The 280,034-nt window shown below is 46.1% G+C and overlaps 6 protein-coding genes and 1 non-coding gene across 11 annotated transcripts; 2 read left to right on the top strand and 5 right to left on the bottom strand.

Moving 5' to 3' along the window:
* Positions 1–7,234: 7,234 nt before the first annotated feature.
* On the bottom strand, positions 7,235–73,460 carry EEF2K (eukaryotic elongation factor 2 kinase). 5 transcript variants are annotated; one of them, XM_045993152.1, is made up of 18 exons: positions 73,444–73,460; positions 54,955–55,276; positions 39,576–39,676; positions 35,901–35,961; positions 34,324–34,361; positions 33,762–33,933; positions 30,452–30,601; positions 30,154–30,286; positions 29,771–29,898; positions 28,878–29,079; positions 26,777–26,844; positions 22,999–23,076; positions 22,092–22,154; positions 20,896–21,030; positions 20,552–20,740; positions 15,942–16,066; positions 11,975–12,153; positions 7,235–10,467 (listed from the first exon to the last, which is right to left on the bottom strand). In XM_045993152.1, the coding sequence occupies exons 2-18, from the start codon at positions 55,198–55,200 to the stop codon at positions 10,358–10,360; spliced, it is 2,178 nt and encodes a 725-aa protein (XP_045849108.1). In that variant the 5' UTR covers positions 55,201–55,276; positions 73,444–73,460; the 3' UTR covers positions 7,235–10,357. The 5 variants fall into 5 exon arrangements, with proteins under 5 accessions (XP_045849108.1, XP_045849105.1, XP_045849106.1 ...); XM_045993149.1 differs by lacking the exon at positions 73,444–73,460 and adding an exon at positions 71,065–71,569; XM_045993150.1 differs by lacking the exon at positions 73,444–73,460 and adding an exon at positions 70,220–70,473.
* A 3,884-nt stretch (positions 73,461–77,344) lies between these two features.
* Positions 77,345–77,426, top strand: TRNAL-UAG. Its single transcript has one exon. It is a non-coding gene; the product is annotated as a tRNA-Leu (tRNA).
* Positions 77,427–82,256: 4,830 nt separating this feature from the next.
* SDR42E2 (short chain dehydrogenase/reductase family 42E, member 2) lies at positions 82,257–100,144 on the bottom strand. The gene is made up of 12 exons (XM_045992944.1): positions 100,090–100,144; positions 99,239–99,423; positions 98,671–98,766; positions 96,510–96,567; positions 95,724–95,842; positions 94,975–95,050; positions 91,513–91,595; positions 89,838–89,975; positions 89,232–89,297; positions 86,989–87,052; positions 85,374–85,447; positions 82,257–82,496 (listed from the first exon to the last, which is right to left on the bottom strand). Exons 1-12 carry the CDS (start codon positions 100,142–100,144, stop codon positions 82,257–82,259), a joined length of 1,254 nt encoding a protein of 417 aa, XP_045848900.1.
* A 4,499-nt stretch (positions 100,145–104,643) lies between these two features.
* VWA3A (von Willebrand factor A domain containing 3A) lies at positions 104,644–181,441 on the bottom strand. The gene is made up of 35 exons (XM_045993203.1): positions 181,372–181,441; positions 168,458–168,655; positions 158,163–158,249; positions 157,554–157,677; positions 152,354–152,478; positions 152,181–152,258; positions 150,106–150,160; positions 145,631–145,729; positions 144,137–144,243; positions 141,124–141,249; positions 140,708–140,816; positions 140,408–140,473; positions 137,412–137,537; positions 134,986–135,121; positions 134,771–134,874; positions 133,585–133,665; positions 133,096–133,190; positions 131,459–131,578; positions 125,938–126,012; positions 125,276–125,420; positions 124,650–124,845; positions 120,940–121,010; positions 117,509–117,661; positions 115,907–115,997; positions 115,100–115,204; positions 114,478–114,575; positions 113,491–113,628; positions 112,400–112,508; positions 109,519–109,663; positions 108,653–108,797; positions 108,067–108,218; positions 107,160–107,283; positions 105,933–106,030; positions 105,678–105,743; positions 104,644–105,371 (listed from the first exon to the last, which is right to left on the bottom strand). Exons 3-34 carry the CDS (start codon positions 158,222–158,224, stop codon positions 105,692–105,694), a joined length of 3,510 nt encoding a protein of 1,169 aa, XP_045849159.1. The 5' UTR covers positions 158,225–158,249; positions 168,458–168,655; positions 181,372–181,441; the 3' UTR covers positions 104,644–105,371; positions 105,678–105,691.
* Positions 174,530–233,543, bottom strand: MOSMO (modulator of smoothened). Its single transcript, XM_045993204.1, has 3 exons — positions 233,327–233,543; positions 181,372–181,584; positions 174,530–175,400 (listed from the first exon to the last, which is right to left on the bottom strand). Exons 1-3 carry the CDS (start codon positions 233,430–233,432, stop codon positions 175,216–175,218), a joined length of 504 nt encoding a protein of 167 aa, XP_045849160.1. The 5' UTR covers positions 233,433–233,543; the 3' UTR covers positions 174,530–175,215.
* A 13,560-nt stretch (positions 233,544–247,103) lies between these two features.
* PDZD9 (PDZ domain containing 9) lies at positions 247,104–253,393 on the top strand (the record flags this gene model as incomplete). Its single annotated transcript, XM_045992943.1, has 2 exons — positions 247,104–247,306; positions 252,394–253,393. Coding segments are annotated over 2 exons (780 nt in total), but the record flags the coding sequence as incomplete, so codon positions are not given.
* A 412-nt stretch (positions 253,394–253,805) lies between these two features.
* LOC123933378 (cytochrome b-c1 complex subunit 2, mitochondrial) lies at positions 253,806–279,782 on the bottom strand. The gene is made up of 14 exons (XM_045992455.1): positions 279,629–279,782; positions 276,483–276,566; positions 276,235–276,384; positions 275,932–275,996; positions 274,463–274,519; positions 274,098–274,222; positions 271,562–271,659; positions 268,420–268,477; positions 265,607–265,702; positions 265,094–265,293; positions 262,134–262,214; positions 259,461–259,537; positions 255,422–255,575; positions 253,806–254,097 (listed from the first exon to the last, which is right to left on the bottom strand). Exons 1-14 carry the CDS (start codon positions 279,659–279,661, stop codon positions 254,014–254,016), a joined length of 1,362 nt encoding a protein of 453 aa, XP_045848411.1. The 5' UTR covers positions 279,662–279,782; the 3' UTR covers positions 253,806–254,013.
* Between the last annotated feature and the right edge of the window lie 252 nt (positions 279,783–280,034).

The raw sequence follows: 280,034 nt of genomic DNA, 5'->3' as shown, positions 1-280,034 counted from the left end.
AGCCCCCTTACACAGTTGTCTGTGACAATCAGATGCAAACCTCCCATCCAAGTACTAACCAGGCCCGACCCTGCTTATCAGATGCAAACCTAAAAAGCAGGAGAAGCAGAATGTTGTATCAGAACTCCTGGACCCACAGCATCCCAGCAGCTTTAAACTGGGGAGACAGAGGGAAGGGCTGAAATCCTCACCATCCCTTGGTGTCCCTGCTTCTCCTCAGGTGTCCCTGGTTAATGGGGCAGGTGGAGGGAGGAAGCACCACAGAGTAAACACTGTTCATTTGTCCCCCACCCCCAATCTGGGGACTTTCAGGTGAAGGCTGGCACCCCTCTATATCATAAACCCTCAGCTTACGGGGACTCAGTCCTGGATCCCCTCCCTTCTTTGCTCCCTTGCTTCCATCAAAGGAAAATTATCTGAGACCTGGACCGAGACCAAACCTTTCCGCATGATCTCTTTGGAAAGAAATGAACATTCCTGATAAAATGCTTAAGCCTCTTCTTAGGAAATATAATGGCACTGAGATTTGTACTTCGAAGCTAATTTTCTACTCACCCTGCTGACGGTCATCTGTCAGTCTTTTCAATCATTCTTGTCCTCTAGAGTGTCTACCAGGATAGAGGTAAAAAAGTGGTCACCTTGTGCTGGGTTTGGCTGGGTGGGTGGAGCTGTATTGCCTGGAAAGGCCCAAGGGAGCTTTCTGGGGTGCTGAAAATGTTCAGAAGTTCATCAAGTTGTACACTAAAGATTGTGTGATTTACTCGATAGAGGAAGAACAGTATTAAAAAGCTATTTTTTAAAAAATTTTCCTAATGTGATCTTTGAATTAGCCTCCCAGGGGATCCACACTGGCAGCCAGATTGTAATACAATTTTGACAGGCTTGCAACAAAGCCATCCAAAAAGTTTAACACTCTCTTCTAAACTTCAGAGCCCTCTTCCTCTTCCTCCCCAAAGGGAATACTCTGTCTGGGTGAGAACCTGTTGTTTTGGCCTTTCCCCGGTTTCTGGTTCCAATACTGATTTTTCCTTTGGGAAACACCCTCCGGGATGTAAAAGGAACAGTCAATCAAAAGCGCTAACGGGGCGGGCACAAGACCCAATTAGGCCAATCAGAGGCATTAGCCTGGTAATCGGACTCTGAATCTGGCTCTCAAAATCCTCAGTGAGGCGGTAAACCGAACTTCCAGACCATCTGTCACCTTCTGCTTCCTGGATCTACACACTTGCTGAGGTCTGATCCTTTCCCTTTTACCTGTCATTCTCTAAGTTGCTTCCTTCCCCTCAAGTTGCTTCTTTGCTAAAAGTTAACCAGCACTGAGTTACCTACAGCCAAGGCAACCATGTGATCACGGTGGGCTTCCCAAAAAGGAACTTTGTTCTTGCAGGAGACACGCTTTGGTTGTGTGCAGAGCATACACCCTTCACTCGTGCTCAGAGCACTTTTCTTTCTTTCTTTTCTGGAACAAATGCTTAATTGGAAGAAAAACTAGGGCACCGGTGTGAACTAAGGCTCTCCCTGGCAAACTGGGACATGCGGTCACCCTACACCTTGACCACTCAAAGATCCATCTAAGTTGATAGCCCTGAGTGGGATGTCCTATGTTGAGTCACACATCCAGCTGTGAGGTCCGTTGCTGGTGCCGCCCCCCGCCCCAATTCCTCTGCATCTCAGCTTTGTAAACAAGCACCTGGTGTCCCTGGAAGGGGCTGGTGGCTCATGAGAGTAACATGGGAGCCTCAGTTGTCACCATTTATGTTGGAACATTGACGACACCTGATCTTAGAACCTTCCAACTTTCCTTCTTGACTAATGAAAACGTTCTTCGCAAATGATTTTGCCATAGGACCACATTAAGCCTCCTCTTTCTCATCTGTGAAAAGGTCATGATAATACTGACGTTTGTTGCAAGGTTACAGAGAACTGTATGCACCCAGCTCAGTGACTGACATACCATATCTTGTCGCTCAGAATTAAATTGTGTTTCACATTTTAATATCTCTACAATTGACCTGTATCCTGTGATCAATGGCAGGTGGTTTATTTTCAGTAGTTTTTTTTGTTTTTTTTTTTTACTTACTTGATTCATAAAATAATGGTACGTCTTAAAATTGATGCTTAGATTCAATAAAACATAGTAGATGCTTGATACATTAGTTATTATCATGAATTTTTAACTTACCAGACTTAATATTATTAACTATTGTTAATATCGTTAAATATTATTAACTATTATAGTATTGTTAACTATAACTATATTGTGGCTATTTTAAATTCTTACTTTTTAAAAAAAAGATTACTTATTTATTTATTTGAGACTGAGCAGGGAGCCCTTGAGCCATCCCAAGACCCTGGGATCATGACCTGAGCCGAAGGCAGAAGCTTAATCCACTGAGCCACCCAGGCGTCCCTTTTTCTTTTTTAAAGTAAACTCTTCCCTACCCCCAACATAGGGCTTAAATTCAGGACCCTGAGATCAAGAGTTGCATGCCTTACCAACTCAGCCAGCTGGCGCCCCCACAGGACTATAAACCCTAAGTTTCGGGCAAGGCCGCCACGTTGAGATCATTCTTCACCCTTGCGGATCTGATTTCACCCCAGTCTGGTGCTGGACCCCATGCATTTCTTGTTATTCCCACACACCCTAGCCTTCCTTTGATAAAGCAAATCTTCCAGTGACTTCTGGAAAGAGTACCTGAAAGACTAATTTTTTTGAGAACTTACACATCTGAAAATGTCTTTATTCTATCCTCGTACTTGATTAATAATTTGGGCAAATGAGTGTATGTTAAGAGCATTTCCCCCAGAATTTAGAAGGCATCATCTTCCAATTTCCAATGTTCCTGTTGAGATGATATCTGAGGTCATTCTGATTCTTGATCCTTTGTGTGAAACTGGTTCTTTCCCTCTGGAAGCCTTCAGGATCCTTTGTCCTCAGTGTTCTGAAATCTCATGAAGATGAATCTTGGCATAGGTCTTATTTTATAAGTGTGTTAGGTACTCATAGGCCTCGTTATTCTGGAAAACATACGTCCTTCAGTTCTGAGAAATATCCTTGAAAAAAATTTTCTAAAGATTCTCTATCCCCTCTATTGTGTCAAACTCCTGAATTAGGCTCTTAGACTTAAAAAATTTTTTTCTTTTGTTTTAGTTAAGACTATTACACTTGTTTTTTTCCCCCCCAGTAGATATTACTTAATACAAGAGCTTCAGGGACACCTGGGTGGCTCAGTTGGTTAAGCTGCTGCCTTCAGCTCAGGTCATGATCCCAGTGTCTTGGGATCGAGTCCTGCATCAGGCTGTCTACTCAGCAGGGAGCCTGCTTCTCCTCTGCCTCTGCCTCCTCGTGCATACTTTCTCTCTCTCTCTGATAAGTAAATAAGATCTTTTAAAAAATATATTAAGAACTCTAACTCTCTAGAATTTAGTTTGTAATTGGGAAAACTGAAAATGTGCATTAAGTCAGAAAGAAGAAGTGTGTAGGAAAAAACCAAGTAGATGTTTCAAACAGCTCCTGAAAGGAAAATACCAGACCCAGTCCTAACCAGACTTAGGAGTTCCTTTTGGTGACCTGAAATACTTGTAAGTATGTCAAGGTAGAAGGAAAGAAACTAAACCTTTCTGGAACCCTCACTGTATTACAGTGAAAGTTATTTGCTTACTGCTAAATGATTTGTATACTGGTAGGACTGAGTTCAGTTCTTTAATTTTTAATCAACACATGGCAAATATAATTTAGTAAAAATGACAACTATATCTACATGCAAGTTTAATTTCTATTAAAACCCTGTATGAAAATCTTACCTATAAAAATAAGATCTTAGAACACTGGCCCCAAATTTTAAATGGCCAAGTGAAAGATCATTAAACAAGCCACACATAGGGGTCCCTGGGTGGCTCAGTGGATTAAGCCTCCGCCTTCAGCCCAGGTCATGATCTCAGGGTCCTGGGACAGAGCCTGTGTCAGGCTCTCTGCTCAGCGGGGAGGCTGCTTCCCCCTCCCTCTCTCTGCCTGCTGGTCTGTCTACTTGTGATCTCTTTCTCTCTGTTGAATAAATAAATAAAATCTTTTAAAAGAAACAAAAAAACCCACACACGGTTGGGGTGTCAGCTGGCGGGCTCAGCTGTAAGAGCACGTGACTGCTGACTTTGGAATTGTGAGTTCAAGCCATGTGCTGGGTACAGAGGTTACTTAATGATACAATCCTAAAACAAACCAACCCCCCCCCCCCCCATATCTACACAAAAATAACCTTGGGCTGTTCTTAGCTAATTTCTCCAAAAAGCAAAAGTGGTAACATTTTAAGTGTTTTCTTGTAGAACAATGTACTGCTCAGTTAGCCTGTTCCTCTGACTTCTAGAATTTTCTCTTACATTTTTCATCTTTTTGGGGTTTTTTGGTTGACTATGTGGGAAACAAAGGCAGAAGGAAGTGTAGATAAAATTAAATGCCCTTGGGGTGCCTGGGTGGCTCAGTTGGTTGAGCGACTGCCTTCGGCTCAGGTCATAATCCTGGAGTCCCCGGATTGAGTCCCGCATCGGGCTCCCTGCTTGGCGGGGAGTCTGCTTCTCCCTCTGACCCTCTCCCTTCTCATGTTCTCTCTCTTTCTCAAATAAATAAATCTTAAAAAAAAAAAAAAAATTAAATGCCCTTAAAACCTACCGCCCACTGACAAGGTCAGAGTATATAACCTCTTGGACGCTCCCAGCTGTCTTAATGCTAGTGTATTGCTAGAGGGAAAAACCACCTTGGGTTGACAATAGCAAGACCTGGAAACCCTCTCAGTTTCTTTAGCAGATGAAAATCCTTTTGTAACTTCCCTTATCCCCCCCAACCCCAAGGTATATAATCAGTTGCTCCTTACAATCTGGGGGCGGCGGTAGCTCTGTCCCTGGGCTTTAATAAAATCACTTTTTTTTTTTGCACCAAAGACGTCTCAAGGATCCTTTCTTGGCCTTTGGCTCCAGACCCCAACAGCATTATTTAAAAAAAAAAAAAAAAAAAAAAAAAAAATCACGGATATTGTTGTTCCCCTTCCTGGGAGATTTCTTCCATTATTTTCCAACCCTTTAATTAAGTTACTCATTTCTGTAAGAATATACTCAATTTACAAGTGCTCTTTCGTTGCATGGATTTTTTTACAAGTATTTTCCGCACTGTTGGTATTTGTGTGTGTGTGTGTATTTAAGATTTCATTTTATTTATTTGAGAGAAAGAGCAGGAGCAGAGGAAGAGGGAGAAGCAGACCTCACACTGAGGAGGGAGCCCGAGGCTCAGGACCTGAGCCAAAGGCAGACACCCAATCGACTCAGCCATCCAGGCGTCCCTGTTGCGTGAATTTTTAGAATTGCATCTGTTCTTTTTGTGGATGCAAAAAAATTTTTTTATTTTTAAGTAATTTCTACACCCCACACGGAGCTTGTAACCACAACCTGGAGATGAAGAGTCACTCGCTTCTCCCACTGCGCCAGCCAGGTGCGTGCATGTGTACGTGTGTGTGTAATTTTTTTTTTTAAAGATTTTATTTTAGAGAGAGAGAGCATGAAAGGGAAGTGAAGAGGGAGAGAGGGAGGGAGAGAGAGAGAAAGAGAGAACCTCAAGCAGACTCCGCACTGAGCTCGGAGTCTGCTGTGGGGCTGGATCCCAGAACCCTGAGATCATGACCTGAGCTGAAACCAAGCGTCAGACGCTTAACCAAATACGCCACCCAGGCACCCCGCACCTGCAATATCTTAGCTAAGAAAATTAACCAGATTTTTTGTTTCTTAAGGTAACCGTCCTGCATTTTGTTTCCTCCAAGATGGTTTCTTCTGGTGTCTTTTTTCCCCCCCCCCTTCTGTTGTCCTTACGTAGGGATCTTTGGCTGACTCTTCAAGTTTAAGAACGGGGCTCTAAAAGGTGTGGGGATTCCTGTCGGTGTAGGTGGGGTTTGGCGGCTGAGGTCTTTCCGCGGCGGTGCTATCTCCAGCTAGGCTCATTAGGAGGAAAGACCTTTTTAAGTGGTCACTGCAGACCCCCTAAGGGGTTTCTCCAGTTGTCTGCCCTCTGCCAGGAGAGTCAAAGTCAGGCTGCCAATGCCCAGCAGCAGAGAGGGGAAAGGCGGCTGGTGAAGCTTTACACCCAATATGGTAACTTCCCCCTTAACCCTCTTTTCTGTAGAGTAGCCAGACTCTCTACTGTGCCTGGCCTCCCAGGGTTCTGCAGGGCGATGGACAGGAAGCCAGCTGGCTACATGCAAAGGTGAGCTGGTCTAGCAGTCTGCTACCTTGTCTTTCAACTGACCCTATATTTTTAGCCCCGTTTCACTTCCCCTTCCCCAGGTTCCTGGTACTAATGCCTCACCCTTTGGGGTCAGCGGAGTTCTCAGCGCTAATCCAACTATAATCCCTCTGCTTTCCAGCCTCATGGGCTTCTGCCATTAAGAAAATCTCTTTCCCTGTCACTCTAATGGGGCCTCAGGAGCCAATGGACCCAAGTGTGTGACTTCAATGCACTATGCTTAAGTTCAAATTACTTTAAGTTAAAAAAGCATTCGTTTGAAAAAAAAAAAAAAAGCATTAGTTTGAAAACCAAATGAACATACCAGTGACCAAGATTTTCTTAAATTCTGGATCACAAAGCGCATCTAACGTGCATTATCTTCTTTGAGGTGGATGACAACTCTGAAATATAAAGATTGTCCTTTCTGTCTTATGGATGAGAAAAATGGGGGAAAAAAGAGGTTCACACACTTTAAAGCAAAAGGACCACGTAGGGACAAATCTAGACAAAATTTTTTTTAAAAAATGAGAATTTATTTTTATTTTTTTCTAAATATTTTTTATTTGTTTATTTGACAGAGATCACAAGCAGGCAGAGAGGCAGGCGGGGGGGGGAACAGGCTCTCCGCTGAGCAGAGAGCCAGATGCGCGGCTCGATCCCAGGACCCTGAGATCATGACCCGAGCTGAAGGCAGAGGCTTTAACCCACTGAGCCACCCAGGCGCCCCAAAAAATGAGTATTAGAAATATTAAAAATCAGGAGAACCTGCATTCACACATCCAATTTCAGCAGCTCTTGAAAGACTGGGAAATGGGGCAACATGGTGCCTACACACTTCCTGTGGTGACAATCACTTGGAGTTGAATCCCAGCTAATCCTTTCAGAGGGAGTCTGTCTCCCCACCTACCCGCCCCCGCACAGCTACTTCATCCAGTAGGCCATTCCATCCCTTGTTACTAGGAGACATTTGAATTCAAAAGGGAAAACAAAGAAACCACTTTATTTGAAAAGACCATATGGAACTGAATACATATGCAAAAATAAATTTGTAACACAGGCCACTCCCCTGGCCCCCACCCAAGGTCCACCTTGTCTAGGTTAAATGGTTACCTTGAGAGTAGAAATAGGAGTAACAGGAACAAATCCATGCAGAGAAAATGCATATTTTTGTCTCCTTTCCCCCACACAAGCTGCATATGCCTTTGTAAACATGTGTCCATTTGTAAAGCATGTCCAGTACCACAGACAAATGTGCTGGGATGAAAGGAAGTCATTAAGATAGCAAGGAGGGCACTTTACCTGGTTTGATTCCCCAAATTTGCATTTGATTATGAATCCCCACAGTGCCTCAGGGGAGGGCAGCGGGGGGTGGGGGTGTGTTTCAGATGCCCAGGGGTTTGGGATTTTTTTTTTCCCCTTCTTACATCCATAAAGTCTGCTTAAAAAAAAAAAACAAAAACAAAACAAAACAAAAAAAAAACCAACCCACAGCAAACCCGAAAGGGACATTACACTCTAATCTAATTTTAAATTTTATTCCCAGGATCCTCTAAGTAACAGCAGCTTTCAAATCCTAGCTGTAGCTAGCTGCTAACCAGCAGGGTCACTGTGAGAATTTGTCTTTCAAAACCTTGGTTTCTCCATCTGTGATGGAAGATACAGGACATATCCCAGGCTGATCTCCTGAACCTGTTCTTGTCCTTAAAGATGGTCTCTGATGTTTTCCCAGTTGGGATGCAATGTCCTGGGGTTGTCTTTTGTTTCTGCATGCCCAGAATCTGTGGGGGTGGGAGGGGAATGCCCTCACCAGCTTTAGCAGGCACAAAACTAGGTTTTGAAGGTGAGATAAGCTCTCCTACTGGCTCAGATCGATCTGGGCATCATGCAGATCATTTGACTCTCACTGGTCTTCAATAAGTATTTGCTAAGCTCTCTATCCAGGCCATCCCAGCCTCCTGGAAGAGAAGCTGGCTGAGTTAAGGGCATGGAGGTGTGTGCGTTGGAACTGGAGGTATGACACTGTAAGCCAACTGGGACAACAAATCATTAACTGGGAGAAAGATACAGAGCCACAGATCAGGTGCTGTGACCAGGGCTGGCTCTCTGTTTGCTCACACATTTATCTCCAAGGGCTTCCTCTGCCAAGGCACTGTGTTTTTGAGCACTGGAAGCTGAAAAACTGATATCGCTTTTGATTCCGGGCATATTGCAGTAACCCTTTAGTCAAGGCTTAGAGCCGAGTGGGCAAACCACTGCCTAGGCAGGCAGTTTTGGTAAGAAAAGTTTTACTGGACCATCAGACAAGCTCATTCGTTTGCGTACTGTTCCTGAGTGTTTCTTCACTACGACAGCAGGGCTGAGTAGTTACAACAGAGACCCTAGGACCTACAAAGCCTATGATATTTACTACCTGGCCCTTTACAGAAGGTAAGAAGTTAAGTCACAATCAAGCCGTTTCTCACTTACATTTACCATCTGCAATTTAACTAACTGTATGCACTGGTTTAAAACACACAAATGAAAACCTAATGTAAGCCAACCCCCTTGATGGGGTGCAAATGAAAAAGGGTGATCAGTCCCCACTTGGAAAGGAAGCTGGTTGTGGTGAATCCATACACAAAAATGAGGGAAACTGTAATTTACAAATGTTCTAAAGGATTTTTTTTAAGGGTAATTCTGAGCCTGCTTGATTTTTTTTCCCCTAGTGCGCACTCTGAACTTTGGAACCAAAGGTTCAAATGCTGGCATGGGTTCGCGACTCCACAGCACTTAACAGTAATGTATTGAAGGAGCTGTTTTAATGGACAGATAAGAACGGCTTGTATGTCACATTCTGCTTTCATTTTGTTTTGTTTTCATTTTTAAGCACAGAAAGAGAGGCCTCTTCAGCACTGGGGCTTGATCAAAGCAGTGTGTTCGCTTTGCCTTGACACACCTGCTGAAATCATACTGATATTAAATCTTACTCCTTTTCAAGGGAAAGCTCATTAAATACAGAACCACAGCCTGGCCCTGGGGTAACTACTGGAACTAATGAGTGTTTATAGTTCTTGCCCTCTCATCCTCAAACATCTTAGACAAATCTCAAGGGGCTGCTGCTGAAATCGTCCTGCTGCAGTTTGCAAGAAAATCAGCGCAGCTTCAAGCAGAAAATGGCAAGGACAGGGGCTGGGGAACAGAGCCTACATAAGAACGTCAGAATGTCAGATGCTAAGAAACCACAGAGGAACACTGTACAGAGATACTTGGGTTAAACACTGTGGATGCTGCCACTGAGATGTGAAGTATGTATGTCTGCTTGGAGGAAAGGCTCCAATTCCAAACGGCTGTCCTTAAATACGTTAAAGATTTGAGGCGCACCCACTTCCACGCTAGCTGGAGAAGTTAGAGGTAGTAAATGTGTGCATACAAAAAAAAAAAAAAAAAAATCAAACCTGCTTTATAAAGCCCACTGTAAAAAGCATGCTGAAAGACAGAATTTGGCTGTATTCCAGAAAATCAGTTGCATTTGGGAAGAAAATTAAATGAGGAGGTTAGCGAACGGTCAGTGTGCAGGCCTTTGCCAAGAGCGGAAGGGGGCCTGGGTACTGTGCAACCGCACATCCGCAGAAGGATGCCATGCGTGCTCCCAAGTGCTCTGAGAGGTAGGGCTCTGCACTAAGTCATGATAATCCACACCCCATGGAAAGCTTCGGTGCAGCTCTGCCTTCCCCATCACAGCTCAGGAAACAAGTTCTGTGGGCCTGATATTTCTTTTCAGTACAGCCTGAAAAAGCTGGCGGGCAAAGCCCAAAGCCCTATTTTTAACCCATGGCAGAAAAGCACTTTCTTATATCTCATGGAAAAAAAAAAAATTGGGGGGCCTTTTCAATCCCCGCTCCCCAAGATGCTGCCCTAGGGGGCAGCTGTAGTGTCTTCGCTAATAGCAAAGACATTTACAAGCGTCAGACAACGAAATACAAAAGTTGATTTACAACACACTAAAAATACTTGCCCCTCCCCTCCAAACACCACCTAAGCAAGTCAGTAAGTCTTTTTTTCTTCCTGTCTTAGCGCTTCTGCTTGGGTCTGGCCGGCCGGGATTTTCCTGGCAAGCTACTCCTCCATCTGCGCCCAGGCCTCCTCCGCTTTCTGGTAGTATTGGTTGGCCAGCCGGCCCTTCATGGCTTCCATCGCTGCCTCGGCTGCCTGCGTGTACAAGTCGCCTGAAGAAGAGCAAAGTAGGGCACAAAGAAGTGAACCGCCTGTTGTTTTTGCCAGTTCCCCCGTCCCCGACCCCCTCCAGGGGAACACAGCCATCCTCAACTACTCCTCATCTCTTTGCGGCGTACAGACCCTGCGTGGGCACGTGATTCAAGCCTGGCCAATCAGAGCACCCTTCCGACTCCCACCAGGCCTTACGGCCTTCCACATAGCCAATCAGACATCCAGACTTAAGCACAGCCAGTCAGAGTAAGCCATCTCCATGAGCTCAGTGATTGGTGTAGGCGTGGGTGGCTGGGGTTCTATCTGAGCCAATGACAATCAGGCTGGGGATTTTGACAAGACTAATTGGGAGGAATGCATGGAAGGGGAAGAAATAAAGTAGAAGAAATAAAAGATTATGAACAGCCCCGTGTCAGTTCTGGAGAGGTTCTACTTCCAAGAAAATTTGTGCAACATGTATAAAACCACTTGGTTTTCTGAGTTTTTCTGGATTTAGAAATTTCACATAAGGATTATAGAACTGCATTATAGATTATAGAATTGCATTATAATAATTTCATTATTATTTGCTTAGTCTTTTTTTTTTTTTAACTTTCAAACTTTTAAATTTAGGCTCGTCCTATGGAATCAGGAGGTCAGTATGTTTATTATGTAACAGAAAAAATATATATATAACGTGCAGATCAACAGATGTGTAGATAAACAAAACACGCTATATCTGTATGCTGGGAAATCATTTGGTAATAAAAAGGAATGATGTACAGATACATGTTACAATATGGGTGAACCCTGAAAACATGATGCTGAGTGAAAGAAGCCAGATACAAATGACCACGTACGGTATGATCCCATTTATATGAAACATCTAGGTAAATCTATACAGACAGGCAGTAAGTTGGTGGCTGCCAGGGATGGGGGTAGCAGGGAAATGGGGAATCACCACTAACAGGTGACAGAAATGTTCTGAAATCAGACAGTGGTGATGGCTGCACCATATGATGAATATACTGAAAGCCACTGAACCACACACTTAAAAATGGTGAATTTTATGTAATAAAAGTGTCAGTTCAATTTTTAAAACTGCAGAAATATCAAGCTCCTAATACGTAACCATTAAAACAAAAGTGTTCAGGGGCGCCTGGGTGGCTCAGTGGGTTAAAGCCTCTGCCTTCAGCTCAGGTCATGATCTCAGGGTCCTGGGATCGAGCCCCACATCGGGCTCTCTGCTCAGCAGGAAGCCTGCTTCCTCCTCTCTCTCTCTGCCTGCTTCTCTGCCTACTTGTGATCTCAGGCAAATAAATAAGTAAAATCTTGGAAAAAAAAAAAAAGTGTTCATCTTCATACCAGCTCCATAAAGCGGTAGGAATCTCTCTCCTCTCCAATGAAAGAAGAGACTCAGTCTTGTGTCTTGCTGTAATTCCCACTGAGGCAGGAATTACGTCCCTCCCAGCCCAGCTTGATCCTCCCCACCCCCACCTCACCAGGGGCAGCTCAGTCAGGCCCTACCTGATCTCTGTGGGTCCTTCTCGAGCCCGCAGCCGCCAGTGAACAGCATCTCAGCCTCCCTGGCCAGCAGCGTGTACCGAGGCTCATCCTGCATCCCGTCGTACTCACCGCCCTCGTCACAGTCCGTCATCTCCAGGGCAGTGTTGTACCAGTGCAGAGCCTCCGGCCAGTCCTGGCACCTTCCAGGACGTGGAAAGGAAAAGTTAGAAGTTACCATGGCAATGGACAAGAGGGAGGAGGTCCATCAGCAGGAGGGACAAATCAGGGATCCCAGCGGGGCCACCACCTATGATTCATGACCCCTAGTGTCCAATTCTGCCACATCTAAGGGCTGTCATTCGTACTGCGGATTTACATATTAAGACAGCAGTCAAGTAGCTTTCCCTAGCAAGACTGGTGTATTACACAGTTTTCCAACAGATGTGTAGAGTATCTTGAGGAGGGGGGTTGTTTTTCTAGTTTGTACAAAGTCACACTCTGGGCTAGCATTAGCAGTGGCTGGGACACCAGCCAGTCTGCCTTATGACTCAAGCAGGAGAAGAGATGGGTGGGGGACCTTTTGCCAAGGCCTCTGCCAGTGCTGGCCAGCTCTGGCTCTCCTCCAGCACAATCTGGGGCTCTCCCCAGAATAGCGGGCTTCTCTCTCTGGTTCTGCCCCTCTACCCTCAACTCTTTCTCCTACTATAGCCCAAGAACGGCCAAGCCACCGAGGGCAGACATGTTCCACCCACATCGGAACGGCACGAAATACAGAGCAAACAGGGCAGCGGGCTCTTTTTCTTGGAGTGTACTAGCTAAGCATGTGAGCAACTATTTATAGCACATCAGGAAAGAGCAAAGAGAGATGCAGATAAGAAAATCTGTGGGTCTCATGAAATGTTCCAGGAGCCACAGCACCAGTTCCTTGCTGGCCTCTCCTCTGAGGCCCTACCTCACACCTCACCTGGGGCCACCCCCGTCTTCACTCCCACTAACCTTCCTCAACGCCAGACTGGCTGGGCCCCCTTCTCTTCCCTGAACATGCCAGACCCTGTCTGTCCCTTGGTCTTTGCACCTGCCGCTCCCTCCGCTTGGAGCGTTCATTCCCCACCTTTCCATACCTGACTCCCCATCCCCCCAACCTCGGCTCCCATCCCCCCAACCTCGGCTCCCACATCACCTCTTTGGAGGCATCATCCCCAAACACCTCACTTCCTACAACCACCCCAATCTGCAATTCTGTCTACTTATTCACTCGTTTATCATGGTTTCTGCTGGCTAGAACATAAGCTCCAAGAAGACTGGAACTTTGTTTTGTCCACTGCTGCATTCTCGGGGCCTGGCAAATAGCTCAGCCTCCCTCAAGGAGGCCGAAGGAATAAACGTAACCACGTGGCTGGCTGGGATGGGGTTCAGGAGAGAACACTGGTTCCATTTTAGTTCCCAGGAAGGGCAAATCATCTGACAAGGATCAGTGACATACCTGACCAATTACGGTTTTAACAGTGGACTGGAAGCTACCATACTACGTGATCTCACTCTTTTCAGCTTGGACCCTCCCTGGTCTAGAAGGGCAAAGCAGAACAGCCCCAAATGCATTACACGGGGAAAGAGGAGAAAGGACCTAATCTCTGCCCAACCCCTGCCCCACCCCACTCTACCCCGAGTGGTCAGGGTGCCCACCCTGCCTCAGGATTTCCAAGGACTTTTCCTTCCCGTGTTAAGTGCTAACTTCTGAGAAGGTTGAAACCACAGAAACGCAAATTTGGGCCTACATGGGGCCCTGCCTTACCCAGAGCTGGCCCTTAATTAACGCTCCCTGAATGGAAGAGGCTGGAACTGCTTGGAATGAGGAAGAAGAATAAGAAAATGACTATAGCAGAAGCTATAAAAGAAAATCGTGATAGATTTAACTATACGAATATTAAAAACCAGTTGCCCCAAACCCAGTAACGATGGCCAACGAGTGGAAATGTGGCCCCCTCCCCCCACAGGGATGGCAACCAGCTCTGAAAAACATTTTTTTTTTTTTCTAAAGAGAAGCATATGCCTAAGAATTGATAGCTTTACCATTAAAAAATTCTTAACAGGGGCGCCATGATCTTTGGGTCGTGGGATCGAGCCCTGCATAGGGCTCCCTGCTCAGTGGAGAGTCTGTTTCTCTCTCTCCCTCTCCCTCTGCTGCTCCCCCTGCTTGTGCGCACGCTCTCTCTCAAATAAATAAATAAATAAAATCTAAAAGAAAGTTCTTAACAAATCAAAAACAAAACAAAACACTATCATCTTGAATAAAAAGTAAACAAAAGGCATGAGAAGAAAACACACAGAGGAAAGTCTTCCTAAGGACCTCAGAGACAAATCTGCAATGCCTACCTCCAGCCCCTCCCACTTGTGCCAGGCTCCTCCCCCTACGCTCAGTGGGCACCATCCATGTGGCATTTGACCTGACGTAACCACAGCATGTCTTTTTTGTTCACCTCCTCTCCATGCCAGTGGAGCTCTGAGTCCACTGAGAAGCCGGCTGGTGCACAGTACGCTGGAGGGAGAAAACCCAAGACGTAGCCCTGTCACTTGCTAGCTAGCTGACCACGGGCAAGTCCCTTCCCTTCTTAGAACTAGTTGAGTCACCCATGCAACCGGGCTCAGAAGACCGTTCTGCGTCAGAGAGAGGTGCTGGTTCACTCGCTCAACTACTGAGAGGCAGGAGACCCGATTCTTACTCTCAATGAGATAAAAATCACAGACATGAAGCGACGGTCCAAATAAAAAGGGGCATTGTCACACAGTAGCTATCTGGTCAGTTTTGGGGCTGTGGGATACGTAGAACAGGAAGGGTGCTACGTATCAAGACATTTTAGACACTGAGAGCTGCATGCGACACGGCCACAGTCCTGACGTTCCCTAAACCCAGGGAGGGGAGATGAGACCTTGACCCAAAGAGGGGGGAGGTTCCAGACTGCTCCAACCCTGTAGGTGCAGACAATGGATGTGCCTGCCCTGCTCCCGTCCAGAAACCCACGGGCTCCCGAAGCCAGCAGGGGTGGCTGCGACCCAGTGGGAGCCACAGGGGCTGGGCAATGGGTCCCTTGCCCAGTTCAATTCCCCCAAATGATCTCCACTGTTGGAACCTCTGGGACTTCCCACTGGCTAAGCCAGGGAGATGAGGTGAAGCTGGGCCACCCTTTCCTCCTCCCACTGCAGAAACCAGTCCTGACCCCTGGGCCCGAGGGCATAGCTGGAAAAGTGCCGGCACCCGCAGAGTCGTAGCCTCCCGGGGACTCAGAGCCACTCTGGAAAGTCACACTAGACCTGAATCACCCACAGCCAGAGCGTCCTTCCTTCCCTCTCTCTCTCCAAAGTGAAAAATAAAAGTAGAGGGACGCCTGGGTAGCTTAATCTGTTAAGCGACTACTCTTGATTTCAGCTCAGGTCATGATCTCAGGCTTGTGGGATCAAGCCCTGCGTTGGGCACCATGCTCCGCAGGGAGTCTGAGAGTCTCTCTCTCCCTCTCCCTCTAGCCCTCCTCCCCACTCTCTTTCTCAAAAAAATAATAAAGAGTAAATAAAAATAAATGAAGTATTCTTTAAAAAATAATAAAATAATAAATAAAAATAAAAGTAGAAAGAGGAAACTATAACCACCTTTAATCCTATCATCTAGGGACAACTATTCTGGTGCAAAAGCAAATCTTTTCACACAATGGCTAAGAGGTCCGTCATGTTATCTCCTGCTCAATCTGCCATGCACACTAGGAATTACAGGCATCATCTCAATTAACCCTCCCACAACCATCCTCGGATACAGGTTCTTTAATTACTCGCATTTCATATCAGGAAGAGGCTGAAGTCAGGGAGAAGTGACTTACCCCCAGCAGAGACTGGGAATGGGGGAGCCAAGCCCAGAACCCAGGTCGGTGCTGATCCTGAGGGGAAGCCCCCATCTGTAGCCCAAGGCCCATCAGCACTACCTGAGTGACAGCCACAGTACCTGTCTGGGCTGAGGTTCTGGCCTGTGTCAAAAGCCCGAGCCACCAGGATCATGGACTGTCTGTCGCCAGCTTCGGCCGCCTTCAGTAAGTATTCGAATCCTTTGGTTTTATTCTCTTCTGTATCCTGTTAATACAAACCAAAGAGGGGGGGGGAGAGACAGAGATAAGGCAAGGAAGAATGGGAGCTTAACCCACTCTATTTTATTTTATTTTGCGGGGGGGGGGAGAAGCAGGTTCCCTACTAAGTGGGGAACGTGATGCAGGACTCGATCTCATGAGATCATGACCTGAGCTGAAGGCAGACGTTTAACCGACTGAGCCACCCAGGCGCCCCTGCTTGGCCCACTCTCCTCTAGAGAACCACATGCTCTCCTGTCTCCAGCAGGGCTCCCTGCTTCCATTATATAAAAAGTTTTTATTTTTATGTATGTATGTATTTATTTTTAAAAGATTTTATTTATTTATTTTAGAGAGAGACAGCAAGAGAGAGCATGAGAGGGGAGAAAGTCAGAGGGAGAAGCAGACTCCCCGTGGAGCTGCGAGCCCAAGGCAGGACTCGATCCGGAGACTCCGGGATCATGACCTGAGCTGAAGGCAGTTGCCTAACAACTGAGCCACCCAGGCGCCCTATGTATTTATTTTTTAACGGCTTTATGGAGATGTAATTCGCATACTGTACAATTCATCCATTTAAACCCACAATTCAGGGGGTTTTAGTATATTCACAGAATGTGCAACTATCACCATTATCAATTTCAGAATATTTTCATCAGCCCAAGAAGAAACCAAAACACCAAACACCTCCACCATCATCTCTCAAATGCCCCATCTCACCCAGGCCCAAGTAACCACTAGCACACTTTCTGTCTCTGGAAAGTTCTCTATTCCGGATACTTCATATAAATGCAATCATGCATTGTCTCGTCTGTGACTCGCTTCTTTACCTTAGCATAAAGCTTTTTTTTTTTTTTTTTTTTTAAAGATTTTATTTATTTATTTGACAGACAGAGATCACAAGTTAGGCAGAGAGGCAGGCAGAGAGAGAGGAGGAAGCAGTCTCCCCGCAGAGCAGAGAGCCCGATGCGGGGCTCGATCCCAGGACCCTGAGATCATGACCTGAGCCGAAGGCAGCGGCTTAATCCACTGAGCCACCCAGGCGCCCCAGCATAAAGCTTTTAATGTATCAGTGCTTTGTTCTTTTTATGGCCAAATGTTAACAGTCCACTGTATGGATATACCACATTTTGTTCGTCAGTTGATGGGTGTCTGGTTTGTTTACACCTTTTGGCTACTGTGAAGAATGCGGCTATGAACATCTGTTACAAGTTTTCACGCAGATGTGTGTTTTTATTCTTTTGGGAAGATACTTCAGAGTGGAACTGCTGGGTCACATGTAACTCTAAGCCTAGACTTTGAAGGCGCCGCCCAACTGCTTCCCAGTGTGGCTGCCCCATGTTACAGTCCCACTAACACCGCCCATTCCCACCTGCTTCCATGCTGCTTCCCAACGATGCTTTTTTTTTTTTTTTTTTTTAAGATTTTATTTATTTGACAGACATCACAAGTAGGCAGAGAGGCAGGCAGAGAGAGAGGAGGAAACAGGCTCCCTACTGAACAGACAGCCCAATGCGGGGTTCGATCCCAGAACCCTGGGATCATGACCTGAGCTGAAGGCAGAGGCTTTAACCCACTGAGCCACCCAGGCGCCCCCCCCCCCACCAAGATGCTTTTAAAGGCCAAGTCAAGGTCATAGTACTGTATCAAAAGCTGCTTTATGGCTTCTCACCTCACTCAGAGAGAAATCCCAAACCCTCGTATCAGCTCACGAGGCCCTTCTCAACCTTGGGGCTTCAAGAAGACCACCCACGGGGTGCCTGGGTGGCTCAGTGGGTTAAAGCCTCTGCCTTCGGCTCAGGTCATGATCCCAGGGTCCTGGGATCGAGCCCCGCATCGGGGTCTCTGCTCGGCGGGGAGCCTGCCTCCCCCTCTCTCTGTGCCTGCCTCTCTGCCTACTTGTGATTTCTGTCAAATAAATAAAATCTTAAAAAAAAAAAAAAAAAAAAAGACAACCCGCTGTCCCCATATCCAGCCTCCACCACCATACTTTCACTAGCACATGGCTGACCACCTAAAGGCTAAATTTCTTTGCCTCCCCTGTAGCTAGAACCTGTGTCCTACCATGAGAGGTCTACCCAGCCACTCTGTCACATTCTCTGTCCTATGTTTTTCCACAGCGTATTAGAACAATGCTCGGCACAGGAAGTGCTCAATAAAGGCTAGTTATTTTTAATTCTTTGGAAAGATTTTATTTGTTAACTATGGTTTGTACTACATCCTTCCCCACCTGAAAAGTTTGCTCCATGAGAGCGGAAACCCAGGACAGTGCCAAGCATAGGAGACTCAAAAAGCAAGTATGGAATAAATGAATGCCTCAGCAAGAAAACAATAAAGGGGTTCCAAAGAAGGGGGCACTGGATAAAGTGGGTGATGGGCTTTCGAGAACACACAGCAGCTTCTCAGGGCTCATCCCTGTTGTTTCACTTGCTAAGCCGTAAGCCTGCTGGGCCACAGCTCACTTCCTGCCTGCCTTGCCAGTCCTAATCACAAAGCTCCGTCCAACCCCACTTCTGCTAGGGGAAGCAGCATCCGCCCACCAGAGACAGGCTGTAGGGATGCCTACCGATGGGGAAACTGAAATGGCTTCTCAATCCTTCTACAAAGTTGCCAGAGTGTGCTGTGTGTCAACAACCTGAGGTCACGGGCGACGTCCCCCAGTCCTAGCCGCTCACCACTCATTCTGGGCTCTGAGGTCACTTTATTTGGGCTTCAGATCTTTCTGAGTGTCTGCTCTGTGCCAGGCTCGGAGGCAGACGCTGGGGATACAGGCTAAAGGCAGCTGTATGTTAGAGCCGGCTCTATGCTCTCATGACAGCCGACTGGAATTATCAGGAACTCTCTTCCTTGGAAGATTTTATTTATGTACTTATTTATTTTAGAAAGGGAGAGCAGGGGCGCCTGGGTGGCTCAGTGGTTTAAGCTGCTGCCTTCGGCTCAGGTCATGATCTCGGGGTCCTGGGATCGAGTCCCGCGTCGGGCTCTCTGCTTGGCGGGGAGCCTGCTTCCTCCTCTCTCTCTCTGCCTGCTTCTCTCCCTACTTGTGATCTCTATCTGTCAGATAGATAAATAAAATTAAAAAAAAAAAAAAAAAAAAAAAAAAGAAAGGGAGAGCAGGGGAGGGGCAGCGGGAGAAGGAGGGAATCTTAAGCAGGTTCCACACCTAGTACAGAGCCAATAGTGGGGCTCCATCCCCCAAGCCAGCGATCATGACCTGAGCTGAAATCAACGCTTAACCACTTACTCAGATGCATAACCAAATGAGCCACCCAGGCACCGCTTGAAGATTTTATTTCAAAGTAGTCTCCACACCCAGCATGGGGCTCAAACTCACAAATGTCACACGCTCCACTGACTGAGCCAGGAGCCCCTCCCCAACTCAGAGTCTGACTGGTTTTTTTTTTGTTTTTTTGTTTTGCTTTTTTTTTAAAGATTTTATTTATTTGTTTCACAGACAGATCACAAGTAGGCAGAGAGGCAGGCAGAGAGAGAGAGGAAGAAGCAGGCTCCCTGCTGAGCAGAGAGCCCGATGCGGGGCTCGATCCCAGGACCCTGGGATGATGACCTGAGCCGAAGGCAGAGGCTTTAACCCACTGAGCGATCCAGGCGCCCCCGACTCTTCCTTTTGATGAAAAGAAAGGGATGGAGAAAATATTGATAATGCAGATAAAACTTAAAAGCGTGTCACATCTGTAATCATGACATGGGGACTATTTAAAACTATGTTTTAAACAGTATTCAGGGGCGCCTGGGTGGCTTAGTGGGTTAAGGCCTCTGCCTTCGGCTCAGGTCATGGTCCCAGGGTCCTGGGATCGAGCCCTGCATCGGGCTCTCTGCTCAGCGGGGAGCCTGCTTCCTCCTCTCTCTCTGCCTGCCTCTCTGCCTACTTGTGATCTCTCTATCAAACAGATAAATAAAATCTTTAAAAATAAATAAATAGTATTTAAACTATTAGTTTTATTTAAACTATTAGTATTCAAACTATTAGTATTTAAAACTATGATCTGATTCGGCAAAGAAGTTGCTCACATCTGACTGTCCTCTCTGTCACTTCTGCTCCCCCTGCCTGGTGGACTCCCACTCAGCTTTTAGGTCTAACAGAGGTCACCTTATTCATCTGTTCTGCAAGTGTACACGGAGTACGTACTGTGTGTCAGGCTCTGTTCTCACTGCCGGGGACACAGCTAGAAACCTGCTACCAGGAAGCCTCCAGTGACCCCGCGACTCCCACTCGGGGGCCCTTCTCCACCTGCTTCCCCCCCAGTATCTTCTGCTTCTCCCTTCACGCCAGGCCCCAACTGCCTAGGAACTCTCACCTTGCACCTGTTCTCCAGGGGCAGAGCCCAATCCCACCAGTTCCAGCTAACCGGCTTTGCCCCGCCCCAAACTGGTGCTCAGGAAGTTTCTGGGGCATGCACAGACCTGCAGGGTGGGGAGGATGATGACCGAGCACCCTGCCACCCTCCGCCCAGGGCTGGGTGCCTGCCACCCCTACCTTCAGAGAGACATCGGCCAGGATGTGGTGGGGCAGTTGGCAGCACATGAGCCCCAGACCCACAATGGCCTCCAGCTCGCCCAGGTCGGCTGCGTGCTCCAGGTGGAAGACGGCTGACTCACGGTCCCACTCCTCGTCCTTCTCGCAGAAGCGCCCGCCCTCATGGTAGCGCGCCATGGCCAGATGCACCTGCCGCACAGACTTGGGTGTTGGCCCGGCTGCCTGGGCAGCTGCACCCCCGGGCCGCCCAGCCAGCCTGCAGGAGGAAGCGATTAGTGGGGCAGAAGCATGGGCTGGGCTCTGGGTCAGTGGCAAGAGGGCTCCGAGACGGGCATCACTGGTACCTTCCCCAGAATGGACTTCCCGATTTTCTTCTCAAGGTCCAGAGCATTAAGCCTCTGCACTTCCAGGGCCACGGCGGAAGGCCTCGGCAGGTGGAGGCGGGAGGGGTTAAGGAGATTCCACTTGTCCACGCAGACCTGCAGGAGAGAACAGGGCCGGAGGTTTACAGGTCAGGGAATGAGGGGCGGGGACGCAGGGGCCATCCCCAGCCGTCGGCTCCTCCTATCACACGAGCCTGGCTGGCAAGAGGCAAGGGAGCAAACCCTTAAGGTATCAAATTTTCTTGGACAATCACGGCTCCATTTCTAATCCCTCAAATCCTGCCAATTTATGGGCGCTGAGGGAATATCACAGCACAAAGGCCAGCAGACACACTGCAGCCGTTCAAAGCGTCTCCCCTTCATTTATCAAGCAGGGTTTGGTTGGGGAGGTCGGACCCCTAAGCTGCCCCGCTGGCCTGTGACCCATACAACGCACCAGAAAAGTCTGACTTCAGACCCTGCCACAAATCCACGCCGCTTGCCTCTGTGCATTCACACGATGCTCTGGGGAATGGGTTTGGAAACACATCGTGCTCCCAGCTAGACACTCTTCCGAAGGTCTGCGCAGGACAGAGCCAGGCAGCCGCGTGTCCGTGTGCAATGAACACCCTGCAGTGCACACGGCGCCCCCATGACAAAGAAGGGCCCGCCCCGATCGTCCACAGCACCACGGTTGAACCCCCTGCTCAGGTTGAACCTGAGACCTTGTCCAGGTGGTAAATACCCTGCGCTGTAAGTGTATCTGTGTAGAGACACTTGCTGGCTAACCCAGGGAAAGCTGCGTAAGATCTCAGTTTTCTCCTATGTAAAACAGGGATGAGTAGCGTCAGCCTATCTGGCTGGGTGGTTGCAAGAAGTAAATTATCTAATGCTATGATGTCACACGGGCATAACTTTGACGTATGAGCTGTGGTCCTTATAACCCGCCCTCCAGGACGGGCTGGTCTACTCTTTTCTATTCCTCTCCACAGATGCCCCAGGGGCCCGCCCAGGTCAGGGGATCAAAAAGTATACGCCAAGGCGACTGGCTTCTTTGCAAAATCTTCCTTCAGCTGGTGTGTGAGGCACCTGGGCAGGCAGGAGTGACAGGAGAGAGGAGAAACACGCTGGAAAAGGCAAGCACGCAGCCATGACAAGGATGCCTCGGGGCACATTACCCTTCCAGAGCTGCCCAGGCTGTCTTCGTCTGACTCGTACCTCCGGTTACCGTTTGAGTGGCCCTGAGGGAGGAGGAGGAGAGAGTGAGCCGCGGAGCAGCTCTCCCTCCCAAGAACCAGCCCCCACCCCACCTCCAGGGGAAACCTCATAGGGGACAGCCCTCCCCTCCTTGCCCAGGGGACCCTCCTCCCAGGAACCTTCCTCCTAAGGGACAGGACTGTCCCCTAGGGAGGGCAGCTGGAACTCATGTGCACCAAGCAGAGAGGATGCTGGATAACAAGCAGGACGCATGTGCCTGTGTGGCCACAACCTTGCCCTCACCCTCTCTGTGTGCAAAGATGGAAATGATTCAATGGCACAGGATCGTGGCAGACGAGCACAAAGACAACCTCCTTCCTCTTACCCAAGCTCCCCTGACAGTCTCACTTGCAGTAAGAAAACTGAGACCAAAGCGTTCCCACAAGACTAGTGTCAAGGCTTAGGCTCCACTCTGGCACACAGCAAAAGCTCTACGTGGAAGACACTGCCGAAGCCACCTCCCCAGGATGCTGCGGGGTGGCCCTGGGAACCTGTCCTCCACCGAGAGACAGAGGAATACCCTGTGGGAAGCTGGGGAGCCTACTCAGCACCATCCCGACCTATAACCCAGCAACCAGAGGTTCCAGCTCTACCGTAAGAGCAGTCCAACATTTTCAACCCTAATTCCCCTTACTTGTCCCCTTACTAAACTTTCTGGTCCACACGACCCTGTTTTATTTTCTGCCCTGCATTTATTTGGATCTGAAATGATGTCGTGTATCCATTTATGTTCTCAAGACCACTCACGTCCCCATCCCCCACTTTTCCACCCTCCTGGACAGTGAGGCAATAGAACGCTCTGGTCTCATTTCCTCGGGGGTTCCTTACATGTTCGCGGGGCTCTGGGTCATCCAGTTCACCCCGCTTCTCACTGGGGTAGCCACTGTCTCCACTGTTTTCAGAGTCCTATGGAGAGAAGATGATTCTAGGGTCTCAGTGGTCCTCTGAGTGGTGGTGACTCCTGGACATCCCAGCCATTTGGTCTTTCTCCTTTGTCCTATCACCTCAGTTAACACTCTCTTCCTTCTGCCCTTGCTGGTTGGGTGATAAGGGAGCAGCACAAAGTAGCGGCAGAGAGCTTGGGCTCTAGGGCCAGACTGTCTGGGCTCAAGTCTGAGCTTTGTGACCCCCCAGCTTGGCACGGGGCAGCGGTTTCCTTAGCCATGGGATTCATACGGCACCTACATCGAAGGATGGGGATGAAGTGAGTGGCCACCCACTGAGTATGTGTCATAGCAAGTGCTAACAGCAGCTCACCCATTTCACAGGCAGAAAAACAAAGGCCGGAGGATGAGATAGGACCCACAGACACAAATGTAGCACTGAGAACAATACTTACTACAGTGAAGTCCTCTACCCAAATTGGGACATGTTTTTTATTCTTCTAGATATTTCAGAATCTCTAAAACTTCAGTCATTTGTCTACTGGCGTCCCGTTCCGGCCATATCCGCACGTCACCTGCATCCCTCTCCCGTTCATACTTTCAACTCTCCTTCTTTGTTCTACTAAGAGGTATTTAAAATATGCCACTAAGAACAAAGAATACTAAAATGAACTCCCATGCACCCATCACCTGGCTTTGTCAGCTCCTAACATGAGGCTTTAGTTACTTCAGATCTTTTATTTTTTTAAAAATTTTTTGGTTAAGATTTATTTATTTGACAGAGAGAGACACAGCGAGAAAGGGAACACAGGCAGGGGCAGAGGGAAAGGGAGAAGCACGCCTCCCAATGAGCAGGGAGCTCGATGCAGGGCTCGATCCCAGGATACTAGGATCATGACCGGAGCTGAAGGCAGATGCTTAATGACCGAACCATGCAGGCGCCCTTGGATCTTTTATTTTTAAATGGAATTAAAACATTACTGCTGGGGTGCCTGGGTGGCTCAGTGGGTTAAAGCCTTTGTCTTCGGCTCAGGTCATGATCTCAGGGTCCTGGGATTGAGCCCCGCATCAGGCTCTCTGCTCAGCAGGGAGCCTGCCTCCCCCCTCTCTCTCTGCCTGCCTCTCTGCCTACTTGTGATCTCTCTCTCTGTCAAATAAATAAATAAAATATTTTAAAACAAAAAACATTACTGCTAAAATCTAGACCTCTTGTGAGTCCCTCCCTACTACCCCATCCCCTTCCTGCTCCAGGTAAAACCACTTTTGTGAATTCATACTTACTATCTGTCTATAGATGAGCCATTTTCTTTTCCTTAAATAAATACATATTTAAAAGAAGTTTGGTGTCACTGGGGTCCCTCTCCTGGACAAGCGGGAGCCACACAAACATACACCGTGGAATCCTCGGCCTCTGGTCTGGCCAGGAATCCCACCATCCCAAGGAGGTGCATATCCTGACGAGGCCCTGCCCTTGTTTCTAGAAGCACAGACTTCTCCTCTACCTCCCCTCAAGGCTTTTGTTCTGTGAACTAAATAAAAGGCATTTCTGGTTTCTTTTTTAAAATGTATCTCAGGGCGCCTGGGTGGCTCAGTGGGTTAAAGCCTCTGCCTTTGGCGCAGGTCACGATCTCAGGGTCCTGGGATCCAGCTCCGCATCGGGCTCTCTGCTCAGCGGGGAGCCTGCTGCCCACCCCCTCACCCTGCCTGCCTCTCTGCCTACTTGTGATCTCTGTCAAATAAATAAATAAAATCTTAAAAAAATAAAAATAAAAATAAAATGTATCTCAATTTTTAAAACTGAGATATAATTTACAGCCATGTGACTGAAGTGTTGGGTGTGCTGAGTGAAAGCCTGCTTTTGAAAACGGAGGGCAGGCCGTACCCAGGAGCTCTGGGGAGCCGGCTCCTCATGACCTAGGGCCCTTCTTCCCACCCTTTGGACTCAGTCCCTCCCTGAGCAACAGAGAGCTCATAGCGGGGCTCTGGGATCCTGGGTGAGGCAGCCAACCTTTCGAAACCTGTTTCCTCATCTGAGAGATGGGGGGGTACTACCCACTCCAAGGTGGAGAAAAGGAGCAAAGGACAGCAGCAGTACAGAGGGTGGGTTCGAGGCCAGAAGGCCTGGATTTGAACCGTGGTTCCATCACTGAATGACTGGAAGCAAGTGGCTAAACGTTCCTGTCCCTCAGGGTCCTCATCTCTAAATCAGGGATCACGACAGCATTGCCCAGGTAGCTGCTGAGATCAGGGACAAGGAGTGGAGGGCGGGGTGCCTGAGTGGCTCAGTGGGTTAAAGCCTCTGCCTTCCGCTCAGGTCATGATCCCAGGGTCCTAGGATTGAGCCCCATGTCGGGCTCTCTGCTCAGCAGGGAACCTGCTTCCTCCTCTCTCTCTCTGCCTACTTGTGGTCTTTGTCAAATAGATAAAATCTTTAAAAAAAAAAAAAAAAGAAGAAGCGGGTGCCTAAAGGGACAGATGGGAGACAGGCTTTTCACCTTACTAATCTTTTGTACCTTTTCTTTTTCAACCATGAGAATGTATGAGTTATTTTGAAATTCTAAAATTTATTCTAAGTCTAGAATGAAATCTACTACAAAAGAAACAAAAAAGGGGTGCCTGGGTGCTCAGTCAGTTAAGCGTCTGCCTTTGGCTCAGGTCATGATCCCAGAGTCCTGGGATCGAGCCCCGCGTTGGACTCCCTGCTTAAACAGGGAGCCTGTTTCCCCCTCTCCCGCTCTCCCTGCTTGTGCTTTCTCTCCATCAAATAAATAAATAAAATCTTGGGTGCCTGGGTGGCTCAGAGGGTTAAGTGTCTGCCTTCAGCTCAGGTCATGATCCCAGAGTCCTGGGATCGAGTCCCGCATCGGGCTCCCTGCTCAGCGGGGAGCCTGCTTCTCCCACTCCCTCTCCCTCTACCGCTCCCCCTGCTCGTGCTCTTTTACTCTCTCTCTCAAATAAATAAAACGTTTTAAAAAAAGGGAGTAAAAAAAATGGTTCTACCTCATAAGTTATTGGGGCTTAAAGGAGAGTATCAAGCTCTTAAAACAGTGTCTGCCCATAGTTGATGATTCCATAATGTCGGCTACTCTTACTTTATTCTTCTCTCAAAAACTCTGAAAAGCAGTCAAAAGTGACCTTGAGCCTTTGGAGCAATCCCAGGGCGGAGCTTAAAGGGTCCTGAGGTCTGTGCAAGGGTGACATCTCTGCAAAGTCTATTTTTAAAATTCCTGTGAGTTTCTGACACCATAACATAGGTTCGTGTGAATGCAAATGGGATGCCTCCAGCTTCCTACCGTGGACGAGCCCGAGGCTGCTGGAAACCTGTCCTGTTTATCCAGCCTGAGAGCATCACAGACTGTGCTGTGAGTTACTCGTCTGAAACGCAGGACAGCTCCCTCCCCCAGGATAGCTGTCCACACGCACGTGGCCATACCAGCCCAAGGCTGAGCTCGCTCACCATTTACCAGAAGGTTGCACCGTTGCTAACTGGGATTCCCTTTTCTCTAACCATCTCCAAAAACTGTGACTGGAGCCAGCTCTTCTCAGAGGACACAGCTTCCCTGGGCGGGAGGCTGAGAGTATCCGCATTCCTGTGTGCCCACAGGCAGCGCCCGCGGCCGACCTAGGCTGACAGCCTCTGGATCTGAGGACTCAGCCTTGGTCCTGGCTGGCAGGGAGTCCATTCCTCCCAGCCCTGCTCCCTTGGGCCTTCTCCAACCTACCCGGTGGTTGTCCAGATGGTCATGGTCTCGGGGTGCCATGTTGTCAAGGTCATTGAACACAGGCCAATCTGGGCAAGAGAAAACACAGATCATACAAGGGCTCCACCAGCAGAATGGCTTAAAAGACCAACTACAGCCTAGAACAGAAGGCACCTGCCACTAGGCCTTTTTTCATTTTAAAATGTTGTAAGAAGGTACAAAAATGGGAAAAGAATGCTGTCAGCACCTGGAGGCTACAGTTCTTCCTCAAGAACTTATTCAGAGCTGGGGTGCCTGGATGGCTCCGTCAGTTAAGCGACTGGCTTGGGTTTCAAATCAGGTCGTGCTCTCAGGGCATGAGCTCAAGCCCCTCGTCGGGTTCCACGTTTAGCACAGTCTACTTGGGACTCTCCCTCTCCCCTCCCCCCTGCTCTCTCAAAGAAAGAACTTACTCAGAGTCTGCCATTTGCTAGCTGTGGGGTCCTGAGCAGACAGCTTGACCCCTGTGCCTCCTCAAAGTTGTAATGCAAATATAGTTGTGCAGTGTGCTTAGAGCACATGAACCTGGGCCACGGTGGGCCGTTGAGTAGCAGGTGTGAAAGTAAAACAGCCATGTGTGTAACTGGGGTCCCCAGGAGCCGCAGGTCGGGGAAGCCTCGTAAGGCTGAAAAAGCAACCACATCCTTCCCAGTCATTCTCAGTTTCTCTCTCCCGCCCTGAGCTTCCACAGCCATATCCAGCTTACTTCCTTTTTTTATGTGGTTTTTAAGAATGTGGTTGAAAAAATTTAAAAGAATAGTATCTTGAGATATGTGAAAATTACACGACATAGAAAATTCAGTGTCTTCATCGGAACAAGGCCATACCTAGTCATTTGAGTACCATGGCCACGTTCACACTGCTAATGCAAAAACCATCATGTCCCACAAAGTCCAGAAGATTGACTCTCTGGCTTTCTAAGAAGTCTGTCAACTCCTGCCTCAAGATGGGGCACCTGGATGGCTCAGTGGGTTAAGCCTCTGCCTTCAGCTCAGGTCATGATCTCAGGGTCCTGGGATCGAGCCCTGCATCAGGCTCTCTGCTCAGCAGGGAGCCTGCTTCCCTCTCTCTCTGCCTGCCTCTCTGCCTACTTGTGATCTCTGTCTGTCAAATAAATAAACAAAATCTTAAACAAACAAACAAACAAAAACAAAACTCCTGCCTCAAGCTATACCTAAGGTCTTCTAGTGGAAATGTCTAGAAGGCTTCTTTGACATCTGACACTAAAATCTCGCTCTTCTGCTCCTCCGCAGCCTCCCCCAGCTGCATGAATGGCCACACCACCCTTGATGTTCTTCAGATCAAAACCCTGGAGTCAGCCTTGCCTCCCCTCTTTCCTGCAGACCCACATCCACACTGTCAGCAACCACTGTCACTTCAACTTCGGGAACAAGGATTCCATTTTCCTCCTCTGACCTATTCATATGATGTTCACCGATTTCTTAATATTGGAATTTTGCAGATACCTGCAAAACCCCCATTGATTATGATAGTATTCTTTTAGGATACTACTAGTCTTTGTCCATACTTTATTTAGAACTTCTGTACTGTGTATTTATTTATAAGTGAGGTTGGTATAAAGGTTTTGTTTTTGGGTTTTTTTTTTCTGTTTTGTTAAATTTTGGTATAAAGGTTTTGCTAGTTTCATAAAAGACACTGAAAAAATGTTACCTTGTTTTCTAAAATCAGGGTTCTTTTTTTTTTTTTTTTAAAGGATTTTATTTTATTTATTTAACAGAGAGAGATCACAAGTAGGCAGAGAGGCAGGCAGAGAGAGAGGAAGGGAAACAGGCTCCCTGCTGAGCAGAGAGCCTGATGCAGGGCTCGATCCCAGGACCTTGAGATCATGACCTGAGCTGAAGGCAGAGGCTTAACCCAGGCACCCCTCAGGGTTATTTCTATACCATCTATACTTGTGTCTAGAAAATGTATTCAGTGAACTCACTCGTAAAACCATGTGGGCCAGGACCCTTTTCGGTTAGCATATCTGATTTCCTAACATAAGTGAAAGCCAGTTTAGCAGTGTCCTTTCTGGTGCCTGTCCCCTCCAAGCACAATGACCAGGGATCAAAGTATCACTCACGGAGGTGGTCCAGTTTCTGGCTGTGTGGTGTGGCCGAAGACGGGGAAGAAGGGAGAGAGTCAAAGGTCACGTCACTCATGTTCTCATCTCCAGAGTTCTCTGAAAGGCGATGGAGCAGTGGGGGGCGACTCCCAGAGAGGGTCCTTACTCGGGGGCTCCCACACTTTTCCTCTGTCCCCCTCAAGATGGTCTTGGCCGATTGCTGGAGAATTAACAGGGACACCCGTGTCACACGGGCCCTCTGGCAAGTGAAGGGCTCTTCCAGTTGCGTGTTGTCTGTTTGAACGCTGAAGCCCTTTTAGTCAACAGCTCCCATACATACCTGTTTAAGAACTGGCAGGAAATCTAAAAACAATCAATGGGGGGATTAAACCAAAGGGCTCCAAAAAGGGGCTTCTGGTACAGGAGCGCAAAGCCAGCCAGCATTCCCATGGTGCTGACCATACTCCACAGCCCTGAGCTGGGAACACGTGCCACCATATATCCAGAATCCCAAGCTGGTCTTTGCTGACAGTCGCTCATATCTGATCAAGGTAATGGCAGAGGGGGTAGGTACATCCTGGACCCAGCAAGGTGCCCGAAGATCCAGGTCCAAGTCTAGTCCAGCCATCTGTCAACATGCCACACAAATACAAATACCACACACCTTTCTCACTCTTTCTACACACTTGTTCATGTAGACCCCAGTTACTGTGTTAGTGGGGACACCTGGAAGGGCTTTGTGCACTGATCTAGGAGAATGAGGGGCACAGATGAGGCTGAGATCCTTCTGGCCCTGAAACTCTTCAAGTAAGTATCACAGGGCCTGGGCTGCCATCATGGAGAAGCAGGGCTTACTGGCCTGGCAGTGGAAGGGCCCGGTCCCTCCAAGCAGGTTCCCATGGGGCACCCACCAGCAGCTTGGTGTTCTGGTTCACGGCATCCCTCTCTCTTGGCGAGAGGTCAAAGGGAGCGAGGCCCATGCTCTTGCAAATCCGGTTGCAGGCATGAGAGTAGAAGAAGAGCGCCATCCCCCGGACACCTACAGACAGAACAGGGAAGTCTGGAGCGCTGCCTTGCTGTGTGACAGGGGAAGGGCAGTGCGGGCACCTTAAACGGGGCAAGGGCAGGCGTCAAACATACTGAAGTGGCAGGTGGGAGGCATCCCAAGCTTCCATCCCCACCATCTTGGAAAAGCCAAGGCCCGGCCTCCCTGGGCCTATGAAGAGCTGGGAGATTTGTGGGGGGGCAGAGGGAGTGTGATCTCCGTGGAAACAAGCTGGCTTTCCCCACCTACCTAGGTTGCCATCTCCAAAGTCAGTGCCCTTCTCGGTGTGGATCTGCGGGTCCGTGTAGAGGTCACCCACACCCTGGATGTCTACCACAATCAGCTGATGCCCAGAACGCTCAAACGTGAAGTGGCTGAAGGCCTGGGGGTGGGGCGGGGGAGGGGGGCAGAAGAGCAAGGTGACCGACCGCAAGAGACAAGGATGTGGTCTGCATGGACACAGGTCAGCCACCGCTCCATGAGGCTTGAGGACCCTCTGGGGCTGAGACCGCACACCCACAGGGACCGTCCCCTCCAGGGGCCTCACCTGTGGTGTCAGGCGCATGTTGTCATCACGGACGAAGCCCGAGTTGGAGTTGTACTTGATGTACTTGCCCTCGATATAGTGCTCCAGGTGGAAGAGAGGCTTGCCGGGTCTGTCCCTCAGCTCCACCACGCACATCTGCATGATGTCCACCTGGCGGGAGGGGAGCAGGTCAGGCAGGACCCAGCAGCACTCACCTCTGACGGCAGATTGGAGCAGAGGGCTCGGAGGAAGCTAGCCTGCCCGGGCTCCCATCCTGGCTCCCTCAGTTATCAGCTCTTCCAGCTACGGCTGCCAGCCATCCCCAGAATCCATGTTCCCCTTTCCTTTTGAGAATGAAAACCCCTGTGATGGTCTAAAGGCGTCTCCGCAGAATCCCTATGTTGTCCTCCTAGCCCTCAAAAGTGACGGTATTAGGTGGGATCTTTGGGAGGAACTAGGTCATGAGGGAGGAGCCCTCGTGAATGGGATTGGGGCCCAGATAAGGGACCACGCAGAGCTCCTTCGCCACTTCCGCCATGAGAGGACACCGCAAGGAGACACCAGCGAGGAACCAGGAGAGGGACCTCACCAGAACGTGACCATGCCGGCGCCTTGATTTTGGACTTCTCAGCCTCCTAAGCATAAATTTCTGTTATTTGTAAGCTGCCCCGTCCGTGGTATTTTGTTAGAGCAGCCCTGAGGGACATAGACAACCCCCATGGGAGTGCTAAGAGGATACACAGCCATCCAGTAGGAAGGATGCTGCGTGGCTTCCCTGGTGGCTAGATGCGGCCACGTGACCACCCCTGGCCAATGGGAAATGAGCAGCAGCGAGGACAGAACTCCAACAGCCCCCACCTCCGGCCACCCCAAGGCTGTAGAGCGCACACCTGCCAGTGGGGCCAACCTAGCCACATGGTCCATGGCCACACCCCAGAGGAAGGCAGGGCAGGAAGACAGAAGGAACTGGGGGCTTCTGGATAACTCAAGACGGCTAGCACTAGCCCACCCTGAACCCAACCCAACCCCCGACCAAAGCAGAACTGTCAGATGAGAGAGAAAGAAACCATGTTGTGTTGGCACACATTTATGGGTCCATGTGCGAAGCTCTGCCCACGTCTTACACTAATACCGTGCATGTGGACCAACTGTGCTTCAGTTTCCTCGCCTGTGGGATGAGGATCTCACACTTAGGGTGAGGATGAAACCTGATGATACGAGTCTGTCAACATGTGCTAATGTGAGCATTACTCGTGGACACGGCTCTAGGGCCGTATATACCTAACCATAAGTGTGGTTCTCTCCCTGTTATGGGGAGTTTAGACATTCCTTGCTGAATTTTTTTTTTTTTTTTAACCAAACATGTGTTTCATCTGTACGCAGAAGGAAATGTGTAAGTCCTGTGAGTGGTTTGTAAAGTGGGGTTGGTAAGACCTGAGACCGTACCCATGGCAACAACACCCAGCCCCCTCAACGACACCCGCAGCAGAAGGAGCCAGGTCTGGGTTTCCCAAGGAAGCAACCATCTGAGGAACTGTCTGGCTGGGTCCCTACACAGGCAGACGACAGCTGCAGAGGTCGAAGAGGCCCCAAGCGGAGAACTGCTCCAAACATGGCCTCAGTTCCAAGAACCAGCCTAAGGGGAAGGAGCAGCTGGTTCTCGGAGGTTCCCACCCCAAATACTGACGCTATTCTTACAAGGAAGTCTATGGTGGGGACACGTACTGGCCAGTGGGCAGTTAACAAAGGGGTGGCCGGCTGCCCCCTCAAACAGCTCTGCTCCTTTCCCTTCCTCAATTCCAACCAACCACATTATTTCCTGAGCACCTAGGCACTGTGAGACAGAGTGAACAAGGCATGAATTCCCTGCCCCTGGGGGAGCGATGCAACATTAACTGCAGGGACAAGGCTCTTCCGGAGAGTGTCAACTGCGCCAAGCGAAAGGAACTAGAACAGACAGCATGACCTGACAGGACAGCAGTGGGAAGGCTACTTCATTTAGGGTGGCCTGGGGCGGCCTCGCTGAGCAGGTGACATGTGAGCTGAGACGTCAACTGTGAGAAGGAACTCATCATGCAAGGATGGGGCTGGGGCTGGGGAGGGCAGGAACCGACGACAGTGATGGCACAGCCAGAGCAAAGGTCCTGAGGCAGGAACAAGCTTAGGGAGGAAGAGGAAGGAGGCCAAGATGGCATGTAGCAAATTACTGAGGTGGTCACAGACCCCATGGGTGGGGACTGTGGCTTCTTGGGTCTACCCCAAGGTTACTTTATCAAGAGCCATGCAAATAGGAGGCGCTCAATAAATTCTGCTGACTTCTTGTAAGTGTGGCTCCCCCAAGGGGCCCAGGAGACAGCAGCATGTTATCTCGCAGGTGCTCAAACAGTGGGAAAGCTGAGCTATGTACGTGTGCAGGGCAGAGACACAGAATGCTGTTTCTCAAATGCCCACAGGCAACAGGAAACTCTGCTTTGCCCGGGTTCACTAAACAACCTGGGGGCTCACCTGCAGAAGCCAACCGGGCAGGGGCCTGGAACATCTGGCTTTGAGCGCTGGCTCCTTTCCTGCCTGTTGGGGCAGGTCACTTAACCCCTTTGGGCCTGGGGCTCCCCAGGGGCAGACACACTATCCTTTCTCCCCTCCTTCTGCTTTTTCTTGGGAGCCACCCATTTCAGTCTGCATAGTCTGGGGGAAGGACCCACAGTGCTGCCTCTAAGGGGTAGCATATGGCTCAGGCCTGCCCAATCTGCATATCCCCTCGCCCAGCTATTGTGACTGGCTCAGCAACAGGCACGTGACCTAATCAGAGCCAATGAAACCCAGTTCTGAGACTTCCGCTGGAACTTCTGGGAAAACAGGTATTGTCCTGCCACCAAGGTTTCTGAGAAGACAGGAAGTGAGCCTGCAGCTGCTCATGGCCCACAGAAGAACACCAAGGCTGGAGATGGGGGTGGGGGGGAGATTCTCAACATCCTGTCTGGTCCTGGATCCAGCCTTACCTGTAGCCAGCCCTATCTCTGTTACATGAGGTAATAAATTCCCTTTTAGCATGAGGCTAACATTTGAGGTTGCTAACATTTGCAAATGAAAGTCCTAACAGACCCCATCCATAAATGGGATCAAAACATCCTAAGCTCAAACAACCTCAGAGTTCTCTGTTTTTAGGAATAAATGATTGCATATAGTGAATCGTGCTCAACAGACGATGGCTGTTACTGGCTTCTGTTAAAACCGTGAAGGGAACCAAGATTGACACCATTGTTAACTTTGTCTCCAGTCTCCAACCCTGGCCGCCTTGTGTGGGAAGGTGGCAGGGAGGGGTGCCACACACCTGTTTGGGGGGCTTGTGCCGATTATACTCCTCTCCCCAGAGCTTGGCCTCCATCTGTAGACGCACATCCTCAAAGTACACGTCCCTGTCCACAGACTCAATGTAGCGCTTTGCCACGTAGTTGGAGGCCCCCTTCCACTGCTGAGTGTGCAGGAAGTTGGAGAGCTTCTTCCTGGGGGCGGGGGTAGGGGGGAGACAGCAGAGGGTCTGCCTGGGCACTTGGGTCCACCAGGAACCCAGCCTGACCCACTGCATCCTTCAAAGGGCTGCAAAGAGGCTTAAGGGACATTGTTAAAAGTCTCCTAACCCACATCTTGTGGCCTCCAAACATCAGAGTGGAGGTTAGTGGGATACTCCATGTTTTCCCTGAGCCCCCTCCACAGGGGGCTCCCTCCACAGCAGGGCAAATGTGTGGTCCGACGGACACCAGACAGAGAGACACTCAGCCTACAAGGAGAGGCTACTGTCTCGGTTTCTCGGCCAGAAATGTTGCAAGGCCCCCACTCTTAGGAGCCTGAAGGAGTCTGGGCAGGTTCCTGGAGAGCCAGGCTGAGTCACTTACGTTCTGAAGCACTCCCTCATCGCTCCACGGCCGAAGGGCTGAAAGACACCACACGAGCGTTATCAGGCCCCGTGTCCCACCAGAACGAGTCCTGAGTCAGGAAGAGAATCTCCCCTTGGACATCACCCACCAAATCCTAAAATTCCTGAGCCCTCCCTCCATTACCCTGGCACTAAAGCCTGACCGAACTTCTAGCCTGGAGGCTTCAGGGGATGACAAGACCACCTGCCCCCAACCCTGGCTGAGGAGAAGAACCCCCACGGGGTGAAGATGTTATGGGGGTAACCTTGCATGTCAAAGAATGTTTTTGCAGCCCTGCTTTTCTGTTCCCTGTAACAGAAAAAGGGTGGAGGGGAGCCGGGGCAGCTCAGTCAGCTAAGTGTTCAACTCTTGATTTCAGCTCAGGTCAGGGTCTCAGGGTTGTGGTATTGAGCCTCATGTCTGGCTCTGCACTCAGCACAGAGTCTGCTTGTCCCTCTCTCACTGTCCCTCCCCTCCTCTGTCTCTCCAATGAATAAAATCTTAAAAAAAAAAAAAGAAAGAAAGAAAAGGAGTGGAAACAGCCTAAATGTCCACTAAGAATATAATGGATAAATCATCCGGTCTACTCATTCGGAACACCATATAGCAACCAGAGTGAGTATACCCTGTTGTTCTGTTCTATTATTCTGTATTGTTCTATAAATGATGGGTCTAGCAAAAACAAGTATAAACTCGTCACAGACAAAATGCTGAGCAGAAGAAGCCATACTCAAAAGCATACATACAGGGCGCCTGGGTGGCTCAGTGGGTTAAAACCTCTGCCTTCGGCTCAGGTCATGATCCCAGATCCTGGGATCGAGCCCCGCATCGGGCTCTCTGCTTGGCAGGGAGCCTGCTCCCCCCCCGGCCCCCGGCCACCCTGCCTGCCTCTCTGCCTACTTGTGACCTCTGTCTGTCAAATAAATAAATAAAATCTTTAAAAAAATAATAAAATAAAAAGTCCAGTATAGGTAAGCCTACAGAGACAGGGGGTGATTAGCAGTTGTCCAGGGCTGGGGGAGATGAAGGGATTGGAGGCTGGCTGCTGGTGGGTAAGTACAGGGTTTCATACGAAGATGATGAAACGTTCTGGAATTAGTTGCGGTGATGGAGGCACATCTCTGTGACTACGCCAAAACCACTGAACCCGTATACTTTTTTTTTTTTTTTAAAGATTTTATTTATTTATTTGACAGAGAAAAATCACAAGAGAGGCAGGCAGAGAGAGAGGAAGGGAAGCAGGCTCTCCGCTGAGCAGAGAGCCAGATGCGGGACTCGATCCCAGGACCCTGAGATCATGACCTGAGCCGAAGGCAGCGGCTTAACCCACTGAGCCACCCAGGCGCCCCTGAACCCGTATACTTTAAAAGGCTATGCTGTATAGTGTGTGAATTATATCTCAATAAAACAGTTACAAAAATAAAATAAATACATGATAATAGAAAGAATGCCCCAAAGTTAGTCAGGTGAATGAGAAAGGGAGGGAACAGGGACAGAAGGCTGCTCAAGAGGAATCTGCACTCAGCCCTGCCCACGCGGGGCTGGAGAAGGCTCACCTGAGACGCCATCTTGATCAGAACCTCATCTTCTAGCCACTCCCCGGTGACAGCATTGTACCTGCAGAGAGAAGCCAGCCCAGGGTACAGCGTCTATACCATGGTCCTCTCACCCACTGGCTAAAAGTGAAAGACTTGGGGCACCTGGGTGGCTCAGTGGGTTAAGCCTCTGCCTTCAGCTCAGGTCGTGATCTTAGGGTCCTGGGATCGAGCCCCACATCAGGCTCTCTGCTCAGCGGGGTGCCTGCTTCCTCCCCTGCCTGCCTGCCTGCCTACCTGTGATCGCTCTCTTTGTCAAATAAATAAATAAAATCTTTAAAAAAAAAAAAAACGAAATGAGATAAAAGTGAAAGACTTTTCTGGCTTCTCGCTGCCCTTGGGCTAGAGACTGCTCTATCCGCAGGCCCAGCCGACCTCCCGAGTTGGGTCTGTGGACACTCTCCCTCCCCTCCCAGGCCCCCTACACTGGCCTTTCCTCTCCAGTGTGTTGCCCAACACTTGTGCTGTACGTGGGTTTGCTCCCCCAGCTGGCCCCCCGTTACTGCAGGGCCCGGTGCCTGTGGAAGCTTCATACACCCAAGTTGGATGAACAACTGAATAAATAAATATCCTTATTTTAACCAGTCTACACAAAAAATGGCAAGTCCCAGGACAGGAGGCGGCAGTGCCCGCTATCTTGTCGGGCACCTGTGTGAGGCCCAGGACGGGTAGCTGGGCTTGTGTCCTAGGGCAGGAACGGGTAGGGGAGGTCCTGCCTCTGAGTCCAGCTGAGGAAGGGGCTGCTGGAGGACACCCAAAGCAGAACAAGACAGAGAAGGTTCCAGAACATTACCATCTCTTCTGTCTCAGGAATCTCCACAGAGTAAATCTGGTTCTAGGCCTGGCTGAGCCTCAAACAGATTTGCCTGGGAGAGAGAGCCCGCCTCAGCTCAGTAAATCCCTAAATTCTAAAACCTCCCCCGGGGCTGAGGTGTACTTAGCGCTAGCAGAGGTCTCCCTGGCCCACCCCTCCTCGGGAAGGACTCCAGACCACTCCCAGCTCCGTGAGAACAGGCTTCTCAGAGCCTGGAACCTCTTACAGGGAAAGACAAGTACAGGCCTGGCAGGTAACCTCTCCCAGGCCGGGGGCAACGATGGTGGCCAGAGCTGCAAGTTGCCTCCAATCAACCCATGTCCCGTGTTCAATAAATAATAGCAATGATGATTATTATTATTACTACATAGAGACGAAGGTAAAGGAAAAGTCTACCTTCACTTCCAAACAAGACTGAAGGCTGCGAGGCACCCAGAACTTGAGGGATGAGGGAGATATGGGATGTCAGACGGATCTTAATTGTCCTTCAGAACCACTGACCCCATACAGGTCAGAGTTGCTCCAACTTCACTGAGCAGGGCGTTTAAACAGAGCTCTTCAATTAACCTTTGCAGCGGCTCTGTTCGATTGGCACAATTATGGCGCCCGCTTTCCAGGTGGGGAAACTGCGGCTCAGAGAGGTGAGTTATTTGCCGGAGGGCCCAGAATGCAGACCCCGGTCAGTTGCAACCACAGCCTTGCTCCTAGGCAGCCTGTGTACCATGCATGTGAACAGGAAATCTGTCTCAACAAAAGGGGCAGCCAGCACCACCAGAAACTGACAAGGAAGCGTTCCAGTTTAGAAATTTTCTGGAGATTCTAGCCATCGAAGCCTGAGTTCCCTCCGCCAGCAGCCGCTTCAGCTGGGAAACAGTCTGGCTTGGTCCCTGTACCCACAGAGCTCCAGGACACGCAGAGCCGGCTCAGCATTGGGGATCTGGTTTTCCAGGGGACTCCCTGGGTTGCCTAGTGACCAACCAGTCACCATGCTGGCCTTACAGTTGGGGAGGAACAGAGTCCACATCCTGCCCTACTGGGGCCCCCACAATGCTGACCTTAGCTGCCAGCACAGTCCCAGGGCCTGCTAGGAGGTGGGTTTCTGGTGGTGGGGAGGGGGTGCATGTCAGGCTCTGAGCCATCTCCTCACAGGCAGGAGCAGGGACATGTCATAGAAAGATTTAGAAATTTACACAGTTTCGGCCTGCCTGGCATCTGATCCCTCTCCTTTCAGTAACAGCACCCCAATTTCCATTAGGGAACCACCATCCTCCATTCTCAGAATATGCGGACCGGGCAGAACTGATCCCCAGCACCTTCTGGCTTGCAGTATGCGATCCAGACATCGCCAATGAGAACAAAGCTCCCTGGCACATGACTGGATCAGAGAGGGGGATATAACTGAAGCCAGACCAATGACATTCCATTATGGAACTTCTGTTTAAAACTATTTGAGAAAGAAAAGATCCTCTTCTATTGGGTGAAATGAAATGTGGGGATCTTGGGGGCACCTGTGCTACTGATACAAGAGAATCTAGTTGAGGTCAAAGCCCAAAGTGTCCTCGAGCATCTGGAACCAGTCCTACCTGAAGTCCACATGTGTGAGCCAAACATTCCCTTTTATGCTGAACACTGTGAACTGGGTTTCTGTCACCTGCATTTGAAAGAGAGTTCTAGGGGCGCCTGGGTGGCTCAGTGGGTTAAAGCCTCTGCCTTCAGCTCAGGTCATGATCCCAGGGTCCTGGGATCGAGCCCTGCATCGGGGGCTCCTCTCTCTGTCTGCCTCTCTGTCTACTTGTGATCTCTGTCTGCCAAATAAATAAATAAAATCTTTAAAAAAAAGAGAGAGAGAGAGAGAGAGAGTTCTAATGGAAAGACCCTGAGCTGAGAGTCAGAAGGTTAGCTTATTAACTACCCAGGTAACCCTGGGCAAACCTCCATCTCCCTGGGGCAATTATGGGACCTCAGGGTGTTGGCTGGAGGGCTCTACAGAGGTCACAGGACAGTGGGTGAACTCCAGGACAGGTCCAAGAGCCTTCTAATACTATGCACAAAATCAGACATATGTGTGCAGCTTTCTGGGATGACCCTCATCAGATTCTCAAGAGTAGTCCCAAATACTTGCCATGATTCCTACTTCAGGCTTTTTTTAACGAATACACACACACAGAGGGCTTCAAATAGTGCCTGTCCCATGGATTCAATATGTAAGAGCTATTGTCATCACAGTTATCCCTGGTGGTGGCATTCTGTAGTTTTTGCTATTTTCTTTCTTCCTGAAACCCCCTAACATAACTCCTCTCCCTCTACCTTTTCTAATAGGAAATCCAGATGTTCACAGCTCCATTTTGTGAACCTTCCTGGGGCCAAGGCGTCAAAGAGCTCACGTGCTATCTCCACGCATTCACTCTCCCTTCAGTGGCAACCAGGGGCCACGTGGAGAGACCACGTGGAACCACGAGATGGGAGAAGCCTGGGTCCCCAAGTGGCCCCCAATGGTCCCTGGGCTCTCAGCCAACTTCACTCAAGTGAAAAGCACAACACTGCCTCACTGAGCCGCCGGAGTATTTGTTACCGCAGCATAGCTTGGCCCAGCTTGGCGAACTCGTCCATTAGAGGACCAACCACCCCAAGGAGTAAAGGAGATAACGCCTAGCGCCCGAAGCATGCAGATGCTCAAATATGGGCAGATGCTATTATTAATCCCTTCTCCTTGGCCTCCAAAGGTACTTAGGCCTCAGTGATTCCGAGCAGAGGCAGGACCCAGACTCCCAAGGACTCCTCAAGACCTGGGGCCATACAGCAGCCCTGGACAAGCTGCTGACCTGTGACGCGTGGCACATTCCGTGGCAATATCCTCCAGGTGGAACTCAGCCCAGGGGTCGGGCATGTGTTTGGCCTTCTCGATTGCATGCTTCCAAGCTTCCTGCAAAAGGCAAAGGGAAATGTTAGAGCAGGGGCTGTGGGGCAGGGTCACCCCAGCCTCCTTCTGCCCCGTGATTTCCCAGCTCTGTTCCCAGCAGACTAAGTGAGAGAGAAATAACACTCCCATCAGTGATCCTTTCAGGAATAGAGTTCCCAACAGACCCTGTGTGTTCTCACATGGGCACAGCCTTCCCATAGGCAGAAGAGACATAACTGAACTATGAAACCAAAGACACATAATACACATTGGGAAGCACATTTTATTTTATTTTTTAAATATTTTATTTATTTATTTGACAGAGGTTACAAGCAGGTAGAGAGGCAGGCAGAGAGAGAGGAGGAAGCAGGCTCCCTGCCGAGCAGAGAGCCCGATGCGGGGTTCGATCCCAGGACCCTGGAATCATGACCCGAACCGAAGGCAGAGGCTTTAACTCACTGAGCCACCCAGGTGCCCCGGGAAGCACATTTTAAAGATTTATTTATTTTGCGGAGAGAGACAGAGAGAGACAGCATGAGTGCATGCGCAAGTTGGGGGTTAGACAGACAGAGAGAGGGGGAGAATCTCGAGCAGACTCCCACCCCTCAGTGGGGAGCCCAAATCTGGGCTCCATCCCAGGACCCTGAGATCATGACCCAAGCTGAAATCAAGAGTTGGATGCTTAACTGACTGAGCTACCTGGGTGCCCCCAGACTGGCAAACATTTTAATGACTGTTCATAACCAGTGCTGGCCGGGATATGGGGAAACCGGTGCCCTCGCATACGGTCAGTGGGTCTAAACTGCCTCCAAAGACAACCTGGCAATATACTGGGATCAAAAATGTGAATTCCTGTATTCTGACCCAGCAATTTTACATCTAGAAACGTGTCCCAGAGAAATACACAAGTCTGCACACATACACGTACAAAACTGAATTCAACCCAATGCCCATCTGTGGGGACTGATTAAATAAATTTTGATTATACCCCCTGAAAATGCGAAAGAGCCCTTCCAAACAACTGCGCTTACTCTGCGTGGGAACTCTGGACCCTATCAGAGCCAACGTCACCTTTCTGTAAATATTGTATAAATCACTTTCATCGCCTTAAATGAAAATTGTAGACAACACCATCTTCCTAAACTCAGAATATCTCCCACCACGCCATAGATATGTTGCCTTTACATGAACAGAGCCCAAAGTTCTGGGCTCAGATGATTAGGAACAGATTCCCATGGGACATTCCAAGGTCCTGGGGTCACAGCAATATTCCTTGTGCAGGACTGCCTTGCCCATTTCAGGCTCTTAGCATCCATGCCCTCCACCTTCTCAATGCCTTAATGCCCCTGCACCATTGTGGGAACCCAAAATAGCCCCCTAAACTTTTAAAACCTTTGAGAACCAGGGTTTCTGGGTACTCATCGGGAAAGATGAGCAAGGCACATTATGGAGACAAGGCTGATTCTCAACAATATCACCTCCCAACCCCGTTTCTTGTTTTAAAAAGCTCATTTTATTGCTTTTATAATCCCCAAGGTAGAACCCTTCCGGGTGCCCTCCCTACACTCCAGCACCCACACTGGGTCACCATCTCTTCCTGCTCTTCCCCTGCAGGATCAGTGAGGCCGAAACTCCTTTCCTGGCCAGAGGCCTGAGCCACGATGGGGAGGGGGCTGAACACTGGGGTTGGCAGACCCACAGCAGTTCCAGACCTCCTCACCTGCCATCGGGATCCCTCAGCCGCCAGGACTGGCCCTGTGGGGTTCAGCTTCCCACGGGCTCAGGCCCAGACAGGACAGCACCCCAAGTGTGCCGCTGGCCTGGGCCTTGACCTCACAGTTGGGATCCTGCCCAAGAGAAGAGAAGGCAGAGCAACCGAGCTTTCCAAGAAACATGTGCACACGCCAGTTTCCCACAGGCTAGGGCTTCCTCATGGGGGCTTGGGATTCCGATCTCCGCAAAGTCCAAAAATAAAGCCCAGAATTTCTTTCTTCCAACTTGAAAGCGAATTCCTGCTTAACGAAAATACTTAGAAAAGAGAGAAGACAAAATTCAAACCCAACACGCGTCGTCCACCCAGAGCAATGATCGCCCAGTGCTTTGGGCTTGCTCTTTTCCCAGATCCTCCTGGTACATCTTTCATACAACTGGAATCACACTGTAAATACAGTTTACAGGGTGCCTGGGTGGTTCAGTGGGTTAAAGCCTCTGCCTTCGGCTCGGGTCGTGATCCCAGGGTCCTGGGATGGGGCCCCGCATCGGGCTCTCTGCTCAGCAGGGAGCCTGCTTCCTCCTCTCTCTCTGCCTGCCTCTCTGCCTACTTGTGATATCTCTCTGTCAAATAAATAAATAAATTTTAAAAAAATACAGTTTACAGCCTTTCAGGAGAGTGGGCCCATGGGGATTAGTACTTTATGTACAGTGATCTTACTTTCCTGCTTCTAAATGTATGATTTGCTTACTGTAAAAAACCACACACACTATAGAATGCGAAGTAGAAAGTGAAAGTACTTTGTGACCCAGTGCTCTGAAAACCACAGCTGACCGCCGATTTAGATTCTAAGTTTGTTCCTCTGCATTTGTTAACACGCAGGAATATAGCATCGGGCCAGAGTCCTCGAATTCTGCTCTGCTCCTTACTTTTCCCCTCTTAACACGGGGCCTTGCATGTCCCTCCATGTCATACATATAGGCAGGCTGGGCTGACCCCATTTTCCCTCTGGAGTTGTGAGACACACAATTATATAAATGTACCTTCAGGTATCTCTCTAACCTCGGCTGATGGATACTGGGATTCTCTCCAATAATTCCCAGTGCAGGCGGCCCCGATGTGAACAGCGTCATGTAAATCCTTACGCCAACTGTGCAAAATCTTGTAGGACATATTTTTTGGAAGTGTAACTGCTGGGTCACATTTAAAATGTACAAACTGGGCATTCTCCTCCAAAAAATGTCTCCTAAATGACACTCCAAGAGGCAGAGAACACATCACTTAAATATTTATTTTACTTTTTTAATTTTTTTAATTATTTTTTTTTTAAAGATTTTATTTATTTATTTGGCAGAGAGAGATCACAAGTTGGTAGAGGCAGGCAGAGAGAGAGAGAGAGGGAAGCAGGCTCCCTGCTGAGCAGAGAGCCCGATGCGGGACTCGATCCCAGGACCCTGAGATCATGACCTGAGCCGAAGGCAGCGGCTTAACCCACTCAGCCACCCAGGCGCCCTATTTTAGTTTTTTTTAAATATTTCTTTGAGAGCGAGCGAGAGAGCGAGCAAGCTCACATACACAAGTGGGGGGAAGGGTAGAGGGTGAGAATCTTCAAGCAGACTCTCCGCTGAGCGGAGTCCCAACAGGGGGCTGGACCCCATGACCCAAGAGATCACGACCTGAGCCAAAGCCAAGAGTCCGGCGCTCAACCGCATGAGCCACCCAGGCACCCCCATCCCTTCCATTTTTAAACACAAACATGGCATCATGAATTTGCAAGTCAGCTGGAATAGCTAAGTCACTACTGACATCACTGTTCCCCTGTGGTTCTCCGCTGTTAGACTTTGAGCTTGTCACTGATTTTTCCCTGTTATAAATAACCGTGCTGCAGACATGGTTAGAACATGTTTAGAACTAAAACAGTTCCTGAATTTCTGCACTTAAAAAATAAAAAAGTACCACTCTCTCTTTTCCTATTTAGCTACTGTGAACGGCAGCCTGTCTGATCCCAGCCTGTCAAGGAAGTTGCAGTATTCTGAGCCTGAGGGTCTGTCCATCCGTCTGTCCATCCATCTGTCCTGGTGCTCTATGCCCTGCCTGGGACACAGGGCTCTCCCACTGCACTCTCTCAACCAGTGACTCAAACGCTCCCCGACTCTCCCCATGCAGTGAGGAAATTACCTCCTGGCTGGAGGCTGTGGCTCCAAATGAAAAAAAAAAAAAGGAAAAAATATTTCAGAATTCAAGGGCATGTTATTCCACAGGATCAAAATTACTTTTTGCCAAACCCAGAAGAGAATCGTGGCACGCCTTGTTGGCAACGGGCGGGTTTAATGCCACCAGCGTTTCTTTTAAGGCACAACATAAAAGGTCCTGGACGCAGATTTGTTCCCTCGACTCTGGTCCCCACCCTCGGCTGACTAATTGTGCGATCCTCCATTTCCTTGTTTACAAAGAAACAACGAGGAACATTTTGACTAATAGTGGCAAAAGTTTTTTCCTGCCCCCCCCCCCAACCTGGGCTAGACACGTTTGTCCCCTCAAGAAATAGCAGCTCGCGGGGCGCCTGGGTGGCTCAGTGGTTTAAGCCGCTGCCTTCCACTCAGGTCATGATCTCAGGGTCCTGGGATCGAGTCCCACGTCTGGCTCTCTACTCCGAAGGGAGCCTGCTTCCCTCTCACTCTCTCTGCCTGCCTCTCTGCCTACTTGTGATCTCTCTCTGTCAAATAAATAAATAAAATCTTAAAAAAAAAAAAAAAAAGAAATAGCAGCTCGCTGACGTTACAATGCTCATTACAGTTAACAGCGCCAAATGAGCTGAGGACCACCGGTGTACTATTTTACGTATCAGGTTAAGAAAAACAGGTGTTGGGGCGCCTGGGTGGCTCAGTGGGTTAAAGCCTCTGCCTTCGGCTCAGGTCATGATCCCGGGGTCCTGGGATAGAGCCCCGCATCAGGCTCTCTGCTCAGCGGGGAACCTGCTTCCTACTTGTGATCTCTGTCAAATAAATAAATAAAATCTTAAAGAAAAAAAAGAAAAACAGGTGTTTACGGAGGCCGGAGAAGTGGATCCTCTCAGACCCCGAGAGTGGGAGAGGCAGTTACTGTGTCCTGACAGCCATCTGGTAGTGCTTTCACTGCCTCGTGACCCAGCCACCCTGATCACCTACGCAGGTGTGCACAGGTGAGCAGCCCAAGGATGGGTCTGCGCTTACGATGCTAGAGAACACTCGGGCATTCCCGAAAACCAGCCTGTGCACAGGAGAAGATTCCACACACTTGGTATAGTAGAACAGAGCCATTAAAAAGATCAAGGTATATCGCTTCTCGGCCTTTGGCTAAGATCCAGTGTAAAAGATCAAGGTGTGGGGCGCCCGGGTGGCTCAGCTGGTTAAGCATCCAACTCCTCATTTCAGTTCCGGTCATGATCTCGGGATCAGAGGATTAAGTCCTGCATTGGGCTCTGTGCTCAGTGTGGGGTCTGCTCGGGATTATCTGCCTCTCCCTTTGCCCCTCCCCCACTCATGTGCATTCCCTCTCCCTCAAATAAATAAATAATATCTTTAAAATAAAAAAAGATCAAGGTGAGGTGTGTTCAAGACACCTGGGTGGCTCAGTTAAGCATCTGACTCTTGATATTAGCTCAGGTCTCCATCTCAGGGCTGTGAATTCAAGCCCCACACTGGGTTCCACACTGGCCGTGGAGCCTATTTAAAAGAAAAAAAAATAAAAATCAACATGTTGGGCCATCTGGCTGGCTTAGTCGAAAAAGCACGTGATTCTTGATCTTGGGGATCATGAGTTCAAGCCCCACATAGGGTGTACAGATTATTTAAAAAAAAAAAAAAAAATCAAGGTATTGAATGGGCAATCTCTAAGATTTACTGTTTGGGGGGAAAAAGCAAGTTGCTGAATAATGGAAACGGTATGACACCATTTACTGGTGGAGGAAACCCACAAATCAGCACTGTGCATTTCTAAGAATGAATGTGTCTGTACACATACACATAAGTGTATCTTTATGTATGAGGACAGGAAAGAGGTCTGAAAGTGCTTTATTTTTTTTTTTTTTATTTATTTGACAGCGAGAGACAGGAGATCACAAGTAGGCAGAGAGGCAGGCAGAGAGAGAGAGCGGGAAGCAGGCTCCCTGCTGAGCAGAGAGCCCGATGCGGGACTGGATCCCCGGACCCTGAGATCATGACCTGAGCCGAAGGCAGAGGCTTAACCCACTGAGCCACCCAGGCACCCAATAAATAAAATCCTTTTCAAAAACTAAGACAAACTAAAATAAAGATCCAAACTCAGTTGTTGGTGCACACCAACTTGCCCTGAATGGGGGGCCCGGCGGAGGGGGCAGTTCCTAAAAAGGAAAATATAACCTTGCCTAGAGAGTGGAAAAATCTTTGGTTCCCCAAAGCCCGAGAGTACAAAATAAAAATAAATACAAGGGCGCCTGGGTGGCTCAGTTAAGCAACTGCCTTTGGCTCAGGTCATGATCCTGGATCGAGTCCCACATCAGGCTCCCTGCTCAGCAGGGAGTCTGCTTCTCCTGCTGACCCTTCTACTCTCATGCTCTCTCTCTCTCTCAAATAAATAAAATCTTTAAATAAATACATAAATATATAATAATAACAATCAATTTCCTGGAATATGCCAGCAGTGAGGCTGGATGTGCAGGTAACGTGTCTGCAATTTCTCTGGCACATGGGATGTTACTGCTGACTTGGTGCTGCTCTTACATCGCTGTCCTTACAACCACTGACACAGCAATCACGGCCTCCCGTCTTACGTGAGGAAGCATCCAGAGGCTGCCTAAGTCCTCCCCAAGGTATCAACAGTTACTCTCCCAGTGGATGTTAGATGATGTTTTTTTCCTACAATCCTTTCCATAGACTCTAAGAAACTGTAGCTCTAGGTCAGCCTGCCTCGCCCCTCCATGCTGGCTACACCCAAGGACGCAGAAAAGCAGCGGGAAGAATATGGGAAGCGAGCTCGCTTGCTTGGTTGTTCACTGCGGAAGGAACCACAGGGCTGTGTGGCTGCCCCCATCCGGACCGCACGCCTACAGAGGTTTCATGCAGTCTCCAGGGAACATGGTATTGACTACGGCAGCAAAAAACCTGGAAGCTGCCCGCAAGAGGAAATGCTTACCCCCACGGTGCCGTGTCCATACAATAGGCTGCCAGGGAGACATTTAAGAAAAAAGAGGAACCAGATCCACATTTACTAATATGGAAAGATATGCAGCATCTCTCGTTTGCCAAGAAAAACTGTTCACTGAAGAACATACATACATGATCTTATTATTGTAATAAAAATATTTAGTCAGGTCTCTATTTATAGTGAAATACAGAAAAGACCGAAATACACACTAGGACCTCCATAGCAATTACATCTACACTCTCACCACTTTCTGCCAGGAACAGGGAGTACTTCTCTAAGTACTGCCAAAGAAATAAAGATAAGTTGCAAAGAAATCTTTGTCAAAAGGAGTAGTTGCTGCTGGTGTCCCCGCAGTGGGACTCAGAGCCAGGGCTAGAGAGGAAAGGATGGGAAGGATGGAAATAATAACCAGCAAAGCTGGGGCGCCTGGGTGGCTCAGCTGGTTAAGCGTCGGCCTGCGGCTCGGTCACAGTCCTGGGATGGAGCCTTGTGTTGAGCTCCCTGCTCCGCAGAGAGTCTGCTTCTCCTTCTCCCTCTGCCCCTCTGCCCACTCGTGTGCGTGTTCTCCTCTCTCAAATAAATCAATCAAATCTTAAAAAAAACAAAAACCAAAAACACCACCTGGCAAAGCAGTAACATTCCCTGGGGTGGCATAACTCTTTTGCCTCCTGGAAGCCCCTCCCCAGACAGAATTCCAGCCCGATTCACGGCGACTGTGCTGAAGCCCAGGCGGGCAGGCAGGACAGCTCCCTGGTCCACCGAGAAGGTGCCTGAGGCTCGGAGAGCAAGGAGGAAACTTGCCTATAGACCTGCGCCAGGTCTTGCCTATAGATCAGCGACCAGGAGCCGGCAGACCAAGAACATAGACCAAGCCTATCAAGTCCCAGTTCCCCACTCTTTTGCAAAAAGGGAGTTTGGGAACCAAACTGAGTATGACCATGTGACCCAACTGCGGATCAACAGGGGACCTGGGTGGTTCAGCGGGGTGAGCGTGTTCAGCTTAGGTCATGATCCCAGGGTCCCAGGATCGAACCCTGGGTTGGGTTCCTTGCTCAGTGGGGAAACTGCTTCTCCCTCTGCCTCTGCTGTTCCCCTTGCTTGCGCTCTCTAATAAATAAATAAAATCTTAAAAAAAAAAATGGTATCTCCAGGGCGCCTGGGTGGCTCAGTGGATTGAGCCACTGCCTTCGGCTCAGGTCATGATCTCAGGGTCCTGGGATCGAGCCCCGCATCGGGCTCTCTGCTCCGCGGGGAGCCTGCTTCCTCCTCTCTCTCTGCCTGCCTCTCTGCCTACTTGTGATCTCTCTCTGTCAAATAAATAAAAAAAAAAAAAAAAAAAAAATGGTATCTCCATGCAACGGGATAGTATTCATCAATGAAAAACGAGCATGGACACAGGGTTCTACACGGAGGAACCACAAAAATGTTGCACCAGGTGAAAAAGCCAGACACAAAAGACCCCATGTCATGTAATCCGATTTCTTTTTTTTTTTTTTTTAAAGATTTTATCCATTTATTTGACAGAGAGAGATCACAAGTAAGCAGAGAGGCAGGCAGAGAGACTGAGAGGGAAGCAGGCTCCCTGCCGAGCAGAGAGCCCGATGCGGGACTCGATCCCAGGACCCTGAGATCACGACCTGAGCCGAAGGCAGCGGCTTAAAGCACTGAGCCACCCAGGCGCCCCTGTAATCCGATTTCTATGAAATGTCCAGAACAGGCAAATCCATAGAGTCTGAAAATAGATTAGCAGCTGCCAGAGGCTGGGTGGACAGGAGATCCTGGGTGGGTATGGCTAAGGGGTGTGCGGCTTGTTTTTCAGGCTAAGGAAGATGGGCTAAAATTGATAGTGGCGATGTGCATGCAGAATTATAAACATATTTCAAGCTGCTACACTGGACATTCTCAATGGATAAATTATATGTTATATGAATTCTATTGCAATGAAGCTGCTAAAAAAATCTGACAAAGTTAAAGAAGGGGCCGCTTGTACCCCCAATACATTTCCACAAAGAGATCTGAGCACCTGCACAGACTAAGGCGAGAGGAGTCCCAGCAGTCGGGCTTGCGTCTCCACAGCTCCCTCCTGTTTTTCAGACACGGGTCACCGGGTGACCTCCTGCCCACTGCCAGCGTGCCCCTCTTTTCCCTTCATCTGCCCAGCAGGCCCTCATCTTGCTGGCGGTCCGGAGCTTTCTGGACTGCTAGATGCCTAAGCTTCCCTGTCTGGTTGTGCATTCCCAAAGCACTGGGCAAAGCCCCAAAATGTTCATCACCTCTGGGTATGCACAGCACTTCCTGCGGTCACGGGCAGGGACAGAAGCCCAGTCCTGCCAGGGTGGGGATTCCTGGGGCTCAGGGTCGGCAGGGACATCTCTCTTCCCCGTAAGTCATGGGACGCTGTCATCTCCATCTCATTCTGGGCTAATCGCTGTCCTCTGACCCAGCTGTTGGGGCCACCCTTGGTGGGCTGAAAATAGAACTGGAATCACCAGTCTTCCGACAAGGGCATGGGGAGCCAGCGTGCTCACACAGCGTGAGCGGCAGACGCAGGTGCGACCCCTTAGAGGCAGTCGGCAATGCCCAGCCGAGTTCTAAACGTTTTGCTCCAGCCACTCCACACCTGGGGATTTAACGTGGCAGGTGCGCCCGTGCACGGGCATAAGGCCACACGGACAGAGATGTTTTTGGAAGAGCCGTTTGCGGTAGCAAAAGACTGGAAACGACCTTCCTACCCACCCATGAGGGACTGGCTCAATTCATTATAGGGCTTCCAGACATGATATTCAGTCTTCAAAAAACAACAACACAATTAGCTGCCACATGCTGCGGTCACGAAGACCATCGGGCGATTCAGGTCTCAGAGCCTCGGGTTTGCCATCTACGCCCTTCCTCCCAGGACTTCTGTACAGATCAAATATGAGTAAAGTGTGCAGAGCCGTGCCTGCCCTTCCCACGGCGGCTGTTACGTAAGGGCTAGCTGATGTCAGCTCGTCTGTGCCCATAGGGGAAGACAGCCACAAGACTGCAGAACAGGTTTGCAGGCACATAACATTCCCATAAAAAAGAAAAGGGGAGGGTCATATACTTGTGTGTGGTTCTACAGGCCCGAACGCCTCTGGAAAGACATCCCCCGGGGAACAGGGATGGGGGGGCGGGGCAAGGCTCACTTACCACTCTACCTTGGATACAGTTTCAATTTTTTTTTTTACCTTGTATGAGGAAATGTACATGTATTTTAAAGTTTGCTTAGATATACACATAAGGAGATCTATTACAGCACTGTTTATAAAGGAAAAAAGGTGTGTGTGGGAGGGACAATGGAAGTGTCCTTCCAAGAAGTGCGCTGGCTCAAGAAATCCATGCACATCGTGTGACAGAATACAATTCACTCTAAAAATAAAAGAGGGGGGTACCTGGGTGGCTCAGTGGGTTAAAGCCTCTGCCTACGGCTCGGGTCATGATCCCAGCGTCCTGGATCGAGCCCCGCATCTGGCTCTCTGCTCAGCGGGGAGCCTGCTTCCTTCTCTCTCTCTGCCTACTTGTGATCTCTGTCAAATAAATAAAATCTTTAAACGAGGCAAAGGGTCCCTGGGCAGCTCAGTTGGTTAAGCATCTGACTCTTGATTTTGGCTCAGATCACGATCTCAGGGTCCAGAGATCAAGCCCCGTGTCTGGCTCTGCACTCAGTGCGGAATGTGCTTGGGATTCTCTCCCTCGCCCTCTGTCCCCACAAATAAATTTTTAAAAAGAAATAAAAGAGGTGAAAAATAAATAAATAGGTAGATAAAGGTACGTAGTAGGTAGATAAAAGAGGTGGGATATGGAATGACCCCCAAGATACTCCCAGACCAGGAAAACAATTTTTAAAAATAAAATTTCCCACTTTATTTCTTTTTTAAAGATTTTATTTATTTATTTGAGAGAGTGAGAGAGAGCACAAACAGGGGGAGGGATGGCGGGAGAAGCAGGCTCCCCGCTGAGCAGGGAGCCTGATGTGGGGCTTGATCCCAGGACCCTGAGATCACAACCTGAGCCAAAGGCAGATGTTTAACAGACTGAGCCACCTGGGTGTCCCAAATTTCCTACTTTATTGAAAAATTTAAAATACATGTGTGCTCATTTTATTTAATATTTTATTTATTTGACAGAGAGAAATCACAACTAGGCAGAGAGGCAGGCAGAGAGAGAGGACGAAGCAGGCTCCCTGCAGAGCAGAGAGCCAGATGCGGGGCTCGATCCCAGGACCCTGGGATCATGACCCGAGGCGAAGGCAGAGGCTTTAACCCACTGAGCCACCCAGGCGCCCCTGTATGCTCATTTTAGACAGTGGAAAAAACAACAGAATACTCCCTTCCAGGCTTTTGTTGTGTGTAGGTGCGCACGTGCGTGTGTGTGTACACGCGTGCATGCGTGAGTGTGTTTTACAAAGCTGGAACTATACGCTATATTCTTTTTTTAAAAGATTTTATTTATTTTTTGACAGAGATCACAAGTAGGCAGAGAGGCAAGCAGAGAGAGAAGGGGAAGCAGGTTCCCTGCTGAGCAGAGAACCCGATGCGGGACTCGATCCCAGGTCCCTGGGATCATGACCTGAGCCGAAGACAGAGGCTTAACCCACTGAGCCACCCAGGCGCCCCTATACGCTATATTCTGAGTTTAACTCCAGAGCAGAAGCACTTTCCCATGTTACGGCAAATTCTATAAACATCCTTGCTTGGCTGCCTGATGTTCTATCAAGAAGACGGCCTCCTGAACGACTCCACCACCATCCTCCGGGGAACGAGGCGGAAGACTGGGGCCTTGACAGTGACAGAATTGGACTGTTCACACCACACGCCCGGTACTTGCCAGGGTGACGCCTCTCTGGAGGCCATTTTGGTTGAACAACCCAGGTTGCCATGTCAACAGTAAACAGAAAACACATTCCCTTCGGGGAGGGCCAGGAGGAGTGAGGTTTGGAAAACGGAGCTGCTGTCCCCCCTCCAAAGCTGCCTCGGACAACAGGAACCCCACAGAGCCTACTTTCTGTTACCTAGGATGGTGGACAACCAAGAGGCATGTCTGGTCCATAACTGGTCATTCGACCCAGTACAAGGAAGGGGAACTGCAATCAGTTAGTCCCCAGCCTTGTAGGCAGCGGCTGACTCAGCTGGGGGATGACAGACGCATGCAGAGGTCTGCTCGGAGCCCCAGAGAATGCTCAAGAGATAGACAGGGCAGGGTGTCTTAAAACCACGTCCCAAGGGAGCCAGAACAATCGCTTTAACAGACCAGACTGAGACATTAGTTTAAAGAGCTTTCAGGCAGAGGCATGAAAAAGGAAACCTGTTCCAGGAACAGGGAGAGATGTGGGGTGAGCAGAGCCCGAGGGCCTCCTGGGTACCATGCACGCGCCCATCCTTAGTGAGGATTTTGAACCAGGCCTTGTAGAAATTTTAAGGAGAGGCAATTTATTGATTTCTTTATTTGGGAGAGGTGAGCTGACCTGGCTGTTTTGCTTTAGTTTTCTTTTTCTAAAGTCTTTTTCTGTACACAAATAATACGTAGGTGTAGCTTATAAGTCTCATATGTTTAGAAATACATATAATGTAGACAAAGCCCCCCGTAATAGCACCCTCTCCCCACCGAGAGAATCACTATTAACTACTGTGTACGAATTCCTCCATACAAGTTTTGGCTGTGTAAATATGAAGACATGTGTATATTTTTTTGATAAATGTGGGACTGTATTATATTTCAACTTGCCTTCTTAATTAACAGTATATAAAAATAAAAATAGCTACCATTTTTTAAATTCTAATTATGTCCATACTGTCCTTATGGCTTTTCATGGATCTTTCCACCAAATGTGTGTCTATGTATACACACACACACACACATACATATCTTGGCACTGTCAAGTCAAATCACATAGAAACATCATCTCTGGGATGCCTGGGTGGCTCAGCTGGTTAAGCATCTACCCTTGGCTCAGGTCATGTTCCTGGGTTCCTGGGGATGGAGCCCCACGTCAGGCTCTCTGCTCAGCGGGGAGCCTGCTTCACCCTCGCCCTCTGCCTGCAGTTCCCCCTGCTTGTGCTCGCTCTCCCTCCCTCTCTGTCAAATAAATAAATAAAATATAAAAAGAAAAGAAACATCATCTCTGTTTTAATGTAAATACAGTATTCTCTTAGGACCATGGTTTAAAATTTAAATAAGCCCCTCTTGGGGTGCCTGGGTGGCACAGTGGGTTTAGCCTCTGCCTTCGGCTCAGGTCATGATCTCAGGGTCCTGGGATCGAGTCCCGCATCGGGCTCTCTGCTCGGCAGGGAGCCTGCTTCCTTCCCCTTCTATCTCTTTCTCTGCCTGCCTCTTCGCCTACTTGTGATTTCTCTCTGTCAAATAAATAAATAAAATCCTTAAAAAAAAAAAAAAAAGAAAAGAAATGACTGGGTCAGAGAGAGAATGCTTGGTTCTCTCCCAAACCTTGTCTGCAACTGGGATGGAGAGGGTCAAATCTGTCTTTGCATGTGGCTCCAACTATAATGTGGGGTGCTGGGGCGGGTGGGGGTAAACTGAGGCAGAGGAGAATAAAGAACAGGTAAAGAGAGACAGAGAGGGACCCCTGGGTGGCTCGGTCGTTAAGCGTCTGCCTTCGGTTCAGGTCAGGATCCCCGGATTCAGGTCCTGGAATCGAGCCCCACATTGGGCTCCCTGCTCAGCGGGAAGCCTGCTTCTCCTTCTCCCTCTGCTCCTCCCCCTGCTTGTGTTCCCTCTCTCAAAGTGTCTCTCTGTGTCAAATAAATACAATAAAATCCTTATTTAAAAAAAGAGAGCGAGAGAGAGCGAGAGAGAGACAGTTCTGCTGCCTTCCAGTTCCTAGACCTGTCCCCTGAGAGGCCAGACATTGTTTCTCCCCTTGGCTCCCAAGAAATAAATACCCTTCTTCCCTTGAGCTGGTGTGAGCTGGTTTCTGCTTCATGAGCCCTGAGCCCTCCAGCCCCCGTTGGCACCGGATTCCCTCACACCAGATACGGGATGCCTCAGCAATCTGCGTCTCCTCGAGCCCCCGACCCACAGTGAACACAGGCACGCCAGGCTGTCCCCCTGCCCTTGCCGCGCAGCCCTCCACAGGGCTGGGCGTGCAGCTCAGGGGCTGGCTGAAGACAGGAAAGCAAGACAAGCTGCCGCCGGATCCCACAGTGGCCCCCCCAACTTCACAGGGGACCCACAGGAGCTGCCTGCCCCACAGAGACTTAATCTAGAACTCTGGCCCTGACAAAAGAAAATAACCAACTGTCCAAGACCTGTAATTATTAATCTCCTAAAAACAGATTAATTCTGAAGTTGGAGAAGAGTGGCTCCAATTCCTAATCCCAAAGCGGTAACGTACATTTTGCTTTCAGTACTAACAGATACCTTCTCTGGGCGGGCCTCAAATTAATAAGGAGAGCATTATTCCATTTAAATTTTTTTCAAGGCACCTGGAAAGTTGGAAGAACACGTGACTCTTAATCATGGGGTTATGAGTTCAAGCCCCATGTTGGGCACAGAGATGAGACTAAATAAATCAAATTTTTTTCATCACCAGTTATGATACAAGAGCCCTATAATCGTCCTTTCCCTCTCTTTATACCAGTTTTACCATAGTGGGAACACAAATCCCTGACAAAACAAGTACCCTTTTCCTTAATACAGAAGGATGCCCAACTCTAAGCAGGCTTTTTAAAAAAAATCTTTAATTAAGATTTTTATTTTAATTCCAATTAACATACAGTGTTATAGTAAGGCGGGGGCTCTTTTGACTACAACCAACACGAAGAACTATATTTTATATCATGTCCCTGGACCCACATACACATCCATCAGGAGTGAAATGCAAACATTTACATGATTAGAGCCTGGCTATCAACAACTGGTTTACCACATTCATGTGTGTGAACGTGTTTCAGTGTATGTTCCAAAAAGTAAGATCTTTATGGGTACCTGGGTGGGTCAGTTAGTTGGGCAACTGCCTTTGTCTCAGGTCATGATCCTGGAGTCCTGGGATCAAGTCCCGCATGGGGCTCCCTGCTCAGTGGGGTGTCCGCTTCTTCCTCTGACCCTCCCCCTCTCATGCTCTCTCTCATTCTCTAATAAATAAGTAAAATCTTAAAAAAAAAAAAATACAATCCTTATTTCCTAGTCTTTTCTGCTCTGCTGCATTTTTTAAAAAAGCTGGTTAAGGTTTTCACAACCCAGTAGTGGGTCTTCACAGCTATTTCGAAAACACCCGCTCGAAAGTAATGCAACTTGTTTTAAGCCAACGAAATCCTCCCAGGGCGACACACATATCCCCCGACGCAGAATTTAGAGTGGTGCCCAGGCTTTGGAAACACAGGGAAGACCCCGAGCAGCTCCGCGATCCCTCGCGGCAGGTGGGTGGGGATGGAACGCGTGGTCCACTCACCTTAAAATGGAAGGAGCTTGCGGGGGACCCGCTGGAGCCATACTGTTCACTCTTCGTTAGGTTGATGGAGTAGTTATTAACCTTGAAATTGCCATTCTGGTGTGACCTGGGGTCATCGGTGATGGGGCAGATGAAGTAACCTTCCTCATCATCACTGTCGGCCTCAGAGTCACCGTCGCGACCAGCCCGGGGGGTCTGGCCGCCGTCAATACCTTCCAGACGGAAAATGAGGTCTTGGTCTGCCATGTTCCCGGGAGGCCCGTGTTACCCAAGGGGTGGGCAGCGGAGCCAGAGCTGCAGGGCACACGCAGCCGTGTGGGTCCTACGAGGGAAGCGAGACAATGAGTGCTGGAGCCCAGGGGGGCGAGAGCTCGCGGTGCATCTCACCCTGGGTGCCCCCGGCGGCAAAGAGAACTGGCACCCTCGGAGGGAAAAGTACAGCATCTTTTGGGGAGGCACACTTGGCAGGCGGCATGTAGAACGTTTTAAATGCACAAACCCGTCGACCCAGTAATTCCACTTTAGAGAACTCAGTGTCTGAAATAAGGCAGGGAAAATAAACGCTTCTTAAGCAACGGGAGTGATCTTTTTTGGAAGGTAAAGAAGATCAGATCGTTCCTTGGCTTAACACCCTCCGGCAGCTTCTCTCCAATGGCTTTTAAGACTACAAGGCTGGCTTTAGACTGGTCTCGGCCCACTTCTCCTCTGGCCTTGGCACCTCTCCAGGCCCAATGGCTTGCTCTCTGTTTGGTGAACACGGGGAGCCCATTTCCACCCCAGGGCCTTTGTACTTGCTAACCCCTGTGCCTGGAACAATCTTCTCCATCTTCCAACAGTGGGTTCTCTTTCATCAGTTGGATCCTGACTCAAGAGAAATCCCAATTCAAAGGATTCCTCTCAAATGCACCTGCACTCCTCCCTAACACATCTCTCTGCTTTATTCGCTACGAGGAGGTTTTCCCAAGCTGAAACCTCCTTTACTCTCTTACTGTCTGTATCCCCAGTGCCTCGAAGAGTGCGTGGTATAGAGTGGGCCTCTGTACAAATCCCAAGAACGGTTGAGTGGCCCAAAGAATGTCCTCTTTAGCATGATCAATAACAGGAAAAAAAAAAAAAACAAAAAAAAAACTAACAGTCCACGATGTCTGTCAGTAGAGGTTTGTTAAATTATGGCTTTCTATACCATGCACTGTCATGTGACTGTAACAGAGAAAGGGGAAGCTCTAAATATACAAAGACATGCAAAAAGAATCAAGGAAAAGTTCAGCAAGATTGTAGAATACAAAATTCAATAGTATTTCTGTACACTAGCAATGAAAAATCCAAAGAAGAAATTAAGAAAACAAGTCCAGCTATAAAGAACATCCGAAAGAATAAAGTATTTGGGAATAAATTTAATAAAAGAAGTACATGACTTGTACACTGAAAAACAAAACACACTGAAAGAAATTAAAGATCTAAAAAAAAATGGGAAGATATTCTGCGTTCATAGATCAGAGGATTTATTTTATTTTATTTTTTTAAGACTTTATTTATTTATTTGACAGAGAGAGAGAGACAGCTAGAGAGGGAATACAAGCAGGGGGAGTGGGAGAGGGAGAAGAAGGCTTCCCACTGAGCGGGACCCTGGGATTATGACCTGAGTAGAAGGCATACACTTAATGACTGAGCCACCCAGGCACCCCCAGAGGATTTAATATTGCTAAGATGGCTATACTCGTCCAAAATGATCTATAGACTCAAACCAATCGCTATCAAATTCCTAGTGGCTTCTTTGAAGAAATTAACAAGCGTGTGCGTGCTAAAGTTCATACCAAAATGCAAGGGACAGAAAATAGCCAAAACAGTCTTGAAAAAAGAGGAACAAAGTTGAAGGAGTCACACTTCCTGAATTCAAATCTTGCTATGAAGCTGCAGTCATCAAGACTGTTGGTATTGGTATTGGGATAGACACAGATCAATGGAATAGATTTGAGAGTCCAGAAATGAACCCCGATATTTACAACCATTGATTATGACAAGGGTGCCAAGACAATTCAATGGGGAAAGAATACTCTTTTCAACCAATGGTGCCGGGATGAGTGAATATATACATGGCCAAAGAATGAAACTGAGCCCATTCCTTACACTAGTCACAAAAAATAACTAAAAATGGATCAAAGACTTACATATAAAAGCTAAAACATCATCTGACTCTTAGAAAACAATACAGGAGAAAATCTTTGTGAGATGGGACAGGCAAAGCTTTCTTAGCTATGACACGAAAAGTACAAGCAACAAGGAACAGATAAATGAGGCACCATCAGAACTAAACACTTGTGGGGCGCCTGGGTGGCTCAGTGGTTTAAGCCGCTGCCTTCGGCTCAGGTCATGATCTCAGGGTCCTGGGATCGAGCCCCACATCGGGCTCTCTGCTCGCCAGGGAGCCTGCTTCCCCCTCTCTCTCTGCTTGTCTCTCTGCCTGCTTGTGATCTCTTTCACTGTCAAATAAATAAGTAAAATTAAAAAAAAAAAAAAGAATGTAGACAACAATAAGATGACAAATAAATAAAAAATGGGCAAAGGGCTTGAACAGACTTGAATAGATGTTTCTCTAAAGAAGACATAATCATGGCCAGTAGGCACATGAAAAGATGCTCAGTATCATTAGTCATTAGAGAAAGACTAGTCAAAGTCACACCCACTACGATGGATATAATAATTAAACAAACAAACAAACAAAAAAAAACAGAAAATGGGGCGCCTGGGTGGCTCAGTGGGTTAAAGCCTCTGCCTTTGGCTCAGGTCATGCTCCCAGGGTCCTGGGATCGAGCCCCACATCGGGCTCTCTGCTCAGCAGGGAGCCTGCTTCCCTTCCTCTCTCTCTGCCTGCCTCTCTGCCTACTTGTGATCTCTCTCTGTCAAATAAATAAATAAAATCTTAAAAAAAAAAACAAACCCAGAAAATAATAAGTGTTGACAAGGATACGGAAAAACTAAAACCCCCATACACTGTTGCTAGGAATGTAAAATGGTGCAACCACTTTGGAAAACAGTCTGGCAGGTCCTCAAAAAGTTAACCATAGAACTACCATATGATCTAGCAATTCCACTGGGTACACACCCAGAGAAAGGAAAACCACCACATTAAAACTTGTATACATCCGTTCATAGAAGTATTATTTGAAACAGCCAACGGGGGGAAACAACTTTAATGTTCGGGGACTAATTAATGAATAAATAAAATGTATCCACACAAGGGAATGCTGTGAAGCCTCAGAAAGGAGTAAAGAACCCAACACTTGGGTGAACCTTGAAAACTTCAAGGGAAAGGAAAGATCTAACCACAAAAGAGCACATATTGAATGACTCCATTTATATGAAATGTCCAGAGAAGGCAGATCTGTACAGACAGAAGGTATGAGAGTGGCTGCCTAAGGACAGGGAAGGGGAGACTTGAGGGAGGGAATGGGGAGCAACTTCTAATGGGTTTCTTTGGAATTGGCACAAAATGTTCTTAAACTGTGTGCTGGTTGTGTGACTGCCGATATACGAAAAACCATCGGACTATACACTTTTTTAAAGATTTTGTTTATTTATTTGAGAGACAGCAAGAGTGAGAGAGATCACAGAGGGAGAGGAGGGAGCTGACTCCCTGATGAGCAGAGAGGTGGACGTGGGGCTCCATCCCAGGACCCCGAGATCATTACGCTTCACGGACGGAGCCACCCAAGCGCCCCAAACTGTACACTTTAAATGGATGCACTATAAGGTTAGTGAATTGTATTTCAATAAAGCTTAGGTTTAAAAAAAAGGTAATCCAAAAAAGTGTGAAAATTTTTTTTTAAGATTTTATTTTTAAGGGGTGTCTGGGTGGCTCAGTCCCTTAAGTGTCTGCTTTTGGCTCAGGTCATGATCCTAGGGTCCTGGGCTCGAGCCCCACATTGGGCTCTCTGCTCAGCGGGTAGGCTGCTTCTCCCTCTCCCTCTCCCTCTCCCTCTGTTTGTGCACATGCACACTCTCTCTTTCTCTCTCTCTCTGTCAAATAAATAAATAAAATCTTTAAATTTTTTTTTTTTATTTTTAAGTAATCTCTACTCCCAACATGGGGCTCAAACTCACAGCCCTGAAATCAAGAGTCACGTGCTCTACTTACTTACTGAGCCAGCTAAACACCCCGAAAACCTGTGAAATTTTTTTTTTAAGATTTTATTTTTTTATTTGACAGAGAGAGATCACAAGTAGATAGAGAGGCAAGCAGAGAGAGAGAGAGGGAAGCAGGTTCCCCGCTGAGCAGAGAGCCCGATGCGGGACTCGATCCCAGGACCCTGAGATCATGACCTGAGCCGAAGGCAGCGGCTTAACCCACTGAGTCACCCAGGCACCCCCAAACCTGTGAAATTTCTAAAGCAAGTTGCAGAACAGCCGGTGTATCACAGGGATCCCACTGGTGTTAGAAGAGAAAGGACATCTGTAGATGAATTAAAGCTTCCCTGAGGGACTCCCCCCGGGGAACTCCAGCAGCACCGGGATGGGCAGTAGCCATGGAAGCAGGCCGCTGAGCGGGTGGAGGGAACTTTTAGGAACTTGGCGTACTTCTATACTGTTGTCACTTTTTATAAAGCTGGATTGCTTGCAACATAAAATGACAAATAAGTGAAAACAATTTTAAAACTTTTTTAGATCAAGGCAATGATTCATATATTTTTTTTAATTTTATTTATTTGACAGAGAGCGAGAGCACAAGCAGGGGCAGCAGCAGAGGGGGAGGGAGAAACTGACTCCCCCCAACCAAGCAGGGAGCCCCCTACAGGGCTCAATCCCAGGACCCTGAGATCATGACCTGAGCCGAAGGCAGACGCTTAACCATCTGAGCCACCCAGGCGCCCCGATTCTATGATTCCTGACAGCTCCTTCCACCCGCAGGCAGCCTTCCAGATTGGAGGCTCTGGCTCTTTCTTAAAAGCTCCATAGCGGGAAAGAAATCCATTTCTATCCTAACTCGTTGCACCCAAAATGTAAATTAAAATCTCAGAAAACCGTACTTACGTCTTACCATGTACAATGCACTCTATTTCCTATTCGACTTATTTTTTTTGTTTTGCTTTAACCCTTCTTTTCATTCTTTTTCCTTAATGCACCACCCACAGTGATTTCTTGAAAATCGCTGCTCTGGGCGTCAACTACAAAGCTGGTTTCTTACCCTGTGGGCGAGACACGGTCACGGCTGGAGCTGATGCCTCAGCCACTGGACCCGGCTTCTTACCAAACAGTGCCCTGGGCCCACTTCTCCCCCCCTTCCCTTTACTCCGCCCTGGTCAGCCCTTGGCCAGAACCTCTGCTGACCAAGGCAGCGTGGTGCCTGGAGCTGCCAGCAGGACCCAGCCAGGTCACTGGCCTCTGGGGACTGGGACGATGCTGGGCCGGGGCTGGGATGGTGGGGCAAGGCGGGGCCAGGGGGCAGAACCACAGCTTTGGCCTCCAGACCTCCAAGCAGTGTAGCCCTGTGGTGAGGAGCCTGTACCCAGGTACAAATCCAAGCTCGTGACCTTGACTGGATCCATTCATCTCAGCGACTACCCCTCCTTCCCATGCGAGGGGAGCAGAGGAAGTGGCTTCACAGCCAGTTCGCAGGACTCCAGCCCCTGGCCATGTCCCAGCACAGACCTGACTTTCTCCGTGACCCCGGGAAACAAAAGGTGCTTCAGACCAGCAGCTGTGACCCTGCCTGGCACGGCGCCTTGGACTCAGCAGGCACGTGAGGCAGATTCCAGAGCCGAGCAGAGCAGGACCTGTTTGATGGTTTTTCCGTTGTCATAAATCTGCTCTCCAGGCAGCTGTGGCAGTGCCTGCTAACTGTCCCCCAACAGCTGTTCTCTCCTTCTTAGTAACAACCACTGGGTTTTGGCTAAGCACGTGGCCACTCCCAATAAGATCTACATTTCCCAGATTCCTTTGCAGTTAGGCGTGACTGTGTGACCAAGTTCTGGCCAAGGGGATATAAACAGAAAGACTGTTTTCAACTTTAGGGAAGAGTTTTTTAAAGGGAGGGGATGTGCCCTTCTGGACTCTTCCTCCTTCCTGCTGGCTGGAACAGAGGTGTGATGGCTGGAACTCAAGCAGCTATTTTTAACCAGGAAGAGGAAACCATATGCCATGGATGGCAGAGCCATGAGACAGAGGGAGCCTGGGGCAGCATAATCTTACATCCTGGGGGCTCACAATCTTCAGACTCTGCTATCCAAACTTCTATAGTCGACTGAAAGTTTCTTCTTGACCCTACTACTTGCTAATTCAGTCCGGTCCAGTAACCCCATCTCTCCCACAAAAAGTCCCATCACATCTCTAAATGACAAGTCAGTACCTGGAAAGGAGCAGCCTGCGAAAACTGTGGCCTCAATCCACAGCCCACATGTGCCCAGGAAGACCGGGCCCTGCAGGATGTTAAATTCCACTAAGAAGGCAAGAAGCCCTTACTTGGCCATATAACTCAGTACTGTGATGCCTGTTCCGACACCAGCCGGGGCCCTGGCCTCCCAGGAATCTCCATCGGACCTGGGCTTCCCTCTGCCCACAGGCACCTGTTCCTGTTAGTGAGAAGCCCAGGAGCAGGACCCCAGCTCCCAAGTCATCAAGAGTCTCTAGAAGGTTTCCTCGGCCCTCATTCAGACCTCCCAATCTTTCCCTCTCAGTCCCTGACACGCTTTGGGAAGATATTTGTATAGAGAGGCAGTTCTGAGTCAGACCCGAGTTCAAGCCCCAGCTCCACCACTTCCTAGCTGTGTGACATGACCTCTCCAGCCTCAGCTTCCTCGCTGTCATCCCAGAAGCACTGTTTTACCCACCCCGTTGGCTTGACAGCGCTAACACAGAGCCAGCACTAAGACACGGAACTATTATTATCATCATAAATAACGGGGGCTGAGCCTTGGGTCCCAGCCACACTGGTAACCTGGATACCTGGTTAGCAGCCAAGCCAGGCTTCTTCAGGGGTCCTCAGGGGACAGGCTATTTCAGGCTCTGGCCAGGGAACCACTGTTCCTACTGGGTCTCACTATAAAAGGTTTCTCTGGCAGGGGCTGGGACAGAAAACAATGTTTGCTATGTCTAGGTCAAGGCCTGTGGGCCTCCCTGGGCCTCCCCTCACCCTACCCTGAGCTGCCTCGCTGGCTGGAGAAATGCACTGCATTCTCCAGTCTGTCTCTTCCAGGAGCAGCACCCCGGAGCCGACTCGGTCCCTGTTGGGCGGCCGGTGCGCACATTACCATATGCCCAGCTCAGAAGAACCTACCTCGTCCTCAGCTGCACTGCGCTGAAAGGGGTGACTTGGGGGCCATCTTGTGTCACATGCCTGCTTCTGCTCGGGGACGTGCCTCTCCCCCACTCTCAGGTTCTGTGGTTGGGGTTGTCTAGGTGTTACCCCAGGCAGATATCACCACATCCCTAAATAACATGGTTTCTCTGTTATTTCTTACTTTATCGATCTGGGTCCTCATCTGTTGATTTCCTGGCGTGATAAATGAGACTTGAGCCTCCCTTGACCTTCCCACTTCCCTCCGAACTCCACCACCCCCAGACTGGCAGGGCTTCTCCTGGGTCCCTCAGGTCCCATGCCAAGAACGCTGTCTTACTGCACCAAGCAGGAGGAGCTATGGTTTCCCACAGTGTAGTGTGAGTTCAACTCACCGTGAGAAAGGAGGAAAGATGTGGCTTTTGTAAATGACTGATCAGAAAGCAGAACGTACTTTTGCTCCTACTGACCTCAAAGATGAGTAATTCTTGCTGCAATAAGACAGAGAGATAAAACACATGGACAGTTTCCCTAAAGTACTCGGCATGGACTCTCTCCTCCGGCAATGATGGGAGCTGCTGGGCAGAGAAGGGGCAGCCTGTTTGTGATAGGGCACCTTGGGGGAAGAGAAGGGAGCAGGGGCAGGCTGCCCTGGGCTGCAGCGGGCTTGTTGGAAACACTATCTTGGACCCTAGTCTGAGTCCTCGGTTTCCTTCAAACCAGAAAGGAAAGCCTGTCTTGAAGAGAGATTGCACTTCCCTGCTCACCACAGCGATATTTACAAGAGTCAAGGTACAGAAACAACCTAAGAGCTGGATGATTGGATAACAGAAATCTGGTGTATATACACAAAGGAATGTCATTCATTCTGTCTTTTGCACAAAATGGGCAATTCTGTTATCTGCAAAAAACATGAATGAACCTGGAGGACATTATGTTTGATGAAATAAGCCAGACAGAGAGAGACAAACATTTCATGATCTCGCTTATATGTGGAATTGAAAAAACCCCAAAGTCCTAAAAACAGACAGCAGAATGGTGGCAGTCAGGGGCTGGGAGGTGGAGGAAACATGAAGATGTTGGTCAAAGGGTACAAAGTTTCAGTTGTGCTAGATGAGTAAGTCCTGGGGATGTAATGGACTACAGTGTTTTTTTTTTTAAGATTTTTAATTTATTAATTTGACAGACAGAGATTCCAAGTAGGCAGAGAAGCAGGCAGAGAGAGAGGAGGAAGCAGGCTCCCTGCTGAGCAGAGAGTCCCATGCGGGGCTCCATCCCAGAACCCTGGGATCATGACCCGACCCTAAGGCAGAGGCTTTTTTTTTTTTTTTAAAGATTTTGTTTATTTATTTGACAGACAGAGATCACAAGTAGGCAGAGAGGCAGACAGAGAGAGAGAGAGGGAAAGCAGGCTCCCTGCTGAGCAGAGAGCCCGATGTGGGGCTCAATCCCAGGACCCTGGGATCATGACCTGAGCCGAAGGCAGCGGCTTATCCCACTGAACCACCCAGGTGCCCCTAGATTATAGTTACTAATACTCTATTGTATACCTGAAATTCACTAAGAGATCTTTTTAAATATCTCTACACCCAGGGGCCCATGGGTGGCTCAGTGGGTTGAGCCTCTGCCTTCGGCTTGGGTCATGGTCTCAGGGTCCTGGGATCGAGCCCCCGCGTTGGGTTCTCTGCTCAGCGGGGAGCCTGCTTCTCTCCCCCTTTCCCTGCCTGCCTCTCTGCCTGCTTATGATGTCTGTCTGTCAGATAAATAAATAAAATCTTTAAAAAAAAAAATCTCTACACCCAACGTGGGACTCACACTCAAGACCCCAAGATAGGGAGTCCCGTGCTGTTCCAACAGAGCCAGTCAGAGGCCCCGAGAATACATCTTTTTTTCCTTTAGAAGATTTTATTTATTTATTTGAGAGAGAGAGAGGAGGGGCAGAGGGAGAGGAAGGGAGAGAATCTTAAGCAGGCTCCATGCCCAGTGCTGCATGTGGGGCCCCATCTCACACACCTGAGATCACAACCGGAGCCAATATCAAGAGTCAGAAGCTGGGGCGCCTGAGTGGCTCGGTGGTTTGGTTTGAGTCTCTGCCTTCGGCTCAGGTCATGACCTCAGGGTCCTGGGATCGAGCCCCGCATCGGGCTCTCTGCTCAGTGGGGAGCCTGTTTCTCCCTCTCTTTCTGCCTGCCTCTCTGCCTACTCGTGACCTCTCTGTCAAATAAATAAATAAAATATTAAAAAAAAAAAAAAAAGAGTCAGAAGCTTAATAACTAATGAGCCACCCAGGCGCCCCCTGAGAACAGACCTTAATTGTGCTCACACACACACAAGAAGCAGTAACCCGGAGAGGGGACAGATATGTTAATTAGGCTGATTGTGGTAATCATGTCACAATGCATATTATATCAAATAATCACATGGTATACCTTAAATATGTACAATTTTTATTTGTCAGTTATACCCCCAATAAAACTGGTGAAAAAAACTTAACAAAAATCAAAGCCCCTTCTAGGGGCTAAGGGCCTGCGCTCTGCAGCCATGGGGCCCACTGTGAATTGCCGGCCAAGACCCTGGTTTTTTTTTTTTACGATTTTATTTATTTACTTGAGAGGAAGAGAGAGTATGAGACGGGGAGGGTTAGAAAGAGAAGCAGACTTCCCAATGAGCAAGGAGCCTGAGGTGGGGCTTGATCCCAGGACCCCAAGATCATGACCCAAGCTGAGCACCCCCCCAAGGCCCCATTCTAAGGGGAAGCTGCGCCATTCTGGAGTCTGTGTCCCCCAGAGCGGCTGGCACTGAGCAGGGCTCCACAGCATAATCAGCACCTCTCCAGGCTGGGTTTTATTTATTTACTGGGGGTGGGGATCCTAACAAACGGGCAGCCTCAGCGGCTACTAAGTGGAGCCCGTGTCAGTGTCTTATAAATGTCTGTACCCCTGGCCTGTGGGAAGGTGCCCATGAAGAAACATTTACTTAGGGCTGCCTGGATGGGTCAGTCAGTTGGACATCTGACTCCTGGTGTTGGCTCAGGTCATGATCTCGTGGGTTGTGGGCTCTAACCCTGGCCCTCCTAACCCTGGCCCTCCCAACCCCGGGCTCCCCATTAGCAGGGAGTCTACCTGGGCATTTCCTCCCTCTGCCCCTCCCCCAACACGCACATGCACCCTCTCTCAAATCAATCATTTTTCTTTAAGATTGCATTTATTTATTTGAGAGAGAGAGGGAGAGCATAAGCAGGGGGAGTGGCAGGGGGAGAGGGAGAAGCAGGCTCTCAGCTGAGCAGGGAGCCCAATGTAGGGCTCGATCCCAGGACCCTGGGATCATGACCTAAGCCAAAGGCAGTCGCTTAACCAATGGAGCCACGCTGGCACTCCAACAACAAATTTTTTAAAAAAGAAACATTTACTTAAACTATTGCAGAAATAATAAGAGTTTAGGTTGGGATGTCAGAATAAAAGGACTGATTTACAGATGTCCATGCCCAACCGCCCCCTCCCTGCATCTTACCTCCACCTGCCTGGCCCAAGAATCAATCACCATTCACCACCAAGCTCTCATCTCTCAGCCCTGCACCCCGCAGGAGGCCCTCTTTCTGAAATGCCTCTTGTGTCTTGGGTCCCTTCAAAATCCAGCTCAAATTTCTACTCCCTTCAGAAAGTCTCCCCTGGGTGGCATCCTCGCCTAGTGAAAGAGAGGACAGCTAACACTACCGAGACCGGGAGAGGTCTGACGAGACAGTGAGATCAGGCATGTGGTGCTAGCACTCAAAATACCGGCTGTTACTGTGGCCGGACCACCCTGCGTCCCACTCCCTAAGTCACCTCCGTCCACCCAGAGCCCAAATATTCTATGTTGTGGGCAGAACAGTGGCCTCCAAAAGCTGTCCTCATCCTAATCCCCAGAACCTGTGAGGTCCGTTCCCCTCCATAACAAAAGTGACTCTGCAGGTGTGATTCAGTTCAGGATCTTGAGATGGGGGGAGTCTCCTGGAAAATCCAGTGAGCCCTATATAGAATCACAAGGGCCCTTATAAAAAGGGGGCAGGAGGGTCAGAGCCAACGAAATGGGATAATGGAGGCAGGGGTCACAGAGAAAGATGTGAAGACACCCCACAGCGGGCCTTGGAGACAGAGCAAGAGGCAACAAGCCAAGGAAGGCGGGCAGCCCTTCGACGCTGGAAATGGCAGAGAGACCGGTTTCCTCTAGAGTCACCAGAAGGAACTCAGCTCTGCTGACACCTTGACTTTTGAACTTCTGATCTCCAGAACCCTAAGATAAGAAATTTGTGTTGTTGTCAGCCGCCAAGTTTGTGGCGATTTATTTAGTAGCACTAGGAAACAAAGGTAGTCCACAGCAGTCTAGAACAATGTTGCCTGCCCTTCAGGGGACACTTGGCAAATGTCTGGAGACATTTTGCGTTGTCACCTGGCGTCTAGTGAGTGGACAGCAGGATTGCTGCTAACCATCCTAACGTGCACAGAAAAGGCCCCACAACACGGAATCCATCATTCAGCTCAGCGTGCTGATAGTGCCAAGGGACCCTGGTTCAGCATGATTCTGGAGGAAGGCCTTCCCTGATCCACTCTTCCTCCCGTCCTCTTTAAAAGCAAGTCTCCATGCATACCATTTCTGGTATTTCTTTTGAACTGAGGGAATCAGCTTGCTTCCCTATGAGAATAGCAACCCCCCAGCCCAAACCAAGGAGGTAAGTCAACATTTGCTCTGCCGAGTCTCATAAAAACGTCACCGCACTCCACTGTGCTGTGCTTTGCGCCTACAAAATTGTCACGGAGCAAAGGCAAAAGTTTTTACTGTTTTTAAAAAATCAGAAAAATGCAAAGCACAAAATACTTCAATCATAGCTTCCATTCACAAAACGCACAAGAGAGCCTGAATTTTCATTTTGAGTCATTTGCTGGGCACCCTTCTCATGTATGTACCCAGGACACTCTGTACTCCTGGCAGGTCAGACCAGGGATACAGCCCGTCTCACTTCTCAGGGGAACTCTGTGTTTAGACAGCCTCTCCGCAGCCAGACCGTGTGGGCGTCTGGAACAAAAGGGGCCGTGTCTTACTCCTCTCCAGCTCCCAGCCAAGAGCACAATGCCTGGCACACACCGGGTTCTCCATAAACGCACACTGCGTGAATGAATAACTAGAGAAAACTTGGCAGTTTCTACGGATATCACGGGCATCCGTGGAGTGGAGGGACTACCAGTTAAAATGAGAAGGCATCTGAGGGTTAGTTAGCCTGAGCCACAGCTGAGATCCTGAATTGGAAAGCCTGCATCATGGGGAGGCCCTCAAAAAGACCTCAGGACTAGGATCTGGCCCAACAGGCTTTGGGGGCAGACAGATCTAGCTTTAAGTCCTGCCTCTGCCACTACTAGCTGAGTGACACTGGGCAAATTACGGAACCCCAGTCTCATCGGTAAAATGCAGTCATCCAACAAAGTGGAGCAGAGTGAGCAAAGTGGAGAAGAGGTAGGAGAGGTGGCCAAGGGCCAGAAAAAGCTACTGTAACACAGACAGCTGTGTTTATGTTCCCCCGCCTTACCGTGGACTACATTTCCCAGGATCCTGTGCACCTAGGTGGGGCCATGTGACTGCACTGGGGCCAATGGAATGTAGGCATAAGTAACTGAGGACATACCAGGCAGTCCAGTTTCCACACCCTGGTCAACTCTCCCTCCACTAAAATCCTGCCCTTACACACATAGCACAGAACCGATCCGCAGCGTTTCAGTGCCACTTACAAAGCACTTACGCCATAGCTCCTCTCAGCTCCCTGGAGGACACAAAGCCTGGCCTGCCCTCCCTACCCACCCCGCTCTTCTCATCCTTCAGGCCTCAAGTTAGATGCCACCTCCACCAGGAAGCCTCCCCTGAATGCCAGGAGGTAGGCACTATTAGCTTCATCCTACAGACAAGAAAACTGAAGTTAAGTGACTTGCCCCAAATCATGTGGCTAGAAAGTGGGGGAACTGGGTGTGAAGCCAATGCAGGCGGAATCCAATCAGCCATCAGTTGCTAAACCGGTCATGGGACCACTATCAGCAGGGGCCTCACCTGCGAGCTTGTTAGATGTGCAAATTCACCGGCCTCACTCTGAATTAAACTGAATTAAACTCTGGAGTGAGGCCCCAGCAATCTGTGTTTAAACAGGCTCATCGGGGGTTCTCAAGTGCCATGAAGTGAAAGAACCAATGGCCTAGACATTCTCTGCAGCTGAGCCCCTCCCGTGGAGTCCTAGGTCTAGAAAATGTCATAGCTGAAGAACTGAACACTGTCCACCTTCTGACTTTTCTAGCCATTTGAAATGCTTCTCTGGGTATCCCCAGCCCTGGGACTTTGGGGACCCAGAGATTGTCATCTCCTTTTATTATCCGCGTTAGTGACTCGCTGCTTCCTTTGTTTGAAGCCTTCTTGTTTGTGCCCATCAGCCTTGGGTACAAAGGTTTAATCCAGCAATGTTTAAAAATTCAGTCACAGGACACCGGGGTGGCTCAGGCGGTTAAGTATCTGCCTTCCGCTCAGGTCATGAACCCAGGGTCCTGGGATCCAGCTCCGCAGGGCTCCCTGCTCAGTAGGGGGCCTGCTTCTCCCTCTCCTTCTCTGTCCCCTGGCTTGTGCTCTCTCTATCCCAAATAAATAAATAAAATCTTTAAAAAAAAAAAGTCATTTTCATCCCATGATGGGCACCATAACCATCTTTCAGCACATTCTGAGTTTCTCAGTTTACTAAGGCAACAGTCTACAGCTTCTTGGTCAGCGGAACTGACTTCTCCAACACAAAAACTTGTATTTTTTATCAGGCCAGACAGCTGGTATTAGTTTGGATATAGTTCTGATCATCAATTTCTTCTGCTTCAGCTTTAAGAACTGGACCAGAGAGCCCTCCTAGAGAAGGAGCTTGAACAAAACCAAGTTTCTGCTGCTGACCCTCAGCTTTCTTCCACACTGTTCTCAGTGTCCTGGCAACTGGCCACCAATCCTGCCAAGAACAGTAAGGGAGCCTGGGAAATTCACTCAGGCGATACCCCAGGAAGAGGAGAACGGGAGTTACTGGTAACTGCCATCTCTGTCACATAATACATTTGAAACAATTTAAAATAAAATCAGGGCTATATCCTTAATCAAAAAGCAGTGTTCTGTCACCAAAAGCACAAAAGAGAGAAACTGCAAATCACAGAATGTACACAGTTAATCCTATGTCGTCTGAGGCCATTTCAAGTGATCTTCAGGCCCCCACTTCCTGCCTCCCCCAGCAGAGGATGAGAACTTGGGACCCCTGCGAAGTAGTCTGGGAATGTAGATGAAGTTCAGGGGTGAGATCTGGAGCCCGTGACCAAGAAAGAATTCTTGAGACTTCTTTGGTGCAAAATGGTGGTTTATGAAAGCACGCGGACAGGACCCAGGGGCAAGGAAGAGCTGCTGCCCTGGGGTCGTGAGGGGGTCACTGATTCCGTACTACGGAGTTGGGAGAGGTGAGGAAAAAGGGAGGTTTCTCAAAGAACTTCGATATGCTAAAGAAGACTCACAGGATACCGGAGGCCTTGCCATTGTTAAGTTAAGGTTGTTTTTCCCTTTAGCAAGGCATTAACTAGTTGGGAGGTTCCTGGAAGAATGTCACACTCGTCCCACCCAGGAGTTGGGGGGATGGGGGTTGCAAGGTGTCAGCTTCTACTTTGTCTTCAGCCAGCCTCCTGCTCCATCACCTGCACCCTCCCCTCTTTGAGAGGAGAACTCAAAGAAGGGGGGATGGCAATCCCAACTCTGTTACTCCTGAATTCACATCACCCAGAAGCTTTATCGTATTTGTTAAGCTAATACATGAACAAACAAATGAATGTGTGCAACGCTATCTCTAAACCCTACCTCCTTCCACTGGCATCGTTCCAGATCAGCTCAAACAACACCTCCTCCAGGAAGCCTCCCCAGGCGCTTCCCCCCTCCACACACACAGACACAGCGGGCAACCCCAGCTCCCACCTTTTGCTCTCCACGGCCACGCCTGGTGCACCTTGCATGTTAGTCATCTGTTAGACAACCCTGGCCTCGGTTTCCTCCTCTGTAAAATCAGAGGGCTGGACTATGTCACTCAGCTTCCGGGCTGAAATTATGGCCCCAAGGCAGGCAGCGCCCAGGGCTGAGGACCCAGAAGTCAGGCTCCCAGCGCATCCCCACAGCAGACGTAGCGGCCCATCTGTCATACTAGGGACACAGCTGGGTTGGCTCCCCGCAATCCTCCACTCGGGCACAGACCGATCTAGGCCGGGACTTACCCGGGAGGCCTCCACCTCCGCGCCACCACTCGCCTATCAATGCCCTGCCCTTGGCGCACGTGTGCACGGAGCCTGCCAACACCCAAACTCCCTCCCTCAGCCAGCAATGCAGCAAGGGCGCGTCTACACTGTCCTCGAGGTTCCAGGAATTCGGGCCTCTTGTTCAGGGGCCAGGGGAGGGGATGTGGCTAGGGGCCCTGCAGATACAGGAAAGGGGCGCTGCCCGCACGCTGTGCGGGTTTTGAGGTGCCCCGGGCGGAGGCCCCCAAACCGCCCCTCCCCCCGACTGTGCCAAGTGTTTTCCCAACAGACACCTCCGTTAATCTGCATGGCTCCCCCCACTTCTTTTACAGAAGCAACCACTGAGCCCCAAAGAGTTGAATCCTGAGAAGCAGCGCCCCCCATATAAACACACTCTTTCTGCGCCGCCTCCGACCCCACTTCCAAGCCCCAACCCAACGCGCTCGAGGCGCTGGCGCTCCGGGGGCGTCCCAGGCCTGCAGCGCGGGATCCCGGTCCCCATCCGCCTGGCTACTCGCCGCCGGCACTTACCTCCCTCGGGCGGACAGGCTCTGTAGCCGCTGCCTGCGGCCGCGAAGACCCAGAGGAGTTGGCAGAGGCTCGCGGCCCGGTGCTCCAGGGTGCAGGGCGGGCGGGCCCCCCGAGAGTGCCGGGGAGCAGCGAGCGGGGCGCAACGGACGGCGCTCTGGGGAGGCAAGCCGGGGCCGCGCAGGACGGTCGGGTCGAACTCGGGGCGCGGGGGCCGCCGGCACGACCCTGGGGCGCGAAGAGCCGCGTGCCTAGGGCGGAGGCGCAGGCGACAGTCACGCGAGCTGGGGCAGCAGCACCGCGGGGCGTCCGGCGTCAGATCCCGGCGGAGGGCGGCTGGGGCTGGGGCACTAGCCTTCGGGCAGGGGCGGGGCTCTGGTCCGGCGGGCGCCTGGCGCGGCGCTCACGTGGCCGCCCCCAGGTGGCCATCCGCGCTCCTGCAGCCGCCGGGAGGGTCTCCTTGCTCCAGCGCAGAAGCGCAGTGAGTCCGCGCCTCGCCGCCTGCTGAGTACACCGCGTCCCCACCTAATGCGAGGGGCGGGCCTAGCACCCACCCGCGAAGGGGGCGCCCTCCTGGCGGGTAATCCGAAACGTCCTTTCCAAAATCACTAGAAACCCATATCATTAAGTCTCCATGGGTCATCGTAAATATTTTTTATCGGAAATTGCTTTTTTTTCTTCTTCTAATTTCTGCTTGGCAAAAACTTAGGCCCTTAGAACAACTGCAATTATTTGTGCAATTATTTACAATCCCCTCTAGACGTTCCTTACCGTTCTAGCACATTGCCGTACTCCTAACTCCCAGCATGGGGCTTGGCACATGCTAAATGCTTAAGAATTACCTGTCCAGTGGATGGATGAATATGGAAAGGTATAAAGAAAAGGATACAAAACTAAAGAAAACTACTGTGAACATGTTGATACTATGTCCTTCCAGATGCTTTTCTAGTAAGATTTTAGAAATTCCACAACTCTTACTTAAGTATAAAAATAAGTGGTATTTATTGAGTGATTTATCTCATTCTATCTTCACACCAACCCTGAGAAGTAGGTTGCATTTTAGCTCTATTTCACAGATTATAAAGCTGAGCGTCTTAGAGGTAGATTTGCCCAAAAGATTTCCTTTCTTTTTATTTTTTTTTTAAGTGTAAGTAATCTCTACATCCAACATGGGGCTTGGACTCAAGGCCCCAAGTTCAAGAGTTGAGGCCACTGAGCCAGCCAGGTGTCCCTGCCCAAAAGATTTCTGCAGTGGCTCCTCTTGGTAAAGGGTATCTACATTTTAGGAGCAGGTTCAAGTTTATGCATCTTGGGGAGGGGGATGACATACAGGCAACATCTCATAAGGTGGGGGGGGATGGAAAAAATGAAATGGTCTTGAAACCCATCACTCAGTGTTTCATCCTTTGGCCTCTGTGCTACAAGTTTTGGAAAATACAAAAGCTAACAGATGTTTTGGTTTGAAGTGTTGGCTCCTTTAGTCATCTTGGGAAAACTCTGGCTTTTGGCAAGACAAAACTGCACCTGAAATTCTGACCGTGGGAAAGCTGCGCAGGAACAGACTCTGAGCTGATCTGTCCAAATCCAAAGCCAGACCAAACCAAACCAAACATAACAAAACAAAAACAAACACACACAAACACACAACACTGTATTACTGAACCACTGATAGCTCTGTGGCCTTGGGCAAGTTCTTTAATTCCTCTGAGCCTCTGTAATTTTTGTCCCCCTTCTTTGCATGAGGATCTTGATTAGCCTTTAGGAAACCAGCCCACTCCATTCTTAGTGGGGGAGCAAAGCCTTCACCACTGACCTGGGGCCAGGAGTGGACACAGGACAAGACTTGGTCAATCAGCATATACCATCCCTTTAGCCCAATGAGATCCTAATCCGGATCATTTCTAGCAAGCATAAAAAAAGAGAATACATCTTTTTCAGAGAGTTGTTGAGCTGGTAGGATTTAAGCCTAGGGTTTCTGAACATTCATCGTTCATTTTTTTTTTTTTTTTAAGATTTTATTTATTTATTTGGCAGAGAGAGAAATCACAGAGAGGCAGAGAGGCAGGCAGAGAGAGAGGGAAGCAGGCTCCCTGCTGAGCAGAGAGCCGGATGCGGGGCTCGATCCCACAACTCTGAGATCATGACCCAAGCCAAAGGCAGAGGCTTATCCCACTGAGCCACCCAGGCGCCCCTGAACATTCATTCTTATGGCAAATATTTATTAAGCTCTTATTGTGTGCCAAGTATTGTGCTGGGCAGCTCTAATGGGGTAAGAAATGGGAGAACAGAAATTTCTCACATAGTCATTATGCCAAGATTTAAACCGCCGGGCATGCCATGAGTGAGAAGCGCAGCAGGCAATGAGAGATGACATGGGCAAACCTGCTCAGGAAGCCTCTTCTGAAGAAATGACATCCGAGTGGAGCCCGGAAGGAACAGTAGGCGTCACTTCTGGGAGCTTTAGGAAGACAGGTGCCCTGGGTGCTCGGCGGGGAGCCTGCTTCCCTCTCACTCTCTCTGCTTGCCTCTCTGCCTACTTGTGATCTCTCTCTGTCAAATAAATAAATGAAATCTTAAAAAAAAAAAAAAAAAAAAAAGGATAGGAAGGAAAACATTACCCCATACCTGTGATGTCACAGCATGCAAGACGAAAAATAAACCATTCACAGCGATCGGTCATCGGCACACTCCAGCTCCAAGCCTTGCTCCCCTGTCCTAAAACCTGCCCTTCTGTCTCTCACATGGACAAACATCTCTTCAAGCTTCCCCCTCTCCCTCCACCTGAGCCTATGGCTCAGGTCATGATCTCAGGGTCATGGGATCGAGCCCTGCACTGGGCTCCGTACTGAGCTCAGTACTGAGTCTGCTTATCCCTCTCCCTCCACCTTCCTCTCTGCCTACTTGTGATCTCTCTCTCTCTCTGTCAAATAAAGAAATAAAATATTAAAAAAAAAAAAAAAGAATCACATGCTCTACTCACTGAGCCAACCAGGAGCCCCACATTACCAATTTCCACAGACAAAAAGCACCTTCCTTTACTAAAGCATTGACAAGAGTTTAACTGGGTGGAGAGATTAAAAGTGATTTTGTTTTATTTGTGCTTCTTTGCTCAAGTCTCAACAAAGAACACGTATTACTTTGGCAAAAGTTTTGTGGGTTTTTTTTAAGATTTTTATGTATTTATTTCATAGAGATCACAAGTAGGTAGAGAGGCAGGCAGAGAGAGAGAGAAGGAAAGCAGACTCCCTGCTGGGCAGAGAGTCCGATGTGGGGCTCAATCCCAGGATCTTGGGATCATGACCCGAGCCGAAAGCAGAGGCCCCAACCCACTGAGCCACCCAGGCGTCCCGGCAAAAGTTATTTTTAAATGCCACTTCAAAACCCGAGCTCTTACAAAATGAAACAGGCCAGCTGTTTTGATTTCTGGGGCCTCCCCACCTTGCCTGGCTGGGGCTGGCTTTGCGCAGAAGCTGCCCTTTCCCAAATAGCACCCTTGAAGACGTCAGTCACCAGAGAAGCTGGGTCAGCATGCCCGTTGGGGGCCAGACAGGCCTGGAGAGAAATGCTTGGTGGAGCAGATGAGCTCATGGCTTTCCTTCCACCGGATTTTTGGCATGAGGGTTCTGGGCAGCTCTGCAAGCGGCTCTCCTTCTCCCAGAAGACCTGCTCTTTGCCTGAGCAGGCCGAGTGGGTGTAGGATTAATGTTCACTTGAATTCAGTTATCAGAGAGAGAGAGAGAGTTGGGTTGGGGGAAGGTTGCCAACCAAGGTCTCCTATGGTTGGACCATAGGAGAATGCTGAGTCATTAGGGGGGATTCTTAAATAAGGCTCTGCTTCCTGCTTGTGGCTCCTTTTGGATCCTCCAAAAGAACAGACCACAGTTTGGCCACCTCCAGACAAAAATTCTGTGAGATCTTGTGTTGGGCAGCTCCAGCCAGAAGCGTTTGCCTCTGAGTTTGTCTGGGGCCACATAGCAACTTGGAGTGGCGTTAGCCAAGCATGCAAAACCACTGGTACGAGGAGGGGTCTTGTGGCCAATACTGTTCTAGGTCCTGGGGATATAGCTTCCGGTGAACAAGACACTCTCTGGAGATGACATTCTAGCAGACATCCCGGTCTGGTCCTGGGAGAGGCTCAAACACCTTCTTAAGGCAGGGGTAGGGAGATGCACATGGATAATACCACCAAGTGGTCAGGAGCACCCAGCCAGGAATTCTGGTGGTGAGCACAGTGACGTACTGGGAGGAAAGCCTAGGTCCCGGGGAGTCACGACCACCACATTCACACTATATACATTGACAAACATAACACATGGCTTCCTGAGTGGCTCAGTGGGTTAAACATCCACCTTTCGCTCTAGGTCATGATCCCAGAGTCCTAGGTTCGAGTCCCACTATCCCTGCTTACTGGAGGTCCTGCTTCTCCCTCTCCCTTTGCTCCTCATCTCTCTCTTTCTCTGTCAAATAAATAATAGAAAAAAAATAAATAAATAAATAATAGAAGTCTTTAAGTGCATGATATACATTACCGCGTTCAATCTTCTTCTGCTTCATTCTGGTGTAGCCAAGTGCCCAGAAGAGTGCCTGACCCGCTGCAGGTGCTCAAGGAGTATCTGCGAATGAATGAGTTTGATTCTCACGGCAGTCCTGGGTATTATTATCCCCTCATTACAGGGATGAATAACAGGTCCGGGGAGAAGTAGTTTTCCTAGGGGAGAAGTAGTTTTCCTAAGGTCGCACTGCTAGTCAAGGCTCAGGCTGTGTGATTTACAAGCCCATGGGCTGGTTTATCCACCGTATTGGATTTCAGTGACTGCTCTCACAATTTTTCCACAGATTTAGTGGATTAAAACAACACAGCCCTCTTCTAGCTCTGGAAGTCAGAAGTCAAGGTGTCAGGCACTTGTGTTCCTTTTCGTAAGCTCTAGGGGAGAAGGTGTGTCCTTACCTTTTATAACTTCTAGAGCATTCCCTGGCTTGTGGCAGTACCACTGGGACCTCTCTTTCTGTCTTCAAATCTTCTCTGATTCCTGCGTCTCTCTTCTAAGGACGCTTTTGATTACACTGGGTCCACCTGGATAATCCAGAATAATCTCCCCATCTGAAAATCCTTTATTACACTAACAAAGTCCCTTTTGTCACATAAAGTAACATACAGGTTCTGGGGATTTGGATGTGGACATCTTTGGGGGGGGCATTTCAGCTTACCACACCCACTTGTGTATCTCCACTGTACTGTATTTTTGTTATCTTCCTTAAACATTTAGCAAGGAAATGGATTCATCTAAGAGTACCTAAAATTAGAAAAAGGTGAACTAGAAGGATCTGAGACTCCTGAGGAAGGAGGAAAGGGAATCAAACTTGAGGGTATCAAAAGAGACTTGAATCTTATCTATAAATAGTATTCAGTGTATTTTTAATTAAAGAATCTTTGAAGCAAATATACAAAATGTTAATTGATTTGGGGTGATGGGAGATAGAAATATGCTTTGTATTTATGTATTGTATATTCGATCTGTATTTATTGCATTAAAAGCAGAAAACACTGAAACAGCCTGCACAGAAGAAGGGGAATCTTGGGTCTTGGAAGGGTCTCGGGTCTCGGGAGGGTTTTGGGAGGGGAATCTTGGGGCCTGGGGCAGTTGAGACAAGTCACTTAGCCTCTCTGCACTTCAGTTTCTCCCTCCCTAATATGCAGACAAGATATCCCTTTGAGGAAGCCCAACAGGCTAATTAATCCGCAAAAACATTCGTTGACGTCGTTAACAACATTCACCTGGACCGGTGATTCTTACCTCGAGGTGGCAAGGACCAAACCATGAGGGCACCCAGGGCTTGCAGAGCTGAACAGAAGTAGGGATGGCGAGTCCGCAGGCTGAGGACCTAACCGGGTTCTGTGCAGAGCAAGGTTCCCCGCTCGACCCCCAGCCCCGAAAGGGAGGAAGCGATAGCGCGGCACCGCCCCCACGTGGCCGTAGACAGTATACGACGCACACGGCAAATCCAAGGCACACACACGTGGGGACTGCATACTAATGTTTAACATTTGGGAACTCTTCTTTCCTTTTTAGTGCTGCGTTCCGACCGTAGTTTTTGCTGCCGATCAAAAAAGTACTGTGGTTCCAAGGCACGGAAATGAACCAGGGCTCAAGACGCCTTTAATACGAGCAGGAAACGCTAGACTGGTATTGGGCATGCGCAAACCCAAGAGGGCGGGGCTACGGAGCGTGAGTCGTCACGTCATTAAACTAATATAGTTTCAACGGAAGCTTCCGTAACGGGCGGTAGCGTGGCCGAGTGGTCTAAGGCGCTGGATTTAGGCTCCAGTCATTTCGATGGCGTGGGTTCGAATCCCACCGCTGCCACACCCTTAATGGTCTCACTTTTCTTTGCCCAAACTATTTAGTTTGTTTGTCATCCTATCCCAATGCGAGCTCCTTTTTGCTCTTAAAAAATAAAAAAAAGGAATGGAGAGCAAACGCAGCCAGGGCCCTCACCTGCCCTAGCCCAGCGCACAAACCCAGCAATCCAGCTACCTAAAAAACAAAACCAGAACTGTCTCATTTCCAAGGGAAAATCGTCTGAGATAATTTTAATAGTTTCCAGCAGACTGCCTACAACTTTAATTTACTGCTCCAGGGCTGGAGGCCACCGGGGCAGACCTCATTATCCCTCAAGGACAAAGGTTAGGTGGGGGTGATTTTAATTATGACTTGAGTTAGGTCATAATTGGGAGGGATTCCTTCCCAATAGGGAAGGTTCCTTTCCAGCCCCCTCTGTGTCCTACGGGGAGCTCCAGCTGACCCCACAAACTTCTGTTGGTAGAACTGGTGTCAAGCGACCCTGTGGAAAGGTTGCGGCATCAGAGGGCCTGCCCCACGTGGGGCTGTCAACCTCGGAGTCCCAGCTTCATTGATCCATCTCATCGTGGGTCTTCAGGCTTGGCTCAGGGGCCTCTCATCTATTTATTTATTCAATAACTGTGTATGAAAGGTCTCCTGTGTGCCCGAAACCAAGATCATCCTGAGGCTACAGATCACACGAGGCAGGCAAGTCTACTCAACTCGGTTTTACAGCTGCAGTAAATTCAGATTACACCTGTGAGGAGTGTTCTAAAGTGCGTGCTAACCTGTCTCAGGGTCGACCGAGGAGGTGACATTTAGCTGGGACTCGAAATTGAGAGGTTAGGTGTGTGAAGGTGGGAGAGGGGAGTCCCAGGAAGAGGAAACAGCAGGTAGCAGATCCTAGCGGCTGGGCGAGTTTGAGATGCCTGACAATTCAGGGCAGCTGAGCAGAGAGCAGCGCAGATGGGCCAACCGGCCAGAGATGAGGTTGACCCGTTAGGCATGAAGGCCCCATTGGGGCTTTGAACTTCATACTGAGGGCAATGAGAAACCATCAAAAGGTTTTAAATGGGAGGGTGGCATGTTCCAATTTGGGGTTCAGAAAGTTCCCTTGTGGCAGCAGGAACAGGAGGGTCCATTCAAAGTCTACTGCAGCTGTCTAGGAGGAAGGAGAGTGACTTGTACCATGCTTGCGGGCGTGTGTAGGACCGGAAGGGTGGGTCGGACAGATATTTTGGAAATGATCTGACAGAACTCCCTGATGAGGATGTGAAGAACATGTCAGCAGGGATGCCCAGGTTCGGGACTTGAGCCACTTGGCCGGTGGCACTGGTGGTGCCTTTCCTGTCTCCTAGGAGGGGACACAGGGTGAAGAGGAGTTCGCGGAGAAGACGGTTTCAGTTTGATTCACACTGAGTTTGAGATGTGGGACACAGGCTTGAGAAGGAGGTTGGACACAGAAGTCTGGAGGTCAAGAGAACGTTCTGGACAAATGATACAGGTTTGGGAGGTGGTGGAGACTGAGGCCGCGGAATGGTTGGACTTGCTCAGGAAGAGTGCACAGGGGGAGTGGAGAGGCCAAGACAGAGTCCTGAGGAATGACATCTTAAAGGGAGGGCAGTGGGAGAGAGGGGACTGAGGAAGGCTGGCCAGAGACAGGTGGAAAACAGGTGTAGTGTCCATACAGACCAAGAAGAGTATTGCAAAGAGGGGGTAGAGGGAGTATGTTGAACACTGCTAAGAGTCTTGGCAAGATAAAGACTGAAAAATACGCGTTGGACTTACGAGTTACAGACAGGGTCAACGATGACCCTGATTAAAGTCATTTTGAGGGATGCCTGGGTGGCTCAGTCAGTAAGCGTCTGACTCTCTGGTTTTGGCTCAGGTCATGATCTCAGGATTGTTGGTTCATCTCCCATGTCAGGCTCCTGCTCAGTGCAGAGCCTGCTGGTCCCTCTCCTGCTCCCTCCTCTCCAGCCCCCCCGCCCTCCCAGCTCTCTTTCAAATAAGTAAATAAGCAAAATCTTTTTTAAAAAGCTATTTTGAAGAGACAACTCATCACAAAATCTGATTTTTGAGGAGAGAGAGCCAAAGGAGCAGTACTGAGACAGGAAATGGGGAATCAAGGGAGGATGTTTTTAAGATGAAAGAGACTATGAGGATATTTTTAAAATTTATTTTTTAGTAATCTCTACACTCAACATGGGGCTTAAAACCACAGCCCTGAGATCAAGGGTTGCACACTCCTCCTGCTGAGCCAGCCAGGCACCCTGAGATTGGAGGATATTTTAGACACCCAGCCTTGGGTTTACAACAGGGAATAGCTTCAGCACCCACAGTGGGAAACTTAAGAATTCACCTGGATGATCCATTCGGATTGGAAAACCACAACAACAACTTTGTTTTCTGCATTCATGTTGCTTCTACTCAGTATTTCCAAGTAAACTAGGACCTCCTTCTCTCAGAACCTCAGGCACAGAGGGCTGTTACCTGGACAGCCTCTAAAATTCTCCTGGGGACTTGGTTTGTCCCACTGGGCCAAGACACACACAAGGAGTGAAGCTTTCTTAGCAGAGTGACCCACAACTGCCCCCAGGCCCCGAGCATAGATATCCTTAGATATCCTGAGCCTCTCCAGCCTGGGAAAGAAAGGACTTAGAGAACGCCAGAAAACAAAGAAATTGATCTTCCTTTTGTTTTTCTGGTAGCTGTGTTTTGGCAGAAGACAAAAGATGTAGAAGATTATGTGAGCAGTGAAAGCCTGTGCTCCCAGCCCTGAGAACAGATTTCTCGGGATTGATAGAGAGGAAGGTCAGAAAGAAGGGGCTGAGTTTAGAGGCATGTGCATTACTGAGAACAAAGGGAGCCCAAGGGCTGCCAGCCCCAATGGTAGATGCCAGAGCTTGAAGGAAGCCCTGACGTGGTTGGGCGGCAGAACAGACATCACTGTGTGTAGTGTTTAGTGAGCCTTGGGCAGCTCCCCCATAGGACTCCAGCTGCAGAGGAGGGAACCCCACCTCGTCCACTTCAAAGTTAGATACAGGGGCGCCTGGGTGGCTCAGTGGGTTAAAGCCTCTGCCTTTGGCTCAGGTCGTGATCTCAGGGTCCTGGTATCCAGCCCCACATCAGGCTCTTTGCTCAGTGGGGAGCCTGCTTCCCCCTCTCTCTCTGCCTGTCTCTCTGCCTACTTGTGATCTGTCAAATAAATTAAAAAATTAAAAAAAAAAAACAAGTTAGATATAACCCCAGTTCCTCATCTACACAATGGGAACAATAAACCCAACTGTAAGGGTGGCCTGAAGAACTAAATAAAAGCAGATAGATGGCCCTTTCAAACTCTCAAGCATTAAACGGACATAAAGGATTATTACTGAGCTTTAAAAAAATCGTAGGCAAGTGTTCGGTTCAGCCAAGCAAAGAGGAGCATATGGTTCTTATGGTGATCACCACTGCCCCCTTATTAATAGAAGAATATGAAATATGAATATGTAATATGAAATATGAAATATGTAATATGAAATTACAAAATAGGACAAAAATAAGTTCTAACTCTTCCCATTATAATTATATTGGTTCTTTTCCAAAAGGTCCAGTCCTTTAAAAAGCTATTTTTTTGAGATATAATTTACACATAATATTAATTTTAGATGTACAACATAATGTTATGAAATGACCAAGTCTGGTTAACATCCATCAAGACATACAGTTACAATTTTTTCTTGTAAAGAGAATTTTTAAGATCTTTTCTCTTAGCAACTTTCACATATATAATATAGTATTATTAACCATACTCACCATTACATCACCGCGACTTATTTATTTTATAATTGGAAGTTTATACCTTTTGACCACCTTAAAAAGTTTTGTTTTGGTTTAGATCCTTGCGGGTACAGAAGCCTGTGCTTATTAAGCTAAGTCAGCCCCAGGCTAGTAAACCGGAAATCCGAAAAGGCTATGGGCTAGGCAGAAGTCTGGGTCTCAGGGGTCTCTCCAACCCTATCAACACAGAGGGAGATAATGCATGACTGAATGAACCCAAAACATGAAAAGCAATTCTTCTGGAATGAGTCTCTTCAAGGCGATCTGAGGACAAGCATAGACAGAGGAGCCTGAACGGCAAGGAGGGTCCGGTGTCCCTAGACAGGCAGCATTAGACTGGGAAAACCGCAAATGCTAGCCAGGCCCGTACTTGGCCGCTGGAGATGACTCGGGCCAGGCCCCAAGAACTCACCTTAGGAGGCGTGCCCGGAGAGGGGCGGGGGAGTCGGAGAGGAAGAGGGCGGGGCTATTGCCGAATTACAATTGGGAGAGTGGAGGGACAAGACCCAGAGGGAGGGGCCGGGCCAGTCCGAAAGGGAAAGGAAGGGGAGGGCGCAATCATACCGGTAGGGCCAGAAAGAGGGCGAAACCGGAGCAGGGGAGAATTCAGGGGCAGAGAAGGGTGGGTGAAGGCCCGGAAAGCGGATGAAGCTGTGCGGCTACCTGCTCAGTCACCCAGCCAGGCCCAGACCCAGAAGGCGGGGCCAGGGCCCAAGAGGCGGAGCAGAGGCGTGTCCAAGGGCGGACATCCCGACAGGGGAGGAGTCAAGACGCAGGGGGCGGGACCAAACGCAGAGGGCGGTGATGTGGGCGGGGGCAAGGACATGGGGGCGGGCCCAGAGGCGGAGCAGAGGCGTGCCCAAGCCCGGAGGTGAGGACAAGGCGGAGTCAAGACCCAGGGGCGGATCCAAGACTAGAGGGCGGGGATGTAGGCGGGGAAAGGGACGGAGAAAATCCGGAGGCGGGGCCGGGGCGGGTCCAAGCCCGGAGGACCGAGCGGAGGCAGGAGCCGACTCCCGCCAGTAACGAAGATCAGACGAAGGACCGCTGCAGGCCTAGCAGGTGCAGGGCCAGGGCAAGCAGCCCGAGGAGCAGCAGCAGCCCGAGCAGTAGCCGTAGGAGCGTCCGCGCCGTACAGCCGCAGGGCCGCTGGCTCGTGGACCGCACATACTGTTCCACGACGTCGGTGAAGCGGAATTTGTCTGGCGCGTAGCCAAGCTGGGTGCGGGCCTTGGCGATCTGGAAGGTGTGCGTCACGGCCACGCTGCGCACCTGCGGGGAGAGGCGGGGCAGCCGAGGGGCGAGGCTATGCGGATGGGACGCACACTCCACGTTGTTTTACCGAAAAGGAAGAGAGGCCAGAGGTTTCCCTTTGGTCGCACAGTAGTTTCAAAGAAACCGTGGGCTGGATCTTACTCCTACGATGCAAGGGAAGGTTTCCTTTGTCCCTCCCATCTGCATTTTCCTCGTGGGCGCCGCCTCCAGGAGGCCTTTTCTGCAACTCCCCCAGCTTAACTGAACTTCTCAGACCCCCAAAAGGGAAGGCCCCACCCCCGCAGTTTCCCTTCCCCAGCCTAGCAAGGCGCTGGGACTCAGCAGGCACTTGCACATTCTTGGGTATGCTCTAGGAGAAGATGACCGCCCTCTTTGTGGCCTGGGTGCTGCTTTCCGGAAAAATCACCCCAGGAAACGCTCTAGGCTTCTCTAGCCACAGTCCTAGGGTGCAACCATCTTGCTCCCTCCCTGGTTAAGCTTCCCTAAAAGAGGAATTCAATTATACATAAATGATTACTCTCCAGGGTCTGGGCTGCCGTTTCTTCCCCCCTGCTGGAGCCTAGGCTTCAAGGGCAGTACTGATAGCTATCTATAACTGAATAGGCACTGTGCTTGGCCTTATCTTATTTAATTCCCTGAGGTGGTACTACACCATTTCCTCTTTTCATTTTTTTTCTCTTTACATATTTGAAAATTAAAAACAGAGAGGTTAATTGACTTGCTCAGAGTCACACAGATAACTCAGATTTCAGCCCATGCTCTTCCCTGCTATGCTTGGACTGGGAGGAGGCCCTCTCACCTCATTTCTTCCTCTCTTGTTCCTCAGCTGGACCCTGGGAAGGGGCCGGAGAGAGCTGCTCAATTCTCCCATGGCACAGAAACAGCCCCTGGCCAAGCGCTGCTAGTCTTGGACGCTTGTAGGGGAGAGGGCAATCTTGTCCCTTTTTGCCCCAAGTAGTAAGTTCAGGACCTTGGGGGATACAGCTGGGAGCTAGATCGGCAGGGTCCTGGACACAATGCCCTCAGGCTTAGATGTCACCTTCCTTAGGGAAGTCTAACTTACTCAGAACTGGCTGAGGTGCCCCTTCTGTGTGCTCTGAAGTTCCTCATGGTTTCCTCCAATACAGCCCTTATCGCAGTTGCCCGATTGACAAGCTGTCTTCCCCTTTGGACTGTGAGCTCCTTGAGGTAAGGGCTATGTTTTACCTTCGCTACACAGCACAATGCCTGGCACACAGTGGGCGCTCAAAAATGTTCAACGAATCAGACTCTGCAACTGGAGGACTGGTTAGTATACCACAGAATGACCAGCAGAGGGCGCCAGAGCCACAGTGCCCAGAAACCTCCTTCGCTAAAGAGGGATCCCTTACCCCTTGGTTGAACAGGGAAACCTGTAAGTGAAACCAGAAGGAGGGGAGCTAAGTCCCACCCAACCATAATTCAACAGCACTTGGGCAGCTGATCTACCTGATTTTGATTCTCGAGTCATTTCACAAGTTGATGGTTGAGCTTGAAAGCATTTAGGTCTAGTCTGGGTTCAAATGTCAGCTCCGCTACTTAAGCAAATACTCATGGGCGGTCAGCCCTCTGTGTGTCATTTCCTCTGGAAATGGAGATAACAACCTACAGTGTAGTAGTGAAAATGAAATGAGATAAGGCACAATGCCTGGCGTATCCATCACTCAACAGATGGCTGCTATCGTCACTCTCTTTTCCTCTGCTAGTCTGGATGGCCCAAAGGAGAAACCACAGGGAAGTCAGAGAGCTCTGAGCTTGAGTATGAAGCCAGTGCCAGAACCGCGTGACCCTGGACAAGTCACTAACTCCTTCAGTGCTCAGTTTTTCATAAAACACAATCATAATCTCTTACCTTTCCTAACTTAGCAGGACATCAGAGAGAATCAGATGAGAGTGTGAGCTCAGAGGATTTTGCAAGTAATGCCAAACACTATTTACAATGTAGATTAAAACATCCTCTTTCAGGGGCGCCTGGATGGCTCAGTCCATTAAGGTTCCACTCTTGATTTCGGCTCAGGTCATGGTCTCAGAGGTCATGATCCCAGGGTCATAAGGTCGAGCCTTGAGTAGGTCTCCACACTCAGCGCTGAGTCTGCTTGAGAATCTCTCTCCCTTTCCCTCTGCCCCTCCCCCCACTTGCACGTGCTCTCTCTAGATAAATAAATAAAATCTTTTAAAAAAAATCCTTGGGGCACCTGGGTGGCTCAGTGGGTTAAAGCCTCTGCCTTCGGCTCAGGTCATGATCCCAGGGTCCTTGGATCGGGCCCCACATCGGGCTCTCTGCTCAGCGAGGAGCCTGCTTCCCCCTCTTTCTCTGCCTGCCTCTCTGCCTACTTGTGATCTCTGTCTGTCAAATAAATAAATAAAATCTTGGTTTCAATCACTTACAAAATAAATAAATAAATAAAATAAATCCTCTTTTAGGGACGCCTGGGTGGCTCAGTCAGTCAAGCTTCTGCCTTTGGCTCAGGTCATGTTCCCAGGGCCCTAGGATCAAGTCCCTCATATGGCTCCCGGCTCTGCGAGGAGTCTGCTTCTCCCTCTGACACTCCCCCTTCTTCTGCTCTCTCTCTCTCTCTCCAATAAATAAGTAAAATCTTAAAAGACAAACAAACAAACAAACAAAAACGAAGTGACCAGGATGAGGGACCGGAGCTCATCACATTTCAGACCCGGCGAGCACTCAGCCTGAGCAAAAGCGCAGAGGTTGGGATGATTCTAAAGCTGGTGCTAGATTTGGGCCCACCTGGAAGGTTCTGAGACCTCAGCCAGCCATCCAGTTATGGCGTCAAAGGGGTGAGGGGTGGGGCCGGGGCAGGGTTTGGACCAGGAACTCCCCCTGCAGCTGCCCCTTACCTCGCTCCGGGTGAGCAGCGGCGGGACACTACAGATGGGCCTCAGGGCCAGGTGCAAATACTCCATCACCGCAGCTGTGTGGGGAGAGAGGGGCCAGTGACCAGGGTGCCTCCCTCTCTGGAAGCTCCCGGAAGGCCCTCCAGGACAAAGCAGTTGGGGGCATTATTTGCTTTGCTCCTGGGCATGGTAGGGGGCGGATTTCTTCACTTTGCCAAATTCTCCTGTCTTTGGATTCCTTTAAATCGGCAGGTCTCAGCACATGCTGGGGTGCCTTGTTTGGCTGTGAAGTGTGTCACGAGTAAGTTGTCATTAATATTAAAGGACTGACATTCGAAAATAAATCAGAGCAGATTCAGTTAGCTCAAATCATGCTTCGTCCTTTCACTTCTTCTGTTCCAGTGCAGTCTCTTGAGGAGGAGAGAGAGAAGGTGGAGCAGTGGTTCTCAATTGTGTGAACCACCGGATCACTTAAAAAAAATGCTCACCCCCACCTTCCTCTTGGTGATGCTGATGTAGTTGGTCTTGAGCTGGGACATTTTGATATTTTATAAGCTCTCCAGTGACTCGGATGTATAGCCAAGGCTACGAACTCGGGGGCGATAGCTTGCTGGGAAGTGGAAATGCATATACCGTCCTGTAAAACTACCAGAACCCAAGGCCGATCTCTTCTCAACTGGGGGTCAAAGAGCATCCATCACTGTGACAGTATTGGGCATGAGAAGTCACCCCGCATGCGGGGCCTGGTGGGCAAAAGTCAGCAGATCCCTGCCTTAAATGGCAAGCATCCCAGTGCATTTAAAATACAACTGATCGGGGCACCTGGGTGGCTCAGTGGATTAAGCCGCTGCCTTCGGCTCGGGTCATGATCTCAGGGTCCTGGGATCGAGTCCCGCATCGGGCTCTCTGCTCTGCAGGGAGCCTGCTTCCTCCTCTCTCTCTGCCTGCCTCTCTGCCTACTTGTGATCTCTCTCTCTCTGTCAAATAAATAAATAAAATCTTAAAAAAATAAATAAATAAAATACAACTGATCTATCGCTAAGGTTTTCCAGGAACGCAGCTGCTTGTGATTTGAGGGTCACTGTCCCCTGGGGCTGACAGCTCCATGCCTGACTCTGCATTCCAGCTGGAAGGAGGCCAACAGAGGTGGTGATGGGGGGCGGGGGGATTGGTGAGAGTAGAGACTGACCTGAAGGGTGAGGAAAAAGCTCCCCATACCCCAAAGGCAGCCTTGACTTTGGGGTGACCTTGGGGGACAAGGTGGCCCCAGGGGAGTGGCGTGATGCTTCCCACCACAGGCCCCAGGGCCGGGTGTGGGCTCTGGAGTCAGCCAAGCACAGGTGTGAATTCTGCCTGTCCCCCGTTCTCACTGTGGCCCAATCACACCCACCCTGCAGGGAGGACAGGGTTTATACCCAGCCAGGACGAGGGGGAGGAGGCTGCCAGACCAGGGCAGGTGGGGCTCGGAGCACCTGCCCCGGAGAGTGATGGTCTCCTGAGATCCTGTGTCCTCAGTGCCTCACTCAGCTCTGCCTACTCCTGGCCCTGGGCCTGAAATGAGGCGGTGCCATGCACCTGGCACACGGAGGGATTTTACTACACATACTCCTCTCCTTACCTGCTAGGTAAACCCAGGAAGTAGGCACCCGGATCCAGGGCTCGCTGTACCCCAGCTTCTCAAACTGCAAGGAAACATGGCCTGAGATGACAACAGGTCTTCCGTGGGCCAGTGTGAAAATGTCACATGTTCCCTTTACCCTGGGGCGAGCGGAAGTACCCTCTGACATCCTGCCTGCTCACCCAAGGGGGAAAACACCCTGCGGCCAGCACCAACCTGTGCCAGTCTTAAAATGAAAAACTTTTATCTAGAAAAGTCAAGTAGGGCTCGAATGCATGGGTCGGTTGTTTTTGTTTTTCTCACCGTAGCACATACCCTCCCAATGGCCATCCCCCGGCCACCCCATCCCTCCAAACCCCTCCACTCCAGCAACCCTCAGTTTGTTTCCTGAGATTAAGAGTCTCTTATGGTTCATCTTCCTTTCTGCTTTCGTCTTGTTTCATTTTTCCCTCCTTTCCCCTATGATCCTCTGTCTTGTTTCTCAGTTTCCTCGTATCAGTGAGATCATATGATAATTGTCTTTCTCTGATTGACTTATTTCGCTCAGCATAATACTGTCTAATTCTAGCCACATCATTGCAAATGGCAAGATTTGGGGGTTTTGATGGCTGCACAGTATATTCCATTGTAGATCTATACCACATCTTCTTTATCCATTCATCTGTTGAGGACATCTGGGCTCTTTCCATAGCTTGGCTATCATGGACATGCTCCTTCGGATCACTACATTTGTAATTTTGGGTAAATATGCATAGGTCAGGGGCACCCAAGTGGTTCAGTCATTAAGCGGCTACCTTCAGCTCAGGTCATGATCCCCGGGTCCTAGGCTCAAGTCCTGCATCAGGCTCCCTGCTCAGCGGGAAGCCTGCTTCTCCCTCTCCCACCCCCCCTGCTTGTGTTCCCACTCTTGCTGCGTCTCTGTCAAATAAATAAATAAATAAAATCTTTAAAAAATACATGCATAGGTTGGTTTTTAATCTGGGATCATTCACATCATTTAGTGACTACTGATGTCTGTCTATAGCCAAAGGCACTTATCCAGGGCAGCCGCTTGGAAAACAGTCTGACAGTTTCTCAAATGGTTAAACAAAAGGAGAACAGTTTGGCTGCTCCTCAAAAGGTTCAACAGAGAGCTACCACCAGACCTGGCAATCCCACTCTTGGGTGCACACCCAAGGGAAATGAATACGTACACACACAAAATACATATGCATTAATGTTCACGGCAGCATTAGTCTAGTAGCCCCAAAGTAGAAAAACCCCAATTTTCTATCAACTGATGAAAGGATGAACAAGATGTGGTATATCCGTGGAAGGGAATGTTTTCTGGCAACAGAACAGAATGAATACTGATACAATGCAGGCTACACATGGACCGACTTGGAAAGCACAATGCTGAAGGACAGAAGCCCAATACATTGTATCACATGGTTCCATTTATAGGACTTGTCCAAAGAGGTAAGTCTACAGAAACAGAGAGTAGGCTAGGGGTTGTGTGGGGATAGGGGTGAGGGATGGGGTAAAGGCATAATTTTGGGGGGGGGTCCTTTTTTGGAGGGTGAGGAACTGTTCTAAAATTGTATATGTGCTGCCGAAGCGAGCACGGAACTGTTCTAAAATTGATTATGGTGATGGTTGTGCAACTCTGAATATATTAAAAACCATAGAATTATGTGCTTTAAAATAGGTGAATTGTACAGTATGTGAATAATATCTCAACAAAGCTGCTGATCTCGTTATGCCTGAATGTCTCGAGGACAGATCCTCCAGCCCGGGGCTGCTGGTCGACCCTTTCCAGGCAGCGCTGGCCCCAAGAAGGGGTCTGTAGGGTACCGGACGAAGAGGCCAGGGTTCTCTGAGGTCCCGCAGCGTAGGAAGCCCCAGGGCTAGCACCTCCCTCTGTGGCTCAGTCTACCTTCTACTTAACCCCTGCGGAGCTCCATCGGACAGTATGGGGCTCTTACAAGCAACTGTGCACAGGGCAAGTCACCATAAATCAGGAATCAGGCTGGGAGGGACTATGGCAAACCAGGGGAGTACAGGGTCCCCTAAAGGGGCAGCCACACCCAGCTCAGGCCAGTTCCAGTTGTTGCCCAGTGGACACTATCAGCCAGAGCTGGTTTTTAATGTGAAAGCTTCTGATTTTCAGGACAGAGGAAAGGACGACATGACAAGGAGAGAAGATGTGCAGAATCCCTGACTTCTCACTCGGGGTGGGGGCGGGCGGATGTCTGGGCACCTACCAGGGGGGCCATCCACTCGAAGAGGTTGACGCTCTCCCCATCATTGATGTAATATGCCTGGCCACTCTGAGGGGACACACAGGGAGGGGAACAGTCAGGCACCTGCCCCCCAGCCTGACGCCACCCTTCCAGATGGCTCAGCAGCTGCCCCGATCCCCCCAGTTGCCCTGAGCAGCCGCTGAGAAGTCATGGCCATTTCCCAGCCTTGGGGACAGACCTGGGCAATTCCCTTTGAATTCGGGGGCGGTCACCCTGCCTAGGTGTGTGACCTCCATAGAGTCACTTAACTGCTCTGGACCTCAGTTCCCTCATCTGAGAAATGGGAAGAAAACAACAGGATCTCCCTCTTGCGCTGCTGGGAAGATTACATGGGATGGCGCATATAAGATTCTTAGCATCGGTGACCATGACGGCAGGACCAACACCTGTGTCACAGGGTGCCTGCAAGGGGCTCTCTGTAAAGACCCCTCACTCCGAGCCTCCCTGAGCCTACGGTCGTACTGACCATCTTGAGTCAGGGAGAAATGGGTGTGAGGCAGGAGTCCCCTAGGGGGATGAGGTGCCCTGCCCGCAGCCGCCTGGGTCGGGGAGGGGAAGGAGACTCACAGCCACGTAGCCCTTGGCCGCAGTGAGGGCCTCGGCCGCCAGCACGTGGGCCTGCACCAGATTGCGCACGTGCACCCAGTTCATCCGCGTCCTGCGGTCTCCGAAGCGGAACATGAACAGCCTCTTCTTGATGTGGCTCTGGAGGGAGTGATAAACACAGACTCAGGCCTGGAGTGGCTTTGAGTACTATTTATATGATGATGGCTCCCAAATTTCCAGCTCCCGGCAGACCCCTCTGGCCCAGACCTGTGTCCTGACATCGCCACGTGGTGGTCATTTGTCCGTGTCCTGGAGCAAGCGCGCCTGACCTTCTAGCTCCGGTTCGAGTCCCCCCCACCCCCACCCCCACCTCACTAGACAGCACCAGCGGCTCAGGCTGAAACCCTGGGGCCTCCGTCAGCCTTTTCTTTGCACTCCTCGTCCAACCCATCTGCACATCTCACTGGCTCTGCTATTTCACTCTGTCCAGAACCCAGCTGCTTCCCACCGCCGGGGCTGCTGGCCCCCTTCTCTCCCTGGAGACCGAAACAGCCTCCAAGCCTGTCCTCACTTCCACCCAGGGTCCCCACGCTTGCTCTCCACACAGCCAGGGGGATCTTCCCGAATCTTCAATCCTGTGTCTCCCCGCTCAGAACCTTCTGCTCGCCCACCCTGCCAAAAGAAGTCTTGACAACGGCCGAAGAGGCCCTTCTGATCTGGTCCAGCTACCTCTGTCTGCTACGAACTCCCCTGCCCACTGAGCTCCAGCCATGCGGGATCTCCCCTAGGGTGTGCGCCAGGCTCCCATCTCAGGGCTTTGCATTGGCTGTTCCCTCTGCCTGGAAGGCTCTTCCTCCCACCTGGCGTGATGCACCTGCCACCTGCCCAAGGAGGCTCCCTGGCTGCCCGGGCGCCCAGCTCCCATACCCTGCTCCCCCTTTCCGGTCTCTTTCCATCGCACCTCGCACCTTCAAACACTCATCATTTATCATGTTTACTCCCATCTCCTGTGAGAACAGAAGACCCTCCAGGGCACAAATTCTCTGTTTTGTTCACTGATCTGTGGCAAAGCCCAGAGCAGCGACTTTTCTCATTCCGGGGTTTGTACCCAAGCTGCCTACTCGGTTTGAACTACCTTCCCTCTCCCACCGCATTTCCTTGGTTCATTCTTCCTTCCCTTTCCAAACAGCACGGGCACCGTCCTGGACCTCCCCTGCTGGGCTCGCTCTGCTGTGCTCCTGTGTTCTCGTTCTTCCCTCCACCCAAGCCCGGCCACACTGGCTCCGTGACTGTGGCGTCTGTCTCCCTGACCAGGCTGGGAGCGATCTAAGGACAAGGCCCACAGTCCCTTGTAGCTGTATCACTGGCCCCTGACTCTGGAGGGAGGCTTTCTAGAGGAAGAGCTCGTGCTGGCAGCATGGGCTGAGCTCTTGTGCCCCCGGGGAGCCCACAGGCCCCCTCTGCTTCTCCGGGGTCGTAGCTCTGGGACTCCCTGACCTACACCTAACCCAAGCAGGCACATACGGAGACCTTTGTTGTTGGTGGGTCCGACAGGGGTCGGGACATCTCCCGGAACTAAGAGCCCCAGGCTTGGGATGTTGTTCCACAGAGAGACTGCGGGCTGGAAGGGCCCCGATCCACGCACACAGCAGCCAGGCTCATCCTGAGCCTCAGGCCCAGGGCCAGGCTGACGTACCGCCACGCGGGGCAGGTGCCTCTGCTCTTCAGGGCCGTAGATCCCTGGAGGCCGGAGCACACACGTCCGCAGAGTGCCTCCTCCTAGGACACAGGGAGGGGAGGTCAGGGGCCTGGGGCGGGGTGGTCCAGCAGGGAGACACAGAGATGCTGTCCACACCTCCTGGTCCTTGCCTGGTTATCAGGGAACACAGGCCCTTGGGGCTTCCTTATTCAATTAATTATTCTCATCGTCAGTTAGTCATTTAACAAACAACATTCAGAGGATGCACAACCTCTACCCCAAGCACCGGGGTCCTGGGAATCCAAGGACAACCAAGAGGAGAATCCAAGGATAACCAGGAAATGGTTCCTGCCCTCACGACACTCACAGGCCACTAACAGAGGTAAGCCCTGGGTGTGGGTATGTACACGGCCCATAAGAGTTCACCCAGCACTCGGCAGATGTAATCTCCTTTGTCTCCCTTGAGAGTCAACTGTGCCCATTTTACAGTGTACTTTGTCTCCCTTTGGGGGCCCCTCTCCCTCTGCGCAAGGTCTTAGGGGGCTGTCCGTCTGGATGCACCAGAAGTGTCACTGTCCCCTGAGGTGGTGGCCGTGGGACCCAAGCTGGGCCAAGGGCATATTCACACCCAAGAACATGACTCAGCATCACCGACACCAGGATCTGAAATCCTACGAGTGGGGTCACCCTGAAGAGGCTGGTCGCCACCTCCTGCTGCCCAGTCCCTGGGACTGCCCCGACCCTATCCATTCCGAGCCCTGGTGGTCATTTTTCTGGAAGTATATTTCCCAGAAACGATCCCACATCCTTCCACTACAAGTTCCTTTTCCCAGCAACTCAGCCAGGGCCGGTGTCATTGGTCATAGCCAAACACCCTGACTGCCTCCCCGCCAACATCCCCACTTTACCATGAGGCCAATATAGTGGGCTGAGTGGTGGCCCCCGAAAAGATAGGTCCATGTCCCGGAACCTGCGGATATGACCGTGTTTGCAGTCAAATGCTCTACCCCTGAGCTATACCCCCGATATGACCGTATTTGGATGCGTGTCTTTGCAGATATAATGAAGGATCTCAAAATGAGATCATCTTGGATTATCCGGTGTCCCCAAATCCAACATCTTTGTAAGAGACTCACAGAGAAGACACATGTGGACCCTAAGAATGCAGGGGCCACCATAAGCTGCTGAGACCAGGAGAGTCTCCCCTAAGCCTTTGGAGGGAGAGCAGCCCAGCTTGATCTCAGACACCTGGCTGTGAACTGAGAACCATGAGAGAAGACATTTCAGATTTTAGCCACCACGTTTGCCGTCAATTGTCCCATTTGCCCTGAGCTGAGATCTGCAGTCCTGCGGCTCCACGTCAGAGACCGGGGCCCTCCACGTTGGGTTAGAGGCAGAATCTCGGGGACCTGCTTGTGTTAGCAGGGACTGGCAATCATCCAGGTGATCATGGCTGGACTCCTGGAAGGCAGGTATCAGGTGAGCTTTTCTGTAAACAGTCTGCGGCTAATTTTAAACTCTGGGTCACCTGGGCATGGTGAGGGGAGGTCTGGTTGCAGCGGACATTGGCCGGCGGGACGCTGGGCAGCAACGTCAGGGAGGGGCGGAGCCCAGGGTATCCATGACTCCTGCGCACGGAAAGCTGAGGATGCTCATATAAATAATTCTTGGCCAAAGGATTAAGTGTCTGGTTTGCAGGCTGCTGGTCTGGCCAGGGAAAGCCCCAGGCAGAGAAGAGAATTCAACCACATAGTGTCAAACCCCTGGGAACACCCAGCTGGATGTGTGTTTGCACTGGGGTCAGGGGTCAAGGCCTGACAGGTCCAGGGTGACAGGGCAGGATGGGGAAGATTTTAGGGAAAAGAACCTGTGCTCGATGGCTTGCTCAGTTGTGGCAACCATGAAGCAGGATGGTTCAGCTCCAGGCCCTGGTGTTAGATTAGACCCCCCTGCTGTGGGGGGGGGTGGTTCAAATCCCACCTCTGCCACCTAACAGCTATGGGACCCTCAGGAAGTCTGTTCACCCCACAGCCCCGGCCTCACCCCTGTAAATCCACGGATCGTCGTTGCAAACATCCATCACTCTCCAAATCTATTTAGCTCCTGAGTTCATATACTTTAGACAGTAAGAGAAACCACGTTTTCCGATTCTTTTTCATTTCTGGATTTTGGAAAGCGAATAGTGATAATTTGGACGACAAGGAACTATCTGGATCAGTCTGGCTCCTGACTTTGGAAAGCAGGGAACCCCTCGGGTTCTTTTCATGCAGATGATGTGAAGTGTTACTGAGAACTCTGCACATAAAATGAGCATGTAAAACAGGGCCAGGAATATTGGAAGCGCTCAGCAAATGCAAACTGTCCATATTCCTTTTCTTTTTTCTTTTTAAACAGTGCCTGTTATTATTTTATTCTCATACGAGCTCTTCGAGGTAGATTCCATTATCATCCCCATTTTGTTACAGGTGAGGAGCCTGAGGCATGGAAAAAAGTATATTGCCCAAGATCACATCACAAAGGTAAGAGGTAGGTAGAGCCTAAGCCAGGGTGTGGGAACAGCCACTGTGTCATACTGACACCTGTCTATGTTCTTTTTTTTGTTGTTTTTAAGATTTTTGAAAGCGTGCCCTTGAGGGGGGGTGCAGAGAAAGAGAAAGAGAATCCTGACGCAGACTCCCCACTGAGAGGGGAGCCCAACACAGGGCTCAGGCCCCAGGACCCTGAGATCGTGACCTGAGCCAAAATCAAGAGTCTATGGCTTGGGGTGCCTGGTTGGCTCAGTGGATTAAGCCACTGCATTCGGCTCAGGTCATGATCTCAGGGTTAGCATTCGGCTCAGGTCATGATCTCAGGGTCAGGAGATCAAGCCCCGCATCAGGCTCTCTGCTCAAGAGCCTATGTCCTCCACTCTCTCTGCCTACTTATGATCTCTTTCTCTGTCAAATAAATAAAATCTTAAAAAAAAAAAAAAGAGTCGGCGGCTTAACTGCCTGAGCTGCCCAGAGACCCCCCTACCCCCATTCTATCTCTGTGACCACAGGAGGGAGCCGCGGCCGTATCATCCAGTAAATTACTGAACTTGGAGCCTTAGAGCCCTCGCTTGCATGGGCCTTCGGAGGTGCTATGCCTCATCCCACCATATTCAGGATTCTGCACTCTGTTAGCCTAAAGAGCATTCTTAAACTGGATCCTCTCCTACGTGGCAGAAAAAAGACCCACTTCTGTCTGGTCTCTTCCCTTGCTCAAGACGGTGAACAACATGAGGGCAAAGACTGGACCGGACTTTCTCAGGACTGTATCCCCGGTGGGGGCTGGGCACCCGGCAGGTGCTCAGAATCTGGAGTGATGAGGCTCTGGGAACTGTCCTTTCCAAGAAAGGTGAGCCTCAGAGACACAGAAGCTAAAAGCCGGACTCCCCCATGCACTCTGGGGGCGGTGGCAAGGCCCCATGGTACTCACCCGGGAGAGGAGTTCCGTTGGCCATGAGGGTCAACTGGTCGGCGATGGCTTTGGTTCGCGAGTAGTGGTCCATGTGCTGCCGGAGGACAGGGACAAGAGAGCCACCGGGCAGGGTTCGGCGACCCTGCTGGCACCGGGCCGGCCCCTCTGCTTCAGACCACACAGGGGTGAGATTCTGGGGACTCCCCCTGGGAAATGGCCAAGTCCTGAGCCCCAATGCCATTCCTGTCTCCCGGGGTGGCAGCCACAGGAGCAGAGTTTGGAGCAGTAGCAACAAGCAGGGTCCCTCCACTCAGGGAGGCTCCTGCCGGCGCCCAGGGCCTGCTCTGGGATGTGGGCGGATGCTGCACGTGGCTGGATGGACTTTTTCCGTGTAGTTCTTTAGTGCTCGTGGCTTTTCCCCATGACATCCCATTTCCTGCTCACCACAACCCCCCGGGGCAGAGGGGACATGCTCAGCTAAAGAACCAGAGGCTCAGAGGAAAGTGACTTGTGCAGTCTCACAGGTAGAATGTGGCTGGGCTGGCTCAAGGCCAGGTCTGTGTGATTTCAAAACCACCCTTGCTGCTGGCGTGACCCGCTGAAACAGGAGACGGGTTGTGCTACCCAGTTTTGGGGACCCCTTCTTCATGGGACTCACCCTGAGTTGAGAGGTTGACCCCCATTTTCCACCCATCCCGACCCTCTGGCCTGGGGGGGGGGTGTCCCAGGCCCTGTGGCCCCGCCCACCTCTCCTGGAAGCCAGGTACCTTCTCCAGCGGGAAATATGGCACAGAGTCCTCATCACCCTGTTCTATGGGCTTCCCGCCGAAAACGACGTTGACGGTGCTGGTGTAGATGAGCCTTGGGACCCGCCGACGGACACAAACTGCAATGACAGGGCACAGGGTAATACACACACACACACACACACACACACACACACACACAGAGCCCATGTGAATGGGGGTTTTCAGAGGAATTGGGACCCAGTCTTGGACACACATCCTGGTCCTGGGGTCCACCCAGAATGCAGAGGTGCTCAGAAGGGAAGGGATGTGGGTCATGTCCCTGCTCTGTGGGGCCCCAGGGGCCAGGCTGGCTCACTCCTTCTCAGTGTGGCCGTGGCCCCAGAGCTACCTTTTTGGGGACAAGTCCGAAGAAAGTCTCACTCGAAGGGGACACAGAAAAAAAGACACTCTAGAAGCAGAGAGAAAAACAGGACAAGGCAAGACATGCCCAGAGGCCGCAGGTGTGGGTCTTGTACTTTGGGGCTTCAGTGACTTTTCTAACCCCAAATCCCTGAAATGCAAACCCCACGCTGCCTGTGTCCCCAGACATGCTGTGGCCAGGCTGATCCACCCCACAGGGGGCCTGGGCAGGTCCGCAGTAGAGTGAGGATGTGCTGCTCGCAGGCCCTCCGCTGGCGTGGGCAGGGGGAGGGGAGGAGGGTCCCACCTCTGTCCCCCTGCCCTGTCCCCAGAGCTGGGCCTGTGGCAGGAAAGGGGACAGAGCAGGAAACACACAGCAGGTCACACTGAGCTCTGAGAGCCTACCACTGATCACCAGTTTGGTGCCTCCAACATTTATAGACTCAATCTGCTCTTTTTGCAGCTAAAAGACAAGAAGGAGGTGGGAGAGTCACGGTGCTGCTCAGGCCTGGTCGTGGAAGGCGGTAAGGCTGGGCTTCGGGTGGGGCCAGGCGGGGATGCAGACTGTCAGGGCTGGGCTCAGGAGCAAGGATCTGAGAGGCCCACGGGCAGGGCAGGAGCCCTGGGACCCAGGGCCCAGCTCTGCCACTGTCTCCCGGGAAGGCCAGCACACAGGCTCCATCCCCCACCTGGCCCTCAGCTCCCCCGCCTGCAAAGGGAGGGCAGACCCCCTTGGGCAGTCGGTAGGATTGAATACATCCGCGGGAGGACCTGGGACCCTGGGATGGTGTGTGACACAGAAAAGGGACCCAAAATGTGTGGGATCATTTCGTCACTCTGGAAGTCTGCGTTTCCTTGGCTGTTGGACAGGGTGACACTGTCCCCTGACCTCTAGCGAGGTCGGGGTGTGGTGTGAAAATAAAAACACCTCGGAGCACCTGGGTGGCTCAGTGGGTTAAACCGCTGCCTTCAGCTCAGGTCATGATCTCGGGGTCCTGGGATCGAGTCCCGCATCGGGGTCTCTGCTCAGCAGGGAGCCTGCTTCCCTCTCTCTCTCTCTCTGCCTGCCTCTCTATCTGCTTTGGATCTCTCTCTGTCAAATAAATAAAAATAAAATCTTTAAAAAAAAAGAAAAGAAAAGAAAACACCTCGTCTACACAGAGAAAGCTGCTTGTGTTCCCCGGGACAGGGCGACGCCTTTACATCTCCCTTAATTCTCACAACGAACTGTCTCAATTTTTAGACTATGAGTTTTTTTGTTTAATAAGTAATAGAATCACAAAGTTAAAAATAACTCAGGGGCACCTGGGTGGCTCAGTGGGTTAAAGCCTCTGCCTTCAGCTCGGGTCATGATCCCAGGGTCCTGGGATCGAGCCCCACATCGAGCTCTCTGCTCAGCAGAGAGCCTACTTCCCTTCCTCTCTCTCTGCCTGCCTCTCTGCCTACTTGTGATCTCTCTGTCACACAAATAAATAAATAAAATATTAAAAATAAATAAATAAATAGGGGCATCTGGGTGGCTCATCCATTGATCGACTCTTGGTTTCAGCTCAGGCATGATCTCAGGGGGGTGGGGGGGGCGCCCAGGGTTGGGCTCTGTGCCTAGCACATAACTTGCTTGAGATTCTCTCTTTCCCTCTCTGCTCCTCCCCCTCCCCCCTCATTCTCTCTCAGTAAATAACATACTATAAAAGTTATATTTAAAAAATAGAGTATTTTTTTTCAAACCCTCAAACAGTAAAAAAGGTGTACAGGAAAAAGGAAATTTCCTTCCCACTCCTGATTCCCAGCCTTCCCCCCAACCCTCCAGCAGAGGCAACACTGTTATAGTCCGTGTATTTCTAGAGATAATCTATACTTATGAATATCAGCACACATACACAAGTGAGCATATCAATATTTATCCTAGTTTCTTGCCTTTTTTTTTTTTTTATACAAACAGGAGGATACCAAACACTGTTTTTGTGCCATGGAAATTATTCTGTTATCAGCACATTCTGATAGAACTTCAATGTGTGGATACCTTACAATTTATTTAAACAGTCCTTAACTGACCTGAATTTACGTTACATCCCGTGTTTTGTTATTATGAACAAAGCTGCAAATGTAGTGTGATTTTGGAGCCTGAGGGTACCTCTGTATGTTCTGACAGGCCCCCTCACACTGAGGAGGTTCTGACGTGAAAACCAGTACAGACGAGGAAACAGAGGCTCAGAGAGGTTAAGTTAACTAGCCCCAGGTCCCACAGCTAGAAAGTGACGGAACTAGCATTTGGCCCCATGGATGCAAAATGCGGGCAGGGTTTTGTGTTAAGTCCTTCCTGGATCAGGTGTCCCCCATCCAAGTACTAACCAGGCCCCACCCTGCTTAGCTTCCGAGATTGGCTGAGATCGGGTGTGCTTGGTGTGGTTTGGCCATAGACTTTCCCCACTTAGGTGAAGGGTGATAATGAACAGGCGGCATGGTGGCAGGCGGGGTTGGGGGGGCGTGTATGTGGGCAGAACCAGGATCTGAAGACTGATCTGTCTAACTCCAGCTGCTGTATGCCGGGGGGAGGGGGGCTCACCTTCTCAGCACCAGACATTCCATAGGACGCCACATGGAAGACACAGTCCACCCCTTCGAAGGCACGATACAGGGCTTCCTCATCGCGGACATCTGCCTGAAACAGAGGAGGAAGAGACCGGGACCGGAGGTTTGGGTCCAAGGCAGAGATACCAACGGTGCACCTTGCCAGGTCCCAGCCCTGCTCCCCTGACCCCACCCTGGCCAAGCTCCTGTAGGAGAGGCTGTGGGACAGGAGGTACTAGATGATTCTACAGGGCGTCACTGGCTTCAGCGTCACTGGGCCCATTTATCAAGCTAAGTCGCAGGCGTTGTGCTGGCTGTTTTAGGCGTGCTGTCCCACTGATTCCCCATCGACCTTCGTGAAGCCTTCCTTCCCTGGATGAGGACATGGAAGCTCGAGATGTGGAGCCTTGTGGCCATGGTTGCCCGGCTGGCAAGGGCCAGAGCTTCAACAGTCCCACTCCAAGAGCCTGTGCTTTTCACTGACTTCACATCAGACTCTGTCCCCACACCTCCACCATGAGCCTGGGCCCCCCATCCGTTCCCCGAGATGCTCATCACTGCACCTGGATGAACTCGGTCCCTGGGGACAGCTCCCACCGTGGTCTGCGGAGGTCGAGCAGTAGGACGGAACTGCCACTCTTGGCCAGGCTGGAACCCAGGCTAAAGCCCAGGTAGCCTCCTCCTCCGGTCACCAGAACCTTCTGCCGAGGGGCCTGCATGTGTGCGGCCTGAGTCTTTAGCTGTGGGGCTGATGTGGTGGCTGTCTCTGGCTCACTGGGTTTGGGCCCAGTTCCAGACCCCCTTCTGGGCTGAGGGTCTACCCCTGGTCCAGGTAATGGTGCAGCTCCTGCCCTAGGTACTGGCCCAGGGACTGACCCAGCTCCTGCCCCAGGTCCCATACCCGGCCCAGGTCCTGACGTAGTACCAGGCCCTGGCCAGGGTCTGGACCCAGCACCAGGCTCTGGTCCAGTTTCCAGAACCACACCATGCCCTGGCCCAGGTGTGGACCTAGCACCAAGCTCTGGTCCAGTTTCCAGAACCACACCACGCCCTGGCTCAGGTCCGGACACAGCACCAAGCCCTGGTCCAGGTTCTAGAGTCACACCAGGCCCTGGTCCAGTTTGCAGAACCACAGCAGGCCCTGGCCCATGTCTGGACCCAGCACCAAGCCCTGGTCCAGGTTCCAGAGTCACACCAGGCCCTGGCCCATGTCCAGACCCAGCACCAAGGCCTGGTTCAGGTTCTAGAATCACACCAGGCCTTGGCCCAGGTCCTGACCTAGCACCAGGCCCCAGAACAGTAGCAGGCTCTGCTCTAGATCCTGAAACAGCACCTGGCCCGGGCCCAGGCCCTGACTCCGACCCCAGGCTTGAGACTCCTCCCCAGGCCTGGCAGACAGGGCAGCCCTTCTCGCCCTGGCCAGCAGCTCTGCATGCCTCTGGGAAGGAGCCTGCTGGGTTGGCCTTCATCCTTTCCTGAGCCATGCAGACCGAGGGATCTGTCCGCCTGCAGAGAAAAACAAAAGAAAGGATATTCTTGAGTTGTCTCAAGTCATGTGGAGTAGCAGGCTAAGGGGAACTCCTGGGGGGGCTCAGAGACACTCTGACTTTCCAGTGAAACTGCCCCTTCCAGAATTTTGAGAACTTTCAAGGTGCTGCTGTCTCCCTCAGAAAGAGTCAGAGACAAAGGCAGTCAGGCCTTGGGCTTTACAGCTGGGAAAACTGAGGTCCAAAGCCACTGCATGGCTGATGTTTACACCAAGCATTCCTGATTTCTCTACCAGTTCCTTAAAATCCCAGTTCCCGTGCAGCACAGATCCAAACAGGCCCAGGAGAACCTCACCAGACTGGGAGGTGACTGCTTTGTGACTGGGAAGATGGGGAGGGAGGGCTTCCTGGAGGAAGCGGGGGAAGGTAGAGGAGGGAGAGGAGGACGAGGAGGAAACCGGCACGCCATTCCAAGTGTCCAACGGCCTCTACCCCGAAAGCCGCTGCCTCGGGTTTTCCCGGGCCCGCTGGCACTACAGATCTGTCCCAGCCCTCTGCTGGCTTCATGGTCAGATGTGTGAACCCTGAGGTCCGGCACCGAGGGTCCTGCTGTCCTCACTGCAGACTCCAAATGAGCCAGGCTGTCAGTCACTGTCACCCCCATGGTCTTACCTCCACCCCGTGCCCACCCCCACTCCACCTGAGGACAAGGTGGGCACCAGGGGCCAGATAATCATCATCGCCAGTAATCATGGCAGCAACGGTGCCTGGGGGGCCAGCCATTGGCCAGGCCCTGGGGATAGAGACAGGTGTCTCTGCCCTGCATGATGCCTTCTGGGTGTAGAAAAGAACAGGCCCCGAGTGACTGAGTGATGAGCCCCATGGTTGTTGCTGGTCGTGTCATGGGGCAGGGACCCTGACAGCTATAGGGACTCTTATCTTTTAGTCTCCCTTGTCACTGCCCTGCTCTTCAAAGTTGCAGGCGAGGGACCCAGTCCCACCCTGCACGATCACTGGCACTCATGGGTTTAACAGGGGGGAGACACACCAAATCTGAGTCTAATTCCCCGGTAGAGAGGGGAGAGGAGGCAGCCCCTTCTCTACTCAGGACTCTGTTCTGGGGACGGGTCTCTGGGACCAGAGCCATCTTCCTAGCCCATGCAGATGCTTTTTGTGTGTGACCAACACTGGGTGTGCCCTTAGGCAAAATCCTTAAAACCTCACTGCACCTTGGTGTCCACAGCTGTAAAATGGACCCAAACAATCCTGGCTGCTCCCTCCGCCTCATGGAGTGCTCATGAAAGACCAGATGCCAGAGCCCTTGGCAAACCACTGGAAAGCCTGCTCCAGGAGGGCCTCGTTCACTGCAGCACCTGGAACAGTGCTGGCGCCCACAGGTGGGAAGCAGCTGCTGGTTGCTAAGAGCTCTTCTGCACCTGGGACCACGGGGCTGACTCCAGCCACGACGGCACTATATTCTCCTGGCAGTCCTGTGCACTAGAAGCTACTGTTCCCATCACCCAGAGCTGGAAACTGGGGCTCAGGGAACATTCACAAACTTTGATGGGATCTCAATAAATGGGTCGGCCTGGATCCAGGTCACTGGGGACCCAAAGTGGGGTTTGGTGAAAGGAACTGGGGAAGGGGCGTCAGGGACCTACCCTTGTCCCATATTGCCTCGCGGGGACGGGCAGGAGAGGGTGCTCTCCACCCAGAGAGCAGACCGGCCCCGCAGCTCCCGGTGTGTCCTCTGGGGACCCCCCGCCCGCCGCGCCCCCTGCCTCCGCGGTTCCCGCAGCCCCCGCGGCGCTCACCCGGCTAGGCTCCCGCGGCGCTGCGTGCTCGCGTCTCCGTGCAGAGCCCGCGCTCAGGTGGCGGCCGCCTCCCAGGGCGGAGCCGGACTGGGCTGGGCGGGGCTCTGGGACCGCCCCGTGCCCGCCCCGCCCCGCCCTTTCCCCGCCTCCAACTCCCGGCGCGAGAACAGGCGCGTTGTCTGGGTGGGACCGGGGCAGCAGGATCTCACGGAGGGGAAACTGAGGCTGGTCAAACAGAAAGAGGGTGCAGGGGGCCTAGCTGCTGGTGGGGAAAAGACGCAAAGCCCCTGCGGGCCAGGCCTATCCTGCCGCACAATGGTCCTAGAACTCCAGGAAACAATGTTTCTTTACCCCTTCCCCTTCCGTCTGTTTACAACACTGTAGTTATGTTGAATTGTGTACCTGCCCCACCCCCCCCAAATTAACGTGTTGAAATCCTACCCCCACCTCCACCCCCTCCCCTTGGAAACAGGCATTGCAGATGTGATTAAGGATAGGTAATAGAGAGCAGGGCCTAGTCCAATAGGACATGTCCTCATGGAAGCTGGAAATGCGGGCACAGACGTGCACGCAGGGAGAGCATCACACGAAGATCGGAGTATGCTGCCACAAGGCAAGGAAGTGCAAGAAGCCAGGAGGGAGGCCTATTACAGACCCAACCGAACGCTTGCGGAGAGAGCAGAGAGCGGGGCAGGGGTGGGGGGTGGGGGGTGGCTGGCGGGACCTTGACTTCAGCCTCTTCAACTGGACACAGTCCGTTCCTGTTTTTTCACGCCGGTCGGTGTGTGGTACTGTGCCATGACAACACCAGCAAAGCAAGACAAACCCCACAGGCCATTTTCTCTGTGTCTGTAGAGGTGACACGGAAGGGCGGCTACCCGAGGCAGTGACCAGACCGAGATCCACTGAGGCAGGGGCTGCGGTCACTGCTGCCTCCCTGGGCCCAGCAAGGAGACCGACCAAAGTTGCGACTTGTCAAGCCTCAGTGAACCGTGGTTTGCTTGTTTGTTTGTTTTAAATAACTGATGGAATTTTTACTTCCTTCTTGAAGATCTAGAACATTTCCTGCACCCCAGATGTCCCCCCTCTACCTCTCACAGCAGGCTGACCACTATTCTGACTTCTATTGCCAACAAGAGTTTTGCCTGTTCTTGAGCCGGATGTAAATGGAATTGCACACTGTGTACTATTCTTTTGCCAGCCTGACATTGTTCATAAGACTGAGGCATCTTGTTGAATGAAAAAGATACATATCCTAAATATGTCACATTTTTTAAATTGTGGTGTAGAAATGTACACGGTACAAATGTCTCACAAATGTGTCAGACTGTACAGATATATCACAATGTATCTGTCCGTTCTACCAGTGGTGGACATCTAGGTTGTTTCCAATTTTTGGTTCTTATGAAAAAATGATATGAAAAATGTTTGGTTCTTATGAATAGTCTCCTATAAATCTTTTTTATTTTTATTTATTTATTTTCAAAGATTTTGTTTCTTTATTTGACAGAGACAGAGAGATCACAAGGCAGGCAGAAAGAGAGGGGGAAGCAGGCTCTCTGCCAAGCAGAGAGGCGGATGCGGGGCTTGATCTCAGCACCCCAAAATCATGACCCGAGCTGAAGGCAGAGGCCTAACCCACTGAGGCACCCAGGTACCCCTATAAATCTTTTTTAAAAAGATTTTATTTATTTGACAGAGAGAGCGCACATAAGCAGGAGGAGGGCAGAGGGAGAAGCAGACTCCCCACTGAGCAGGGAGCCTGATACCCTGGGATCATTACCTGAGCCCAAGGCAGACACTGAACCCACTGAGCCACCCAGCCACACCTCCTGTATGTCTTCTATGGAATACAGGCATCTGTTTCTCTTGGAGTGGAATTTCTGGATCATTAGAGTAGGTATATAGTTTTCCTTGTAAAAACTATCACACAGGTTTACAAAGCAGTTGAAACAATTCACACCCCTCCCCTGCAGCAATGCATGAGAGTTCTAGTTGCTCCGGATCTTGATAGTGTCAGTTTTTTTACTTTTTGCCATTCTGGTGGGTGTACAGTGGTGTCTCATTGGTGGGGTTTTAATCGGCATTTCACTGATGGGTAAGGCCGCTGAGCACCTTTTCATATACCTGTTGTCCGTTTGTACCTGCTTGTTTTGTCCATTTAAAAGAATTAGGATATTTATCTTTTTCTTATTATCTTATCTATTTTTATGTTTTTTCTTATATAAATATAAAAATATATTTTATATATAGAAATATAAATATACATATTTCTTATATAAAGAACTTTTGGAGTTCTTCATATATTCCACTATGAATCTTTTTCATCTTTTTTTACAAGATTTTATTTATTTATTTGAGCAAGAGAAAGAGAGATAGTGAGAGAGAGCACGAGCGGGGAGGAGAGGTAGAAGCAGGCTCCTCGCTGAGCAGGGAGCCCGATGTGGGGCTTAATCTCAGGACTCTGGCATCATGACCTGAGCCAAAGGCAGATGCTTAAAATGACTGAGCCACCCGGGCACCCCTGCATAGGAATCTTTTTTTTTTCTCATAGGAATCTTTTAATAAGATTTTATATCACCAAAAACGTACACACACACACATAGATGAACCAATCATCACTTCAGCTTAAAACTCATTTGGATTATAATTTAATTAAATTCAAGCCATTTTTGTCTCAGGAGTGACCCCAGACCACATAATACATGACATATTCGTTTCATATGTACACAGAAGGGCTGGACCCAGCAAACCCAGCCTGGTTTCACCTGCTTGAGCAGAGCACTCTCTCTATCTCTGTACTCGGCTCCAGAGCAGACCTACAATCCAGTTCGGATGAACAGGTAAGGGGGCAGGTGGGAAGCCCCACTTGTTTCTTCTCCCAAGATGGGCTGAGGGTGAATCTGTACACCCCCCGCCCCCTGCCATGGACCAGGGTGGTTGGAAGCACAGAGTGAGGGGGTCAGGGTAAAATAACATGCTCTGGCTGGTTTCTAGGACTGGGCTTCCACAACCGAGCAGGATGCTCACAGTTTACTCCATTGGCCCCGTGGAAGGTCCTGGGGACCTAGAGATGGTGATAGGACACCAGCCTCATCCTGGGAGCACACAGTCAAGAAAAGTGGGCAGGGGAGCAAGGAAGCATGACACGGAGTGCTGGGTGTAATAAGTGGTCAGTGTCATGGCTATGGAAAGGGATGTTTGGCCAGGACACAATGGAAGGAAGGTGGGAGGGTCCCAACTCTTGGTGGGTCTCAGGGGCATCTTCACAGCGGAGCTGATGCCATTTGAGCTGTGTCTTCATTGATGAGCAGGAGTCACCGGGTGGAGGGTGGTGAGAGGGCGTTCCAGGCAGGGCATGATGCAGAGCTTCCCAGGGAGTGACAGTTCTGTGGCTGGAGTGTAGGGGGTGTTGGGGACAGGGCAGAAAAATTAGAGTGGACCCAGGATGACAGAGCTTTCCTTCCCTCAGGTTCCCGGGAGCCCTGGCACCTGGGATCATGTTTCCTGGGCATGAAGGCTGGGTTACAGCTTTCCCAGGGCCAATGTATGCTCAGTGAGTGAGTATTTGTAGGCTGGTCTTTCTGTACAGAGGAATCATTTCTGGTCCCCCTCCCCCATAGCCACTACTATGAAACAGGACATGCCGTCTGGCCCTCGGAGGATATGTACAAGACAGAGAGGCTATCATCTCTTCTTACCTGAGAACATTTGTCTAAGGAGGAGTAACATTTGGTTCTATGTTGTTTTTCTTCTGGAGCTGGGACCTAGTGGACAGGAGATGAAGAAAGATGGCCCCCTCGATGCCCAGGTTTCTGGGCCTGGTGGGGAGAAGCAGGGCAGGAGCTCTTGGAGGAAGGCTCCCATAACCAGGGGGCACCTGGTCTCAAGGAGGCCTGGGGTCTGGGTGGCCCAGAGCCACCAGGCAGGTGGGAGGGGTTGCTCAAAGGGCATACCTGAAGGACTGGGCCTTCCAGAGGAATCTTCTGGCCTTGGTGATCTCCTGGGCCAATCTCCTTAAATCATCGCCTTCAAACGGTGGCAACACGGGATCCTTGGAAAGGGGAAATGAATGTGAAGTTAGATCCATTAAATGACTGGATGCAACCTGAAAATCCAAAATCTCAGCAGAAAAATTTTAGAGTTAATCAAATGTGGCCTTCTACCCAATGCAGGAAATCCATAGGCTTTGGTTTACATACCTCCAGGGACAAAGAGGCAGCCGCTTAACCCACTGAGCCACCCAGGCGCCCCTGGGAGATGTACTTTAACCACCAAAAAGAACTCTGGAGTTCTGGTTGTCTTACTTGATCATTTGTGGCCCTGAAAATGTTATAACTGACAGCACCATGTTCCTAGAAGGTAGAAACATGTGCATAACTTTTCAGTCTGGTCAGAAGAGAATGGTGGGTAGTCTCCCCTTATCGCACATGCGTGATGGAAACCGTGACTGTACTAGATTTACTGCTTCGATCATGTGAGTATCTGTTTCAGTGACCTGAACACCGGGAGACAGAAATAGGCAGGACTCAAAGCACAGAGGTTAACAGTGTGGGTGTCCGGGCTCTGGCTTTACCATTTGCCATGTCCTTAGGTGTGTTCCTACTTCTTGCTGAGCCCATTTATTCATCTGTTTAATGGGTATAGTATTGGTTGAGAGGATTGAAAGGGGTAGCCTCTATAAAGCAATGACCGTGCACAAAGTAAGTGCTCAGTGAACGTGAACTGTTCTGTTATTTTTTTTAAAGATTTAATTAATTTAATTTAATTTTTTAAAGATTTTATTTATTTGACAGAGAGAGACACAACACAAGCAATGGGAAGGGAGAGAGAGAAGCAGGCTCCCTGCCAAGCAGGGAGCCCGATATAGGGCTTGATCCGGGGATCCCGGGATCGTGACCTGAGCCAGAATCGAGACTCAGCCCAACTGACTGAGCCACTCAGACACCCCAGAACTGCTCTATTATTAAACAAACCTCCGTGCCCTGCTTCTTCCCACCCTGAGGAGAGCCAGTCTAGAGGAAGAGCAGCAGGGAGACAGAACCCCTTCTAGCCAGTACTTCCTGGTCTCACAAGAGAAGCAGAGATCTTTCCAGTTAAGGTGGGGGGGAGAGAAACCCACCTCTGTGGACATTATATCGAGACATTTGAACAGGCTTGACTCCGTCGCTCCGCAAACCTACCCTTTCGTCCACGAAGCCCTTGGTCAGTAGGCCATGGATTCTGAGGAGTGTGTCCTCGTCAACGGGGCAGTGGTAGCGTCCCCCGGTGAGGGCAGCCAGGTTTCTCAGGAAGTCAGCTGCTGTCCTAGTCGGGAGAACAGAGGGGCTGGGACCAAGCCCGCTGACAGTCAGGCAAATTCCCTGCGGTGCCCCCAGGCTGTGGGGAGCTCAAGTCTGTGGGGCAGCCTCGGGCCTGGAGGCTCTTGAGAACAGTCAGCATCACAGGTCCAGCCCCTGTCAGTTTATGGGCAGCGGCAGTGGCCGCAGGAAGCAGACTGACTGCTGTCCCCAGTGAGCATGGAAACACACAGCCAGCACACGGTCCTTAATCTAGCTGGTGCCTGCTCCTACAGGTTAGGCCTGGTGGGGACACGGGTGTGACCTTCATGGAGCATGTGGTTTAGACAGCGTTCAAACACGTACCCAAGTCATCACAGTTTTGCCAGTGACATTAAAGTCTTTTTCCAAAGAAGCAGAATCTCTCTGGTCTAACCCATGTTCCTCTACAGTGATGGTTTATAAAAATAACCATCACGATGCTACTTTATGCTCTTGGCCCCTCAACATTCACCAGGGGGCTCCTGAGAAAGATCAGGATGGAGAAGACTGTGCGTGCCTGTGGGAATCGGCATATATCTGCTTCCAGGCTGGAGAGAGTCAGGAGACGGGTTCTCGGATGTGGACAGAGGGCTTTACCCTGGCATAGCACCTGCCAGGGCCCTTCTCCTTTCTCATGTATGCGTTGGGGCCCAGGAGAGATCAGGGTCTAAGGGGAAGCCCTGGATGGGGCGAGTCGCTCAGACCTTGGCCCTCACACACACAGCCCTGGGAGAGGAACACAGCTCAGACCCTGCTCCTTCCGGCCTACCTGCCTGAGCGGTTCAGGGAAATGGTGTGGATTTTCACATCTCTTTTCTCCTTGAGTCTTTGGACTTCGCGCAGAATAAGGCTGCAGCTTGAATCTGGCTTCCCGTCAGTCAGGAGGTACAATCCTTCCACATCATGAAAACTGAAAGCTTTCTGAAAGAGTGCGCACAAACAGATGGTCTGGCTGAGGGACAGGTGCTCACCGAGAAAGGCCAAAACCAGCTGCCTGCTGTGTGTCTGACTGGATCCCACTGGCTTGTCCGTGAAGAGCGAGAGGACACCCCCTCCCCCACCCCTCACCTGTCCACAGACCAAGGAGGCTGCCCAGATTGAGGAGAAAGAGCACAGCCCACTTCCTGGCTGGTTAACCCCAGCGAGTCCCTTAACCTCTCTGAGCCTCTGTGTCTTCATCTATAGAGTGAGAACAAGAATCCCTTTCTTCCTTGGCTGTTCCGAAGATGAAATAAGGTAACACGTATTTGATCTACAAGTGCTCTTTGTGATTTGAAAGCCTCAGGCTGTATCCGTAGAGGGGGTGAGGGTATTTCTGTTTGGCTGCTGGGGTTGGGCTCCGTGGGAGGACTTGCCAGTAACGCTTGCAGGATGGAGGTGCCCCCCTGAGCGCCCAGGTGGGTCACCCACTGCATGGCCTCGTGGCATGCCGCATCGGTGGTCTCCACCAGAGTGTCCCGCCACAGTCGCAGGTCCTCCGCAAAGCTGAGCAGGTTGAAGCTGGGGAGGCGGGGAGAGGAGGTGGGGGGGCAGAGAGGAGGTGAAAGGGAGGAGATAGAAGGTGACTGGCTGAAGTAATCCCGAGGACAGCGTCAGGCCCCCTTCTGGGAGCTCCCGGGGGGCCCCTCGGGGAGAAGGAGGAGACGGCAGGCACCGAAGATTCCCAGTGCAGACCGATCTAGATTAACTTCCCACCTCGGCCCTTTGCAGCATAGGCGATCTCTGGTGAATGACTTAGCCTCCCTAAATCCTAATCTCTTTTTCTGAAAAATGGGGATAATACCGACAATACCTTGTGGGGGCGCGTGGGGGCGCTGTGAGGATTGAAGGAAATCATGCCTGGAAAGTGCCTGGTGTGTGGAAAGTGCTCAATAAGTGTTCAGTCTTATTAATAAGAAGGCAAGAATGAGTCCCAGCCTAGGAGAGTCTCCTGCAGTCTCCTAGCGCCCACCTCACTGCTTAGAGAGAACAACCCGAACGGCCCCTCTCTTAAAAAATCAAGTTTGGCTGAAATCCACAATTCAAGGCCGCCTGGTGGTTCCTTGGCTCTGCCTGCAATGGTCCCCCGGGCTCGAGATGGATTTCTAAAGGCTGCTTTACTTCTGCAACAGGGTGTGGTGTTCTTTACTGCTCAAACAAGCTATGCCTCCAGGCCTCGTGAAGGGTGAAGAGGGAAGCCCCACGAACTGGCCCCCTACCCGCTCGCGCCCCTGCCTCTCACCTGTCACAGTGCTTCCGCAGCTGCTCCCAAATCAGCAGGATCAGCTCCGTCTTCACCTGCTGCAGGGCGGGGCCCACAGACCCCGACGTGTCCACCAGGATGCACACTCGGCTCTCCAAAACGGCGCCAAACAGTCGGCGGCTCCCTGCTCCAAGGTGGGGCAGAGGCAGGGAAGGAGTGAGGGGTCGCTCCCTCTCCGCCTCCCCGGGGTGGTTTTTCTCAAAGCAGCTGTCAAATACCAGGTCTGCCAAATATGCCTGTTGCCTGACTGATCACCGATCAGATGTCAGCCCACTGGGAGAGGGCCTTGGTGGTGGTGCTGGTGGGCTGTCAGTTGTCCAGGGCAGAGCCGGTCAGTGGTGTGGGCTTTGGGAGGTCAAGGTTTTAGCTCTGGCTTTGCCCGTGAGCTGTGATCACTTGCACAAGTGGTTATAATTGCTCTGGCCTTGGGGTGCCTGGGAGGCTCAGACGGTTGAGCGTCTGCCTTCAGCTCGGGTCATGATCTCAGGGTCCTAGGATCAAGCCCCACATCGGGCTCCCTGCTCAGCAGGAGTCTGCTTCTGCCTCTCCCTCTGCTCCTCCCTCCTGCTCGTGCTCTCTCTCTCCTCAAATAAATAAAAAATCTTTAAAAAAACCTGCTCTGGTCTTGAGTTTTCTCATTGCTACAGTTAAGCGATGGGACAAAGTAGTGTCACAGTATCGTCTGGAGCTGGAAAAGATGTTACAGAGAGTGGAGTCCCTTAGCGGGTCAACAGAAATCAGCAGAGCCTGGCACTGCGCCCTCATGGAGCTGAGAGTGGGGCAAGGAAGACACATGTTAGATCAACAGTTACGGCTTGGGACAGTGTCCGGAGCACATCCTGGGGAGAATCTGAATTCCGTGGGTGAGCTACCCCTGCAGAAGGAGTGGTAGCGAGCGGAAGAAAGAGGCGGAGGTGTGGAGGGAACAGCCTGGGAAAGCCTGATTCACAACATTCAGTGGCTTCCAACTGCTCTTAGGACAAAAGACTAAGTCCGGGCATGGCCTCGTCTCTCTGGGATGGTCTCACCCTAACTCTCCCTCACTCTCAGCTACACCGGCTTCCCCTTTTTTTTTTTTTAATTTATGTAGAAAGAGGGGCGCCTGGGTAGCTCAGTGGGTTAAAGCCTCTGCCTTCGGCTCGGGTCATGGTCCCAGGGTCCTGGGATCCAGCCCCACATCGGGCTCTCTGCTTGGCGGGTAGCCTGCTTCCTCCTCTCTCTCTCTCTGCCTGCGTCTCTGCCTACTTGTGATCTCTATCTGTCAAATAAATAAATAAAATCTTTAAAAAAAATTTATGTAGAAAGAGAGAGTGTATGTGTAAGCAGAGAGAGGGGCAAAGGGAAAGGGAGAGATTGATTCTCAAGCAGACTCCTCACTGAGCATGGAGTCCAATGTGAGGCTCGATCTCACCACCCTGAGATCATGACCTGAGCCGAAATCAAGAGTCTGATGCTTCACCAATGGAGCCATCCAGGTGCCCCTCACATTGGCTTTCTTTTAGTTTTTGTGTTCAGCATCCCCTCACTAACTGCCTCCCTAGCACCTCAGACAGGCCTATCTTTCCTCTCTTTGCCCAGCTAACATCTACTCATTCTTCAGGCTGAAATATCACCTCCTCAGGAAAGCCTTCCATGATTTTCCTGTCCAGGCCTGTCGCCCCCTTAGAGACTCACCCTGTACCACGCCCATCTCCTCTCTATGTGTCACTCTTGTGACATTAGACTTATTTGTGAGACTCTTTGGTTAACATCTGCCTCCTAAACCGTATGCTTCATGAGCTCAGGGGCTGTGTTGGGTGTCGCCTTCTACCATCTCCTCAGCGCCTGACAGGAGAACGGCCATATTGGTCGAATAATGAATGAATGAGTGAATAAGTGAAATAGCCCTGGGTTTTGAAGTGTTGGTGGCTTTTGAAGTATTAAGTGGTATTGGGGTGCGCACCTGTGTGTGAGGTGGGGACTGAGTTCATGGCATGGAAGGCAGAAGGGGCCGCAGCCTCACTAGTCTTCACACCCTTCCCAGCAGCGAACATGCATTGGGATTGGAGAGAGGCACGTGACCTCTTTGTCCCATGTCAGCCTCTGACCTGACAACTACACCTGGAGCTGGCAGCCCCCCTCCAGGGGCTTTGGGAAGCGCAGTCATCGCTCTACTCCACTGCACATGGTCTGTTTTACCAAGTTCTACCGCAGAGGACTGGAAAACAATGAATTTGCACAGGATCCTGAGGGCCTCCCCCTAGGGACTTCTATAAAAGGTTTCCTCTTTCCTTCTGCCTGTTGTCCCAGGAACCGTCCAGGCCCCAAAGCCTCAACGCCCCCCTGTCCAGCTCAAGCTACCTACCTGGCCTCTCGGACTTGATGCTTCTGCGATCCCCAGCCCACTCTTCTCTAGGATGTGAGCCTGATTCTTCTGGGCAGCCCTCCTATTTGTCTGCCCTGAAGGGGCCTTGGTGCTCTTTGTAAAGAACAAGGGGACTCTTCTCTGTTGGGACCCCCTCCCATAACTACCTTCATTGACCCCTGAGGGGTCCAGTCAATACTGAATTGAGCCTCTTGAGGGTGAGCACCTCGGTCACATCCAGGAAGGCAAGGGGTGGGGGACATGGCCTTGCAGGATGGGCCTGGACAGGCCTGCATTCTCTCTTGTGCCATTTGGCCCACACTCCTCCCTGACATCCGGCAGCTTGCCTGACCTCGGAACCCAGAAATCATGTTGTGCCTGGATGACCCTCCTGGCCTCACCCCTGACCTGACAGTTTGTGCACCTTGCCTGGGAAGGACGGGCCCTGGTCCCTGGGGTTGACCTTGTGCTTCCCCTCATGCCCCTCCCGCCCTCCAGGATGGCAGGCAGGCTCACCGGACAGCAGCCACTGCAGCCTCTGGACATAGCGCCTCATCACCTTCTCCAGGCACGTGATGTACGCTTCCATTTCCCTGGGCGTCCAGTGGATGTGTCTCACTATCCCCTGGATCAAGGCAAGCCAAGGCAGAAGGGCCTCCGTCAGCTACGTCTTCAGATCCCCATCACCCCCGTAAACGGTTCAGTCAGTTGTGGTTCATAATTTCTAAAACACCTTTAGGCATTATATATTTACTTATAGGCTTTTTTCTTTGATCAAACTACCAGATTTATCATTCTAAAAGGGGAAGGGGAGTTGGGATGATGGTTTGATGCCAAATATGGTCACTGTGATAATAAAACAACATAGCATCTCTAAATTTTAAATTAGAAAACCCTTAACGGTAGGACAAGAAGTCCATAAACGTCAAACTAAAAGATGACCACAGACAGAGAAGGGGACAGATAGTATGATGAAACTCCCATAAAATCTTCCTGGTGAATAATTTTGAACTTGGTGGCTCCTTCTGGCTTTCTAGTTTCCCCTAACATTGATCATGTCATATCAAATGGCAAGGGTAGAAATAGAAAATGGGATCTTCTAAAGAAAGAACATATGATTTGTTTTTCATTTGTACTAAACTTCCTTGTTCCAGTGTCAAAACAAAGAAAAAAACTACCTCCAAACTACAAACTAGAGAACACCGTCACCTCACCCCTGGGGTGGAGAGGGGAAGGGAAGCCCCCAGTCCCCGCCATCCTGATAGAACCATCAGCAGAATTGGGGTACAGACTTCTGGTGAGCTCTTCAGCTGCTGCCTCATTCTCAGCTACTGTTTCTCATTCCCATGCTGTGGAGCACGTCCAGCTCTGGGGGGGCGGGGGCGGGGGCGGGCCCTCGGCGGGCCCTCCCCCCGTTGACTTTTCCTCCAATGGGATCTGCATTTTCCATTTGCCGAGAGCCATCCCACTTTGTGGATAGAAGCAGGAAGAGAGGCCGTGGCCCAGACATGCACATGGAGTTCCCCCCAACACACTGGCCCATTTGTGGCTGATCGCAGGCAGGGGGTAGGAGAAAGGGAAGGAGAGCAACAAAACCCACAACTCACGTTGATTTCTATGCTGGGCAGGATGCTGCAGTATTTGGCTGACACCAGCCCCTGGACTGACTTCTGATGAGTGCAGCTGGGACCCATGTATCTGGAGATTTCCATATTCAGTTTTTTGAGCCCATAATTTGCTACCCACTTGAGAATAAAGGAAAGAAACTATTATCTTGGGTAATAGAGGCTTAAATGAATGATGGTCTGATTCATCTACTAAAACCCTGTGTTTGAAATCTGTCTTGTGCTTAAAACGTGAGGTTCTTAGGTCCTCACCGAGCATCCATGGCACGTGGATTCCTTCCCCTGCACTGGGGAGAGATGCACAGGAAATACGGGAATGGGGAACACAATTTACAGAGCATCTGCTACTTCCAAGTCTGGTGGACATTCCTGGTTCCCCAGGATCTATTTCAAGCCTCTCCCACAAAATTCAAGTGGAAAGCCATGATTGGTCTGAAGTTCAGACTCTAAACCAATGAGGATAACCTCAGTCTCTTTGTCTCTGTGAGAGATCCAAGGATGGGCAGCCTCACCGCCCTTAGGCATGGCTCTGGCATTGGCCCCATCGGAACCAAGCTCAGACGTTTAAAGAATGGCTATGGGGAGAAAGATGTTCTACCTTTAGGATAGGAACAAGAAGGGGGATTTCTGCTGCTTGCAACCCAAAGATGGATGCCACTAAGTGATCTACACAAAATATACTTTAACAGTCATCAATTCTATCAGATAGGAACAACTGTCTTCATTTTTACAAACGAGGACACAGAGATTGAGTGTAGCTAAATGACTTGCCCAAGGTCACCCAGCTAGGAAGTGGCTGGCCCAGGTTTCAAACATAGGTCTACTTAACTCTTTCCCCACCCGCCACATTAAGCCGTCATTGTAAGCACGTTTGTCCCCACTTCCAAGTACGTCCATCTTCCTAGAAGTGGAAGGTTGGTGGAAGGAATTATTGCCTGAGGGACATGTGCTGGTGCTGAGGACTCGTACCTCTTGGCTTGAGCAAACTCTATCCTTCCTGGGCAGCTGGATGGACGTGCTAACCCTTCGTATGCCCCTTCCTTGAGGGTACTTCTTGTATATGAAGCCTAGGAGAAACAGGGAGGTTATCCTGCATACCTCCCGTCACTCCACTCTTCTTCTCCTCCTCTCCCCACTTGGGCTTACTTTGGCATGTTAATTTCTCTGTCAATCAAGTCAGCTGGAAAATCCTTAGGGGCAATTTGCTGAAGGGTAGAAGGGAGACTGCCAGGGGAAGCAGGCTGTAACCTCCCCTCTCCACACCTCAGTGAATCGTTACTAGGATTTCTACCATTTCGCAGTAATCAATGGTGGAGCCGTAGGGACCTGAGGACACTCATCTCCACTCCCTTCCCAATTTCCCCATCAGCCTGAGCGTGGAGGACACTTCCTCTGATGGATGGGCGGTGAGTGGTGTCAAGAAATTGCATGCCGCCTTCCCCGGGCTGGGAGACCTGAGTGGCTTGAGGGTAGGCACTGCTGCTCACCTCCTGGGACAGCTGGAGAGGGTCTCCCTCCCACAGGGCCTGCTGACCCTACAGTTCCTACAGGGGACAGAGCTGTTCAGACGTTTGTGCAGTCTCCAACTCACCCACGTTATTCCCTGATTCTGTATAAAAAAGGGAGAGAGAGGTCTCTGCTTCCCTCCACGTGGTCTTCCTCCTCCGTTTTGCAATCCCTTCTCTCACGGGCCAGGCTGCAGCGAGGGGACAAGAGGTCTGTCGGCTGGAGCAGTCTCATGGGGTCATGTGGTGATGCTGTCCAGCTTTGTCTTAGAGACCTGTCGATTCCAGCTCTGCTGTGCCTTTGAAACTGGGCACCAAGATGGCTTTGAGGTCCTTTGGGATGACCCCAAGCCTTCTGGCCTCCCCTGGAGCAGCAGTAGCTGGAGTGACCATTGACCCAGCACCGATGTATCCCAGGTGGGGTGCTAAGAGCTTTCTGGACCCCTGTCTCATTTTAGCCTCCCAGCGCCCCAGATTACAGACGAGGTAAGGTGGGCTCAGAGTCTGTCAGGGCAGGGCCAAGATTCTACCCAGGTCTTGCTGACTCCACCGCTCTGCTTGGGACCATTCTGCCGGGTCTCTGACCTTGGAAACAAGATACATGGCCTTGGTGCTATGAGCTGAATACTTTAGGAAACATACTGATGCTGGTCACGACCAGCTGGCCCTGGTCATTATCCGTAGCCCCTCTGGGCCTATATGTCTTTATCAGTAAAACGGGGAACGGAGAGATGAGCTGTCCCACGGGAGGAATTCTTGTAAGCTTTTGATGGGACAATCTTAGCGGAAGGGCTGGCCCGTGGTCAAGACTCAGGATCATCCATCACTTCAGTGACTGTCTTATCTAATTCCTCCTCTGCCGGGCCCGCCGCCCCTCCCCCCATGGGCCTCACCTGGTGGGACGCCTGCTCTGCTGCTGGGGGGCCGCCAAGTCAGAGTGTGCACGGGGGAGCTCTTCTCTCTGTCAGAGTCGTCTTTAAGGCTCTAGAAAACAGGCGGTCTTTCCCATCAGTGGCCTGGTCTCCGTGACAGGCCCAGACTGTGCATGGCTTACTTCCATCCCAGGGGCTGCGTGTCCGGGAAGCTCTGTCCACATAGGCACTGTCTTCATTCAAAGAATTCACCAGGTTCCAGGAGCCAGCCCAGAGACCTCGTCTTCCCCGGACTTCCCAAATTCTGGGATGAAACCCGAGTCTCAACCTGACCATTAGGAATCTGTGCAGGGAGGGGCCATTGGGAGCAGAATCTCTAACATGTTGGTCCCATCTCCTGCTGCAGACATAGAGGAGGACTGTGGGTTTTGAGGTTAAAAAAAAAAGTGTATGCATGTGTGGGGTGTGTGTGTGTATACGTGTGTGTGTGTTTAATAACAGCGAGGGAGGCATGTTAGGATGGCCATGGGATTTGCCAGAATTTTCTACAGTTACCTGCCCTTCCTGCTGGACCAGGATTTGGGGGCCTCCAGCATAATAAACAACCACTCAGGTAAGTTCCGTGGCCTATTGGGCACGTCCGTTCTAAGGGAGGAGTTCTTCCTCCCTGGGCACAAGGGGAAAGTGACGATGGTTGAACAAAATCACCCAGGGCCCTGGACCAGCTCACATGGCTAGGCAAGCTGTTGTGGTTGCTCGTTGCTGCCCCGCTGAGGGAGCCCCCAGCCCTGTTTCCAGGAGACTTTTTGGAGGCTCTGGTACAGCCTGAGCCTCTTCCTGCTGAACAAGCTCAGGAGGCAGCCCCCAAGACTCTCGGGTTTCATCCCAGAATTTGCCTCAGGGCTGGCCCCTGGGATCTGGAAGAGTCCTACTGAGACAGCAGTAAGCTACACAGGATCCACACGGATTCTCTCTTCCTGCAAATGCACTGTGTTCACAAGGACCTGTGGGTCCGTGACATGCTGAAGGGCTCCGGACATCTGCCTGTCGGCTTGCAAGCACTGGAGTCGGGGTCCTCTGAGGTCCCTCTGATTTCTGCAGTGCGGTGGACATTTTACGCAAGACAGATGTGCCAGGCTGTGATGGGGATAAGGCCCGAGCAGGCACGGGCCCACCCTCAAGGTCCTTCAGGTCCCTGCCAAGCCTCGGGCAGCAGGAGCCCATTACGTGCCCTAATACCCTAGTTCCTTTGCCCCCAAGACCCCCTCCTGGATAAGCCCTCCTGCCTTATAGCCATCAGACGTCTCGGTGGGTGCCAATTCCACGGAGTCCTGACTACCGGCTAGGGAGCAAAGTTGAGATAGCCAGGCAGAGTCAAAGGTGGATGGCGAGGAGGCCAGTGATGCCCCGAGGGCTGAGAAGCAGGTCCCCCCAGAGGAGCTCCTCCCCCATAAGGTCAGGGCTGGAGGTACTCTGGGGATGCTCACCCCTGAACCCCCTGCCTCCACCCCTGCTGAGCCTGGGGTTTGGGGGCCTGGCCCAGGCCATTTCAAGATCTAGGAAAGACCAGGAGACAAGGTGGCAACAAAATCCTCTGTGTGTAATTAGGGAGGGGAGTCAAACCATTCTGGCCACTGAGGCAGCTGCGGGTTTGGAAGAAAAGACTTTCTTGGGCTGACTTCTTTGCTTGAACATCTTCAGCTTTTCCTTCAGGAGAACTGCACTTTCCGGTTCTTTTCCAGACTGTTTCTTCAGGGAAGATACCAGTAAGGCACACTGCAAGGGGAGATTGGGAGGGTCAGCAGCACACCCGCCATGGTGTGTCTCCAAGCAGGCGACACCCCTCCACACACACACACACACACACACACACACACACACAGCAGGAGAGACTGGGTCCACTGGGACCTCTGGATCCTCTTTCTTTCTCTCTCTTTTTTTTTTTAAATGTTTATTTATTGATTGATTTGGCAGACAGAGATCACAAGTAGGCAGAGAGAGGGGGATGAAGCAGGCTCCCTGCCGAACAGAGAGCCCGATGTGGGGCTCGATCCCAGGACCCTGGGATCATGACCTGAGCCGAAGGCAGAGGCTTAACCCACTGAGCCACCCAGGCACCCCTGGACTCCTCTTTCTATCCCTAGAATGGCTCCTGGGGCTGAGAGCACTAGGAATCAATCCCATTAATAATAAGCCCCATGTATTATTGGGACGCCTCAGGCACTGAGCTAGTCAATGCCTGGAGGTCTCAAACCCTCTTGCCAACAAGGCATGCCAGCTATGCTTTTAGGGCAAAGGCTATCTTAGCCCCATTTTACAGACAAGGAACCCAAAGCTCCATGAGTTTAAGGGATGTGCCCAAGGCCACACTACTCATATGTAGAGGACCTTCAATTCAAACCCAGGTGTGTCTGGTTCCAAGACAGGGCTTTCCCTACTCAGACCCAGCGCCACATACGCCCATCCGTTCCCCACATACCCCGGGCCGATGTTGGCAGAATAACGTTTAACACTTGGTGCCTTTTGACAACACATTTCTCTACTGCCTGAAAGCTGCCCCAGGGATTCTCCAAGCAAATGAAGACACCGTTTGAACATAAATCACACCCTAGGAAGGGTGTGTTGAACCGTTACTGCCCACTAACACTTTATGAATGTTTGTCAGATGAGGGAACAGACTAAGGTGCACTTGAGAAGGAGTAAGAAAAGCACCAAAGAAGCATCCCTCCAGGGAAGGCAGCTGGGGCATGACTGGGGAGCCAGAGAGATAAGCCATGGAGGCCGTGGAGGGAGTGAACCTGAAGCTATGGCCCTGCCCTCCCAGGAGCTCACGCTGTGGTCAGGGGGATGTCGCCCTGCAATTGGTGGCAATGCAAATGCCAAGTCAGGCGGGTCTCCTTCATGGGCTCTTCCTCCCTCCCCACCTTGACCGTGACCCCCTTCATGCTATGCGTCTACCCCCATGGCTTGAACTGCTCCACATCTACCTCCAGCCCCTAACTTTTCCCCCCTGTCTTAAGGACCCCCATTGGCCAGCTCCCAAGCCCCACAAACTCTCCTTTGTCCCAGGCCCACCCTGCTGCATCCCGACAGGATCTTCTCCTGTAATCTCTCTCTTGGTCAATGGCAGCTCTGTCTACCAGGTCTCCCAGCAAGGAACTTGGGAGTTACTCTGGAATTCTTCCTCCTTCCTCTTCCTCTTCCTTCCCATGCTTTCCATCGCCAGAAATCTGGTCAGTTCTTCCTTAAATGTTCTCATGTCCATTTCCTCATCCCTGTTCTCATGGCTCCTGACACAACCTGGCTCTTTTCTACCCCTCTCATCTCAACAGCATTCTCTGAGGAAGTAACATTTTAGTGAATCTTGAATAATAAAGAGCAACCTATGGGTGATCTGGGAGGGGACGGCAGGCACAGATGCCCCAAGTAGAGGAATGAGTTTGGGAATGAGCTCCCACACTCAAGGACCTCCAAGGAGGCGAGGATGCTTAACCATGACTTGTAGGAAACTCCCATGTTTCATCCAAAGCCTTGGGTGTCAGTGGATCAAGACATGGGGAGGGAAGCAGATAGGGGATGAGTTGTGTCCCCCAGAAAAATGTGTGGTAGTCCAAAACCCCCGTACGTGTGAACGTGACCTTCCTTGGAAATGGGGTCTTTGTAAATGTAATGAAGATGTAAGTTCATGAGGTTATACTGGAGAAGGGTGTGCCCTTAATCCAAAAGGACTGGGATCCCTGCAGGAGAAGCGATGCAGACACACACGGGGGAAGGGAGCCCGTTGAAGGTGGAGGCAGAGGAGTGCCCGGGTGGCTCAGTGGGTTAAGCCTCTGCCTTCAGCTCAGGTCATGATCTCAGGGTCCTGGGAGCAAGCCCCACATCTCTGCTAAGCAGAGAGCCTGCTTCCCCTTCTCTCTCTCTCTCTGCCTGCCTCTCTGCCTACTTGTGATCTCTCTCTCTCTCTGTCAAATAAATAAATAAATTTTTTTTAAAAAAGGTGGAGACAGGGGTGCCTGGGTGGCTCAGTGGGTTAAAGCCTCTGCCTTCGGCTCAGGTCATGATCTCAGGGTCCTGGGATCGAGCCCCACATCGGGCTCTCTGCTCCACGGGGAGCCTGCTTCCTCCTCTCTCTCTGCCTGCCTCTCTGCCTGGTTGTGATTTCTCTCTGTCAAATAAATAAAATATTAAAAAAAAAAAAAAAAGGTGGAGACAGAACTGGGAGCTGTGTTGCCACCGCCAAGGAATGCCAAGGATTGCTGGTGACAAGGCCTCTGTCCTTGACTAAACTTTAGTTGGTCTCCTCTGAGCGTTCTTCTTGACTCAGCCTTGACTTTGGCCTATTAAACCAAGTTTTAGCAAAGAATCCTGTTAAGCCTGTTTGGCAAGGATCCCCCTACTCTTAATATCTAATTAAGTTCCTCTTAGTAAATTTCTGTCCACTGACCCTTTTGCTATATTGGCTATAACTTGGCTATAAATCCTTAGCTTTCTTGGCTGTATTCAGATCTGAGTTCCATCTCTCTCCTCTACTGTACTGGTCTCAGATAAAGTCTCCCTTCCTATTTTTAACAAGCATCCAGGGCAATTTATTTATTTATTTATTTATTTTAGATTTTATTTATTTATTTATTTATTTATTTATTTATTTGACAGAGAGAGATCACAAGTAGGCAGAGAGGCAGGCAGAGAGAGTGAGAGGGAAGCAGGCTCCCCGCTGAGCAGAGAGCCCGATGCGGGGACTCGATCCCAGGACCCTGAGATCATGACCTGAGCCGAAGGCAGCGGCTTAAACCACTGAGCCACCCAGGCGCCCCAAAGGCAATTTTTTTAAACACCAGCCAGCACCAGAAGCTCAAAAGGGGTAGGGAGGGATTCTTCCCAGAGCCCTCAGAGGGAGCACGGCCTCCCCAACACCTTGAGTTTAGACTTCTGGCGTCCGAAACTGAGAGGATAGATCTCTCTTGCTTTAAGCCGCCTAGTTTGTGGTCCTTTATACGGCAGCCCCAAGACACTACTAGAGAAGGGGAGTCATTTGCCCCGCATCTGAGGCCTACCTTTTGGGAGTAGTTGAGAGCCTTTTCCATCTCAGACATGATGGCATTGATGTCATCGCTTTCGTAAATACCTAGACACAAAGCACACCGTGAGCACGGAGAAGGCGTGTGGATCCCGGCAAGCGTCCACATCTGTACACAGCAGGGTTGTGTGGAGGTGACCTGAGCTGACCAGCCCCACCCCCACGCCATCCGGTGGTGAAGGGGATGGGCAGGTAGAGCGGGGCTCCCAGCAGGGGCCCAGCCAACCTCTCACCCAGAGGAAGGATGAATTCAGAGCGATGGTCCTGCTATTCCAGTGAATAAAAAGACCCACCTTTGTATTATTTGAAGTATCTAGTGTCTGTAGGGAATACTGCCGTCTTATTTGAGAGGGACTGGACTGTAATGACTAAGAAGACAGCTTCTGAAGTTGGCCTGCCTGCATTCAACTCCTGGTTCCACCTCTTACTACCTGTGCGCTTTGGGCTCTTTGGCTCAGCTTTCTCATCTGTAAAATGGGGATGATAGTAACCCACTTCATAGGGTTATCGTGAGGAACGAATAACAATATATGTAACATGTTTGGAACCATGTCTGGCATGTGATAACTGTTCTAGACAGTGTGCTATTATTAGTAATAATCACCAACAATAACTCAAATGTGTATGTCTAGCACTTTCCACGGGAAGAGCTGGGTAACAGGGGCCGTGGAGTTCCAGCCCCAGCTATGCCACTGATTTTATAAGCACAAGTAACTCATGTTCCTGGGAGTCATTTCTTCATTTGTAAATCAGAGAGGGTGGAATGTACTAGTGCGTCCTGAACCTCAGTCTCTGCTGTATCCCAACAACATGGGGGAGCTTCACCATTCCCCCTTACCTGCATACCACCTAAACCATTATCTCCTTTATATATATTTTATCAAGTACTTAAAAGCATATGTATTGACGTATGTCATATTAAAAGCATATGTATTGATGTATGTTAGTTTCGTGTATACAACCTAACGACTGGACTTTTTGCATATCCTGTGAAATGGTCACTATGATGTCTATCTAACACTTTTTTAAAGACTTTTTAAAAAAAGATTTATTTATTTATTTATTTGACAGACAGAGATCACAAGTAGGCAGAGAGGCAGGCAGAGAGAGAGAGAGAGAGAGGAGGAAGCAGGCTCCCCGCCAAGCAGAAAGACCGATTCAGGGCTCGATCCCAGGACCCTGAGATCATGACCCAAGCCAAAGGTACAGGCTTAACCCACTGAGCCACCCAGGTGCCCCTAAGCATCTGATTCTTTTATTTTTTTTATTTTTTATTTTTATTTATTTGACAGAGGTTACAAGTAGGCAGAGGCAGGCAGAGAGAGAGGAAGAGAAGCAGGCTCCCCGCTGAGCAGAGGGCCAGATGCAGGGCTCGATCCCAGGACCCTGGGATCATGACCTGAGCCGAAGGCAGAGGCTTTAACCCACTGAGCCACCCAGGCGCCCCCTAAGCATCTGATTCTTGATTTAAGCTCAGGTCTTGACCTCAGGGTCATGAATTCAAGCCGTGCATTGGGCTCTACTCTGGGCATGAGTCTAGTTAAAAAAAAAAAAGTAAATAAATAAAAATTTGTAAAAATAATAAATGTATTTTAAAAAGAAAAAAGAAAATTCATGTCACTTCTGACAGGAGAGAGTGCCTTTAAAAAAAAAAAGCTTTTATTTATTTTTAAGTAGGCTCTAGGTCCAATGAGGGGCTTGAACTCATGACCCTAAAATCAAGGGTCACATCTCTACTGACTGAGTCCAGGCAGGCCTCCCCATAAAGTTAACCGTTTTTTAAAAAAAGATATATTTATTATTTGAGAGGAGAGAGAGAGAGAGAGTGCAAGGGGAGGTGGAGGAGGGGCAGAGGGAGAGAGAGAACCTCTGTGCACGGCTCAGTCTCACAACCCTGAGATCATGACCTGAGCTGAAACCAAGAGTCAGTTGCATAACTGACTGAGCAACCCAGGTGCCCCAAAGTTAGCACTTTTTAATGAAATGTTAAAATAAGCAAATAACTACTTAGGGGAGAAAAAAAAACCCAAACTTTTTCTCTATTCTCTTAGATTTCTCCAGCTGGGCGGATAAAACCGACAAAGATTAACAAGGGAAAAACATGGGCAGCAGGCATACAGGCAGGAGAAACTCAGTAATTCAGAGGGTATGACTGGAAGTTGGGGCCTATATGGTGTCTTAGCCAAGGACAGCTTGGGGCACCAGGGTGGCTCAGTCGGTTAGGCATCTGCTTTCAGCTCAGGGTCCTGGGATCGAGTCCTACATCGGGCTCCCTGCTCAGTGTGGAGTCTGCTTCTCCCTCTACCCTTCCCCCCTTATTGTGATCTCTCTCACTCTCAAATAAATAAAATCTTAAAAAAAAAACAAAAACCAACCAGGGGCACCTGGGTGGCTCAGTGGGTTAAAGCCTCTGCCTTCGGCTCAGGTCATGAAACCAGGGTCCTGGGATTGAGCCCCACATCGGTCACTCCACTCAGCAGGGAGCCTGCTTCCTCCTCTCTCTCTGCCTGCCTCTCTGCCTACTTGTGATCTCGGTCTGTCAAATAAATAAATAATCTTAAAAAACAAACAAACCCCAAAACAAAAACCAAGGACAGCTCCTTTGTAGGAAAGTGACAGGACAAAGGGAAAGGGGTTAGGCTCTTAGGGGCAGCGGACTATGGGAAGGCAAATATAGGGAGGGAACTGAGGGATGATGGACCTTGTGTTAGTAAGGTTTGAGGTCTCCAGTGCTTCTCCTCCTCCTCCTGGCACAAGAGAGGGAGACACCTAAGATGGAAATTTATGTTCTGCTTTTAGGCAGATGCGGGTGGAAGGAGGGAGGAGAAACGCTTCACTCTTTTCTCAGTTTTCAGCTCAAACTAATCCTTCTGGCACAGTGGCCTATTTTGGGGTGGCATGTTCTGGTTCCCTACAATAATCACAATAAAAGAAATTGTTGCTCTGTGGTCCACGTTCACCTGTCTTGCCAAGCTCCTGCTGTTAACATAACACCTTTTGGGAAGTGCTAAATTAAGGCACACTTAAGGCCCCTCCAGCTGTGACATTCTAAAATATTTTTAAGTCAGGGCACCTGGTCCATAGGGTGAGCTACCCTTGATCTTGGGGTTGTGAGTTCAATCCCCACATTGGGAATAGAGCTTACTTAAAAAATAAATAAATAAAATAATTTAAAGTAGGTTGACTTTTTTTTTCTCTTTTACTTTAAAAAATTGTGGTAAAATATTCTTAACCTAAAATGTACTGTTTGAACCCCCCCCTTTTTTTGAAGATTTATTTATTTACTTTAGAGAGAAAGAGAGAGAGAGCACGAGCAGGAGGGGCAGAGGGGGAGGGAGAGAGAATCTCACGCTGACCCTGTGCTAAGTGTGGAGCCCAAGGCGGGGCTCGATCTGACAACCCTGAGATCAGGACTTGAGCAGGAACCTAGAGTGAGATGTTTAACTGACGGTGCCACCCAGGTGGCCCCCATTTGAACCATGTTTGAAGTGTGCAATTCAGTGCCATTAAGTACGTTCATATCATTGTGGGGCCCTCACCACCACCCGACTCCAGAATGGGAGCTCTGGAGATTTCCAAATGGGGTTTTTCCCATGCCCCCTGTCTGGAACACATCCACAGCCCAGGGTGCTATGTTGGTACCTTCTAGAAGGATGGAGGTTGGGGGGCCTCCCTACCCTCACGCACCTGTGTCTCCAAACCAGTGGAAGCGCCCAGCAGTAGCCTGGGTGACCTCCCGGTAGGCGGCAGCTGTGTCAGTGCGGCTGGCATAGTGGGCCGGGGGCGTGAGGTCCATCTGAGGCTCGCCCACGTAGAAGAGACACACGTTGAGCTGGAGGTCGCAGCCCCCACAGGCCTCAGCCATGTAGGCGCTGAGCAGAGGCTGTGGCGGGAGAGAGGGCAGGAGGGCCCCCGTGGCTGAGGGCTCCTGGAGGGGCTGCTCTCAGGTCCGCGAAGCCTAATTCTCTTTCCTCGGGGCCTGTGGGCTGCCTCGTCTAATATGTGGCGCCGAGGAAAGAAAAGTAACTGGGGTTGGACCACAGTTTCTCTGTCTTAATAGGGCATGGCTGGGGAGTGGCCCCAAGAGCCTGCCAGAAGCATGGACATCTCCCAGGAGCTTGCGAGGAAGGCAGACTCTCAGGTCCCAGGCCAGGCCTTCCAGAACGGGATCTGCTTCTTATTAACACCCCCAGGTAGCTCTTCTGCACATTGACGTCTACTTTGGAGAATCAGGCTGGAGAAATCTATTGCTAGGCAGCCACCGAAGGGAAGATGCAGGGTCGCAAAGGATGCCCAGGACAAGGCCTACTCACCATGTCCTGGTCAGGAATGCCCCCCGTGAAGAGGTAGATGCCCTGGGACTGGTATTTGTCTTTGTCCTTGAAGTCCACTTCCACAGCCTTCCGCAGGGCGCTGAGGACATTCCGGCTTCCCTGACACCGCAGGCTCAGTGCCCACCTGGGAGGCAAGGTGGGCCAGCTGAGGGGGGCCAGCTGAGGGAGCTAACTGAGGGGGGCCAGCTGAGGGAACCAGCTGAGAGGGGCCAGCTGAGGGAGGCCAGCTGAGGAGGCCAGCTGAGGAGGCCAGCTGAGGGAGGCCAGTTAAAGGAGGCCAGCTGAGGAAGGCCAACTGAAGGAGGCCAGCTGAGAGAGGCCAGCTGAGGGGGGCCAGCTGAGGGAGGCCAGCTGAGGAGGCCAGCTGAGGAAGGCCAACTGAAGGAGGCCAGCTGAGGGAGCTAACTGAGGGAGGCCAGCTGAGGAGGCCAGCTGAGGGGGGCCAGCTGAGGGGGGCCAGCTGAGGGAGGCCAGCTGAAGGAGGCCAGCTGAGGAGGCCAGCTGAGGAGGCCAGCTGAGGGAGGCCAGCCCGAGGCCCCAGAGGGGGAGGGTGGGGATTCTGCCAGAGAGAGGAACAGAGCAAATGGCACCACAGAGGCTGCTCTCAGACACAGCAGGAGCAGTCTCAGATGGTCACCCACCTCCAGGCACTTTGTAGGTTTTCATGGCTCACGGCAACCATCTCAGGTCTCCAGCTTTCAATTGTACTTCCAAATCTTAGGAGGGAAGGAAAGAGGATGTGTTCTTAAGGGACAGATATATCCGTGCTACACCCCAGGTCTTTGGGGTCCCTGGGCTTTTAGGGGGACAAAATTCTGATTACACCCCAAAATGTTAGGATGTCACTGGCCTGGGCCAGCCACAAGATTCCCTTGCTAGTCATGATGTGTCCCAGTACATTTACAGTGCGAGCAGAGCTGGGGGTCTCAAGACTCAGAGCCAGGAACAGCTCTGGCCAGATTTCTGACTTCCCCACCCCTCAAAGGAGGGAGTCACTGGCCCATTTTAAATTCCCCTAGAACTGATTTAGCTGCATAACTCTGTTTTTTTCACTCTGTCTATACTATAGTTTTTGTTTTTGTTTTTAAGATTTTACATATTTATTTGAGAGTGAGCACGCACACGAGCCAGAGAAGGCAAAGAGAACAGGGAGAGGGAGAAGCAGATCACTGCTGAGCAGGGAGCCTGATGTGGGGCTCGATCCCAGGACCCTGAGATCACGACCTGAGCTAAAGTCAGATACTTAACTGACTGAGCCACCTAGGTGCCCCTATAGTTTTTAATTAATAATAAAAAAAAAACAACGCTACATCTCATTTCCCTATGAGATAGAATTTAAATCCTTGAGAAGAGGACTGATCCTCTTTGTCAAAGAAAAGGTGTCCCCTCTCTGGCTCAAGATGAATTCAACCACCTGGCCTTCTGGGACTCTGCCCACAGATCCCTCCTCCCCCGCTCCCCACACACCCTCTACTTCTCTCTACTCCCCTCTGCCCCACTGTCTCTGCACATGTTTAAGTCTGTCCATTCTTAAAAATAACTTCCTCTTTCTTCCAGGGTCCATTCCATTAGCCACTTCTCTTTCCCGTGTCCAGACCAGCTCCCTGGAAAAACAATGTCCCACCACCTCCTCAGCTTCTCCTTCCTCTGAAACCCACAGCAGTCAAGCACCTGATAGGTTCTCTGGCAAATATTAACAATGACCTCCTTTCCCCTCTCATGAAAATATCTAACATAGTTGGATAATAAATCTTCTATTACAGTTTGATAAAAATTCAAACAACATCCAGAGGGTAAACATTCCTCCAATTTTATTCCCCAGAAAAAGTTCTGTTAACTTTATGTTCTTTTGGATTAAAAAAATAGAAAGTATAGGGGCGCCTGGGCACTCGGTAGAGCATCACGTCATCACCAGCACTGGGCAGTGTTGTTATTTTGAAACTTTAAAATATTCGGTTACCAAACTAAATTGCAAAAACAAAATTATATTTCGTTGTTTTGTTATCAGTGAACTCTACTGCTAAATTTAGTGGATTCCTTTGTTTTTCCCCTTCTGCTTTGCTTCTGCAGGATCAGACTTTGTTCCTCTCTGAGCTGTGGCTACTTGAACCATCCTCCCCTCGTTTTCCTCCCCCTCTCTGGCTGCTCCTCTCTCCTCTTCAGTGTTTCCCCTCCTCTGCCCACACTCCAGACATCAGAGCCTTGCCAGTTCTGCCTTCAGATGTCTTCTCCTCCCTTCCCGTCTCCACAGGTACGCTTCACACCCTTCTCAACCACATAACCAGAATGCCGGTGGCTCTGAAACTTGTATTTCCTGACAGGAATTCCTCACTGGGCTCCCTACGGCTCTAGAAACTCCTCTTGAAAATCTCCAGTTCTACAGGATGAAAATCAACTTCTTCCAAGATCTGGTCCCTCTGGGACATCTTCTCTTCCCTGTTCTCACGTCCTACAGCCAAATGGTAACTCGTGTTGTGGATTCTAGCTCTCCTACACCTCTCACGTGCATCCCTTCTTCCATCCCCATGGCCGCTCAAGGCTGTTCCCTGCTAGTGCAGACCACTGAGTGGTCCCAATGGCCTCCATCCCTCCAGGGTCACCTCCCTTCAATACATCCTTCACGCTGTGACTGAGCGTTCAAGATCTGATCATGTTATTGCCTTACTTCAAATCCTCTGATGCCTATATGTCCTATAGCATAAAAGCTCACATCCTTCCTCCTCTCTCTCTGCCTGCCTCTCTGCCTAGTTGTGATTTCTGTCAAATTAATAAAATATTAAAAAAAAAAAAGGGTCGCCTGGGTGGCTCAGTGGGTTAAAGCCTCTGCCTTCGGCTCAGGTCATGATCCCAGGGTCCTGGGATCGAGCCCCGCATCGGGCTCTCTGCTCCGTGGGGAGCCTGCTTCCTCCTCTCTCTCTGCCTGCCTCTCTGCCTAGTTGTGATTTCTCTCTGTCAAATTAATAAAATATTTAAAAAAAAAAAAGCTCACATCCTATACACATAAACCCTCCATCATCTGTTTTATTTTGACACATACCATCTCTCTTTCTCACCTACTGAACTCCCTGATGGTCCCCCAAAGTCCCAGAGTCTGTGTCCCATAGCTCCAACACCTCTGTGTCCCCTGTTGCTTCCTTTACCTAAAATGCCTTTCCTCCCCACTGCCTCCATCATTCCATGTGCTAGCTAAACACCTACTCATTTGGCAAGACTCAGTGAAAGGATCACCTCCTTTGTGGAGATTTTTTCTTTCCTTTCTTCCTTTTCCTTTCTTTTTTTTTTTTTTAGATTTTATTTACTTATTTGAGAAAGAGAGAGTGAGCAAGCATGGGTCAGTGGGGGAGGGACAGAGGGAAACAACAGAGGGAGAGAGAGAATCTTAAGCAAGCTCCGCACCCAGTGTGGAGCCCAAGGCAGGGCTCTATCTCATGACCCCGAGATCCTGACCTGAGCCCAAACCAAGAGTCAGATGCCTAACCAGCTGAGCCACCTGGGTGCCCCTGTGAAGACTTTCTGACCTCCCTGTGCTCAGGCAGGATAGTCTGATCCTGCCTTTTGCCTATTTCTGCAGAAAGCAGTTAATAACCCTTATTTCTTAACAGGCCTGTCTCCCTCTAGTAGGCCCTAAGCTCGTTGAGGAGAGGTCCTGTGTGTACTCACTTCCGTATCCCCAGTGCAGTGATTGGCATATGGCAGGCTTCAATAAAAGTTCATTGAATGAATTAATGGATGGGTAAATGAATGAAAACACTGCTGTAAATATTTCTCTAAGCATTGTTTTTTTCTGTAGAATGTGTCAGAAAAAGATGAGACTCTGGTACAGAATAATATTTAATATTAACTGCTAACTTAATAGTTTTAAAATACTCCCTATTTGATATGAAATAGTCTAAAAATGTATAGTCTGGGCTGCACGGTGGCACAGTTGGTGGAGTGTCTGACTCTTGGCTTCAGCTCAGGTCATGATCTTGGGTCATGAGATCAAGCCCCATATCGGGGGTCTGTGCTCAGTGGGGAGTCTGCTTGAGATTCTCTCTCCCTCTCCCTCCATCCCTCCCCACACTCATACTCTCTCTAAAATAAATAAATAAATGTGTTTTTTAAAAGTTTTTAATTATTGATTTGACAGAGAGAGTGAGAGAGAGCACAGCACAGTCTGGGAAGAGAGGCAGAGGGAGAGGGAGAGGGAGAGGGAGAAGCAAACCCCCCACTGAGCAGGGAGCCTGATGTGGAGCTTGATCCCAGGACTCTGGGATCATGACCTGAGCTGAAGGCAGACACTCAACCGACTGAGCTACAAATAAATAAATAAATCTTTTTTATAGATGCCCCAAATAAATAAATCTTATAAAGTGGGTTCCTTTTCTTTCTTCCCTAATTTTGGAAAAGGCATGTCATTAGAATATATAAAACTATATATATTTAAATTATAGGTAACTATATATAAGTTATATATAACTATATATAGTTCAAAATTTAAATATATGATATATAATTATATACAATTTAAATATACAGTTATATATATTTTTTATTTTTCTACAAAATTTATTTAAAATCTGGTAAAAAAAAAAGAACTAAGAAAACTATAGGTGTGTTGCACAGGTATCAGTAATACTTTTTTTTTTTTTTGAGATTTTTATTTATTTATTTGACAGACAGAGCTCACAAGTAGGCAGAGAGGCAGGCAGAGAGAGAGAGGAGGAAGCAGGCTCCCCCCTTGAGCAGAGAGCCCGACGCGGGGCTCGGTCCCAGGACCCTGAGACCATGACCTGAGCCGAAGGCAGAGGCTTTAACCCACTGAGCTACCCAGGCGCCCCAGTAATACATTTTATATAAAATTCTAGCAAACAAAATTCAGCAATCATAATTCCATGACTGACAGATTATTACTGGCTAAATATCACCAAGATCTGAGGTAATAATGCAAGAGGGTTGTGATCACCAATGCCTCACAGAAATCATGAAGATATGGATTAGGTACATTATGATACATTCTTGATACATTCTTATTATAGATATGTGTGGGTATATATACATACACACACATATTATATACATTATTTAATTAAGATTTTATTTTATTTTTTAAAAATATTTTATTTATTTATTTGACAGACAGAGATCACAAGTAGGCAGAGAGGCAGGCAGAGAGAGAGGAGGAAGCAGGCTCCCTGCGGAGCAGAGAGCCCGATGTGGGGCTCCATCCCAGGACCCTGAGATCATGACCCGAGCCGAAGGCAGCGGCTTAATCCACTGAGCCACCCAGGTGCTCCAAGATTTTATTTTTAAGTAATATCTCCATCCAGTGTGGGGCTTGAACTCACAACCCTGAGATCCAGAGTTGCATGCTCCCCTGACTGAGCCAACCAGGTGCCCCTGTTAGATATGATTTTTAAAATATATATTCTATATGCAACATTTTTATTTTAAACATATGTACCAAAGTATTTATATATAAAACATATACTTTAAATATATATAATTTATATATATTTTATAGCAAAACATAAATATATATAGTTATATATATAAATCCATATAATTGCATTTGGAATTGGAATCTTTTTATTTTTTAAGATTTTATTTATTTATTTGACAGACAGACATCACAAGTAGGCAGAGAGGTGGGGGGAAGCAGGCTCCCCGCTGAGCAGAGAGCCCGATGCGGGTGGGGCTCAATCCCAGGACCCTGAGATCATGACCTGAGTGGAAGGCAGAGGCTTTAACCCACTGAGCCACCCAGGAGCCCCTGGAATTGGAATCTTAAATGTTCGACATACTGCGGCTTGCTAGTCCTGAACTGGGACCTAACACTGGGGCATACCCAGGGGCCCTTCTTTTGCTCTTTTGTGTTTATCAGCTCAGAATCCAAATGGGGCAATGGGCTGAGTTACTTTATCTTGGCTGATAGAGCAGCGTGTTTGGGGGCCACTTATCACCTTCGCCCCAGTGGGACTGTCCTGCAGCCATTTAATTATTCAATACCCCAAACAAGATGACTCGAGTCAGATAAACTGATGGCCATCCTGGGATGCTGGGTGCTGGTGAGATGTCATCTAGCTTCCCGTCAGGAACCTCCGCCCAGCGATGGCACGATGGCACGGAGCACACGTGACCCCTACCTCCAGAACCCCCTCCCCCCGGGAGCTAGGAGCTTACGCGATGATGTTGAAGCAGTCTTTGTTGGACAACTGCTCCTCCAGCAGAAGCCGAAGGGAGTGCTGGATATGAATAATGTACATGGAATTGGTCACAGAGATATCCAACAGTATAACCACCCTAAAAAGAAACACAAGCTTTACGAGGAGAACCGAATCTCTCAGATAATGTTTGTTTTGTTCCATTTTACTATTTAAAGTTTTTTCCAGGGGAGTTTTCGCATGCCAGACTCAACAGCTGGCCAAAATCTTCTCTGTGGTGGGAGGTCAATGGGAGTGGGTTTACAGCGGTGGACTAAGGGGGTCGTGGAATCTTCTGTCCCCAGGGGCTTCTAGTGTGGAGTAAAGTCACATGGCGGAGATGGTTTAAGGGCCAGGGGGCTGCCTAGAATGATTTTCACACACACCCTCTGTTTTAAAGTACCAGCATTCACTATTATCATAGGCTGGGGGCTCAGGAGGGGAAACAGAAACAAGGTAAGGAAATGAGATGGGGAATTGGGTGTATCTGGGCCTCTGGGGAAAGAAATGTATCTTTTGGTTTCTTCTCTCTCTTTTAAGATCCCTAGTCCCATCTGGCCTTCTTTTGTACTTCAATTCCCAGCTCCACCCTCCACACTCATTTTGAGACAGCCAGTATGGTTCCATTTATTTAAAAAAATTTTTAAGCGCATGTGCTGCCAAAGTGAGCACGAGACAGCAATTATCAATAGCAGAAGAAAATCCACTGGATTTAGAGTCAGAAGATCTTGGTTCAGGTCCCACTTCCTGTGTGACTTAGGCAAGTCACAAAACCTCTCTGATCCTTGGCCTATTTATGAACTATTCATAATGAGGCTCCTCACAGGGTTGCTTTGAGAATTAAATGGTAGAACAGTATGGTGCTTTGTACGTAGTGATGCATCCAATAAGGTATGGAATGGCCAGGATGCTATGAACGGCTCCAGGTCTTTCTCCCTGCTCAGGATTGAGCACCTCCCCTCACAACAGCACCCTGATTTCCCTTTGAAAAACTCCTCTGCCTCTGTCAGTCCTTTTGATTTGGATGGAACAGACCCCCCGCCCACCAAGATTGAAGGGTGGGCATTTGACATTAGGCAGTTAGAACATCCTACCTCCCAGACCACAGAGAATAGCTCCTAAACAGGTCCTGCCCCAAGCTCTGGGAGCACTAACCTGGTAGAAGGTAAGGGCAAAGCTTAGGTGGCCATCCTGCTAGGAGGAAGGGAAAGCCTGCCTGACAACAGAGCCAACAGTGAAGGAGGCGGAGCTGAGAGATTGAGATACATTCTTGACACGCACGAACCCCTGGATGGAGCCGTGCCTGAAGACAGCTATCAAATCTATTTGATAATTTTCAGTTACCTTCAACCAGACCTCCCTGTTTTGTTTAAGCCAATTGGCATTTAGTTTCGGTTGCTTTTTAACTGAAAGAATCCCGAGTAACACAATGATGACAGTATTGATATTGATGATGGTGGTGGTGACTTTTTCCTCAAGGGTTCTGCTGAGTGATCGTTGATCCTTAATCTAAGGGATGGTTTCTGATGCTACTAAGAGGGAATTCAGGAGTTGGATAAGTGCTTATGTCACACATGGGACTCACAAAGGACAAGAACACTACTTGAGAGAAGGTACCTTTTCTCGCAGACGGTGCCCCAGATTCTTCGGCTGGCCAGGGAGAGCCACTCGATCCGTCTCTCATATGTCCGAAGAGCTCTGCTGAGCTGTTTCTGCAACAGAAACATGGGCCACACAGAGTGAGCAACGGACCAAAGAGGATGGTTGGCTTCTGAGGATGGGGCCATGGGTATCCAGGCAGTATAAATATTCCACTGAGTCCTGGATGAACCTGTCACAAGACCAGGAAGACAATAGTCCACATATTTCATTGCCTGGAATGGGAGAGGAAGTAGATCTTGCCCCCAAAAGATTAGAGACTTCTGTTTGACAGTTCCCTGCCTGGGGAGCAGGTGGAGAATGTTCCAGAGGCACCTGAAGGCAGAGCACAGTCTGTTTATAAGAGGGAGTTTGGTCAATGGCTTGCTGTCTCCACATTCCCTGGCACCTTCCACCTGTCCCCTCTTCCCAAACCCCATACACTGACCAGCTGGACCCATTACTAACCTGGTACTCATAGAGGAAGGGTGGGTCCACGTGAACATTCTTCACTGTCCCGTCATGCCATTCAAATTGTACCATTGCCTTCTGCACTCAGGTGTGGCCAGGATGGGCAGCAGGTGAACAGAGCACATACGGGGAAGAATTATACATTTAATTTGGGCACTGGGCTCTCCAAATCAGATGTGTGAGAGAGAAATGGGCTTCGAGCACATCTGGGGTCAAGTTATGCCTCCCTGGTCATGGCAGCAGAAGGCCTTGGGGACCGTGATCCCAGAATGCACCATTTCTGACAGCAAGCCAGCCTGCCTTCTGGGGAGGGTCTTCCAAACATCAGAGTCTTGATATAAGATACAGTTGGTTTTGGAGTAGTAGAGTCAGGAGACCTTCAAACATACCTTCAAACAAACCAACCTTCAAACAATGGATTCTTAGGTTTGAGAACCTGGATAAAACTTCATGGACACTTGGAAAATCTAATTTTTCATCTTCCACTAAGTTGTCATATCCACCCACTGTCATAACCACCACTCATCAGTCTGTTGCTACTATTATTCATCCCTGTTCTCTTTGGTTCTTCCATCTTTCCATTGAGCTCTCTTCACCTATTATGCCCACCTTCCATTTCTCCATCCTTCTATCCTTTTCTATTCTATTCTGTCATTGATCCTTCCATTTTTTCCCTCTCCATATGTTTATGTTTATGTTTCCTTCCTTCCTTCCACCCAGCCAGCTATCTGGGAAACATTCATTGGCTGCTTGCTTGTACTAGATACTAGGGATACAAGGTTGGAGAAGAAACTTTGTTCTTTTAAAGGCTCCTACTCTAGCAGGGGGTTAGACATGCAATAAGTACACACGTTAACACATTATAGGAGCTAGGACAGAAGTTTGTACCAGGTACAGTGAGGACACAAGGGGAGTGAGTGTGTTCAGAGTGCATGGAGGAAAACCTTCAAGGAGGAGGTGACTTGCTCCCTTATCCCTGATTGCTCCCTCTTGCTCCATCTTCCAAAGGTCAGTTTCAATCTTTGCAAAACAGCCATTAGAGTAGATGTGATTAGAGTTCTAGAAAGTTCTAGAAAGTTCTGGAAAGCTTGCATCCCACTCTCCTTTCCTGAATATTTAAGAAGGGAAAGGTCATAGAGGAGCCCCCTGCAGAAGACCAGAAAGAACTCTGAATTTGAGTTACCTCATGGATAGTTGAAGAGACCGTTTTCTGGAGAATGGGCACAAATTCCTCCACAGGAGAGAATGCATTGGGTGCCAGAACCTGATAAAGGCTTAGCTTTTGGGCTGTAAAAATAAACAGTGGGGGTTTGAGATAACAGCTCTTAAAGCCGCAGAAGGGTTATGCCTTTTCATCAGTCACCTGAGTCCTGGGTTCTGCCCTCTTTGGGGACTTACCTTTTAGGCCATTGATCTTTAGCCATTCTGCAGAAGTCTTGTCCAAGTTTGGGAACTCAATTGTGAGGGGACCCTCATGCTTTGGGGGTTTAGGCAAGAGACCTGTGAGTGGCCCTTTTGCAATCTCTGTGGAAATCTAAATTAAATTTAAAAGCCCTTATTACAAAATCGTATTTTAGAGTTGAGAAGTCCTTAGTCTCCCCAGCCCACCCAGTTCCCCTAAATGGAACATTCGAAAACATGACCTGGTAAATTAAAGGCAATTCTGCTGTCCCCTCCCACCACCCCCATCCCCTTTCCTGGAGGTTGCTGAAATTTCCAGGGTAAGAAGGAGATGTCCCCAGCAACTTGCTTCCTCTTTGATTTGTCTGTCCTCCTGCCCCTTCCCCACCATACCATCAAGATCAGCACTTTGGTGCTGATGGTGGTGGCCTCTCCATGAACTCCAAACACAAGGCTTCGAAGTAAAAAGTAACTCCTACACCAGATCACTTCAGGAGCCCTGGTTCAGCCCAGCCTTCCCTCGCCCACATTTACAAACCGAAAGCCTGAGGTTCTGAGATGTTAAATCGTAACTCATGTTTAAATAAGACACAGAACAGCAATTCCCAAATTTTAGACATTTGAGTACCTCCTTCATGAATTTTTCTGTATCTGAGTACCACTGTGCTATTATTTAAAGTTTTAAAAAATATTTTATTTTTGTTTTTAAAGATTTTATTTATTTATTTGAGAGAGTAAGAGAGAGAGAAAGAATGGGTAGAGAAGCAGAGGGAGAGGGAGAAGCAGACTCTGTGCTGAGTAGGGAACCCAGTGCAGGGCCCGATCCCATGACCCTGAGATCATGATATGAACTGAAATCCAGAGCCAGATGCTCAACTGACTGAGCTACCCAACTGCCCCTAAAGATTTTACTTTTTTTTTTTTTAAGATTTTATTTATTTATTTCACATGGAGAGAGAGATTACAAGTAGACAGAGAGGCAGGCAGAGAGAGGAGGAAGCAGGCTCCCTGCTGAGCAGAGAGACCTACACAGGGCTCGATATCAGGACCCTGAGATCATGACCTGAGCTGAAGGCAGAGGCTTAACCTGCTGTGCCACCCAGGCGCCCCAAAGATTTTACTTTTAAGTATTCTCTACACCTAACGTGGAGCTTGAAGTAAAAAATCCGAGATCAAGAGTTGCATGCTCCACTGACTGAGCCAGCCAGGTACATCTAGAATTCAAAAAAAATAATAAATCAAATATGGAGGCATCTGGCTGGCTCAGTTTGTAGAGCATGTGACTCTTGATCTTGGAGTTGTGAGTTCAAGGCCCATGCTGGGTGTAGAGAATACTTAAAAAAAAAACAAAATCTGTAGGGGTGCTTAGGTGGCTCAGTCGGTTAAGCAACCAGCTCTTGATTTTGGCTCAGGTCATGATCTCAGGGTCATGAGATTAAGCCTCCAGTTGAGCTTTGTGCTGGGTGTGGAGCCTGCTTAAGATTCTTTCCCTTTCCTTCTGCCCCTTCGCCACGCATGCGGGCGCATGCGCACACACACACACACACTCTCTCTCAAATAAATAAATAAATAAATCTTTAAAAATAAATAAATAAATAAAATCTTTTAAAAAATCAACCAAATGTGCAACAGTAAAGCTTAATTGTTAATTTAATTTTAAAAACTGGCTCCCTTTTTTGTACTCAAATAATTTTAGAAAGATGTATTACTACCATAATGAGCTAGTTTGAAATACACAACATTAAAAAAAATTAATCCATGTACCACTTTTTAACTGTCATGCAAACCACGACTGATACATGCATTGCATTGTGGGAAACTCCTGGCTGAGGTTTTGACATCAGAATGACCCCAGGTTCAATTCAAACTTCATTTGTCTCTGTCTCTGGGATCTGAGGCAAATTATTTAGTCCTCTGACTTCAGATTCCTCATCAGTAAAATAGGGGTAATAATACATCTACAGCAGACCGTTGCTGTTATGCTAAAATAAGGCATTTAAAGAATTAGGCGTTGTGCGTCTTTGAATGAGCACTCAGTAAATGAGGGAGCAATTCATTGTCTTGTTATAATATAAACAAATGAAGCACTGGGTGGCAAAGACCATCTTCAAGATGGCCCACTCTGTGCAGCTGAGGTGTTCATCCTTCTCCAAATTGGGGTTAGGGAGGGGACAGGACAGTGGGAGGTGGGCGGGGTGAGACAAGCCTGCTGGCCTTTCTCTGAAATACATTTTTCAGTCAGAAAATCCATCAGGATCCTTTGGCACAGTGGAAGGCCCACCCAGCTGTGGGGTGCAGCGGAGGGCACGGCCTTGCCTTCTCTGTCAGCGCACGGGGGCCTCGGCAGCCGTGCTCTCAGGGAGATGGGTGAGAAAGGAGGATCCAGCAAGGCCAGCTCCAGAATCTTCACCTACACCACCTACCTCCTTCATCATGCTGGTTAGTTCCTCACAGGGGGTCCTGTGGCGCAAGGCTTGGATGTGGCCCAGGAGGCTCTGGGCTTTCTGGATTTCTGCTAGCAGCCGGTCCGTGTCCCAGCTAGTGCAGACCTGGGGGTAGGAGGAGCAATGAGTCTTTAGAGGTCACTTGGCTTCTAGCAGGAAAGGGCAAGCAGCCATGTCATTTCCTAAAGCTGAGTGGGGGATTGGTTACACCCAACTTTATAAACTAGAGTCTGTGTGCTGGATAGAGCTGCAAACTTGGTGTGTTCTATTTCTACAGTATTGCCCTGCAGTGTTATTAAATAACTGAAGGGTTTTCTAACCTTAAAGATACAGAGGGGCACCTGGGTGGCTCAGTGGGTTAAGCCGCTGCCTTCGGCTCAGGTCATGATCTCAGGGTCCTGGGATCGAGCCCCGCATCCGGCTCTCTGCTCAGCAGGGAGCTTGCCGTCCCCCCGCCTGCCTGCTTGTGATCTCTCTCTCTCTCTGTGTGTGTGTCAAATAAATAAATAAATAAAAAGATTAAAAATAAAATACAGATACAGAGAAAACACTCTACACCCACTGGGCTGGCTATGGACATGATTTTAAAAGGACAATAACAAGCCGTGAGGATGGGGAGAACTGGACACTTGCCCACAGCAAGTGGGAAACAGACTGGCAGTTCCTCGAAAAATTAGACACAGAATTACCACATAACCCAGCAGTTCCCCTTGTAGTAGATAACCTCAAAATAATTGAAAATGGGAACTCAGATACTCGTACACTAATGTTCATAGCAGTTCACAACCGCCGAAGAGCGGAGATAACCCGTGTCCATCAGCGGAAGAATGGACACACAGATAGTTGTAGATCTAGAAAATAAACCAGCCATAAAAAGAATGGAGCTCTGAGACCGGCCACAACATAGATGAACCTGAAAACATGATGCTAACATAAAGACGACAGATACAAAAGGTGTATGATTCCATTTATACAAAATATCCAGAATAAGCAAATCCACCGAGACAGGAAGCAGGCGGGTAGTTTCCGGAGGGTGTGGGGGAGGGGACAGGAGGAGTAATGGGCTAATGAGTACAGAATTTTCTTTTGGGGGGATGAACATGTTTTGGAACTGGATAAAAGTGGTGGTTGCACGACACTGTGAATGGACTAAGTGCCGCTAATCGTTCACTTTAAAGTGGGTAACTATGTTATGTGAGTTTCACCTCCGTTTAAAAAAAATGTAAAGTCGGGGCGCCTGGGTGGCTCAGTGGTTTAAGCCGCTGCCTTCGGCTCGGGTCAGGATCTCGGGGTCCTGGGATCGAGTCCCACATTGGGCTCTCTGCTCAGCAGGGAGCCTGCTTCCCTCTCACTCTCTCTGCCTGCCTCTCTGCCTACTTGTGATCTCTGTCTGTCAAGTAAATAAATAAAATCTTAAAAAAAAAAAAAAAAAGTAAAGTCACACAGACCCACAGATCCAGATCTCTGGCTCTTGGACTAGTGGAAGACTCAGGAGCATGGGAGTCACATTCCTCCAGAGCAACGAAGGGGATGGGCTGGGGCTGAGCAGAGGCGTCTCTCTAGATGGGGTGAGGGCTACCTCATCCTCCAGAGCCCCCCGCCCCAAATCAGCTTAAGGTTTTCACTATCCTTCTACTGTTTTCTGGGTTTTTGTTTATATTAAAATTAGACAATGAACTTTGTTGTACTCACAACTTTATCAAGAAAAAGAAATAGAGAAGCCAAGAGGGCCACAGGTTTTTAGATAAAAGATTTCTCGGGGTGCCTGGGTGGCTCAGTGGGTTAAGCCTCTGCCTTCGGCTCAGGTCATGGTCTCAGGGTCCTGGGATCAAGCCCCGCATGGGGGGGGGGGGGGTCTCTGCTCATCAGGGAGCCTGCTTCCTCCTCTCTCTGCCTGCTTCTCTGCCTACTTGTAATCTCCGTCTGTCAAATAAATAAAATCTTTTAAAAAAAAGATTTCTCTTTTTTGATGGTTTATTTATTTTAGAGAGGGAGAGGGAGAACACGCTTGAGTAGGGGGAAGGGCAGAGGGAAAGGGAGAGGGTAAGCAGACTGCTTACCAGCAGGGAGCCCAATGTCGGGCTCCACCCCATGACCCTGAGGTTGTGACCTGAGCTGACACCAAGAGTCAGACTCTTAACCGACTGAGCCACCCAGGCACCCCTAAAATGAAAGATTTCTTAAATCAGCCAGTTTCATTCATTTACCGTACCTTCCTAGCCCTTGTGATCTGTGGCCTCAACAGTCTGGGAAATGGCATAACCAAAAGGGAAGTAATGGAGGAAAAAGTTGTCTGACCTTGGCTCCTGGTGTGAAATGCTAGACTTTGTGACACTTGAACCCTGTGAGATGCAGACATTCATTGGCTTAAGGCTATTCATGGTTACAGGCAAGACACATCCTGCGAGCTGAGCAGGTGGTTGGAATCTCAGTCTGCCAATGACTCCACACACACGTTTGCTGATCGTTACCTCCATCGTGGACACAGGGTGTGTGATGCTATGATTACCTGGGACAAGGACACTAATGGGTGGATTGGTACAGAATCGATGGTTCATTCAGAATTGACTGCAGTGGGTCCTCTGCAGTAGCAGGGATGTGTCTTGGAGGAAGACCAGAGGCAACTGTTTCAGACTCAGCTTTGGTGAGAGCAGAGGTGGGGGGCAGAGCCCATGTCGATGACAGCTGGATAGAGATTCAGGATTCTACCACCGAGGTTTTAAAAGGACTCTAGGCTCCCTGGTGTGCAATCCCCTCATCATGCACGCTCAGCAAAGGATCTGTGACTTCATGCTGTCCTTGTTCTTCTCATATTCAGTTTTACCTGATTATACTTGTGCAAACCCATTGAATATGGCAGCAAGGAGGGAAAGCAAGTACATAGTGTGGTCTCTCCTGGCCCAGGTCCTCCAGGCACAGCCTTGGAGGCAGGCAGGGAGGGAGGAGAGGGGCCATGTGTTGGCAGAAGGGCTTACCTCTGTTTCTGGGCTGTAGCAGTGGTAGTAGCCCCCAAGAGCTTCTGCAAGGTTCTTTAGGACAGCCTGTGGGGATGGTGAAATGGTCAGCATCCTCACTGGGGCAATACTAGTACTCCCATAAGCTTCTCCTTGACTGAACCTCCCAACTGCCCAAAGGAAGAAGCAGGTACAAGATGAGTCATGTTCTGGTCCACAGCTTGGTGGTGGTGGGCTATCCATGCATGGAGGCTTCAAGATGGCCCAGCTAGGCCCCTACGGCCAATCCAAGGGAAATGTTGGGGAATCCCCGGTACTTACAAGAGGGACTTGATTGTTACATTTGTAGGTGATGATGTGGGTGATGAGGCCCCTTCCCATGGTGGACTGTTGGATGTAGTTAGACAGAATTTCAGAAGGCTGATCGGGGCTGGGGAAAAGACAGAAGACGAAAAGAGGGTACCCCAGGTCAGATCACTTTGAGGACATTCCAGAGAAAATGGGAATATCTACCAAACCTAAATGACCACCTGTGTGTCCCAGGTCACTTGTGAAAGATGCGAGGTGGAGTGGACTGCAGGCCTGGTCTGACCTGGATGCCCTGCCCAACACCTGTGGATGGACGACCTGTGAACAAACTCTTTCTCTCAAGCCTGTGTGTAGAGCCCTGCTTGGTGGTCTTTGGTTCTCCAGCCTCCTTAATGTGGTCTGTTACCTACATAGGTAATGAGACCTACCAGCTTCTCATGATGGTCACCAGAGAATTCAGCTCCTTCAGGTTGAAGATCTTCCTCAGGGCTTGTAGCAAATTGCTGCCTCCTTCAGGCTGCAGCTTCTTCACCCAGAGCTTGAGTTCCTGGAGGCTGAGGAGACAAATACCCAATCACAGAGCTCTTCTGAGGTGCCAGGCCCAGGGCAAACATGAGCTCATTTCAGACTAACAATAATTCCTTTTTTTTTTTTTTAAGATTTAATTTACTTATTTCAGAAAGAGAGAGAGAGCGAGCATGAGCAGGGCAGAGGGAAAGGGAGAGCAGACTCCCCATTGAGCAGGGAGCCCGATGTGGGGATCGATCCGCGGACCCTGAGATCATGACCTGAGCCAAAGGCAGATGCTCAACCAACTGAGCCACCCAGGCATCCCAGACTAACGTTAATTCTTGAGAGGAATACCTTTCTTCCAATTTTATAGATGAGGAAACGGAGTTTGGACTTGCCCAAGGTGACACTGTAAGCAACTGGCCAACTCCAGGATTTCAAACCAGGTCGGACTCTAGCGACCCGGCTATCAGAGGTTCTGGGCTAAGCTCCTTCTCTGCACCCTAAGCCACCATACACTCCCCCAAATGCTGAGTTAACCCCCCGACCCTGAGAGGGCTCCTGGAGGAGGCACCTTGACTGGGTGGGCTGGGATACACCCTAGAGCTAAGAGGGAAAGCAACTTCACGCAGCGCTTCCTTGATGAAATACCTCCCACACTACCAGTGAAAGAGCTCTGCTCTTTCCATTTGTCTTTCCTTCTGACAGAAAAAATAAAAGTAAAGATAAAATAAAAATAAAATTAAAAAAAAATCTCAGCTTGTTGCCAGTAAGTCTTTCATTACTACAACCTTTCAGGCTCCCTTCCACACAAAGGGAGAGCAGATCCCAGGCCGACCGTCGTCTCTAGGCTGAAAGGTTTCAAGTTGGAATTTGATATCATTGTTTTAATTGCTTTCATTGTATTTATGTGATGGCTGCATTCTAACTACGGCAAGTGATACGGGCTTCTTGTTATGGTTCTGATCATTTCCTTTAATTATACATGTAGAGTTGATTTTTTTTTTAAAGATTTTATTTATTTGTCAGAGAGAGTGTGCACAAGCAGGCAGAGGCAGAGAGAAGCAGGCTCCCCACGGAGCAAGGAGCCTGATGCGGGACTCAATCCCAGGACCCTAGGATCATGACCCGAGCTGAAGGCAGCAGCTTAACCCACTGAGCCACTCAGGCATCCCTAAGAGTTGATGTTTTAAAACAGTACAGGTGGGGGTGCCTGGGTGGCTCAGTCGGTTGAGCGGCTGACTCTTGATTTCAGCTCAGGTTATGGTCTCGGGGTCCTGGGATCGAGCCCCAGTTCAGGCTCCATGCTCAGCAGAGAGTCTGTCTGCTTGAGAACTCTCTCCCTCTGCCTCCCCTCCACCACTCATGCTCCCTCTCTCTGTCTCTAAAATAAATAAATAAATAAATCTTAAAACAAAACAAAACAAAACAAAAACCACTACAAAACAGTACATGTGGCAGAGATATGACCCAAATGACAAATGGCCTCTAGGAATGACTGAAGTGAGAAGTTCTTGCCTGTGACCTCATGGTGACTCCTAGGTCTGACATTCTGGAGATCGGGGTCTAACAGGAGCAGAAACCACAGCAAAAAAACTGCTTTCCTCACCGAGGACCTGCCACCTGCCAGATCCTTATACCTCACCTCCTGTCCACAGGAGCTGAGTGATGGGTAGGTATCCCTGGCCTCACTCGGGTAAGGAGAGCTCAAGAATGGGTCAAGGCTACCCGGTAACTGTCAGAGCAGGACACAGAGCCAGCATTGTTGGAGCTGGGCCCTTCTCTAGCCAGAAGGGCTCCTCTTTACAGCCAGTGCTGAGCCAGGGGACCTCCATCCCAGAAATGCATACAGGGTTTTTTCCTAGGAATCTACTCTGGGCTTTGGTAGCCAATCTGGGCTCTGCTACTCTGGGCAAGCGCCCTAACCTGAGTCACTGTTTTTTCATAAGCAAAGTGGGGAAAAGAATTCTATTACGTGTGCTGGCATAAGAATTAAATAAGATAGGGGCGCCTGGGTGGCTCAGTGGGTTAAAGCCTCTGCCTTCAGCTCAGGTCATGGTCCCAGGGTCCTGGGATCAAGCCCCGCATCGGGCTCTCTGCTTGGCAGGGAGCCTGCTTCCTCCTCTCTCTCTGCCTGCCTCTCTGCCTAGTTGTGATTTCTCTCTGTCAAAGAAATAAAAATTAAAAAAAAAAAAAAGAATTAAATAAGATAGCACATGAAAAGTGCTTAGCGTGGCACCGAACACCTGGTGGGCAGTTAAGGATATTTTCTTCATGGAAAAGAAATTTTTAGTTACTGGAATAAGTAGAAATTGTTATACATCTTCTCTTTGTCCCCCCATAACTCCCCCCCAAAACCCCACAAACTAGAGACTTCCAAATAAAGGACTAGTTAAATCACAGTACATGTACATAGTGGAATACTATACAGCTGTTAACAAGGAGGCGGATCTGTGTGGACTGAGGGGGAAGACATTCAAATCAAGGGCAAAGGGCAGGAAAGTGTAATGTGTTTCTGTTTCTGTCTCAGTAAAAGAGGATAAAAATACGTACGTACATGACACACTGTGGAAGTAGGGAGAAGAAACAGTTATTGGGAGGTGAGAGAGAGACTCTGCTTACTTGCACTTTCATACCATGTGGATTTTTAAAGATGCATTATTTTCAAAATAACATAACTCTTATTTAGTTGGCTAGAGAAAAACGGCACCTTGCGGTTTTCTTGTGTGTTCATTTTGTGGGTGGCTCGCAAGGGCGGCCACTTTGCTGAAGGTTACGGATCCCTGTTGTTTCCACTTTGTGAGCTGTCTCTTTGTACTCATGCACTGTTGGGGTCTCAGGTCTGTACTGTATTCATTCAAGAAACACACCATCATGGGGGGAGGACAAAGAACAAGCAGACACCCTGGCCGAGGCCGGGAGGTCACTCACGTGGAGGAGCTTACTTCCGCCGGTTCTGGCCAGAGGGCGCTGATGGTGGAGCCAAAGGACAGGACATACAGCTTTTCCTTGTGGCTCAGCTGCTCTTCAATGAGGCTCTGGCAGACAAAGGGACATATTGGTTCCCGGAGGCACAGGTCACGTGGAGCCTGGCTTCCACAGGGAGGAACCGTGGGGACCAGGGTGTCAGCCATGTTGGGACCGGGTTGCTTAGTGGCCCCAAGCCAACATTTGCTTCCTGTCCACTGAGTGTACCCTGGTGACCCACGGTGGCCTGTGTTGTGGGGGTGGGCAGGGAGTCTGTAGCCTGGCAGACTGCCCTTGGAGATTGTGCCCTCACTCTGTCCCAGTGACCAGGGACGGATGTCTTCTGGACCAGCTCCTCAGGGCTGCCACACGCTCGGTCATTGACTAGGAGTGGGGAAGAGCCTCTTAGCTACTCTCTCAGCCTGTGCTGCAGTTGGACCCTTCACAGTGGCATCCAGGAAGGAGTTTGGGGGCCGGGGTTTCTCTCCACAGCACAGGAGGTAGGGATGCCACAGTGGGCACAACGCCAGCCTATGTGATGCATTTGAGCTGCAGCCGATGACTATCCAACGTGACATAGTTCCTCTTCTTCTTCCTGGCTAGGTAGAACTTCATCTGTCCGTCACCAACACGGACCTTGCCCTGGCTAATATGAGACCAAGCCCACCTGGGGGATCTTTAGATCTTTAGAAACTCAGCCCTGAGGACTTGTCACAAAGCACTGTTACCCGACATCTGCTGAGACCAGGAACGGGGGGACAAGTCTGGATGACTCGCCCAGGCTGAGCCCTATGAATGGTCTGAATGATTGCATCCAGAGCTCTAGGCGTTCCCATAAGAAAAGAGACACCCTACATCAGTGCACAGAGGTTACAGGGGTTTTCCTTTCTGAGCACTTAATTTGCACGAACTCCTTCCATCCTATGGCAGCCCTGGCAGGTGGCAGGTGGCAGGTGGCCACTGTTGTTACCTGCATTTTACAAATGAGGTAACGGAGGCACAGAGAGATTAGGCAGCAGGGTCACAGCCCAGAAGTGGTAGAGGTGGCTGGGACTTGAGGCCAGTCATCTGCCTCCAGCTTTCTTGGCTTCTTTGTTGTGGACATGCCAAGGAAAACAAAACAGGCCTTGGGTCCAGAAACGGCCAGGAGGCCAATGCCAGGCTGTGCTGGAAACAGTCCTCTTTCCGGGAGCTGGGGATTCTTGTGACAAAGTCTAGTTAGTAGGGACTGTTGTGGTGAGAATACTAGAAGCTCACACAGGAACTGAAAATGAACTTGACATATTTCCTTAACGGTAAGTGCTAATTAAGTGTGAACCATTCTTTGCAAAACACCCCATTTTGCAGTTTCTAGAAACAAAGCTGGTCCACAAAGCTCACAAAGGGGAGGGTGTGTGTATGTGAGGGGTGTGTGTGTGTGTGTGTGTGTTCCAGGTACTTCTCTGCCTAGAAACTTACCAAGAAGTCATTTTGGAACTCCTCTTTCTGAGAGCCACTGCTGACGGCTGACACATCAATGACAATGCCAACTCTGGCCCCCCTGATGAGGCCAAATACCTAAAACCAAAGAGGGCAGTGGGAGCAACCAGCACAGCCCTGCGCTTCCCTTAAACCCTCTCATGGGGCAGTTCTGTGTGATGTGGAAGTTGGGACACACCCCTGACCTCAAAAATCAGCAGAAGGCAGGCCCATTTTACAGAGGGAAAAGCAAAACCCGATGTCCTGATCAGTTCTGGGCATTACCTGCTCCTAAAACCTATTCTTTTTTTTGTTTTTTTTAAGATTTTATTTATTTACTAGAGATCACAAGGAGGCAGAGAGGCAGGCAGAGAGAGAGAGGGGCTGAGCAGAGAGCCCGATGTGGGCCTTGATCCCAGGACCCTGGGATCACGGCCTGAGCCTAAGGCAGAGGCTTAACCCACTGAGCCACCCAGGCGCCCCACTAAAACCTATTCTTTACAAGTTTTTTTTTTCCCCTTAATATTTACAGTCCACCCTTATAAAGCCACGTCCATTAAAGAAAATTCAGAGACCACAGGAAAGCATCCTTCATAAGACAAAGTTCACTGTCTAATTACATCAGCTGATTTTATTCCATTTCCTCTATCTCCTTATTTATTTTCCACCCACTCTACCAATCAAAGGCAGATGTGTCAAGCTTGCCGGCTGCCATGGTATTTCTGTGAGTTTCTAATTCCGTGTCTAACAGCGAGCACGTCCTCCATGCCGACACGATCTCCCTCTGCCAAGGACTGTTCATCCTCCTACAGCTGCATCGTGAACTGGGATTTGCAGCGACGGATGGTTCTCTAGGGGCTGTGGGTTCCATCTGATGCTTTTGGCCTTAAATCCCACTTTACTGCATGCCCAGTTTTCCTGCTCAATTCATTTCTTTATGCTCACAGAGGGGTATTTTATCTCTCTCACACCTCAACATTCCCAATATAGGCTCCCTCCACAGGTGATCTTGCCTCCAATTTCACTGAGAAACAAGCCAGAGTTTTGTTTTTTAAATCTTTTCAGGCAGAATCTATTAACCTGCCTGTCTCTTTGCTCACACACTTGGCCTTTCCCCTCTGTTAACAATGTATCTATAGTAACTCCTGAAGCTCTAAGGCTAACCCTTTGACTCCCATTACTGGCTTTTCTCTTGCCAAACAGGGACTTTGCTACTGTAATCATCTCTTCTCCTGGACCACCAGAACCTCCTTATCTACTGTGCTGTTTCCACCACCACACAAATTACAAAATACTACTGCCCACCTGAAAATGGAAATAAACCTATCAGGACCCCACTCCTCCCTCCTGCTCCCTGACCTCATTTCTCTGCTTCCCATTTTAGATTACCCCTCATTTCTCTGTGAGAGGAACGAGAGTAAGGTTCTCACCTCCCCACTCTCCCGAAACTACATTTGTCAAGGGGTTCAGTGACCTCTTACCAAACCCAATGGTCAAATGTAAGTTCTCCATGTGCACTAATTCTGAGTAGCATAGGACAGACACCCTTTGGCTCTGTCAAGGATGTAACAAGTTGAAGCTCTTAATAAGGACACTTGTCTTTCAGGACATCACGTTTTCCTGGTTTCTCACCCACTTGCCACTCAGTCCTTCTTGCCCTCCGCCACCTCCTCCCCAAGTCTGCATCGTGGAATGTCCTGGGAACTTGGTATATGCAAAATCTCAACTCCCACCCCAGATCTGCCCAATTAGAGTCTGCATTTTAACAATATTCCTCTCCCTACCCAACCCCCCAACCAAAAGGGATTTGGCTGCTATAAATGTTTGAGAAGTACAGAGCTAGGGCTCCCTCTTCCTTTTCCTTCCTTATCTACACGAGGATTTGTCGACCCCTCATCTACTGACATATGGACTCTGTTGTGGGGAGCTGACCAGTACGCGGTGGGATGTTTGGCAGTGTCCCTGGCAATCTCCCCTCTCAGTCTTGACAGCCAAACATTTCTGCAGACATCGCCAAATGTCCCCTGGTGGGCAAAATCGCAACCCCCACCCCAATTAAGAACTCCTGTTCTGCATTCATTCCCTAAATGATCTCATGTGTCTCGAGGATTTGAATACTATTTACACACTGATGTTCAGTGTCCATGTGCAGGCAGGGCTCTCTGGCAGCTCCAAACATATGAATTCAATTGCTGGCTCCTTGTCTCTGCCCAGATGGCTGTAAAGCTCTCAGACTTCATATGGTGAAACCCAGACATCCTATTTTCCTCCTCCCACCTGGCCCTCTTGTGCGTGGCATTCAACAGACCCAGGCACTTTGGCGGCAAACCCATGCAATCCATCAGCTGTCCTGCGGGCTCCACCTTCAAGACACACCCTGAGTCCCCCATCTCTCATCCCACTCATCCTAGTTTTCGAGCCTAAGTCACCACCGTCCGCACCTGGCCTTTGTTCTCTATAGTCAATTTATGAAGCAGCCACAGTTATTTTTTTGGAAAAGCCTCACCTGTGGAATGAGATCTGAACTCTGCAAGGCCGTTCCTGATTCTAGCCTCATCTCCCCCCCCCGCCCCCACTTCGCTGTATGGCTTACTCTATGCTTGCTACACTGGCCTGCTTGCAGCTTCTAGAACATGCCAAGCTTGTTCCTGTGTTAGAGCCTTGGCATTTGCTGTGTCTTCTGCCTGGAATGTTCTCTCCTAGATCTCTACATGGGAGTGCCCTCATTTCCTTCAGGTATCTTCACAAATGTCTCCTTCTTGACCATTCTAAATCGCCCTCCTTCTGGTGCGCCTGGTGGAGGGTGGGACTCAGTCATTTAAGTGTTTGCCTTTGGCCAGGGTCATGATCTCCAGGTCCCGGGGATCGAGTTCCGTGGAGGCTGCTTTTCCCTCTCTCTCTCTCCTGCTCATGCTCCTTCTTACTCTCACTCTTGCAAATAAATAAATAAAATTGTAAAAATTAAAAAAAAAAACCCAAAACCAAACAGCCCTCCATTTATCCTACTCTCTGTTCTCTTACCCTGCTTTATTTTTCTTTACAGCTATCACTAACTTGACCTGACATATGATTTGCTAATTACTCATTGTCTGTCCTCCCCCACTGGACTATAATCTCCATGAAGGTGGGACCTTCCTATTGGTGGTGTTTCCAGTCCTCAATCTGGGACTGGGGCCTGATGTGTAGTAGTCATCCAATCAATATTTGTTGAATTCATGACCCAAACGAATGTTGAGGACTCCCAGGACACTTCCAATCCTCAGGGGCGAAAAGTTGTTCAAATCTGGGGCCAGTCCTATTCCTTTTAAAATGTACAGAAACTGCCTTTAGAGCTTTTATAATCGAAAACATTCATTCTCTTAAGCTTAGTCATTGGAATTCTAGACATTTATCCTCTAAAGTAACCGGGTAAGTTCATAAGAGGGAATTGGAGCCCGGCAATGCCAGATATTCCCATTTTTCAAGAGAGAGCTAAAAACAGACATAAACATGAAACACCAGAATTTTAAATCTTGGCAACTAACTCGAGAAATATTTTAAACTATGAGGGCCAAGAAAAACATGGCTGTGGGCCAGATTTGCCAGCACGCCTCTCGTTTATAAGCCCTGCTTTTCTCCTCCATAAATATGGAAACAGACACCCAGAGAAGTGAGGCCACTTGCTGACGGGGCCTTGCTGACAGTAGTTGGGAAGCGGGCCCAGGGATGGCCTGTCCATCACCCCAGGCTGCCTCAGCAACCGGAGGACCCACGAGTTGGTTGAAGAGTGATTTCTTCTTTGGGTCTAGTCTGGGCTGGTTTCATGTCTCCTCTGTGGCTTCATCAGAAAAGGGTACAGTGGGGCACGTGGGTGGCTCAATCAGTTTGGCATCTGACTCTTGGTTTCGGCTCAGGCCATGATCTCAGGGTCATGAGATCCACCCCCACCCTCTTTCCAGCCCCATACTCATGGGGGAGTGTGCTGGAGATTCTCTCTCTCTCTCCCTCTGCCCCTCCCGCTCAGGTGCCCTCTCTCTCTCTCTCTCTAAAATAAAGAAATAAATCTTTTTATTTATTTATTTATTTATTTGACAGAGAGAGAGGTCACAAGTAGGCAGAGAGGCAGGCAGAGAGAGAGGAGGAAGCAGGCTCTCTGCAGAGCAGAGAGCCCGATGCGGGGCTCGATCCCAGGACCCTGAGATCATGACCTGAGCCGAAGGCAGCGGCTTAATCCACTGAGCCACCCAGGCGCCCTGATAAATCTTTTTTTTTTTAAAAAGAAGGAAAATAATAAAACCAATCCAGAGGAAAGCAGAGCCCAGAGACAAAGAGATGACATCATCTGAGCCCATGGATACAGCTGTGTTTGGGTTTTAGGTCTAGAAATTCCTTTTTTAGCTTAAGCCAGCTGAAGTTGGAGGTCTGTCATTTGCAACTGAAAGAACTGTGACAGGAATGAGTAAAAGGGGTTGGAGAATGAAATCCCTGTGTCTTACCTTCCTGCTGTTTTCTGTGAGCCACTGGATTCTCTGCTGATAGAGTTCCACAGCCCTGTCAAAACACCAGAACTGCTCATCAGCCAAGGTTAGCTTCATCACTGAGCGACAGTCACTGACATGCATGGGAGGAAGATGTGGATGGGACCTGGGGGTAATGTCTTTCTCTTCTCAAATCCTTGTCTCCTTAGGTGAGCCTTCCAAGTCACCTGGAGATGATCAAAAATGTCTGTGGAGGAAGTTCCGCACCAGATTCTCAGGGGACTGAGTTACCAAAACAAACAAACAAATAAACAAAACCCTCAGTTTCCAAAATGTGGTGCGGGAACGTCTTGAACTTGCCTTATTGCAAACCATCCCAACGACTGGATGGAGACAGCATGTAACAGGTGCTCAAGTTCAGGACTCATCACTTGAATTCAACTGACTTGCCCTCATTGAGGGCGGGTGGGATTTGGGAACCTATACAAAAGGGCAAGCAAGACCTTTGGACATGAAATCAGGGGGCAGTGGGTGGTGGGTAGAGTTTTAAGGTATATATGAGTATGAATAGAGCTGAGAGTATGAGCTTCATGATGGGGCATGCTGGTCTTTGAGATCCAGCTCTCCCCTTTATTAGCTGCGTGACCTTTGACAGGTGTGGTAACCTCTATGAACTTCTAACATAAAGATAATACCAGGGCTCTACCCAAGTCAATTTGCCAAAAGGCAGTTTGCTGAAAGCCAGTTCCCTGAAAATCAATTTGAATTAACGGAATGGACTTGAACGTTCCTTAACGTGTTTGATTCATAATTAAAACCAATCAACCAAAATATTGCAAAATTCCTTAAGAACCTGTTTAAACCTTCATATCTGATAAAAATTGCTATAAAGTTACAGTTAAGGGGTGCCTGGGTAGCTCAGTTGGTTAAGTATCTTCCTTTGGTTCAGGTCATGATCCCAGGGGCCTGGGATGGAGGCCCGCATTGGGCTCCCTGCTCAGCGGGGAGTCTGCTCCCTCTCGCTCTCCCTCTGTGCTCTCTCTCTCAAATAAATAAATAAAATCCTTAAAAAGAAGTTAGAGTTAAAATGTTTGATAAATCTGGCAAATCTGTCAGTTATCCATTGAACTTTGGATATTCAGCTTGAGAGTGATATTGTATTTCCAGTTGCTGTGAGGATTAAACAAGATAATGCATTCAGGACTTAGTAGAATTCCTGACACATTAATAAATGACAGGTATTATTATTAGAGCCTTTTAAGAAACCTCAGGCAAACAGTGATCCTGGGTCAGAGATTGCTACATCAGGGATGGAATGTGTATATAGGCTCAGAAAATCTGGTTTAGGAGTAGGTAGCCGACCTATTTCTCACATACATTTGCAAAATCTGTCATAGAAAGTGGTCACTTTGGGGCGCCTGGGTGGCTCAGTGGGTTAAAGCCTCTGCCTTCAGCTCAGGTCATGATCCCAGGATCCTGGGTTCGAGCCCCGCATCGGGCTCTCTGCTTGGCAGGGAGCCTGCTTCCTCCTCTCTCTCTGTCTGCCTCTCTGCCTGCTTGTGATCTGTCTGTCAAATAAATAAATAAAATCTTAAAAAAAAAAAAAAGAAAAAGAAAAAGTGGTCACTTTAACTTTTATACCTCAGATGAAGGTATGAGGTTTTATGTGCTCACCCAAAGGGCCCACAGATTTTAAAAGGCTGAGAAAAACTGGTATGGTCCAATCTCTTCATTTGAGGAAAGAGGCCATTAGGACCAGAGGTGGGGGGCACCTGCCCAAGAACCCAGATATCGTTGTCAGAAAAAAGTTATTTTTTTAAAGATTTTATTTATTTATTTTAGAGAGAGAGAGTGAGAGAGTCGGTGGGGGGCACTGAGGGAGAAAGAGAGAGAGAGAATCTCAAGCAGACTCCATGGATGCAGGGCTTGATCTCATGACCTTGAGATGTGACCTTGCTCTCATGTGGCCTTCAGATCACAACCAGAGCCGAAACCAAGAGTTGGATGCTTATGGCCTGAGCCCCCCATGGGCCCCTGAATAAAGTTACTTTCAGGCTGCTGAAATGAGGAAATCCTCGAGCTCTCATACTTACTCAGAAAGCTTGGATTCGAACTGGTGGATGATCTGTGTCGAGAAATGCACTTTCCTCGTGATATTGCTGCCCTCCTCCCTGAAGAAGCAAAGTCTTAGGAAGGGGGTCTCTGGGGCCTGGGAGCAGGGTGTTGCCAGGCTTGGGGGGGGTGAAGGGGATGGCGCCAGACTCACAGCACGGCGGTGCCCTGGCTAAGCAGGTCAGTCAAGGTGAGCCTCTCAAACTGTAAACTGCGCGTTGAAAGCCAGTCTTCTGAGTCCTCCCAAGCTGAGGGTTGGGTCTCTTCTCCCTGCAGCCTCTATGAGACAGAGCCAGAGTCAAACACAACACTGGGGAAAGAGAGGGCAAGGCTGAGGACGCCCTCAGTCCCCTCCACACAGATGCCTGTGGGCTGCCAAATCCAACAGGTCCTTCCTGAACACAGTCTGTTCAAGAACTCACCTGGCTGAGGGAACTGGGGAATAGGGAGGCCTGTGTCCTGGGTCAGTTGCTCTGGAAATACCCATTCTCATCGCTCACCTCATCCCCAGCGTGCGGCTAGACAGTCAAGGGTCACTCACATCCTGCCTCGGGCGAGACTGAATATATGGTGGCCAGACCATAGAGGACAACAAGACTCTAACCCATGGCCTCAATGGCAACCAGTCCATGAAATCAAACCACAACTGTAGCAACTGGCCCAGAATGGCCCGGACTTGAAAATGACTGTCAGTTTTCCTATTTTTTTTATCTCACATCCAGCTCAGGACCCACCAGAGAAGGCTAAATATGCCCTCAAGACCAATCTAGGAGATGCCTGGCTTCCAGTTAGCCCCCCTCTAGCCTCCTCCTGCCAACACTGCCTTTCTGGGCACACCTGAAGCTTTCCCCCTTCTTCTTCTTCTTCTTCTTTTTTTTTTTTTTAAGATTTTATTTATTTATTTATCTGTCAGAGAGAGAGAGAGAGAGAGAGAAAGAGCACACACAAGGAGGCAGAGGAGGAGAGAGAAGCAGGCTCCCTGCCGAGCAAGGAGCCCGATGTGGGACTCCATCCCAGAACCCTGGGATGGCGACCTGAGCTGAAGACAGTGGCTTAACTGACTGAGCCACCCACGTGTCCCATTCCACCTTCTCACTATAAAGCTTTCCTGATCCCTGCCTTTGAGTCTCGGCCAAACACAGGTGAAGGTGACCCTTGCTGGTGCAAACGCGCAATAAATTGCCTCTGTTCTCATTTGGGGGCTCTGTATTTCCACACTTCCATTTTCTGTATCTTGCTATGAGTTCTGCCTTGCTATCAGTCTGGTGGATCCTCGACAAACATTTGTCGGCTGATGGAGGCGGGAATGGGTTCATCCTGTCTAGTCCAGAGACCAGAAACAGGAGCAGCAGGTCAAATATTTTAAATACAGATTTTCCTCGCCATCACAGGAGTCTGGCCAGGAAAAGGACTGTGCCCCCCTTGCTTATACCGGGTGACACCTGTGTCACTTACACAGTACCAAGCTCCAGATTTGGGTGGTGGATTTGGTGGTGGAGCTGAAGTCATTCGTGGCAAGCATTCAACATCGGGGCTGCTTTCTGGGAGCCAGAAGGTAAAGACAGCTGACTGGAGGCTCTGAGCCCACTTGGCCTTGATCACCTCTCCTGGAGGTTGGCATTTCTTCCTCCCCACAGGGGGTGTTTCTGAGCCCTTCTGTGAAGCAGGTGCTGTCATTGGTGCTAGGTCTACACTGTGAACAAGATAGAAATGTTCTTGCCCTCTTGGACCTTACATTCTGGTGTGGGTAGGTAGAGAGTCGAGAAAAAATTAAACCAGTGTGTATAATTTCAGAAAGGAACAGTTCCAGAAAGAACATGGAGCAGGGAAATGTGACAGAGAGGGAGTAGGGTGGAGATGGGGAGGTCACTTCCTCAGGGTGGAGGAGAGGGGGTTTGGTCAGAGAAGGCCGCTGTGAGCCGAGATCTAGAGGTGAAGAAGAAGCCGGCCCTGTGCATAGCTAGGGAATGCTCCTTCCAGGCAGAGGCATGGAGCAGGGAAGGGGTCACAGTGTTTGCAGAGCAGAAAGGTGGTCACGGAGGTTGGAGTGTGGGACGTGACATGAGAAGGGGCTGGGAAGGTGTGCAAGGCCTGGTTTGGGTGGGGCTTCCAGCACAATCCCTGTGCGATATGCCTAGGATGTATATGTTGCCAGACTTGGCCGTGATTCCCTCTGGGTGTGGCTGGGCATCATGGGGGAGGCCAGCTGATGGGAATTACCCCTACAGCACCATCTGATGGCTGGGGAATGGGGCCTGTCCACGGTTTAACCTATCAGGACCCCCATCTCTAGTAGAGATGGCTGCGCCATTCCCGGGCGCCTGCTTGAACCCAGGCTGGGGCTTCTTGGGCTTGTATCTATCAGGGCTTTTATGGTAGTGGAGTGGTGGACAAGGAGTTGAAAACTGCAGGTAGCTGATTGTGCTCCACTAGGCAGGGGAGAGAACACAGGAAGAAGAGAATTCCAAAGAGCAGGAGAGAAGAAAGGAGCACTGTAGGTGGGGTTCTCCACTTGCTCTGTGATGCTGGGCAGGTCAGTGGGGCTCTTTTTTCATCTCTAGAACGGGCATGTGATGCTATAGCAAAACAGAACCTTGAATGTAGCTGCGCTAACAGATCCCAGCATTGATCCGCATCTCCTCCTCAATGAACATGAAATGCTGCTATTGCAGTCCAGCCAGATACTACTGTATGCCCTCGGTTCTGTGCCTGAGGCCTGCTCAATGCCCTGTTACAAAAGGAGACAGCAAGTCCTAAAGAAGTGTGAACAATACTGGCAGCAAACATGTAAACAGAATCTGTTATGTGTCAAGCACTGTCCGTATATTAACTCATTTAGTTCTGCAAAGTCGGTTCCGTCATTGCCCCGTTTTACTGACAAGGAAACTGAGGCACAGAGAATTTAAGTCATTTCCCCAAAGTCACGCAGCTGGTAAGTGGTATGGCTGGGATTCAAACCCAAGCTACATAGCTCACGCGAGCACCAAACTGGGACTATCTTCACGAAGGACTGAGGGGGAACTGACTAAAAAGATAACTTTCTTAAAGGCTCTTATGCTAATTAATTCCTGCCCTTAAACAGCACCGCCTAAAATTCATGGTCCCCATCTCACACTTAGGGAATCGGTGCTTTATATCATATGAACACTAGAGGTCACTCTCTTCATCTTTCAGGTCTTAACAGACTCCCTGGTTGATAATTCCGTGCACTGTAGACTGATAATTCACCTTTCTTCCATTTTACTTGTATTTGCAATGATCCATCGTGTTTCAGTATGACGGATAGACAGGGTACATTTTGACTGTAGGACACAGTGATTACATACTAAGGTATGTGCTTTACATAGAGAGGAGGAAGATATTTGTGTTAGAACAATCCTTTCTCTCTTTCCCACTGCTATTCGTTTCTGAGGTAAAGGAGGTCCCCGCTGTGGCTGGTACGGGTACGAGTGGTCCTTGTCCACCTGGGAACTCACCTACTTGATATGAAATTACATGAAGTGAAGACTCGCATTATCCACAACCGAAGTCACTGAAACAATCCCCCAGACTCTCAAGACTATTGACATTTCCTCATTTTCTTTTAATTAATTTAAGTAATTTAATTGAAATTACTTTCCTAAAGTATTTCCCAAAATACTTTCCAAGTATTAGCGTGAATACTTGAGGAAAGTCCAACAGGACCATTTTCCTGATTGTTTGATTGCCGGCATTAAAACTGTATTGTTTTTGACCCATTGTCATCTCAAAGACATCATCTTTAAACTCTCATGTAGATTAGGTAGGTGATTTTAGGCCAGACCTGCACCTAACTACTCCTGATGACAGTAGTTTCTACGGTACAGTGAGTTCTGCGGTCTAGACCACTCACCCACTGTCCGGTTCACGGACACATGGAAAGGCAGCCTAAAATCACAGTTCTGGTTATTCTTCGAAGTTAATTCTCTTGCCGCACTGCTCTTGCTGACAGCACTTCCTGAAACTGATTTTTGGATCTAGGTTTTAGGGAATCCTAAAAGAAAGACAAACCTCAGAAAGGGGAATTTTAGAATTACATTCCCTAGTCTTCAGGCTTTGATAACAGTCTTCATATACTCCTGAATGTTTACTGATAGGGCCAAGAAGGCTATAAGATTTCTATAAACAGCATAGAGATTCCCATCATTTCGAAAGGCAAAGGATTAGAGATAAATGCTTAACTGAGAGTTTTCTTTCTTTTTTTTTTTTTTAAGATTTTATTTGTTTGACAGAGAGATCACAAGAAGGCAGAGAGGCAGGCAGAGAGAGAGGGGGAAGCAGGCTCCCCTGCTGAGCAGAGAGCCAGATATGGGGCTTGTGGGAGGACCAAACCAGGCCCTGACTTGTGTCTCCTTTAAAGTCCGAATAGCCTAACAAAAGGCTTAGGACGGAAAAGTTGAGTTGCACTGAGAAAGGGTCTGTGCTGTGTGTTGTGCGCTCGCCAACATGACTTCCCACATGTTTACTAGTTAGATGAGAGTAACTGGTTGGGGGCATAAACACTTAACTGGTCCTTGCTGTTCCAGCACAGCTCATAAATCACTTTCAGGTTTGTTGTTACCTTTTGTATCAATACGGGACAATTGTACTAACATCAGCCATTGCCTGCAGGTGCACCTTGTTCCTTTCTCACTAGTTCTCACAGGAAACCAGAGGGTCTGCAATTAGACCTTGAGAAGTAGGTAATGGGGAAGTCCGGAGGTTTTTTGTGCATGTAGCAAATTCGTTTTTAACCAGCTGAAGATAGTTACTGTTGGCTTTATAATGCCTCATTGCCCTGAATAAAGTCGGCTCTGTTGGACATCCTCCTCAGTGCTCCTCCTGCCCCTATCTCTTTGTCTCTCAAGTCTTTTTCTTTCACCATCCTCTTACCCTCACGTTCCTTGTCGATTTGCTGCGCTGGCCGTGACAGGGCATCGATCCCAGGACTCTGAGATCATGACCTGAGCCGAAGGCAGAGGCTTAACCCACTGAGCCACCCAGGTGCCCCTTAACTAAGAGTTTTCTATCCCGAGATCCTACATGAAGAAAGAAACACCCAGAGTGGGGTGCCTGGGTGGCTCAGTCCCTTAAGTATCTGACTGGCTCAGGTCATGATTTCAGGGTCCTGGGACAGAGCCTTGTGCCTGGATCCCTGTTCAGTGGGAAGTCTGCTTCTTGCTCTGCTCTTCCCCGCTGTCCCCTGCTCATGCATGCTTTCTCTCTCTCACACACACACTCTCTCATAAATAAATTTTAAAAAAAGAAGAAAAACACCCCAAGTTTAACACATTCCACATTCCCTGACTATGATTTGTAAGCACTGTGACTCAGTTAAAGCACTATATTGTATTTACCAGTAAGTCCTGTGTCTGGTTAACATGTGTAACCAGTAGTCCATTGTCTGGATTTTGGCCACGTCCACAAAGGTCTTTCTGGTCCAGTCGCTTCTTTGGATCTTTGTCATTGTTTCTCCTCAGGCTACAAAACACACAGTGAGTGACTAATCAGTGTCCCAGCACTAGACATTGCCTTCACATTTCTAGGGTCTCCAGAGCCACAGTGAGAAAGGGAACACAAGCAGGGGGAGTAGGAGAGGGAGAAGTAGGCTTCCCTGCTGAGCAGGAAGTTGGATGCGGGGCTTGATCCCAGGACCTCGGGATTATGTCCTGAGCCCCAAGGCAGCTGCTTAAGGACTGGGCTACCCAGGCACCCCTCCAGAGCCATTTTTATTTCTGTATGATAGCTGGGAAGGGTTCCTGTAGAGTCCTGATAATAGGTGGACTCCAGGTTCTTAAGACATTTTATTCTATCATTCTGGTAGTGAGAAAACAGAAGTCCTCGGGCATGAGCTGATGCCACGACCATCTATCCAGTCTTGCTTCGAGGCAGATATTTCCCCCCTCAACGACCTGCAACAAAATGTTGGTGTTGTCTTCATTTGAAAAATCAGAGCGGATGCTTACCAGTGATCTTCCAGAAATGTATTATCTTCACCATGGAAGACAGGACTAGTATGTGTAGCCATTATTAAAACACCCAAAGCTTATTTCCTAGGGAGAAAAGGAACACCAGAGAAAAGATAAATGCAGCACAGAGACAACAGCTTTGGGGGGTATCTACAGTCAACTGAACTCTTCTGTCATTCATTCATTCATTCATTCATTCATTCACTAATGCTTATCAAACACCTCCTAGGTTTCAAGCTTTATGCCAGGTGGTGAGGATATGATGGTGAGTGAGGAAACAGAGGCTTCTCAACTTTAGCATTTTTGACATTTTGGACAGGGTCAGTCTTGGCTGAGAGGCTGTCCCGTGCATTGTGGGATCCCTGGCCTCCACCCCCTAGATGCTAGTGGCATTCCTGCCTCCCAAGCTGTAACAACCACAAATGTCTCTAGACATGGCCTAACGTCTCCTGGGGGCCACAGTCATCCCCAGTTGAGAATCACTGAGGTAAAGCTCACAGTCCAGAAGGGGAAGACAGATGTTAAAAAATTAAATTTAGTATCTATAGAAATTGTGGCAAGTGCTAAGAAGGTTGTGAACAGGATGCTATGCTGGAGAGTAATCAGGAAAGGGATCTGTTTTGCAAAGCTAAGGTGGTCAGAGGCAGGCTTGACCTTGAGCTTTGACCTTCACAAAGGATAGAAAGGAAGTGGCTGTATTAAGAGTATGGTGAGGGTTGGGCTGCTCGGAAAGGGCAAGGAATGACCCTAAGGATTTTAAGAAGGGGGAGAAGAGGGAAAAATACTGAAAGGAGGTTGAATTCTTTTCTTTGTGAATGACATCTGCCCTCAAAGGGGCTCTGCCCTGCAGCCTAGTCCTCACAGCTTAGAGTCAGCGGTGGACAGGAACAAGATGGCTCCATCAGATCCTCTCTAGGAATTCGGAATTAAGAGCTATGGGGCCACAGCATACATTCAGAAGTGGGGAAAAGCTTGTCTTCAGATAAAGGGGAGCGAGTGATCCTTCTCTGCCTTGGGTCCCCTGGAGCCATTGTCTGACCTTCTTCTTCCCTCTCTGGTGGCTCCTTCCTGATCTCCCTTCCTCCTCTACCCGAGCAATTTAACTTGGTACTCCCCAAGGCTAAATTATGCCATCTCTACCCTTCTCTATCTTCTTTTCCTAGGCAGTCTTATCCTTCCCTGTCCCTGGCCTCAACTGTCATGTACACACATTGATGGCCCCCAATGGCATATCAAAAATCCAGACCTCCCACTCTGATGGCAGACCGTGTTCACCAACACTGGATATTTCCATCCGGAGTACCTCCAACTCAGTATGTCCAAGACTGAATTCATATTCCCTACAAACCTATCCTCTTTTCAGTGTTTTCTAGCTTAGACAGAACAGGCAGTTTCCATTTACTTGTATGAGTCAGAAACATAGGAATTATTCTTGATATGTTATTCCCACATCTAATCCATCACCTAATCTTGTTAATTTTTCCACTCTCCAACCTCTCCACATATCTGTCTCCAGTGACATTCTCTGTCCAGGCCATTGTCATCTCTGCTATAGACAATTGCAATGGACCCTAACTCCCCGGATTCCCCAAATTCCTTCAGACCCTTCAAATCCAGTCTGTTCTCACTGAAGCCAGAGTGATCTTTTAAAAATACAAACCCAACGTCACACCTCCTCTTCTCCCTCCTGCTTCAAACTATTCAAAGGCTTCCTTTCATTTCTAGGATGAAGACTAAGATTCCTATGATGGCATTTGAGGTCTTGCACGATTTGGGTGCTGCCCACCCACTTCTTCAGCTTTCCCTCTTTTCCCCTGCTCCCCCATTCTGTGTTCCATGACCCCTCCCTTCAATTCCTGGAATGGTAAACATTTCCTTTAACCACAGGGCCTTTTCACATGCTCTCTTTACTCTGGAACATCCCCTCCCCCTCTCCCAACTTATTCTTGATAATTCAGCCTAAATGTCATTTTCACTGGGAACTCTTCTTTACCCTCTCACCGTATTTCAGGTTCCTTTAGTGTTATGTAAACTCTCACAGAACTTGAGGATACTTCAGGATACTTTTAACTTAGAATGATACATTCTTTAGTGTGATTTTAAAAAATTGTTGTCTCGAGGCGCCTGGGTGGCTCAGTGGGTTAAAGCCTCTGCCTTTGGCTCAGGTCATGATCCCAGGGTCTTGGGATGGTGCCCCGCATCAGGCTCTCTGCTCCGCAGAGAGCCTGCTTCCCCCCCTCTCTCTGCCTGCCTCTCTGCCTACTTGTGATCTCTTTCAAATAAACAAATAAAATCTTTAAAAATAAATAAAAAATAAAAATTGTCTCTCTCCCTTTAGACCGTAAGTTACAAGAGAGCAGGAACTGGCAGTCAATACACACTTGGGGGATGGGAGGTTGAGAAACTGCCTTGGTTCTTGAATATCTAAATGCTGACCCCAGGCACTTGTGAGAACTGCCTTTACTTTCTGCTCTTGGGTGCCATGAAAAACCCTGCTCCTTATAACTCCCCATCTTTCTGCGTAAGCTAGCTCATTTAGGTTTGTTACTTGCAACCACAAAAATATTGGCTAAGACACAGCAAGTGAGAAACTCAGGAGTTGCAGCTTGAAAAATAAGTGTGTGCGTTCTTATGAAATCATTAAATAAAACAGCCTAATGATGGTACAGCAACTTGCTTTTCTCTCTGGGGTCTTTAATCTTTTACTCAGAGGATGCTTTGTTTTTTGGGCAGCAGCAAGATAATGTAGCAATGTTGTTCATGTTAAAAAAAAAAAGTTTAAAAAACAACTGGCTTTCCTTCAGGAAACTTGGCTGAGAGACCAGTGGCAGAGACTGTTGAAATAGAAATGCCTCGTGAGCACTGGACGCCCCCCAGTGTCCCAGTTCTCTTTTTTCGGTGAGTGATTAACAATCTAATGAATTCAGACGCCTGCACGACTGGATTCTAGGTTGACTGGTGTGGCTGATGGAGGAGGAGGGTGCGGTCGACATAAAACTCATGACACAATGTGGTGTTCTAGAAAGCAACAGACCTTGGGTTTCTTCTTCTGCAGAATGGAATGGGGTTCCTGGTAACTGCCCTGCCGGCTTCAACACAGTGGTCAAGAGACCAAAAGCCGAAAGCCTACACTGAGAACTGCAAAGAGCTTTGTAAACACAGAGTACTATAGACATGCAGAATAGCGTTAGAGGAACATGCTGCTTCTTCAAGGGCGTCAGCATAGGACATGTAAGCCATCACTTACCCCGTGGACATTTTTAGGCTGTTTGCTGGGTCCCAGAAAGAGCTGGTACTGGGGAGGCAGAGAGGAACTGGACACAGCCCTTACCCTCCGGTCTTTGCTCAAATGAAACCTCACTAGAGAGGGCTTCATTGATTATCCCATCTCAAACAGTATCCACCCTGCTGTTTTCTCCAGAACGTGTTTTGTTTTAACATCTGAAGTCCTACGTTGTTTACTTATTACCTTTCTCTCCCACCTGTCAGTCCACTAAGAGTAGTAAGAGATCCAGGATGGCAGGGACTAGTTATGGTCCCTGCTAGAAGCCTTTTGTATACTCAGTGCCCAGAACATAGTAGCTGCTCAAAAAAACGTTTGTTGAATAAGTGCACTCAGGGCAGGTCTAGGGTTTAGACAAAGGTGGGCCACGCTGCCCTGGGGGATAGGGCTTGGGTGGGAAAGAGAATATGTAGGCTGGCCCCTAAGAGATGGCATCACGAGCAAAGGGAGAGAGGTAGTAGCCCTGGTTAGTGGATTAGAGAAAACCTCCAGCTAACTTCCTGGTTTTTACTAGCTGGGTTCTCCTAAACATCTGGGACAACCCCCCCCCGCCCCCGCCTGGCCCAGGGTTTGTATTTTGAATGGCCAGACAATCTAAGTCTTGCCCCATTCAGTCCATTTTATGTTCTGCTGCCAGGATGATTTTTCTTCCTTTTTTTTTTTTTTAATATTTTATTTATTTATTTGACAGAGAGAGAGGTCACAAGTAGGCAGAGAGGCAGGCAAAGAGAGAGGGAGAAACAGGCTCCCCACTGAGCAGAGAGCCCAATGCGGGGCTCAATCCCAGGACCCTGAGATCATGACCTGAGCCGAAGGCAGAGGCTTAAACCACTGAGCCAACCAGGCGCCCCCAGGATGATTTTTCTGAGACGCAGAATTGTCCACCTGTTTAGAACATGCTGGGGCTCCTCACTGCCAGCGATCATCAAGCTGAACCTTCCTTTCGATGTTTACTCTTCTTTTCAGGACCTGTTCCTTGCTGACTCCTCCCCCTTACCGCCTAGCCTTCTATGGGCCCCGGCAACCTCTACTTCCATGCACCTTACTAATTCATACCCTTCTTTGTTGAAGTTGGACCCACCTCTACAAACACCCTTAGCCCTACAAAAACCCAGCAAATCCTTCCTGAGCCCCATTTTCTGCCCTCCAACCCCCAGGAAGGAAATCATTTCCTCCTATTGATGCCCTGGGCTGCTTCATACCAAGATGTCACGGTCCTTCTCCCCAGCAGTCCCACTACTTCCTTGTCTGTGGTTGCACCCCCAACACGCAGCCCAGCGCCTGGCATGTAGGGAGCAGGGGCCCATGGGCCCAGGCTCCCTAAACCTCTTTCCAGGGCTCAGCGTCTGGGTGTGCCCCACTCCGTCTTACCATCCTGCAGCCCCGGGGAAACTCACCCTCACCTGCATTTCTCCATTTATTTCTCCATCTTTGGGAGAGGGGCCCCTGGTCATGCCGGGACTCTGCTTTTCCTGGTTCCCACCTCCTCTATGCTCCTCCAAGCAACTCAGCGGAGGAGCTTGCCCTGCCAGGAAGTGTTACTGGTCTCCAAGGTAACAGACCGCACCACTGCAGCCTGAGGCAGGGACAGGGGAAAACTCCCTCACCCCAGGGAAGACATTACCACTTCCTTGTTAACAGCCTTTCCCCAGGTGCTTTGCTTTTTTCCACCCCTACAGAAGCTTGGAAGCAGGATTTGGACTTCTATTTCGAGACTCTCAGGGTCAGCAGAAAATGATGATTTAGACCAGTAGAGTCCTGGTACGTGCTGCCTTCCCATGGTGGGAACTGAAGACAGGTAGCAGAAAACCTGTGCCGTGCCAGGCGGGAAAGCTGATAACTGTCTCCTTTTTCTCAGATTCCCTGGGGCCCCCCCAAACACACACCCTGAGAGAGGTTTGGCATTTCCTCACCTCCACGAGGTCCAGGCCCACCCAAACCTGGCCAATACAGCAGCGGCCTCAGTGACCTCTTAGCCTCAGAAGAGATCATCTACTGCTGTGGTTCCCAGACCCAGGTGCCCATCAGAATCGTCTGGGTTGTTTGCTAGGGAAACATCCATAACATTCCCATTTGGGAGACAGATACAGAACTGTGGTGGAGTGTGGGAACATGAATCTTTAACAATGGTCCCGGGTGATTATGATGTAACCAGCCCCTTGCCCATTGCTGGGGGACCTTCTTCAATGCCTTCTTTTATGGAAGTCAAGAGGTGAAGTGATGTACCCCATATCAACCAGCTTGCGAGAGGCTAAGGGATCGCCACTTAGTTTATCTAGGTAATTTCTCAAATGACTGTCTTCACTTTCCGAACCTATAATTTGATCATTTATAACGTGCTCCTCGCAGTAATCATCACAGGGAGGAGAACCTCTTCCAATGTTGACACTAAGCAGTGGCTCCTAAAGGCCCGATCAGAAATGACAAAACCCCTCCCAATAGAAACTGCCTACCTACCACCCGTCACAGTGGGCAGTAGTCATGGGTTGAGGGTAGTGTGGCGTGTGGGAGGGCGTTTCGTCAAAACCAACAAGGCAGGAGAGGAGGCAGATCAGAGAGGTAAGGAAGTCAGAAAAGGGTAGAGTTATAAGAGGCTGAGAGCAACCAACCAATAGCTACTCTGTGAACAAGGGGTGAGGGTCCTTGTGCCCACCCTACTGGAAATCCTTTGTGGAAGTGGCTGACTAGCTTTGAGACACCATTTTGGAAGACATGAGGGCCCAAGACGGGTAGTTTTATACTTGTACAGTTTCCTTGGCTCCTGGATACATAGGTCTCAACATTTTACAAGAAGTAAAACCCAAATTGAAAAGTCATTGTGATTGCTTTTTTCTACTTGAGCTTACACGATGCACGTATTTTGGATGTAGTTGTGTCAGAGGGATAAAGTGGAGTAAGATTTTCAGCCTGTATGACCAGGCAAGAGGAAAGCTGTGTGTGGGTACCTTCTTTCTGAGCTCTCCTCAGATGGTTTGTAGCTCATTTTGGGCCCCATGTAAGGAATTAGAGCACAATAGGAATTTGGGATTCTTACCTTAGTTTCTTGGAAACTGATCAGGGTGAACTCACCTCTGGTCTTTATTTAGAGCTGTAGCCTGGCCCCATGGCCCAAGATATACTGAGTGTTGATTTCCTAATTCTCCCATTAATTCAATTTTTGCTTCACACACTTTAAAGTTCCAAATTATGGAATACACACTTAGAATTGCTATATCTTTCTCCTTAAATGACCATTTGCTATGGTCTGAATGTTTGTGTGTCCCCACCCCCTACCCCTCACCCCTCTGAAAATTCATATGTTGGAAACTTAGCCCCTAGAGTGATGGTATTAGAAGGTGAGGCCTACAGGAGGCACTTAGGTCATGAGGGAGCGCCCTCAAGAACGGGATTAGTGCTCTCATGAAAGAGGACAGAGCCCCTAGCTCCTCTGCCCTCTGAGAATACAAGAAGTCTGCAACTCAGAAGAGGACCCTTACCGGACCATGCTGGCACCCTGATCTTGGATTTCCAGCCTCCAGAACTGTGAGAAATAAATTTTAAAGCGATATTGCAATGAACACTGTTTTACATCTTTGTGCACTGTGAGATTTTTATTTCTGTAAGATAAAGACACAAAAGTAAAATGTATGAATCTAGGGGCTTTATTTTCAAAAGTATAGACCCTAAACACAAACTTTCAAAACTATAGACCCTAAACACAAAGTTTTTTCTTCAGTTCACAGCAAGTTCCTAAGTACCTTGTTGATTTTTTTCAAATCTGGGGAGAAAATGAATTCCAAAGCTCTTTTAACTTGTTGATAAGATACTGTAGTGTTGTGCCATATTTAGTTTCTAATCCTCCTGCGCTGGAATAAGCAGATAGGGGTGACTTTGATGATTTTTGTCTTCAGCATTTAAAACTCCAATGGTTTTGGTTTCTTTTCTTTTTTTAACTGAGATATGACACATAACATTAGTTTCATGTATATACTGTAATTCAATAGAAGTATATATTGCAAAAATGATGCCACAGTAAGTCTAGTTAACACCTAATTAGCCTTGTGTTTCAGAAGCCACCTTATACTGCGGTATTTTGTGATAGCAGCTCAAACAGACTAAGACACTATTGTTGTGCAACATTTTTTTTTTTTAGATATTAACTGTATTTTGCTTTATTTTCCCCATTTCAAGCCAGTAGCAGGTGCTTTTCGTTGGGGTGAGAAGTAGCCTGAGGTCTACATTTCTTTCTTTTTCATAAAATCCTACGCTAACTGAGGGATTAAAGTGAAGTGCCAAAGCACGGGAGGTGAAGGATGTGTTTAATGTCAAGAGAAGCGTGAGTGTATCAAGATTCTTTCAGGTTAAAGAGACAAACCCAACTCAAACTGGCTTAAGGAAAAGAGGGAATTTATCTGCTCAAACAACAGAAAAATCAAAGGATTTTCTGGTTTCATACATGGCTTGATCCAAAGGCTAATACGATGTTAATAGAAATCTGTCTCCATTTTCCAGCTCCTTTCTTCTGTGATGGCCTTATTCTTAATCAGGCTCTTCATGAGTGCTTGGCAAACCTGGACACCAGCTGCACTCAGCGCCCCCGCCCTCCAACTTAGCAACCCTAAAAGAAGAGCACCTCATTCCCAAGGAGCTCCAGGAAAGGCCCAGGCTTGGCTTGGTCATGTGACCCACTCATTTCTGAAACAGTCACTGTGGCTCTAATCGGCCAGACCTGGCTTCTGTGTCCGGTCTTGCAGCCGGAGGATGCAATCGGCCCCTTGAAAAAAGCTGGATTTTTTAGTTTGAACCAAAGAAGGGGACATGGGTACTAGGCAAAGATGCATCTGAGGAAAGCCAAAAAGGGAAGAAAGAGACAGAGGTCAAGAAATCAGGTATCTGAAAATCAGAAGGGGTAGGGGCTGGCTCAGTGTTTGGTAGCAGCACTTTGAGATGGTAAGACCTAAGAGGAAATGTGTCCTTAGTCCAGGGAGAAAGTCTTCCCAGCTCACCAAACTTCACCATGCCCCAAAGGTGGGATGGACACAGAACTCCTGCACCATGCAGCCTCGAATATTAGAACTCTCAGCAGTAGTAAGTGTGGACAGATGACAAATGACTGGAGGGGGTTAATATTTGAACCATGATCCTCTGCACAATCCTAGGGTAACCCAATAACCAGTAGATTTCCCATTAACAGGGTAGAAGGGATCTAGTTAATTGGTTTTTTTAAGTGCTACAGAGGGGACAAGATCTAGCCTGTTTGGGGACATTTCCCTGGGTGCTCAATTCCCAGAAGTGTCCCAGTAAAATCAAAGGATGACATCATCTAGTTCACCAATCAGTGAAGTTACCGCTTAGCAGGATTGCAGAAAGCTTGACAGTGAGAGGGGAATGAGGGAAGACTGAACACAAACAGCTTAATAACTTACATACTTTTCTCCCCAACAAATTAGATAGTATTTATAGGTTGCTTCCAAGCAGGACTACCTTTTATGGTTGCTTGCATTCCACATGCAGAAGAAGCAAACCATAGATTCAGCTGCTCATGTCTGAGCCAAGAAATCATGCAACTGGGACAAGTTATTTTTATTTCCTTCACACTAGCCAGGACAGAAGTGGTTCTCAATTTTGAAGTCAGAGAACCTAGGTTTGAAACCCAGATTCAACATTATTAGTTACTAAGCCTTGGGTAAATCATTCGCCTTTTGATGCATGGTTTTCTGGTCTACAAAATACCACTTCCACTTCACCTCAGGAGGAGGGTTAAGATGACATATGGAAAAACACATAACCTGAACTTAATATTAGTTTCCTTCTCCAAACTCGTTTTGAGTGCCACTATTTCTTAACCACAGTATTTAAAAATATATGTACTAACTTTCATGGGGTAGTTGATATACTTCAGTTAGAATGTCATGTTATCATGGTATGTGGAAAGTTCCTTTATCTAAGGCCTAAGTTCAAGCAGCATTCCTTGTAATAGCAAAGAACTTGGAGACTACCTAAATGAACATCAACAAGGGAGGAGGACACACACACACACATACACACACACACACACACACACACTATACAGCCACTAAAAATGCAGATTTATATTTAGTGACACAGAAAGATACCCATCATAAGTAAAAAAGGAAGTGGTGGGAGGCATGTACATAGCCATCATACACACACACACACACACACACACACACACACACACACACACACCATGCATCTATCCATCTATCTATCTAACTATCTATATATAGGACAGAGAGAGTATATGCATCTATATATAGTAAATACAGCAAAATATCTGCAAGAAACCTAATAAACTGTTAATAGTGGTAATTTCTGAAAGGTGGATGGGGGGAGACTTTTAATTTCCTATACTCATTATTTTTTAACTTTATAGACATGTTACTGTAAAAAAAACAACAAAAAAAATCCCTTTGCCCCAGTTTAGGTTCTGGTAACTTCCTTCTCCACAACAGCACTTGGGGCAAGAAAAAGTTACTGATGACTCCGAACCAGCAAAAATGAGCTAAAGTGGCGGTGACGCCGCAGTAGGAGTCCACTACTCATTAACGACATCAGTCCAATACGAGGTACTTAAAAGCTTTCTTAGATACATGGATTATCTTTCCTCTAGAGCAATTTATTATGCATAATGGAAACGATTTTCTTTGATTGGTTCTTCAACTGCGTTTGCATTTTGCCACAGAGAACAAAGCAATATAAAAGAATGAGTTGTTTTTTTCAATTTATTTAAGAAAATATGTCAATTGTCGAAGACAACCAAATTAAATATTTAAACAAGAAAAGAGAGCCTGAGTGAGGACTCAGCATTTATTTTACTGACTGGCTCTGACAGATAATAGGGATTGATTTAATAGTGACCAAATACAATGGCAGGATTTACTAAAGGGCCATAACATGGCCAGTTGGGGATAACTGCGTCTAAAATGAGATCACATCCTTGAATCCATTCCTTTTAGCAGAAATAATTAAAACCACCTTGGCAGAACCGAATCTTTGCAAAACATACCAAATATATGGCTTCAAGATAGCTGAGAACCTGAAAGCTTGAAGAAGCCTCCAGAGAGTTCTCTCAGGATCGACAGGGTGCTTGCATCATCCTGGTCCTCTTTGGGCTGGTATGGACAGTGGAGCGCTATGAACTCGGTAGGAAAGGGTCTTCAGTCCACAAAGCGTCTTGAGTAGTAAAGGTCCTAGGTCTTGAATCCTAAGGAGGTCAATGATACTGGCATATTATACAGTCAAATACCTACCAATAAAATAGCCACAGGGCTGATCTAGGAAAGCCTCTGCTTTCAGAAAGATTTTCACTGAAACAGTCCTGGCAGATAGATGGCTAGGTCTCTCAAATAGTTTCACAGTTTTCCTTTATAACCTAGGCCAAATTTAATTATGATAATTCAATTCACATGTAAAGCAATGTGCCAGGTCTCTAAGGGAAATGAGAAAGCCACATTCCTCACACTCAAGATTTTATAATCTAGTGATAGGGAGATGTTTATTAATAAGAACAGCAACCAACGTTGAATGTTTACTATGAGCCAGGCACTTTCCATGCTTTCTCATTTAAACCAACAATAACCCTATGACATAGGTACTGTTAGTCCCATTCTACAGGTAAAAAAACCAAGGCTCACAGAGGCTAAGTGATTTATCAAGAATCACACAGCTAGGGGCACCTGGGTGGCTCAGTGGGTTAAAGCCTCTGCCTTTGGCTCAGGTCATGATCCCAGGATCCTGGGATCGAGTCCGGCATCGGGCTCTCTGCTCAGCGGGGAGCCTGTTTCTCCCTCTCTCTCTGCCTGCCTCTCTGCCTACTTGGGATCTCTGTCTGTCAAATAAATAAATAAATAAAATCTTAAAAAAAAAAAAAGAGTCACACAGCTAGTATTTTGGAACAGAGAGTTGAAGCCAGGCAGTCTACTCACCTCAAATAAGTTCTACTAGAGGTATAAGCCAAAGAGAAAGCAGAAAAAAATTAGCTATGTTTCAAGTATGAGCAGGATTAGGGAAAACTGCGAGGAGGTAGTGCAGTCACAGCCAAGACAAAGAGCAGGTGTAGTGAAAGAATGGAGACTAGCTAGTTTAGCCGTGTAAGGTGAAGAGATACAATGGTGGGTAAAAAGACGGAAGAAACGGACTGAAGCCAGATCAGGAAGCCATGCTAAAGAAGTCTGCACTTCATTCTGTAGAGCGGGAATGACAGGAACTCAAAGAAATGATATGCTTTCTTTTGGGTTAAGGTAATTTTAGTAGAAATTAGTGGGGTGGTATAGATGGAGATTAGTGGAAGACTGGTTCAGACACTATAGAACACGAACAGCTAGCTGTCCTAGGTCAACTGTACAAGGACTTTTTGTCACAGACATTTCTTCCTGTGTGGGGTGCTGCTCTGCTGTTGTGTGACTTCGGGGAAGACAGTCTGCTCTTCTGAGGCCTTGATTTCTTCATCTGGAAAATGGAAACAGTGGATGCGCTCTTTTGTATTTCACCCAGCTCTAAAATCTTCTGAGTCTCATGAAAAATCTCTTCTTGAAATTTAATCTTTTCGTCCGTCTGCGTGTGGAACTGAGGCTGAATTGTAGAAAACTTGAATATGCTTGAAAATACCATCCCATTGTTTTCTCCTCCTGGGAAAAGAACCAAATCTCTAAAAAAAAATAATACAGCATTATGCTTTCTATCTTTGATACCATTTATAAATACCTACTTTTATTTTGTTGCTGGGTAACTGTGACCCAGAAGAGTTGACTTTGCATGAGAGGAATCCAGTCTTCTGGTCTTGGTGTTTTTCCTGTAATCTTCTCATACAGTAGTTAGAACAGAGTTAGTGGAAGACTAAGTCAAATGAGGTATCTATGGACTCATGTTATTGTGGGGTTTTCTTGGCCCCAGTGTGGGGCTTGAACTCATGACCTCAAAATCAAGAATTGTATGCTCCACCAACTGAGCCAGCCAGGCACCCTCATGTTATTGTTTTTAAAGCTAGTCTGGTTTTTTGTAAGGTATTACCAAAAAGGAAAAGTGTTTTCTCCCACTCTCTTACAAGTTGTGTAAGTCTACCATTACAATTTCCAATTAGCCTCTTTAGTAATGTTTATAGAATTCTTCAAATACCTCTCATCTGTGTTATACACCAGGTTAGATTTGGATAGTGTGAAGATAGGGTGATCAGCTCATCCCTTTTGCCTGGACTTTTCCCAGTCAGAACACCAGAAGTCTCATTTCCCAGGAGACCCCTCAGTCTCAGGCAAATGGGGATGACTGGTCACTCTAAGAAGATAAGATGCCTTTATGATTCAGAACTCAAGAACATCCAAATCCTACTTTGTCTTTATCTTCCAACTCCCAGAAAGGTTCCTGTAAGAGGCGTTATAAAGAAGAAACAGCAGCAAAGGGTAAATGTAGTGCTTTATTAGTTATTATTCGGCTTGGCTAATCCTGAGACCGCTTGAGAAAGCTACAGTAAAGCTGTGACGGAGCACATGTATGAGTCTAAAGACTTGAGCCCTCTGTCCTCTCCTTCAACCCAAATTTTAAAAATTTGGAAGCCAAATCCTTTGGCCTGCAGTGAAGTAGAAACAGGAGACTGAAGCAAAGACGAATGGTCCCAGGTCTACGTGCGAGGGAGAAAGGCAAGATGGCTGGCTTTGAGGGCCTTGGCTCAGTGGATCTCTCTCAGTTCATAAAATCATGATGCAGAAGAGAGAGCCACATATGTGTGGGCTCTTACTGCTGATTGACTCTTCTTACTGGTAAACATGCCCTAATCCATATTCTGGAATATTACCGGCATCTCTTCCCAAGGAGGGAGCTGGGAGCGGGAGTGGAAGAAGAGGGAAATCTTCTCCCTGTCCAATGCTAACAAAACAAAAACAAGGAGCAGAGCAGTATCACTGTGTGAATATGTAAAACCTCTGTACGAAAACAACTTCTGAAATGAATTTTTAAAATCAAAGCTTATTTCAAAGCAATAGGAGCCTTTTTAGTTTCTTTAGTAGACAATTTATTTTGATAAACTTGCTCAATAACAAAAATACAAGTGAAGAAAATTATGTTCATTTTATACAGTTTGTATTAACAATTTGTTTTGAAACTATTAAGTGAAAAATGTTATAACCAATTAGAAAACAATTCTTAATAAAATTTGGGATAATATACAGACCTTGATCACAAACTCTAAAATCTCTTGAGGTGATACAACTAATAAGTCCTGTGTAGGGAATCCAAGCTACACAGGCCATGTTTTTCCTTCATATATTTTTATCCTTCAAAAATTAGTTCTGAAAGACAGCTTACTGTTTTGAACTGTGAATGTAAATTTAATTTTTAAAAGAAGATCAAAGTGGGTTGATAAAACAGTTACTACAATTGGAGTAACTTGTGGCTAGTAGTCTTTTAATAAAGACAAAATAAATGCAACATGTTCTTCCCATGAAGCCCACGATGCAAAATAATAGCTAAGAGTATATCTAAAGTTAGTTTCCAATACTTTTTCAGGGACTTTTCTCTAAATCAATAGACTGTATGTCACCAGGACTATTATTTTACTTAAGATATTAAACAGTGAATTCACAGAACATCAAGCAGGGATATCAAAGCTTTAGGTAAAAGGGTAAAAATCAATGAAGTGTTTTGGTCATTTAGAACATTAAAAAAAAAAAGAGCCATCCTTCAAAAACAAAACAAATGGAAGAGAAAATAGGATAAGAAGACGAGTCAGAAAAATTACATACACACATTAACAACATAGAACATGGACTACCTTTGGAAAGAATCATACTGAAATGTTTGCTTTTAATGAACTGAAGATTTTTTATGTTTACAGATGTTTAGGCATGTTCAATAGGAGCTTCCAAAAATTCCAAACTAATTTAAGTCTTGTGCAAATAAAACCTATAGTTTTCAGCAGATTTTACAGTGATGTTCTTAGGTATGAGAAGAATGCACACACTCTAAAAACAATGTAACAGACAAAAGTTTGACAAATGATTGCACCATAAAACAGTGTTTTATATACAGTTTACAAGATATGATTTCCTGCTATAAATTAATACTGTACTATATAGTACTTACTATAGTGACCTTTTTAAAAGCAACTGCTGACAGTTGTCTATCTTTCCACTTACAGGATTTATAGAATTTTATATGAATGAATCCATTTCATTGTTTGGTCTGGAAGAGTACAAAGATTTGACTTCACATACTACTTGATGGGATGGTCTCAATCCTGGGTAGCGTGCTGACTGGTTAGAGGGAGTGTTCCTCTATCAGCCCTTTATGCACTGGACCTCCAAGACATGATGAAATTAAAGACAACTTGATGGTCTGGGTAATAGATACAAATAAAACCTTAAATTTTGTCATCTTATATGCAATACCACTGTAAGTGAAAGAAGTAAACAGTGGGGAAATTCTTAGCAGCTGAGAAACTTTCTCTCCCCATGCTCATGATCCAGTTAAAAATATTTTGAGAAACTATTTACAATAAAATTCATCTTTTGGAAGAGAAAAGCTCTTAGTCGTATCATAAATTAAGCTGAACCATACTTTGCTAACACTTTATCTCAGTGGTATAATGGTGACAACCAAAACTTTCCTTCAAAGTGATTCGTTTGATTGAGAACCAATCAAATCACAATGGGAACTGTAATCCCAAACGTCCATGGAACACATCCAGTGGTATTCTCAGAATTAACTAGACATCATAACACTTGGGGAAAAATAGTCTCCTTCAGTCATTTCCCAAAGGTTTCTTTGACCCTGGGAAGGAAAAGTGTGACCTTCCCCCAGAACACTCAAGGAATGCACCACAGTGGTGGTTCACCTCTTACCCTGACTCCTGAGTGAGCTGAAACACTGGGGTTTTCTTTCACAATAAAATACTGTTGAACTAACAGTAAGATATATGAATATCAAACAAGCCAGTGTGAAACACATCAGGCTCCTCCATTTTATACTCTGAATATCTGAGGAGGCCGCCCCATTTAGGAAGTAACCCTTTTATAATTTATAATTGAGCTTTCAAAAAAACAGTGCATTCGTTTCTGTTTGTGTGAAGCATGGACTACACAGGACTCTAACTCTACTAATAGGGACATCTGGGTCGCTGTTTCACTAGAAAGGAGAAAAACTTAGCTTCATTGCCAAGAAAGAGCCTCCTGCCCCACATTTCAAACAGGAGATTATCTATAGTGTTCATCTGGAAAAAGAACTAAGCACTGATATGAAAGCATGGAAATGTGGAGAAGAGAAATACCGTATTTTAAAACTATTTGTGGATTAGCTGTAATGCCGCTTCTAGGAAAAAACGTAAAGCTGTGGGTTTAGTACAGCCCTTTAAAGTAAATGCAAAAATGTTAGCTTTTAGCAAACAAAGGCATATAGCATAGAAAGAAAATATTGTATTGCTCAGGTTTTTGGTAAAGGAGATATATTAATAATGCTTACGTGAAAAGAACATACATTTAGCTTTTATAGCAGAGTGCAGTTAGTGTTGTAGACAGCCAAAGTATTATAAATTGATCTTACTCGTGAACTTTGTATTTATGTAAAGTTGTGTGCTTGAACATAGAAAATGCATTACTGATGTAACACACTGAGCCAGTAGAAAAAGAGAACCCCTGTACAACAGATGACAGTTGCCAATAATTTAAAGTGTCAGATTCCCCAAATTATAAGGTTTTACATGATCTTACCTTCTACTATCATATACAAATAAATTAACCCTACAAAGAATTTTAGCTTAACTTAAAATTGGACCTATAAAGATATGGGATTATTTGTACCTATTACAAAACCTGTTAAAATCAAGGGCTGCTACAAAGAATGAGGTAAACTGAAGACTCTCTCCACTATGCAGCCTTCAGATAAATGGCTTTTTTTTCTATTGAGTTCTAGGTTTGCACACCACAGTGTTTTGCTAGCAAAGCATTCAGAGTTCTCTTCCAGGAACTGTTTGCATGTGTGTGTATATAAATTTACACACACATACACACACACACACATATATACACACTGTATACTGCATCAGCAAAATATATATATTATATATATATTTATATAAATATAAGGAATATTTCCCCCACCCACCCACCCCCAACAACATGTCTCTTAGTGTTTGATTTTGTTTTGTTCTGTACACAGAGAGTAGGGAATTTCAGGATTTTTACATACATTTTAGCAAACAAGTTTTGATCTATTGGCTTCTTGGTGTAGTAATGCAACAGCAAATCATTCTGGTGCCAAAGGCTCATACCATTACAAGGAAGCTGTGAACACTAATTTCTTAGGAGGTGAGGCCAGCCCCACATGAACTTCTCTTGTAACCCTCTGGTCCACCATGATTCATAAATACTTAGACTTTTTATTCATCAATCATTAGACGTTAAAAACGGAACAACAGCGTCACAAAGGGCCACATGCTTTTTAGTATAAAGCATTCTCCTTCGCTAGGTTGCTATCACAGTGCAGACCTGACTGCCTGAATATGCTCAGGAGATTTAGTCAATATTGTCTGTATTTGGTTATGGAAAAGGCTCTCCTTTTGTTTTTTTTGTTTTTTGTTTGTTTGTTTTGTTTTTAAATCCAAAGTGCATAGTGAGAACAAATCAAAGCATTTTTTTTTCCTTTTCAGCATCAGTTTCATCTAAGCATCTTCCTATGAGAGGACTATTCAGATGCCTTGCCTTTGTCCTCCCCCCTCCAAAAATAAAAAAATAAAATAAAATAAAAAATAATAGAAGAGTTGAGCAGTTTAGACATTCATCAGCCTGGTAAACAAACTTTGCCAGCAAATAGAAGTCCTACTATCGTAAAGAAAATTGATAAGACAAAAAGTACATATGATGACCCAACTACTGTGTTGTTGGGTAATTTATAAGGTTGACCTCCGACTTCATTGATGTAAAATCCTATCGGAAATATTAGGGCAGCCATACAGAAAAGGATCACTGTAAAACAAACCAAAACACAACATTAGTAACATGGTTTGGTGATTAAGAAAACAACGAAAATCTGGCACAAAGGAACTTTATAAGAAGGGTTGTGGATTGATAACATGGCCAAACCTGTTAAAACATTGACCACTTGTCAAAAGATTTTACCTCTTCTACAGATCATGTAATATCCCCAAAGCCTAACAATTATATATAGTAAAAGCTGTGCTAGCCTTTTATATATGTTAGGATGATTTTGAGTATCAGCATCAAGAAAGGGCTCCAAACCTACTAAGTAAGTGCTTATATAAACTATTCTTTTTTAAATTTTAATTAAATATTGAATTCCTATATATTTAGCAGACATGTATTAATTTCAGGTTGTGCATAAACGATACTCGACCACTTAAAGTAGTGACTAAGAGCTCGAGCTAGAATTAGAAAGGGGCTGTGTTCTGGTTCCACTACTTATTAGCTGTGCAATCTTAGGCTTCTGGTTCCCTTCTAAAAATGGGGTAAATACCAGAAGGATAAACAAAACAATGTCAAGTCCCTGGCACCATGCCAGGTTGATAGTAAGTTCTCAATAAATGTTGCATACTATCAGTTATTACTCTGCCAATTCTCTGTTCCTCTCAGTTGGTATTAGAAGGAATTGGAGAAAAGGTACAAATACAGTACTATTTATCTTACTCTTATTTATCACTTAGTGGAAAGAACCTCAGACTTCTGAGATGATTAGTAAACTGTCAAGAGTGGTTCTCTCTCATTATGGACGTTAGAAAAAAATAAAATCTCTCTCAGGTTTTCTGAGTACACAGGTTAAAATGGGGCGGGGGAGGGCTTCTTTGCATTTTGTATGCAAACACAATGGAATATATTATTTACTAAGACGTTTCTAGAAAGGTATCCGAAAACCCAGCATCTGGGCTGAATTCCACAGCCCTCTGTTTAAGCCAACAGCCTATGGCCCAGGGCTACCAGAGAAACACTCTTCCTACTGCACACAAATTACCTGTTGATAGGCTAGCTTTCCCCAGAGAACGTTTCATGCTTTTTGAAAGTACATTGGTCAAATGTTCATAGTCCTTCAAATTTCTTTGGAGGCAGAAACATTTCTTCAGCATAATATGAAGACAGGTTACTATACTCACTGCATGTGAAGGGGTGAAGCTTTCCATTATTAACCGAATGAGAAACTTCCTCCAAGTTAAACATGTCCCCAGGAATACAGACAAAGTCCTGGATAAATATAGCTGCTGACAGTTGTCCTAAATTATTTTTGTGTTAATCAATCAACAAATTTAATAAGAGACACCTTAAAAAGCCAATTAGGAATCTTTTCCTGGAAGAAATACCTCTAGGGTAATATCCAAGGTATTAAAAGGTAACATTTTTTTAATTAATACACTGGTTTATAGAACACATCAGTATTCTTGTTAGCTCTGCACCACCTAGATGGATTATCCTATATTATACAGAGAGCCTACTTCATTTTGGGCCAACAACCACATCAAATAATGTTACACAAGTGAATTTGTACTCTTTCAGGTGCCTACAAAGGAACGAATGAAAAACTCACATATTAAGTATTAGATCTTTTGGCCTTTCTGTTGTACCATTTGCAGTAAGACTATTAGTGCTGTCAATGCCCACTTATCAGTGTTATCTATCACCAATTTCTAACAGTTCTTATGCCTTAATATGGTTTGGTAAATAAAATGAAACCGTAATCCAAGTAGCTATACACAATCTAACTGAAAAACAATGGGATAAAGTTATTGCTTTAAAAACAATTTGTTGGGATGCCTGAGCGTCTCAGTCGGTTAAGCCGCTGCCTTTGGCTCAGGTCATGATCCCAGTGTCCTGGGATCGAGTCCCACATTGGGATCCTTGCTCAGCAGGGAGCCTGCTTCTCTCTCCACCTCTGCCTGCCACTCTGCCTACTTGTGCGCCTGTGCTCTCTCTCTTTCTCTCTCTCTGACAAACAAATAAATAAAATCTTGAAAAAAAATTTTTAAAAACAATTTGTTAATGTTGACTCATATAATCTCAAGAAACACATATAATTTAGAAGTGCTTAGAGTTATGCTATGACAATTGTTTATCCTGTGCCAACTTCACTCCTATCTTTTTCTACTTTCTGCTCTAAAATAAAAATCTAGGGGCGCCTGGGTGGCTCAGTGGGTTGGGCCGCTGCCTTCGGCTCGGGTCATGATCTCGGGGTCCTGGGATCGAGTCCCGCATCGGGCTCTCTGCTCGGCAGCGAGCCTGCTTCCCTCTCTCTCTCTCTGCCTGCCTCTCTGTCTACTTGTGATTTCTCTCTGTCAAATAAATAAATAAAATCTTTTTAAAAAAAAAATAAAAATCTATCCTTCATAATGGAGTAATCATTTAATGATTATATTTAAAGTAGAGTTGAATATTTTATAAGAGTTAAATACTTTCCCAATTAGTTAGGAAAAGCTTAATCAAATACTAAGGAAGCAGTAAACTTCTATTTGCTCTAATCTTGGTTTTTAATCCAAAGAGTTAGGTTCTCTATACTTCTGGGAAGATTTAGTGTAAGTGGATGAGTTTTCTTTTAAGCTCTTGGAACCTGTGAGGTTACTTTAGATCTTAAAATATTATTATTTTTTTAAAGATTTATTTATTTGACAGAGAGAGAAATCACAAGTAGGCAGAGGCAGGCAGAGAGAGAGGGAGAAGTAGGCTCCGCGCTGAACAAGAAGCCCGACGTGTGGCTCGATCCCAGGACCCCGAGATGATAACACAAGCCGAAGGCAGAGACTTTAACCCACTGAGCCACCCAGGTGCCCCACAAATTTATTTTTTTTTAAGGTTTTATTTATTTATTTGACAGAGAGCTCACAAGCAGGCAGAGAGGCAGACAGAGGGATAGGGGGAAGCAGGCTCCCTGCTGAGCAGAGAGTCCAAAGTGGGGCTCGATCCCAGGACTCTGAGATCATAACCTGAGCCAAAAGCAGAGGCTTAACCCACTGAACCACCAGGCGCCTTAGATCTTAAAGTATTATTAGTGCTGATAATATCTATCAGTTTTTGACAATTAAATTGTGGGTCCTAAATAAGGCTATAAAGACATCACTTCTTATCTTCCATGGCAGAGATTTCTTGATGGTGAGACTCAGATACTGAGTTTACTGGGAGATGGGAATGTAAATTACAGTGGCAGAGTTAAGGATAAAGGTCAGACTTGAAGAAAAAGACACATCTTTGTTACCCTTGCCCCCAGAGGCAGGCTGCATCACGTGTGGCTCTCCTCTGAGAGAGTTCCCCACTGTGTAAACCTGATAGAAAATGTTACCCTGACATTTTTACCAAAACTACAGTTTAAGAGGAATAGAAATATATACAAGAGAAATAAAGTACATTTTCAAAGGCTGAATGGAAATATCAGGGGGAGCTAGATGCCTCTCAGAACTGCCACCCTAGTGGACTAGCTCTGGTAACAAAAACGATGTATTTAAGGAAGCTGAGAAGAGTAATGCAGCCCTATGCTTACTTAGATGACATTAACTATGAGTATATTGCTCACCTAAAAAACCAAGGTACAAAACAGTATAAATATTTATATTCATAGAACATTCATACATGTACATATATGTTTGTATGCATAGGACACCTCTGGTAGGAAATCCCAGAAACTGATAACAATGGTTGCTTCCAGCAAAGAGGTACTAAATGGCAAGGTGATGAAGCCACACATGAGACTTACTTTTCCCCTGACAACCCTTTCTTAGGCGTTGAATTATGTATCATATGCACATATTATTTTTAGAAGTTATTATATTATTTAACTAAAAAATAAAGGGTAAACATGTTACATTTGGAGGTAGCTACATATATTTACATATCTGTTGAAAGGAATTGAAAAACAAGATAACCATAGTTCTTTGTTTATTGAGTTCCAAGAACCAAAGGCTCACATAAGCATTTTAGAGAAAGCATTAATGCTTTCTTTGACTCATACTAGAGTAGTGTTATTATTAGATTACATTTTATATTTTTGGTATTCAGAGCATATGCCTTCCCAAATGTTAACTAAATCCAGAAACTAAATCCTGCCACTTTGACTTTATTTTATTCCTTAAAGAATGAATTCTATCTGGATATGTAATTGTTATCTGTGAGTAAAGAGTCCCTTAAAATTCTTCATCAATTAATTTAGCAGCACTGTCTCTACAACTGCCTGCAGACCCTACTATTCAGAAAAGAATGGTCTCAGGAGGTCTGTTTGACCTCAAACAAGGTCATCAACTTGTTATACATTTCTTTTTTTTTTTTTTTAATTTTTATTTATTTACTTCACAGAGAGAGATCACAAGTAGGCAGAGAGGCAGGCAGAGAGAGAGGAGGAAGCAGGCTCCCTGCCATGCAGAGAGCCCGATGCGGGGCTCGATCCCATGACCCTGGGATCATGACCTGACCCGAAGGCAGAGGCTTTAACCCACTGAGCCACCCAGGCACCCCTTTGTTACACATTTCTTAATAAGAACGGAGAAGACTTTTTTAGTCAAAGTCAACTTGATCTAAATTTTAAAATTAAGGAAGATATACAGATAGAAATAAAACAACAGAGCCAGAAACATATACATTAAAGAGTTTCACAGAGAGATAGGGAGAAACTGAGACTCATGAACTAATATCTCTGTCTTAAGGTCTTTAAGGATAAACTGAGCTTTAACATTAATAAGGATCCAAGGGATTATGCCTTACCCCTACCATACAAGTTCTAAATGAAAATACCAAGTGAAAGTAAGCCATGTTATAATATTCACTTTTTAAAACCTACGTAAACCTGATATAATTATAAGGCATTGAATTAGAAGTTAAATCCCATGGTATTTGGCATAAGGATTCTTTCTTTTTTTTTTTTTTAAAGCAAGCTAGATTTTTAAAAATATTTTATTTATTTGACAGAGAGAAATCACAACTAGGCAGAGAAGCAGGCAGAGAGAGAGGAGGAAGCAGGCTCCCTGCGGAGCAGAGAGCCCGATGTGGGGCTTGATCCCAGGACCCTGGGATCATGACCTGAGCCGAAGGCAGAGGCTTTAACCCACTGAGCCACCCAGGCGCCCCTGGCATAAGGATTCTTATCCTGTTTTTTAGAGCAGAGTTTCTCAACAGGGCCTATTGCCACTCTGGGCCTCATAAGTCTTTGTTGTGGGGCGCTGTCCTTTGCATTTGTGGAAGTTTTGTCATTATTCCTGGCCTCTACTCAAGATGCCAGTAAGACCCCCTTAGCTGTGACCATCAAAAACGTTTCCAGACATTGAAAAATATCCACTGGGTGGGTGGATAGGGGTAACAAAATTGCTTTAGAAAGAAGCAAGATAGCAAAATTACAGAAATATGTTTCCTTTGTGCATTTTTTCCTGCTTTTAACTTGGGAAAAGCCCCTGATGTGCTGGGAAATAAAACCAATTTTGTAGAGTACAAGAGAATGTATAATATATACCATACCCTGGGGCAGAGCTTAATGTAGTATGAAATGTTGATAAATAACTATTAACCAAATGTGTTGGTTTTTTCCATGGTCACACAACTCACAGCAGAAACTCAAAATTAATATTAAAAAACAAATCATCACCTTAATCTAATTTATATTTCTGTACATTTTGTTCTAGATTTACCTTTATTTGGTAGAGGATACCAATATTTCAAGAAGAGTAAAAGACTCAGGCTAGTGATAGCTCTGAGCCCAGACCTGGAATGCTTATGTCACAATGTGAGCGAAACCAAAATTCATTAATATAGTGTTTCATACAAAGCAATTAATATTTTGGATGTCTTGATCTTGTGGTGAGAATTCTGAAGAACTGATGGGACTGTGTAGAGTCTACATGACGGCCACAGCAAGTGGTGCTCTTTGATGATTATGGAGTCCTTATGACTGATTCTTGATATCTTCATTAAATACCAGTGTGCATGCCTTCTAGTAATTTAGTAAGTACAGATTACTTACTTCCAGTGAATGCTATCCATCGAGCATATTTTGTAGCTTCTCTCCGCCAGTGGGAAGCCACCAGCAAACCACATGTGACAGTCAATGAAATGATTCCCATGATGATAAAAAACAGTGTGGTGACCCACTCTGGGGGAAGCCGAGGTGGGATGCACGTCCGGTCTCGTCCATGGATTGTTTGACACTGTCGCACGAGGCCCACAGTGAGTGCTCCTGGGGAGATGCAAAAGGTGGGAGTATTTTAACAGGTTTGGCATTCCTGAGAACTATCCCCCACCAAGACCCCTTTAGTCCTTAAATCTTATTTCTGTGTAGGTCACGCAGGCATTTAATTCCACTGAGTCTCACTATTCAGCATTCCATTGTAGTTACACTTAACATACAAAGTGAACTTAAAAAAAAAAAAAACACCACCACCTCACAAAACCCACAAAACGCAGTTCTTTCAGACATTCATTAAGCAAATACTTTTCAGAGTACTTTGTATCGGGCAGTGAGTGTTCTGGGCTCCAGGGAAACAACAGTGAACAAGACAGATGGGGCTCCTGGTCTTGCTGAGCTTACACACTAGCCAAAAGAACTGGAACTCTTCTATTGGCAGATTCAAGACTCACTATATATTATCTAATTTTGGATGAGGAGAAAAACACCTTTCAGGAAACTGTAGACAAACTTGAAATATGTCTACTCATAATATATAGATAAAATTAAATAATGGATTAGATATTAGAACCAATACATTTTATTAAAGTTAAAAAGCCTAAGAACAGGGGCGCCTGGGGGGGTTGGTTGGTTAAGCATCCAACTCTTGGTTTTGGCTCAGGTCATGATCTCAGGGTCCTGGGACTGAGCCCCACACTGGGCTCTGTACTCAGCACGGAGTCTGCTTGAGATTCTCTCTCCCTCTCCCTCTGGACCTCCCCTGGCTTGCAAGCTCTTATTCTAAAATAAATGAATAAACAAATATATAAATAAAATATATATAAAAAAAGAAAGGTCTAAGAATATTACAATAGAAATACTTTTCAATTAAATTCAAGAAAATGTTGGGAAAACTAGTAGGTTCCTCCCTGTGGTAAGTTCAACAATTCCTGTGCAATGCACAAGTGTTCAGATTACTAAACCATTACTAGTATGCTTCAGCAGAAAAGCATAAAGTCATTAGTGACAATTTTTCAAATGCCCCTTCTCCCATTTATATAACATGATGGCAATTTTTGTAAAACATTAGGAGCTATTTTTTTTAAAGATTTTATTTATTTATTTGACAGACAGATCACAAGTAGGCCGAGAGGCAGGCAGAGAGAGAGGAGGAAGCGGAGTCCCTGCGGAGCAGAGAGCCCGATGTGGGGCTCGATCCCAAGACCCTGGGAATATGACCTGAGCCGAAGGCCGAGGCCATTAGGTGCTATTTTTACAAAAAATATTGTTCTTGTATCAAGTCCAAGGAACTCCTCTATCAAACTCGGGGTCAATTAATTTACAGAAAACTAGATAAGGGAAAAATATGTATTTTATTCTCTTCCCATTAAGAACAATTAAAATGTTACTTTTGAGTGAAAACTGTTTCTTTCTCCCTTTAAGAGCAAGTGCAAATGGGAAAATGTTGCTTAAAACACAAGAAATTTCTGGAACCATTGAAAGCATAACAGATTTCTGCATTTTTTTTTTTGGTCTTAATTATTTTCTCAATTTGAACAAAAATAATGACAATACCAACAACAAAAGACAATTGCCCCTGCAATCATGCCCTGAGCTGAAGGCAGAGGCTTAACCCACTGAGCCACCCAGGCGCCCCATCTTAGGTTACTTCTTACTTTCTGTTTATGGACATGACAAAGAGCATCAGGGCTCAAATTTAACATAACCTCCTGTGCCTGTAGAACCGAGTGGAATTGTTCCTGCTTCCCCTCCTGACTGGCATAGCACACCAGTTGAATACAAACAGAACAAGTAAGAAAATGAAAATTAGAGCTATCCCTTCCACAAAGCAAATGGAAATAAGCTGACAGATGTTCAGTTTTAAGAGAATTACGTTCCGGGCGCCTGGGTGGCTCAGTGGGTTAAGCCGCTGCCTTCGGCTCAGGTCATGATCTCAGGGTCCTGGGATCGAGTCCCGCATCGGGCTCTCTGCTCAGCAGGGAGCCTGCTTCCCTCTCTCTCTCTCTGCCTGCCTCTCTATCTACTTGTGATCTCTCTCTGTCAAATAAATAAATAAAATCTTAAAAAAAAAAAAAAAAAAAGAATTACGTTCCTGTATTTACAAAGGTCCTTATTACCACAAATTGAGACCAAACACTCCACAGCTACGTTCTGGAAGAAAAGAAAGCTTAAGCTAGCTGATAGTCATAAGATATGCTGTATATAAGAAAAGCAATTCACAAAATTGTGAATTATTGAATGTCTTTGTGTCCAGCCCTGTAATAGTGGTTAGAGATTCCAAAAACTAATACTCTGTCACACTTACAGTGAAAATAGAATTTCCCTAAATGAATTATACAGGCTAGTACAAAATCTCAACATTGCTGCTGAAGTTCTTTTTCATGAGTAAGACTCTAAGTCAAGATCGTTTCTATCAGGGGCGCCTGGGTGGCTCAGTGGTTTAAGCCGCTGCCTTCGGCTCAGGTCATGATCTCAGGGTCCTGGGATCGAGTCCCACATCGGGCTCTCTGCTCGGCAGGGAGCCTGCTTCCCTCTCACTCTCTCTGCCTGCCTCTCCGCCTACTTATGATCTCTCTCTGTCAAATAAATAAATAAAATCTTAAAAAAAAAAAAAAAAAAAAAAAAAAGATCGTTTCTATCACAGTCACATATTTTCCATAAGCTGTCTGGGGAAAGAGATCTGCAAATGTACCTGTGCCGCTACTATTACATCTTGTAAATTCTGGTACTCTTAGTACCCAAACTCACACCAGGTCTTTAAATCTCATCTTTCACCTCAAAGAATTATGACCGCTTGTAGATTCAAATCCATCTCTTATGTTGACTAGCCAAGGTCTTTTACAACCTCCAAATTCTCTGGACACATCACACAATCGTGTACTTGATTTTAAGGTAACTTCTCTTTATCTCAAACAGAAAATGGGCTTTGAGGGAAGGAACTGACCCCTCTACTTGACTGGTAACCCCCAGAAAGGCCTGCAGCAGTGGGCATGAAGCAGGAATTAATAAGCAATTGGTGAACTTAAAAGAATTAAAAACAAGCTATATTTAAAATCACATAGCATTAAATAGTTTCTTCTACAGACCTTGTCTTGGGGTGATTTCCTAAAGCACACTACTTAATAATTTAGGCACAAGCTCATTCACTGATTTTTGTTTTGTTTTATCCAACAGGTCTTTTGCTTCTGTAAGGGGCCTGTAATTCCATTTCTCAGCCAATCCATCTTTACCCTGAAGCCGTTTCCTAGGTAACCAATCCAGCCAAATAAAAGACTTGCACACAATAGGAAAAAGGAAACGAAACTAGGAACTACAGCATCCCACATGCCTCTCAGTAGCTCACCTGTTTATCATTACACACAAAAGGAAGTCATAATGAGTCTTAGCCTGTGGAGTGGGTATCTTAACTAAAGAGGCTTCTGACTCTCATCGTCTATAGATCTAGACACTGCTGAAAAGATTTAACTGAACCAGTCTGAGCATGTCTGTTGCCACAATGAGGATGATTATAAAGCATGTCATCATTACAAGTAAAAGCTGTGCCACAGAAAATCAGAAACACAAGGCTTATAAAGCAGACACACAAACCCAACAGAGGCTGTCAGAGCTAATCCTATCTAGTAAGTGCTTGCCGACCTGGCCACAGAGAGCAGTGGGATGACAGGGTTTCTGATGAGAAGTCAGGTGTCAGCAGTATTGAGGATCTTGTGGATAGGGAAATACACTTTTTTCCTGCTGTTTTTCATGATTTTATGTCTTTGGTTTTTGACTATGATTTGTCTATGTGTGGATTACTTAAAATCTATCCTACTTGGAATTTGTTGAGATTCTTCAATGTGCAAATTTAAACTTTTCATCAAATTTGGAGAGATTTCAGTCCTTATTTCTTCAGTTACTCTTTCAACTCCTTTCTTTCTCTTTTCTCCTCCTAGGACTCCCATGATATATTTGCTGGAAGACCTGGTAATGTCCTGTTGGTCTCTCAGCCAAAGGCAGACACTTAACAACTGAGCCACCCTGGTGCCCCCCCCCCATTGGTCTCTCAATTGCTCTATTCATTTATTATTATTTTTCTGCTTCTCAGATTAAATCATTTCAATTGACTTGTCTCTGAATTTGCTGAGTCTTCTGCCAATTTTTCATTTCAGTTATTGCTCAGGGTTTTTTTTATTTATATAATTTCCATCTTTTTATTAGATATTCTCTAAGTAATCAGACATTGTTTTCTTGCATTAAGTCTTTATACATGATTTCCTTTATTTTTTGGAATGTACTTACAAGAGTTGATTTAAACTCTTTGTTTAGTAACCCCAGTGTCTGAGTTTCCTCAGGGGTTGTGTCTACTGACTGCTTTTTGTGTGTTTTGTAATTTTTAGTTGAAGACTTAAAATGTAAACTATTACAATGTGACAACTATAGAAATCAAATCCTCCCAACCCCAGGGTTTATTATTGTTACTGTTTACTGACTTTCCTGGTATAGTTCTGTAGAGTTTGGATCATTGTTGTGTCTCTGTTCCATTAGCTTAGTAGTCAGCTAATGGCTAGAATGAGATTTCTTTTTTTTTTTTTTAAGATTTTTTAAATCATGTGTTTGACAGAAAAAGCACAAGGGGCGGGGGGCAGAGGGAAAGGGAGAAACAGACTCCCCACTGAGCAGGGAGCCCAATGCTGGGCTCGATCTCAGGACTCCAGAATCATCACCTGAGCTGAAGGCAGATGCTTAACTGATTGAGCCACTCAGGCGCCCCTGGAATGATTTCTTTAAGTCCCTTGAATTGGTGTGTCTCTCAGTCTTTTCTCTCTGTGTCTGTTGTGGTACATTTTCACTGGACCAATAAGTAATTAACAACTCTGCCTTAGTACGCTCTTCCTGCTTGCATAGAGCCTCGAGGTTAGCTAGAGGCAAGAGATTAATTAAGACCTTCATAGGTCTTTCCTGGATATGTGAAAAGCCCTAAATATGTGTAGAGCCTTACAGATTCCTAGGTATATGTTGGAGTTTTTCAAAGACTCCTTTGGCCATCCTTTTCCTTTATGTTTTTTAGTTAGCCTTTTGTTAATGTCAAATAATACCACCTCAGCTAAGTACCTGTAATCTTTAAAAATTTTTATTTATTTATTTGAGAGAGAGAGAGAGAGCGCATGAAAGGGGGGGGGATGGACAAAGGGTGATGGACAAGCAGACTCCCCATTGAGCAGGGAACCTGACAAGAGGCCTGATTCCAGGCCCCTCAGATCACAACCCAGGCCAAAGGCAGATGCTCAACCAACTGAGCCACCTCGGTACCTGCAATGTTAAACAACTACTGCTGACTGTTTTGAACAAATACTCTGGGGGTGAGACTGAGCAAGCTCTCAATCTGGTCAAATAAACGTAAGGCCTGAGGAGATTCTCAGTGAGCTGACATATCAAATGGTAGCAATTCTCTGAGGATGGGGCTTTAAGGAACACCAGACTGTTTCACCATTCAAGTGGTTGCTGAGCTGCTGGTTTACACCACTACCAAAGTTGCAAGGCTACTGGCTTTCAAGGCTACTGTGTAGCTGAGAAGAGGGGATGTGTGATTAGCATAATTTAAATTGCCATAAAGCTTGCTGTTCTTGTGAAGATTCAGGTGATTTTCTTTTTTTTTTCAAGATTTATCCATTTATTTGACAGACAGAGACCACAAGCAGGCAGAGAGGCAGGCAGAGAGAGAGGAGGAAGCAGGCCTCCCGCTGAGCAGAAAGCCCGACGCGGGGCTCGATCCCAGGACCCTGGGATCATGACCCAAGCCGAAGGCAGAGGCTTCAACCCACTGAGCCACCCAGGCACCCCTCAGGTAATTTTCTTAAACAAATGCTTCTTGGATTGCTGTGAACCTTAGTTAATTTCTGAAGTTTTGAAAAAGTTGATCTGACAATTTTGCCAGTATTCTCAGTGCATTTGTGGAGAAGCGGATTTTCAGAAGTCCCTGGCCCATCATCACAGGAGTTAAACCCACGAGTCACAATCTGAATCTTAGCTTTGACACACCTGGGCAGGTCCCATAATTTTCCTAAACTTCCAGCAGAAGTTTCTGTGAGCATTAAATAAATGATGAGATAACACTTGCAAGCTACTGCAACTAAATAACTATTACATAACTATTACATGTCTTCAGGGAAGTTAAAATATTTTTGTTTTAATTCAAACATACACAGGGCAGGTGCACCTGGGTGGCTCAGTGGGTTAAGCCTCTGCTTGGGCTCAGGTCATGATCTCAGGGTCCTGGGATCGAGCCCCACATTGGGCTCTCTGCTCGGCAGGGAGCCTGCTTCCTCCTCTCTCTCTGCCTGCTTCTCTGCCTACTTGTGATCTCCATCTGTCAAATAGATAAATAAAATCTTAAAAAAAAAACACAGAGCAGTAGTAGACACAATAATTTAACACAACAGTACACTCATGCAACTCAGATTCCAAAATAAAAGGTTCATATCTGATGGTTGCCATGGCTGCTAGTCATAAAAAGTACTCAGGACATCACTCTCCTCCCCAACTGCTTTAGTGTCTATGGCTCACGTTGAAGATGAAGCATAAGTCAAGTTCAGACTTGCTGAAATAAAAGCTCTGGGGACAGTCTGTATTTTATAGGAACAGCAAGCTGGGAACATTGAGATTGAGAATGCTTTGCTAATAGAGTGAAATTACAAAATGTTTTGTTAGATAGCAAGTAAACAGAGAACAATCATCAATCTTTTTAGTTTGATTTTCTTGTCCCTAAAACCCCACTGGCTGTTCTCTCCTCTTTTTTTTTTTTTTAAAGATTTTATTTATTTATTTATTTATTTGACAGCGAGAGAGAGAGAGAGAGAGAGAGAGAGAGAGCGCGCGCGCACAAGTAGGCAGAGAGGCAGGCAGAGAGAAAGAGAGAGGGAAGCAGGCTCCCTGCCAAGCGGAGAGCAGAGAGCCCGATGTGGGACTCGATCCCAGGACCCTGAGATCATGACCTGAGCCGAAGGCAGCGGCTTAACCCACTGAGCTACCCAGGCGCCCTGTTCTCTCTCTTTTTAAAATACAACTGTTACCAGCTGTTTGCAAGTAGGATTGTAGTTTGGAGGTCATATCTCATTTTAAGATTGACGAAATCAAACCAACACTGTCCTCTCATTGTAGCTTATTCTATCAGTCCTTACTCCATAAATGTGGTCTTGGGTCTAATCCTATAAATACATTAAACACAAGATAGCAGTGAATTTCTATTTTAAAATCTGCCGTATCAGGGGAGCCTTGGTGGCTCAGTTGGTTAAGTGACTGCTTTCGGCTCAGGTCATGGTCTTGGGAGTCCTAGGATCGAGTCCCGCATTGGGGTCCCTGCTCAGCGGAGAGCCTGCTTCTCCCTCTGACCCTCCCCCTTCTCATGCTGGCTCTCTCTCTCTCACAAATAAATAAAATCTCTAAAAAAATGAAAATAAAATAAAATCTGCCTTATCAACAAGTACAGTAAGGTACCAGAATCCATTACAATCCTAATCATTGAAGCCCTTAGTATATAATGCATAAAGTCATTAAAGATAAGCTCACCACAATGTTTAAGCTGTCCAAACAATGTATGAAAAATATGTGGAAGAGTATTTATCACATGACTAACAGTGGACTACTTTGGTTGAACAGGACTGGAGGGTGGAATGGGGTTGAGAACCACTGTACTTTTCATTGTCTTATCTGAGCACAGATAAATTCATACAATTCTGTCCTTTAAAGAAATGTGCAAGAAGGCAACTGGGTGGCTCAGTGCTTTGCGCCTCTGCCTTCAGCTCAGGTCATGATCTCGGGGTCCTGGGGTCGAGCCCCCACATTGGGTTCTCTGCTCAGTGGGGAGCCTGCTTCCCCCTCTCTCTCTGCCTGCCTCTCTGCCTGCTTGTGATTTGTCAAATAAATAAATAAAATCTTAAAAAAAAAAAAAAGATGTGCAGGGAGGGTAGGAGCTATGGTGGATGCTGTGAATTGTGGAAGACTGATGAATCACAGACCTGTACCCCTGAAACAAATAACACATTTTATGTTAATTTAAAAAATATGCATTCACTTTATTTATTTAAGGGGGGGAAGGGTGAGGGAGAAAATCTTAAGCAGTCTCCATGCCCAGTGCAGAGCTTGATGTGGGGCTTAATCTCACAACCCTGAAATCAAGACCTGAGCTGAAATCAAGAGTAGGATGCTTAACTGACTGAGCTGCCCAGGCACCCCTGTGCATTCTCTCTATATTTTAAAATTCTAAAGTGTTTATAGAGTGTTACATATTAGATTTAAATAAAATGTACTAACTGCACTTACACACTGTGAAATCTTTCAATCATGTATGAATTTAAGCACATGCTCTGGATCTAAAATAAATTAGAGGATGTCAAAGAAATTAGAATAAGGTAAATCAGGTAGAGAACTAAAATGGAATTTAAATTACCATGTCTACAATTTCTATTCCATTTCAACTAAAGTATCATGAGAAAGCACCGTGGAAGAATCCAGCAGATCATACTGGAATATTCATTGTTTCTTCCCAGAATGATGTGGCAGAATAAACCCAAAACAATTTTAACATTCATTTCACTAAATGGTTTCCATGTTTTACATGTAGAAGTGAGCTGGTTTAAGGGAGAGGAAACTGGTAAAGGGAACAACATCAAACAAATTTGGTAGGTCAACTGTTTTTGTGGGCAGAAAAATTTACAAAAGTATTTTAATAAAAGGGCTGAACATTAATAACTCTATAGCCTTCAATCACTGAAAAGGTTCATCTGTGGACAATGATCAAGAAGTAAACAAGCAATGCAGCAGACAAAAGTGGCTCACAATCATGCAAGATTCCTGGCCAAAAAGAGCCTTAAAAGTAGGAATTTCAGAGCTAGAAGGGATCTCAGAGATCATCAATTCTAATCTCTCCAAGCTAGGGTTTGAAGAACATGGAGGCCCAGACAGGTTAAGTGCTAAGTTCAAGAATACAAAGTAACTAGTAGCACCAGGACTAACACTCAGGTTTTCAATTTAGCACCCCTAAACTATTTCTACCTCATGATGCTCACTTCTTGAACACCATTCATTTAATAAAGAATAGTATTCCTAAAAATATCATCAGAAGCATTTAGATTTATATCAGAGCAGACTTAATTACAACTTTGTAAGCACAGAGAGAGTAAGTCTAAGAGGAACGTTCACAGGAGGTCAATACAAAGTGGGAGAAAATATTTTTGTCAGTTCATAGGAGTGACTCCTCTGAGTTTTATTCACTCTAAAATACAGCTTACTCCCACACCCACATTTCTCGTAAATGTTCAAGGAATATGCCACTCCCAGCTCATCCTCCTTAAAGAAATAACCCAATTTCTTAGTCTCCAGGAAAAAAGATTCCCTGTTTCTTATCTTGAACTTTTTAGTTATTTAAAGACTACTCTCAAACATTATAATCAACACTCATAGTTGTCTTATTTATTTGTATTGTACAGAAAATGTGCACCCCACCACCTTCTTACAAATGACTTTACAGGATCAGTCACAAAAAATAAATAACTTTCCTGAGGGTATAGCAAAGGTTCCATTGTATGACTTCCAGGTCCGTCAAAATAACTTCTTTTGCCAACTACTTAGTATCTCAACACTAAATAATTCAAAATATTTTCTTCAATAAATTGTACTCCCTTAATCTACATAAGTAAAATAATTCTGATTTTTAAAAATCACATTTTTGGGGGCGCCTGGGTGGCTCAGTGGGTTAAAGCCTCTGCCCTCGGCTCGGGTCCTGATCCCGGGGTCCTGGGATCAAGCCCCACATCGGGCTCTCTGCTCGGCGGGGAACCTGCTTCCCCCTCTCTCCCTCCCTCTCTCTCCCCCTCCCTGCCTCTCTGCCTACTTGTGATCTCTGTCAGATGAATAAATAAAATCTTTAAAAAGAAATTACATTTTAAACTATTTAGTCATATATCCATTGACCTAATTGGGAGCTATCATACCACAGCGGTAGAGATTCAGGCTCTCGATTCAGATTCCAGGTGCACCACTTGCTGGTAGTGAGATTTTGGGCAAGTTATTTAACCTCTGTGTGCCTCAGTTTCCCCAACTGTAAATGAGGATAACAACAAAATGATCTCATAGTGTTGTACAGATTATGAGGGGGAATATGTGTAAAGCACTTAGAACAAATGCCTGGTACTGAGTAATAAATTGGTAAATGTTAATTATTATTAATGAGGGGTGCCTGGGTAGCTCAGTCGTTTGGGCGTCTGCCTCCGGCTCAGGTCAGGATCCCAGGGTTCTGGGATCGAGCCCCACATCAGGCTCCCTGCTCAGTGGGAAGACTGCTTCTCCTCCCTCTCCCACTGCTTCTGTTCCCTCTTTCACTGTGTCTCTCTCTGTCAAATAAATAAAATCTTTAAAAAATAAGTAAATAAATATTATTAATGATATATTGCTCTTTCACCAAAAGTATGTATTTTTACTTTAAGAAAGGAAATAATCTGTGGGATTCTACCTTCTTTTTAAATTTCTTGTTCTCTCTTGGGTTTAGATGAAAAATATTATAAATAAGTGTTTAATTTGTGTAGATCTACTGAACTATTTAAAAATGAATCAGGGACGCCTGGGTGGCTCAGTTGGTTGAGCGGCTGCCTTCGGCTCAGGTCATAATCCCAGCGTCCTGGGATCGAGTCCCACATCCGGCTCCTTGCTCAGCATGGAGCCTGCTTCTCCCTCTGCCTCTGCCTGCCACTCTGTCTGCCTGTGCTCACTTTCTCTGACAAATAAATAAATAAAATCTTTAAAAAAATAAATAAAAATGAATCAGAGTTGTAAAAGCTTAGAGTCTAGAAAATGCAAGGAAAGCAAGTTTAACACTGAAATGAGTGTTATTCTGTGTTGTTAGCGGGTCCCTTATTATAAAAGAGGATGGATTTAAGAATGGAGAGTTTTCAAGAAAGGCAAAAGTTCTGATTCTGACAGATGCTCTTGTATTTAATCTTTAAGAAGAGTTTGTATTCTCACCGTAGTTATATTTGGCTTCAGATTGAAAATGTAAACTGATATCTCCCTCAATTTCCAACATCAGAAAACACTACCTAAGCTTTCACAGAAACACATAAAACATTACATTTGTGGTAAGCTGTGAATTCCTAAGCAAAGACATGGTGGTCTAAGGAAACCATACATTAGAGAAGGTCTCTGCTGAATTTGAAAAGCCTGGCACTATGCCATGAGATATTCCTGACTTTTCTGTCCAAGTCTAGGAGACACAGTGCACTATGCCAAGCTTTCCTTCATTCAGCAGATACTGAGCGCATGCTCTGGGCAATACAATGTGGGAAGTATGAAGAGAAACAGACATTATCCTTGTATTTCCAGAGGTTATAATATATACAGAGAGCTAAGATGAATACTCAAAGAAAATTACAAAGCATAATTATGAGGTAATAGAAAATATATATATTGGTCTCTACCTCTGAGCCCCTAAAATCCTTGTAATTTCCAAAGTGGTAAGAACATTAGGAACATCTATGTTCTTATATTGGTCTTTGACCTTTGTTCCTGACACAGGGCTCCTGAAACCTTTGTAAATTCCTGGGTGACAGAGTGTCTTTTGTTCTAATGAGGCAACTCATTAGACTCCTGGATAAGGGCTAGTCACCTGCCACCCCACCCATTCTCTTGAGAAAAGGTATGAAAATGAGTTAATGATCAATTGTGTCTATGTGATGAAGCATCCAAAATCTCAAAAGTACAGGGTTTGGAAAGCTTCCAGGTTGACAGTGGAAGAGGAGCATGCGCAGAGAGATCATGGAAGCTCCATGGCCCTTCCCACATCCCTTGACCTATGCATTTCTTCCACCTGGATGTTCACCTATATCCTTTATATATCCTGTGCCCTTTTGTAATAGACAAAGTAAGCGTTTCCCTGAGTTCTGTGAGCCACTCTAGTAAATGAATTGAACCCAAGGAGGGAGTCACTGGAACCTCCAATTTTTAGCCAATAATCAAGATGACAGCCTGGGCTTGCGACTGGCATCTGAAGTGTCTGTGCGGGAGGTGGAGTGGAAGGGGCAGTCTTGTGAGACTGAGTCCCCCACTTTTTTTTAAGATTTTATTTATTTATTCATGAGAGACAGAGAGAGGCAAAGGCAGAGGGAGAAGCAGGCTTCCTGCTCCCACTTCCCATGTGGGACTCGATCCCATAGGACTTCAGCATCACGACCTGTGCCCAAGGCAGAGGCTTAAACGTCTGAGCCAACCAGGTACCTGAGAGTGAGTCCTTCACCTATGGGTTCTAACACTGTCTTTGGGTAGTGTCAGAACTGATTAAAATTGTAGGACACCCAGTTGGTGTCACAGAGAATTGCCTGTTGTGCGGGGAGAAGCCTTTACACATTTGGTGACCAGATGTGTCAGAAATGAAGTGTGCTGTGGGTAGTAAAGGAAACTCACAGGAAAGACAGACATTGTAGGGAAGAACTGGATTTTTGCCTACACAGGAAGGAAAAACCTGAGTTTTACCTTTATAACAATAGATAGCAGGATGTGATCTAATGCCAAGAGAATTGTGCTGCCTAGTGAGACTAGGAAGCTGGAGATATGCACTCTATCCACAGGCACATTATTCATGGAATTTTGAGCAAGAAACTTCACTTCTTTAGGTCTATGCCCCATTTTACAAATGAATTATTTCCTAAAGGGCTCCTGATAATTCTTCACATTGTTTAAATTAGCTTTAGTGAGGTATACTTTAGATACAATGAAATTTGCCATTTTATGTGTATAAGTCAATGAGTTTTGACAACTGTACAGTCATTTCAGTCATGACACAGAATATCACCACAAAAAATTCCCTCATAATCCTTTGCAGTCAATCCCTTCCCCTCAAGCTCCCAAGATAGACTTGCTTTCTATTACTATAGTTTTGTCTCTTACAGAGTTTCACATAAATAGAATCATACATTGTTTGCTTTTATGAATACAGCAGCTATAAACTACAATCCTTTGTATATGGGTCTTTGCATAGACACGTGTGGTGGTGTGGGTAGGCATCAGCCAATCCACTGAAGCCCCGAATAAAACAAAAGGCTAAGGAGGGAGGAATTCACCCTTTTCCTTTCCTTTACAGATACTTTTCCCTAGTCTTGCTTTTAATTTTTTTTTTTTTAATGTAAACTCTATGTCCAATATGGGGCTCAAACTCATGACCCCAAATCAAGAATCACAAGATCTACTGACTATGCCAGCCAGGCAATGGTTGCCTTTAAACTTTTTTAACAGTGGTTTTTGAAGGATAAATGTTTTAAGTTTGACAGAGTCCAACTTACCAATTTCTTATCCTGCCTTCTATGACTACTTAGCAGTGGAGGGAGAATATCCTACAGTTCTAATTCCAAACTGAGACCTAAGTAATCAGAGACTGTATCAGGTAGGACACCAGAAAACTTTCATTGTTTTTTAAAGCCATCTATAAGGAGATTACATCAGTGGCTCACGGGAAAAAGACTGCTTAGGAGTACTCAATTTTCCTTATTACATCTGGAAAGATAGCTAAAAATGATATTTATTTTCAACCACTTAAAAAACAAATACACTGGGGTGCCTGGGTGGCTCAGTTGGTTGAGCAACTGTCTCCGGCTCAGGTCACGATCCCAGAGTGCCGGGATCGAGTCCCGCATTGGGCTCCCAGCTCCACAGGGAGTCAGCTTCTCCCTCTGACCTTCTCCCCTCTCATGCTCTCTCTCACTTTCTCTCTCAAATAAATAAAGTCTTTAAAAAATAAAATAAAAAAGAACACATTTAAGAATAGCTCTTTATTCCTTATTTGAACAAAACTGTCTAATCCAGATGCTTAGGAAATATCAACTGCATTACTTTTGGAAGATTAACTCATTGCAAAATCTAGTCACTGAGTAGGGGCGCCTGAGTGGCTCAGTGGGTTAAGCCTCTGCCTTTGGCTCAGGTCATGATCCCAGTGTCCTGGGATCAAGCCCCATATCGGGCTCTCTGCTCAGCGGGGAGCCTGCTTCCCTTCCTCTCTCTCTGCCTGCCTCTCTGCCTAATTGTGATCTCTATCTGTCAAGTAAGTAAGTAAGTAAATAAATAAATAAATAAATATCTAGTCACTGAGTAAATAAGAGATAATATATGAAGAATAATAACGACAGATAACAAAAAAATTTTTTTTTAAATGACAGATAACATCTGCCAAGAGGGAGAGGGTTATTATATCACAGTAACCCTCAGCTGAAACAACCAAGGATATTACAAAGTACATTCTTATAAAACCAAACCTCGTCAATAATAAAATTATAAAGACTATCATCAATGATCTTCAAGTTTACTCCCAAGATACCTTTTATATCTTCACATTCCTTCTAGGGAATCTCAATTAGATTCACAGATTCAATTATCACCTATAAGCCAATGACTCACAAATTTTTTCCTGGTTGAGAATGCTTAAGATCTACTCTTAGCGAATTTCATGTACGCAATAAAGTATGAGAAACTACAGTCATCATGCTGAACATCAGATCCTAAGAACTTACTCATCCGATAACTGAAAGTTTGTAGCTTTTTATCAACATCGCTGTCTTTCCCTCCCTGCACTCCCATCCCTGGCAACTACCATTCCACTCTCTGTTTCTAGAAGTGGATTTGAGCTATAGATATTTTATCTTAGATATTTTGAGAACTCCTGCTCTAGAGATAGGTTTTCTTTCAATACTTGCTTCTAATCAAAGATACGATCTGACCTAAAAAGGAACATCCGATTACACTTGGCAAGAAAGATGTTTCTTAAACACTCTTATTTCCTTTTGAGGTTTAATAGTTTAAATAACCAAGTATCTGGTGCTGATACTTCTTGGACAATTCTCTCTCTGGCTTTGTAGCAGCTTAAAAGCAACCATTATCGGGGCACCTGGGTGGCTCAGTGGGTTAAGCCTCTGCCTTCAGCTCAGGTCATGATCTCAGGGTCCTGGCATCGAGCCCCACATCAGGCTCTCTGCTCAGCAGGGAGCCTGCTTCCTCCTCTCTCTCTGCCCGCCTCTCTGCCTGCCTCTCTGCTTACTCGTGATCTCTCTCTGTCAAATACATAAATCTTTTTTTTTTTTTAAAGATTTTATTTATTTATTTGACAGAGAGAGAGATCACAAGTAGGCAGAGAGGCAGGCAGAGAGAGAGGAGGAAGCAGGCTCCCTGCAGAACAGAGAGCCCGATGCGGGGCTCGATCCCAGGACCCTGAGATCATGACCTGAGCTGAAGGCAGCGGCTCAATCCACTGAGCCACCCAGGTGCCCCTCAAATACATAAATCTTAAAAAAAAAAAAAAGCAACCATTATCTCAGGTCCTTGTTTACAGACCACAAAAGGCAAAAAGTTGACAGAACACACCCAAGCACAACTTAATGCAATTAATTTCACTTGCACTACTTTAAGAGGGATTTTCCTTTTAACCTCCAAAATTAAGGTCAGCGTTTGAAAAAATACTTCCACAGAGTGCTTTCCAACGCGAATTCTCTAGCCACAAAATAGATAAATCAATCAATAGAACAGAATCAAACACACCTCAGCAGACCAAACTACATACAAGATGGCTCTAGAAATTAATGGAAAGAATGGATAATTTAGTAAATTTGGATTATCAACTTGCTATTTAGAAAAGAAGAAATGAATTAATGCACCGAAATAAAATGGGAGATGAATATAAAAATTAAATTCACTGAAGTTAAAAGAAAGGGAAAATACTTGAGTTGTCTGTGTGATCTTAAAAACAGAGAAGACCTGGGGCGCCTGGGTGGCTCAGTGGGTTAAAGCCTCTGCCTTCAGCTCAGGTTATGATCCCAGGGTCCTGGGATCGAGTCCCGCATCGGGCTCTCTGCTCTGCGGGGAGCCTGCTTCCTCCTCTCTCTCTGCCTGCCTCTCTGCCTGCTTGTGATCTCTGTCTCTCAAATAAATAAATAAAATTTAAAAAAAAACAAAAAAACCCACAAAAAACAGAGAAGACCTTTCTGTCTATATATGTAAAGTCAGACTCTATTAATAAAAAAAAACCATGATTGCAATTTAAAGGTAAACAATAGATTCTCCCTCTTCCTCTGGCCCCCTCCCCTGCTCATGCTTGCTCTCTCAAAGAAATAAATAAAATCTTAAAGAAACATACATAAAACAAAGTAATGTAGTGACTGGTTGACAAAATATGACCAGAGACTCCTAGGAACTTAATCCTGTATTTCCTCTAGGGACAACGATCCAGTATTTACTAAATCAGCATTCACAGTGACTTTACAGAACATAATTACCAAAAGAGAATATGTCTGAAGATTTATGTTAGCCAGCGTTCTCTAAAAATAGAGCAATAAAATCATCGCACAGCTCTCCTGTGTATTCTAATCCCATATCCGTCAGCTTCCTGCTTCTCATGGTGATGATACAGCTGTTTCAACTTTGCTTAACTCAAATTTTTCTTCACAGGGTCCTCCGAAGGAATTAAATCAGAATGAGTTACTACTGACACTTAAAAGACTTAAAATTTTATTCCACGAATGATCCTTTGGACAGCCTGAACCTGAACTAATATGATACCCACTAGTATTGAGTACTTGAGATGTATCTGCTACAAAAAAATTTTTTTTAACACTAAGTAATGCGTTTAAATTTACTGTCATCCTTTTAGCATAGGAAATCTTTTTAAGAAATGCAAAGAGCGGGCACATTTTTTGGTGGGGGGGGATCCAATAACTAATCATTTTTATCAGTTTCCAAATATCTTTACTACCCATCAACACCCATAGCCAGCCAATTTATAAAAATTATGAAGCTCTAGCACCAAAACTGCCTTTCTTACACCTTTCCCACTCTTGTAAGGTGACACCAGAAAACCTGTTCATTTTTCTAAAATACCCAAACTTGGCACTATGAATTTACTACAAACATGTCAGAATCATGACTACACATAAAGACTACAGAAAAGAGTTGATTCTTTCACTTACTTATATTATTGCTATTAAACATAAACTCATCAAGATAATGCACAGTAAGTTGCCAAAATGTGTGAAAAGTTATCCTTAACATGAGGGTCATGAAAAGTGGAACAGACCAGTGGTCGGGAGTATTATAAGGTACAGAGCAACTCTGCTGGGGCTGTGCCGCTAACTAGCTCTGTAACCTCACGCATGTTACTGATCTCTGTGACCACTCTTTCCGTCTGTAAACTGGGGATAATAAACAGTACCCACTTCACAGGACTGGGAGAAATTACTAAATAAGTTTATTCTTGCAGGAAGCTTAGAACAACGCCTGGCACACAGATGTGCTTAATAAATTAGGTGTTGTTCCAGCAAACCACAGAAGTATCTTTCAAGTTGTAGGTAAGGTAAATTTTAGATACTTTATACCTTGTACAGTAAATTTATGAAGTTCATGATTCCATGAAGTAGGTCAAGCTAAAAACATCAAAAAAAAAAAAAAAGGTGTAAATCTGCAAGTGATGGAATAATGATGAATAACAAAGAGGAACTGTTTTCAGGTCTATCCCTCACTTTGAAAAATGTCAGGTAACTGCTGAGTGGTTCTACCAGCCCTGCCACTCAACTGAACAGCAGCCAGACACTGCTCAGTACTGCTTATGTTCCTCCTTTGTCCACTCTGCTGCATCCCCCACAGCAGCTGTTTCAGACCTTTCCACACTCCTCAAATTCTCTACTGCCTGCCCAGAGTAGATAACTTTTCTTCCCCCTTGCAGGAAAAAATCAAGGTCATGCAAATGAAGCAACCTTATTTTGCCCTCTTCTCCACCTCAAACCCTCTCTCAAGCTCAGTGCATCATCCCCAAACTTCTCTGTACCATCTCTTCCTGTTTATTTTAAAATCTTTTTTTACAGTTTTATTGAGATATAATTGACATATCCATTTTTTTTTTTTTTAAGTAAATTCTATGCTCGATGTGGGGCTTGAACTCATGACCCAAAGATAAAGAGTTGCATGCTCTTCTGACTGAGCCAGCCAGGTGCCCCTCTTCACAGTTTATTTATTTATTTTTAAAGATTATTTATTCATTTATTTGACAGAGAGATCACAAGTAGGCAGAGAGGCAGGCAGAGAGGGGGAAGCAGGCTCCCTGATGAGCAGAGAGCCTGATGCGGGGCTCAATCCCAGGACCCTGAGATCATGACCTGAGCCAAAGGCAAAGGCTTTAACCCACTGAGCCACCCAGGCACCCCTAAACAGTTTATTTTAAAGAAGATGAATTCCTTCTCCTTTCCTTCCCAAGCTACCTTACCCTTCATTTTTCAGAAACCTCATTCCCTTCCTTCCCCTTTCTTCTGACTTCAATCGTCACTCCTTGGACCAATGGTGGAGTGCGCTTCTAGTAAATTTAACTACATCAGAATCTTCTGGGGGTAGGGTGGAGTGGGGTGGGGTGGGGTAGGGAGGGTGTGTATGTGTTTCGGAGGTGGGAACACGGGTTTAAAATGCTGACAGAGGTAACCCTTATATTTTTTGAAATTTTGCATTACACCACTTCATTTTAATAAAATTAACCTACATTAGTACTTGTTTTCACTAATGAGATTTCCAAAAAGGATTTTTGCTTTTACAACAGAAGGTGAAAAGTGAAAAAAGTGTTTGACGCTGGTTTTGTAGCAAGCCATTACAGAAGCAGCACTCACCCCAAACTATACTCTGCAACTCAGCATCAAGCCACCTCAGCTTTGAACAGTGTCTGTGAGCATCTGTGCTCTACCTCAACTTTGTGCATCTGTTAGCAAGATGGGACTTAAGATATCAGAAAAGCCTATTTATTTTTTTTTATTTTTATTTTTTTAATATTTTATTTATTTGACAGAGAGAGATCACAACTAGGCAGAGAGGCAGACAGAGAGAGAGGAGGAAGCAGGCTCCCTGCAGAGCAGAGAGCCCGATGTGGGGCTCGATCCCAGGACCCTGGGGTGGCTCAGCGGGTTAAGCCTCTGCCTTCGGCTCAAGCCTATTTATTTTTAAAGATTTTATTTATTTATTTGACAGAGAGAGAGCACAAGCAGGGGGAATGGCAGGGAGAAGGAGAAGCAGGCTTCCCATAGAGCAGGGAGCCTGAGGGGGGCTGATCCCAGGATCTGGGATCAATACCTGAGTTGAAGACAGATACTTAACTGACTGAGCCACCCAGGTGCCCCAAGCCTGTAATTTTTTTTTAGGTCTAGGAAGACTCAAACTTTTTTCCAGTTAAGTCAGTGGTAATGGCTTCTTCAATTTATACCATTTCAGCTTACAAAAGGTTTCTTAACAATGTTCTACCTTCAGATAGCAGAGGAAACCTGTATCTGGGCCCCACACCCACTGACTATCTGGTCCCCCTATACATGGTGCCAGCAACTTGCATTGTGAACAAAATCCTCTTCCTATTCTTGTACACACCAAAAATTGACAACTGTCTTGGACTATGGATCTTTCTTCTCTCTCCCTAAAAATATGCTTATGTCTTTATATAAAAAAACCAAAGCAAACTACATTTCCTTTAAAAAATTTTTAAAGATTTTATTTATTTATTTGTCAGAGAGAGAGAGAGAGAGCGAGCGCGCGTGCAAGTGCACAAGCAGTCAGAGTGGCAGGCAGAGGCGGAGAGAGAAGCAGGCTCCCTGCCGAGCAAGGAGCCCGATGCAGGGCTCAATCCCAGGACCCTGGAATCATGACCTGAGTCGAAGGCAGCGGCTTAACCGACTGAGCCACACAGGCGTCCCTACATTTCCTTGACTATCTCAGATAACTACATTGCACTGCCTCTATTACTTTGGCTCTCAAGGGGAAATTTATCTCATCTACTCATTCCTCACACCCTTTGTTTTAGGACCTAGACTTCATGGCTCTGTGTAAGTTGTCTTTTCCAAGATCATTCCTCGCCTCTCAGTCTCTAAATTCAAAGATCTGCTCCAGTCTTCACTTTCTTCAGCTCTTCTATAGCACGTAACATTGGTAGCTATCTCCTTCGTGGGACAAGCTCTGTCTTTGCTTTCCTGAAACCACACTCTTGTTCTCCTATCTCTGAGGCTGCCCCTTCTGTTTAGTTGGTTCTTTCCTCTTAAGTGTTAAATCCCAGTGCCCTTTATTCTTTACAGAACTTCATCTTCCACCTGCTTGGGTGTCCTACTGTTACCTTAAAAACACAATGCATCTTGGGGCGCCTGGGTGGCTCAGTGGGTTAAAGCCTCTGCCTTCGGCTCAGGTCATGATCCCAGGGTCCTGGGATGGAGCCCCGCTCTCTGCTGAGCAGAGAGCCTGCTTCCTCCCTTCTCTCTCCCTGCCTACCTCTCTGCCTACTTGTGATCTGTCTGTCAAATAAATAAATAAAATCTTAAAAACAACAACAACAACAATGCATCTAAGATGTAACCTTCTGGTTTCCCCTATTTTCTCTCATTCATTCAAATATTTACTGCTCATCACTCTATGCTAGGCACTGTTCCAAGTATCAGGCATAAAAAGTTATAAAAGGAGATGAAGGCAGACACTTTCAAAGATACTGTCACTGCTTTAGTCACCCAGTTTGGAAATCTTGGAATCATCTTGTTGCTTGCCTCCTTTTGTCCCTTCCTCGATGTAAAAAAAATATCATTCTTTGTATGTAGCTTTTCTTATTTGTTCCTTCCTTCTTTTCACTGCTATTATCCCTGTCCAGGTCTTCATATTCTAATACCAAAATTATTGTTAAAATTTCTTCAGTATTCTCTCTCCTTCTACTTTACTCAGCCATTAACATCTACTTACTGAATGAATGCCTTCTATGTCCTAGGCACTGTTCTGGGCACTGGGATACAATAGTAAGACAGAAACATCCCTTTTTATATGAAACATATTAGCACTATCTTAGATTCTCAGGTGGTTATGGAAGGCCTCACTCTGAAGAGGTGTATCTAGCTGAGACCATACATCCTATCACACTACGGATAAATTAATATTCCCCAAACACCACTTTTATACTATCTCTTGGTTCATGAACTTTTATTTATTTATTTTTAAAAGATTTTATTTATTTATTTGACAGACAGGAGACAAGCAGGCAGAGAGGCAGGCAGAGAGAGAGGGGGAAGCAGACTCCCCGCTGAGTAGAGAGCTCGATGTGGGGCTCGATCCCAGGACCCCAAGATCATGACCCAAGCTGAAGGTAGAGGCGCAACCCACTGAGCCACCCAGGCGCCCCGGTTCATGAACTTTTAAAGGCTATCTACTAATTATAAGGCAAAGGCCAAAATTCCCACCTAACTTTCAAATTTTCCAAGACTCCCCTACAGATTCTCCTTCAATTCACTCTTACTAAGCAACAAAAAGGACGTACCAGGCATAGTGCTTAGTATTTTTTTCCTCCAAAAGATACCCACCTGATAGTCCCAATCATTTTCTGCAAAAAAAAAAAAAAAAAAAGAAACTTGCCCAAAGTTACTCAGCTAATAAGTGACAATACTGGGCTACAGATTAATAATATAAGCTGTTATTTATTAACATTTATTATGTGCCAAATTATGTGTTAAGGGACTTATTTGTCTCATTTAGTCCTCATAATTGAGAGAGATAGGTATTCCTATGATTAGGCCACTGATGTGATTATCTGTGATTATTTTTAGAACCTGAAGCTCACAGAAGGTTAAATAATCTTCCTAAATCACTAAGTGGTCAAGGTAGGATTAAACTAAGACCTGTCTGACTTCAAAGTCCATGTATAGACCACTCTGCTCAGTTCACTTAACGGCTCTTTCTCCTATGTCACCTGGGACAAACTCTAATCCTAGATCAACAACATAGTTTCCTTTTCCCACATCTCCACCCAGGCTGCTGAACTCTGCTAGAAAAAGATATACAACCATAACGCAAGGATTGTATTTGAAAAAAAAAAAAAAAAAAAAAAAAAAAAAAAGGCCTTATAGCCCAAATAGGCCCTCATTATGACCTAGGAATCTTTGTTTTTCTAGTCAGCTGTCTACCATTCTCTATAGCAGCTACCTCAACCCTTCCCTCTCTCCTCAAATTCTACCTTAGCATGCCCTTCACTCCTAACAGATGACCCCCTCAGTTCTCTTACTGAGAAAATATAAGCCATCAGAAGTAAACGCCTTCAACTTTCTACCACCATATCTATAAACCAACTTTACCTGCTTCAACCTTACTTCCTTTCCTCTTGTCACAAAGGAAAATGTACCTTTGCTTCATGAAGCCTACCTATCCCTCTGCTATGCTCTACCACTCTGCGTGGTATCATCAGGACCTTTGCTCAATCAAAAATTCCTTCTCTTTGGTGCATTATCAATCCCTCCCTCTCCACTGACCCCTTATCATCATCAACCTAAGCCCAACGCTATCTAAAAATGACCCACCCTGGACCCCACATTCTTCTCTAGTTAATTAACTTTTCTCTCCCTTCTACAGGTAAAACTCTCTCCATTGCTATCTTACTTCACCTACTAGTCATTTCTTAACCCGCTGTGAATAAGGCTCCTACCACACTACTTCACTAAAACTTCTCTCACCAGGGTTATTAACAAACTCTTTAAAAACAATGTACTTTTCAATTTCATATTACTTGCTCTTTGGTAATACTGCTGACCACATCTTTCTTCTTCTCCCCATGGCTTCCAGATGATCAAGTTTTCATTTGGTTTCCCTCTAAAGTCTAGCTCTTTCTCAGTCTCCTGAAAATACTGGTGATCTTAAGGTTCTGTCCCAGGTTCTGTTCTCTTTTCCTCCATCATTCCTTGTATTTTTGCTGGAAAATATCACCGCCCGCCACAGCTTCTACAATCAGTCATACACTGATAACTACTCCGCATCTTCCATCCAAGTCTGATGTATGAGTTTCAGATTCATACATTTACCTGCTCAGCAGGTGTATTCTCTGGTTCGACAACCTCTTCAAATTCAAAATTTTAATACTGGGATTAACATGAAAATGAACTCTTAATGTCCTCACAATCAAGATCAAATTCTTACCATCCCTTAAAAGGTTAAAAAACATTTTGGCAATTTCTTTAAAAACGAAGGCTGCAACTACTATACGACCTAGCAATTACATCCTGGGCATTTATCCCAGAGAAATGAAAACTTGGGTTCATACAAAAACTGCACATGGATGTTCAGAGCAGCTTATTTGTAATAGCCAAAAACTGAAATCTGGGATTCTTGGGTGGCTCAGTCCATTAAGTGTCTGCCTTAGCGTCAGGTCACGATCCCAGGGTCAAGTTCTGCACTGGTCTCCTTGCTCATCAGGGAGCCTACTTCTCACTCTGCCTGCTACTTCCCTGCTTATACTCTCTCTCACACACAAATAAATAAAATCTTAAAAAACAAACAAACAAACAAACAAACTGGAATCAGCTCAGACATACATCAGCAGGTGAATGGTTAAACAAATTCTGGTATATTTATACCACAGAACACTACTCAGCAATAAAAAGAAATAAAGTACCAACAAGCACAAGTTGGATATCTGAAACTGTGACAGAGAACAAACAAAACTGCACAGGTGACAAAAAGTCACAGAACTTAATACATAAACGCAAGTGAGTATACGTACAAATAAGGAAATCCGACTAAGCTCTGTGGAATTCTTCAATGTCAATACCCTTCAGCTCAGGTCATGATCCCAGGGGCTGCTCAGCAGGGAGCCTGCTTCTCCCTCTCCCTCTGCCTGCTGCTCCCTCTGTTTGTGTTCTCTCTGTGTCAAATATTATTCATTAATAAAATCCTTTAAAAGAAAAAGGTTGCAGGGGGCTCCTGCGTGGTTCAGCGGGTTAAAACCTCTGCCTTCGACCCAGGTCGTGATCCCAGGGTCCTGGGATCAAGCCCTGCATTGGACTCTCTGCTCAGCAGGGAGCCTGCTTCCCTCCCTCTCTCTGCCTGCCTCTGTCTACTTGTGATCTCTGTCAAATAAATAAACAAAATCTTAAAAAAAAAAAAAAAAGTTGCAGGATATCATCAATATGCAAGAATTGAATTTCCATACATTAGTGATGAGCAATCTGAAAATTAAGATAGTAATGCTTTTACAATAATAGCAAAAAGAGTAAAACACCCAAAAATAAATCTAACAAAGTAAGTGGGAACTTCTGGTTTCTGGTCCAGCAATGTAAGGAGCTAAGAAGTTGTTATTCTTGCCCACAAAACAAGAAAGATGCTGGACAAACTCTTTTTAGAGCCATCAAAGAGCGGAGGACACAGGGCAAACCACTGCCTCTAAAGGTGGACAGAAAAACAGGCCAAATACAGAGAATCACAACTTACTGTAGCAGAAACCTAGAAATTTCCATGGGAACAATACCAGGGTAGGAACACCTAAACTGTAAATGGATAAATCCTTGCAGGTTCACTGTGGTCAAGTCTGAGTTTAAAATTTTGGGGTAGTCCTGGGGAAATGTCTCACTTTTGTGAGTTTTACCTACAGAAGCCCTACAGCTCTCATAGTGAACGAAGGAGAAAAATACCCTTGTGCATCTGGCAGGAAAAATGGGAAAACAGCTATTCTGAAATACGCCTAGAGCATCCTGTTCTCAATGAGGCTTGGTCTCAAAAGAAACCATTTCATTAGAGCTTCACTGACTGGAGTTTTACCAGGGCCTAAGAGAGCTGGAGAAAGAGAAACAGCCAGCTCCAGCAATTTTTTAGCCTTCACGTCTCATCCAAGGAGGTAGGGGAATACTGAGAAACACTTGTGAAGGTCACAGCCCAGGGGCACGTGTTGACTAAAAGATGGAGATCTAATCACAGAACTGTAGAATGCTCTCCTTTGCAAAGACATATAGATCAATGGAACAGAATTTAGAGCCCCAAAATAAACCTCATATTTATGGTCAATTGATTTTCAACAAAGGGGTCAAAATTATTTCATGCGGAAAGAATAGTCTTTTCAACAAGTGGTGGAGGGACAACTGGATATTTACATGTAAAAGAATGAAATTGAACCTTTACTTCCAACCATATACAAAAATTAACTCAAAATAGGGAAGAGATCTAAATGAAGAGCTAAAGCTCCTAGAAGAAAACTTAGGAAAAAATCTTCAGCCCATTGGATTAGGCAATCAATTCCTAGATATGATATCAAAAGCACAAACAACAGAAACAATAAACTGGACTTCAGATTTTAAAATTTTGTACATCAAATGATACCATAAAGAAAGTGAGAAGACTGAATGGGAGAAAATATTTGCAAATCATGTCTGAAAATGACTTATCTCTTACAACTTAACAACTGAAAGACAATTCAATTTAAAAATGGCAGAGGATTAGACAGGCATTTCTCCAAAGAAGATATCGAATGACCCAAAGCATATAAAAGATGCTCAACATTATTAGTCATCAGAAAAATGCAAATCAAAGCTACAACATAAAACTACTTCACATCCACTAGGATGGCTACAATGAAAAAATAGGTATAATAAGTGTTGGTGAGGATTAGAGAAACTGGAAATCTTCCTACATTGCTGGTGGGAATGTAAAATAGTACAACCACTTTGGAAGATAGCATGTCAATTCCACAAAAAATTATGGATATGATGCAGCAATTTCACTCCTAGAAACGCAAGAGAAATGGAAACATATGCCCACACAAAAATGTGTAAATGAATGTTCATACTATTATTCATAGGTTACAAAAGGCAGAGACAACCCAAATGTCCATCAATTGATGAACAAAATGAAGTTTGTTCATGCAATGATTATCAATAAAAAGAAATGAAGTACTGGTACATGGTACAGCATGAACTTCGAAAACATTAAGTGAAAGAAGCTAGTCACAAAAGACTACATATTATATGATTCCATTTATATGAAACCTGCAGAATAGGAATATACAGAGACAAAGTAAATTAGTAGTTGCTTAGTGCTGGGACAGTTGGGGGTGATAACTACAGGATACACATGGCTACTTTCTGAAGTGATGAAAATATTCTAAAATTGACCAGGGTGATGGTTATCGCATAACTTTGAGAATATATTAAAAGCCAGTGAATTGTACACTTTCCGGTAAACTGTATGGCATGTGAATTCTATAACAATAAAAAACAGAGGGTGGTGGGGGGACAGGGGAGATGAAAAAATAAGTTCGTCATGATCTAGTCCCTGTTTCCCCATCCAGAGGCATCTAATGTGACTCCTCCCTTCACACTACTGTTATCAGGCACACTAAGCTTTCCGGTTCCTTACATAAAACTTGCTTTTCCTTCTACCTGGACCATTTTTACATCCTTCCTTTCTTTGACCAATTCCTATTTATCGTTCAGATCTCAGGTGAGAGGTCATTCTTCCTGTGGTCCCTTCTAACCTTCCAAGCCTAAATTAAAGGCACTCTGATGTGCTCCCACAACAACATGTGCTTACTACTATTGTAGTGCTCTTCTTGCTGAATTGCAACTGTTTAATTATCTTTGCTTTCATTAAAACTGGCTAATTTTTTAAAATAAAGATTTTATTTATTTTAAAGAGATAGAGCATATGAGAGTAGTCAGATCTCAGGAGGGGCAGAGGGGGAGAGAATCTCAGGCTCTAGGATGAGCATGGAGCCCTAGTGTGGACCTCCATCTCACAACTGAGATCATAACCTGAGCTGAAATCAAGAGTCAGATGCTTAATCACTGAGCCACCCAGGTACCCCTAAAACTGGGTTTTATTTATGGCATCTTGCCTTAGAGTAGGTAAAAAAAAAAAAAAAAAAAAAAAAATTAAGATTTTATTTACTTGACAGGGCACAAGCAAGGGGAGCAGTAGGCAGAGGGAGAGGGAGAAGCAGGCTCCTCACTGAGCAGGGAGCCTGATATGGAAGGCTGAGTCCCAGGACCCTGGAATCATGACCTGAGCAGAAGGCAGATGCTTAACCAACTGAACCACCCAGGTGCCCCAAAATAAATAATTAATAATTTGAATTTGAATAAATTCAAAGGGTGGGCTAATTTTAAGTCAGGATCACTTTTGTGATCATCTACCAACTCAAAGAACACTTAAAAAAATACTTAAGTAGAGGGGCGCCTGGGTGGCTCAGTGGGTTAAGCCGCTGCCTTCGGCTCAGGTCATGATCTCAGGGTCCTGGGATCGAGTCCCACATCGGGCTCTCTGCTCGGCGGGGAGCCTGCTTCCTCCTCTCTCTCTGCCTGCCTCTCTGCCTGCTTGTGATCTCTCTCTGTCAAATAAATAAATAAAAACCTTAAAAAAAAAAAACTTAAGTAGAAATATTTAATTGTAAAGAGAAAAGCAATGATGCATAATTTGCCTAGAAATAAGCATGAAGCACTTCATGTTCAGACACTCGAAGCAAATTTTCAAAGAGAAAAACAGTGACCTGCCTTATCTGGTTAAGCTTTGTGCAGACACGTTTAAACGGAGCAAAAAATATAGTTTTGATTTTCAAATACTTTGTATTTGAATTTTCCTGCAGTGATGCATTTAGGTTCTGAATCCCAGGGAATATCTATCTAGAGGCAAGTCTGCAAAATAAAAGACCCAAGAGAGTACTAAGGCTCAGTGCATTTTCCCTTATCGATTCTGAATCAGAGTGAAGGTAGAGTACACACTATAGATTCTATCTAGAGTAGGAAATAACAACAAATAATAACTTCATATTTTGCTAGGAAACTTTCAGAATCTGGGGAGGGCAGGAATCTGAAAAGTCTTTTAGAAATTTTTCTTTTGGGGCGCCTAGGTGGCTCAGTTGTTAAGCCTCTGCCTTCAGGTTGGGTCATGATCTCAGGGTCCTGGGATGGAGCCCCACACATGGGGCTCCCTGCTCAGCAGGAAGCCTGCTTCTCCTTCTCCCTCTCCCCCACTTGTGTTCCCTCTCTTGTGGTGTCTCTCTCTGTCAAATGAATAGATAAAATATTAAAAAAAAAAAAAAAAGAGAGAGAGAGAAAGACATTTTTTTTCTCTCTGTCTCAGAAATTTCCACAAGAGGTCCGAACAACTGCTGAAACACTGGTGAGAACGCAGCAGCATTTTCTATCCAGATGATTTAACTGTCCTCAGCTCCAAATCAACTGACAGCCAAACCACATGTTAGTGATACAGTAGAAGGAGAGGTAAAAAGCTTTAAAAAGGAAAGGAGAATGAAGAAAAGAGAATTTTCTCAAACCATAAGATCTATGATAATATGTGACATTACAGTATGTTAGAGTTCCTGCCTAGATAGATATGGCCAGAAGACTGTAAATGTCAACTCAATTAAGAAAGAACAACAGGCTACCTGTTTCATGTTATGAATCATACATACATCTAACAGCTTAGAGAAAGCGTACTTTCGAACTGGAAGGGATTTAAAATGCTAGGAATGCACAGTAAACAATCTGCCTTTTATGACTTAAAATATGAACACTGCAAAAATCATAAAGGAAACAATGCTCTGATCATATCTACTCATTCACATATACAGTAGCTAGGGAATGCTAAGTGGAGTGTAAACGTAGAGCATGAAATACATAATTTGTATCACCTTCAGGAAAATAAAGTTTTAGAAAGAGAAAATTAAAGGAAATATGACTGAGTATATTATACACAATTCCTACAGAAGGTAAATATAGTAAAAGGTAAATGAAGAAAGGAAGCAGGTATGTTAGAAATAAGTTCAAAACACCCTTTGGATATTCAGAGTATGAATTAACGTGCTTCTGATGATACAATTTTCTTTCTTTAAATTCCAGGGTCCAGCAGCCTATCCATGATATGGCTGAAATGATTATAATCAAATATCTTAACTACTACTGCTTAGTGCAACTAAGTAGTCACATAAAGGTTAATTATATTTGTATATATGTGTATTATGTATATGCATAGATATGTTTGGTGTAATAATTATATCCTGAAAACTGAAAATAAGAAAACTCCAATAGTTTAACTGATAATGATAATTAAAAGACACACAATACAGTTCTTTTTTTTTTTTTTTAAGATTTCATTTATTTATTTGACAGAAAGAGACCACAAGTAGGCAGAGAGGCAGGCAGAGAGAGAGGGGGAAGCAGACTCCCTGCTGAGCAGAGAGCCTGATGCGGGGCTAGATCCCACGACCCTGAGACCATGACCTGAGCTGAAGGCAGAGGCTTAACCCACTGAGCCAGCCAGTGGCTCCTATAATATAGTTCTTAAAATGGATGGGCACAACCCAGGAAAAGAACTGAAACCAGTAATTTAGAACTATGGGAATTTAATGACCTAAAAAAATTATAGACTTTTAAGATCGAAACTGCATCCAGATGTTCTTCCAAAAAGTTACAGTTAGCTAGCTATAATAAAACTCCTGAGATTATTCTCTGCTTGCTATCAGGCAAGGATCTCCAAAGGAATAGAGAAATGTTCATACTGAGGCAGAGGAAGTGAAGGCAAGGGCTAGAGGCAGGAAAAAAATTAGAAATTCAATCTTTTTGCCACTACAGAGTAGGTATTTGGCAGCTTTCTTTCTCACTTCCCAAACAGAATCTCAAGTGTCTGGATTCAGAAAATCAGTTTTATCTTAAATTCCACTTCAAAACCTTGACACGAAAATAAGGGACACTCTTAATAAATTTTCTTTCTTCATCATTCATAATCTGGAGGTGGTAAGGTAAATAATGGCTGCCACTCTATTTTGGGTGCTTACTTAGTGCCAGTCATGGTGTTAGGTGCTTTACATATGCTCATTTAATTCTTGAAACAATCCAGTGAGGAAACTTGAGTAACAGGCTAAGTGACTAGGTGCCAGCTAGGAAAAGCAGGAGTTAGAATATGAACCAGTTCTGACTTGGAAGCAGTGCTCAAAGTTTACTATTTAGGAATATTTTTGTAGAACAGTTTGATTTTTCTTGGATGATTGTCCAGAGAGTTAAAACCTTAGAAACAGGGGTGCCTGGGTGGCTCAGTTGTTAAGCATCTGCCTTCGGCTCAGGTCATGATCTCAGGGTCCTGGGATCAAGCCCCCTATCGGGCTCCCTGCTTGGCGGGAAGCCTGCTTCTCCCTCTCCAGCTCTCCTGTGCTTGTGTTCCCTCTCTTGCCATCTTTCTGTCATAAATAAATAAAATCTTAAAAAAAAAACCACAACAACAAACCTTAGAAACATCAACAGATGATTTCCACAAACAAGTGGCACATTCCCCATAAAATAGCTATTTGGGATAGGAAATACTAGAATAATATTCTCCAGGTGTTAAGAAATTCAGGTGATCTAGTAAAAGACTGTATGTAACACTATTTTACATTCTGAATTCTGATTAAAAGCATTTTTTTTCATATTAATCTGATTGCCACCTTATTTAAGAAATTTTATTAAAATTCTGGTCGTTAATCTTCTGGACAATTTCTCTGGTATATTATATGAAATTACATTTTTAAAATCACACACTTTAAAGATAATTCAGGAGTGATTTAAAAAAGACAATTCCATTTTGATACTGCTAATTTGAGAAGAGGTTCTTCAGATGCTGTAATTTTAAAAATAAGTTTGGAGACTTACACACAAAATACTTTAAAGGAGAGATTCAACTAAATCTTTGTAGTTTGATTCCTCTCATCACTTCTACTCAGCAACATCTCAAATAGCAGCTTGTGTACTCAAGATACCTACATATTTTCCCCCTTCATCATGCCCTCTTCGAACGACATGGAGTTCATTTAACAACCAATTATTATGTCTTTGTTTCACTGCTATTTTTACTTGCCTTCTCTAATGAATGGATCACTTCAAAACCACAATTTAAAAAGTAGTACTTTGTTCTAGTATCTCTCATGTAAACAATGTAGGTCCGATGATGGCATTCTTTACCATTCTCCCGCTATGTGTCTCACAAATCACCGTGTGATATCCTGAATTACAAATAGATTGTCTTTAAGAGTGCAGCTCTCAAAAAAAAAAAAAAAAAAAGAGTGCAGCTCTCTCATGTACAAGTTCCAGGCTTGGTTATGAATACAGACAATATCTGTAAATAATCATGACTTTGACACTAGCTATAATTCAGGAAACTCGTTATTGATCAAGTCGGAGGAATGAGAATCAAAATGAAAAGCTATCAGGTCATCTTAGAATTCATAAAGAAAAGGGTAGGAATAGTTATATACCCTTTAATTTAGGAAGGCAGATTTCAAAAAGGTAGGCATGACTGCATGCAATGAAATTCTTGAAGTAAGAGAGACCCAAGAGGTTAGAAAGCTCTTGAAAATGTGGTTCTGACTAATAATTACAGATGATGCCAGTAAAAGAAAGGGAGGTAGGTACTAATGAAACCAGATGGTAGCACAGAAATTCATTTGAAGAGCATACTACAAACGTTAAAAAGGCGGTGTAGTATGACGAACAGAACACAGACTTTTGAACCCAGCTCTATCACCTCATTAAATGATGCCAGGCAAATCATTTTCCTCTTTGAATATGCTTCTTTATCAACAACAGGGGAATAACATTTCTTGGGAAGAGCTATTATAGGGCTTGCTACCTACTAAATTCAGTTATTTCTTTGCTGTTCTTTTTGTCTTTAGGCTATATCCCATTAATGTAGCACAGTCGGAATTCTATGTTCAAAAGTTACTTCTTTTTCCCTTGGTAGTTACATTATCAGTTTAATACAGTTAGGCTCATTGGTTTCAATTTGTATTCAGTATAGGATTTGCTTTCTTTCCATCATTCTTGATTTTTTGAATGTGAAAACATATGCGTGGTTCAAGCAAAGAGTACTCTTCCTACTGCATTACAGTAGTGGTTCTATTTATAAGGTAGAAATTCTGGCCATTTGTCCATGGGATAGAATGTATATTCCAGTGTGGTAACATTTACATGTACATCTTAAAACTACATAGCATTTATAATCAATTTAAAGATAGCTGCCTATGGCTATTCAAGAGTATAGCTAAGAGTCTTCAAAAGTTAGTCCCATTAATTTTAGTTGATGCTTATACTGCTATGTGCCACACACTTTGTTTTATGTACATGAATACTTCAATCTTCAAAGAGGCCTCTGAAGTATTTTGGCAAAGATCATGCTGCTAGTGAGTGGCATAAATAGAATGTGAACCCAGAATCCAGAGTCTGTGATGTTAGCCACTTAACTATAATGCCTCCTGCATTTAAACTAATCATGCCTATGTTCCTGCCATATGGGAACTACAGAATTTAAACCTTTTCTGCCTTTCATAAAAAAATGTGGCCTGGGCACCTGGTGGCTCAGTTGGTTATGCGTTCGGCTTCTGTTCAAGTCATGATTTCAGGGTCCTCCCTGATGAACAGGGAGCCTGCTTCTCCCTCCCCTTCTCCTCCCTCCCCCTGCTTGTGCTCTCTCTTAAGTAAATAAATCTTTAAAAAAGGGCGCCTGGGTGGCTCAGTGGGTTAAGCCGCTGCCTTCGGCTCAGGTCATGATCTCAGGGTCCTGGGATCGAGTCCCGCATCCGGCTCTCTGCTCAGCAGGGAGCCTGCTTCCCTCTCTCTCTCTCTGCCTGCCTCTCTATCTACTTGTGATCTCTGTCAAATAAATAAATAAAATATTTAAAAAAAAATCTTCAAAAAATATATGTGACTTTAGGAAAATTATTATCACAACTTTCCCATTACTAGTAAAAATTTAAAAAATAATAAGCCAAAATGGACTAAATCTCATAAATATCTGTAAATATTTAGACCAGCTCAATTGCACTAGCCATTCACTGATTTCTCTCATTCGATGAATATTTATTAAATGCCACTGGGAGGTAAAGAGAATTAATTCATTTCCTTTCCTTCTACAAATCCCACTGGAAAGACAAGGTAATGTATATATTTTAAAAAAATTGTCTAACAGGGGCACCTGGGTGGCTCAGTGGGTTAAAGCCTCTGCCTTCGGCTCAGGTCATGATCCCAGCGTCCTGGGATCGAGCCCCGCATCGGGCTCTCTGCTCAGCAGGGAGCCTGCTTCCTCCTCTCTCTCTCTGCCTGCTTCTCTGCCTACTTGTGATTTCTGTCTGTCAAATAAATAAAGTTTAAAAAAAAAAAAAAATTGTCTAACAGCATGGGAAAATGATAAGGAGATCAACAACAGAATTACTAAAGAACTTCTGGAATGTATAAAAGAACAGGGTCACACAAAAGGATTAAATGCCATTATAGCCTGTAACAATATAGTCAAAAGATAACCCTCTTCCTCACTAAAGAAGTGGATGAATTCTCCTAAAACGACGATGACAACAACAACAACAACAACAACAACAACAACAACTCAGTAAAATTCCAAGCTTGGAGAAATAGGAGCTGAGCACAATATGAGGGATGTGTGCCGTATCTAAACGGGATAAAAAGAAAAGTCAGTGGGAACTGCATCAGTTCCCTAATCATCCTGAAAAGCTGATGACATCTGCACCCCAAACTTTTTTTTAATCTGGGTATGAACTGCCTGAATGGTCAAACTGGGGATTTGCTACAACAAGCTCCTAAAGAGGGAGGGCAGAGGGTAGTAGGAGGGAACATATAAGGGATACAACACTTTAGTTAACTCTAAGCTAACACAGAGAACAAAACACTAGCCAAGAACTTATAAAAGCAAAAAAGTAGGGGAAAAAAAACCCACAGTAGGAATACCTATATAATGCACCCAACCTCCTTGTTAACTGTGAAGATGCTCACAATAAAGGACCATCACATCTTAAATAGAGGGGGGTCTATTTAAAGCAGACATCTTACTAGCTACTGTGGGATTCTAAATGGTTACTGAATGTTACTTACTGGGTGGTAAGAAGGTAGACAATAACCCTTTCTAAATCTCCTGGGCTATTCCTGTATCAGTGACATTTCAACATATAAGAGTTGTTTTCTTCTTACTATTATTTTTTAAAAAGATTTATTTAATTTACTTGAGGGAGAGAGAGAGAGAATGCAAGTGGGGGGGCAAAAGGGGAGGGAGAGAATCTCAAGCTGACCTCTGCTGAGCGCAGAGCCCAACACAGGGCTCAATCTCTGAGATCATGACCTGAGCCAAATTAAGAGCTGGATGCTTAACTGACTGAGCCACACAGACATCCCAAGTGTTGTCTTCTGATCCTAATCCACCAAATCTTAGCTAGAGTGTGAGTCTCTAAAGTGATTTAACATGCTGATATGTGACTGTATACATCTGTTTAAAATAAGATTTATTGGGGCGCCTGGGTGGCTCAGTGGTTTAAGCCTCTGCCTTCGGCTCAGGTCATGATCTCAGGGTCCTGGGATCGAGCCCCGCATCAAGCTCTCTGCGCAGTGGGGAGCCTGTTTCTCCCTCTCTCTCTGCCTGCCTCTCTGCCTACTTGTGACCTCTCTCTCTGTCAAATAAATAAATAAAATATTTAAAAAAATAACATAAAATAAGATTTATTGGGGCACGTGGGTGGCTCAGTGGGTTAAAGCCTCTGCCTTTGGCTCAGGTCATGATCCCGGAGACCTGGGATCGAGATCCACGTCAGGCTCTCTGCTCGGCGGGGAGCCTGCTTCCCCCCCTCTCTCTGCCTGCCTCTCTGCCTCCTTGTGATCTGTCAAATAAATAAATAAATAAAATCTTTAAAAATAAATAAGATTTATTAAATAAAATAAGATTTATTGCTATTTTAAGTGACTTATTTAATGATTTTTTTAAATTTATATTAAACTGAAATTATTTTACCTTTAGGAAAATGAAATATAGTCATTCACCTTATGTTTCATAATAAGCAAAGGAATAGAATTTTAACAAATGTAGGCTACCTGCGATCATCAATCATGCTTTACTTTTAGAACTTTCTATCTAAGTTACTGACTTCAACTAATGAGGTGAAGGTCCTGCTAAAGCCTACTCTAGGGGGAGATCTACTCTAGGGTCACAGACTACAATCCATTACCCACTTAGCAGATGTTAGCTGGAGTTAGAAGGTTGACAGAATGTTAATGGCTTAATATAAGCTGTCATCATTACTGAGAAATCCCCCCAAACATATTACCTTTGATATGTAGAAGAGCACTTTCATATAAACATTTGGATAGGCTGCCTAGTACTCTTTTCTCCCAGCAGAAGAAAACAGCAATTCAAGTATCAGGAGCACAGTAAATGTGTATGTTAAAAATGAAGTGGGAGGGGCGCCTGGGTGGCTCAGTGGGTTAAGCCCCTGCCTTCAGCTCAGGTCATGGTCTCGGGGTCCTGGGATCCAGCCCCGCATCTGCATTTGGCTCTCTGCTCGGCAGGGAGCCTGCTTCCCTTCCTCTCTCTCTCTCTCTCTCTCTCTCTGCCTGCCTCTCCGCCTACTTGAGATCTCCCTCTCTCTGTCAAATAAATAAATGTTTAAAAAAAAAAATGAAATGGGAAACCAGGTCTAGCACAGTGATATATCCTAGTTTGAAAAAAAAAATCAGACTGCTCTTGATGACTGTATGATAGGTAAAGAATCAATCCCATTAAACTTTATGCATCCAGTGTAGTAAGAGATTAATCCATTTAGTTGCTTAACAAAACAATTGCTACTATAAATGCCTGTACTGTGGTAGATGTTTCAGATAATCTATTTTAGTTCTTAGAGCCATCTTGTAAGGTAAGAGGTATTATCCCCACTCATAGATGAGGAAACTAAATCTTACAGAGGCCAAGTAACATGCTCAAAGTCACACAGTTGGTAAACAGCAGAACCAGACCTCGAAGGGAGTTCTCATTCTATTTTCACTATGATTTTCTTAATAAAATAGCTGTCTAAGAATTTATCATACATACTTACTTTTATTTTAAATCAAGAGATGGGATTCATGAGGATGAAGGGGGAACACAAACTATTTTTCCATTGGGCCAAATAAATAAGCATTTCGGTAATTTTTTAAGCACAAGCAAAACATCCACAGCAAAGTCTGAATCAAAAGCCAAGTTTCAATGGAGGTACTCTTCATGGGGGCACCTGGCTGGCTCAGTTGGAGGAGCATGTGGCTCTCAACCTCGGGGTCTTGAGTCTGAGCCCCACCTTGGTTGTAGCGATTACTTAAAAATAAAATCTCAAAAAAAAAAAAAAAAAGAGGCACTCTTCAAGTTAAAAATATTTTGCACAAACTTATAGCCAAACTGGCATATAAAATACTGTTTTTCTCCTTACTCTGCCCATTTTGTACCCCCCACCCAACAAACAGTAACCATACCAGCTCAGACTAATGGGGCTTTCCATTGAATAAGAAACACTGGATCCAACCTCTTCTCTATCACCTTGTTTCTCCATGGAAGAGATCATCTATCCATCACAAATTCCTCATCTCCCTCGCATCCATTCCCCACCGTAACACACCACACATAGCACATGCACTTTCATGAACCCATGCACACCTTGGTCTCCACTGATATAACTCTATCTCAGACTATTCCACCTGAGGAAATCCCCTAAACATATATTTTCTGCAAATTCTTTCGTCTTCTTCTTTTTTTTATTTTAATTTTATTTATTTATTTGAGAGAGAGAACGAGAGAAGGAGAGAGACAGCCTGGAAGGGGGAGGGTCAGAGGGAGAAGCAGGCTTCCCACTGAGCAGGGAGGCCATTGCGGGATTCGATCCCAGGACTCTGGGATCATGGCCTGAGCTGAAGGAAGTCACTTAACCAACTGAGCCACCCAGGCGCCTTCTCTCATCTTATTCAGATAGGCAAAGTCAAAAAATGACACAAAATATTATTGACAAACACAAAAAGAATCTCAGTGAAGCACCTATAATCACAGAGAAGGACTGTCATAAGCCTTTTTTAACTGAAGTACAACTGACACAATGTTACAGTAGTGTCAGGTGTACAACTGTGATTCAGCAAGTCTACGCATTATGCTGTGCTCACCACAAGCATAGCTGCCACCTGCCCCCACACACCACTATTACAATACCACTGACTATAGGAATGTCATAAGCTTTAAAGTCAAGTTGGCAAATTAAAGTATCAGAGAAGTAAGCTTCCTTTTCTCAGCCTTTTTTTTTTTTTTAAAGATTTTATTTATTTATTTGACAGAGAGAGATCACAAGTAGGCAGAGAGGCAGGCAGAGAGAGTGAGAGGGAAGCAGGCTCCCTGCCGAGCAGAGAGCCCGATGCGGGACTCGATCCCAGGACTCTGAGATCATGACCTGAGCCAAGGCAGCGGCTTAAACCACTGAGCCACCCAGGCGCCCTTCTCAGCCCTTTTTATCTTTTTAAAAATTCTATTAGTGGGGCACCTGGGTGGCTCAGTGGGTTAAAGCCTCTGTCTTGGGCTCAGGTCATGATCCCAGGGTCCTGGGATCGAGCCCCGCATGGGGTTCTCTGCTCAGCAGGGAGCCTGCTTCCTCCTCTCTCTCTCTCTGCCTGCCTCTCTGCCTACTTGAAATCTCTGTCTGTCAAATAAATAAATAAAAATCTTTAAATAAATAAATAAATAAATAAATAAAAATTCTATTAGCAATGCAACTGTATTGCTCTATACTTTTTTTGTTGTTATAGAAGCAAATACTTCAGTTGCAACATAGTCTTACTAGGCTAACCTAGTAATCTAACACCTACATTGATCCAGAGAACCAACCATTCAACCTACAGATTAACTTTCACATTATAATATATATATTATTTATTTATTTGAGAGAGAGAGGGCACGTGCGTGCGTGCATGGGTTCAAGAGGTGAGGGACACCTGGATGGCTCAGATGGTTGAGCATCTGCCTTCGGCTCAGATCATGATCTCAGCGTCCTAGGATCGAGCCCCACAATAGGCTCCTGGCTCAGCAGGGAGTCTGCTTCTCCCTCTCCCTCTTCCCCTGCTCATGTTCTCTGTGTGTGTGTGTCTCAGAGGAATAAATAAAATCCTTTAAAAATTGTTTAAAAAAAAGAGAGAGAGGGAGAGTGGAGACAGGGAGAGGAACAGAGAATCCTAAGCAGGCTCTATGCCCAGCACAGAGCCTGATGCGGGGCTTTGATCTCATGACCCTGAGATCATGACCTGAGCAAAAATCAAGAGTCGGACTCAGGCGCCCCTCATCTTAGAATTTTTTTTTTTTTAAGATTTTATTTATTTATTTGACAGACAGAGATCACAGGTAGGCAGACAGGCAGCCAGAGAGAGAGGAGCAGAGAGCCTGATGCAGGGCTCGATCCCAGAAGCCAAAGGCAGAGGCTTTAACCCACTGAGCCAACCAGGAGCCCCAGAATTTTTTTTTTTTTAATCAAAGTTGGAAATGACTATATGGTAGCTGGGCCTTACCGTCAAAATGAAAACCAACTGATAAATTTTTTTTAAAAGGCTACATTCTGTGGATATTTAGCTACTAAACAATAATTTGATCTATGTATATAAGTATCATATTTGTAAAAATGAGGTAAGATTCAGAATGCCAAATATTACCCTGTCTTGATTCTAGTTTGTTTCTATTTGGATATTGTATTCTGACTTCAAATATAACATGTCTAACCCAAACTTATCACTTTTGCCAATAAATCAGCTCACTCTCCCAAGTTCCCAATTCTATTCCCTACTCCAGGTTCAAAATCTTTTTTTTTTTTTTTAAAGATTTTAAAAAATTTATTTGATAGAGAGAGAGTAAGCAGGCAGAATGGCAGAGGAAGAGGGAGAAGCAGCTTCCCTCCCTAACAAGGAGAGAGCCTGACACACAGCTCAATCCCAGGACCCCATGATCATGACCTGATCCTGCATGAAGGCAGACACTTAACCAATAATCAATAATCAACTGAGCCACCTAGGCACCCCACAGACCACCTGTTAAGGGACATTGGCATAATGCCTTCAAAATTGAGAAAATTATTTGCTACTTTATATATATATTTTTTAAGATTTTATTTATTTATTTGACAGAGAGAGAGATCACAACTAGGCAGAGAAGTAGGCAGAGAGAGAGAGGAGGAAGAAGGCTCCCTGCTAAGCAGAGAGCCCGATGTGGGGCTCAATCCCAGGACCCTGAGATCATGACCTGAGCTGAAGGCAGAGGCTTAACCCACTGAGCCACCCAGGTGCCCCGCTACTTTATATTTTATACTAGTCAGACCATTAACCAAATATAAGGTTAGAATAAAGGAATAAAAGGAATCTATTAAAAAGAATTCAACTGAAAAAAAAAGAATTCAACTGAGGAAATTTGAAGATCTAATGGGCTTTTTTCAACAATCCAAGAATCAGGCAGCTTCCCCTTTAGTAAGTGGAAAAGAGCTTTCTTGGTTCAAAATCTTAATGTCAAACATAACACCTCCCACTTCTTGCCACACGCAAGGTTGGACTGAGTACTACCTAAGGTACAGAGATCAATAAATCCTATTCTCTTTTCTTAGGGAACTTAAAAAAATAATCTAACAGGGGCGCCTGGGTGGCTCAGTGGGTTAAAGCCTCTGCCTTCAGCTCAGGTCATGATCCCAGGGTCCTGGGATTGAGCCCCACATCAGGCTCTCTGCTCAGCAGGGAGCCTGCTTCCTCCTCTCTCTCTGCCTGCCTCTCTGCCTACTTGTCATCTCTGACTGTCAAATAAATAAATTAAAAAAAATAATAATCTAATAGATTTCTACTAGAAAACAGGCATGACACACAAATAACCATGATGTCATAAAGTAAATGCTATATAAGCATTTGTGATTATAATAGTATTATAATAATATCTATCCTTTAGAAAGATGAATTTAGCAGCAATGTTTGGAAAAGGACTGGAATGGAAATTTCAGTATGCCATTTTACCTTCAAGGACAAGCAATGCCCAAACCTTCATAATTATTTAACTATTCATTATTTATATATATATATGAATATATATATTCATTATTAAGTGTATCATCTGTTAAGCTCAAATGTCATCTCCTCCTCGAACACCTGGGCAGAAAGTAGTTTCATCACGTATTTGACACATTTCTTATGCATATAATTTTATCTTCCCAAATACAGTGTAGGTTTCTTGAGGGTAAAATACTTTTTCATTTGCATAAATGCAAACTCTCAGAATGTTTAATACAGTTCTTTACAGACCACATATACTTCAATAAGCACTGATTATGATGCTGTCTGGAATAAAATCCAGTGGTACTCATAGAATATTAAAGATTTTATTTAAATGAATGGTACTTTTAAAATGAAATGGTTAAAAATGAAATGGTCTTAGAGATATTCGTCTTTTAAGTTAGTGGTCTGGTCAGCAGAACTAATTTGAACAGGGTCTGGTTTTTTTTTTTTTTTAATCTTCTATTATTATAGCTGAAAGTAGATCCAGTGATGTTCCAGGTGAGTAACTCACTGCGCATACACCAGAAACGGGGAGACCAGGTGTGATTTTGCTCTCCTACTTCCTTACTTGACCCAACCGACTGCATTTATCTTTACTCCTGTTTAATCTCTAATGATAGCAGTATATAGTCCCTGGTTGAACAGATCTATATTAAAAGTCAACAGCTGCTTTTTGCTCAATATATACAACAGCCAAGTGTCAAAATGCCAAATGTGAACTTTTATTTATAGCAAAGCTAGTGTAAACAGACATATAAAAAAGTGCAGCCTTTTCTTCCTAATTAAAAAAAAAATAGAGCAGTAGTTCAAAGAAATGTCACTTTGCTTTGAAACGGGAATCATACATTGAAACGTCATATAAGTAAATTACACATTTTTGGTATATACTCATAAATATATGTATCATTGACAGCAACACCTCAAATCCACATGCTTCTCTATTTTGTCAACTCTAAAGCAATAAATCCCAAAAGAACATCACATTCTACTTGCTCATGGAATATTTGGTAAGGATTCTCCTCCCTGTAATTTACAGTTCATGAAAGAATACTTGGCAAAGTTTGCATAGGCATATTAATTGAAGGGTGACTTTGATCCAGACACTTATTTTTAGGAACCTTGATATTCAAAGATTCCTAGGTTCTTTCATGGCTATTGTTTAACCTCTCTAGGACTTCAATAATAGCTTTGCTAAACAGTCTGCAACAAAGAATGAAATAATATAGCCATAGTATCTAATCTGTTGTGATCAACTGGATCAGGTGCTGCAAGTATTGAACTTTTTAGCAGTCAGCGGCTAGCTGGGCAGAGAATCAGAGAAAGCACTTGGAAAAAATTGTGTAGTTCCAAAGCTTGAAAATAAAATATTCTGACTACCAAAAGATATGATGTCAAGTTTACATAAATCATCATAGACAGGTAAAGCTATAAATATGAAATTTTTACCTAGACACTGTTATTGTTATCACTGTACAGCCTAATCTCCTGGGTTATTTAGGGGATATAAAAGAAGGTCACTATGTAAATAATTATCCATTCAAGTTGCATGATTAAGCTCTTATTTACAATCCAACAATAACAATTTCTTAAACTTCATTATTTGACCAAATTTCCCCTACAAGATTATGTAATATGGCCCAACTGCTTAACTATGCATTAAAATGAAGTACAGAAAAAACCCCCAAAATTCACAGTTGCATTACAGATGCTAAAGACAACTATAAGAAATTTTATTCCGTAAACAAAAACTAAATTTTCAGTTATACTATTTGCCAGGTCTCTATAAAGAAACAACGATCTCATATATTCCAAATGTATTTTTAGCCTTTGATGTGAGACTAACTGACTCTTGATACTCAACTATAAAGTTTATAGATTACTAGCTCTTGGGTAAATTCCTTTAAAAATAACTTCTGGGGGTACCTGTGTGGCTCAGTCAGTTAAGCATCTGACGCTTGGTTTCAGCTCAGGTCATGATCTCAGGGTCAGGAGATCAAGCCCCACGTCGAGCTCTGTGCTCAGCCCAGAGTCCACCTGAGATTCTTTCCCTCTCCCTCTTCTAGCCTGAACCCATGCACTCTCTCTCAAATAAATAAATAAACAAAACCTTTAAAAAAAAAAAACACCAAACTTCTGAACTAAAGGATTTTCATAATGCACTATAGAAGAACAGAAAGTTGAGATTCTGAACCTGCTAACAGTTGGAAGGGCTGAAAAAAGTATTAATCAAATCTGAATGATATAATTTTTACTAATTTAAAAAACTCAACTACAACATGTCTAAAATTAATTAGACAGCCAGTAAATAGCAGGACTGGCATCTGACTACATGCTGGTTTTGGTATGATTCCAAAACCCGTGTGCCCTTTCTATGATGTTAGGCTGCCTTTCATTTAGAAAACCTCTTCAATCTGTTCCAGAGACATATAAACCCAATGCAGGCCTTGGCTTTGGTACTTATATGTGTCCCATCAAGGTGATATTACCACTACAAAGGACTTTGCAGTCTTTCCTGGATTGGACTCCGCTGGGTTTCAGTTATACTCAAATACTGACACACCATGTTGCCTTAAGTCTCTTTTTAGAACAAAGCAAGCTGTAAGCAAGACAGGCAATAAAAGGGGGAATATTAAACAATTAAAAATGTTTTGACTTTTTACATAATAATTACGACCAACACTGGAGCATTTTGATATGTACCAGACCATGTGCTAATTCCTTATACGCCACGGTTTGTTTCCTCACAACCATCCTTTGAAATAAATACACTGTCCCCATTATATAGCTGAGAAATCAAATTACATGCCCCAAATCATAAAACTTATAAAATGGGAATCCAAGAATCATATCTAGATATGGCTGCCTCTAAATCCTGGGGGACCATTTTAATTTTACTCTGTTGCAACTCCAGTACAAACCTAATATTTATCAGAAAAGGGGTTAAGGGGCACCTGGGTGGCTCAGTGGGTTAAAGCCTCTGCCTTCTCCGTAGGTGAGGACCCCAGGGTGCTGGAATCGAGCCCCACGCTGGGCTCTCTGCTCAGCAGGAAGCCTGCTTCCCCCGCCCCCGCCTCTCTGCCTACTTGTGATCTCTGTCTGTCAAATAAATAAATAAATAAATCTTTAAAAAAAAAGAAAAGAAAAGAAAAGGGGTTAAACAACAATACTGTTGTAGATCATACCCCGCTAAATAGCGGAGGGCTGACGTATGTGACCACATTATGCCAGCTTTGAAAGCTTTGTCTTGAACAGCCAAGTGACAGAATTTAAGAAGTCTGGTCTGTCTAATAAATGCAATGGTATCATCACTCTTTCATTTCTTTTTTGAAATTTCCTGCCTTTTGGTGATTTCCATTTACTCATGGCTTCTGTCCATATTCTTGGTCCCAAATTCCCCTTCTTCAAAACTTTTAGGCCTATTAGCTTATATTCTTCCTCCTGAAATGCCAACATCCCTATTGGTAATAGTAAAAAAAGAGGACTTCTGAAACCAAAGTTGTAAAGGAAATAAATGCTTTGTTCAGGGAATCTAATCTCATATTGGAAAATCTGGCTTACACTGTGAAATTTACAACATCATAAATGATTTCAAGCTTCAAGTATGTCCTGTGAACACTATAAAAGAGACTGTTCTTTGAATTTTTACTCAAAGTTCTTATTATTTGCCAAGTATTATTTACACTGGTAATGCCACTTTTAAAAAAAAACAATAAAAGGGTGCCTGGGTGGCTCAGTGGGTTAAAGCCTCTGCTTTCAGCTCAGGTCATGATCCCAGGGTCCTGGGATCAAGCCCCACATTGGGCTCTCTGCTCAGCAAGGAGCTTGCTTCCCTCCCTCTCTCTCTGCCTACTTGTGATCTCTGTCAAATAAATAAATAAAATCTTTTAAAAATTAATTAATTAATTAATTAATAATAAACAGAAGTACCACTTGGCCCATTTTAAGGAAGTTTTATTCTTTGAAATAAAAGAAATGTACTGGCCCAAATGTTCAACTGATGAATGGATAAATTAATTTGGCCATAAAAAGAAATGAAGTACTAATGTTTACTATAATATGGATGTGAGCCTTGAAAACATGCTAAGTGAAAGAAACCAATCATAAAAGACCACATATTGTATGATTCCATTTATATATAATGTCCAAAATAGGCAAATCCTTAGAGACAGAAAGACTGGCAGTTGCCTAAGAACAGAAAGTTGAAGGGTGATGGCTAAGGGATGGGGGTTTCTTTCGAGGGTACTAAAAATGTTCTAAAATTGATTGTAGTGATGGCATCAGGAAAATACAAATCAAAACCACAATGAGATACCACCTCACACCAGTCAGAATGGCTAAAATTAACAAGTCAGGAAACGACAGATGTCGGTGAGGATGCGGAGAAAGGGGAACCCTCCTACACTGTTGGTGGGAATGCAAGCTGGTGCAGCCACTCTGGAAAACAGTATGGAGGTTCCTCAAAAAGTTGAAAATAGAGATACCTTACGACCCAGCAATCGCACTACTGGGTATTTACGCCAAAGATACAAATGTAGTGATCCGAAGGGGCACGTGCACCCAAATGGTTATAGCAACAATGTTCACAATAGCCAAGCTATGGAAAAAACCTAGATGTCCAGCGATGGATGAATGGATAAAGAAGATGTCACACACACACACACACACACACACACACACACACACACACAAATGGAATACTATGCAGCCATCAAAAGAAATGAAATTTTGCCCTTTGCAACTACGTGAATGGAACTAGAAGGTATTATGCTGAGCGAAATAAGTCAATAGAGAAAGACAATTATCATATGATCTCTCTGATATGAGGAATTTGAGAGGCAGGGCAAGGGATTGTTGGGGATAGGGAAGGAAAGAATGAAACAAGATGGAATCAGGAGGGAGACAAACCATAAGAGGCTCTTAATCTCACAAAACAAACAGGGTTGCTGGGGGATGGGAGGGTAGGGAGAGGGTGGCTGGGTGATGGACACTAGAGAGGGTATGTGCTACGGTGAGTGCTGTGAAGTGTGTAAGCAATTTACTGGAAAAAGACTCAAAAGACCATTGGAGAAATTCTGTGAATGCTTCTTAAATTAAAGGCGAATACAATTGCAAGATTTTTGCCCTCTTAGTTAGAATCAAATTCTGTCCTTCACTAAAAGTCATGTCCAAGGTGATTAACAAAATGAAGTTCTGGACAGACTGCTCCGTTTGTTTAAACTGATGTTACAGAGCTCCTTCATGGTAAAACACTTCTGTGATCACTGAAGTTGTTACTTTAGTTGTTACTCAGGGGAAAGCACTATTTAATAATTTTCTAGTATTTAATAAACAGGTCTGTTTGAATAGCTTGTAATTTTAATGTTCTAAACCAAGGACCCCAATTTGTAGGCCAGATCCACTTGTAGATCTTAAATGACAGATGTCAAGCACCCAGTCTCCTATCTGAGGTTTACCAGGATTTCCTGTGGAGAAGGTAGTGGGCAGCACAACAGGAAAATGACTCCCTCTTCAAGTCTTTCACTTCCCCAAGCACCTGCCAGTTTTTATCCTTGGGCAGAAAGAAATTTCTTCTCCCCACCCCCAAAAAAGGTCAGCCATCTCTTAGGTTTCAAATGGCCTTCTCCCCCATGGGGGAATGGAGTAGGGCGGGGGCTGTAGCATAATGCTCTTAGCTTATGTGTCTCCTCACTTAAACCTTTCCATGTCAAAGGAATGACTTCATTTGACTAGCAAGCAGTTTAGTAGGAGAAAAAACTGGGCATATGTGGTCCAACTTTTTGCCCTTGGAGCAATTTGCCCATAGGTAGTACTCATTTTCTCTCTTCTTTCATGCTGGAAGCCTTATAGGGCAGGTGCCTCCATCCTGCCTGGGAATGGATGATTAATCTGTTCAATTGTAAGATCCAGTGAGAGGAAGATGCCTGTCCACAGATAACAGCCACATTCTCCAATATCCTTTTAATCAGAAATAAAATAAAATTTTGGATTCTATTCTTTTTCTCCCTCAGTTCAGAATATAAGCAGGAAAGAGTGTGTCTGTTATTATGACTCCTTAAACACTCTAACATCCAATCTAAACAATTTAAAAAAGAGTAAGAATGAAAATCTTTTCAGGAATAAACATACTAACTACCACACACTACAAAGTGAGTGTGATAACCAGCTGTATAGAGGGAAATCTGCTCAGACACAAAAGAGGAGTTCCTTAATGTACTAGAAGAGACTTTTGGAAAACATCTGGAACTCTCTGTTAAGAACACTAAACTATGAAAGATGATAGTTGGGCATAGGATAGTTGGGCATGGGATGGCATAACTCTAAATGGTCACTAAAATCCTTGGTGTAGAGGAATGATGGCTCAATAAAGGGATCTCTAGATCATTTATCAGAAGGAGCATTGCTGAGTTGCTGACTTTCTTAGAATTAACTTGATGAAACTAAAAAACTTTTTCCCCCCACAAAATATGTCTCTTTAGGGATGAGGAAACAGTTGACAGTGAGGTTAAGGAACTTGTAGAAAGCCAAGGACACCACTTTAAGACTAAAACCCAAATCTCCTTCTTCCCCTCTTCTGAAAATCTGGCAAGAACTTCAGCCACTTGAATTTTAACCTCAGGCCTCAACTCAGTAAATAGTATCACCAAACACCTGGTCACTCAGGCCAAAACCTTAGGAGTCATTCCTGAGGACTCTCTTTGTTTCAACCCTTTCCCCATTGTCAGTTAGCCATTTTCCTTGCCTACAAAATAGCCAAAGCTGTACACTTTTTTCCATTTTCACTACTCTCATCCTAGCCAAAGCTACATTTCTCTCTCCTAGAGTACTCTGCCTGTTAACTGGTATCCCTGCTTTCAATCTTGCTCCTCCATTAAGTAAATGAAAGGTGTGCATAAATAAGATATCGGTACTATTTCAATGAAGAGTTTACCTGAAGGAAGTCTGCAACACTGAAACTCAAATCTCATGTGCAAAGCACTGACATGTGGGAAAAGATGTGGAAATGACTGTTCTACCTCGGCAAAATATAAAAAGCCTAAGAAATCAAATCAAGTCATGGATGTTAGGTTGCTCCAAAAACTATAATGCACTATATAAAATGAAAGATATTGTTACTGATGCTGAATTCCAGTAGCCAGAAGAAATATGACCCAACACATCAGAATTATGCAATTTTTGCCCTTATATTCACCTGACATTCAACATATTTTTTTTTTACTATAGGAACCACTAAGGGTCCTTTCTAAAGTGCTTCCCTGTGTACTTTCCTCACACATACAGTATCTACTTCTGTTTCATTACACCTTCCAAAGTTTGTGCATAACCTACAAGCTATCAGAGCAAGCCCAGGAAATGTTACCATAGAGATGAAAATAAAATGAATGTACTTTCTCTGTATTTGCACTAATGCAATAAAATCTAACTAAAAATTCTGCCAGTATGAAGCATGATCCACAACCTTATGATAATACAGTTTATTAGCCAGGATATTAGGAAGTTAACCTATTTAGTTTTTAGTTTGTGGAGATTTTATTTCCTTCTTTTATAGTTCAAGTAGAAACTGAAGAGTGGAGAAACCAGAATATGGTGATGAAAGACGAAATGAAGAACAGTGACAGGAGTGATACAGAAGGTCCAATGCCAAGAGGAAGATTAATCTGACTTCTGCTAAGGCTGGCCATATTATTCTTGATATTTCCTTATTACCAAGAACATCTATTAAAGAAAATATGTCAGTTCTCACAGTAAAAAATTAGAAGCTTTAATTCCAAAACTGGGATATGTTATCATACCACAACAGCAATACAACAATATCTAACATTTAATGCGCACTTACTATATGTCAGGTACTGTTCTAAATGTTTTACGTGGATGAACTCAATCATAACAATTCAATCAGGTGGGTACTATTAATATTCTATTTTATAGAGGAAGAACTGTAAAGAAAGACTCTAAGTAACTTGCTCCAAATCAAAGAGCTAATAAGTGATGAAGTTTGGGTTTGAATCCTGAAACTTTCCATACTAGTTCACTGCAGTGGTTTTCAAATTACACCTGCAGAACCTTTCAGCTCCAGTATTCAATTGTCAAAATATATTTTGTCCACTTTAAAAACTGCACTAAAGGGGGGCGCCTGCTTTCAGCTCGGGTCATGATCCCAGAGTCCTGGGATCAAGCCCCATATCGGGCTCTCTGCTCAGCAGGGAGCCTGCTTCCCTTCCTCTCTCTCTGCCTGCCTCTCTGACTGTGATCTCTGTCTGTCAAATAAATAAATAAAATCTTAAAAAAAAAAAAAACTGCACTAAAGGGGCACCTGGGTGGCTCAGTGGGTTAAAGCTTCTGCCTTCGGCTCAGAGAGTTAAACAGCTGCCTTCGGCTCAGGACATGATCTCAGGGTCCTGGAATCGAGTCCCACATCGGGCTCTCTGCTCACTGGGGAGCCTGCTTCCCTCTCTCTCTCTGTCTGCCTCTCTGCCTACTGTGATCTGTGTCAAATAAATAAATAAAATCTTTAAAAAAAAATAAAAACATCACCATCAAAATATGCTGTATTTCATGCACTGAAGGGAACCAACACTTAACTTTTGCTGTTAGGCTGTCACTTCTGTGGAGATCTTGGAATAAAGCTAGTCCTGTCACCTCTGCCATCTTATCCGAACTTCCTGTAAATGTTTCATTGATTTGGAAGGTGTAATTCTGTCCAGGTTTTTTTTTTTTTTTTTAAACTCAAGACTAGATCTTTCTGCTCAGATAAAAGTGTACATTGAGCATAAAAATGCTGTACCAGGCAAAGTTCAGGTGCATCTTATCACAGCACAAGTCAATAAAGGAACATCCCATTTAATTTTGGGGGCTTACTGTCTGACATATTTAAGGTAAGAAATATAGGTTAGATATGATTTTGAAAAATTTCCTACCACCTCCTATTATTCCTCTTCCATGTTACAGAATATTTAACTGAAGGGTTTCCTAAGACGGTGAAGGAAACTGTTAAGAAAAAAAACCTACCTCCTCCACCCATTTTAGCCACACATCCCCTCTGTCACTCTGGACCTTGTGTTCATAATCCCGTCCTTCCACTTTATCAATCACTCCCAGTCAGGTCTTCAATTCTACTGGGTCCACTATTCCACTGACCATGTACATCTGCTATTCACTGACTAATACATCAGCTTTTTTCCTTTAATCACTTTTACTTTTTATCCAGCTGAAAATCTATGAGCCATCATTATGACATTTTGACCAATATGTTAAACATCTTTGCTCCTCTATCATTCTGTTGCATTTTGTTAACAAACCCCAAACACAAATGAAACCTTCTACTAGCTTTCACCATGCACTGGTATCAAAGCAGCTGAGCACTACCAGAGAAGGTCAATAAGGCAGATGGCTTATCACGTTCTATGTTTTTCTTTTTTTTTTAAAGATTTTATTTATTTATTTGAGAGACGGAGATCACAAGTAGGCAGAGAAGCAGGCAGAGAGAGAGGAGGAAGCAGGCTCCCCGCTGAGCAGAGAGCCTGATGCGGGGCTCGATCCCAGGACCCTGGGAACATGACCTGAGCCGAAGTCAGAGGCTTTAACCCACTGAGCCACCCAGGCAGCCCATGTTCTATGTTCTTGACCACTGACTTCAATGAGGTTTCCACGCTGCTAGACAATCCTCCTGTATCACCGGTTGACATGCCTTCTCTCCAACTATTTACTTATTTCAAACACATTCTACTTCTTTCAAGTCATGAACTTCTGTCCCTCCCATCTCTGTAGCAACTCATAGCTGAAGACTTTATCTACTGATATGAAGGAGTTATTCCTGTCCTGCGCAGTTGAAAATCCATGCATAATTTGTACTCCCCCCAAAACTTAACTACTAATAGCCTGCTGACTAGAAGCCTTGCCAATAACATAAATAGCTGATTAACACGTTTTGTAGGTTATATGTATTATACATTGTATTCTTAGAATAAAGCAAGCTAGAGAAAATATTAAGATAATCATAAGAGAAAATACATTTCCAGTACTGTATTTTTCTTATCAAAGAAGATTTGATTTCTTCTTACAGTGATTTCTTCTTACAGTACTATAAGACTTCTTCTTATCAAAGAAAATCCATGTGTAAGTGGACTAGTGCAGTTCAAACCCATGTTCAAGGATCAACTGTGTATCTTTCCCATGGACATTTACTTTGGGATTCAGCTACAAGTACTTCACAAAAAGCATCTTCTCTGTTAGAACAGTGAAACCTCTTCAGCCCTAAGTATCTAAGGTCCCAAAGTAAGTCTCATGAAAGAAGTCATTGCACATATAATTAAGATAAAAACAACAGGCCATGAAGTGGATGTCACACATATAACTGCAGAAACTAGTAGTTGACATTGTCAACATTTTCAGAAACAGCCCATAGTTTCTTCAAATTCCAAACCATTCCGAACATTTTCTTATTCACGTTACAAATTAAAAAAAAACAGATAGAATTGACATATAGCATTGTGTAATTAGGCATACAAAGTGTATGCTTAAATGTATTTGATACATTTATATATTGCAATATATAACAGTAGCATTAGCTAACAGCTCAATCACATCAAAATAATCATACATGTTTTACAATTAAAAGCTCTGCTAAAACGTGTAAAGGCAAGAAAAGGAGAATTTTTTTAATGTGTTATTTTAATAACCCGTAAATGTGACAGCATGATTTTGTGTTACTAGATCTAGATGGAGGAGAGGAGGGAGGGAGGAGGGAGCAACAAATGTCCCAGCTACAGCTTTTTTTAAGAGCTAAATATACTGCAGGATAAATACAGAACCATAAGTAATACTTAAGAAGTAACTCTGACAGCACAGTGATACATTTTTATAACAAATTATTCACGGAGGGAGTCTGACATTCCCAACCCCCAATATTCCCTTCACCTGCACTGAGCAAGCAGTTAAAAAACAAGCTCATTCCTTCATTCTGATCAGCTCTCCTGACAGCTGTGACATTAATTAGAGGTTTGGTCTCACAGGTCTGAGTGAGTGAGTGTGTGTATGTGTGTGTGTGTGTGTGTGTGTGAGAGAGAGAGAGAGAGAGAGAGACAGAGAGAAAATGAATGTGTGTGTGTGTGTGCGTATGAGGTGGTCCAAGATGAGAAAAACCCTGCAAGGGCATTCACCTGGGATACCCTTCAGAAGGATGCCTACTTCTCTCCTGAGGGCACCACCTCTTCTCTGCTGCCTACAGCTCCGTGGTGTTACAGCAGCCACTGCTGCTGCTGCTGGGCTGCCTGAAACTCTAATGTGTTATTTAATTTTGTAACTACTATTAAGATCTCTAAAGCATTTTGTGATGCGCTGGAATGAAAGATGCTCCATAAAACGAAGTTTATTATTAGTATTATTATAGCTCCCGGGCCTAAAATAAAGCAAAATTATAATCACACAGACTTCAAAGGGAAAATCGGAAGCCACATGCGTCTTAAACACTGCCAAGCGGGCAGGGGACAGACTAGGGCGCGGGGAGGAAGACCCTCCGCCCTCGCCGAGCACGCCAGCTCCCCCAGCACCATTAACCCTGTCTGGTCCGGCCACCAGGAGCCCGGCCGCAGCTCCCTCCGGGGCCGGGACCTGACTCCTCACGCAGCTCTCTGGGGGTACTCGCTCTGCCCCACAGGCTGCCTCCTTCCCGGCCCCAGCTCCGGCTCTCCGCCTAGTTTCTAATTCCTTCACAGGCACCTCAGTTTTTTTCAAATCGGTTTCTTCCCGTCTCCCACCTGGACTTTCGCCCCCCCCCCCCCAAACCAGGACAAAGCTTGTTCCTCCCCGGTCCCTCAGGTCCGGTGACTGTCTCGCCACCACCCCTCTTCCCCGTCCGGGACCCGCCAGTCCAGCCTTGGTCTCGTCGCCCCTCCGCCACTTTTCGCTCTGCCTGGGGCGCCGCTCCCCTCAGCCCGAGGGTCCCGCCGCTCGCGACCGCGCGTTTTCTTCCCCATCCGCTCTCCCCCCTGGGCCCCCCGGGCTCCCGGTCCCGCAGCCCCAGACGCCTCTCGCCCCCGCCCTCCTCAGGCCAGTCCACGCTTCGCACCCTCCAGCCCCGTTTTCCCCTCAGCCGGGTCTCCCCTCCGCTCCCCGCCCTCAGCCCTCAGCCAATCCCCCGCCCGGCCCCCCGCGCGCCCGCCGCTCACCCGCGGACTCCCCGGTGTTGATCCAGTCCGGGTTGGCGATGCTGGCGATGGCGAAGATATCGGCGGCCAGAAAGAGACATCCTGAGATGATGGTCAGTTTATCCATCTCCCCGCCCCGCTCCCCCCACCCCCCGAGCCCCGGGCAGGCCGCGGCCTCACGCCTCCCGCCCCATGGGCCGCCGCCGGGGCCCGGAGTCCCCGCGCCGCCGTCTGCGCCCCCTCGGCCCCCGCGCGCCACTCGCGCCCTCCGCGCGCCCGGGACCAGTAGCCGCGGTGCGGCCCGCACAGCCGGAACCGCCGCCCGCCCCGGAACTGCTCTGCTCGCCCGCCCCTCACCCGGAAGCGAAAGCGCGGCGCCGGCGAGCCCGGGCCAGGTCCCGGGCCGGGGCATCCCTACTCGGTCCCCCCGCCTCTGCTGCCCGCCTCGCAGCCCGGGCCCGCCGCTCCGACCCTCCCGAAAGCTCCAGGCACCGCTGCGCTCCGCCGGCCTGTCTTCGGCCATCCGCCTCGCTGCCCTGGAGCGGGACCGGCTCCCGGCTCGGGCCCTAACCCCGCACCTCTTCCGGCAGGCCACGCCGCCTTTTGACTTTCTTGCCAATAATAATCGTTGTCGTTGTTGAATGACTGTTTCGTGACAAAATGCCCCCCAGCCTTTAGGCTTTCATAAGGGAGACCGGATTGGTAGGTGGGGGACTCTGCCAAGTGACTCGGGTCCCCCTACAGCCCTTGTCACCTTGTGTTAGCATTGCCCCCTCCGCGTGGGTGCGCTCCGGGGCTGCCCCTTTAGGAGATAACTGTCGACACCTAGTGGGGGTATTGGACTGGACAGACGAGACAAAGTGTCCACTCTCCGGAAGCTTACTTCCTGCCGGGGAAGAGACAAACACGTTAAAATTTTATCTTTAATAAAATAAAGATCTTTTCAGGTGTCGGTTTATGTATTAAATGGGGGAGTCCGTCTGATGGCGGGCGGGGGGTTGGGGAGGGGGGGGCGACGGAGGCCTGCGGTGATGCTCGGGATGGTCAGGGAAGGTTCACTGAGATCAAGATCATGAAGACTTAACCTGTGAGGATTTGGGCAAGGCTCCTCCAGACCGAGGGAAAAGCAAGTGCAAAGAGGGTTAGGGGAAGGGACAGGGAAGAGGTCGGCTTGTTCAAGGAACTGTGGAATAGCCTGTTTGGCTGCAGGGTAGTATGAAAAGAGAGAGGTAGGTGGAGGCCAAAGGTAGAGCTTTGGGAACCATGGCAAAAAGTCTGGATTTTGTTCTAAGCGGAAGGGAAAGGCACAGGAGGTTTTCAGCAGGAGACTGACAAGGTCTTATTTAATCTGTAAAGATAGAATAGTGGGGGGGGGGGAGGGGGGCAAGATTGAAAGCAGGGATACCAGTTAACAGGCAGAGTACTCTAGGGGAGAGAAATGTAGCTTTGGCTAGGATGAGAACAGTGAAATCGGAGAAAAGTGTACAGCTTTGGCTATTTTGTAGGCAAGGAAAATGGCTAACTCACAATGGGGGAGGGTCTGAAAGAGAGGCCAAAGGAATGACTCCTAAGGTTTTGGCCTGAGTGACCAGGTGTTTGGTGATACTATTTACTGAGTTGAGGCCTGAGGAGACGTTGTGTTTGGATGGATAAAGGCAAGAAAAAAACAAGACCTTGGAATGATTTGTTATGATGAAATACAGATGATCTCTCCTCTACAATTTTGCTGTGGACGTTTCTTTTTCTTTCATGACTCATGGACCAGATCAACATTAACCCTAACTTTGGATCCAGCTCGCTCTTTCCTGGATAGTCCCCCATGGAACAAATAGGAGATGGGACACTCATTTTCTCCCTAAATGCCACATAGGTCATCTCTAGAAAAACCTGGAAGAGTGACATCTGTCTCTATTTTTGGAATGCCTACATGTTAACAAAACTCAGCGAGTTTCAAATTCCACTAAGTCCAAGAGCCTTGCAGAAACCCACCGAGAGTTATCAGTGTCACCACATAGACTGGGTGAGGAGGGATTTGATTGCTAGTCTATAGACTTTCCGGTCCAAACATTGGTCTCCTGGGGCGGGGGGTGGGGGAGGATTTAAAAAATAGATATTATAGCATTTAGTTTTCTCCGGCCGCAGAAATTGGCAGAGGCTGACTGATACATTCCAGGGATTCAGATATGCATGTCACATTACTGTAGGAGGGCTTCACTTTTTATTTTAAGTACTCGAGTTTGATGCAGTCATATTCTTGGCTTCTTATCCAGAGTCTTTGTTGCCTAGTAATCCTACATGGGGCACCTGGGTGGCTGAGTCGGTTAAACGTCTGACTCCTGGTTTTGGCTAAGGTCTCAGGGTCCGGAGACCTTAATCTCAGGGTCCGGAGATCAAGCCCCGCATGGGGCCTGTGTTGGGTGTGGAGTCTGTTTAAGATTCTCTCTCTCTCCTTTTCCCTCTGCCCCTCCACCCCCTCTAAAATAAAATAAAATAAAATAAATAATACATAAATAATACATGTATAAATTTCTCCTTTTACCTGGGTGGTACTTCCCAGTCCCCCCTATCTCTGCCCCTCCACAAAAGCTTCTGAATCTAAGATTAAAGGATAAGAACAAGCAGTATGATGGTAACTAGACTTACCGTGGTGATCATTTCATCATGTATACGAATGTCAAATCACTACTCTACACCCAAAACTAATATATGTCAACTATGCTTAAATTTATAGAAAAAAAAGTGTGAAGTTAAAAAAAAATTGAGATTTTTTTTTTTTTTTACCAGTTTAATGGTGACACGTCACTTTAGACAACAGTCCTCTATCCCATTCATTCTTTCCAACCAGCATGGTGGGGGTGGGGAGGAGTGGACAAGGACCAAATAATCTGTTTACATATTTCCTGTTAATCCTGTTTTTAGCCCCACATCTCATTCTTGACTTCCAGTGTATCTGGTGTTTCACAGTCCCAAGCCTCTCTGAGATGTACGGGATAGATCAGTTCCTTTCTCCTCCATATCCCAGTTTAGATTTCAGCAGACACAAACCCTAAGGGTTAGGAGAGGTGATGTGATGGAACAGAAAGAAAACAAAACTGTTTTTCAGTCCCACCCCTTCTTCTGCCTTGAACTTGGTAAAGTCCTGTCACCTCTTTGGGCCTCTTTCCCTCCTCTTACTTAATAGACTCCCAGAGTCATGCACTCTGCTTTAGTGATAGAACTTCCCCAAACCTTCACCCACCCATAAGCAAAGCTGCTGGGACTCTTCTCTTTGGAGAGAGATGAGCCACAAGGATCCTTAAGGCGGAAAATCCTTGCAGACCCAGAAAGCCCACAGGAGGGATCTATGTTGGCAGCCTGGACTCATAAATAGGCATCCTGTGGTTGTTCAGGGGCCATGGACATGGTGTGCTTTATCATGATGGATGGTAGGCCTTGGCCCATCAGAGGCTGAATCCAGATGGGACCTTGGTGAAAGCTGTGGAGGGGACTGTGTAATCACTCTTCTCTTTAAGGAGTATCTTTGGCCTGACAGGATAAAGAACACACCACCTCCCTGGGGCGGGGGTGGGGGAGAGATCAAGTCCACAGACCAGGTGTACGTGGGGTTTCTGGGATTAGATAAAACAAAAGAACTAAATCCACAGTTTAACAGTTTACGCCTTGGGCTCAAATCTCTTTTCCTTTCACAGACTGGGTTCATTTGGAGCAGACTCAGAGACAAGAGATTATCAATTAGCATGCAGGGAGTTTATTAGGGGGTGCACTCATGAGCAGGGGAGGGGAGGGAAGGCAGCAGGGGAGGCCAAGGGAGCAGTCTGGTATGGTGCAGTCATGGGAGGCTTTGGCAGACCCCATGGGGAGCTCTGAAGCTGGGATGGCTGCTCAGAGTGGGGGAAAAGGAGCCAAGGCTTTGTATCCCTGCACAGACTAGTCATCGGATGCCAGCTACCCCAGGAGTGGGGCACGAGCTTGGGTGAGGCTGCTCTTCAGCCAAGAACAATTCCTTGAGAGGGCTGACAGCTGTGATCTGTCAACCTCCCACCATCCTAGTAGCTGGGGACTGGGTCCTTCATTCTTCAGGGGGACCAGGTAGCAGAGGGCAACATTTGCACAGTGCACTCCCTGTGCTATGCAGAACCACCTGCTTCTTTTCAGTTCCGAGAGCAGGACCCTGGTGGAGATGTTTTCCTGCGGGAATCTTGTAAGAGGAAGGTTAGCGGGACAAACTACAGCTCCCACCGCTGCTGCGGTTCATCTCAAGGCGTAACTGACACGCTCATCACTTCCCTCCTCCCCTGCCACCCTAGATTCCTCTCACCTTTTGCTAGCCCCTCTGTGGTCTAGGAGGCTTACATGGTGAGGTGGCTCAGACCTCATCCCTAAGGAGACTGAGCCACGGGGTGCCATGTATTTCTCAAGCTCTGGCTGCTTTGTCCATTTACTGTCAAAACAGGGCAAAGGAGTACTAAGAGATACTCAGGCAGATCATATGGGTGCCAAACCATTCCATTTTACTATGGTGACAAATTAAACAGTCTTAGTGTTCCCCTGGGCCTCAGGCCATGTACACGCCTCCTCTACTGACGATGGGACCCTCATTATCACCTGGCCAGCAGGGGCATCCAGCTCTAAAATCCCATCTGAGCATCTACGCTCTCAGACCATCTCTGGCACTAGCAGCTGCGGGGTGGGTCTAGGAAACACTCGGGAGTTGCAGGGAGTTTCTTAGGGAGTGCTCTTGGGACCCACACCTTTGGGGGCAAGGAGAGGAAGCAGAACCTGGCAAAGGGAGAACTCAGGTGACAGCAAAGCCACAGAGGGACCTCAGTGGACCCCACAGGAATTCTGGAGCTGGGACTGCCCTCCAGAGTTGCTTGAGTTAGATTGAGGGAGCCAGGTTTTTACCCTATGGTATCGGGCCACAGGATACTAGCTGTTCTGGGAAGGTGTGATCTTGGGCAAGGAGCTCAGCTAGAAGCAGGGGTGGGGGGGGGGAGGGGCAGGAATAAATCCTTCAGTCTTGAAGGGGGATCAGGACAGCAGCCATGACCATTCATATCCTGCAATTCCACCCATTAGTGTGATCTTGACATCTGCCCTAAGGAGAGTTTTTCACCTGGGTTGGAGGGAAGGCAGACCCCCTGTGTGCCGGGTGCTGATATGCTCCCCTCACCAAACAAACTCTCACCATACCCACTACTCAAAGGAAGATGGAGGAAAGGACGCATTTTATGGAGGAATTAATTTGTCAGGTGTCAGGACAGACACCTGGTCAGATGGTTTGGAGGAAGAAACTGGTGATTGAGCATGGGAAGCCACCTGCTGGAGACTCCTTGAGGTTGAGAGCACCAAAATGGACAGCTCTGTTCATTCCCCTTTGTCTCAGCTTCTGCTAGACAGGATTTATCCAACGAAAATCTGCCCTGATTTATTGTCTGGGTAGAGCCACAGAAACGGCCTGCCCAGGTTGACCACGGAAATCTCTGCACAGTGCCTGACACCTTACAAATGCTTGGTAACTATTTGTTGAAAGCACAGATGCCAAGTGCTTACCCTCTCAGTGTCGTCAGAGTGGGGATGACAACAGGACCCATCTCATCATGTTGTTTCTTATTTCTTCTAGAATATATTTTTGGTAATATATAGTTTCCTAAAATTGTCCATTTCATCTGCTTTTTAAATCCGAGTTCCAAAAGGAGAGGACCCTTGTTTGTCTTGCCTACTATTGTGTTCCCAGCCTCAGTACAAACCACAAAGCCGGCTAACGGTAAATATTTGTCCTATGAGTGAATGTGTGTGTGGGGGAGGAAAGATTATTTTGGAAAAAAGAAGGAAGAATTAATTCCTCTCCTAATCGTGACTCATTTTTTTTCGAGCCACCTTGGCCTTTTCTCATTCAAAACATCCATGAAAACAGTGCAGTGCACTTCCCAAACAGTTGGCGCTGTTGGTGCAGCAATATTTAAAAATACCATTCCTGGGAGAGCAGCAAGGGGCTTCTGCGCTCTCCTACCGCCTTTGAGTTATGATCTTCCTCGGCAGACCATTTCACATCTCTGCCACACCCTCCTCAGTGCTTCTTCCATCCTCCCCAGTTGTTTTCCAAGAATGGATGATGAACCCACTGTGAACCAGGCACTGGTTCTAGACCCCCCCTCGCCCCCCCTCCCGCACAAGTTTTGTTTTTCTCCCCCCAAATTTCCACTCACTCCACTTTCCGGGGTCCACCGAGGCCTTGTAACCGCACAGTTGTCCAACTTCTGCCCCCTGGCGGCCATCCCGAGGAGCAGCGCCCGAGGTCTCCTGGCCGCCGGGCGGTCCGCCCCGCCGCCCGCGGTCGGGCCGCAGTGCGCCGGCTCCTCGCGAGTTCGAAACAGTTGGGAGTTGGACCCACTCCAGCTTCGGCTCTGGGAGGCCCTCTGAGGGGCCTGCCCTCCTGGGGCCATGAAGAAGGCCGTCCTAAAAAACAAAAAAGGTAACTGGGGAGTGGGGAGAGGGCGACGCCTGGGGGACGAAGCCTTCATCACTTTGACTCACCTGTGAAATGGGACCGAACGTCAGACTCTTAGCCTTGGGAGGTAGCCTCTCCCCATTCTTTGTTTACTAAACTATGCTTTACATACAGTAAGAGTCCCTCATTGTTAGTGTGTAGCTTCGAGTTTTGACAAACGATGACCCACCATCAAGATGCGGAGAAGTTCAACTCCAGCCCTCCCAACCCCCACCCCCGCCCCCGCCCCCACCATGGCTTTGCGCTGCCCCTTTGCCACCAGCCTGTACTTCAGTGCCTGGCGCTCCCGATCTGTCTCCTGTAGTGATCTGTCTCCTGCAGTTTTGCCCTTTCTACGGAGAAGGTGGAATCATCAGGTATGGAGTCTTTTGAGGCTGCCTTCTTTCTCTTAACCCTGCTGGCTTTTGAGACTGGGCTTCAGAGATCGTCTTACCCGAAGCTCATTTAATTTGCACGCTGAGGTTGGTGCTCAGAGCCTGCCTAAGATGCCGCTTCTCTGTATGTTCAGGAACCGGAGGCTGGAGGAGGGGTACGACCTCCTGCAAATCTCTCCTATAATCCTGAACAGTCTCCCAGTGTGGAACCTTCTTTACACTGGGTTCCTTTATTTCTTTTCTAGAGAGCATCTGTGGTTTAGGGGAAGGTGAGGTTGGAGATAAGCTCCAACGCTTCCTCAGGACGGAAGGGCCAGGAACCTGGCTGCGGGCCCACACCTCGCGGGTGGAGGGACTGGGAAAGCCCCTCCCTCAGCAGTGGAGACCACTTCTGGGCCCTCAAAACACCACAGTCCTATGGATTTGCCAAAGGCTCGGCAAGGAGTGGTTTGTCACTTGTCCTTGAGGAAAAGTGTTCTGAAAAGGAATGTCCCCAGAAGTTTCCTGTGGACTGAAAATAAGTCTTCTGAGAAGCTTCCTCTGGGGAGAAGAACTTGTTTTAAATCACTCCACAGTCTGAAACTCCTCTTTTGAGAGTTAGTTCTGTAGAAAACATATTTCGACTCCCGTTCACCACCACCCATTGTCCCAGATTTTCCTGCCAAATGATCTTTTCTTGCTATTTCCACTATCATTGCCATGGCATGCTTGGGTGATGACAATAACACGTTGATTTCCCACTTCCACTCTGGACCCCACAATCCATGGTTTGGTTTCGTCTTTTAAAAAAAACGCCAATCTTACTGTGTCCTGCTTAAATCCCTCCTCAGCCCTTGCAGCGATGATGTAAGCCTGTGAAACAGCCCCCACCTCCCCCTGCCCGTGGTCTCTGCCTTTGTTCCTCCCGCCTGCCCCATGCATCTCTCGCTCTCGCTCTTGGCTCTTTCCTGTCTCCGAGATTTCCTTCCACTCTCCTTGGTCTAAATATTTCCTGCTTGTCCTTTTGACCTCCATTCAGACGTTACCTCCTGCATGAAGCCTGAACTGCCTTCTCCACAGGATACCTTGTCCTCCTATCAGTCCCCCTCAGAGCTCTCTATACTTTTCCTTCATAGCGTGTGTTACCGTTTGTTATTCGACATACATTTACATGACTGATGGATATCTGTCTCTTCCGCTAAGCTGGAAGATCCATAAGGGCAAGAAACTGCTATTTCCTAGCGCACAGCCTGCCTCAGAAAAATTTATCAAGTGGAGAGATGATAACTGACGTTAATGAAGCACTCAGCAGGTGCCGGGCGCTGTGCAAAGCCCTTCAACTGTCTCATTTATACTCATAACAAGCCTCTAAGCTAGACATTTATCGTCCTCACTTTACTGACGGGGAAACTGAGGAACAGAGAGGTTACGAAACCGCTCCGGGACCCCAGTCCTAAAACTGGCTCTAGGACCCCAGTGATACTGTCATGTTGCTGTCTAGGTGACGGACTGAAAAAAGTCTCCCTCTTTTCATTAGAAAAACAAACTGGCTTCAACGTCAAGTCATCTGTACACAACTTGAGCAAAACTCAGCAGACCAAACTCACTGTGGGGAACCTAGGCTTGGGCCTGATCGTCATCCAGAACGGGCCCTACCTCCAGATCACCCACCTCATCAGGAAGGGGGCTGCGGCCAGGGATGGAAAACTCAACCCAGGTGACTGTGGTCTTCCCCCTGCCCCCCCTCCTGTCTGCCTCTGGGGAGACTCGGTTAGCAGGTGTTCATGTAACCGTAATAGTGATAATATTGCTTGAGAGCAGATTTCTGCATGCCAGCCCCTTGCCATCACTTTATCAGCCCTCGCTGTGTTATGTTTTTACTCACCAAATTCTGACCTTAAGTCTGTAGGTAGGAGCCGTTGTTATCCCCCTTTCACAGGGGATGAAACTGAGACTCGGTGAGCTTGAGGTCCTTGCCCGGGTTCACCCCCACCTGGCACGTGGGATACACACCCAGGTACGGTGTCACTCCAGAGTTTATGGCTCTTGGTGGATAAACGTTCCTTCTTGCGTGGGCAGTATGAATCATCGTTAGCGTTCAGATGCATGATCTCACTTCACCCTCCTGACAATCCCTGAGGTCGATTGTGCATTAAACCGCCTCACAGATGAGGAATTAGATATTTAGTAACTTGCCCACCAGGGATCAGTAGCTTGAACCGTCTCTGTTACACTTCTGAGCCCAAGAAGCACCACCCTGCTTCTCTTGTCTTGGGGTGAATGATTTTTTTCTTCCAGTTAGAGACGTGTTTTCCAGTGTCTGCTCCGGTTCTAGGGCTGTGCTTGGGAGCCAAGGAGACACGATGGGCTGCAAGGGTGGTGAGAGGGAGGAGCCACCTGGTTTTAGTTGCTCTGCTACTTTGTAGTTCTGTGACCCTGGGAAAGTCATCTAACTTTCCAGTTGTAGGTCACCTCATGCTCCGATTTGCGATAATACCACCTTTGTCAGAGGCAGCTAGGATCTGGAGAGAGAAGGTTTATGAAAGTGCTTTAAAAACGACGGTTCAGTGGGAATACTGGCAGTCATTTCTCTTAGGCTGTTCTTAAGTTTCCAGACGGGTTTTGTTGTTGTTGTTTTTAACAAAAAAGGATGGTGATACAGTGGACTAAGCCACTGTATTAATAGGTAACTCTTACCTATTAGAATCTCCTGGGGAGCTTATAAACCTGAGATGCCTACGTTCCTGTCTCCCCAGAGGTTCTGATTCAATTGATCTGGGGCTGGGGATCGGTTAGTTCATGGTTTCAAAGCTCCTCAGGTGATTGAGTCTAAGCGCAGCTCCGGTTAGAAGCAGTGGATTAGGGGCGCCTGGGTGGCTCAGTGGGTTGAGCCTCTGCCTTCGGCTCAGGTCATGATCTCAGGGTCCTGGGATCAAGCCCCACATTGGGCTCTTTGCTCAGCGAGGAGCCTGCTTCCCCCTCTCTCTCTGCCTGCCTCTCTGCCTACTTGTGATCTCTCTCTGTCAAATAAATAAATAAAAACCTTTAAAAAAAAAAAGAAGCAGTGGATTAAAGAAAAGAGATAAATGATGCCGTTGTGAACATTTACCTCACCTTAAAATTCAAAACATCTTCTCCAAATGTCGCTACTTGGTGCTGGGGCACAGAGTACCAGGAAGAGAGATCTGGACTTTCCAAACCAGAGGAAGTCCAGGACAGGTCGTGTGAAAATTTCTGTGTGTTCTCCTTAGCTTCTCTGGGGTCATGTGACAGACGCTGGTCAGTAACCAGAGTGCATACTCGGTTTGCAAGGAGTGTGTTTTTATGCATGGGAAACAGGACCTATATGATCAGTGGGCTCTTTGAGATCAGAGGCAGTCTGGAATTCATCTTTTTTTTATTACAGATTTTTATTTATTTATTTGACAGAGAGAGATCCCAAGTAGGCAGAGAGGCAGGCAGAGAGAGAGGGGGAAGTAGGCTCCCTGCTGAGCAGAGAGCCCGATGTGGGGCTCGATCTCAGGACCCTGAGATCATGACCTGAGCCAAAGGCAGAGGCTTAACCCACTGAGCCACTCAGGTGCCCCGATAAAGTTCTCCATTTTTTTAAAGTTTTTTCTATTTGGTAATTTTTGTACCCAATGTGGGGCTCCAACTCATGACCCCAAGATCGAGAGTCGCATGCTGTTCTGACTGAGCCAGCCAAGTGCACCTGGAATTCATCTTTTTAAATCCAGGACTTACCTACAGTGCTGGCACATTTGGTATGTCTGTGCTTAATAAATGAATAAGACATATTTGTCATGGCCATTGTGCAAGGAGTTTCTGCATCCATGATCTCATTTACTCTTTGCACCACTCCTGAAAGGTGGGTAACAAGACAAGAGCATTGGTGAGATGAAGGAAGTGGATCAATGCACAGAGCTAAATGGATGCATGGGGCTGGGGCTCCAGCCCATGGGCCCCATGAAATCCTGGAAATAGGATTTCAGTATCAGAGAAAGTCCAGAGTCCCAAATCTCTTCATGACAGGTCGGTCACTTCCCTTCAGTGTCTTGGTTTTAGAGACTGGAATTCAGTGCTTTTGACAATGATTGAGAATCTCAGAGGTGACAGTCCCCCAAGCCTGCTATTTCTTTGACCACATTATCTCCCAGCTCCATTGTTTCTTATCCATGTGCATCAAATCTTCTGGTGCTTTAAAATAGGGTTTCTTGGGCGCCTGGGTGGCTCAGTGGATTAAGCCGCTGCCTTCGGCTCAGGTCATGATCTCAGGGTCCTGGGATCGAGCCCCGCATCGGGCTCTCTGCTCCGCAGGGAGCCTGCTTCCTCCTCTCTCTCTGCCTGCCTCTCTGCCTACTTATGATCTCTGTCAAATAAATAAATAAAATCTTTAAAAAAATAAAATAAAATAAAATAGGGTTTCTTTTTGATTTCCTAGCTTAGTTTAGTGTTAGTTTATTCTGGCTAAACTTTACATTCCTTTTGGCCAGTATGGTTTTAAATATAGTCTGTATCTAGAGTCTTAAGAAATTAGTATAACTTTGAAGGCAAAATACAAGTCATGTACCAGCCACATTCCTTCAGTAAACATTTCCTGAATGCCTACTGTGTGCAGGTATCCTGCTAGGCATGGGGGTATAAAGGTGAGCCAAACAGATGTGGTCTGTAACCACACAGAGCTTATGGAACTCACAGCCTCATCGGGAGAGATGGAGAAAAATAGGCAAATCTATTTTTCAGTAGTGACTTGGCTGCTGCAAAGTTGATTTAACGTAGGTAATTGAGACAAAGTTTATATAATAATGTGGCTCCTACAGCCCATTAAAACAGAAAAAAACTGTGTAATGAGGTTGGTATTCATAAATACCACATTGGTATTTCTTAATGAAGGACAACGTTAATATCTGTTGGCAGAGTAATCACATTCATACGACGACACGTTTGGTTCACAGCCAGGATGGTCATGGAATTACGCTGTTTGTTTTCTGTCCTCTTGATAAAAAAACACGCTTTAACAACATAATTGAGCAGAATGCCAAGCCATAGCTTTCAGCTATAAATGCTTCTTTTAACATTAGGCATATAAGCTTGTCCAGTGAGGGGAGTTTGTTGTTGGTGGGTTTTTTTTTTTTTGTTTTTGTTTTTTTTTTGCGGGGGCGGGGTGCTGTTGTAATTAACCTCCATAGGATGAACAGCTGTTCCAGACTGCACACTCTGCAGGCAGCTGGGGAAAGCCTGTTTCATTTAGTAGTTAGCTGCAGATCCTTGGCTGGTTTTATCCTCAGCTACTTTTTAAGATCAAAGTAGGTTTTCTCCACCCTTCTAAGTCTTCATTTTCTTTACTACTTTCAAACTTCAGATTCTGATAGGAAACTAGGACCTAGAACTACAAAAGTGTGTCTTTGGCATTGCCCAGAGGCTTCCTTTGAGATCAGCAGAATTCTCAACTATCGCACAGTGGGGTGTAGTCTCAGGGAAGTTGCTTCGTCCTCTTTTCGGAGGTTAGGCTTCGACTGTCTTGCAAAGAGGGTAATTGAGGGCCCCTAGCTTCCCATGCACAACGAGATGAGCCTCCCCTTTGGGACTTAACTGGAGTCTCTTCATCTAGTGTTAGCTATAAAGTCTCCATTACCCATTCGGCAGGCTGTTCTAGTAAGATTTGCTAAGATTATACTCACTGTGAGCCCTTCAAAAGTAATTTCTTTATATTCCTTCCTCTCTTGCTGGGTGTCCTTGTGGTAGTCAGGATTTGTCACTGCAACCAATAGAAAACCATTCTATTAAGGCACTGAACTTAGAACACTGGGTCTGACAGAATTGCTGGAAAGGCTGGAGAACCAGGCTTGGAAAACGATGAGAGAACACAGGGCCATCTACAACTACCCCTGGCAGCAGGGTGCTCCTGTCACCCTTCTGCATCTCCTGCTCCAGGTTCAGTGACCCAGGTGGGCTTGCCCCATGGCTGGGTCTCCTTTACACGTCCATGCACAAATGAGTAATTAGTCTTTTTTAATACCCACGTTGGGGGGCCAGGAGCTTGTGATCAAGATGTGGTTTTCCTCCCACATGGTGGGGGATCAAAAGCTCCATGGTTGACCGTCACGCTTCCCTCCCTGTCCAGCAATGCCCTAAAGTAGACAACCTAGCTGTCATATCCCTTTAACCAACATACTCCCTGTATAGACATTGTAAGCTTAATTAAATCATGCTACATGTCCAGTGTTTTTCATGCAGGATTATTTGCTCAACTAATACTGTGCAAGGCAGGAAATTAAAATTAAAATCTTGATGTTAATACCAGTGGAGGGCACTGGAAATTGCCAGGCAGGTACAAGAGAAACTAGGTCATTTATTCTCTTAGTGTAAGTCATTTTTTATTAGTAATAGCTATTTATTTTACTTGAAACACACATTTTTAGAATCTTAAGTGATGGCTCAGATTATAGATGGTTTTTAGCTTCTGACACACCAAGGACTAAAGAAATGCAGTAAAAACATGAAATAATACCTACCATTACACCACTATTAAGAAACATCTTGCATGCATTCTCCATTATGCAAAGGACACTCATGTCACCAAGATGACTTTTTTTTTTTTTTAAAGATTTTATTTATTTATTTGACAGAGATCACAAGTAGGCAGAGAGGCAGGCAGAGAGAGGAAGGAAAGCAGGCTCCCTGCTGAGCAGAGAGCCTGATGCGGGGCTCGATCCCAGGACCGTGGGATCATGACCTGAGCCAAAGGCACCAGCTTAACCCACTGAGCCACCCAGGTGCCCCCCAAGATGACCACTTTTATTAAATAAAGGCTGAAGCCTGGTTTGGGTTCAGAATGAACCAACAATATGAACCCTTAAAATGAAACACCTCACAGTAGAGCCAGAAGTGCTATGAACCCACGGACCCATTATCTTAATTTTACTGATAATTTTTTCCCTCTTCAGGTGATGTTCTGATTAGTGTTGGCCATGCCAATGTGTTAGGATATACTCTTCGAGAATTTTTAAAACTTTTGCAACACATCACCATAGGAACAGTACTACAGATCAAGATTTACCGAGATTTTATTGACATACCCCAAGAGTGGCAAGAAATCTATGATTTAATCCCTGAGACCAAATTCCCAGTAATGCGGTAAGTAGATTGATTTTTAGGAAATCTTCTGTTATGCTAGCACCCCCAGGGCTGTGTGAAGCACTGGGTCTTGGTTTCGTGGGAGAAGGATCCGCTGGACCAGGAGGGGAGGGATTGGTGAAACCACCACAATCATTTAGTGGGTTCTGAATCCTTCTGGAAAAGTACAATCTACAGGACCTAATGTGAGGCAGATTGATGAAGGTGAGAGCCCTGAACCTGGAGCTCTAAAGAGAACCATCCAGTGGGAGCTCTGCCACTTGTCCCCTTGTCCAGAGCTGGCCTTAAACACATGCTATGAATCCCATTCCTTCATTTGTCTCCTGCACATTCAGCTTCTCTCTGGATCCTTTTCAACAACATGGAAGTCTTATTTTAGGCCTCTGCCATCTTCACAAACCCTACCTTGAGGCTGCTGTCCTCTCCCCGCACCCCCTAGCCACAGTCCTGTCCCTTTGACTCGAATCAGGTAGAGAGATGCCGTAGCAGTTGTGGGCCATTTCCCCTGGAGATGATTTCTCAGGCGCTCTGCCCCCCGCTCCCCACTTCCGGCCCCGGGACCTTAGTGCAGGCCTTGCTTTCTTCACGTGGCCAAGAGACTTCTTGGCAGGGCCACCCACAGCCTGACTCCAGTGGACTCTTCTCAAGTCTACATTACTCTTGGCTTCTGAGCAGCATTCGCCACTGTACAGCCCCACCCCCACTCCTGTTGAAATACCATCTTCCCCAGGCTTTTGCCTTGGCCTTCCCTGGGGCTGAATCTTTGGCTTCCTTGTCTCAGTCTCCTGGGCAATCTCTCACCGATGCCTGTGGTTTCTATCACTCTCCGAATATGAGTGATTTTTCAAATCGTAGTACCTTCAAACTTGTACATTGAAATCCTTCCTCTCCCACTTGGTAGCTCCATTTGGGTGTATCACAAACCCCTCACACTCCTTGCACCAAAAAATCAAAAGCCAGCTCACGATCTCCAGTGGCCCTGTCTTACTGGGCGAACATGTGCCTAGCTGAGCAAGTCAGAAATTTAGGGGTTGTGCTAGATTTCTTCATTCCCTTCTTTCCACCCAACATAATCACGAGGGCTTGTCATTTTACCTTCCAGCTATCTCTCACATTCGTCCATTTCTCTCTGGCCACCACCACCACCCCAGTAAGAGTCACCATTTGGTCTCTACCATCCAGTCCTGTCCCCTATTCATTCTCTACACAGAACAGTCCTTTTAAGATGCAAGTCTGATTTTGACATGTTCCTGCTTAAAATCTCTGTTCTTGGGACAAACGCCCAAATCCTTAGACTGGTCTATGCTACCCCATGTGGCTAGTGTCTGTCTGTATCCCACCGCAGCCTCACCTCATACTGCGCTCCTCTGCCCTCTCTAGTCCACTTTGGCTCTGAGCTTTTTTGCCTTCTCTTTGCCTCGGGGCCTTTGCACTTGCTCTTCTGTCTGCAACATGCTTAGGACCCTGTCATTACTCATCCTTGAAGGCTTACAGTGCAAACTTTTCCCAAGAGGACTCACTAAATTAGGAAGCTTTAAAACACTGGTCCACCCATCATATGCTTTCAGGGCAACCTGTGTATCTCCTTCACAGCATTTCTCCTAATTTCAAGGACGTGATCTGTATCATCCATTGTTTACTCTGTTGCCCTGGGAGAATGCAGATCTTTGCCATTATGCTAAATCTACCACAGGACTTTCCCATGGTTTCCTTTATTCAGAGGGAATGAAAATTAAAATCGAGCTTTCGAGGCTCAGGCAAATCACTTAATCTCTATTAACCCAGGAGTACAGGAGACCCTTTGGCAGGTCAGACGCATGAGGAAGGTCTGCAGAGCATAACATGTATAACATGAGATCCTTTTCCTTCAAGGGCAATTCAGTGCTCTGATGCAAGAGTGGTCCTTATTAATTTGACAGGATTTCTGAGCTCAAGTTGCTACAGCTGTGTATCTTTGGTGATTGGGATGGGCTCAAGGAAATCTGGCTGGGGACTTTACTAAGAACTAAAGGATGGCCCACATTGCATTGACATTACTTCATATATTCCCACTCGTGGTCCAAGGGACTGATATGGTCAACAGATGTGCTTTGTTGGTCTCCCACATTTTGAAAAGCCAGAATAGCGGTGACCTAGAGAGAAAGGAAGATATAAGGGGGCTTTTCCAGGCGCCAGTACTCTTTCTTGACCCCTGGGGGGGGGTGGCTACCCAAGTGTTTATAATTTTTTTCCCACTAAACTGATTTTTTGCCATTTTCTGTACATTTCAAAAATGTTTAAATGAAAAATATTTGAAGTTACACATCTAAGATTTCATGGAAGGAATCTGTACCTGTGGTTTCTCCTGAAAAAGTAGAAGATGGGCTTGCATCCCCACATGGTGAAGCGGACTACAGCTGGGTAGAGTTGTCTGTCCCCTTAGATCGGGCACAGATTGGGGACAGGTTTTTCCCCCAAAACCAAACCAATCATGATGTAGTTAAAAATCATTCATGATGGGGCGCCTGGGTGGCTCAGTGGGTTAAGCCTCTGCCTTCGGCTCAGGTCATGATCTTAGGGTCGTGGGATCGAGCCCCACATCAGGCTCTCTGTTTGGCAGGCAGCCTGCTTCCTCCTCTCTGTCTCTTCCTGCCTCTCTGCATACTTATGGTGTCTATCTGTCAAATAAATAAAAATCTAAAAAAAAAAAATCATTCACGATAATACTGCTTACTATGCAGTGGACATTGCTTGACGAGCATTAAACCTCTTAATCCTCAGGCCAAGGCTTTTTATTATCCTGATTACAGGCAAGAAAACAGAAGCCAAGAGAGGTGTATGTAAACTTGCCAGAGGTCACAGGGTCTGCCACTAGGCCTGTCTCCAGAGCAGCGATGTTCGAGAACTTACTGCCATGGTGTAAATGTTCTCCATTTGTGCTGTCCCATGTAGTAGCCATGATTAAGCATGTGGAATGTGAGGAACTGCAACTGGGGAATTTTAAATTTTATTCAGATTTAATCAGTTTAAATTCAGCAGCCACACACAGCTGGGGGACCCTGTACTGGGGAGTGCAGCTCTCAAGCCTGGGTTCTTAATCATTTGTTTATAGAATGATTATGTTTCTACGCATTTTAAGTGTTCAGAGTTTGAGATACAGAATATTAACATCTAAGAATGGTAGATTGACCATTCAAAAGCAAAGAAGAGAGAAACAGAATAGCACAACTCAAGTATGAGGCTAAAACCCATGGATTCAGAAACAAGAGCAGACACTTTCTGAATCCCTTAACAAAGTGCTTACATCTAAGGCACTTTGGTAATTACATGGAAGGGGACAGGGAAGGAGCACAAAAGAAAAGAAAAGGCTTCTTACACAGAGCTTGTAAGATCTTTTTCAGGAGCAAATGGCACTTCATGCACACTGGAGAATATTCCACATAATACTTTGGGCAGAACTAGTGGTATAAAACCTGTTTCCAACTAACTCTGACCTCTGCTGGCTTATGGTTTTATAATCATACTTCAATTAGTAAGAACCTGGCTCTACTACTTATTCTTTATAGTTATCTAATACTCAGTTACAAAGGATATTCTTTGCAATCTGGAAAAAAAAAAGTAACATGGATTTTTTTTACCCCATTCATGAGCTGCTCAGGAAGTCCTGGGCATGTCTAAAGGCCAAGTGTTCTGATCCTAAGATCTTTTCAATCTCTTTGCACCCACTAAATCAAGGATGAAGGAAAATCCACATTTTAATGACTAGTGGTTCTCAGGGAGAATGACTCAATTACTAATTATTACCAGAAGAGAGAAACTTTAGGAAAACCTGTTCAAATTCTTGGAAGCAAACAGAACAGTCAGGACTGCAAGAATAGTAGTGATAACGCAAGCAAGTCTGAAAGGTTGGCGGCGGGGAGGGGCGTTGGGGAAGAAAGGAATTCCTATTTCCTGCTGCAGGACAGATGTGCCAGAGGTCCATAATCACGAAGATCAGGATGAGCGGGGAGCAGGGAACGGCATCTGTTCGGGGGAATAGTAAGTGGGCACAGGAACCGCAGGTTTTAGAAAAGCTGAAGAGGCCTGCAGTTGCTAGCAGGCCAGTGCCGCCCAAGTTTCAACAGTCAAGAAAGCCAGGAGTTGGGGATGTGAGGGTGATTGGGCTGGCCAGGCAGGTGTCCCCCCTCCTCCCTCATCGCTCACGTGTGTCCCTCCGGAAGCTGCGCACTCGGTTGAAGAGGACGTCTGTCCTTCGGTCAAGGAGGTATGAGGAGCTGTGCTCCTCTGCTGGACCCTCCAAATAAGCTGTCAAGAAAGCCAATAGTTGAGGCAAGTTACAAAAACATCTTTAAAAGCATCTGGCCAGAGGGGCGCCTGGGTGGTTCAGCTGGTTAAACGACCACCTTCAGCTCAGGTCACGATCTCAGGGTCCTGGTATTGAGCCTCACATCAGGCTCCCTGCTCTGGGGGAACTTGCTTCTCCCTCTGCCTGCCGCTTCCCCTGCTTGTGCTCTATTTAAAAAAAAAAAAAAATTGGCCAGCAAGAGATAAGTAGAATACCAAACAAGACACATCTGGACATAGAGGGCATCGTTTAAGTCCACGCTTTTAAACCCAAATGAGAGGCAAATGATGATGCTCAGGAGAAAAAAAGAAGACTCAAAGATTTCCTGATCACTAGTGTGTTGAAGATCTTGGAGGCCCACTAATTTTTGAATACGCTGGAAATTGGTAATACCCTGTAATTGTGGTTATTGCTGACCCCATGTGACCCATTATAACAGAGCTCTGTGGAGGAGATGGCCAGGTTGACTATCATTCTGGAGGCAAATTAACCTACACTTTAAGGCCTGCTAACATTCTGGTCAGTACTCTGGCTTAAGTTAGTACAAAGCAATGTGAAATGATCCAAGGCAGAATTCGATTTACACTTAGGAATGGAAACAAACGTAAAGGTACTTTTAAAGAGAAAACCGTCAACAACACAAAGTGCTAAAACTAAATCATATCCTCTCTTTTACGAACCAAAGCGGCTTTTAAGACATCTTGTTAGGGGACAATGAATGTTCAGACAATTAACAGTCCATTTCTTCTTTTTTTCATTTCAGCCCAACAAAGAAAACTGAGGAGTCAAAAGATGACCTTTTGGCAAGCAGTGATGACAATGAAGATGTAATTTCAGATAAAAAACTTGAGTATTATAAAGACCCAGGGTCCACTGGGTCTCTGTCTGCAACAAGACCGATGTCTATCTCCAGAGAGTGGCATGGATATAAAAAGAAGAACCATACCATTAGTGTAGGGAAAGACATTCAGTGTGACGTGATGATTCACAGAGATCACAAGAAAGAAGTGAGAGCCCCTTCTCCATACTGGACAATGGTGAAGCATGACAAGGAGAGCTCCTCCTCCTCCACCGCCTCCTCCACCTCAGATGCATTTTGGATGGAAGACTACGCCCACGCTGAAAAGAGCAAGGTTCCACCTGTATGGAAAGTTCCCACCCAGGCTGAAAAGAGCAAGGTTCCACCTGTATCGAGAGTTCCCACGCAGGCCGAAAAGAGCAAGGTTCCACCTGTATCGAAAGTTCCCACCCAGCCTGAAAAGAGCAAGGTTCCACCTGTATCGAAAGTTCCCACCCAGGCTGAAAAGAGCAAGGTTCCACCTGTATCGAAAGTTGCTTAGGAGGCAGTTTGCAAGTTGGTGATCACATAAGCATCTATCTTGAACACACCCAACTTTTGTGCATTGCTCTGTACAGGTTTGCTATACTTACAGTAATATGTGCAGACTTCATAATTCTTTCACAAGTGCATTGTAATGCCTTCGGAGACCTTCTTCCACACGATAGCCAAACACTGCCCTGGGGCCGGACAGGCCTCACCATCTTATTCTCAAAATAGCAATATCATTCACATCATTCACATACTTCCTTCTGAGAAGAACGTCTCATCTTTTACAAAACGCAGCAGAGGAACCCAGGATCAGAATGCATGAACATAGAGAGAATTTCACTTTTTAAGGTAAGTATCACATTTTTATTTAGATATTTAGTTTCTCTTGTTTTGCAAACTTCAGATGCCCTACTTAAAATAAGAGATGTATTTTTCTGGCTGGTTGTTCACATAACAATTTTTCCCCCCTTTTCAGCCCTAAGAAACAGAAACGGATGAGTGAGAGGGAGAAGATGAGGAAAAAGACAAAACTCTGTGACATTCTGTGAAGATAAATCTGACATAAAATGAGGCAGTGGGAACAGAGGATATGACTATAGGGAATTTATATTTTTAGGAAATAACTCTATTCCAAAAAAGACAGAAAGTGGGTAAAACCCAACTAATTATTCTGACCCAAGAGGACAGATTTTTAAACTGGTTTTATCTCTAAAAGCCATCAATAATTATCTTAATTTTAATAGTTTCTGATGCTTCTGGACTCTTACTATGTTCCTGTTCTCCTTTACAGCATCTGAAACAAAGATCTCAACATTTAGTAAATACTTGATTACCAATAGCAAAGATGCAAGAAAAACATTTAAACAGAATGTTTTATTGACTTAAAACTGACTTAAGTCAGCTGGGGATAATTATCTATATTTATATGTTAAGACATTTCACCTCATTGAAAAAAAAAAGATAAATGTTATATTAGAGATCTTTGACTTTCATGTGTTTGCTGCTCTGGGTTGAGAACATGTTCAGCTCTTCCCTGCAAGGTGTGTTTCAGTATTACAACTCATCAACAAAAGGTGTATGGCCCAGATTTCCACTTGCCGCCATTGACTTCCGGCCAGAAACAAACTTCTTTGCAGCCTTTAAACAAACAAAAAAAAGAAAAAAATTAACAGAGATAAGAGAATGCATTATACAGTAGACAAACTTATTTACCCCATTATTTCAAGAGCATATAGGACCAGGCATCCTGAGCCAGCAGCTCTGTACTAACCTCTTGTGAAGTTAATTATAGGAGAGGGCTGATGCATTATTTCAGTTTGGGACACTATAAGAAAATGAGCTTGTGTTGTGATGAATGTTCCCTCCTATTTGTGACTGAGCAAGTGTGGTGCTCCAGATCTGAGGGCAGCTGTTAAAAAGGGGTGGGGGTGGGGGTAGGGAGAACCTCACTGACATTGCAAAATAGGGCAGAGGCGGCCTCAGGCCGGGCAGTATTCTGCTGCTTCTGTATTATAATAGCAAATAGTTTGAGCCAGTAAAAATATACTGTTAACATAAAAGTCAAACTTTCTCCCACTGAGTTCCTTATGTCACTATTTCAAGACCAGAGGCTGGTCGTTTAGGTGTACTGCCACGAGTAGCAGCCCCCATGTTCTTTAAAGCCAGCTTTTTCATGGAGACGCAGTGCTAGAGGCAGCAGAGGCTGGGAATCACATGACGACCGTATACAAGAGGAAGAGAGCCATTTGGAAGAGTGTGAAAATGATGAACTTAGGGGCCAACTGAAATCGGGCCAAATAACCTGTTTCTTTTTTCTATCCCCACTGTCCCTACGTAAGGTAGAGCTGTTGGTGAGAAGATGGCTGAGACCTCTATCTACAATGCAAGAGGAGTTGACATTTTTAATATAGAAAGAACTGGGGAAAACCCACTGATTTTGGATTTATTCTGTAGTTCATATATTTGTTAGGTGCAATAGAGAATACAAAAAGGTATAAGACGTAGTTCTTGCCCTCAAAACAACTGAAATCTCCGAATAATATATGTTTAAAAAAAAAAACACCAATAGCAGGAGGAATGTCTTTGGCTGAGAAGATGAACGGAAATCCCAAGATGCTGGGGCGTGCAGGACTGGCACAACAGAGTTTATTTCTTGGGAGGAGAATCACATGAAAATCACATGAAATTGCCACTATTCAACTCTTCTTGACCTTTTGGAATTTGAAATGGTTTAATCTATTGGTACTTTAGCGGAATGAGGAAGCTACACACACTGAGCTGACAAGGAAGCCATCTGCAGATGTGTCGGGAATGAGCCCCTCCTACCACCGCACCAGCCAGGGAGGCACCAAACTTCAGGACAGGGACCTACACAGCCCAGGGGAGCTTATGCATTCCTTCTGAGATTGGATCACTAAGGTCAAATTATTTGATGTAGAATCAGAAGTTTTCATTCGCTCACGTTTACGACATCGGCGTCAGCTACGGAGTCTATCTGCTGAAGGACTGTGGCTGGCGGCGTGTACGATCCCGCACCCAGCGCCTGGGACCCGACTTCATCCAGGAACCCCTCAGAAGACTCCACTGACATTAGGTAGCCAGCTTTCAGCTTGTTCCTGTCCAGTAAAAGGTATGTAACTAAGGCAGAAGCAGTTTTATAAGAGCAAGACAATTTGAAAGTATGTTCTCAAACTCAAACCAAATAAAGTATGTTTTCAAACTCAAATATGTTTTGGTAAATACACAAATTAACAGCCCTGAAACCTTACAGGGCTAAAGGCCTCCATTCTGCCTTCAGTTCATCAGTTAGGTGATTATTTATTTAGAAAGCTGTCAATATGAGCTTATACTGGAATCCCAACAGACTGCCTTCCGATTTTAGACTAGAACTTAAGACTACCTTAATGTGAAGTTTTGATTAGTGAAGTAACAACTCTTGCCTCCAGTACTTTTCTGGTGATGATTTTAGGTATTTCTATTAAAGCAGAACACCTATGTGGGGTCTTAAACACTGTCCCCTTAGCAGAATACTGTGTGCTGATTCTCTTATCTACCTGCATCCCCCAGGCCCATTTCTACACTGAGATTTGTCTCAGTGAGGGTGGGGCGTGACAGAGAAGAAAGATGAGAAGGACAGTAGAGGTCTTACAGTCTTTGCAGCTTAAATACAGCACAAAGCATGAATCTAAATAAAAATCCAATTCATAATTCTCTCAGAAAGAAAATGGGTGTTCAATAAGGCTCTTGAGTAATTTAACTCTAAAATAAACTATCCTTGTTTGGCACTCTGTAGCAAGACTTGCATTTACACATAATCATAATTTAATGCAGCAATTTTACCATAGTGTCCGCTTAATTTAAAAAAGATTTTACCTCCTCCCCCCCGCCCCCAGAGAGGGAGGGTGGGGCAGAAGGAGAAGGAAAGAGAGAATCTTAAGCAGGTCCTACATCCAGCACGGAGCCCAATGCGGGGCTTGATCTCAGGACCCTGAGATCATGACCTGAGCTGAAACCAAGAGTTGGATGCTTAACCACTTGAGTCACCCTGGTTCCCCAAAGATTTTACCCCTTCACTCTAGGCAACAAACTGATGGCTACCAGAGAGGAGGCGGGTGGGGGGGATGGCTGAGTAAGTGATGGGGATTAAGGAGGGCACTTGCTATGATGAGCACTGGGTGATATATGGAAGTGTTGAATCACTGTATTGTATTCCTGAAACTAATATTACACTTCATGTTAAATAACTGGAATTTAAATAAAAATGTAAATTTTTTTTACCTACAGTAAACTTTACCAAGAGATTATTAGTTTGTCCCTTCACAAATGACACCTTACTTTGTTTCTTTCAGTACAGGAAGATTAATAAGAACCTTACAAGAAAAAGTATCAACTCCATCAAAATGGTAGAAAACAAACATTTCTCAATATTAATAACTGAAATTCTATTTTCTACACGTTGCCGTACCTTATAAAAACTGTGCTACACTTAAGGAAATATATTTTCTTTTTTTTTTAAGAAGCAGACTCATTCTTTTTTTTTTTTTTTTTTTAAAGATTTTATTTATTTATTTGACAGGCAGATATCACAGGTAGACAGAGAGGCAGGCAGAGAGAGAGGAAGGGAAGCAGGCTCCCTGCTGAGCAGAGAGCCCAATGCAGGGCTCAATCCCACGACCCTGAGATCATGACCTGAGCCGAAGGCAGAGGCTTTAACCCACTGAGCCTCCCAGGCGCCCCAAGGAAATATATTTTCTTAAATAAATTAGATTTGAAAGATTTTTCTTAAGTAAATCCAATGTTTCAATTTATTCTCATCATGTTTTGTTTGTGGTGCAATCACGCAGAACTGCATCCTATTAACCAATCCTTTGTTCCATGTACCTATTACTTAATAAACTGTACTGTACTGTTTAAGAGATGTAATTTTTAATGTGTTCAGTATAACAGAAGTAATAATGTTAATGGAACAATTTGAAATGACCGGGAAGTTGTTCCTTCCTGGGTCGTAATTTACCTGTCATACTTCCTTTGTGGGCAACACTAAACAATCATGAAGACAGTGTGAGTTTCAGGATTCACATTCTGAACTGTTCTAAATGGATGGAGTCAAATTTAAGTGTTTTAAAGTGCTGTATGAAAATGCAAGCTGATTTCCAGCTTGGTCCAAATTATGTCTCTTTTGTTAGAGAGACTGGGCAAACTACTGAATGAGAGATGTTGCTGGTACTCCCAGCGAAAACAGTGGGCATTTAAACACCACCAAGTATCAGACAGGTATTTCAATCTTTTAATCAGATAAAGTGATCTCCATGGGATACCTTCCAAGAACTCCAGTGGATGCGTGAAGCCATGGTTAGTAATGAACCCTATATATACAATGTTTTTGCTAACATACATACCTATAATTAATTTGTAAGTTAGGCATAGTAAGAGATTAACAACTAGTAATAAAATAGAACAATTGTCCCGCATTGGACTCCCTGCTCGGCGGGAAGCCTGCTTCTCCCTCTCCCACTCCCCCTGCTTGTGTTGCCTCTCACTGTCTCTCTCTGTCAAATAAATAAATAAAACCTTTAAAAAAAAAATAGAACAATTGCAACAATATGCTGTAATAAAAGTTATGTGTATATGGTCTACCTCTCTAATTTAAAAATAACTTATTGTCCCATACTCACCTTTCTTGTGATGATGTGAGATGATCAAATGCCTACGTGATGAGATGAAGTGCGGTGAGTGATGCAGTTGTGTTGTGACATAATGTTTGGCTACTAATGACCTTCTGACAGTTAAGTCAGAGGGAGGATCATCTGCTTTCAGACTATGGCTGACCCAGGTAACCGTGGAAAGCAAAACCACGGATGGTGGGGGGGGGGGTATTTTTTTCTGGTCTATCCTATCATTTAAGAGGTTTAAAAAAAATTGCCAATGGTTATGGCAGAATAGGCACTCTCATATTGGTGGTGTGATTATAAACTGGTACAACCTTTCTACACTGTGACTTTGGAATATAAAAATAAACATATAAACACTCACATATATTTGAACAGACTTTTGTGATAATATTTATTATAACTCTTGACTCAGCTGGGAATCTATACCAAGAAGATAATATGAAATACAAAAATGTTTTAAGACCAAAGATACCTTTTATAGTTTATATTTCCAACTATAGGAAATGTCCAACAAGTATATTTGGAAACACCAGTTAATACTGTTTATAACGTATTTTTAGTAATCTGAATAAATGGACACATCATTATAATGTTAAAAAAAGAGGAATCATTGGTACGGAGTCACAGGTCATTTTTGACTTTTTTATGTGTTTCTTATTTTCAAATTTCTACAATAAAAACATGTTATTAATGAGGATATAAGGGGGCACCTGGATGGCTAAGTGGGTTAAGCCTCTGCCTTCGGCATGGGTCGTGATCTCAGGGTCCAGCTCTCTGCTCAGCAGGGAGCCTGCTTTCCCCTCTCTTTCTGCCTGCCTCTCTGCCTACTTGTGATCTCTCTCTCTCTCAAATAAATAAAAAATATTAATTTAAAAAAAAGGATGTAAGTATATATAATAGTTAAAAATTATGTTTAAAATGCATAAAATGGTCAAGAAAATAGGCAAAACATTAACTGTATCTCTAGGTGACATGATGTGGGTGTTTCCCTTTTATTTATTTTTAGTGTATTTTTCTTTGTTTGTTTTTAAAGATTTTATTTGACAGAAATCACAAGTAGGCAGAGAGAGGAGGAAGCAGACTCCCTGCTAAGCAGAGAGAAAGGGAAGCAGGCTCCCCGCTGAGGATGTGGGGCTGGATCCCAGGACCCTGCGATGATGACGTAAGCCAAAGGCAGAGGCTTTGACCCACTGAGCCACCCAGGTGCCCCTTCCCTTTTCTTTTAAATACTTTTCTGTACCTTTCAATCCTTTTGGACATATGTCACAACAAAAAAAACACAACTCTCAAATAGTTGAAACACAAAACACAGTTAATACTGCAACTTACTTGGCAGCTTGGACATCTGCATTGGAAAGGTTTCCTTGGGCAATCGTTTTTACTTGGTTATAGGCAGCCTTGATAACCTAGGATAGACAAGAGAAAGCTGGTCATTTCTGATCAGTGCCAGAGACTCATGAAGTAATCAAATGCTCCTCTACAGAGGTAGAAAACGTAGACGTGGTAAAAAATGTAGACGTGGTAAGGTTGGTCCAGAGAAAGAGAACAGTGTCCAATTTGGGATTCTTGCCACTATGTGTTCCTTCTTCCAGTGTTCCATAAAGCAGCTGTTTGTATCTCGGTAATATCCCAAATAGCAAGCTTTGTCATCTATTTATGGTGGGCAGCAGAGCAAGGTTTATGGAGCGATAGCAAACTTTATTACTGAGTGACAGTACAAAGCTCCCGAAGAGGGAGGGAACCCCAGAGGGTTGCCTGGAGCCAAGCTTTTTCGAAAACTAGTGGCAGAGCACAGAGAATGCCAGGATGGTTTAGGAAAAGCCATTTCTAATGCCCTGTAAAGAATAAATAACTCTAAAATCACCTCAGACTCTCAAAGCATCATGGAATTAATACTGCTATCCCTTACTACTCACTAAGGAGAAAGCAGTAATTCACACACAGCTCATTTATAAAGCTTATCCCTGCCTGGGATGTCAGAGTCAAGAAGGAATCAAGTTCCAATGATGTGGGTGGGCATTTGGCAAATATTTGTTGGATGTATAAGTTCATAAAACCAGTCCATGATTTTCTCCATCCCAACCTTGGTACCATCCTGGGTCACTGACTTATCCCTATTCACCTAAATTCTGGGACCTTCTTTCCCTGCACAGCCACACCCGACTTGGATGTAACCTGAATTTGCCCTCTCTGTGAAATCCTTCATTCCACAACCCCTGGCCTGAGTCTTTAATCACACAATCCTTGTTCCACTTTATCAAGATCTTTAGTTCCTTGATTTGTCTCCTTTCAATCAAGTCCCCTGGCTTCAGTTCTCCGGCCGAGATCCACGAATCACTCCTTCAGTCACTCAAGCAGTGTGCCCCACTCCCTCGCCATCTGCCTATACTTCTGACCTGCCCACTTTGCAGACTTCCAACCCTGGATCAACCCTACGACCTGCCCCCTCCATTTTTCCATCAAAAATACTACCGAAGAGGGGCGCCTGGGTGGCTCAGTGGATTAGGCCGCTGCCTTCGGCTCAGGTCATGGTCTCGGGGTCCTGGGATCGAGCCCCGCATCGGGCTCTCTGCTCCACAGGGAGCCTGCTTCCTCCTCTCTCTCTGCCTGCCTCTCTGCCTACTTGTGATCTCTCTCTCTGTCAAATAAATAAATAAATAAATAATCTAAAAAAAAAAAAAAGTACTACCGAAGAAAAACTATGAAATGACGAACACATGACGATATGTGTACACTTACATGTGTCGTAAGTGTCGTACGTGACTACAGTAGGAATTTGTGGTCTCTCACCACCACGAGATACCCTGTTGATGCCCATTCTATGTGTATCTAGCCATTCATTTCTCCCAAATCTCGTCATTTCAACTCTCCTACCTTCTCTTACTCTCAAGACATGACAGCCTTCTCCCTCACTGCGATGCACTTCCCCATCTTGCCCCCAGCATCCTGTGTGTGCAAGACTAAAATGTCCATTTGTACTCTGCACTCCACCCGCTCAAAATTTTTCAGACCTGATTCATTTATAATTTCCTGTATTCTTTATCTGCTCCAATCTTTCCCTTCGGTATGAATTCTCTCCCAGCTTACTCTCTCAGTGTAAACTCTCCTCAAACTGCTACCCACATCCCCTGAAAAGATGAGTTCAACCTGCCAATGCCAACCTCACATTTCTTCCCATTCATTCCTTAACACTAAACATTTGAGCTCACTTCTAGCACTCGGGTGAAAACTGAAATACTACCACCAGTGATGTCCTGGTTTGCTATAACCACCAGGGCTCTCTGGTAACGAACTGGATGATAATCCAGAGTGGATCAAAACGGTGTTAACCATTCTCTCTTTCCTGGCCTCTTAAAAATACCAGTTTCTCTTCCTTTCTGGGCCATATTCCTTAGTCATTTGGTGGGACTCCCCAGGAATTCAAGCTGCAGTTTTCTCCTACAGTCTTTCACACACAACCCTGACTTCAACACAATCTCTACGTTGAGGACATATATCTTGGCCTTGGTGTCACCTGAGTTCTCAACGGACATGTCCCAAAGAGACAACTCAATGCCACCTGCCCAAACAGAACCAAAATACCTAGGAGACACTTCTTCCCTCTTTCCTGGAAGCATGAATAAACTTTTTTTTTTAATTTAATTTTTTTAAAAGATTTTATTTATTTATTTGATAGAGATCACAAGTAGGCAGAGAGGCAGGCGATGGGGTAGAAGCAGGCAGGGAAGCAGGTTCCCCACTGAGCAGACAGCCCGATGCAGGGCTCGATCCAAGGACCCTGGGACCATGACCCGAGCTAAAGGCAGAGGCTTTAACCACTGAGCCACCCAGGTGCCCCATGAATAAACATTTTTAAGTGGGTTATAGGCAGACACATGGTAATGATATTACACTATACAGAGCGCTGATCAGTCATGGCTTTCAAACACTCTCTATTTTTTTTACTAAAAACATGTTAATGGAGGAAAAACACTTGTTAGAGTTGGTGAGTTTGCAACTTACATCTCCAGCTGCAGCAGCCTGTGAGATGGTGTAAATCCCAAAGAGTCCAGAATCTGAGTAACTGGCGTTAAAAGCGGAAACCTGAAATATAATGAAATTTTACTGTATGTCATCTTACCAGGGAAAACAGGGCTCAATTTCCCAAATAGACAAAAACCTGGGACCTTCATGGTACAAGCAAAAGAGATGTATTACGATTTCATGTAACCAGTTCTGGCAAGGACTGCAGTGTTTTGGATGCAGGTTACTTCTTTCAAAACCATAATGGTTTTAACAATTTTCACTTAAATCTCTCTAAAACAGACCCCTTGCTTTGCTTTTTTGCTGGGTATTTTCTAACGTTCTTTGATGATTAAAGGTTAACGTAAACATTTATTTGTGAACAGTATTATCACAGCTGTAGGATGGCTGAGTGGTACAAACTGTGGTCTTTGGTATCAGACAAGCCTGCTGTGTTCTCTCTGCTATCGCTGGGGACCTCTTTTTTGCCAATTCACTTACACTTCTCCTACAGACTAAAGTCAAAGGGTTGGGGAAATGCTCAGTAGACGTTATCAGATACCCAAGGTAGTCACAAGTTCAGCCTCAGGACTGGGTACTGCTGTCTGCAGTCTGAGCAGAGTGTTAAGCTCCCTAAGGTGAAAACAAATGCTCAGTATCCTGTTTCCCAGTGTTTATGTGGACGCTTTACATAAAGATCACCTAGGCTGTTTTTAAAAATACAGACTTTCAAGTTCCTGTAACAGATTTACTCAATCAGATCCCCATAGATGCAATATGGAAAGCCGCATTTCAAAAATAATTCCAGGTGATTCTTATGCATGTTAAAGCTGGAGAACCACTGGCTTAGCCCATAGAAAGTATAAGAAGAAATGCTCTTTAATGATTTGAAGTTGAATTATAATTTTGAGACTATCCCATTCATACCTCACATTTCTGGCCAAATGCTAAAGTAGGAATTTCCATTAAATTACATCACTGATTAGAACTGAACTCCAGCCACCCAAAAGCATCATTAACATTCAGTGGTAAAGAGTAGCATGAAGAAAACAGTGGCATGAACAAGGAAAGAGGAAACATAGAGGGAATTTAAAAAGCAGCGGCTAAATTTAATATAGGACTAATTTAAGATAACGGTTTTCAAACTATGCTCCAGGGAACTCCAAGGTTCTACAGAGAAAATTCCAAGGCACTCAGTGTCAAGTAAACATTAAAAAATTTCTTTAAAAGTGAACATTTTTGTGTTCAGTATTGCAGCTGGGATGAAAAAGGTTGAACAAAGATGAAAAAGGTTCCTCTGCTTAAAAAAAAAAATTTTTTTTTTTTTTTTGAAAACCATCATTTAAGAGAGAAAAACCCTCTAAAAGCCTGAGATACAGGAGAACCATTTTAGATTTCTAAATCAACATGACCATATATAATGAAATTTGCTCACATCAAAAGACTGATTTCTGGCCTGCAACACACGGCATGCACCATACATCTGTTTTGTGAATGAGTAGCTTACAGGAAAATCATGTTGTCCTTAAAATAATGATCACTGCCCCTACTCCCTGCATTCCTTTACAATGAAACTTGTGATTCCTGCCTGTATGCTAATCTATAAATCTTTTGAGCTTTTACAAAATGTAAAAAGTAAATAATCCTGTAAAAACTGTTCATCCTCCAGAGCACTTTCTTCCCTGTGAAGACCATGTTCCCAGGAGCACCTGGGTGGCTCAGTGGGTTAAAGCCTCTGCCTTCGGCTCAGGTCATGATCTCATGGTCCTGGTATTGAGCCCCGAATCGGGCTCTCTGCTCAGCAGGGAGCCTGCTTCCACCTCTCTCTGCCTACTTGTGATCTCTTTCTCTGTCAAATACATAAATAAACTCCTTAAAAAACAACAAACAAACAAAGGGCATGTTTCCTGGGCAGCTGTCCTGACTTGGGCTCTAATAAAACTCTTTCCTACTTTCAGAGATTCTGTAAGTTTTGTTCATTTTGGATTGACAGTATTAAACAGAGAGGAATGAACAAAGGGGTTGACTTTATTTCTACTCTTCACTGTCAAATGGCCAAAGACTACTACTTGTGCCATGTACTGTTATAAAATCATGAACAATATTTAATCCCATAATGTAGTATATTTGTTGCCTTTTAAAGGCTTACCATTGGAGGTCATGTGGGGTATCACATTAGGCAAACGATGGTCACTCATTAAAACAGTCTGCTTGACAACATTTTTTATTCTTTTAAGTATCATTATTTTGAAAGCTTTAGCACTTTACTCTCTGTCATAAAAAGTGTGTTCTAGAGTAACACAGCTTTTCGTTACATCATTTTTCTTTTTCTTTTTAAAGATTTTATCTGAGAGCAAGCGCACACTTGCACAAGCAGGGGGAGCGGCAGGGAGAGGGAGGCGCAGGCTCCCCAGCGAGCAGGGAGCCTGATGCGGGGCTTGATCTCAGGACTCTGGTTATCCTGACCTGAGCCAAAGGCAGACACTGAACTGACTGAGCCACCCAGGTGCCCCTCATTTTTTTTTTTTAACTTAATCTCAAACCGGAGGGATAGGTCCGTAAACATTTCTCAGTGTACATGCTGTACATTCGGTTGGAAAACATGAAGAGCAATGAAATTCACAAAACAGCCACAAGAACGCAAGAGGAAAAAAGAAAATCCAGAAAAAAAGACTAATAAGAATCTAGGAAAATGTTTAATATCTAAAACTTTATTTAAAGGCCATTGAAGGATGAATTTCTGATTTTTTAGGCATTCCCCTCTTTCTATATTAGAATAACTGAAAAGACAGGAAGTTTTTTATTAGACCCTAAGGAACGAAACTCAAGCCTGGCTATCTCCAATTTTACGAAGATTTTCTTTGTGTTCACCTTAAATTTTAAAAGCAGATCAACAGGACTGCATCATACATACTGAGCCTTTACAAACAAAAGGACAGATGCTGACTATTCAGACTCACATCAAACGGCTGGTGAACTCCCTTGGCAACAGCCTGGTACAGAGAGCTGGTGGGATTGCTGCCCCTCTTGACATGTGGCCCGGCACCAAGAACATACTGGAGAACACTAAATGCATTTGCTTCCGCACTTCCTGTGGCAGCACTTTCGGCTACAAGAGCAGCATGAACAAGACTGTCTCCATTCTGCTCTCGGATTTCACCTGGTGCCACGGAAGGAGAGTGAGGAAGAAAGAGGTTTGGTCACCATTGGCTTTATTCTTCTGTATTTCTTTACGACACAGTATTAACCCAGTAAGATTACGGTTTTCTGTGGCCTGGTGCTCCCAGCATACCGTCTTGCTCTCCCCACAACACACACACAAACATGTTTAATACACAACACCGGAGCAATCTAATCCCTTCCTTCCACACGGAGTCTGTTTGGTGTAAGTAATCAGGCCTGTCCTCCTCCAATACACTACTGTGATGGGACACGTTCTTCTAATAAATCGGCCCTAAAAACAAAATGCTTACCTCCACGGTATTTGGCCTTCACACCAGGTAAACCAAGCCCACCCCTCATGTTGAGAAACTGTTCTGCAACCTGCTTTAGAACAGGGTGACTCACACCTATTTCAATAGAAACAAAACAGAGATAGAACCATAATTTTAAAAATACAAATTGTAAAACATGTTTTAAAAATATGCGATTATACAAGTCATTACAGAACCAGTAAAGAAAACAAAGAGTCCCCCACTGCCATGCTTCTCTCCCAGAGATTCCCTTTATAGTTCACTAATACACACTCATCTAGAACTTTTTTCTATACTTGTATTAATATCATCCTCATTTTTTTATTTTTAAAATGCTGTTATTTATATTGTTTCTAACTTGTCTTTCGTAATTTATATCTGAGTGTTCTAGAGCAAACATTTAATGGCTATAAAGAATTCCGTTACACGGATGTACTATCATTTACTTAATCAGTCCCTTCTTGATGGACATTAGCAGGTTTCCAATCATTGGCTATTAAAACAATACTGCACTGTGCATCAAAGAACACTTTTTTTTTTTTTTTTTGCTAAATTTAAAATCAATTAACATAGTGTATTATTACTTCCAGGAGTAGTTTAGTGATTCATGAGTTACACTTAACACCAAGTGTTCATTACATCATGTGCGTTCCTGAATGCCACCACCCAGTTACCCCATCCTCTTCCCCACTTCCCCTCCAGCAACCCTCAGTTTGTTTCCTACAGTTAAAGAGTCTCTTGTGGTTTGTCTCCCTCTCTGATTTTGTCTTTTCGTTTTCCTTCCCTTCCCCTATGTTCATCTGTTTTGTTTCTTAAATTCCACCTATGAGTGAAATAATTTGATAATTGCCCTTTTCTGATGGACTTATTTCACTTAGCATAATACCCTCTAATTTCACCCATATTGTTTCAAATGGCAAGATTTCAGTCTTTTTTGATGACTGAGTAGTATCCACTATATGTAATATATACCATGTCAAAGAACACTTTCAAGAGTGAAATGGACCTACAGACTGGGAAAAAAAAATGTTTGTAAATGATGTATCTGATGAGGATTTAGTATCCAAAGTACATAAAAAACTCTTACAACTCAAAAATAATAAAAAACCAACCCAATTGAAAAATGGGCAAAGGACGTGAACAGACATTTCTCCAAAGAAGATATACAAATGCCCAAAAAGCACGAAAAGATGTTCAATGTTATTAGTTCTTAGGGAGACACAAAGGGAATGAGGTACCACCTCACAGACGCTAGGATGGCCATCACCAAAAAGACAGATAATAGTAAGTGCTGGTGATGAAGTGGAGATACTAGAACCCTTGTGCGTCGGGCCGGGGGGGGATGTCAAATGCTTCAACTGCATCAGACAACAGTTACCACAGGTCCTGGCAATTTTACTTATGATATACCCTGAAGAAGGAACAGGTTAGAACAGGTGGTTCTAACTAAAACTTATATGTGACTGTTTTTATTTACAACAGCCAAAAGTTGAAAACAACTCAAATACCCAAGTGATGAACAGATGAACAAAAAGTGATCATGGAGTATTTTAGCCAGAAAAGGGAACGGAACACTGGCATGTGCTACAGTATGGATGGACTCCGAAAAGATGCCAAGTGAGAAGTCAGTTATAAAAGGCCATATACTGCAGAATTTCATTTATATAAAATGTTGGGAGAGTCAACTCTACAGAGACAGGAAGGAGATTGGTTGCCAGGGGAAAGGAGGAGGTGGAATAAGGAGTGACTATAATGAATACAGGGTTTTTGGGAGGGCTGATGAAAATGTTCTGAAATTAGATAGTGGTAATAGTTATAACACCCGCTGAATATAATAAAACTCATGGAACCGTATACTTTAAAAAGGTGGATTTTAGGGGCGCCTGGGTAGCTCAGTGGGTTAAGGCCTCTGCCTCCAGCTCAGGTCATGACCCCAGGGTCCTGGGATCGAGACCCACATCTGGCTCTCTGCTCAGCAGGGAGTCTGTTTCCTCCTCTCTCTCTGCCTGCTTCTCTGCCTACTTGTGATCTCCATCTGTCAAATAAATAAATAAAATCTTAAAAAAAAAAAAAAAGAGAGAGAGTGGATTTCATGGTATTTGAATTGCACCTCAATTATGTGGTTATTTACAAAACAAATGAACCAAAAAACAATACTGCAAATAATATCTTGGTGCAATTATTTTATAAACCTGACCAACTGTTTCTGTAAGTTAAATCCTTAAAAACAAAATTGTTGGGTCTAAATGTATCAATATTTAGAATTTTAATATATTTAAAGAGACCTCCAAAAATATACGAGTTTATATTCCAACCAACAATTTTTGGGAATGCTTAATTTCTCCATACCCTGGTTAATACTGGGTAGTGTCAATCTTTTAATTTTTGCCAATCTCATGGGTTAAAATTTTAACTATTAGGCAAGGCTATCTTTTCTAATAACTGCCTACACACATATACACACACATTTTCCCCATGAATTGTATGTTCGTGCCTTTACCTATTTTCAATTACATTATATTTCTTTAAAACAAAAAACTTGTAAAAGCTCTTTGCTTAGAGAAATTTGCCCTTTATCATAGATTTTTCAAATACTGTAATAAACTCAAAGCCTGTACTTTACATAGTTAAATGTTGGATTCTGCTTACTAAAACAAACAACCTACCAGTTAAGATCCTATCACACAGTGCCCGTCTGACATCCATAGAGGACTGAGTTATCAAATATGGTTCAATCCTGTGCTCACATAACTACAGCTTAAAAAGGCTACTCTTAAAGAAACAGACTGACATGCAAGTAATTCCCAACTTACCAAGTCCAATCAAAGCCATTCTCGCACTTGTGAAATGGTTCTGAACAAAATAATGCAACTGAGAAAATTAAGAATATTTTGTGAGGTTATGTTGATATAGATACAAAAAGCTGTAAAAAATTAAAACTGCAGGGCAACAGAAAATACTCAGGCTTAAAAGCTACTGTAGTGAGTTACAGACTATCTAGTGCTGAATTATACTGCTTTTATTTTTTAAACTATTGATTAAAAGAACTAGAACTTAATGTGGTAATGGTTACATGACGGTGAATACAGTGAAAACTACTGAACTGTGTGCTGTACTTTTTTTTTTTTTTTTAAAGATTTTCTTTATTTTACAGAGAGAGAGAGAGAGAGAGAATGCCCATGAGTTGGGGGAGGGAGAGAGAGAATCTCAAGAGGGGTCCATGTCTAGTGTGGAACTTGACATGAGGTTCGATCTAATGACCCTGAGATCATGACTTGAGCTGAAACCAAGAGTCAGACACTTAACCGACTGAGCCACCCAGATGCCCCTGAATTGTACACTTTATGTAGGTGAACCGTATGACATGTGAATTGTATCTCAGGAAAGCTGTACTGGGGGGAAAAAAAAAAAAAGGATTAAAAAACGACCTAAAGAGGCACCTGGGTGGCTCAGTGGGTAAGCCTCTGCCTTTGACTCAGGTCATGATCTCATGGTCCTGGTATCGAGTCCCGCATCAGGCTCTCTGCTCAGCAGGGAGCCTGCTTCCCCCTCTTTCTCTGCCTGCCTCTCTGCCCTACTTGTGATCTCTATTTTTGTCAAATAAATAAATAAAATAATAAAAAACAAACAAACAAAAGGCCTGAAAAAAATTGGAGCACATACTAGCCTGAATTTGAAAAAAATGGGACTAAGCTTCTGACTTTTATTATGTGATTTTAGCAGACGTGTAGCAGATTTCGTTCGTCTTTATACAGATTAAAAAAAAATACTATTGGGCGCCTGGGTGGCTCAGTGGGTTAGAGCCTCTGCCTTCGGCTCAGGTCATGATCCCAGAGTCCTGGGATCGAGCCCCGAGTCAGGCTCTCTGCTCCCCGGGGAGCCTGCTTCCTCCTCTTTCTCTCTGCCTGCCTCTCTGCCTACTTGTGATCTCTGTCTGTCAAATAAATAAATAAAATCTTTAAAAAAAAAATACTATTAACATTAACAAAAATTATTGGGATGCCTGGGTGGCTCAGTTGGTTAAGTGGCTGCCTTTGGCTCAGGTCATGATCCCAGCGTCCTGGGATCGAGTCCCACATCGGGCTCCTTGCTCGGCAGGGAGCCTGCTTCGCCCTCTGACTCTGCCTGCAACTCTGTCTGCCTGTGCGCTCTCTCTCTCTCTCTCTAATAAATAAATAAAATCTTTAAAAAAAAAAAATTATTAACATTTTATAGTGGGCCTAAAACCTATCCTCAACAGGAGGACTGTTGCTCCCAAGGAGTGAAAATTGGCCCTCGGGGGCAAGAAAAACATTTTACTCCTTTTATTTATAAAATAAATATATATACATATATATGTGTAAACAGACAAACAGTGTGTCTGACATTAAAAATTCACTCTGAGCCAGAGTAGAAAAAATCAGCTGAAAAGGTTCCTAGGGAATGGGTCATAATGTTGAGAATCATTAGGCTAAGGTAATGTGACTGAATCAAGTTACCAGAATTTGTGCCCCAAAGCGAATGATGCCTACATCTCTTGAGTCAGTGTGGAATCCCATTTTTTTCCCCTACTGAATGCTGCCATCACTCGAAGTATTCTAGCACCAATTTCTTTAGAATTTCCCTTAGACCAAGGACATGCTTAAAAATGCTAAAAACTTTGAGGTAACCATGGTTAATATCTTAGTATCTTTGCAGGATAGATACACACACACCTTATTTTCTAAAAATTGAGACCCTGTGGTATATCCTATTCATAAATTATGTTTTCTATCCTGAAAATATGCTACGGAATTTTTCCCTGTCAGTATTTTTGAATGGCTGAATAGTATTCCATTCCACAGATACTTAATAAGTTATTTAACTAGTCCCCTGAAGTTGGATATTTAATTTGTGTCTAATTTTTAAGAATTAAAAGCAATGCTACAGTAGACATCCTTGTGGACAAATATTTTGCTATGTATGCTCTTTAGCTACCTCGATAATGTATCTTCACATCGGTGATTTTGATGTCTGAAAAATTTCAAAACTCACAAGAGGCCAGTCTTAAAAAAATGTTCACTGTATAGGTTGAATGATATCAGTTATAATTTGTTAAAAGTGCCATATGAATGGTAGGCATTGAACTGTTGACTGATAAAGTGAAGAGTTTTCTAACCAGGAATAAAAGTGTAAAGGGAGAGGATATACAGTTCATTTTCTCTAGTGGGTAACCAGAAATGAAATGAGAATAAAACCTTAACTTCTGAATCATAGACACTTTGCAAGTATTGATAATTTCCAATTATTCTTTTAATGTTTTTTGATAAAACTTTTTTTTGCAGGATGGTAGTAGTAGGAAATTAAGATTATATACACGCACCTATACTTGTAGGAGATACACTTTGACAATGAATGTTTCACATTTTGGATGTGAAGTTTTACGTTACATATATGGCTATGACATATATGTAAAAAAGTAAGCAAAGCAAAGTAAGGCCAGGTGCTGAAGGAGGCCAGTAAGCTAGTGAGCAGCCTGACGACGGATGGGGAGGTGACGTGGGTTCATTCCTACCTGCATACTGAGGTGCTAAAGGAAGACTTTTGGTCAAAAGATGATGAAATTGAAAACGTAAATACTGTTTTAAAAAGATAAATATACACAGAAAAAGGTTGAGAAGAAAACATGCCCAGGCATTAACATTCAGTGCCTCTAGGTATGTGAGATTCTTTTTCTTTGGCTTGCCCTCGTTTTCTGAAATGAACATGTCCCTTTTGTGAGAAAAACTTCTTTTAGTTAAAAGCTGTAAAAGTTGTTCAGATAGATTTCAGTTAAAAAGGCAAGCTGATGGAAAAAGAAAAATAAAAAGCCACCAGGCAAATTTTTTAAATTTGAAGATAAAAATAAAAATTAACAAACAAACCTAAAATGGCAAATGAATGTTCATTTAATGTGAAAAAAGCACATTTTAAAATGTAGTATGCTTTTATCAGTACCTCATCTGGTGTCACTTTTCCAATCCTATAATCAGGACAATACAGGGAATTGGCCAAGGCATTTTTGTAAGCTGCAGCGTGCAGATTTTCAAGGACATCTGTAAAATAAGAAAAGAACTTTTTGTGGAAACGTAATTCAAATAAGACAATGTTTTTTGAACCTAGAAAGCAACTAGACTATACACTTTTGGTCACCTTATGGCATTCAAGTGTCATGAGAGCTTGAAATTTAAAAGTCGGCCCGCTGAGTGTGCTGAGAAAAGTAAAATTATGTAACAGCAGCTTCTACATACCAGGGCTGGCCTGACCACTTCTCTAACTTGAATCGACCTGATATCATCTGGAAAGTATAATGGCCTAGGTTTCAAGTCTGAACCCAGTTACAGTTCTGCCACCGATGTACCATGTGACCTTGGGAAAGTCATTTACCTCGAAGTTCCTCCAACGGTCTCTAAGTCATGAGGAGGTGTCAGGTTAAGAAGATAGATGGAAGTGCCAGGGATCAGTCCTATCGCTAGCTTGCGGGGGTCAGAGTGTACTCCTCGCTGGAGCATGGACACTGTCCCTACTTCCCGCTTCGGTCAGTGCCTTTGCTCATTCCTGGGGCAACCTCCCTGCGCCACAACTGTTAGGTGCTGGAAATACAGAGACGAGTAAGACAAAATCAATGCCTGCCCTCAAAATGTTGAGAGGGAAAATGGTGAAATTAGGCATGATGGGTGTGATGTCAGCACTAGAGCAAAAGAGCCGCAGGGGTGCAAGGGAAGGGCGGTGGGAATTGGCAAGAAGTAACCGAAGTAAAATCTGGAATGAGTCTTACAGAACGGGTAGGTGGTTATTAGGGGAGTGATTAGGGAGTGGCCTTTCAGGCAGAGAAAACAGACAAAGGCATAAAGAATGACAATGGATTCTGCGGGAAATTGCAGCTGGGAAGGGAAAAAGGTAGAGCAGAGGCAAGAGAGATGGGCGGGGGCCAGACTGTGGAAGTTAACATCATGCTAAGTTGAAGAGTTTGAACTTTATCCCACAGACAATAAGAAGCTTTTAAAGGATTTTCATGTCAGAAGCACTGCTGTAACGGCAATGCGGTAGATGGACTGAAGATGAGAACTTGGGGGCAGAGAGCAGGCAGGAGATGGCAGTAAGTATCCAGGCAGAAAGTCTGAGGGCTGGAGCCTCATTGCTAACAGCAGGGAAGAAGCCACTATTGACACATAAGCCATCTTTTCTACAATTCTGTATTTCCTTGGTGCATGTCCGGAGAAAGGAAGATCATACTCCCTTGTAAAACAAAGTATCACCATGAAATATTATTAGCTAGCATCAACCAAGCTCTCATTTTGCTCCAGACACTTGACAGGCTTGCACTCTTGAGTGAGGCCCATCCCATGCAGGGTCCCTGCAGATGGTCACCTGTTTACACCCGAGTGGCCCACCTGCAAACCTCGGCTCCTACTGAAGTTGTAGGACTTCTAAGAGCCAGGGGTGCTTATTTACTAACTTGTTTTGCTAGGCACACTTGTCAAGATTTTATATTTAACATTATATAAACTCAGAATGTGAACACCAAGAAAGGTCTTGTTTTTTTAAAAAATTAGAGTGTTTGCTTTGGAAAGATCCAGTAAAGGTAAGTGGCTAAACAGTAATACCAGCAGCAACCATGAACTGTTGCTGGGTTTGGTATCAACAAACTGTTGAAAAAACACCGTATTCCAAATTCTGAAACAGGGATTCTATAATTAACTTACATCCTCTCAAAGATGAAAAGCAATCAACATGAATGTTTAGAAACACTAGAATTACATAGTTAAGAAACTAGACCGGTTTTTGGAAAAGGCAGTCTTAAACGTAAACAGAGAAAATTTCAATGGCAATTTCTTCCCTCTACAAATTGATCTTCTCAAAAACCCAATTATCATTTTTTTAAAAACAAGATTTCATTTATATTTAAGGGAGAAATAACACAAATTGTACATAAACTTCCAGAAAACAGATGAGGAAGGAATACTTCTCAGCTTGTTTTCTGAAGCCAGCTAACCCTAATACCAAAGCCTGACAATGATGTTATAAAAATATAAAACTACAGGGGTGCCTGGGTAGCTCAGTGGGTTAAGCCTCTGCCTTCGACTTAAGTCATGATCTCAGGGTCCTGGGATGGAGCCCCGCATCAGGCTCTCTGCTCAGAAGGGAGCCTGCTTCGCCCTCTCTCTCTGCCTGCCTCTCTGCCTGCTTGTTATCTCCCTCTCTCTGTCAAATAAATAAATAAAGAAAGAAAGAAAGAAAAAAACAAGATTTCATTTATTTATTTGGCAGAGAGAGAGAGTGAGAGAGCATGTGTACAAGTAGGGGAAGCAGCAGAGGGAGAGGGAGAAGCACTCTCCCTGCTGAGCAGGAAGCTCCATGTGGGGCGCGACCCGAGGACCCCAGGATCATGACCCAAGCCGAAGGCAGACGTGCAACCGACTGAGCCACCCAGGTGCCCCCCAAAAACCCAGTATCTTAGAAGCAACCGAACAGGATCTGAAAATGTACTTACGAGCCTGTGGATTCTGAAAAGCTACAGCTTTGTCAGTCCTTAGCTGAGACTGAAGGGCAGCCACTTCCCAACGACGAAATTCTGGTGATGTGGTGACATTGAGCAGGAACTCCATTAGAATATCACTACAGAAGACATCAGGATGAGAGCTTCGGGTCAAAAATGTAAAACCAATGTCCATGCTATGTAAATGTAATGTTCTCAGTATTAAGTTTTAGGCCTTGTGGTAAGCACAATGTTCTATGTTTCCAAGCAAGAACCCAAAACCAAAGTCAGAGGACATAAGGCAACATTAAAAGAGACGACACCTGAGCAGCTACGTGTTTTTTTAAAAGCAGGTGTCCTCAACCCATGCAGGTACTTACACGTGGTCCCGCAGGCATTCCACAGTGTAGGCCATGCTCTCCCTGGTTGAAGTCACACTGCATCAGAAACAAATTACAGTGAATTATCTAAATCAGAATAAGCTTTCCTTACATCTCTGTTAACTCAACCAATTCCTTTGGAAAAATTATTCTGAAGTATAAAAATACACATATGCATCGACTAAAATATACAATATTTAAGAACTATTTTAAGGAAGGCAATCTTGACATGTTACACGTGGATGCACCTTGAAGACATTATGCTAAGTGAAATAGGTCAGTCTTGGAAGAACAAATAAATCCACTTTCAGGACGAACCTAGAGAAGTGAAAATCATAAAACGTAGAATGGTCACTGTAGGGGGTTGCAGGAAGAGAGTGGGGAGTATCTGTTTAATAGCTAGAGTTTCAGTTGGGGAACATAAAAAACATTGTGGAGATGGATGGTAGTGATGGTTTCTTTTTTAAAATTTTTAAAAGATTTTATTAATTTATTTGACAAGACAGGGATCACAGGTGGGCAGAGAGGTGGGTAGACAGAGAGGAAGGGAAGAAGGCTCCCTGCTGAGCAGAGAGCCTGATGTGGGGTTTGATCCCAGGACCCTAGGATCACGACCTGAGCCAAAAGCAGCTGCTTAACCAACTGAGCCTCCCAGACACTGCCCCCTCCCCGCTTTTTTAAAAGTTAGCACTACATATTATTATTTATTTTTTAAAACTCGTACCTTAAAAAACATCTTGTTTTTCCACAAAACATTTAACTGGAATAATCTAGTTCATCCCTTAACTGCTGTGTACTAGTCTCATCACATCACTAGATCACACTTTACTTATCCCATTTCCCTGAAGACGGCATTTAAATTATTTCCAGGTTTTACAAAATAAACAGTATCTTTGCCCAGGTGGATTAAAAACTTAATTGCAACATATGCTCCTTTTCAATACGACTAGATATTCCTTGATTCTTTTCTACGTAGTTGTATCAATTTATTCCACTAATGTAGAAAAGATTCTCCCTTTTAACACCGTCAACACGATATATAAGTCTGACAGGTAATGGCATCACATTGTGATTCCAAGTAAAGATCAGTGTTTCTGGCTTCTGCCTCTGGGAATAGACTGTTCCTATCCTTTGTCCATCCATTTCCTATTTGCTTGTCTTCTAATTTGTAGTTCTTTATATTTTCCAAATAATCTTCTCCATGTTATGTACGTTGCAAAACTTACTGCCAGTTACTTGAATTTTCACTTTAAGGCATAAAGATGTTTTACATTTTGATATAGTTAAATTCAGTAGCCTTCTTCTCCTTTTTCTTCTTTTTTTAAAGATTGTATTTATTTATTTGATAGACAGAGATCACAAAGAGGCAAAGAGGCAGGCAGAGAGAGAGGAAGGGAAGCAGTTCCCTTATAATCGAATATCTTCCGGTGTTTCCACTATTCATTTACTGTTACTTATTTTTAACAAACCTTAATTTACCACCAACTGCTTCGATTCCACGGGTTATCTTGAAAGACGAAGCTCCTTTAGTAGTCTGGAAAAAGAAAGAACAATTGTATTTTTAGGAATTTCTTAATGCCATGTTGGCAAACATCACACTACATCGCAATCTATTGTCTGTCATTAGCTTCAAAAAGAACTTTACCTACACAGTGGATCCTTTTTAGTTTAAGTGTTATAAAACAAAAACAAAACACACAATAGCTTTTCTTTTCTGTGGGATCGAGATACCGAAGCATTCCTGAACAGAGTGAGACAGTAAAGATGCTTACCAAACTGGATGCAAGACGAAGCAGATGAGAGGTTCCTAAGTTGCTGGAGTCCTCATATCTGCTGCCGGCTTTAATGAACAAACCGATTCGTGATGCAGGAGCATAGTTTTCCAGAGAAGCAATCACTAAGCCATTGGGCAATTTGGTAAACTATATTTAAAATAAAGTGAGATGTGATCAACGCTTTTATATTACCAAAGACAGACAGGCCGTATGTGGGTTCCAGTGAGCCACTCTGTGGGACTGACCTCAAGGTCCTGAGGCTGTGAAGGCACTCCTGCAGGGGCGGCCGCGGCTGTCACTTTGGGAGCAACTTTCAGGGAGTAAAATCTCTAAACACAAAAAAGACAGGTTACACACATTTCTCTCAAGAAAAGTGTCTTGTGGGGCGCCTGGGTGGCTCAGTGGGTTAAAGCCCCGGCCTTCGGCTCGGGTCATGATCCCGGGGTCCTGGGATCGAGTCCCGCATAGGGCTCTTTGCTCAGCAGGGAGGCTGCTTCCTCCTCTCTCTGCCTGCTTCTCTGCCCACTTGTAATCTCTGTCTGTCAAATAAATAAACTAAAAAAAAAAAAAAAAAGTGTCTTGTATTCTGATGTGCCCAAGCAACAGAAGGTGTTCAGTGATAAAATAACTTCATGGGACTGGGAGGATTTACCTAACTTATTTCCCAGCCACACTTAAATCTCTATTTATTTGTGATTTGTAGAGCCTGAAGAAATACCTAACCCTACATGTTCATTGTTTTAGAATGGAAAAAAACCACTATATTTTCTTTTCCCTGTTAACTATCTTATTAAAGCTTCAGATGGTTCTTTCTGGCTCCAAAATGCTTAGGAATTTTTTGAAAAAATCGTAGGACTATCACATCCATACCCTTTCATAGATTTTACCAGTACTATTTTCCTTATCTGCCCAGAGTCTCATTTTAGTTTACTTCCCAAGTGAAATGACCTCATCTTTATGATCATTTTAGTAACCTTTAAAAAAAGACAAAGTATACCAAGGAAAATTCCTCTCAGACCCCAATATTTCGCACAGTATCTTCACTCTCTTGGGTGCTAGAGTAAGATCACACAACCAAGGGTTTTATTTCTCTGACTAATACACATGTATATCACCCTGAGATTAACAACAGCTTCAGCTACAGCAGATTCTCAGTTCATTACATGCAGCCACTGAAAAACGTAAAAGTGTCCTCTTCAATGCTGGAAAATGGACCCAAAATGCCTAACTTTATTGTTTTTTGGGTAAATGATATATAATGCTATAGAATTCACTCTAAGGTTCATGAGATTATTAGAAGAGATGTTACCCCCGAATCAAACGAACGTGCTGCTGGAGTTCTGGAGGACTCCCACCAGAGGCTGCGATGCCCCTGCTCCGTGGAGTCCTAAAGAGCTGTTTGTAATATAGTCACCATCAGTGCTGCACTGAGTTGGTCCCCAGTTTTCACTTGCTATTAGTACCTTTTAGTTACAATCAGCTTTGTTTTACCATCCGTTTCATTTGCTGGGTGTGGTATACTTAACGCTAGTGGTGATTTTACCTTTTGAATCTCTAAAAAGTAAAATTTAAGACATGTGAGCACAGCTGTTCAAATATGAATCATCTACAGTTCCATTGCCAAGGCTGAGGTGTTTCACCTCATTGTACCGCCTGTAATTTGTCCCGTTCCAGTCAGCTGCAAAGATTTATCCTTGTAATCGTCAATTACTGGGTAACTTTTTTTTCTTTTTTTAAGATTTTATTTATTTACTTGACAGAGAGTGAGAGAGCACAAGCAGGGGGAGCAGCAGGCAGAAGGAGAGGGAGAAGCAGGCTCCCTCTCTGATGTGGAGCTCAATCCCAGGACCCCAGGATCATGACCTGAGCTGAAGGCAGATGCTAAATCGCCAGAGCCACTCAGGTGCCCCAACTGGGTAACTTTAATAATAAAAAATATATAATAAATTTATCTGTTTGTAAAATAAGTGATATAATTAGAAACATTCAGTGCTTTCAAGTTTACTGCAATTTGTTTACATTGGTCCTCTCCAACTGTTACCTTTGAGTTCTTTTATCTACTGGGAAGTTGGGATGGATGGAATGGAGGAGATCTGGGGTCACTCTAGGCTGCTCTCAGCATTGTTCATCACTGCTTTGTCAAGGTGTGCCAATAAGGGTAATTTAGGCTAAAATTAAATTACCACCATTTGCAAAAATCCACAGTATATCTATTTCAACATTAAGCAGAGGGTAACTCCATTCCCTGCACCTCTGTCTAGCAGGTTACTGGTTACCCGGTAACCCAGATTATTTTAGCATTTTGGGCTATTTTTTTTTCCTAAGATTTTATTTGTTTATTTGACAGACAGAGATCACAAGTAGGCAGAGAGGCAGGCCGAGAGACAGGGGGAAGCAGGCTCCCTGCTTAGCCGAGAACCGGATGTGGGGCTTGATCCCAGAACCCTGGGATCATGACCTGAGCTGAATCTGAAGGCAGAGGCTTAACCCACTGAGCCACGCTGGCGCCCCAGGCTACGTAATTTTTTGCTGTGGAGAGGGATATGCTTGTGCACTGCAAGATATTTAGCAGCATTTCTGGACTCTAGAGGCCAGCTGCACTCCCTTACGGTTGTTCCAACCAAAAATGTACTCAGATATTGCCAACTGTCCCCTGGGGCAAACGGGCCCAGCTGAGATTCTTAAAAGTGCTTCTCACCTCCCCTCTTGGTAACCATCCCTCCACTGTGGTAGCACCCTGACATCTGAGGAGTTTGCCCCAAGGAACAACTATGTTTTGCTTGGGCTTGGTGGAGTCGTCTTAAGCAGCTCCCAAGGGCCGACCAAGAGGCCCTCAGAGAATTCTCTAACAAGATGTCAAGAAGAACACGTTATCCTGTCAGGACACCATAAGAGATCTAGAATAGTGACAAGCACTACACAGGCATTAACTCATTTCTTCCTTAAGATTTTACTCATAAGCCCCCTTAACCGTCAGGAAAACCGATGTTCCATGATACACTAAGCAGCAGAGGCCAGAGCTGACAGGGCGAGGGTGGAGGGCTAGGTCTACGCCGGCCCCTGGCCCCCAGAGCTCACGGTTTCCACCTCGGGCACGCAAGTGCAGCAGTGACCTTCAGAGGTTTCGCCACCGACTCGCTTCACCGCCGCTCTCAAGCCCTTTCCCTATTCTCTTCAGGTTTTCCGGCGTTAGGTCTCTTTTGCTCGTAGCACGACCCGGGCCTCCAATGCCCGACCCACCCGGCTTGCAGACCACTTGGCCCGCAGACTCCGTCTGAAGGGCAGACGGAAGCCCAAGGCCCCGGAGCTCCAAACCAAGCACCTCCGGTCCGTATCACCTTGTTGAGAAACTGCTCCCCAACCTTGCCCCGTGCCCGCCGGCTATGCTCACCGAGAGGGACCCGGCTCTGCTTAGTAGCTTCATGGCTCAAGCTCGCTCTGATCCACGGTCACGGCCGGCTGGAAGCAAAGCAAGATGGTGGCGGACGAGAGGCGTTTCCCAGCTCCCCCCGCGCGCTCTTTCCCACGCCGGCGCCGGGAAGAGGACTCTCTAGGCGGACCGCGCTCTACTGCTCCCTGGAGGCGGTCGGGCCAGTCCAATTCCTCCAATTCGCAGTATAGGCCGACGCAACGTTCTGTACGGAAATACTTAGAAGATTACTTATTTTGCCACTTTTTGAATTCTCGTCCTGGCGCGGATATCCTGTATCCTGCACTCTGTAATCCTGCTCTACGTCTAGGACAGCCCATCACACCCCCCAGCCCGCCACTTTGGAGTCTCCCGATCGGATTGTCCC

Source organism: Meles meles, chromosome 21, assembly GCF_922984935.1.
Source record: "Meles meles chromosome 21, mMelMel3.1 paternal haplotype, whole genome shotgun sequence".
NCBI lineage: Eukaryota > Metazoa > Chordata > Mammalia > Carnivora > Mustelidae > Meles > Meles meles.
This window is presented reverse-complemented; position numbering and strand designations above follow the sequence as displayed.

What these genes read in the sequence shown, in the direction of transcription:
- EEF2K (XM_045993152.1), bottom strand. Translation starts at nt 55,200, where the DNA reads ATGGCAGACCAAGACCTCATTTTCCGTCTGGAAGGTATTGACGGCGGC. An exon ending in CAAGCTCCTTCCATTTTAAG is followed by an intron (nt 39,677 to 54,954) that starts GTGAGTGGACCA and finishes TGCCTTTTGCAG; the next exon opens with GAAGCTTGGAAGCATGCAAT. An exon ending in CTTTGGAGATGGCAACCTAG is followed by an intron (nt 29,899 to 30,153) that starts GTAGGTGGGGAA and finishes TTCTGTCTGTAG; the next exon opens with GTGTCCGGGGGATGGCGCTC.
- SDR42E2 (XM_045992944.1), bottom strand. Translation starts at nt 100,144, where the DNA reads ATGAAGGCCAACCCAGCAGGCTCCTTCCCAGAGGCATGCAGAGCTGCT. An exon ending in CAGGGACCGAGTTCATCCAG is followed by an intron (nt 98,767 to 99,238) that starts GTGCAGTGATGA and finishes CCTCTGTTTCAG; the next exon opens with GCAGATGTCCGCGATGAGGA. An exon ending in CGCTGCTCACCCGGAGCGAG is followed by an intron (nt 82,497 to 85,373) that starts GTAAGGGGCAGC and finishes CTCTCCCCGCAG; the next exon opens with GTGCGCAGCGTGGCCGTGAC.
- VWA3A (XM_045993203.1), bottom strand. Translation starts at nt 158,224, where the DNA reads ATGGCTACACATACTAGTCCTGTCTTCCATGGTGAAGATAATACATTT. An exon ending in GTAACAATCAAGTCCCTCTT is followed by an intron (nt 140,474 to 140,707) that starts GTAAGTACCGGG and finishes CCATCCCCACAG; the next exon opens with GCTGTCCTAAAGAACCTTGC. An exon ending in AGAATCAGGGAATAACGTGG is followed by an intron (nt 114,576 to 115,099) that starts GTGAGTTGGAGA and finishes TGTTTCTCCTAG; the next exon opens with GCTTCATATACAAGAAGTAC.
- MOSMO (XM_045993204.1), bottom strand. Translation starts at nt 233,432, where the DNA reads ATGGATAAACTGACCATCATCTCAGGATGTCTCTTTCTGGCCGCCGAT. An exon ending in CAACACCGGGGAGTCCGCGG is followed by an intron (nt 181,585 to 233,326) that starts GTGAGCGGCGGG and finishes GCATCTCCCCAG; the next exon opens with GAGCACTCACTGTGGGCCTC. An exon ending in ATGGATAGCATTCACTGGAA is followed by an intron (nt 175,401 to 181,371) that starts GTAAGTAATCTG and finishes TTTGTTTTACAG; the next exon opens with TGATCCTTTTCTGTATGGCT.
- LOC123933378 (XM_045992455.1), bottom strand. Translation starts at nt 279,661, where the DNA reads ATGAAGCTACTAAGCAGAGCCGGGTCCCTCTCG. An exon ending in GAATGCCTGCGGGACCACGT is followed by an intron (nt 274,223 to 274,462) that starts GTAAGTACCTGC and finishes TGTCTTCTGTAG; the next exon opens with TGATATTCTAATGGAGTTCC. An exon ending in GAAGGCCAAATACCGTGGAG is followed by an intron (nt 265,294 to 265,606) that starts GTAAGCATTTTG and finishes CCGTGGCACCAG; the next exon opens with GTGAAATCCGAGAGCAGAAT.